Source organism: Lissotriton vulgaris, chromosome 9 (assembly GCF_964263255.1).
Source record: "Lissotriton vulgaris chromosome 9, aLisVul1.2, whole genome shotgun sequence".
Taxonomy (NCBI): domain Eukaryota; kingdom Metazoa; phylum Chordata; class Amphibia; order Caudata; family Salamandridae; genus Lissotriton; species Lissotriton vulgaris.
Window position 1 is genome coordinate 588,273,179 of NC_141697.1, and position 288,358 is coordinate 588,561,536.

Here is a 288,358-nt window from a genome sequence, read left to right on the forward strand (position 1 = left end):
AACAGAAGCATGCAAACGGATTAGCACTTTTTTCTCCGAAAAAATCAACAAAATTTATTCCACCTTCACCCCTTCCCGTCCCACCACCCCTCACGACAACCCTGATGTATGTCCACCTACATCCGACAACGACAACGATCATCTAGACATAAGCAACTCCCCACGTCTAACCAATTTCCAACCACTCTCCGAAGAAGAGGTGTTAACGATTCTCAGAGCATTAAAATCTGGCTCTCCTGCAGACCCCTGCCCGCACTTTGTGTTCTCTGAAATTGCACCGACTCTCTGCCCCTTCATAACCAAACTTTTCAACCAGTCCCTCGCCTCTGCGTCCTTTCCAGACTGCTGGAAACATGCATCCGTAACCCCCCTCCTGAAGAAAGCTGGTTCCGATATCCTCAACCCTGAGAACTATAGACCAATCTCACAGCTCCCCTACCTCTCCAAGGCACTGGAGAAAATGGTCAACCTACAACTGTCCAAATACCTGGAGGACAACTCGCTTCTGGACCCCACCCAAACCGGATTCAGATCCAACAACAGCACCGAGGCTACGCTGCTGGCAGTGTCGGACAGTATCAGATGCATCACTGACCAAGGGGGATCGGTGGCTCTGATACTGTTAGACCTGTCGGCAGCGTTCGACACAGTGTCGCACAAATGCCTATTAAACATCCTCCGGAGCAAAGGAATACAAGACACAGCGTTACAATGGATTGAATCCTTCTTGAGCAACCGCACCCAAGCAGTGCACATGGGCCAATTCCATTCAAAACCCCGTCCCATTGGCTGTGGAGTCCCACAAGGGGCCTCTCTAAGCCCCACTCTCTTTAATGTCTACGTTTCATCTCTGGCCGACATTGGAAGAAAGTGGGGCATCGGCATCTGTTCATATGCCGACGATACACAGCTGATGGTGACCATGGACGAAAGATCTGAAAGCCCAGAAACAACCAAAAACAAACTCCACAGCTGCCTCTCTGAAATGGCAGATTGGATGGGCAACCACTGCCTTAAGCTCAATGCAGGAAAATCCGAAATACTACTGTTCGGAGGAGCCAAACTATCGTGGAACGATACGTGGTGGCCACCGTCACTGGGAACAGCCCCCACCCCGAAACAATACGCCAGAAACCTTGGCGTTATGATGGATGACGCACTATCCATGAAGGATCATGTACGCATACTTTGGGGTAAAGGATTTGCAATCCTGAAACTCCTAGCCAAAATCTTCACTTGGATCCCACTTGACTGCCGACGTACGATTACCCAGGCCCTCCTAGTCAGCCGCCTGGATTACGGCAATGCCCCATTCGAAGGAATGAACGAGCACCTGTTCTCCCGCCTACAGGTCCTGCAAAACCAGGCAGCCAAACTGGTATGCAACAAAGGCAAACGAGATTCGGCATCAGCATGCCTAAAACAACTTCACTGGCTGCCAATGCGCCAGCGTGCCACATTTAAACTACTTTGTCACGCGCACAAAGCCCTTCACAAAACAGGCCCTACAATCCTGCAAGGGAAAATTGAGTTCTATATTCCAAACAGGAACTTAAGATCCAATAACTCAGCCCTAGCAAAACCCAAGCGCATCTACAAAACAAGGACAGGTGGACGAGCCTTTTCTCACCTGGCGGCCAAACGATGGAATGAACTACCTATGGATCTGAGACACACCGCAAACCTCCTCCAATTCCGGCAAAAACTCAAAACCCACCTTTTCCCCAAAAACTAACTCCCCCCCGCACTATCCCAGCAGTCCCCTTTTCTTTTTAGCGCCTTGATATCCCATGGGATGAATGTCGCACTCTATAAATACTAGAAATAAATAAATAAATAAATAAGTTGTCATCCATATGGAGATACATATTACTCACCAAACGTCGTTCAGTTCTTACCTTAATCTGTAAGGTAGAATTGCCTCACCCCACCTGGCAGTGGCTCAGGGGAAAATGAAGCACCGCTCTAGAAAACATGTAAAGCACATGTAAACATAGTGTGTACAACAAAATACATACACCTCTCTGCTATCAATGACCGGGAAGTAGCATATCTCGGATTGACAAATAATGCTGCCGTTCCTAGTGTAACGTGACCAGATCTAAAGGAAGAGGAAACTCCCTTTTGTCAAAAATGTCCTCTTCGAAAGCGAGCAAAACCAATAAGATCGCGCGCCCATGTACACCACGTGACTTGGCCACCAATGGGAGCGCGGTTGATAAACAGCCTCGATCCTGCCGTTCGGTACCTCCCCAGTCGGCTAGGACGCCGGCCACGGAGTACCGACGGACAGGTAAGACGAGTTGTTTCCTACCAAATTACTTGCTGCCTTGCTCCGTTTCGAAGAGGACAGTTTTGACAAAAGGGAGTTTCCTCTTCCTTTAGATCTGGTCACGTTACACTAGGAACGGCAGCATTATTTGTCAATCCGAGATATGCTACTTCCCGGTCATTGATAGCAGAGAGGTGTATGTATTTTGTTGTACACACTATGTTTACATGTGCTTTACATGTTTTCTAGAGCGGTGCTTCATTTTCCCCTGAGCCACTGCCAGGTGGGGTGAGGCAATTCTACCTTACAGATTAAGGTAAGAACTGAACGACGTTTGGTGAGTAATATGTATCTCCATATGGATGACAACTGACCCTCTAATAATAAGAGAGCATGTGTCAACATCATTTTTATGTGATTTTCATGTTGATACATAGATGATGGACTTACTTTGTAGTTCAAAGGGTGCAGATAGCCTTACCTGACACTCACTTCCTTTGTTTTTCCACAGTGGACAGCACTAACTGTAATGGCATTTAGATCATACAGGTCACTTCTTGCACTTGTTTCTCTTTTCCTTTTGTCACTTTATCACTTTATGATTTATTTCACTTTGTGCAGTAGCACTAGCCTCATATTTTTGGTCCTGATGAAAGCAAGGACGCAACAGTTCATGTTTGCTGAAACATGTCAACCTCACCTCAGACGGTCTACCTAACTTGACTGCCTAAGGTTATATATTTTTAATCTTGGTATTGAGAGCATACACAGAATAAAGGTTGTTCCGTGCTCTTTTGACCAATTTTAACACACTCTCTGGTTTCTTCTTTTTTTCACTCACAGTTATTTGCACTGCACACCCTAGTCCCATGCTTTCTCTCCACTCATTAATATCGAGTGGTAGACCACACTGTAATTGAAGACAACAAAGGGGACCTCCTTACCACCAGGTCATCCTTTGATTGTGACACTGATTTTCTCAGACGGGTGGTCCGGATAAAATCCCAAATGATGAAGGGCGGATCCGTATGGTGACTGATGGGTATTTTCCTCATCCCTTGAGAGCCTTTGTGTCGATCATTTTTGACCCCTGTGTGAATAAGGGACTGTGGTCAGTTAGGTGGCTATCCTACACCTTTGAACCCCTTTTTTTGATCTCAGACCCTCTGGTACCTTTCGTTGTTTTCAGTTTCATTGGGGATTGTACCCAGAGCCAGGTCTATAAATTTCCCCGAGGTCCTCTCTCACTGTAGTGTTTCTTGTTGTAGAATGGATTGTCCTCCTATCCAAACCAAAAGTAAAGTAGTATCTTATTCTTTCTTGGTGGTCATTCACCTTTTTATTGTTGGCAATTGTCAAAGCATAAACATTTAGAATACTTGAAAATACATTATGGACAATCCCAGAGGACTGCACTCAGTGCATAGAGCTATTGCTGACTAGAATGGGAGTCCAATGGAAATGTCAAATGTGCAATCTTAGTTAGCTACACAGACAGACTAATAAGAATAATCTAGTAATACTACACGGAGTCATAGTCGAGGCAGGATAAGAATTTAGATCCTGTCTACAAGAAGATCAAAGACGATTTAGAAAAAATCGAATGAGGAACGCTAGGAAAAAATAAGTACTCTATATTAAAATTAAAACTTACTGGGGCCAGCAAAGGAGTCCTCGCCTGCCCGGTCCTGGCCTGCATCGTCAACAGCACCCTCCTCCTCCTCCTGTGTCCTCCTCTTGCCCCTGGGGGAAGCTGATGTACAACATGAAAGAAAGAAAAACAGAAAACATGGATGATATTTGTCAACCAAATCAAACATTTCAAAAGAACTAACAAAATATTTTTGCGAAATAGCAAATAGACAACTACTCCACGGGATATATTATTGACCAATCTCATGTGGTCGACTACGTTATTACTTTAGTATTGCTTGATTTGCGGACCGTCGAATTGGAAATTACCTTATGTAACTCACTAAACAAAGTACTAAAAAGGTTTGCCTAGGATTGGCAGGCAGCAGTCCGCAGCACGCGAAGTGACAGCCAAAGTCCATCGTGATTGAAGATCAGCGACAACACTAAAGTTTCCTACTACATTAACCAGTCATTAAAATACTCAAACTATTAATCCACCACCACTATTTCTTCTTATCGCCATGTGTACAAAGGAAGGACTGGACTTGAGTCTGTAGGGGCTGATTTAGAAGCCCCTTGCGGCTCTTTTGCTCCATTGTTGCGTGACTTTTGTGACGCAGCGACAGCACAAAAGAGGCGCAATGGTGCGGCGTATATTAACAACGTGACGCATATGGGAGATGCATCACGTTGTAAAGCCCTGCGCCAATAGGGGGCGTTCCGGCGCAATGGAGGGCGTTCCTGCGCAGGAACGCATCCTAAAAGTGGCTGAGGGAAATCTACAAGATTTCAATCAGTCACTTTGAGGACAATGATGCGTGACTCAAACCCTGCGCCTGCTTGAAGCAGACGTACGGCTTGACGCAGCATTGGGGAGATAGGGCACCCCAGAGCATTGATGGAGCTGCACCATCGTTGCGACGCAACTCCAGCAATGCGCCGCCTTTACGGCACAGATGCGTAATGCTTTGGTGACGTTTTGGGCCCATGGTGCACCGCATTGTAAATACGGCGCACCATGGGTGATGGTGGCGTGACGCACAATTACTGGCGCATCCCTGCTACTTTGCAGGGATGCGCCGGTAATTAAAAATCTGAACCTTAGTGTGTAGCATTACGCAGTTCTTTAAACTACACTCATACATAATTTCACAGGCCAATGAAATGAACACAAAATCTAAAACAAATAAGCATAGTAGCAACACTACTGAGAAGAAGGAGAGCAGTGTACCTGAAATGCACAGAAGATTTTGAAATATAATTTACGTACAATGTAATGAGCAGCATTATTGCTCTTTGTAAAAAACAAAAATTTGCAATATAATAACACAGCAGGAGAAAACATAGTAGTAAAGAAATAGCTACTACTACTCACCAAGCCCGGGGATCTCAAGGCCAAGGAGGTCGAGCAGATCTCGCTCACGGGTCAGGACATCCGTCCAGCAGTGGGTGGCCTGGTTGTAGGTGCGCCAGACCCGAGAGTGGTGGTAAATGGCCTGGCACACTTTCTCCCACCGCTTCCGGCGCTCCCGGGCCCCGTACCCGGCACTGATCTTGCCGCCTCCCATGATGGTCCTGGGGAGGTGGCGCTGAACATAAAAAATGAGTTGGCCCACCTCCTCCGGGGTAAAGATCTCCCTGGGTACGACCTCCTCCCCCCTCAAACGCCCGCACGGGACACGGGGTGCGGGACCCTTCCCCTTCTCGGGATGCTTCCCGGCTCCCTTCACCATGGTCTGGGCGGAAAGGAATAACGAAAATAGAATAGGGAAGAGAAGAAAAGAAAAGAGTTTAAAAAAGTAGTTTAAAATTAACCAAAAGTAGCAGTAAACACAAAAATATAGGGCTAGAAAAATAGAGGGATAGATAATAAGTAAAATAGATCAAAAAAAACTTCAAACAAGCAAAGGATGGCAGAGATTGACAGAGGATACAAAGACCATGCCCAGAACCATAGCAATGAATGAGAAACAAGATGGCCGCGCCCGTTCACGACCGCGCGGGCAAGTTCGCGCGAGATTTTCCTTGCAAACACGCGCGAAACTGTACTGGCAAGCCGCAGACTTTGCGAGATTACACTTCGCGCCCGGAAATGGAAATACGTCAGGCAAACAAGATGGCCGCGCCCTTGAACGACCGCGAGGGTAACTTCGCGCCTTGCGCTACGAGCGGCTCGCAAAAACGCACAAAACCTTGCCAACTAACACGCCGCAAAAAAACAAATTGCATATTCGCACAAATTTGCGGCTTCCGAATCCGATCTTGCGCGTGTTCGCGCCCCGCGAATCCCGCGAAATTGCAGAAAAACGAGTTTTTCAAAACTGAAAGCACTTGGCAGGGGCAAGAGTTCAAACTCATCATTAGTAACAATTCCCTGTAGTGCTTCCTGACTGGGGCCCCTCCAGAATTCAGTTGCTAGTTGCAACAATTGTATGACCCTGCTCTGACCCTCACAGCAGGCTCATAGAATAGCTACCAGTAGGCCACAAAGGTCCTGGGAAAAAAAATGCACTGCAACAGAAAGCAAATTACAGATAAGGAAGCAGGTGCCAGACTGGAATTTTAAAACAGTGACACATTAATAAACTAACCCCAAATTAATTCATGTCAGTTGAAGCAGGGCTGGTGTGCTTGCTTTTCCCCCCCATAATCTACAGTGATGATGAACCAGAGGGTGGCATTGATGTAACAGAGGGTTGCAGTGGTGAAACAGAGGGTGCTGGGAACCTGTGATGATGAACCAGACGTAGAAACAACATAATCGCGACCGTTGCGTGCCGAAATGTAAGTTCGCAATTGCGAACTGGTACGAAACCCTCGCGAACTGGCAGAAATCCTTGCGAACACAAAAAAAAATCCGCAAATTCGCTAGAATTCGCGGATTTTGCGGATTGCGAGTTCGCAAATCCGCAAAGTTCGCGAACGCGAGATTCGCAAAATTCGCCCATACTTACTCCCAGTCATCGTACCCCATGCTGTGGATACCTTTTTGAATAACACCACGACGCAGCACCTCACCAGTGCACGTCTGACCTGTTATGAGTAAACTCTCTTTGCACCACATGTCATGATCAAAATATGTGCTACTCTGAACCCAGCCACGTTGCTTCCCCTCCCTTCTGAAAGTGAGGAAATTGACATATATGATTGCATCTTCCAGACGGAGGAAGAGACGAAAGGACAGGTAGACCTGACTGATGTTCCCTTATCTGACCCTCAAGGGGAACTATATGTCGATGGCTCTTGTTTTAAGTTACCAGATGGCACTACAACTGCTGCATATGTAATCAACACTCTACACGGTAGTTGAGACATCACAAGTTCCCTATCATTCGGCCCAAGCTGAAGAGCTTGTTGCCCTTATTCGAGCCTGTGAGTTGAGTGAGGGACTGGTTGTCAATATCTATACTGACAGTCAGTACGCCTTTGGAGTCGCCCATAATTTAGGGTGACTCTGGGCAGAGGGAGGGGTTCTCATTTCCCATGGGATGAAGATCCAGCATGGCCCCCTAATACATAGACTTTTGTCGGCTTTGACACTGCCCAAGAAATTAGCGATAGTAAAGTGCAGCACCCACAAGCAGGAGACGGCCTGAACGAAGATGAAAACGATGGGGAAGTACTTCCGAGGCATATGGAGTCTGGACTACCTGGAAGGTGCGGTCTTGAAGAAAAGAGCCAGGGAGCACACCCCACAACTGCGTAGCTGTGGCATCAGCAGGCCGTGAGAAACAGTATTGAAAGCTACACATAGATCCAACATGATCATGGTGGCAGTATGCCCTTATCCTGCCATGGATCTAAGAGATTATGAGGACAATAGCAGTGCCGACTCGGTGCTGTATTGAGCCTGGAAGCCAGATTGGGACTCATGAATCAGGTTGTTGGATCCTATAAAACGAGTCAGTTTCGCATTGATATATTTCTTGGCTATTTTGGTGAAAAAAGGAGTGAGATGGGTCTCAAGTTTTCCAGTAAGGCAGGGTTTAAAGAGGCTTTAACGGTGGCATGCTGCTAGCATTTGGGCATTGTGCCGGAAGTACAAGAGATGTTAAGAAGGTTGCTCGGTCCAGGCAGGAAGGATTCCTGGAGCTTATTTTGGAATCTTAGGGGGAGTATGGTCCTTTAACCCTGGTGACCAAAGTCTGCAATTCCTCCTGGAAGAGACAGACGAAGCTGGAAAATCCATCCACAGTTGTCTCCACTGTCATCAAGCCATGGTGTTGAGAGGGAGGGAACCCATAGCTATTGTGTCAGGACTATCATTTGACCGTGAACCAACATTTTTTCTTTTTGATTTTGATCACATGTTGCTGAGCATTAAGGGAATACTTCTTTTCTGGGTTGAGTTGTCTTTTTCTTTCTACTCCTTTTACTTACTCTGATCCAAATTTAGTTTCAGAATTGAGTCAGTGTCTAAAGGTTTGTTCTATGAAATTGTGTCTTTAAGTTTTGACCAGCAGTTCTCTTTGGGTTTTACATTCCCTTCGACTGCCTCTTGCTTCAGCGTCAATGGTGTTTTCAACTACGTCAGGTATGTGTTTGGCTCAGTACCACATGCAACACACTAAAACTGAATGTAGGCATTTTTCCATCTGCTCAGAGTCCTTTGTTGTCTTTTTCGTTATCTTTTCTTTCTAGAGTTTGACAAAGGTGTCTTCGACCTGTTCCCCTGTGCCGCTTCCATTTTGTCGAGTGACAGACCAAGAACCTTAAAGGAGCCCGTGTTTCGCCCTTATTTTAATACTTATAGGGGAGGTTTGGGAGGAAATCAACACAAGCCATACACCCTTCATGTGTAAGGTCCTTGGGTAAGCAAAGAACAACGTAAACAAAAAGATTCTATCAATGTGTAGTGGTTTAATTTTTATTTTATTTATATTTTTATGGGTGGTGACAATCTAGAAAATAGACTCTCTCTTTGGGTTGCAAAGATGAGAGCACAATGTGCTTTTTAAAATACCCCTCACACACTAAAAAAATCCAGTAGTGTCATGCTTCATCATTGGGGTCTTCCCGTCCCTCTACGGGGCGGGGCGTGCTACGACCTGACCGACTATGCGGGAGCACTAGTATGGTGACAGGACTATGTGACAGTGCAATGTGGGTGATGTCAGTGAAGTGTAGGGACCTAACGATGTGTGGGAATAAAAAAATTAAAAAAATTAAAAAAATTAAAAAAATTAAAAATCCTCTGGCTAGTAGAAAAAAACAATTTATTCACTTCCCTAGCTGGGGATGTTAAGAAGGGGGTTTTGAGGTGGAGCAATTCGCTACAACCTGGTCTACATGTTTCGTAGGCAGTCCCCTACTGCCTACTCATCAGGACCTTCTAGTGGTCCCTACTAAAACAAAGCTCAGTTACTAAGTGTAATAGGCCTGTCGTCCTAAAAACCAGCAGTAAAAATCCACTGTTGGTTTTAGCTTCTGGGCATGAGCTGGCCCTTAATGAAGCAAAAATGTCAAAAATGATGACCTGATAGTGGTCTTCCTGTGGCGCATGTGATATGCCCCATGAGCTGGCAATCGGTAGGTAATCACCGCGGCGCTATTGTCCGCATAATCTTAAGCCTTACTTCAGGTTGTAGCGAATTGCTCCACCTCAAAACCCCCTTCTTAACATCCCCAGCTAGGGAAGTGAATAAATTGTTTTTTTCTACTAGCCAGAGGATTTTTAATTTTTTTATTCCCACACATCGTTAGGTCCCTACACTTCACTGACATCACCCACATTGCACTGTCACATAGTCCTGTCACCATACTAGTGCTCCCGCGTAGTCGGTCAGGTCGTAGCACGCCCCGCCCCGTAGAGGGACGGGAAGACCCCAATGATGAAGCATGACACTACTGGATTTTTTTAGTGTGTGAGGGGTATTTTAAAAAGCACATTGTGCTCTCATCTTTGCAACCCAAAGAGAGAGTCTATTTTCTAGATTGTCACCACCCATAAAAATATAAATAAAATAAAAATTAAACCACTACACATTGATAGAATCTTTTTGTTTACGTATATCAGATTGGAGGGTGATTCTGTCAATACCTCTTCACTTCCTCTACTGTTAAGCAAAGAACAAACCTTAGATTTGTTCTTTTGACTGAGGTTATGGTGGCAGGTTGGGCAAAATGTAAGGGAGGTATTTTCCATGCCTAGGAGAAACTCCAAACCTCTGGGTCATTAACAAGCAAATTTAGCTTGCTAAAAGGCACCTCTCATTGACTATAGACAATGTGGAGGTGCCCATAGTCACTACGGGGCATAAATCTTACCCGGGACTAGGGGAAGGTGCTTGACCTGGAATAGCCTCGGAAACAAAATGGAGGGAAATCCCTGCTCACTGCTGCTGATCCTGCTGAAAACCGTGACAGGTCATGTCCTGCTCTGACCGTAATTCATTACACCATGGTTCTTAAGAAAGCATTGATGTATACAAAATTAAGTTTTTGGTTATTGTAAATAAGAAATGTTTCCAGACAATTGTTTGTAAATATAAGTCACTGCGGGTGTTCACAAACCATTCCTTCACCAAAAACCCCCCATTTAGCTGCACAATGCTCTGGTTCAAGGCACTGTTTCTATACCACCGATTAAAGTGCCCAATATCACGCGCTGGTTTATAAAATATACCTGTAACAATGAAACCTTAAAATATTGCACAACTACCCGTTCCGATATGGCGGCCAAATGAATCCATGAAGCCCGCTAGGACCTCGTCAGTCCCGTATCACGTGACCTAGAATCCCCACACACACGTGACCCATGATTGCCCCATAAGCAGTGACTCGCCTTCCAACACGGAAGCAATCCTGCTGATCACAACGCGCCATCGGCGCACGGACAGCTACTGGTACCTCTAGGTAAGCCTCCATTTGACTACCCTCTAGAAAGAAATAGTATACAGGTTGCGTATTTCACGCTAAGATCGACATTATTTCTTACCACAGCGGACCTTTAATTTTCTGGCCCTAACGAAGGCTACTAGCGCCTATTATCGAACCGCAGTAGGAACTGCCTCCACTGCAGCTAAGTATGCTTTCCCTTAACGCCCACGGTATTTGTAACTTAAAATTAAGTACAGACCAAATCTTGCCTCACTCCTGCCTTTTTCCGTCCCAGATTTAGATCGAAACTCCACAATTGAAAACGGAGATCAGATTTTACCGAATGGGGGCTTTAGATATTACCCACCATACAGAGGCTCAGGTGCCTCTTGTATATGCACTGAAATATAATTTATTTTAGTTGTAACTGAGAACTATTTATTTATGTCTACTTAACTTTCCAGACCTTCTTATAGAAGTAATTTCTGGGCAGAAAATCTTTCTAAAGCGCATAAACACTGGGACAATCATTACAAATCCCGAGGGACAAAATTCCAAGGTAAAAGTCCATTTGGAATAGCAACCTCTCTAATAGCCAACTTAAAAACACCCCCCTCACTATGGCTCTATTTTTGTCCTTACAGTCCGACCGGATTCGATACAATTTTGCGCCACAACCAGAACCTCATCCTTGTTGCATTAATTTGAAGTCCAGCTCAGAATTCAATTTCTAACATGGTAAATAAATAATTGAACCATATGCTAGTCCTTGTTGTAACTGAGAAATTAATAGTACAAGTAAAAACAAGGTTCTCTCATTTTCTGCTAACAGGATGTCGGGCTATTACCCTAACCAGTGAAGACATCCAACAGGATTAAAACCCCATCAACAGACATAAGTCTGGTACGTGTTATATACTGCTTATGCTAGACATCTCCCTGACCATGCCACACTCCCATCGTTATTTTTATAAATCACAACTCACTCGTGGCCATTTTTCCAACACGGCCATCACGCCACTACCCCGACCTCACCTCCTCCAAGAAGTATAGGTCACACCAAAAAAGGAAACACCTCGAGATACCACAAAACGGTCAATAAAAGGTTTTTCACATGAACTGCACGGAATGCACACGCATCCTTTGATGCACCCATCACTGCGATTCCGAATAACAGTAATTGGAGAGCTAAAACTGTACATGTCTTTTTAATCACTGACTATATGTCTGTTTTGTTTTTCCTTTTCATTTTTTCCTTAACAGGCGGTTTTATGTTAAAAGGTTGTATTCAGGCAAAAGTTTTGATTACGAAAGTCCTGAAGATGATCCCCCTTTAATTGAGCTTGGGATCGAAACGTCCGTCGACTGCTTTAAGAGTGTCCCATACTTAGAATTTATTGTATTAGTGTATGGGTGATTCACTCCAGGACACACTGTTCATTGGAATTTGTGTCAGTGGCCTGTTAGCTCACTTTGTTTGCCTGATATTGTTTGCACTCACTGTTCTTTTCACTTCCTTCTTCATGTATAGCACAGGACTGTGCCTTACAGTAACCTTCATGTCTTTGGTTACTTGTTTTATTCATGCATTGAGACAACCTATCACCTGAATAAACATTCCCTGCCCGGCTGGACAAGGGATTTTTTGTACTATATAGCAGCCTATTGTGGTCCATATACTATTTTTGCTAAATTCAATTTGTTTATGCTGGGGACCACTTGTTTTCCTCGAAATACTTGATACCCATGATCCCAGGCCATTTATTGGGTTCCCCTTGTTTTCCCTAAAAATACTTAAGCGCAATCGCAGGATTGTAGGGTTTTTCAAAAATGCCCATTCTCCATTTTTACGGGGGCGGCCACCCTAGTGCCACTATATCTTTACTATTTGTACTTTCCTTCCCTCAACTATACACTTCTCACTTCTAAAAAGTAATGTCAGCCCATGCTCCCCTATATACTGCTGAATATCTTAAACAATTATGTTCAGGTCCCTCTCTATTGTCTGACACACCTGATGTACCAACAGCTACTAGCTCCTCATTACCAGAACAACTTGAGAAGCTAAAGAAGAAACAAGTCAGATTACAACTTATGGTGTTGATGTTGACAGATTATCTAAAGGCTGATGTGATCCCAGTTGGACTACAAGTCCGTAATATTCCGGGTATTTTCACGGATAATCCTAAATATATCTCTAACTTCAGCTATATAGGTACCACATGCTCCAGACATTGGTTAGCACTTGGCGTTGATATAGCTAGTGAAACTCTGAAAGAATTGGAAATAGAAATCAATGACCTATTAAAACAAATCAGCGATTCAGACCCTACTGCAGAATGTAAAAAACTTTTGGATCAGGTTGATAAAACGGTAGCAGAATTTCATAGAATCGAACAAAACAAAAAATCCAATAAAATCAAAAAGGATATTAAGAACTACAACGTTGAAAACACCTACCCTTACCTCCAAAAAGATTTTTATACTAACAGGCCACAATTTAATCCCAACAGCAGACCCTGGGGCAGGTATAATAGACGCCAACACATAGTGGGCTTCTCAGACACTTCAGAAGAATCTTCTGACAATTCTGACCCCGGTGAAGGAGCAAGCAATCAAAGACGAGGAGGAGGGACCCAGTCCAATTTTTTAGGCAGGGGCCAACCAGGCACCCCCCAAAGAGGACGGGTAAAGAAACCACAACGATGGTTCAATGCGCCAGGGGAACGCAAGACCCGGAACAACATTTATCAGTGGTGATTCACCCTGACATAATAACACCCATGTTAAATCCCTCCCATGCCATCCATCTCCCCGATCCCTCTATCCCCTCCTCTACCACATCTTCTGAATTAATACCCATCTTTAATTTATCACAGCATTTATTGCAGGACTCTGAAATAGCTATTTTGAAAAAAGGCCTGTCATTTGTCCCAACTATTCGTCCAAATTTCATGGAGCTGCAAACAGAACTACTCAGATTCTTCAGAGTTATCCGTCTAAAAGCCTTCTTTCAACTCCATCCTTCCACCATTGACAATGCCAATACCCCATTTCGTCCAATCTCCACATTCCTTCCATCTGCTAGCATGGTGCCAACAGAGGTACGAACCTTTGAAAAATTAGTGCACAACGACATCAGCACCCTAGAAAAGAAAAAACTTTATGTGCCCTATAACATCTCGAGAGCTGAAAAAGACGCCATAAATTCCCTTAAAAATAATTCAGGATTAGTGCTAAAAAGTGCCGACAAAGGGGGAGGAATTGTCCTACAGGACATTGATTCCTACAAAACAGAAATCAAACGTCAATTGGGTAATACTGATCACTATCAAAGATTACCTGGCAACCCAACTAAGAACATCCAAGAGACAATACTAAAACTCACATCAGATGCAGTCTCAGAGGGCTTCCTTAGTAAAAAGGAACATTTATTCCTTAACGTCAAAAGTCCACGCCAACCAGTAATCTACACTCTACCAAAAGTGCATAAAAACATTGAAACCCCACCTGGCAGACCAATAGTCTCTGCATGCGGTTCTATTTTAGAGCCCTTGGGAGCATATGTAGATTTCTTTATTAAGGAATTTGTACCATCAACAACCTGCTACGTGAGAGATAGTATGGAAATGATCAATCTTGTGGAACACTTCCCGTTTGATCCATCAGTTCACACCCTTTGTACAATGGACGTGGAGTCGTTGTACACCAACATTCCCCAGACAGCGGCTCTCCTGGTCATTCAGCGGATTTTAGATTCACGACCACGTCCTCACAGGGTCCCCACCATTTTCATTCTACAGCTTCTGGAACTATGTCTCACAAAAAATTACTTCTTATTTGACAACACCTACTACCAGCAAATGAAGGGGACTTCCATGGGGGCTATTTTTGCCCCCAATTTGGCAATCCTGTTTATGGATGCCTTGGAAACCGGAGTCATCCTTGCAGAGAGTAATCCCTTCTACGAAGGCATTGTTCTATGGCGTCGCTATATCGATGACATTTTCCTTATTTGGAGTCTCGATATCCTGACACTGCAATCATTCAACCATTGGCTGAACAATAACTGTTCTGAGCTTAAATTCACTCTTGCCTATGACAAACACCAAATAGCATTTCTAGATCTAACTATTTATCATCAAGACAATGAACTTCTAACTTGCCTTTATAGGAAACCAACAGGACGCAACACCCTCCTTAGTTACGACAGCAATCACCCTAAAGCTTTGAAAGACTCTTTACCATATTCCCAATTCCTGAGAATCAGGAGGAATTGTTCAACTAAAGACGACTACTTTAGGGAAGCCGGTATCCTTACTAACAAACTACAAGCCCGAGGTTATCCAAGAAGACTAATCAAAACAGCCTCCAAAAGGGCCTGGTACTGCCCTCGAGATGCCTTGCTAACTCCTAAAATAAAAGAGAAAACTGAAAGAGTAGCTTGCGTAACTACCTTCTCTCCCATTTCCAATAAAATTAGGAAATCCATTCTTAAACATTGGCCTACACTAAACGCAGGCCCAATACACCTAGAGAGGCCTGTTTTTGCTTTTAAGAAAAGCAAAAACCTAAAAGACCATCTGGTGAGGGCTGCCCTCCCTTCCCATATGACTGCCACCACAATTGAATCAAACTGGGGCCTTCCACCCATTCTAGGGCACGTGAAGTGTGGATGTTGCACGGTTTGCGAGTTCACGATTGAATCAAGAAATTTCAGCCATAATGGTGTGACAGTACCACTGAAGAGCTTTACCAATTGCAATAGCCATAATGTCATCTATGCAATTTTATGCCCCTGCCCAAAAATATATGTTGGGCAGACTACCCAGAAGGCAAAGACTCGTATATGTCAGCATCAAAGCCGTATCAGGTGTGGCACACAGAACGCACCACTGGTGGATCACTTTTCTGAACAAGGACACTCCGCGGATGACATCAAATGGATAATCCTGAAGACAGTTAAACTTCCACCAAGAGGTGGCAACTTGGCCCAACTTCTCAATCGCGAAGAACTAAAGAGCATCATTCAGTTCGACACTATCCACACCGGACTAAATAGATATGAGGAATGGACTACCCTTCTATAGTCCTAAGGGGATACAAACATTGCACTGTCTTCCTTGCTCACTTCAAAGGACATATGAACTTGGACCAAAACATAAATGAAAACCGTGACAGTTCATGTCCTGCTCTGACCGTAATTCATTACACCATGGTTCTTAAGAAAGCATTGATGTATACAAAATTAAGTTTTTGGTTATTGTAAATAAGAAATGTTTCTGGACAATTGTTTGTAAATATAAGTCACTGCGGGTGTTCACAAACCATTCATTCACCAAAAACCCCCCATTTAGCTGCACAATGCTCTGGTTCAAGGCACTGTTTCTATACCACCGATTAAAGTGCCCAATATCACGCGCTGGTTTATAAAATATACCTGTAACAATGAAACCTTAAAATATTGCACAACTACCCGTTCCGATATGGCGGCCAAATGAATCCATGAAGCCCGCTAGGACCTCGTCAGTCCCGTATCACGTGACCTAGAATCCCCACACACACGTGACCCATGATTGCCCCATAAGCAGTGACTCGCCTTCCAACACGGAAGCAATCCTGCTGATCACAACGCGCCATCGGCGCACGGACAGCTACCGGTACCTCTAGGTAAGCCTCCATTTGACTACCCTCTAGAAAGAAATAGTATACAGGTTGCGTATTTCACGCTAAGATCGACATTATTTCTTACCACAGCAGACCTTTAATTTTCTGGCCCTAACGAAGGCTACCAGCGCCTATTATCGAACCGCAGTAGGAACTGCCTCCACTGCAGCTAAGTATGCTTTCCCTTAACGCCCATGGTATTTGTAACTTAAAATTAAGTACAGACCAAATCTTGCCTCACTCCCGCCTTTTTCCGTCCCAGATTTAGATCGAAACTCCACAATTGAAAACGGAGATCAGATTTTACCGAATGGGGGCTTTAGATATTACCCACCATACAGCAGTTCAGGTGCCTCTTGTATATGCACTGAAATGTAATTTATTTTAGTTGTAACTGAGAACTATTTATTTATGTCTACTTAACTTTCCAGACCTTCTTATAGAAGTAATTTCTGGGCAGAAAATCTTTCTAAAGCGCATAAACACTGGGACAATCATTACAAATCCAGAGGGACAAAATTCCAAGGTAAAAGTCCATTTGGAATAGCAACCTCGCTAATAGCCAACTTAAAAACACCCCCCTCACTATGGCTCTATTTTTGTCCTTACAGTCCGACCGGATTCGATAAAATTTTGCGCCACAACCAGAACCTCATCCTTGCTGCATTAATTTGAAGTCCAGCTCGGATTTCAATTTCTAACATGGTAAATAAATAATTGAACCATATGCTAGTCCTTGCTGTAACTGAGAAATTAATAGTACAAGTAAAAACAAGGTTCTCTCATTTTCTGCTAACAGGATGTCGGGCTATTACCCTAACCAGTGAAGACATCCAACAGGATTAAAACCCCATCAACAGACATAAGTCTGGTACGTGTTATATACTGCTTATGCTAGACATCTCCCTGACCATGCCACACTCCCATCGTTATTTTTATAAATCACAACTCACTCGTGGCCATTTTTCCAACACGGCCATCACGCCACTACCCCGACCTCACCTCCTCCAAGAAGTATAGGTCACACCAAAAAGGAAACACCTCGAGATACCACAAAACGGTAAATAAAAGGTTTTTCACATGAACTGCACGGAATGCACACGCATCCTTTGATGCACCCATCACTGCGATTCCGAATAACAGTAATTGGAGAGCTAAAACTGTACATGTCTTTTTAATCACTGACTATATGTCTGTTTTGTTTTTCCTTTTCATTTTTTCCTTAACAGGCGGTTTTATGTTAAAAGGTTCTATTCAGGCAAAAGTTTTGATTACGAAAGTCCTGAAGATGATCCCCCTTTAATTGAGCTTGGGATCGAAACGTCCGTCGACTGCTTTAAGAGTGTCCCATACTTCGAATTTATTGTATTAGTGTATGGGTGATTCACTCCAGGACACACTGTTCATTGGAATTTGTGTCAGTGGCCTGTTAGCTCACTTTGTTTGCCTGATATTGTTTGCACTCACTGTCCTTTTCACTTCCTTCTTCATGTATGGCACAGGACTGTGCCTTACAGTAACCTTCATTTCTTTGGTTACTTGTTTTATTCATGCATTGAGACAACCTATCACCTGAATAAACATTCCCTGCCCGGCTGGACAAGGGATTTTTTGTACTATATAGCAGCCCATTGTGGTCTATATACTATTTTTGCTAAATTCAATTTGTTTATGCTGGGGACCACTTGTTTTCCTCGAAACACTGCTGCTGACTCGGCACTGCCACCTCCAACCACGGCACCTGTTGTGAAGCGACCAAAGAGGGGTAAAAACTTGAAAACGTTGGTGAGTGGTTCAGGGAGGCCATTTTCTCAGCCTCCCATTATGCCCCACTTTAACTTGGAAGCACCTAAGAGTCATATGCGTAGGAACTGTGGGGGACACTTGAAGATTTATTCCTCCCCTCCAGGTTTTGGAGGTGAAGGGACACTGGGTACAAGGGTGGGGGAATCAGGGGGACATGGAATACAAATGTTTAAAAAGAGGCAGCAATTTAGTCCCTGTTTAAACTTCACTCATTTTTAGTGTATTAGAAATCATGGGGTCTGAAAAAAGAATTACGTTTTTAACGGGCTGCTGACCGTTTTCCCGAATCCAAGCTCGCAACGCCTGTTGCCCAGGCTGCTGCAGCTTCCATGCAACAGAGGATTCTTACCTGAGCTGTGTGCTGGACCCTAGTACTTCACAGGTCATTCAAAGGCCTTTTAAAAGTCGAGGAGGCCTTGTTTCTTTTTTAATTGCTTCTTGTGCCCCATGCAGTATGCACTCTCTTCAGCCCACTTGCAAGGTGATCAATTAATGAATTGGCAGGGGGGAGGGGACAGGTAAACTGGGATGAATAGCCCCATTAGCATATCTCTCCCCATTAACAAATACACTGCAGAAGTACCTTGTCACACTCTTAACTACTACAAAGGCGAGGTAATGCAAGTTTCCTATAAAACAGTTACATTGTATTATCATATTGGCATTTCAATAGTGCTTTCCTAACTCTCGTGAGTCACAAGGAACTGTAACTTTAATGTTTGACAGAATATAAATGTTAATGTCTTTTTTTTAATTTTCTTAGTGCCTTGAAACCATCCATAACATAGGAAATTATTTCAACACAATCTTTATTGAAAAACGTTATATTCTGTCATCAGGTTCCATAAGTGATTTATTTAATGGCCTAGCCCTTCATGTCCATCCGCTCTTATCATTCCAGTTAATGGTTGCGTTTAGCGAAGTGTATTATGGGTGCTGTAGGCACTGTTGCACTGTAAACTGCATGTCACATTTTTCTTCTACGGAAGCTGCTTAATGGGGGGTGATTGGGTGAATGCAAGGGCCTTTTAATCTGCGTGCAGCACAGAGTTTGTACCTCTGAAGATTGGTACTTATGATCTCATACCAAAATAGACCAAACACAGGCAACAAGGCACTCTTACAATTCCCTCCACACATTAGAATCAGTCGAGAGCAACCTATCTCTCACTCCTTTTCACCTCAAATTCATGCATAAGACCAGCAAAACAACATGGTAGGAACACAACTCTGATCACTACATACAGCACTGGCATTAAACCATTAATAATGAGGTGAAACATTTGCCCATAAAGTGTTACGATTTGTAAAAATGGCAATATAATAAATTAATACCATCACAGAAAGTGTCACATTATTCTTAACAATTTGCTTTTTACTGCTGCATAATTTAACACATGTTGTCACATGATTTGTCCCTCCCTGATCTGTGGGCAATCCATTGTTCTGAGAGTAAACTCGGTTGGTTAATATGGAGGTGGGAGAGTCAACAAATGAACAGGGGGATCCAAGTCGGAGCTGAGCCAAAGGTCTGGCATGGCTCTTAGAGTCCGTGCACAAGTTGAGCACTGAAAATGTTTGCCATGAAAATCATACACCAAACATCACTTAAAATATGATATTGTCTCTTCAAAATTCAAATAAGTGTATTTCTTTAACATGTTTTGATATTAATAAGTCACATTATAGCACTGCACTAAGAAGTATTTATTAAAAGTGATAGTTTTTAAACATGAACTTAGAACCATTTCTCTTCTGACAGTTGTCATGTGAATCCTTTATGCAGTATACACACAAATGAAACTATCCGAGAATGTATTTATGTTACTGAGTCCCTCTCAACATCCTTCAGTCCTACAACTACACCTGGAGACAGGGATGCACTTCTAATTTTATAATGGGCTAGTGTGAAAAGTACATGGAAGGGCTCATTCCCATGATCATCAGGAAGGAGGAGCAGATGGATGCAGGTTGCCCGTGAGGGAAGCACCCTGAGGCAAGTGTCAGTACAGGGGTTCTTGAGCCCTTCTTCCATGGGGCATGAAACACCCAATATTGGGGTATCTAGGAACCAATCTATATAGGAGGCAGACACAGGTCCCCCTACCAAGGAGACACTTTGGAATCTGAAATTGTCCTATTAGGAGCCGGTTTGTTCGTCCTGAAGAATGCTGCAGACTCTATTGAGCCACAAGGCAGAAACATGTCGTCAAGGGTAATCGTGGTGATGGGGTACTAGTTCCCCTTATCCACACATCTTGTTTTTTAATACCAAGTACTGTACCCATAAATGAATAGAGTTTGGGGCGCCACATTGGTTTTTAAAATACTTTTCAGACAGGCCCTTAAAAAAATTAGAAGTGCCTGCCCGTCTCCAGGTGTAGGCCCGCTCTCCACAAAACAAAGTTTTTGGGAGAGCGAAGGGATGTCCTATGATGATGCATGACACCTAGTTTTGTGTGAGGACAATCGGTCACATTTTTGTGTATGCCCAGCATACCTAATAAAGGATGTTGAGAGGGATACAGTAATGCAAATACACATAAATTCTCAGGTAGCTTAATTTGTGTATATACAGTAGGTTGGAGGCCAGCTCACCCTTGGGGCCCCATGGCCTCTAGTTTCCTACCCTGTGTGTGTGTGTTTTCATGAAATCCTTAAGGCAGCCCACATTCTTATAAATAGAGCAACATTATTGTCCATTAAATGAAACACAATAGGTTTTGTACAGCTGCTACTTTGAACTCATGTATTTGAAGGTGCTTTCACTTGCAATAGTGAAGAAAAAGGAAGATGGGTAAAATAAAATATTTGCTTAAGATCACAGAATTTGGTTATAGCGGGGGAGCCATGATTAATCCAGGATTTCTGGTTTCACTTTGTACAGATCAGTCATTAAATTGGTATTTGTCTCTCCTTTTTACCTCAAATGTTAATGCTTTGTATTTACCTTTTTGTGAATGAGGATAGAGTGAGGGTGGCAGGCAGAAACCACATTAAAGCTCGGCTTGTTATGGGCTCGAGGTGCCAGCGGGACCCCAATCTGAGCCAGGCCTAGGCTTCAGGCTCGAGCCTGCTTGAGCTTTCAGAGGCTAATCCTTCTCTAAGTTATTATGATTACTTCAGATAACTGTATGAATACCAGTTGGTACTAGTGACTTGTGTGTTTATAGACCCATTAAAAATGTAGTGCATACTGCACACATTATAAGATAGACTGCCAGAAAATGTGGACAAAGACTTTAGGGGAAATGGATTAACTAAATTCACTAGATTTGCGTCATAAAAAAGTGATGCAAACCTAGGAAAATGTGTTCTGCTGGAATTTACTTTCCAACACGCATCCTGACTTGCATTAGAGTGCGACCTAACATGACGTAAAGTAGAACTAAGTGCTACTTCTGCAAAGTGCTACTTTGCAGAAAGGGTATGTTCTAAGCATGGGCGGAAAATCCGTTCCGCTCGCGGATTTCGTGGATTTTCGGTAAATTCGCAATCCGCGAGATTCGCGAATTTCCCGCAAAATCCACGAACGGAAATCCGCGAACGGGGATTGGGTCAAAAGTTCAAGCTGACTTTTGTAACTCTTTTAGAATGGCGCCAGCAAGCTGCCAGAGCCATTCTAAAATAGTTACAAAAGTCAGCTTCAACTGGAAGCTCTAATAGATAAAGTAAAGCAGGTGCTGCACAAATTCAGTTACACAATCATTAATCACCCCCAAACTTGGGGTGATTGATGATTATGTAACTTAATTTGACCTTCAACTGGAGCACCTGCTTTACTTTATCTATTAGTGCTTCCTGTTGAAGCTATTTCTAGCTATTTTAGAATGGCGCTGGCAGCTTGCTGGCACCATTCTAAGTGGGGCAGAGGGCAGAATGGCACAAAAGTGGGACGGAGGGCAGAAGGGGACAAAAAATGAGTGGGGCAGAGGGCAGAAGGGCACAGAAACAAGTGGTACAGAGTGCAGATGGGCAATCAAAACAAAAGGGTGGCAGTGATTAAGCAGGCAAAAAAAAAACCCCGCGAAATTGCAAAGCGCCTCGCGAACACCCGCGAACACGCAAATCGCCTCGCGGACACCCGCGAACACGCAAAAAAAATCTGCAAATTCGAGCGAATTCACGAATTTTGCGGATTGCCAATTCGCGAATTGCCAATTCGCAAAATTCGCCCATGCTTAGTATGTTCAATGGGTTGTACATGGGCATTCCCATTAGAGGCGAACGAGCAAACAAATTAACAGGGAGAGCTGAGCCAGAGCAGAGCCAAGGGTCTAGCTCGCATCGTAGAACCTGTGCACAAGCAGAGCCCTGAAATACTTGCTATGTAATTCATATGACAAACATCACAGAAAATATAATGAAGCCTCTTCGAAATTCTAAAATGTGTATTTCTTTAAGATGTGGAAGCATTGACATTAACAGGGAGCATTATAGCTCTCCACAGTGAAATACTTGTTTAAAAGCGATAGTTTTCTACCAATGGTAGTCTGAACCCACATATTTGAATGTGCTTTTATTGACAATAATGAAGAAAAAAAAGAGTTTACCAATGGTAGTCTGAACTCACATATTTGAATGTGCTTTTATTGACAATAACGAAGAAAAAAAAGAGTTTACCAATGGTAGTCTGAACTCACATATTTGAATGTGCTTTTATTGACAATAATGAAGAAAATAAGAGTTTTGGTGAAATAAAATATTGTGTCTAAACTGCACAAGAAGGCCCATGCATGCTCTCTTGCCCCAGTGATGGAGACTTAAAATATTAAATTGAAAATCTCAGCCATGTATGGTGCTGAACTTTGGGGACATGCTAGGTCTGATGAACTCTGTAAGAAAGAAAACAGGCTTGTGAGGAGTGTCCTTAATCTTCCGCAGAGTGCCCCTCGTCTTCCCCAGCTCCTAGTCATGGGGTTTTACCCTATTAATCACGCTATCACGGCTAGAACCATCATGTATTGGCTTAGACTTTGGTCTACAGAGTAATTGGAATACCAAAGAACTTTGATCAGGGCACTTTTAAATTTCCCAGGGTATGAGAAAATCACTGGGCTTGTTTATATTAAGTCCATACTTTTCAAAATAGGTATCCCCTCTCTTTGGGATTCACTCGGCACAGCTAAGTCTGCTATCCGCTACTTGGTTAAAAATCGTTTAAAGGAGCATTTGTAGCTGAGGGAACTGAAAATGCCATAGCAGGGAGTGTGGCAGATTTGTTATTGGATATAAAGATTAAACCTGCTTATGAATTATTTTTCGACACTCTCCCTGACTTTATGCCCTTCGAACTCTATTAAAAAAGGAGGAACAGGATTATCAGGGGCAAGAAGTACTGTAGCTTGAAGTGTCCCTCCTGTAAACTTGTGGCAGAAACCCTCCATCACTTTTCTTTTTATTGCCCTTCATATGCCAAACCATGCAGGCAATGGCTAAAACCTTTGTGGAAACCTTTGGGCTTCTGGCAATAAGCACCTGTACTTCAGATCCTGCATTCCGATTCCAGGGAGTTGACTGTAGTTGCAGTGGCTACGTTTTTGCATGCTGCCTGGCTTTCCAATATCCGTGGGGCTCAGTAATAAAGTATTGATTCTTGTGTGTCTATTATCGGTGCATTTTTTAATTGTACTTTGGATCCAAGTTCTTATTCTTTTTTTTACTCATATTTAACCTGAATGCCATGCTGCTTGTATTCTACTTTTTATGTGCTAATGCACTCTTGTGGCATTGACACTTTGTATGCACTGTCTGGCATTTACTGTTTTTCACCTTACTAATATTTTATCCTACTTTTATCCTCAAACTTTGCATTTATTATAAATTGTGTTTCATGGATTCTGTGTATCCAAAATAAACTACTTTAATGATGATGAAATAAATATTTGCCTAATATCACAACATTCAAGCGGGGAAACTGCAATTTATTCAGGTTTTCTCCTTTCACTTTGTGCAAATCAGCCAATAAATGGGTATCAATTTGTCTTTTCTTAAGATTTGATTTTTTACCTCTTAGTGCATTTGTCTACAGCAAACTTAACCCAAAGGTATTGGAGCACATTACATGCGCACCAGTTACATTATACAAGATACGTGCATTGTTTACTGGCATGAGGAGTTACAGAGTCAGCAGCTCTGAATGTAAGGCCACATCCTGGGTAGAGGAGAGGGTGGCAGGCAGAAGCCAACACTCCGCTCATTGTGGGCTCAAGGTCTCAACAGAACCTCGAGCTGAGCCAGGGCCAGGCTTCAAGCCCGAGCCTGGCTCAAGCTTTCAGTGGCTCGTCCACTTCTAATTCCCATACAACCATCCATGGTTTTTGATGCAAAGTCTTATTTACTAAAAAGAAACAAGCATTTACAATGCAATGGTCTTAAAGGTAGAGCTATTGGCATTGCTCATGATTTTTTATTTTTTTATTTTTTTTAAATCATAAATAAATGGCATTGTCATTTACATTGCCAATAGCTTAATCGTTAAATAAATGGCATTGTCATTTACAATGCCAATAGCTTAATCGCTCGCAAATGCATGACCTATTGCATTTACACCCACACAGAGCCACACACACAGAGCCACCCACACAGTCACTCACATAGAGCTACCAACACATACAGAGCCACCTACACAGAGCCATCCTCACACAGACAGAGCCACCCACACATAGAGCCACCTACAAAAAAAGCTATCCACACAGAGCCACACACACACAGAGCTTCACACACACACACAGAGCCCCACACACACACAGAGCCACTCACACACACAGAGCCACTCACACACACAGCCACCCACACACACACAGAACCACCCCCACACACACACAGAGCCACCCACACACACACACACAGAGCCACCCACACACACACACAGAGCCACCCACCCACACACACACACACAGAGCCACCCACCCACACACACAGAGCCACCCACACATAGAGTCTCACCTATAACTGAGTCTGCTTCTTGGAAAGCGGGGAAGAGGCGACCCTTTGATACAGACTCCAGCAGTTGGTGTCCGTAAGGGGCAGATCCCACATTCCTCTCCATGCACTCACACTTCTAACTGCTCCTAAATGTCTGTGGAGGGCATGCCTGGTGGAGGGATGTAGAGGGAAAATGTTGCCTTCCTAGTGGCATTGGCCCCTTTCTGAAATGGATTCCTAGTGGTTCCCAGACACTTAGCAGCTGCTGACCTATTCACATGCCTACAGTCTGCAAATATGCGCTCCCTCCTTGCTGAGACAGAAACTGTAACATTTGGGGACAGACACTGTTGCTGAGGGACTGGTGCCAGCGTAGGGACAGGCAGACTCTTACTGGTGTAAGGACGGGCATGGTGTTGGGGCAGACCTCAGTGGTGAGGATGGGCACTGGTGGTGCGAGACATACACAAGTGTAGGTGGCGACGGATGTATGGGAGGGACATGTATGGGGAAAGACACTGGTATGAGGGACAGATACTTGGGGAGGGGTGGACACTGAGCGACAGACACTGGTGAAGTGGAACAGACACTGGCGACAGGAGCCAGACACAAATGTAGGTGGCGACGGATGAATGGGGAGGGACATGTATGGTGATAGTACTGGTATGAGGGACAGATACTGGTGTTAGGGCAGATATTGGGGGAGGGGTAGACACTAAGCAGCAGACACTGGTGAAGGGGAACAGACACAAACAGATACTTGTGTAGGAGACGACAGATGTACAGGGAGGGACATGTATGGGGATAGAGACTGGTATGAGGGAAAGATTACTGGTGTTAGGGCATATATTGGGGAGGGGTGGACACTAAGCGACAGACACTGGTGAAGGGGAACAGACACTGGTGAAGGGGAGCAGACACTGGTGAAGGGGAGCAGACACTGGTGAAGGGGAGCAGACACTGGTTAAATTGAGTAAAGGGAGCAGACAGTGGTGAAGGGGAGCAGACAGTGGTTAAAGGGAGTAAAGTGAGCAGACAGTGGTTAAAGGGGGTGAAGGGGAGCAGACAGTGGTTAAAGGGGGTGAAGGGGAGCAGACAGTGGTTAAAGGGAGTAGAGGGAGCAGACAGTGGTTAAAGGGGGTGAAGGGGAGCAGACAGTGGTTAAAGGGAGTAGAGGGAGCAGACAGTGGTTAAAGGGAGTAAAGGGAGCATACAGTGGTTAAAGGGAGTAGGGAGCAGACCGTGGTCAAAGGGAGCAGAGCGTGGTTAAAGGGAGTAAAGGGAGCAGACAGTGGTTAAAGGGAGCAGACAGTGGTTAAAGGGAGAAGACAGTGGTTAAAGGGAGAAGACAGTGGTTAAAAGGAGAAGACAGTGGTTAAAGGGAGCAGACAGTGGTGAAGGAGAGCAGACAGTGGTTAAAGGGAGTAAAGGGAGCAGACAGTGGTGAAGGGGAGCAGACAGTGGTTAAAGGGAGTAAAGGGAGCAGACAGTGGATAAAGGGGGTGAAGGGGAGCAGACAGTGGTTAAAGGGAGTAGAGGGAGCAGACAGTGGTTAAAGGGAGTAAAGGGAGCAGACAGTGGTTAAAGGGAGTAAAGGGAGCAGACAGTGGTTAAAGGGAGTAGGGAGCAGACAGTGGTTAAAGGGAGTAAAGGGAGCAGACAGTGGTTAAAGGGAGTAAAGGGGGCTGTGGCCATCAGGGGCGGTCCCAAAGGAGGGACAGTTTTCAGGCAGCCCCACCCCAACTTGTTCTGGTTCAGTTCCCTGAAGTCGGGCTGGGGTGAGGGTACAGCGATCTCTGTTTACATCTGTAACCCTCCCCCTTCCTACGGGCTGGCCCGGCCCTTTTGACAAGCATGACCAGAAAAAGAGGAAACCGTTGAAAAGAACAAGGTAACCACAAGGCACACACGGGGGAGCAAAAACAGGGCAAATGAGTGTGTGTGACAATATACTGATCGGCTCGAGCTTGCCCCCCCACCACGTCTTACAAACACACACACACCACAATGCCCCCTCATTCTCACAAACAAACTGACCACAATGCTCCCCCCTTCGCCTCAAGTCTCACAAACCTACAGACCACAGTGCTTCCCCCTCGCCTCAAGTCTCACAAACCTACAGACAATGCCCAGCCCAGTTTCAAACCTACAACCCAAAATGCTACTAATGAGGGGGGGGGGATAATACAGTATGTGCACTATTTGAGTCACAATTTACAACTTACAATTTTACCCCCTCGGAACATCACTAGTGTGGGGGTGATGATCACAGCACCCCTGGATTCACGTCGCACACCAGCACAGCTCCACATATTACCGTAGCATTGTGTGCTCTGAGTAAGAGACTGCACGCGCTCGGTAGCTCCAAAATGAATTATCTCAAGGCGCTACGAACTCGGAGGACTGGGCGCATTGGGGACATGGAGGGCGGGGACTGCGTGGTTTTATCCCTACGCACCTGCACAAAGAAGGCCCGTCGGGACTCAGTGACCAACTTTTCAACTTCCTTAAAGTCGGAGCGTGGTCCGGGAGTCGGGGTTCTGGTCAGACTTACCCGGTTGAGCCTGTCTCTCAAGTGGGCAGTAGCTGCCCATGTGCTGGAAATGAAAATTAGCTTTGTCAATTAATTAATTTAATCAAGGCTGTGACAAACATATGGGGTGGGGGGCATCATCTGCGGCAGCAGAATTGTTGAGGGAGCCGGGGCATACTGAACGCGGGCTACAATTGAATTGGGCATTATTAGCAGCCATTCACACAACAAGACTAAAAACACGAGCATAAGCAGCTTTTCTCATATGACTGCTTCACTAGCAAGCTTGCTCGTTTTATGGCCACATGACAATCAAATGAAAATAAGCGGCTGCTACGCCGACTCAACATGCATGAAATCAATATGCCATACAACAAATCAGATTCTTGGGTGGTGGGAACAACCGCGCCAACTAGAAGTTAAAACTATAGGAACGCAATCAGCATTGTTGGGAAGTCACCTGACGAGATGTGAAGAGAGACACGGATAAAGGAAGCAAGAACAGGAACACGAAGAAAAAAGGGAGAAGGTCAAATGAGGGAGAAAGAGGAAAAGCAAGAGAATGAGAGAAATGGAACAAGGCAGGGGGCAGAGATAGAGCGACGGGGAGTGAAAACAGAGAACAGTAGCGGCAGTGCTGGTCATAACGTCATCTCACCGAAGGCAGTGGGGATATGGCACAATCTTTGCATTCGTCCTGCAGCTCTCCTGAGGGTGGTGATAGCACAGACCGAGCCGCGGATGATGTAAGGCACGCTATCCTTTGCCCCCCACCGGGTTTGTTTGCATTTCTTTGAAGTCAACCGTGGTGATCAGTGCGTGTTACAAACCTGCAGTGACCCGATAATACGTATTCCGCAATCCTACTTTTCATTAATCCAGACATATAATGCAATAGAATCGTAATCCGATGTTGAAGCAGACCTGGCGGGTGTTTAAGTTGCGGTGAGTGGTGGCACGACCTGTCTCTGGCCCGCGGCTGCAGGCCTGGGCGGGGAGGGGGTTCGCGGCCTGCAGCTCCGGCGATCGCGCACTGGGGGGCAGCGGCCCAGGAGTGGTGAGACCCTCCCTACATACCGGTGGCTCTTGGTGCTGGCATGGGAGTGACGGTGCTGAATATCGCCTGAGTCACACCTGTGGGTGATTCATCGCAGCTGAGGCCCCCGCTGCATCTCTGCAACATGGCAGCCGCCACTGTATAGCGGCTGGTGCTGCCTGCTCTACTGCCGGGTTGTGAGCCTCGTCTGCCCACGGTGTCTACCGTGCGCTGGACCACTTCTACTGGGGCCCGGAGGCTGTCCGTGCCTACATCGGACACCTGGCATCAGCAGAGGGCTGAGGTGGAGACTCAGCAGCCCGTATTATCGGCGGGCTCCTGTGGCAGAGTGCGAAGATGTGCTGGCGTACTGAGACTGCCTGGAGGGGCTCCGTACAGCACCTACGTTAACTGCCCCCGAACAGAAGACACTGTGCTGCGACCGAGTTGCAGTGAGTGGCGGCACGACCTGTCTCTGGCCTGCGGCTGCAGGCCTGGGCGGGGCGGGGGTTCGCGGCCTGAAGCTCCGGCGATCGCTCGTTGGGGGCAGTGGTCCTGGAGTGGTGAGACCCTCCCTACATACCGGTGGCTCTTGGTGCAGGTGCTGGTGCTGCGCCCCACAATAGGGTGCTGAGACCTGCGTGCTTCATCTGGCCATTCGAGAAGTGGATTGCGAGGCCCGGAGTGCCTGCGCCATTTTCACTCACAGCGAGCACGTGTGGGGAGTAGCGAGTCGGAGAGCAGCCATTCTAGCCCCTTTCCTATCTAAGCCTGCGGCCCTGCATGGGATTCAAAACAATCAGGGGGAAGAAGGCAAAAGGACAGCGAGGAACGGCTCACCTTCACTGCGAAGGAAACAAAATGGCGGCCTCAAGCTTCCGAAATTTTTCGGATTGGGGGCGTGTTCGTTGTTCTCAGAATGGGCGTGGCCAAAAAGTGGAAAGAAGAACACCGAACACACCTCCAAATCCGAAAAGGACGGAGCCTATTCGGAGGGACAGCTCTCTCCTCCAATGGCTGGCCACCGTTTAGGAAGCCAGCCAATGGGAGAGAGGCTAAAAAAAGAGGCGGGACAAATAGTCCACACTAAGAAACATTAAGGGGGTTATTAGGATTGCGGATTTTCTGCATCCTCTGGTCCGGCGGAAGCCACCGCCGGCCCGGAGGATGCGGAAAATCCGCAACGGACCCACCAAAGACCCACCGCCACATTAGGATGGCTGGTGGGTCCTGGTTTCCGTCCGCAGCTTTTCCGCCGCGGCTGGCTTACAACCGCGGTGGAAAAGCTCTAATATGGTGACGGTGTCTGTCAGACACCGTCTGCCATATTAGGATGGCCTGTTTCAGATGCTTTTCCGCGGCGGGTTTTCCGCCGTGGAAAAGCATGTGTAACTTCACTGCGGGGGCCCGTTGCGGGCCCCCTAGTGGAAGGGGGGTGGGGGGTGCACATGGGGGGTACCTATGGTACCCCCCTGCATTTGTATGTGGAAAGCAGCAGGCACCGCGCGGTGCCTGCCTCTTTCTGCATACAAATGCAACACCTGCATTTTTAACATTGCAGCGGGTGCAGCTTGAAGCCGCACCTGCCGCAATGTTAAAAATAGAGGATGTGACCGCCAGGGTGGCGGTCACATCCTAATTGCACAGGAGGGAACTCCGCATGCCATGCGGAGGTTCCCTCCTGCTCTGGGGTGTCCGCAATCCTAATGAGGCCCTAAATCTCGGTACTTCCGGTTCTGCCTTCGGCAGACCGGATATTACCTCGACCTAAAAAAGGCAGCTAGGACGGTTTGCCAAAATCCGACACCTTCACTATTTTAGGTATTCTTTCTTTCTTCTCTCCTACCTTTGTTTGCGTGGCACATGAAGATGCAAGGTTCATGATTTTGTTCACATATTTTCTATTTACTTTCCAGAATGTAATTAACAATAAAGCCTAATTACAGACTGTGACGACGTGTCTTCCTTTCTTGCTATTTCACTTCAGAACTATGCGACTGTATACATTTATCGAAGCTTGCGGTTCTCAAACAACAGGCACTTTCATTAGGATCAATGAAAAGTCCCCAAGGCTTTCCTTGTCCCCTTAGAAATATAGTGTCTTCTACACTCCTCCTAAGAGTGATCCATACTAATATAATAAAGAGAGAGCCCAAACCTTTGAGGCGGGTAATCTCAGGAACCACAGCACCAATCACAACACTCAATACAGCGTTGGTAAGGGCAGTTGCAGCAGAAGGACATAGGCTATGCAGACGCCCACCATATACATTCAAAAGGTAAAAGAACCGTGCCAGCAAAGTAGTCCCTTGTGGCTGTGTCTGCGTTGTGCTGTGGGAGTGTGCTGGGGGCGTGTGGTACGTTCCACCCTTCATGCCATGTCTCATATTGTGTGCTAATCCCACCCTGCTCCCTTTAAATAGCCCTGCACCCCATAATCATAACCCACCCTTACTCCTTAAAATACCCCAACACCCTTAAACACTAACCCATCTTAACCCTATACATATACCCTGTACCCCAAAACCCAAACCTATCCCTAAACCCTAAAAATACCCCTGTACTTCAAAACCCAAACCTAGCCCTGAACCCTAAAAATACCACTGTACCCCAAAACCCAAACCTACCCCTGAACCCTAAAATACCCCAGTACCCCAAAACCCAAACCTAGCCCTGAACCCTTAAAATACCCCTGTACCCTCAAACCTAGCCCTGAACCCTAGAAATACCACTGTACCCCAAACCTACCCCTAAACCCTAAAATACCCCTGTACCCCAAAACCCAAACCTATCCCTGAACCCTAAAATACCCCTGTACCCAAAACCCAAACCTAGCCCTGAACCGTTAAAATACTCATGTACCCCAAAACCCAAACCTACTGCTGAACCCTAAAAATACCCCTGTACCCCAAAACCAAAACCTAGCCCTGAACCCTAAAAATAACCCTGGTCCCAAAACCCAAACCTACCCCATAACCCTTAAAATACCTCTGTACCCCAAAACCCAAACCTACTCCTGAACCCTAAAAATACCCCTCTACCCCAAAACACAAACATAGCCCTGAACCCTAAAAATACCCCTGTACCCCAAAACCCATACCTATCCCTAAACCCTAAAACTACCTCTGTACCCCATAACCCAAAACTATATCTGAACCCTTAAAATACCCAAACACCCCAAAACATATACCTCAGTACCCCAAAACATATACCCCTATAACCATACTTACCTTATCCAAACATTAAAAAAGAATGCTTTTACCATTCATGCATTTACAACGAATTTCGTTGTAAATGTATGCGTGGTACAAGCATATAAAATGTAATGCCATGCGTTATAATGGCATTGCAGAGTCATGGTACTTTCATAATGAAAGTATGCGGAGTGATGGTATGCAGAAAGAAAGTTGCGGAATAATGGTGTTTACCCTGCCCCGGTAAGTACATGGGTGGCACGGCGGCCCACATCTCCAGCAAGATACTCATATTTTTTCACCACCCATTTGAAAAATGCACAGGTCTCTCTCATTGATGGCCAGCACCAACAACACTTTTAGACACACCTCCAGCCACAAGTTCTAGAATTGCGAACTTTAGAGCTGGGGAGCTACGTTCGAGTCTCGGCATCAGCTCAACATCCTGTGATTCCAGGCAAATCACTTTGTCTCCCTGTGCCTTCCACAAATGAATGTGTTCTTCTATAATGTAAATTGTGCTCATGCCATGTTGTCGAGTTCGCGCTATATAATATTGCAAGGAAAAATAAAGTAGGGAAGCTCGAGTTCACACACTACTGAACGCGCACTCTTAAGTGCATCAGCAGTGCACTGTGAATCGGAACGTTTCACAGGGTTGTCACAGACAAGAAATGCTATCTAAACGAAATCCTACAAAACAATATACTACTGGCCGGCAGCAATTCATACCCGGAAAACGTCGGGACGGGCTGCTAGTATGGTATAAAGAACAAGGTGGCTGGACAGGAAAATTAACAAAACATATTCCAGCCACGTAGTCAATATGTACCACGTGACCACAGGGTTTGAATCCCAAAGCAAATTTATTTTCTTTTTGACTCAAGTTATCAAAGATTCAAAGGCACAAGCACAAACCAAAAACTGTTACGGCAGTGGATTCACGGTTACAATATCTACAAATATACAAGTTTACAAATGTACAATACTTACAACAATGAATCAAGCAAAACGAGTAAGCATGACACACCAAAACAATACAAAATTCAGTGATCAACATAAATTGAGATTATGTACAGTGCAAAAAATAGTGCATGAAGCAAATGTGCGACCAGTCCATAGGACTATGAAACCAAGGGACAGGCGGAGGAGATGGAATGAAGAGCCTGCCTGTCTGCCAAAGCCTGTGGTTAAATGTTTGTATCGGGTTGCACAACTAGGATCCAAAGTAATCAGTTGAATTCTATCCTAGGGGCACCCTTAGAGATTGCCACAGGGTGGAAGTGTCGACGCGTTTCGAACCAAGGTGTTACAGGTTCTCTTCAGGACAGGGACTGGGAACCGTAAGTCTGTAAAGATATACAGAGTGGGTGTCAAAATTGTCTATCATAGTACTGTAACAATTTACTCTGGCTCCGGGAAAGGGGAAAAGAAATAATTACCTGCACAAGGGCATAGGAATTGCCGTGGTGTCGGTCAACCTCAACAGACAGTAAATTCTGAAACAACATATATAAGAATGGGCTTAGCGCGGTGGCAAACCGGGAAAATCTGGGATAATCAGAGCGGTAGTGCGAGGCCATAGAAAATTGTGAATCATACCTGTACTTCACCCAGAGGTAAACTGGAGATGTAATGCCCGCCAAGCGGTGCACAATCAAGGTTGGGAACAGCTCACATATTGCAGCGCATGTGTTAAAAGCTGGGAGAGACCACAAAAGAAGAATTCCCAGAGTTAGCGAAACTTTAACAAGTGTGTGGGCCCACAAGTCACAACCACGGACCCGAGGGAGAGGAGTCCTACCTATTTCTATTTCTAGGTTTGGTGAAGCGCAGCAGCTACCCCAGCAATGGGGCGTCCCGGCGCTATGAGACAAGCACGCACCAGTAAGACAGAAAAGGAAGGGGGAGAGGGGGGAGGGGGGCCTAGAGAGCAGGGAAGAGGTAGGTCTTGATAGCTTTACGGAAGGCTGAGAGGCAATCTAAGGAACGAATGCTGAGGGGGAGATCGTTCCATAGTTTGGGACCAAGGACGCTAAAGGAGCGGCCTCCAGTTCGGCAAAGCCTAATCCTGGGGACGGTCAGAAGAAGTTGATTGGAAGAACGGAGTGCACGACCTGGGACATAAGGTCGGGCCAGATTCCGCAACATAGGGGGATTTCCTTGTTTAACGATCTTAAAGATCGTGGTAAGAGCCTTAAATTTGACTCGGTGTTCCACGGGCAGCCAGTGGAGCTTACGGATGGTAGCTCTGGCAGAGCATCTACGTGGTAGGCCAACCAACGTTCTGGCCGCCGCATTCTGGATACCTGGATCATGTTTTTGTTGTTGATTCTTGAGCGGTGTTGAATAATTCTCTGACGGACCTCCTGTGTGCAACTTGCTATACATCGGCAAAACCACACAGGAGGTCCGTCAGAGAATTATTCAACACCGCTCAAGAATCAACAACAAAAACATGACGGCCCCCCTGGTCTCTCATTTTTTACAACAAAAACACTCCAGTCACGATTTAAGATGGACGGTGCTAGCGGTCATCAAGGGTGGCAATGGTGACCCCGACGTCCGCCTGTCGCAAAAAGAGGCGTACCTCATATTGAAGTTTGATACATCCAACTCCGGCTTGAACGAAATGTCTGAAACTACCAGCCTATGAACTGATTTCGATCTTTCCGGCTGAGCTTGGCTGTGTTGCAACCCTGAACTGCCTTTCTTTATTTCACCAAATTTCAAATCGTTGTTTGTCTGCTCAACCTTTCTTTTCTGGCGCGTTGAGGCAACCGGGGATGGGATTATAGAGTCTTTGGGTACCAGATTTGTGAATATGTTTCATTGTAATGCCCAGGACTGATGTTGTTAATATGCCCTTCGAATGTCTGTTAGACGAACCACCTATGATAACAGTAATGTCTCTGTGTAGATCATGTAATCATGAATGAGACCGAAGATTTCCGGTTCTGTTTTACTGATGTCGAGCTGTTCCCAACACTGTCGTGTTAATCTCTATGTATTTTGCCACATGCCACATGCTTTCGAACTCTCACAACTATCTCCTCTTGTACCACTATGAGCCTGGTTATTCTAACTACATCTACCAGCATCCTCTAGGAGCCCTCCCCCAGACACACCCACTAGCCTCCTGACCCGGTGGTTTTTTAGTATCTCGATAGAGCGCCGCGCTTTACCGACAGACTGAACTGCTTTCCGAAACGATGGAGTGATTCATCTCACACGAGTAAGTGTCTCGCGCACACGGTGCGCGTGTTCCTGTGCCGCTAGCGTTCGGCAGTTAGCGCCCGAGTCCGTTATTAAATAAAGCATTCACTCTCTTTGCAACAGGTCCCAGTGAAATTAATAAATCGCCTGCCGGCTTGAATTTGGCTCTTTGATCAGGCTCCCTCAACCGTCTGTTGTGAATCCAGGTAGGACTCCTCTCCCTCGGGTCCGTGGTTGTGACTTGCGGGCCCGCACACTTGTTAAAGTTTCGCTAACTCTGGGAATTCTTCTGTTGTGGTCTCTCCTAGCTTTTAACACATGCGCTGCAATATGTGAGCTGTTCCCAACCTTGATTGTGCACCGCTTGGCGGGCATTACATCTCCAGTTTACCTCTGGGTGAAGTACAGGTATGATTCACAATTTTCTATGGCCTCGCACTACCGCTCTGATTATCCCAGATTTTCCCGGTTTGCCACCGCGCTAAGCCCATTCTTATATATGTTGTTTCAGAATTTACTGTCTGTTGAGATTGACCGACACCATGGCAATTCCTATGCCCTTGTGCAGGTAATTATTTCTTTTCCCCTTTCCCGGAGCCAGAGTAAATTGTTACAGTACTATGATAGACAATTTTGACACCCACTCTGTATATCTTTACAGACTCACGGTTCCCAGTCCCTGTCCTGAAGAGAACCTTTAACACCTTGGTTCGAAACGCGTCGACACTTCCACCCTGTGGCAATCTCTAAGGGTGCCCCTAGGATAGAATTCAACTGATTACTTTGGATCCTAGTTGTGCAACCCGATACAAACATTTAACCACAGGCTTTGGTAGACAGGCAGGCACTTCATTCCATCTCCTCCGCCTGTCCCTTGGTTTCATAGTCCTATGGACTGGTCGCACATTTGCTTCATGCACTATTTTTTGCACTGTACATAATCTCAATTTATGTTGATCACTGAATTTTGTATTGTTTTGGTGTGTCATGCTTACTCGTTTTGCTTGATTCATTGTTGTAAGTATTGTACATTTGTAAACTTGTATATTTGTAGATATTGTAACCGTGAATCCACTGCCGTAACAGTTTTTTGTTTGTGCTTGTGCCTTTGAATCTTTGATAACTTGAGTCAAAAAGAAAATAAATTTGCTTTGGGATTCAAACCCTGTGGTCACGTGGTACATATTGACTACGTGGCTGGAATATGTTTTGTTAATTTTCCTGTCCAGCCACCTTGTTCTGTTTTCCCTGTTGAGATCCGGGCTGGGCAGACGTAGGATCCAAAACCTTTACTGTTCCACAGTATGGTATAAAGACACTGGCTGACTGTCTTCGTCCTTTGTATGAATGGTTGGATTCAATTGAACACAAATTATTCCTTCTTGGCTCTGGACAGGGGGCAGGGCCACTGGTTTACGCAAATCTACTAACTCTGCTGTCATCCAAACCCCTGCGTCAATTTTACCCATGCCCATTGAGACTTTGGAACCCAGGCCCTGGTTTCTGACTTGGGTTCAGGGGACATGAAGCCATTAATGCCTGCTAAGGTTGATCCTGCCCTGAATATCGGGAGGCATATTGAATTTGAATTTGTACTTGTAAAGCGCAATGCTGCCCCAGCAACGGGGCTTCCTGGCACTGTACTCATACCGCTGTGGAACCCTTTCTGGCTTTTCCCTGCGAAATGTCAACTCCTGGGCACCCCCAAGGTGAAATCAGGCATCCCAGCGCTGTTGGGGCCGTTGTGGAGATTAAGCAAGCTATTGCCCAGAGTTGCAGAGTGGGACCCATGATTAGAATAGGCACTGAGGCGAGAATTATCAAGATTGAGCCCAAGACCCGCCGAGGCGGGAATTGAACCCTGGTCCCGGGCCAGACCTCTGCATCAGGGTCTGCCGCTCTAACCATTGAGCCACACTTCTCCACGAAGTGCCCAATGTCAGAGATTTTACTTAGGTGCCACAAGTTAATATGAGCAAATGTAGTAAAAGCAAAATCACCTATCTACCGCCAGAGGGATGTCCGTATGTGGCGATTTTGTCAAAGTTCCTAGACTAGATCAGCATGTAACAGAGTCCATCGGGCAGCTAATTAAGGCTATGCACTAGTTTCATTCGCATCTTTGGTGTAAGGGCAAGCTGTTTAACTGTATTCTATTTACCCAGAGAGTGGACTGGTTGGACCCCTTGGATAAGGAATTCTAAGAAAAATGCATCATTAACTTTAGAAATAACCTCATTGCAGGTGATCTCCTACAAGTCCGACCTGTGGGTCCAACTGGAGGCTTGGAGATCAAGGTTTTGCGGCTGGGATTTTTTAAAGAGATTATGGGTTGGATGTGTCAGAGTCACCTTGTCCCCCAGCCACTGCGCCTCCCCCTTATAGGTAGCTCTTTACCAGTTTCCATCGTTATTCTGCTCTGTTAAATCTACCAGATAACTATTGATGGCAGGGGGTTCGGATGCAAAGTAAGTCTTGTATGTTGGCTCAGCCCCATTATTTGATTTCCCCGCTTGGCGATGGCCGCCTTCTCATGTAATCTAACCATTGAGCTGGAATATTGCTGGCATCCATGCTACAATGGGGCTGGACAATTAATTGGATAGAATTTTAAAGTGTTATGACATTATCCTAAGGCAAGCCATCTGGGCAACTTCTGATGTTTGTTGTGAGGGTATTATTTTCCACCCTGTCCCCGCAACTCCTGCCACTGACGGTCGAACCACGGCAGGCCTTAGTGCTTGGTTCAGGAACAGTCTGGATCGCACCGTATCTCCTAACCCCCACAAGAGTTGACTAATTCACGCTTTTTATGTGAGCTCCAGTGTGGTTTTTACTGTAAATTTACGGGGTCGTAGCAGCAATAATCAAGTAGGAAAGGGGCATGTCCATGCCTGTCACATTATATGTGGATGACACCATTTTGCTGGCGAGGCCCTCAAATTTGCTTAAACTTTTGTTGGATGCCTTTGCCGATTTTAGACTTGAAACTAATTTGACCAAAATGTTTGCTAAAGTGTGCTGGCCTAGAAATATTAAGTCTCGCTGTCTGGCCATACAAGGTTAAGCCATTGCCAGAACACACGAGTTTCCCTATTTGGGTGTAACATTTGACTTCTCAGAGTTGTCCGACGAACTGTGTGACTGATCACTGACCTTTTCTCTTATTTCCTTATTGAGATTGTTTTCACCCTAGATGAGGTCGTTGTGGCTATCACCAATAGTCCTGCCAAAAAAGCGGTTGTGGCGGTTGGAATCCCTATGGATCTCTACATGGTCAGTATAGAATTCTGGGCACTGCTACTTGTTATCTATATAAAAGCTGCTTGTGAGTCTGATTTTGCTCGCTCTTGGCACGCTGCGATTATTGTACCCATATTTTAAAAAACGAAACCTTGCAAACCCCAGTTGCGGTCATCCGGTTTCCATCTTCAATTCTGCTGTGAAGATCATGGGCAGAATGATGCTTAATCGAATAACACCTGGATGCATATGAATCATGTTTTATCAAGAACGCATTATTGGTTCTGTGTTGGTCTAGGTACGATGGAACAATGTTTTAATTTGCAACTTTTGATCAGTAAGTATACTATTGCTAAGCATAGTTTCATCTTACTTGGCCTTCATGAATCTCTCATGTGCCTGTGGCAGTGTTGCGAGATCAAAGTTGAGGGACATTTTAGAATCGCCGGGGGATAATAAGGGCATTGTTAAATTTTTACGTGCACGTCATTACGATCTTGAAGCCTCATTCACATATAGCCCGAATGGTGAATGTGCTGAATCATTAAAGCTATCTCAGAGGATTTAGCAGGGTTGTCTGCTCAACCCTATGCGGTTTCTACTGTACATTAACAGGCAAAAAGCAGTATTAATCAAGCAGGAAAGGAAAATGCCCATGGTTAAGAACAAGGCTGTGCCTGCATTATTATGTGAGAACGAAGTCATTTTGCTGAGGACAACCTCAAACGGGCTTAAACTTTTGTTGAATGCCTTTGTCAATTATAATTTTGAAACTAATTTGACCAAAACCTAGGTTATGCCATGCAGGCCTAGAAATCTTAAGTCTCGCTTTCTGGGCATTCATTGTAAGCCTATTGCCAGAACCCATGATTTTCCCAATTTGGTTGTAACATTTCCCCTTCAGGGATGCTGGGCTCTGTATCTGACAAAGAGGATACAGAGGTTTTCAAATGCTGTCAGGTTCTTGTGTAATCTTGCACACTCTATTGGAAGGAGGCCTGTTAACCCACTTTTAGAAGTCTGCAAGAGAAAGTGCCCACCAGTCTTAACCTATGGCTCAGGTGTGTGGGCATACAAGAATGTGAAGGTTCTGCAGGCCGAGAAGAATAGGGTTTGCAGATGTATTCTAGGACTCCCAGGTAGCTGTTCGGCTTGTGCAATTCATGAGGAAAATATCCTCCCCTACCATGAAGGCTACATAAATCTAACTCCTTTGTTGTGTGTTCAATTTGCTGCAACCCGCAGGCCACTTTTAATAAGAAGGTCTCTAATGACAGCTTATACTCTGGCTGGAGGGAGGGGGGGTCTGATTCTATGGCTTCCTTACATCAAACTAACCAATAATATGGTGGGTAGGTCTTCAATCTTCTCCAATCCCAGGTCATTAAATTCTAAAGAGAAAGGGGGGTTGACAATAGATTTTATAACCCTGAAGAGGAAGGAAAGGGAAGTTAAATGGCATACATCTTAGGGAAAGCACAACTATGGGTGTGGAGCAATATTTGAGCATGGTGTTTAATACATGGGAACGGATCATACAGACCAGATTCAGGTTTGGGACTGTTATTATTAATTTTTCCCCTTGAGTCAGTTTGATCGATTAACCATTATGATATGTCCATGCAAGGAACACTCTGTGCAAAATGTATTGCTCTTTACTTTTTCTGCAAGTTTTACCGTGTATAAACGAAAAGATTTTTTATTCTGGTATTGAGGGCGATTGGTTTGGTAACATGTAAGCCTGACTTACTTTTTCTTAATTAATTTAATTTAAATTTAATTAATTTTAATTTAATTTAAAATATTTATAAAGCGCGACTGTCACCTGGCAGGTATCCTGGCGCTGGTAGCTACTCATGTGGTTTATAGACGGGGGCGGGCTGGGAATGGCCGTTTTTTTTATAGGGACAGGGGAAAGAGCCAAGTTTTGATACGTTTCCTGAATGGGAGGAGATGAGGGATATGGCGAATGTCGGCAGGCAGACTGTTCCATAGCTTGGCTGCAGCTACTCTGAACGATCTTCCTCCCATCCTGGCCTTCTTACATCTGGGCACTCTCGCGAGGCAAGCAGTTGTGGACCTAAGTGTTCTGGTGGGGGTATACCAGGAGAACAGACGTTGAAGAGGTCTGGGTCCTATTCCATGTAGTGCCTTGAAGACCAGGCAAAGGGCCTTGAAGGCAATACGTTGCCTCAAAGGCAGCCAATGCAGCTCGGCCAGTGCGGCAGTGGCCGAGGATCTCCTGGTCCATCCCAGAGCCAGTTTGGCTGCTGCCGACTGGACTCGTTGGAGTCTGTCCAGTAGTGTCGCCGGAGATTCAAGCAGCAGGGCGTTGCAGTAGTCAAGGCGACTAAGAATAGTACACCTGACTACTAGTGCTCTGGCGGAGGATGGAAGCAGAGGCAAGACTTTGCGCAGTGAGCGCATAAGGCCGGTGCAGGTTGCGACAGTTTTTGAGACCTGTGTTTCCATGCTCAATTGATGGTTGAGCATGACGCCCAGGTTGCGAACGGTGGTAACTGGTGGGGGGTTGTTGGAGTTCTCCGGGGGCCAGAACTCAGCGGGCAGAGGGCGGGGTATGCGACTCGCAGGGCAGTACATCACCTCGGTCTTCGAGGAGTTGAACTGAAGTGAGTTCCGGTGCAACCAGCATGCCGTGTCTCGTAGGCAGTCGTGGAAGGCTTGTAAGGAGATGGAGTCTTCGCCTTCCCACGAGAGAAGGAGCTGTGTGTCGTCCGCATAGTTTACTGTGGTCATGTTGTGTGACTTAATTAACGTGACCAGAGGTTTTAAGTAAAGGTTAAAAAGAATCGGACTGATAGAGGAACCCTGGGGGACACCGTGAGGGACCGGGGAGAAGACCGATTGGAAAGGGGGGAGGGAGACAGCTTGTTTTCTGTCGCTGAGGTAAGAGTGAAACCAGATCAGGGCATCAGCATTTTAGCTCTGCTTTAGTATGTCTGAGCGTCTGCCCCTTTGTAAAATCTGCCTTGTGCCACAGGAAAAAGCTTACGCTTTAGCTCTTTCGCTGTAATCATGAGTTTTATTTATCAATTAATGAAATATCGGAATAGCTTGTACAGTTGGACAGCTCTGTGTTTGAATGTGTACATAGATTTGTGTTTTTATGATGGTTTTTTAATGATCGAATAAAGCTTTCATAGCTCAATAACTATTCAGTTCTGAAGTTGTTTGTTGCAAGATGTACCTAGTGTCTTGATTATTGGTGCCCCAGTCCTCCGATGTCAAAATCTTGCCTCCAGTCTGAAGTCGTAAAGGAAGCCATTGAAGCACATCTTCTGCCGACAGTGGGAAACACCAATCAGGGGTGGTGACTGTGTCCGGATAATCAATCTATCAGGATTTATAAAGCACGGCTAATCACCCAATAGGGTATTCATGCGCCTGCAGGTTCCAGAGGCTTATTCGAACAGCCACATCTTGAGGGCTATTAACCTCATAGGAGCGTCGAACGTTCAGCGCTCAGTGCTGAACGTTCGAAGAACGAATGCTGGCCCGTCCGCCAACGGTCGTGCACAGCACTGGCAAGGTAGTGCTCGCGACGACCGTTGGCCGACTGCAGCACTTAAGGGGTTAAAAATTCTGTAAGGGAGGTGATAGTCCGGAGTTGCATGGGGGGCTGTTCCAGGTCCTGTTGTGATGTGGCAGAAGTGGTGTCCTCCTCTTCTGCTTCAGTAGATGCGGGAGTATGAGCAAGTGAAAGGGAGGCAGAGCGTAGTATTATTATCGATGGTTGGTGGCAGTTCAGTCGGTACTTTATGTAGGCAGGTCCTTGGTTGTGTAGAGTCTTGTGTGCGTAGGTCAGCAGCCTAAGATGGCATCTCTTCTGTATGGGGAGCCAGTGGAGTTGCCTAATGTGGGATGTGATGTGGATTCATTGGAGAAGGCCAAGGAGGAGTCTGGCAGCAGTGTTGTGTATGGTTTGAAGTCGCTGTAGGAGGTGTGTGGCGATTCCTGTGTAGAGTTGCCATAGTCCAGTCACCTGGTGGTGAGGGCCTGTGTAACGATGCGTCGCGTGAGTTGGAGTAGCCATTTGAAGATCTTGCATAGCATGCACAGAGATATGAAGCAGGCTGAGGAGTCGTCGTTCATCTGTGATTTCATTGTGCGCTTGTCGTCAAGGAGGATTCTGTAGTTTCTGGCGAGGTCAGAGGGACTGGTTCTGGGTCCTTGGAACGACTCCTGGTGGTCATCCGACCATGTGTTGCTGCTGTTGCTGATGCATTGCAAGTTTCAAGGGTGGCATCACAAGTTACCTCAAAACCAAAATTACTTTAAAGAAAAACAGTTTGTAAACTTCCAAGCCCAACACTAGATGTAAACCGTGTGCACATCACGTGAAGTACAGTACAGTAGCACATGATGCAAACTATGGTGTCTGCGAAAGTGTTAAGACATCAAAACTAACATTTCTAAAAGGAAGGGCTCACAAACGGCCTTTATAATGGTAAACTAATGGTGAAGCACAGAACAATAAAATAGGGATGCAGCAGTAGGTTGAAAATGTGCAGACGTCGTTTCCTTTTCTGTAGTAACTGTATATATATATATATATATATATATATATATATATATATATATATATATATATATATTTTCACAAACCGCCTCCAGGCGTTTCCCTGTAAACGGAGCTCATGACACTTCAGGGCGGCCTCATGAAAGGGCACAGGGTGGCCCCCTAACACCATCATGGCAAACAAACGAAGTGAGGCCCAATGCAGTGGTAACAGGCTTTATTTCCAAAGTGATGAATGCGCCTGCCTCAAAGAGTCCCTTAAAGTCAACGTTTCGGCGTCATGCCTTTTTCTCAGACTGGACTAGCAAGCGCCCAGGTGTGTGCGAGTTTCAATAAAAATGGTACATCACGTGACAGCAATCACAAACTACTGCTCCCAGTGTGCATTGTGCATGTAATGATAATGGCAAAGTTCCGTTTTTCAGCACAAGCACACAGTCATGGAATTTCATTTCAAGCAGTCAGGAGATGAAAAATTGCCGCTGCTCTGGTAAAGATGTAAGGGCTCTGGAAATGCCGTTTTCCAACTGTAAGATCAGGACGGGATGTGCTCCTGTCTGAATCCCTTCCACGCGCTGCAATTTGACCACAGTGGAAGTCCTTGTTAGGTGTGCAGACACGAGTGCGCCAGTCTCCTTATTAACATTTTCACAAACCGCCTCCAGGCGTTTCCCTGTAAACGGAGCTCATGGCACTTCAGGGCGGCCTCATGAAAGGGCACAGGGTGGCCCCCTAACACCATCATGGCAAACAAACGAAGTGAGGCCCAATGCAGTGGTAACAGGCTTTATTTCCAAAGTGATGAATTGATGAATGCGCCTGCCTCAAAGAGTCCCTTAAAGTCAACGTTTCGGCGTCATGCCTTTTTCTCAGACTGGACATGATGCAAACTATGGTGTCTGCGAAAGTGTTAAGACATCAAAACTAACATTTCTAAAAGGAAGGGCTCACAAACGGCCTTTATAATGGTAAACTAATGGTGAAGCACAGAACAATAAAATATATATATATATATATATATAAATATATATATATATATATATATATATATATATATATCTACACTTGATAAACGAACATTTTTTATTCGTCCAACTAAAGAAGCAAAACAGAAAGGCATGCGACCACAATAACATAAGCTCCTTAAGAACATTTTTTGATGAAAACTGTGTAGAGCAATAAAAAGATTTTACATTATTGTGAGACATAAGTGAGACAAAGCCTAAACTCTTAGGTTAATAAAACAGTTTATTTGCATTTTACAAAATCAATCTTACATTCCTTATCCATTTGCCAGTAAAGTGCTGATAGGTTTCGAAATCAAGACAAATTTATTAACAGAATCTAAGATGAGCATCAGAAGAATGGCAGCTGCAAATCCACCTACTGCAGTCCGGAAAGGGATAGTCTTTTTTATATTACAAGTATGATGAAAAGAGGCAATGTATGGATCTGTTGAGACACCGCAGATGAACGATTATTCTACAAATTCCAAAATCCTGTTAGTATTTTTTTTCCTGGTTTGGAAGTGCCAGCTAATTCCACCTTCCCATGTATAAGAAAAAGATGGGGCTAGGTTCTTTTGGACAAAAATAAAATTACAAAAATATAGGGGGTTCTATAGGGAGTTCTGGGGTGCACTAAAAACCAGACAACTTCCGTTTGCATGAAAATATGCAAAAATCTGAAGGAAGCACGGCACTGTCTCCACACGATCCATACATTGTACAGTGTTTTTAATAAATCAGTTCTCCAAGCGCACAGTAAGTCCTGACTAAAAGTGAAAATATTATTTTCAGAAATAGGCACTGACATACAAAGCTCAGTGAAATGACAAATTATTAATAAAAAAAATATATATATATATCAAGCCGGTGTGTGGACGGCGACTTTGCATATTATACTCTGAGTGACACCAGGAACATTTTGTGCAAGGCTTACAGTTATCTTCAATACATGTTGGCTCTTTCAAGTGTTTGAACCAAGTATCTTGGGCACAAAGGAACCCTTTTCATGTCTGTGACCGTGGACCACTTGCAGTACAGCTATTGTTTTATTGCCAAGCTTTGGAAGGACACTTATGTTGTTTATATACAAAACGCACAAATGATATATATGTATTTATATATATATTTATATACTTATGTACACGCACTAGAATTTTACTCTTTCTTTTTTGCTACTGTCAGCTCTACATTTGGAAGCTGGATGCCACCCTTTGTGCCACTGTCATTACTGGAAGATGAAGAAATTCGCGACTTCTTGGATGCCAGCGACACACCACTGCTCTCAATGTTCCCCATGTCCTCATCACTAAATGTCACTTCATAGGAACCCTTCGTTTTAGATCCCAAGCCACCGAAAGTGCCAAACTTTAGCTTTGAGTGCTTGCTTTTACCCTTCTCCCTTTCAATGGAGGCTGTGCCCCCTTTGGTTTCAACCATTCCACTTGGTGTAGTTGGCGGAGACAGATCTCGATCATCACTCAGCGAAGACGATCTGTGCCGGGGCTTCTTACTGCGGAACAGCGAAAAGTCAAATGTTGAAGACTTGGCTTTTGGGGATAACGCAGTGCCTTGTAAGTCTGCAGATATGTTGGTTTCTTCAAGACCACCCTCTGTGGAACCTCGACTTGCTTTGGAACTTTCTAATGCACCCTTTGAGCCAGATAAAGTTATAGAGGCCTCTGGAGGCTCCACACTAATGTCTCCTTTCCCCTTCTGCCTGGAAAAATTAAACTTAGGCATTTTCATTTTTGACTTTTTCAATTTAGTGTCCTGCTCTTCAAAGTCAGCTTCTACCTTGCCAGCTTGAATGCTAATGTCTGGTTTGGGGAAATTAACATCAACACCAACCTCTCTCCCACTTAATTCAGGCCCTGCAGATGTGAACTTGGGCACTTTTAACTTGGGAAATGTCACAGTGCCTGATGGACTTTCTAAATGTCCTTGTGGTACAGACACATGGCCCTGGGCTCCGGCATTTCGGCTTTTTAACTCACTTGTAACATTTGGTCCAAATATCTGGAAGCCCCCTGTAACCTTTGGTAGTTTAACATTAACATCTGATGACTGTGGAACCTGTGAGGCCTGATAATCCACACTAGGACCTTTAATGTTCATTTGTGAACCACTACTAATATTAATACCTGGACCTTCAATATCAAGCCCAGGAACTTTAACCCTCCCAGATAAATCTCCTTTGAGTGTTGGCTCTTTCAAAGTATGCCCTTTGGTGGATAAGCCAATAGATGACATCTCATTTTGAAGGCCCTGGGCATTATTAAGTCCCTCAATTTTTGTCCCAGGCAGGCCAAATCTTGGTAATTCACCTTCAGGCATTTTGAGCTTTCCTTTATCATTGCTCATCCTCAGACTTGGAAGACCCACTTCAACCTTTGATAGTTCATGGCAACTGTCAACACTGAAATCACCTTTTAATTTCGGTCCGCTGAGATTTATGTCTGGTGCCTCAACATTTGACTTGATATCAGGCACACCTATGCTACCTTGAATCTTGGGCCCAGAGATGTCAATATCGCCCTTTGGTAACACCACATGGAGGTCTGCATCTGTCCCCTGCACCTCTGGACCTGACAAACCAATTTTGGGCATTTTAAGGTTTCCTTCAAAACCTTTCAAAGTAGCATTATCAGAAGCATCTACAGCTAAAGTTGGTCTCTGAATAATACCCGACAGATTAAGGTCTCCCTTGATTTTGGGTCCTTTCAGGTTGAGGTCAGAGGCAGATAGCTGTTGCCCTGAGACTGCCATAGTTGGTGCATGTAATGTAGGTCCTTTAATGTTCAAATCAGAGGCTTCAACGTTTACATCTAGACCAGGAACTCCTGTCCCACCTCTAAACTTTGGACCAGACAAATCAATATCACCCTTGGGAAGTTTTACTTCAACACTGCCATCTACTTCCTTCAAGCCAGGTCCCGTAATGCCATGTTTGGGAATCTGAAACTTCCCTCCAAATCCTTTGACAGACACAGTAGGGGCATCAAGGACCACATGTGGACCTTTTAAATCTTTAGACACATCAAGATCGCCTTCGACAGTTAGTCCTTTAAGATTTAATTCAGACTCCGGCACTGATATTTTTGGATCAGACATGTTAACAGACGGCATCTCAATCTTAGGTCCAGAAAGCTTTAGATCAGGCCCCTTGATGTCTGGTGCATCCAGGCTGAAATTAACACTAGGTGCTTTTAAATCTGCTTCCATTTTGGAACCAGGCACATCCATACTGCCTTTGGGGCCAGACATGCTAAAAGTGGGCAGTTTGAACTTAGATTTTTTCAGTTTTATGTCCGGACCTTCCATACTCACATCAGGCAGACTCCCGCTGCCACTAGCAGACAAATCAATTCCTGGCGGCTTAATATCAGCTTTCTTATTTTGTGAAGAAATATCAAAATCAGGGGAGGTTATTTCTCCCTCAATCTTAGGACTTGATAGAGAACCTTCTGATTTAAATTTAGAAGACTTTATATCAAACTCAACATCTGGAAAATGCATCTTCCCAAACAAGGCTTTCTTTGTTTTTGGAGCTTTGACGGTAAGATCTCCTTTAAGTGAGGCTTCAGGTCCACTAATGTCTACATCTAAATCGGGGGACTTCAGGTGTACATCAGCATCAGTATCAGGGACACTAACATCAAAGCCACCTTTCTTGCCCTTTATTTTGGGGCCACTCATATGAAATTTGGGCATCTTAAATTTTCCTTTCTTTGCTTTCCCTCCTATGTTTACATCTGGACTCCCAACATTCACATCTCCTTCTAGGGCACTCACTTCAAACGAAGGGGAAACAATATCCGGTTGGGGAGCTTTCACTCCAAACCCAAACATTCCTTTCTTCGCTTTGGGAATTTTAACATTTCCTTCCAGACCTTCAAGGCCTATTTCTGGTGTATCCACATCTATCTTAAGACTTGGAGCATTCAAGTCCACCTTGGGAGTCGTTATTTTAGGGCTAGAAAAACCAATGTTTGGTTTCTTAAGATCTACATCAAGGCCTGTTGTGTCTAATTTCCCACCTTTGAGTTTTGCATCAGGTATATGAAGGTCCATATCTAATTTGGGACCTTTAAAATCTCCGCCTATTTTGCCAGACAGGTCAACGTCACCATGTGGAATGCCTGCACTTATGTCCATTTCAGGGCTTTTAAATTTTGGGAGCTTAAATTTTGTCATTTTTATTTGTCCTTCGGGGCCTTTAATGTCTACATCTGGTGTTTCAACATTAACATCTGGGAGTTTAACACTGGGACCCTCAATGTTTGGGCTTGAAATATCCATGCCACCCTTCCAAGAGGGACCTTTCATGTCAATGTCGGGCATGGAAACTGTAGGGAGCTTAACATCCATCGAAGGCATCCTAAACTTGGGAAGTTTCACTTTACCTTCTGGACTTTCTAGTTCTATGCCTGAAGCATCAACATCCAATTTTGAACCAATAATGTTAAGTTCACCTTTTGGTAATGTTGCATCAACAGCTGGACCTTTGAAATCACCTTCTAATTTGGGGACAGAAATGTCAACATCTCCTCCTTTCCAATTAGGTCCTTTTAAGTTCAGGTCAAAATCTGGCATGGAGACTTTAGAAGTATGCAGTGATGGCATTTTAAACTTTTGACCTTTCACCTTACCATCTGGACCTTCGATGTCCATATCTGGAGTACTGACATCAATCTTGGGGCCTTTGATATCACCCTTTGGCCCCGTCATATCACCTTTAAGCTTTGGCCCAGAAATATCTACATCCCCTTTCAATTTCGGGCTTTTCAGGTTTATGTCAATGCCCGGCATATGCATTGAGGGCATATTAAAATTGAGACCTTTCATCTTTCCTTCAGGGCATTCAAGATCTATGTCTGGGACGTTCATATCCACCTTTGTAGCAGAAATGTCAAGATCCCCTTTAGGAAGTTGTACATCAATGTCAGAACCTTCCAGTTTAGAATGAGAAATATCAAATTTGGGAATCCTAAATTTGGGAATTTTGAATTTAGCCTTTGCTTCTGACCCTTCAATGTCAATGTCTGGATGTTCTAGGTCAACTACTGGGCCCTTTATATCAAGTTCAGGACCCTTTAAATCCCCTTCCAATTTGGGACCAGAAATGTCTACATCTCCTCCTTTCCAATGAGGACCTTTCAGCTTCAGGTCAAAGTCAGGAACAGAAACTTTAGGCATTTGAATTGATGGCATCTTTAACTTTGGACCTTTCACTTTACCACCTAGTCCTTCTATGTCTATATCAGGTGCATTGAAGTCAATGTCTGGGCCCTGAATGTCAACATTTGGTCCCTTCAATTCACCTTCCAATTTAGGACTAGATATGTCTATGTCTCCTCCTTTCCAATTAGGGCCTTTCAAGTTGAGGTCAACATCTGGCACTGGTATTGAAGGCAGTTTAAACTTAGGACCTTTCACCTTTCCATCTGGACCTTCTATATCTATATCAGGGGCATGGAGCTCAAATTCAGGGCCCTTCATACCAACATGTGGCCCTTTCAAGTCACCTTCAAGCTTTGGCCCAGAAACATCTACATCCCCTTTATATTTAGAGCCTTTCAGTTTTATGTCAAAGTCAGGCGCAGAGATTTTAGGCACATGAATTGATGGCATCTTTAACTTCTGACCTTTCACTTTACCATCTGGTCCAGCTATATCAGGGACACTGATGTCAACATCTGGGCCCCTGAGGTCAACATTTAGTCCCTTCAAATCACCTTCCAGTTTGGGACCAGATATCTCTACATCCCCTCCTTTCCAGTTAGGGCCTTTCAAGTTCAGATCAAAATCAGGAACAGTGACTTTAGGCACATCCATTGATGGTAATTTACACTTGGGACCTTTCAACTTTCCTTCTGGGCCTTCTATCTTTATATCGGGAGCAGTGACATCAATTTTAGGGCCCTTGATATCAACTTTTGGGCCTTTCAAATCACCTTCAAGTTTTGGCCCAGAAATATCTGCATCACCCTTCCATTTTGGACCCTTAATATTTAAGTCAGTATCTGGCAGCGATACCTTCGGTAAATTAACAGTCATTGAGGGCAGTGTGAATTTGCCACCCTTCAAATTTCCATCAAGGCCTTCAACATCAATTTCTGGAGCTTCAATGTCTACCTTAGGACCAGTTAGATCAATATCCCCTTTAGGCAACTTCACCCCAAGCTCTGATTCTTCTGACTTAAGACCAGAAAATTTAAATTTAGGAAGGTTGAACTTGGGCATTTTTACTTTTCCTTTGGCTCCTGTACTATCCACATCTAGATCTGGTGTACCGACCTCTAATTCTGGACTTTTTATATGAGCTTTCATACCTTTAAGGTCCCCTTCTAATGTTGGACCCGATAAATCAGCACCCCCCTTTAGCTTTTGCCCCTTCAGATTTAGTTCCACATCTGGCATAGAAACTTTAGGTGATGAAATGTTTAAAGAAGGCATCTTGAATTTAGGGCTTTTTATTTTCCCTTCTGGTACCTCAATACCCACATCTGGTGCACTGAGATTGATTTTGGGGCCCGAAACGTCCATATCCATTTTGGGAGACTTGACATCGATGCTTGGTGTCTGGGCCTTAGAACCTGAAAAATTGAACTTGGGAAATCTAAATTTATGTTTTTTAGTCTTCACTTCTGGTACTTCTAGATCTACCTTTGGAACACCAATGTCCAATTCAGGTACCCTCACACCTCCTTCTACTTTAGCACCAGAAACATCTAGGTCGATGGAAGGGTCTGGCAGATCTGCACCACCTTTCCAGTTGGGGCCTTTTATATTCAAGTCCAAATCTGGCATAGACATTTTAGGTAGATTCATGGTAGGCATCCTGAACTTGGGATCTTTCACCTTGATATCAGGCCCTTCAATGTCTAAATTTGGAGCTTTGAGCGAAAGATCAGGTGCCTCAATATCAAAGTTAGGACCTTTTAGATCACCTTCAATTTTAGGCCCAGAAATATCAGCACCTTCCTTCCACTTGGGGCCTTTCATATGAAAGTCCATGTCCGGCATATGGACTTTGGGCATATGGATGGAGGGCATTGCAAACTTGCCACCTTTTACTTTTCCTTCTGGGCCTTCAATGTCTGTTTCTGGTGTATCAATGTCCATCTTTGGACCAGAAATGTCAATATCACTTTTTGGTAGGTTAACATCGATGTCAACTCCATCCCCTTTTGGACCTGACATGCCAAATTTGGGAAGGCCAAATTTAGGCATTTTGAATTTCCCCTTTGCCTCTGGAACCTCAATATCTATATTTGGGGAACCAACCTCAATTTCAGGCCCTTTGATGTTGACTGTAGGGAGGTCTACATCACCTTCTAGCTTTGGACCAGAGGCATCAGCACTGCCTTTCCATTTAGGGCCTTTAATGTTAAAATCAACATCAGGCATTGACATTTTGGGCTTTTGAAAATGCATGGAAGGCATCTTAAATTTGGAACCTTTCAATTTTCCTTCAGGACCCTCAATATCTACATCCGGAGCTTCAATATCAATTTCTGGACACTTGATGTCAACTTTAGGACCCTTCAGATCCCCTTCAATTGAAGGGCCTGAGAGATCTGCGCCTCCTTTCCAGTTAGGGCCTTTTATATTCAAGTCCAAATCTGGCATAGACACTTTAGGTAGATTCATGGTAGGCATCCTGAACTTGGGATCTTTCACCTTGATATCAGGCCCTTCAATGTCTAAATTTGGAGCTTTGAGCGAAAGATCAGGTGCCTCAATATCAAAGTTAGGACCTTTTAGATCACCTTCAATTTTAGGCCCAGAAATATCAGCACCTCCCTTCCACTTGGGGCCTTTCATATGAAAGTCCATGTCCGGCATATGGACTTTGGGCATATTTATGGAGGGCATTGTAAACTTGCCACCTTTTACTTTTCCTTCTGGGCCTTCAATGTCTATTTCTGGTGTGTCAATGTCTACCTTTGGACCAGAAATTTCAATATCACTTTTAGGGAGGTTAATATCAATTTCACCTCCATCTACCTTTGGACCGGAGATGCCAAATTTGGGAAAGCCAAATTTAGGCATTTTGAATTTTCCCTTTGCATCTGGAATCTCCATATCTATATTTGGTGAGCCAACCTCAATTTGAGGACCTTTGATATCAACTGTTGGAAGGTCTAGGTCCCCTTGTAACTTTGGACCAGAAGCATCAGCACTGCCTTTCCATTTAGGGCCTTTAACGTTGACATCAAAATCAGGCATTGACATTTTGGGCATGTTAAAATTCATGGATGGCATCTGAAATTTGGAACCTTTCAATTTTCCTTCAGGGCCCCCAATATCTACATCTGGTGCATCAACATCAATTTCTGGACCCTTGATGCCAAGTTTAGGACCTTTCAGATCCCCTTCAATTGAAGGGCCTGAGAGATCTGCGCCTCCTTTCCAGTTGGGACCTTTTATATTTAAGTCAAAATCAGGCATAGACACTTTAGGTAGATTCATATTAGGCATCCTGAACTTGGGATCTTTCACCTTTATATCAGGCCCTTCAATGTCTACATCTGGAGCTTTGAGAGAAAGATCAGGAGCCTCAATATCAATGTTAGCACCTTTTAGATCACCTTCAATTTTAGGCCCAGAAATATCAGCACCTCCCTTCCACTTGGGGCCTTTCATATGAAAGTCCATGTCCGGCATATGGACTTTGGGCATATGGATGGAGGGCATTGTAAACTTGCCACCTTTTACTTTTCCTTCTGGGCCTTCAATGTCTATTTCTGGTGTGTCAATGTCCATCTTTGGACCAGAAATGTCAATATCACTTTTTGGTAGGTTAACATCGATGTCAACTCCATCCCCTTTTGGACCTGACATGCCAAATTTGGGAAGGCCAAATTTAGGCATTTTGAATTTTCCCTTTGCCTCTGGAACCTCAATATCTATATTTGGGGAACCAACCTCAATTTCAGGCCCTTTGATGTTGACTGTAGGGAGGTCTACATCACCTTCTAGCTTTGGACCAGAGGCATCAGCACTGCCTTTCCATTTAGGGCCTTTAATGTTAAAATCAACATCAGGCATTGACATTTTGGGCTTTTGAAAATGCATGGAAGGCATCTTAAATTTGGAACCTTTCAATTTTCCTTCAGGACCCTCAATATCTACATCCGGAGCTTCAATATCAATTTCTGGACACTTGATGTCAACTTTAGGACCCTTCAGATCCCCTTCAATTGAAGGGCCTGAGAGATCTGCGCCTCCTTTCCAGTTAGGGCCTTTTATATTCAAGTCCAAATCTGGCATAGACACTTTAGGTAGATTCATGGTAGGCATCCTGAACTTGGGATCTTTCACCTTGATATCAGGCCCTTCAATGTCTAAATTTGGAGCTTTGAGCGAAAGATCAGGTGCCTCAATATCAAAGTTAGGACCTTTTAGATCACCTTCAATTTTAGGCCCAGAAATATCAGCACCTCCCTTCCACTTGGGGCCTTTCATATGAAAGTCCATGTCCGGCATATGGACTTTGGGCATATTTATGGAGGGCATTGTAAACTTGCCACCTTTTACTTTTCCTTCTGGGCCTTCAATGTCTATTTCTGGTGTGTCAATGTCTACCTTTGGACCAGAAATTTCAATATCACTTTTAGGGAGGTTAATATCAATTTCACCTCCATCTACCTTTGGACCGGAGATGCCAAATTTGGGAAAGCCAAATTTAGGCATTTTGAATTTTCCCTTTGCATCTGGAATCTCCATATCTATATTTGGTGAGCCAACCTCAATTTGAGGACCTTTGATATCAACTGTTGGAAGGTCTAGGTCCCCTTGTAACTTTGGACCAGAAGCATCAGCACTGCCTTTCCATTTAGGGCCTTTAACGTTGACATCAAAATCAGGCATTGACATTTTGGGCATGTTAAAATTCATGGATGGCATCTGAAATTTGGAACCTTTCAATTTTCCTTCAGGGCCCCCAATATCTACATCTGGTGCATCAACATCAATTTCTGGACCCTTGATGCCAAGTTTAGGACCTTTCAGATCCCCTTCAATTGAAGGGCCTGAGAGATCTGCGCCTCCTTTCCAGTTGGGACCTTTTATATTTAAGTCAAAATCAGGCATAGACACTTTAGGTAGATTCATATTAGGCATCCTGAACTTGGGATCTTTCACCTTTATATCAGGCCCTTCAATGTCTACATCTGGAGCTTTGAGAGAAAGATCAGGAGCCTCAATATCAATGTTAGCACCTTTTAGATCACCTTCAATTTTAGGCCCAGAAATATCAGCACCTCCCTTCCACTTGGGGCCTTTCATATGAAAGTCCATGTCCGGCATATGGACTTTGGGCATATGGATGGAGGGCATTGTAAACTTGCCACCTTTTACTTTTCCTTCTGGGCCTTCAATGTCTATTTCTGGTGTGTCAATGTCCAGCTTTGGACCTGAAATGTCAATATCACTTTTTGGTAGGTTAACATCGATGTCAACTCCATCCCCTTTTGGACCAGACATGCCAAATTTGGGAAGTCCAAATTTAGGCATTTTGAATTTTCCCTTTGCCTCTGGACCCTCTAGGTCTATGCTGGGTGATCCAACCTCAATTTCAGGACCTTTGATATCAACTGCAGGAAGGTCTACATCACCTTCTAAATTTGGGCCAGAATAATCAGCACTCCCTTTCCATTTTGGGCCTTTAATGTTAACATCAAAATCAGGCATTGACATTTTGGGCATGTGAACATTCATGGGTGGTATCTTAAATTTGGAACCTTTCAATTTTCCTTCAGGCCCTTCAATGTCTACATCTGGAGCTGTGAGAGAAAGATCAGGTGCCTCAATATCAAAGTTAGGACCTTTTAGATCACCTTCAATTTTAGGCCCAGAAATGTCAGCACCTCCCTTCCACTTGGGGCTTTTCATATGAAAGTCCATGTCAGGCATGTTAACTTTAGGCAAATGCACAGAGGGCATCTTAAACTTACTGCCTTTCACTTTTCCTTCTGCACCTTTGAGGTCTATTTGTGGTGTGTCAATGCCAATCTTTGGACCAGAAATGTCTATATCACTTTTGGGGAGGTTTGCATCAATTTCAAGTCCACTCACTTTTGGACTAGACATGCCAAATTTGGGAAAGCCAAATTTAGGCATTTTGAACTTCCCCTTCGTCTCTGGGACCTCTAGATCTATATTTGGGGAACCAACCTCAATTTCAGGACTTTTAATATCTATTGTAGGCATTTTTACATCACCTTCTACCTTTGGACTGGAGGCCTCAGCACTGCCTTTCCATTTAGGGCCTTTAATGTTAAAATCAACATCAGGCATTGACATTTTGGGCTTTTGAAAATGCATGGAAGGCATCTTAAATTTGGAACCTTTCAATTTTCCTTCAGGACCCTCAATATCTACATCCGGAGCTTCAATATCAATTTCTGGACACTTGATGTCAACTTTAGGACCCTTCAGATCCCCTTCAATTGAAGGGCCTGAGAGATCTGCGCCTCCTTTCCAGTTAGGGCCTTTTATATTCAAGTCCAAATCTGGCATAGACATTTTAGGTAGATTCATGGTAGGCATCCTGAACTTGGGATCTTTCACCTTGATATCAGGCCCTTCAATGTCTACATTTGGAGCTTTGAGCGAAAGATCAGGTGCCTCAATATCAAAGTTAGGACCTTTTAGATCACCTTCAATTTTAGGCCCAGAAATATCAGCACCTCCCTTCCACTTGGGGCCTTTCATATGAAAGTCCATGTCCGGCATATGGACTTTGGGCATATGGATGGAGGGCATTGCAAACTTGCCACCTTTTACTTTTCCTTCTGGGCCTTCAATGTCTATTTCTGTTGTATCAATGTCCATCTTTGGACCAGAAATGTCAATATCACTTTTTGGTAGGTTAATATCGATGTCAACTCCATCCCCTTTTGGACCGGACATGCCAAATTTGGGAAGGCCAAATTTAGGCATTTTGAATTTTCCCTTTGCCTCTGGAACCTCAATATCTATATTTGGGGAACCAACCTCAATTTCAGGCCCTTTGATGTTGACTGTAGGGAGGTCTACGTCACCTTCTAGCTTTGGACCAGAGGCATCAGCACTGCCTTTCCATTTAGGGCCTTTAATGTTAAAATCAACATCAGGCATTGACATTTTGGGCTTTTGAAAATGCATGGAAGGCATCTTAAATTTGGAACCTTTCAATTTTCCTTCAGGACCCTCAATATCTACATCCGGAGCTTCAATATCAATTTCTGGACACTTGATGTCAACTTTAGGACCCTTCAGATCCCCTTCAATTGAAGGGCCTGAGAGATCTGCGCCTCCTTTCCAGTTAGGGCCTTTTATATTCAAGTCCAAATCTGGCATAGACATTTTAGGTAGATTTATGGTAGGCATCCTGAACTTGGGATCTTTCACCTTGATATCAGGCCCTTCAATGTCTAAATTTGGAGCTTTGAGCGAAAGATCAGGTGCCTCAATATCAAAGTTAGGACCTTTTAGATCACCTTCAATTTTAGGCCCAGAAATATCAGCACCTCCCTTCCACTTGGGGCCTTTCATATGAAAGTCCATGTCCGGCATATGGACTTTGGGCATATGGATGGAGGGCATTGCAAACTTGCCACCTTTTACTTTTCCTTCTGGGCCTTCAATGTCTATTTCTGGTGTATCAATGTCCATCTTTGGACCCGAAATGTCAATATCATTTTTTGGTAGGTTAACATCGATGTCAACTCCATCCCCTTTTGGACCGGACATGCCAAATTTGGGTAGGCCAAATTTAGGCATTTTGAATTTTCCCTTTGCCTCTGGAACCTCAATATCTATATTTGGGGAACCAACCTCAATTTCAGGCCCTTTGATGTTGACTGAAGGGAGGTCTACATCACCTTCTAGCTTTGGACCAGAGGCATCAGCACTGCCTTTCCATTTAGGGCCTTTAATGTTAAAATCAACATCAGGCATTGACATTTTGGGCTTTTGAAAATGCATGGAAGGCATCTTAAATTTGGAACCTTTCAATTTTCCTTCAGGACCCTCAATATCTACATCCGGAGCTTCAATATCAATTTCTGGACACTTGATGTCAACTTTAGGACCCTTCAGATCCCCTTCAATTGAAGGGCCGGAGAGATCTGCGCCTCCTTTCCAGTTAGGGCCTTTTATATTCAAGTCCAAATCTGGCATAGACATTTTAGGTAGATTCATGGTAGGCATCCTGAACTTGGGATCTTTCACCTTGATATCAGGCCCTTCAATGTCTAAATTTGGAGCTTTGAGCGAAAGATCAGGTGCCTCAATATCAAAGTTAGGACCTTTTAGATCACCTTCAATTCTAGGCCCAGAAATATCAGCACCTCCCTTCCACTTGGGGCCTTTCATATGAAAGTCCATGTCCGGCATATGGACTTTGGGCATATGGATGGAGGGCATTGCAAACTTGCCACCTTTTACTTTTCCTTCTGGGCCTTCAATGTCTATTTCTGGTGTATCAATGTCCATCTTTGGACCAGAAATGTCAATATCACTTTTTGGTAGGTTAACATCGATGTCAACTCCATCCCCTTTTGGACCTGACATGCCAAATTTGGGAAGGCCAAATTTAGGCATTTTGAATTTTCCCTTTGCCTCTGGAACCTCAATATCTATATTTGGGGAACCAACCTCAATTTCAGGCCCTTTGATGTTGACTGTAGGGAGGTCTACATCACCTTCTAGCTTTGGACCAGAGGCATCAGCACTGCCTTTCCATTTAGGGCCTTTAATGTTAAAATCAACATCAGGCATTGACATTTTGGGCTTTTGAAAATGCATGGAAGGCATCTTAAATTTGGAACCTTTCAATTTTCCTTCAGGACCCTCAATATCTACATCCGGAGCTTCAATATCAATTTCTGGACACTTGATGTCAACTTTAGGACCCTTCAGATCCCCTTCAATTGAAGGGCCTGAGAGATCTGCGCCTCCTTTCCAGTTAGGGCTTTTTATATTCAAGTCCAAATCTGGCATAGACACTTTAGGTAGATTCATGGTAGGCATCCTGAACTTGGGATCTTTCACCTTGATATCAGGCCCTTCAATGTCTAAATTTGGAGCTTTGAGCGAAAGATCAGGTGCCTCAATATCAAAGTTAGGACCTTTTAGATCACCTTCAATTTTAGGCCCAGAAATATCAGCACCTCCCTTCCACTTGGGGCCTTTCATATGAAAGTCCATGTCTGGCATATGGACTTTGGGCATATGGATGGAGGGCATTGCAAACTTGCCACCTTTTACTTTTCCTTCTGGGCCTTCAATGTCTATTTCTGGTGTATCAATGTCCATCTTTGGACCAGAAATGTCAATATCATTTTTTGGTAGGTTAACATCGATGTCAACTCCATCCCCTTTTGGACCGGACATGCCAAATTTGGGAAGGCCAAATTTAGGCATTTTGAATTTTCCCTTTGCCTCCGGAACCTCAATATCTATATTTGGGGAACCAACCTCAATTTCAGGCCCTTTGATGTTGACTGAAGGGAGGTCTACATCACCTTCTAGCTTTGGACCAGAGGCATCAGCACTGCCTTTCCATTTAGGGCCTTTAATGTTAAAATCAACATCAGGCATTGACATTTTGGGCTTTTGAAAATGCATGGAAGGCATCTTAAATTTGGAACCTTTCAATTTTCCTTCAGGACCTTCAATATCTACATCCGGAGCTTCAATATCAATTTCTGGACACTTGATGTCAACTTTAGGACCCTTCAGATCCCCTTCAATTGAAGGGCCGGAGAGATCTGCGCCTCCTTTCCAGTTGGGACCTTTTATATTCAAGTCCAAATCTGACATAGACACTTTAGGTAGATTCATGTTAGGCATCCTGAACTTGGGATCTTTCACCTTGATATCAGGCCCTTCAATGTCTAAATTTGGAGCTTTGAGCGAAAGATCAGGTGCCTCAATATCAAAGTTAGGACCTTTTAGATCACCTTCAATTTTAGGCCCAGAAATATCAGCACCTCCCTTCCACTTGGGGCCTTTCATATGAAAGTCCATGTCCGGCATATGGACTTTGGGCATATGGATGGAGGGCATTGCAAACTTACCACCTTTTACTTTTCCTTCTGGACATTCAATGTCTATTTCTGGTGTGTCAATGTCCAGCTTTGGACCAGAAATGTCAATATCACTTTTTGGTAGGTTAACATTGATGTCAACTCCATCCCCTTTTGGACCGGACATGCCAAATTTGGGAAGACCAAATTTAGGCATTTTGAATTTTCCCTTCGCCTCTGGAACCTCTATGTCTATATTTGGGGGACCAACTTCAATATCAGGCCCTTTGATGTCGACTGTAGGGAGGTCTACGTCACCTTCTAGCTTTGGACCAGAGGCATCAGCACTGCCTTTCCATTTAGGGCCTTTAATGTTAAAATCAACATCAGGCATTGACATTTTGGGCTTCTGAAAATGCATGGAAGGCATCTTAAATTTGGAACCTTTCAATTTTCCTTCAGGACCCTCAATATCTACATCCGGAGCTTCAATATCAATTTCTGGACACTTGATGTCAACTTTAGGACCCTTCAGATCCCCTTCAATTGAAGGGCCTGAGAGATCTGCACCTCCTTTCCAGTTGGGGCCTTTTATATTCAAGTCCAAATCTGGCATAGACACTTTAGGTAGATTCATGTTAGGCATCCTGAACTTGGGATCTTTCACCTTGATATCAGGCCCTTCAATGTCTAAATTTGGAGCTTCGAGCGAAAGATCAGGTGCCTCAATATCAAAGTTAGGACCTTTTAGATCACCTTCAATTTTAGGCCCAGAAATATCGGCACCTCCCTTCCACTTGGGGCCTTTCATATGAAAGTCCATGTCCGGCATATGGACTTTGGGCATATGGATGGAGGGCATTGTAAACTTGCCACCTTTTACTTTTCCTTCTGGGCCTTCAATGTCTATTTCTGGTGTGTCAATGTCCATCTTTGGACCAGAAATGTCAATATCACTTTTTGGTAGGTTAACATCGATGTCAACTCCATCCCCTTTGGGACCTGACATGCCGAATTTGGGAAGGCCAAATTTAGGCATTTTGAATTTTCCTTTTGCCTCGGGAACCTCGATATCTATATTTGGCGAACCAACCTCAATTTCAGGCCCTTTGATGTCGACTGTAGGGAGGTCTACATCACCTTCTAGCTTTGGGCCAGAGGCATCAGCACTGCCTTTCCATTTAGGGCCTTTAATGTTAAAATCAACATCAGGCATTGACATTTTGGGCTTTTGAAAATGCATGGAAGGCATCTTAAATTTGGAACCTTTCAATTTTCCTTCAGGACCCTCAATACCTACATCCGGAGCTTCAATATCAATTTCTGGACACTTGATGTCAACTTTAGGACCTTTCAGATCCCCTTCAATTGAAGGGCCAGAGAGATCTGCGCCTCCTTTCCAGTTGGGGCCTTTTATATTCAAGTCCAAATCGGGCATAGACACTTTAGGTAGATTCATGTTAGGCATCCTGAACTTGGGATCTTTAACCTTGATATCAGGCCCTTCAATGTCTAAATTTGGAGCTTTGAGTGAAAGATCCGGCGCCTCAATATCGAAATTAGGACCTTTTAGATCACCTTCAATTTTAGGCCCAGAAATATCAGCACCTCCCTTCCACTTGGGGCCTTTCATATGAAAGTCCATGTCCGGCATATGGACTTTGGGCATATTTATGGAGGGCATTGCAAACTTGCCACCTTTTACTTTTCCTTCTGGGCCTGCAATGTCTATTTCTGGTGTGTCAATGTCCATCTTTGGACCAGAAATGTCAATATCACTTTTTGGTAGGTTAACATCAATGTCAACTCCCTCCCCTTTTGGACCGGACATGCCAAATTTGGGAAGGCCAAATTTAGGCATTTTGAATTTTCCTTTTGCCTCGGGAACCTCGATATCTATATTTGGCGAACCAACCTCAATTTCAGGCCCTTTGATGTCGACTGTAGGGAGGTCTACATCACCTTCTAACTTTGGGCCAGAGGCATCAGCACTGCCTTTCCATTTAGGGCCTTTAATGTTAAAATCAACATCAGGCATTGACATTTTGGGCTTTTGAAAATGCATGGAAGGCATCTTAAATTTGGAACCTTTCAATTTTCCTTCAGGACCCTCAATACCTACATCCGGAGCTTCAATATCAATTTCTGGACACTTGATGTCAACTTTAGGACCTTTCAGATCCCCTTCAATTGAAGGGCCAGAGAGATCTGCGCCTCCTTTCCAGTTGGGGCCTTTTATATTCAAGTCCAAATCGGGCATAGACACTTTAGGTAGATTCATGTTAGGCATCCTGAACTTGGGATCTTTAACCTTGATATCAGGCCCTTCAATGTCTATATTTGGAGCTTTGAGTGAAAGATCCGGCGCCTCAATATCGAAATTAGGACCTTTTAGATCACCTTCAATTTTAGGCCCAGAAATATCAGCACCTCCCTTCCACTTGGGGCCTTTCATATGAAAGTCCATGTCCGGCATATGGACTTTGGGCATATTTATGGAGGGCATTGCAAACTTGCCACCTTTTACTTTTCCTTCTGGGCCTGCAATGTCTATTTCTGGTGTGTCAATGTCCATCTTTGGACCAGAAATGTCAATATCACTTTTTGGTAGGTTAACATCAATGTCAACTCCCTCCCCTTTTGGACCGGACATGCCAAATTTGGGAAGGCCAAATTTAGGCATTTTGAATTTTCCTTTTGCCTCGGGAACCTCGATATCTATATTTGGCAAACCAACCTCAATTTCAGGCCCTTTGATGTCGACTGTAGGGAGGTCTACATCACCTTCTAGCTTTGGGCCAGAGGCATCAGCACTGCCTTTCCATTTAGGGCCTTTAATGTTAAAATCAACATCAGGCATTGACATTTTGGGCTTTTGAAAATGCATGGAAGGCATCTTAAATTTGGAACCTTTCAATTTTCCTTCAGGACCCTCAATACCTACATCCGGAGCTTCAATATCAATTTCTGGACACTTGATGTCAACTTTAGGACCTTTCAGATCCCCTTCAATTGAAGGGCCAGAGAGATCTGCGCCTCCTTTCCAGTTGGGGCCTTTTATATTCAAGTCCAAATCGGGCATAGACACTTTAGGTAGATTCATGTTAGGCATCCTGAACTTGGGATCTTTAACCTTGATATCAGGCCCTTCAATGTCTAAATTTGGAGCTTTGAGTGAAAGATCCGGCGCCTCAATATCGAAATTAGGACCTTTTAGATCACCTTCAATTTTAGGCCCAGAAATATCGGCACCCCCCTTCCACTTGGGGCCTTTCATATGAAAGTCCATGTCCGGCATATGGACTTTGGGCATTTGGATGGACGGCATTGTAAACTTGCCACCTTTTACTTTTCCTTCTGGGCCTTCAATGTCTATTTCTGGTGTGTCAATGTCCATCTTTGGACCAGAAATGTCAATATCACTTTTTGGTAGGTTAACATCGATGTCAACTCCATCCCCTTTTGGACCTGACATGCCGAATTTGGGAAGGCCAAATTTAGGCATTTTAAATTTTCCTTTTGCCTCGGGAACCTCGATATCTATATTTGGCGAACCAACCTCAATTTCAGGCCCTTTGATGTCGACTGTAGGGAGGTCTACATCACCTTCTAGCTTTGGGCCAGAGGCATCAGCACTGCCTTTCCATTTAGGGCCTTTAATGTTAAAATCAACATCAGGCATTGACATTTTGGGCTTTTGAAAATGCATGGAAGGCATCTTAAATTTGGAACCTTTCAATTTTCCTTCAGGACCCTCAATACCTACATCCGGAGCTTCAATATCAATTTCTGGACACTTGATGTCAACTTTAGGACCTTTCAGATCCCCTTCAATTGAAGGGCCAGAGAGATCTGCGCCTCCTTTCCAGTTGGGGCCTTTTATATTCAAGTCCAAATCGGGCATAGACACTTTAGGTAGATTCATGTTAGGCATCCTGAACTTGGGATCTTTAACCTTGATATCAGGCCCTTCAATGTCTAAATTTGGAGCTTTGAGTGAAAGATCCGGCGCCTCAATATCGAAATTAGGACCTTTTAGATCACCTTCAATTTTAGGCCCAGAAATATCAGCACCTCCCTTCCACTTGGGGCCTTTCATATGAAAGTCCATGTCCGGCATATGGACTTTGGGCATATTTATGGAGGGCATTGCAAACTTGCCACCTTTTACTTTTCCTTCTGGGCCTGCAATGTCTATTTCTGGTGTGTCAATGTCCATCTTTGGACCAGAAATGTCAATATCACTTTTTGGTAGGTTAACATCAATGTCAACTCCCTCCCCTTTTGGACCGGACATGCCAAATTTGGGAAGGCCAAATTTAGGCATTTTGAATTTTCCTTTTGCCTCGGGAACCTCGATATCTATATTTGGCGAACCAACCTCAATTTCAGGCCCTTTGATGTCGACTGTAGGGAGGTCTACATCACCTTCTAACTTTGGGCCAGAGGCATCAGCACTGCCTTTCCATTTAGGGCCTTTAATGTTAAAATCAACATCAGGCATTGACATTTTGGGCTTTTGAAAATGCATGGAAGGCATCTTAAATTTGGAACCTTTCAATTTTCCTTCAGAACCCTCAATACCTACATCCGGAGCTTCAATATCAATTTCTGGACACTTGATGTCAACTTTAGGACCTTTCAGATCCCCTTCAATTGAAGGGCCAGAGAGATCTGCGCCTCCTTTCCAGTTGGGGCCTTTTATATTCAAGTCCAAATCGGGCATAGACACTTTAGGTAGATTCATGTTAGGCATCCTGAACTTGGGATCTTTAACCTTGATATCAGGCCCTTCAATGTCTATATTTGGAGCTTTGAGTGAAAGATCCGGCGCCTCAATATCGAAATTAGGACCTTTTAGATCACCTTCAATTTTAGGCCCAGAAATATCAGCACCTCCCTTCCACTTGGGGCCTTTCATATGAAAGTCCATGTCCGGCATATGGACTTTGGGCATATTTATGGAGGGCATTGCAAACTTGCCACCTTTTACTTTTCCTTCTGGGCCTGCAATGTCTATTTCTGGTGTGTCAATGTCCATCTTTGGACCAGAAATGTCAATATCACTTTTTGGTAGGTTAACATCAATGTCAACTCCCTCCCCTTTTGGACCGGACATGCCAAATTTGGGAAGGCCAAATTTAGGCATTTTGAATTTTCCTTTTGCCTCGGGAACCTCGATATCTATATTTGGCAAACCAACCTCAATTTCAGGCCCTTTGATGTCGACTGTAGGGAGGTCTACATCACCTTCTAGCTTTGGGCCAGAGGCATCAGCACTGCCTTTCCATTTAGGGCCTTTAATGTTAAAATCAACATCAGGCATTGACATTTTGGGCTTTTGAAAATGCATGGAAGGCATCTTAAATTTGGAACCTTTCAATTTTCCTTCAGGACCCTCAATACCTACATCCGGAGCTTCAATATCAATTTCTGGACACTTGATGTCAACTTTAGGACCTTTCAGATCCCCTTCAATTGAAGGGCCAGAGAGATCTGCGCCTCCTTTCCAGTTGGGGCCTTTTATATTCAAGTCCAAATCGGGCATAGACACTTTAGGTAGATTCATGTTAGGCATCCTGAACTTGGGATCTTTAACCTTGATATCAGGCCCTTCAATGTCTAAATTTGGAGCTTTGAGTGAAAGATCCGGCGCCTCAATATCGAAATTAGGACCTTTTAGATCACCTTCAATTTTAGGCCCAGAAATATCGGCACCCCCCTTCCACTTGGGGCCTTTCATATGAAAGTCCATGTCCGGCATATGGACTTTGGGCATTTGGATGGACGGCATTGTAAACTTGCCACCTTTTACTTTTCCTTCTGGGCCTTCAATGTCTATTTCTGGTGTGTCAATGTCCATCTTTGGACCAGAAATGTCAATATCACTTTTTGGTAGGTTAACATCGATGTCAACTCCATCCCCTTTTGGACCTGACATGCCGAATTTGGGAAGGCCAAATTTAGGCATTTTGAATTTTCCTTTTGCCTCGGGAACCTCGATATCTATATTTGGCGAACCAACCTCAATTTCAGGCCCTTTGATGTCGACTGTAGGGAGGTCTACATCACCTTCTAGCTTTGGGCCAGAGGCATCAGCACTGCCTTTCCATTTAGGGCCTTTAATGTTAAAATCAACATCAGGCATTGACATTTTGGGCTTTTGAAAATGCATGGAAGGCATCTTAAATTTGGAACCTTTCAATTTTCCTTCAGGACCCTCAATACCTACATCCGGAGCTTCAATATCAATTTCTGGACACTTGATGTCAACTTTAGGACCTTTCAGATCCCCTTCAATTGAAGGGCAAGGGAGATCTGCGCCTCCTTTCCAGTTGGGGCCTTTTATATTCAAGTCCAAATCGGGCATAGACACTTTAGGTAGATTCATGTTAGGCATCCTAAACTTGGGATCTTTAACCTTGATATCAGGCCCTTCAATGTCTAAATTTGGAGCTTTGAGTGAAAGATCCGGCGCCTCAATATCGAAATTAGGACCTTTTAGATCACCTTCAATTTTAGGCCCAGAAATATCAGCACCTCCCTTCCACTTGGGGCCTTTCATATGAAAGTCCATGTCCGGCATATGGACTTTGGGCATATTTATGGAGGGCATTGCAAACTTGCCACCTTTTACTTTTCCTTCTGGGCCTGCAATGTCTATTTCTGGTGTGTCAATGTCCATCTTTGGACCAGAAATGTCAATATCACTTTTTGGTAGGTTAACATCAATGTCAACTCCCTCCCCTTTTGGACCGGACATGCCAAATTTGGGAAGGCCAAATTTAGGCATTTTGAATTTTCCCTTCGCCTCTGGTACCTCAATATCTATATTTGGGGAACCAACCTCAATTTCAGGCCCTTTGATGTCGACTTTAGGGAGTTCTACGTCACCTTCTAGCTTTGGACCAGAGGCATCAGCACTGCCTTTCCATTTAGGGCCTTTAATGTTAACATCAGGCATTGACATTTTGGGCTTTTGAAAATTCATGGAAGGCATCTTAAATTTGGAACCTTTCAATTTTCCTTCAGGACCCTCAATATCTACATCCGGGGCTTCAATATCAATATGGGGGCACTTGATGTCAACTTTAGCACCTTTCAGATCCCCTTCAATTGAAGGGCCTGAGAGATCTGCACCTCCTTTCCAATTGGGACCTTTTATATTTAAGTCAACATCGGGCATAGGCACTTTAGGTAGATGCGTGGAAGGCATTTTAAACTTGGGATCTTTCACCTTTATATCAGGCCCTTCAATGTCTAAATCTGGAGCTTTGAGCGAAAGATCAGGTGACTCAATATCAATGTTAGGACCTTTGAGACCGCCTTCAATTTTAGGACCAGAAATATCAGCACCTCCCTTCCACTTGGGGCCTTTCATATGAAAGTCCATGTCAGGCATGTTGACTTTGGGCATAGTCATGGAGGGCATTTTAAACTTGCCACCTTTTACTTTTCCTTCTGGGCCTTCAATGTCTATTTCTGGTGTGTCAATGTCCATTTTTGGACCAGAAATGCTAATATCACTTTTTGGTAGGTTAACATCGATGTCAACTCCATCCCCTTTTGTACCGGACATTCCAAATTTAGGAAGTCCAAATTTAGGCATTTTGAACTTTCCCTTCGCCTCTGGAACCTCTATATCTATATTTGGGGGACCAACCTCAATTTCAGGCCCTTTGATGTCGACTGTAGGGAGGTCTACGTCACCTTCTAGCTTTGGACCAGAGACATCAGCACTGCCTTTCCATTTTGGGCCTTTAATGTTAAAATCAACATCAGGCATTGACATTTTGGGCTTTTGAAAATTCATGGAAGGCATCTTAAATTTGGAACCTTTCAATTTTCCTTCAGGACCCTCAATATCTACATCCGGAGCTTCAATATCAATTTCTGGACACTTGATGTCAACTTTAGGACCTTTCAGATTCCCTTCAATTGAAGGGCCTGAGAGATCTGCGCCTCCTTTCCAGTTGGGACCTTTTATATTCAAGTCCAAATCTGGCATAGTCACTTTAGGTAGATTCATGGAAGGCATGCTGAACTTGGGATCTTTAACCTTGATATCAGGCCCTTCAATGTCTAAATTTGGAGCTTTGAGCGAAAGATCAGGCGCCTCAATATCGATGTTAGGACCTTTTAGATCACCTTCAATTTTAGGCCCAGAAATATCAGCACCTCCCTTCCACTTGGGGCCTTTCATATGAAAGTCCATGTCCGGCATATGGACTTTGGGCATATTTATGGAGGGCATTGCAAACTTGCCACCTTTTACTTTTCGTTCTGGACCTTCAATGTCTATTTCTGGTGTGTCAATGTCCAGCTTTGGACCTGAAATGTCAATATCACTTTTTGGTAGGTTGACATTGATGTCAACTCCATCTCCTTTTGGACCGGACATGCCAAATTTGGGAAGTCCAAATTTAGGCATTTTGAATTTTCCCTTCGACTCTGAAACCTCTATATCTATATTTGGGGGACCAACCTCAATTTCAGGCCCTTTGATGTCGACTGTAGGGAGGTCTACGTCACCTTCTAGCTTTGGACCAGAGGCATCAGCACTGCCTTTCCATTTAGGGCCTTTAATGTTAAAATCAACATCCGGCATTGACATTTTGGGCTTTTGAAAATTCATGGAAGGCATCTTAAATTTGGAACCTTTCAATTTTCCTTCAGGACCCTCAATGTCTACATCCGGAGCTTCAATATCAATTTGGGGGCACTTGATGTCAACTTTAGCACCTTTCAGATCCCCTTCAATTGAAGGGCCTGAGAGATCTGCACCTCCTTTCCAATTGGGACCTTTTATATTTAAGTCAACATCGGGCATAGACACTTTAGGTAGATGCGTGGAAGGCATTTTAAACTTGGGATCTTTCACCTTTATATCAGGCACTTCGATGTCTAAATCTGGAGCTTTGAGCTTTGACTCAATATCAATGTTAGGACCTTTGAGACCGCCTTCAATTTTAGGACCAGAAATATCAGCACCTCCCTTCCACTTGGGGCCTTTCATATGAAAGTCCATGTCAGGCATGTTGACTTTGGGCATAGGCATGGAGGGCATTTTAAACTTGCCACCTTTTACTTTTCCTTCTGGGCATTCAATGTCTGTTTCTGGTGTGTTAATGTCCATCTTTAGACCAGAAATGTCAATATCACTTTTTGGTAGGTTAACATCAAGATCAACTCCATCCACCTTAGGACTGGAGATGCCAAATTTGGGATAGCCAAATTTAGGAATTTTGAATTTTCCTTTTGCCTCTTGAACCTCTATGTCTATGTTTGGTGAACCAACATCAATTCCAGCACCTTTGATATCAACTGTAGGAATATCTACATCACCTTTTAACTTTGGAACAGCAGTTGCTATAAATTTCGGACCTTTAATGTTTAAATCAACAGTAGGCATTGACAGCCTAGGCTCAATGTCAACTTTAGGACCTCTCAGATCCCCTTCAATTGAAGGGCCTGACAGATTAGCACCACCTTTCCAGTTGGGGTCTTTCATGTTTAAGTCCAAGTTAGGCATAGACACTTTAGGTAGATGCATGGAAGACATCTTAAAGTTGGGATCTTTCACCTTCATGTCAGGAGCCTCAATGTCTAAATCTGGAGCTTTGAGAGAAAAATCAGGAGCCTTGATATCAATGTTAGGACATATCAAGTCACCTTCAAGTTTAGGCCCAGGTACCTCAACACCTCCCTTCCACTTGGGCCCTTTCATTTCTAAGTCTATGTCTGGGATGGAAGCTTTTGGCAAATGCATGGATGGCATGATAAACTTGGCTCCTTTCATTTTTCCTTCTGGGCCTTCAAGATCTATTTTTTGAGCATTGGTTTCTATTTTTGGACCAGAAACTTCAATGTCAATTTTGGGGATGGTCACATCAGTTTCTGGTGCCACTATCTTTTGGCCAGACACGCCAAATTTGGGAATGCCAAGTTTGGGAATTTTGAATTTTGCTTTTTCCTCTTGCACCTCTGTATGTATATTGGGTGCACAAACTTCAATTGCCGGCCCTTTAATATTAACTTTGGGGGCTTTAAGATCACCATCGACTATAGTACCTGAAAGATCTGCATCGCCCTTCAAAGTGGGGCCTTTAAGATTAAGATCTACATCAGACATAGAGATTTTAGGTAAATCAACATTCACGGATGTGACATTAAATCTGGGATCTTTTAGGTTTACTTCAGGTCCATGGATAGCAAGACTGGGAGCTTGAAGATCAAGCTCAGGAGCCTCAACATCTGTCTTTGGACCTTTCAGGTTGCCTTTTAATTTCGAGCCAGATATTTCTGTTGTATATTTTCCTTTTCCTTTGGGGAGCTCTATTTTTACTTCTGGGGCTTCAAGGTTTATTTCTGGGCCTTTAAGGCCAACCTTTTGACCCTTAAAATTACCTTCAAATTTTGGACCAGATATATCTGCAGCACCCTTCCATTCAGCACTTTTCAGCTGTAAGTCTGCATCAGGAGACACCTTGGGAAGTTTCATTGGTGGAGTCTGGAATTTGGGCTCTTTTATGTTTATTGTAGGACCCTGGATATCAAGATTCGGAGTCTGAATATCAATCTTAGGGGGATTCATATCCACCTTTGGACCTTTGAAATCACCTTCTGTGTTACTGCCAATTAAACCCACTCCTCCCTTTAGGACTGAGCCTTTCACATTCATATCTGTGTCTGGCACTGACACCCTAGGCACATTAACTGAGATCACTGCTTGTTTTGCTTTACCTTCAGTGCAAATGTCTGGTGCCTCGATTCCTATCTTGGGAACAGAAAGGTCTGCTTGTAAATTCTGCCCTTCACCTTGCAAACTTGAGAAACCAAATTTTGGCATCTTAAATGTGGGCATGATTATTGTTCCTTTGGAAGGGTCATTATTAACATTTGGAGAACTGAAGTCAACACCCGGAACCTGAATATCTATCTGATTCGTGCTAACGCCAGCTAATTTTATTCCAGAACGGTCGACTGTTGGGGGCTTGATATTCACCTGTACATTTGGTGAAGAAACAGTCTCTTTTTGTGGCAGATTAACAACCGGAACTTCCACTTTAGGTTCGGAGAAGCCAAATTTTGGCACCTTCAATGTGGGCACTTTGAATGTTCTTTCCTCTCCTCTCATGTCGCCATTCAGTCCTGGAGCACTTATGTCACCACCCATGCGAGGACCTTGTAAATCCATTGTAGAAGTCTCAATGCCAGAGTTTCCTTGTGCCATTGAGAGTTTGGCAACAGGGAGTCCAAGGTCAACAGTAGCCCCTGGAGTCTTAGGTCCATGTCTTTCCATTGTATGAGTTGCAACTTTCGGAACCTTGACATCAACTTGTGAGGTTGAAATGACAACCCCAGAGTCAGGTCCAGCACCCTCGAGAAGAGGCCTTGAAATGCTGACAGGGGGAGTCTGCATGCCAACATTTTGAGTCATTGCAACCCCAGGGCCATGTATCTGTGTACCAGAAGTACCAAACTTTGAAAACTTGCTTATACCAACAACATTGAAATTTCCTGTGCCAATTTGGGCTCCTGTGCCCCCAGCAACAGTTGAGCTTTGGAATTTTGTACCTGAAATATTCATTCCAGGTACCTCGATTTGAACAGACTTGGCCTTTGCTTGGGTTTCATCAATACTCGGTAAGTGGATTTCTGTTGTCCTCACCCCTGGGGGCGAGATATCCATCTGTATGTTTTTACTGTCTCTCACAAGTCTGGAAGATGTGGTTGTGTGGCTGTGAAACCCCGAAACGGTCACATCTGGCTTCCCCACTTGCCAGTCTTTTTCTGTCGCGCCAGAATCAACAATCCTATGAGTGAACTCTGTCGGACCTGAGACAGTGATGCCTCCATGTGCAGTTTGCATGCCTGCACTGCCGTCTTTTATCTGCAAGCTTTTCCCGGACATGTTAGCTGTTCGGATCACAGTTTTCCCCGTCGGTGTCTCAAATTCCATTCTGGACCGTTCTGTAAATTCTTGCCTTGGAATCTTTATCTTGAACTCAGGACTGTCGCTGTCAATGTTGCTAGCTCCTTCTGACCCCATAACATCCACAGTATAAGCTGTTACTTTCCTTGTGACTGTTATGGTGCGACTTTGAGTTTCCGTCTCCGTTTGTTCCATTTCTGCTAAATCTTCAGATTTGAGTCGCGGCTTAATTTTCTTTGTGTAAATTCTTTTGTAGTCTTCATCATCGCCACTCTAGAAACAAGAAGGGATACATTTTAGGAAAAAATGAATTAGAACCCTCGCTTCTGCCACTCAATGCGGTAGGATCACAGGTGCATTTTCAGTATTTACTCACACAAACTGATAGATTGAAACTGATCAGCATGTGGCAGCCAGCAGGGCCACAGTCTGAGCGCTCAACCTTTTATTAATGTTGGTGCTCGGCTGCCCTACAGTCATGCGCATTCTACTTGAGACCTTCCACCTCAGCCACAGTGTATGGTTAGAACACTCCCTTTACTGTTCAGCCTGCCACAAGATTGTTATCAAGCTCACTTAGTAGGTTGCTCTTGTGCCCCTCTTGTCACCTATGCAAAATGAAAAGATGGTGGACCGAATGCTGAACAAATCAAACATTCACCCTCAGTCACAGATCTGGGTTAAATCCATCTGGCTGATGAGTGGCGTTACCTGGAAACCGGTACCAGCATGCTAGTTTGTGGTTCAGAGAGAACCTGGCTTGCCAGTTTGGAATGAACTGTTGCCATAGGGATCAGGGTCAAGACTGGTTTGCATATGGCTGGGTCTAAAATGTGGTGGCGTGATGAGCAAAAGAATGATAGATTTAACCCAGATATCTTTACTTGGGGAGAATGTTTGATTTGTTTCGCATTCTGTCCAGCATTTGCGTCTCTTTTGACTCTTGCAACCTAAGCTCCTATTACCAATCTCTAACTTTTGGTTCCGTTCTCTCCATTTCCCCCCATTGAGTTCTCTGATCTTTTCATCACCTGTAATCAGTATTTGGTGCATGGCCAATGTTAATCCGGCATGGATCTCAGCGACCATCTGCAACATGTCTTAAAACATTTAAGCGGTGTTGCCTGGTACATGTTATAATGTAAATGTTGTAATGTAGTTTGCTTCACGCTTATAAATGGGCAGCAGATTGTCCAGCAATGAAAGTAGGGAAAATGCTACTTACCAGTATGCATCTGTTCTTGGCATGTAGGGCTGCAGAGCCACACACTAGTGCATAGATCGCCATCTGGTGGTGGGCCCGGATGATTACACTTTGTTGTTGTCTTGGAAGAGTCTTTGTTTGGTAGATGACTCCTCCTGTAGAGCGAAGTGCGCATGGGCATCAACTCTATTTTCAGATTGTTTTTCGCCATTGGGGAAATGATGGAGTTGTATGAGAACAGAAAAATATGTCCATGTCTAGTGTATCTAATTAAGATATTACTGAAACCGATATAGGTAGCCGGGGAGGCGGGTAGGCGTGTGTGGCTCTGCAGCCCTACATGCCAAGAACAGGTGCATACTGGTAAGTAGCATTTTCCGTTCGAGGCATATGGGCTGCAGACCACACACTAGTGCATTGATTGCAGAGCAGTTCTCTCGCTTAGCGGCGACCACCAGTATCTGTTGCAGTAGTTTGAAATAATGTCTTGAGTACAGCCTGGCCCACAATAGCTTGTTGTTTTGCTTGCACATCTACACAGTAGTGTTTTGTAAATGTGTGCGGTGTAGACCATGTAGCTGCTTTGCAGATATCATCTAAGGGAATATTTCCTAGAAATGCCATATATGCCCCTAATTTACGGGTGGAATGAGCCCTAGGGGGAATGGATAGAATGTGTTTTGCTTTTTGGTAACAAATTTGAATGCATTTAACAATCCACCTTGCAATCCCAGCTTTTGAAATGGGATTACCTTTATGTGGAGGAGAAAAGGACACTCACAATTGTTTTGTTTTACGCAATGGTTTTGTCCTATCAATATAGGTGCAAGCCTTTCTTTGACGCAGGTAACTGGAATCACGATCGTAGACGATACCGATGGTATGATGTAGGACTGGAAGTCGAAAGGAGATCGGTAATGGGACCGAACGATAAACACATCCGAGCCGGATGGCAGAAGAAAATAATCTGAAGATGGAGTTGATGCCCATGCGCACTACGCTCTACAGGAGAGAGAGAGAGAGAGATACAGAAAATGTTTTCTGGATAATAAAGGAGTCAAAATAAAGAAGAATATTTCTGCACATACATGTTGCTGTGCTGGAAAAGGACAGAGATTTTAGAAAGGACAAGAATATTAAGTAATTTTTTGTAGCTCTGCTCAGTTCACATTAAATGACACAGCCCTAAAGTGCCCTGAAACCACAGAAAAGTGAAGGTAAACACTAACCAAATAGCACGAAAATAAGAAAAGAACTAGCCTTACAGTGTGTTAAGCAGGACTGCTACAGAAAGAGCATGTGCCGCTCTGCCTTAAAGGTGCTGCCCCCAGGACATTATAAAGCAATTCGGGCATTTCCATTTAAAGCAGTGGTGGCAGCCGAGAGAACCCGAAAATGTGCCATACATTAAATGCTACTTCTGGGCACAGAGGGCTGAAGACCCAACACTTAAATTGTGCCAGTGTTTTCCAGTGCTCAACACCAGCACTTCTAGTCAGCACTGGCTCTAGTGGCAGTCCACCACATTGTGGCACTGTCTTTTAAATTTGGAGATGAGCTCAACACCGGTGTTTATTAAGCCAATATACAATGAAAATAAATAATACCATCCTCTCATGCCAGTATTATAGCTTTGTTTGGCCGGCAATAGACTGAATTGTCACACTTTTTGGAGTGCGATGGCTAGGTGTTATTTTAGTACTGCCATTGGCAGCGCTAGCAAGGCATGGGTGGTGCATGCTGCAGTGGCCTTCCGAGAAGGGCCCTGGCACTTCATATTTTTACAAATTAAGCACTGTGAAGACCTGACCATTAGCCTTCACCTTACCACTAAACAATAAATGCTTGGCAGAGCTACTCAATCATTCTTTTGGACAGTCAGGATTTTAAATGGGCCGGGTCCCTTCGGGTCTCAGACTCGTTAGTAATTAAAAATATACATTGAAATGGACACCTATCGGGACAAAGGATCACAGAAGGAAAATGCTGCTTACCCAGTGTGCATCTGTTCTTGGCATATAGAGCTGTAAAATCATATGCTTTAGCATAGATCGCCATCTGGTGTTGGGTCCGGATGTTTGCACTTCGTTTTTGTTCAAAGAAAAATTGTAGTTAGGCGGTAGGTGACTCCTCCTTTCGGTGATAGCGTGCATGGGCATCGACTCCATTCTTAGATTGTTTTGCCGTAAAGGGTGATGATGGAGTTAGTAAAGTAATAAAGGGAGATGTCCATGTAAATTGTATCTGAGTAACCTATTACTGCATCTGGAAAAGGTACCCGGGGAGGCGGGTGGGTGTTTGACTCTACAGCTCTATATGCCAAGAAAAGATGCCTACTGAGTAAGTAGCATTTTCCGTAAGTGCATATGAGCTGTAGATCATATGCTTTAGCATACACTACAGAGCCGTTATTTCTGAAGCAGTGGCTAACCTGTAGCTGTTGCAGTGTTTTGAAAATCGGGTTTGTAAAACTGCCTGGCCCATACTAGCTTGTTTTGCCAGCACATCCACACAATAATGTTTTGTGAATGTGTGTGGTGTAGACCATGTTGCAACTTAGCAAATGTCATCTATGGGTATGTTTCCTAAGAATGCCATAAAAGCCCCTAGTTTGCGTGTAGAGTGCGCTCTAGGGGGAATTGTTAATGTGCGTTTAGCTTTGAGGTAGCATATTTGAATGCACTTAACTATCCACCTTACACTGCCTGATTTTGATATTGGATTGCCTTTACGTGGTAGAGCAAAAGCTACAAAGAGTGGTTTGGTTTTCCTAAAAGGTTTTGTTCTTTCTATATAGTATAGTAATGCTCTCTTAACATCTAATGTGTGAAGGGAACATTCTGCCACTGAATCTGGCTGAGGGAAGAACACATACAAAGAAACAAGGGAACCTTACTCCCTGAGGAGCCAGTGTGAGTACTTTATATAAGAAACAGTGGTTCCGGTGGTGCAATAAATGTACGGTCATAAATTAGTACAAAACATAATAACAATTACAATTTGAGGGATTTGAGAGGGATGCAGGAGGGAAAAGCAAGGCTCATAACACCACATTTTTATATCATCATTGGCTTTGTATTATTTCAAAAAGAGATAAATCAAATGTATACATTGTACACACAGTGTTTGTGAAAAGTGCAAAGTGTCCCAAGTGTATAGGGAGAACCACTGAGGCAGTTGAGTGACACCAAGTGAATTATATACAAGGTTTCTGCAGGGGGTATATTACAAGAAAAACGAAAAAACGACCATGAAAGCAATAATTATAAACAAAAATGTTACAATGACTATCTTCAATCATAGACACTGTTTATATGGTTCATTTCCATAGGGCGTCGACGGCGTTTCGACCCGGAAGTGGATGATGGGTCTCGTCAGGACCAGGGGGATGTGGGACATCTGGGTGAAGCGAGCTCAATTGCTAGGTGGTGAGTGCCAACCATGCGTGAAATTAAGGGTAAAATACTTACAGTGAACCCAGCCGGGTGCACTGTGGTTAGTATTATCACGATTGAATGCAGTCTGCCCCGCTCGTTGGTCAGGTGCAGTGACTGTGCCCACACGGGGCTGAAGTATGTAGGAGCGAAACAGGCCGCTGATGATGTTCGGGCTCGAACAGTTGGATTCAGACAGACTGTCAGAAGCGATCGCGCTCCAATCCCCAGGCATTTTCCTAGTTCACTATAAACTATCCGCCAAGAATACGCATCATCAGCTGCCTGGTTCGCTCCTACATACTTCAGCCCCTTGTGGGCACAGTCTCTGTACCTGACCAACGAGCGGGGCAGACTGCATTCAATCATTATAATACGAACCACAGTGTTCACTGTAAGTTTTTTACCCTTAATTTCACGCATGGTGGCACTCACCACCTAGCAATTGAGCTCGCTTCACCCAGATGTCCCACATCCCCCTGGTCCTGACGAGACCCGCCATCCACTTCCGGGTCGAAACGCCGTCGACGCCCTATGGAAATGAACCATATAAACAGTGTCTATAATTGAAGATAGTCATTGTAACATTTTTGTTTATAATTATTGCTTTCATTTCGTTTTTTCCTTTTTCTTGTAATATACCCCCTGCAGAAACCTTGTATATAATTCACTTGTTGTCACTCAACTGCCTCCTTGGTTCTCACTATACACTTGGGACACTTTGCACTTTTCACAAACACTACGTGTACAATGTATACATTTGATTTATATCTTTTTGAAATAATACAAAGCCAATGATGATATAAGAATGTGGTGTTATGAGCCTTGCTTTTCCCTCCTGCATCCCTCTAAAATCCCTCAAATTGTCATTGTTATTATGTGTTGTACTAATTTATGACCGTACATTCATTACACCACTGGAACCACTGTTTCTTCTATAAAATGAGGGAAGAACACAGGCAGCTCAACAGATTAGTTGATATGAAAGGCAGAGATGACTTTAGGTAAGAATTTGGGGTTAGTTCTAAGAACCTCTTTGCTTTGATGTGTTTGCCAAAATTGTTCCTCTATGGTTAGTGACTGAAGCTCACTGACTATTCTTAGAGAAATGATGGCTATAAGGAAGGCTACTTTCTAGGTGATAAATTTTATTTGACATTTGTACAATGGCTCAAATGGTGGACCCATGATTCTTGTAAGGGCTATGTTGAGATTCCAGACTGGAGAAGGTGGAAGTCTGGGAGTAATGAGTCTTTTAAGTTCTTCCATAAAAACTTTAAAAGTGGGCACTCTAAAAAAAGACAAGTGCTGCCTATTTTTCAGCTATGCAGCTATTGCAGCGAGATGCAAGCGTATGGATGTGTACACTAAATTAGAACGTTGTAGGTGCGATATATGCCAAATTATTTCTAGTGTTGAAGCATCTAGTGAATCGATCTGATTGTTGTTACAATAAATGACAAACCTCTTCCACTTTGCTGCGTAGCATGCTCTTGTGGTAGGGCTTCTAGCCTCTTTGATAACATTCATACGGTCTGGCAGAAGATTAAGGTAGCCATACTCTAGGATTTCAGGTACCAAATGGCAAGGTTGAGCTGATTGGACCAAGATGTCTTATCTCTCCATAGTTCTGAGTAAGAAAGTTGGGGGAGAGGTGTGTTTGGTGGGGATCTTCTAGCTCCAACACAATTGTGAAGCAGGGTTGTTGGGCCCATGTGGGAGCAACTAGGATAAGCGTCAGGGAGTGCTGTTTGAGTTTCCGAACCATTAATGGAATGAGTGGGAGAGGTGGAAAAGTGTAAGCAAATATCCCGGACCAATTCATCCATAGTGGATTGCCTTTGGACAATGGGTGTGGATGCCTGGACGCGAAATCTGGGCATTTTGCATTTAGGTGGGTGGCGAACAGATCTATCTCTGGGAAGCCCCACATTTGGAAGAATGGGAGGAGAACAGGTGGGTGAAATTCTCATTTGTTTATCTGTCGTTGACGACTGAGCAGATCTGCAACTTGGTTGTCTACTCCTGGAGGATGTCATGCTAGGAGATATATTTTTTGAGGTATGACCCATCTTCATATGATCTGTGCTAGCTGTGAGAGCTGGAGAGAGTGTGTCCCCCCTTGCTTTTGTATGTAGTACATCGCTGTCATGTTGACTGTGTGAACCAAGACAGCTTTGCCCACTAGATGAAGTTGAAAAGCTTTCAATACTAGAAAAATTGCTAGCAGTTTGAGATGGTTTATGTGGAGTTGTTTTTGTTGCAGAGTTCACATGCCCTGAATGGTATGTTTTCCCAGATGTGCTCCCCAACCAGTGAGGGATGCGTCTACTGTTAGTACTACCTGTGGAACGGGATCGAGAAATGGCCGCCCCTTGGAAAGGTTTTGTATGTTCCACCACTGCAGAGAGCAATGAGTACAACCATCTATCAACACCAGATCTGATAACTGACCTTGAGCCTGGTTCCCCTGATGCGCTAAGCATTCCTGTAGGGAACACATTTGAAGTATTGCATAAGGAACGATTAAAATGCAAGAAGCCATCATTCCGATCAATTGCATGAACACTCGGGCTAGAGATGAGTGTTGAGGCTGAAACTGTGATATTAGAGCTTGCATGTTGCGAATCCTGACTGGGTTGGGGTACGCTAGGGCTTTGCGAGTGTCTTTTGTGGCTCCTAGATAAATTTGTGTGTTGGATGGTTGGAGGTGAGACTTGGTGAGGTTTACAGTGAACCCAAGCTGTGAAGCAGTTGAACTTTCCTTTAAATGTGATGTAGGCAGCTTTGTTGTGATCTGGCTTTTATCAGCCAGTTGTCTAGGTAAGGGAAGACATGAACGTGATGTCTTCTTAAGATGAGCTGAGACTACTGCCAGGCACTTGGTGAAAACTCTGGGTGCTGTAGTTACTCCGAATGGGAGAACTTTGAACTGGTAATGTTGTCCATCCACCACAAACCTGAGATATTTTCTGTGAGCAGGGTGAATGTGAATATGGAAACAGGCATCCTTTAAGTCTAGAGTGGATAGAAAGTTGCCTTGCTGAAGTAGTGGGAGCACCTGCTCGAGTGTGACCATGTGGAAGTGGTCCAACTGTATGTACAGATTCAGGTATTTGAGGTATAGTATAGGCCGTAGAGAGACCTTTTGGGAATTAAGAAAAACTGGGAGTATACCCTCTTGCTTTAAGAGGGTGAGATTGTATGTGCTCTTGGAAGAATATTTAGGGGAGTGCTTGTAAGCTCCAGGAAGTAACCATTTTGGATAATTTGTAGCACCCACTTGTCTGAGGTGAATTCCAGACAGGTAGGAATTGGGAGAGACGTCCCCCGACAGGAGTGGAATGATCAGGGGGTAGCAGAGGGAAGTCACTGTTTGTTTGCGGAGAAGTGCGTGTGGAATTACATCTACCTCTTCACCTACCGTTGTTTCCTCTAAAACCTCCTCTAGAATAACCTCTGGACGAGGGGGATTGGTTGTTGCCCTTGTAAGAGGAGGAAGCATTCTCAGTAGACCCAGTTTTTGAGCCACCCCTGTAGGATGAGCGGTGAAAATAACATCTACTGGTAGGTAACTGTAAAACCCCCATGGACTTTGAGACTTCAGTGTCTTTTTTTATCTTTTCCAGCAAGGTATCAACAGCTGGGCCGAAAAGATGCTCTTTGTCAAAGGGTTGGTTAAGCATGGATTTTTGCACCTCTGGCTTAACAACATCGCTGCTGTGCATTTTCCCCTCCTGTGCTGATTTATGTTGAACTCCATTGTTCATGACGAGCTCAGCTCATCATCAGCACAGCTCCAATGTGCCTCAAGACGAGCTGAGCTCGTCATGAGCATGGAAGGGGTTAAATCCAGAGATTCTGAGCCAAGCGTGTCTGCGTAATAGTGTACTGGTGTTAACTGCATGAGATGCTGTGTCTGCTGCGTCTAGTGCACATTTAATGGAGGTGTTGGTAATGAGTTTACCTTCCTGAATAAGGTCATTAGCCTTAGATTTATATTGGTCAGTCACGTGTTGCATGAGTTTTTCTAGCTCATTGTAATGAGCCCCGCCATAAAGAGCTAGCAGTGCTTGGGTGAAGGCAATGCGCTAGTTGTTTGCTGCCTGTGAAGCTACTCTTTTGCCTGAGGCATCAATAAGCTTTGACTCCTTGTCAGAAGGAGAGGCCTCACCTGTGGCTTGCAAGAGAGTCTAAGGGCAGCTGACCTTTAATATAAATAGGATCGGTATTGAATTGAATTGAATTGAAAGGAGATTTATAATGCGCAAAAACAATAACCCGCAGGTATCAAGGCGCCTAGCAAAAAGATCAGAGAGTGATCCGGAAAAAGCATGAAACCCTACACATATGCTTGCTGAAAGAGATGGGTTTTTAAAGCAGTGCTGAAGTTCTGTAAGGACGGGAGAGATCTCAGATCCAAAGGAAGTTCATTCCACCACTTAGGAGCAAGAGTGGAGAAGGCTCTGCCACCCCATTTGGCTCTTCGTACACGGGGGGCTGCCAGACGCAGTTTCCCAGAGGAACGCAGGTTCCTTCGGGGGACATAGAGGGAGATGATGGATCCTATTCCAGTGTTGCTCTTTTTGGCAATGGCTATGTAGGTCATACATAGAACTTTAAACCGGATACGGTGTTCTACCGGCAACCAGTGCAGCGTTTTCCTGGCTGCAGTGGCTGAGGAGCGTCTGGGAATATCCAGGACAAATCTAGCTATGGCGTTTTGGACTACCTGTAAGCGCTGCAGCTGTCCTTTGTTAAGTCCAGCATACAGCGCATTACAGTAGTCCAGGCGCGAGCCGATGAGAGCAACGGCTATTTGTTTTCTTGCCTGGAAGGAGAGATATTTCCTGATCCTACGTAGGGTGTGAATCAGGCCCCAACAGGTGGAAACAGTTCTGCTCACCTGGATCGGTAGGAGCTGATTTGTATTTTTTATTCTTGCCCTTACAGGCAGGCCCGGACTGGCCGTTGCGGGCACCGGGCAATCCCCCGATGCGCCACAAGGGTGGGGGCCGGTTTTGGGCCCCTGGGGGCCGTTTTTGTTACAGGGCCGTTTTTGCAGCCTTGCTGCAAAAACGTCCCTGTAACAAAATCGTCCAAAAACCGGCCCTGGCAAAGAGCGCGGTTTCACCCCCACCCCCCTGGGGGTTTGGGTGGGCGGCCGAGCACTTTGCCAGGGCCGGTTTTGGTACCCAGTCCGGCCCTGCTTACAGGATCCTTAAAGACCTTGTCTGTGTGTTTTAACCTGCCTTTCAGCATTGGCAAGATATGAGAAGTTCTTTGTGAGGAAGAAAGTGTCTCAAAGAGGAAATCCTCTTCTAAAGGCTCTTTATGAAGTTCTACCCCATGATAAAAGGAGCTCGAGATAGCCAATGTTGTCATCAGGTGGGGAAGGTCTGGAGGGATACAAATCAGGGTCATTATCTGTATGGTAATCTTCCCAAGCGTCAGTGTGCCGATTCTCATCCCCATCCCCTTCATCCTGTGGGTCAGGTGTATTAGGCCTTGTTGGTGTATTTAAGGGAGTAATAATCAAGTTAGGATTAGGAGCAGGAGAAGGATGTGGAATATAAGGAGGATGGGTTAGTGCCCACATTCTTCTTCTTAAGATGGATATGATAGTCCTCTGGAAAGTCAGCTTTCTGTTTTTTTGGAATGGTTGCCTGAATAGGTCCTGTTTTAGTGTTTATAACCAGCTTTTTCTGTTTTGGGTCGAAAGTTGGCTCATTAGATGGAGTCTCTTTAGGGAGAGTGTCTTTCTCTTTCCGTGGAGATTTTGGCACTGAAGGTTTCATCTGAGCCTTTGGGTGTCTATGGTTTTGGCTCTGAGTGTTTGAGCTTGGAGGGTTTCAGCTCCGAGTCTTTGTCCTTGGAAAGTTTTGGCTAAGATTCGTTGGACTGGAGGGTTTCGGCTCAATGCCTTTCGCCATCAAAGGTGGAATCTTCGGTCCCAAAGGAATGACTGATAGATGCTTGGTCTTATGTTTTGTTGTCGAAGGTGTTGGTTTGGTATCAGAGCGGGCTGGCTCGAGACAGAGCCAGTAGGCTTCTCTTTTTGGTTCGGAGCCGGGCCAGAGGGCGGGGCATCGGAAACGCTTTGTTTGTGCAGACCTGAACCCGAGGGTGAAGGAGGGACTGGAGCATGTGTCTTATGTGAAATGGGCACAGGGGGTTTACTCACAGTATGCTGACTTGCAAGTGATATCTTCCTCTTCTTTCAAGTCAGAGTCGGCCTCAGACACAGAGATCTGCTCTTCTTCTCTGGCTCTTGTTCTGGATGTTAGATACCGGAATCTTCTCCGAAGATGCCCGGAATTGAGTCGCTCTGATGCTGCATTTCGTGGCGCCGAGCCAGACGATCACAAAGTATCTTTTTCATTCTGAATGATCGACTCGTGTCACAGTCCTTCTCATCGTGTTCCAGGGACAAGCAGAGCTTGCAAATTTCGTGCAAGTCGGTGGGTGGAAATTTCCCATGACACCAGGGACACACCTTGAATGGAGTCCGTTCCATCGACTGCTAGAGCGGTCGGCAGGGGTAGGCCCAACGGCCAGCCTCCGGTATTCTGATGGAAAGTTTTTCAAAGTGAAACAAAGAGCGTCGAATGAGAAAACGTGATCGATAACAATAGCGTCAAGGGTAGTGGATTGCACTTAGAAGGGGTCAGAAAATGGTACCGAACCGGAGTGCAGCAATACGCATCTGAAACCCGTGATGGAAAAAACAATCTATGCATGGAGTCGATGCCCATGCGCACTATCAATGATAGGAGGAGTCACCTACCTCGTGACTACAAGACTTCTTCGAACAAAAACAAAGTGCAAACATCCGGACCCAACACCATATGGCGATCTATGCTAAAGCATGTGATCTACCGCTCATATGCCTTGAACATATAGTTTGTGGTTCTGCCACTACCTTAACTATGCAGGCCAAGACCCTTTAGAGACACCTCAAACTTTTTGCACCCAACATGAAGGCCTGCAGCCAGTAACAAAGGACATCATTTAGGGGGGGGGGTCGCAGCTGCCTGGCTTGCCCCTTGCTACCCCAGGCACTGGTTTTGCGACCCATGGCCTCAAAGGTGGCAAAATCAGTGCCTGGTACACAGGGGCAGCTTTTCCTAATAAACGTTGATTGGATATCCACTTGGCTGGTTTTCTGTCATTTTTTTTATTATAAAAAAAATGATTAATATTATTCATTATTAGTGTAATAAACAATGGAGTACATTCGCTGGAATATGACCCTATTGGGAAGCTAGCGTTAGCAAAAAATGCTATTAAATACATGTGGCATGCATGCTTGTGGGTGAGAGTATGTTTGTGTGTGCAAGAGTATGTGAATATGTTAGTATGTGTAAGCATGTGCCTGTGAGTCAAAATAAAGGTCAAATGGTGTGCAATGTCACTTCTGCTACCCCAGGCATTTTGTGAATTGCCGTCCATGGTAGTCACATCCATAGAAGTCACTCACATTCAAATTTGAAAAGCTACCTAGAATTCAAACAACACTGCTCACACAGAACAGTGTTGGCATCTGTGCTTACCAATCCTCGTGGGGTGGGAGCCAAAGTACAGACAGGAATATTTTGCTAGGACATTACAAATATGAGGCAGGTTTCAAACACACATACTGCATAGCGCAGCATGAACCTGGGATTAGCTACCAATGCCAATAAATGTCTTGTGAACATTGCCGTCCATCCTCCCTCTGCAACGGTTTTCATTTCTCTAAATGGGCAACAGAGAAAAAAGTAGCACCCATTTCGGGGTATTTTAAAGTCTGACTGCATGATAGACGTAGATGGCAGGAAACCCGAAGGCATCTAAGGCCTGATATAAAGCTTGTCACCAGTGGCGTAGGTATGAATAGTGCAGCAGGTGCAGTGACACAGGGGGAGGTTTGCCACCTGACCAGTTTCCCACCTGCACCACCAGTATTTTGGTGTCCCACCGGTACAAAAATAAGCAAAATCACCTAAAGCCGGTATTTTTAGCCTTTATCTGTACATACAGCAAATATACATAGTAGGCACTTTTAAACGTGTTTCTAGCGCTGTGTTTATGAGCCATGACTAATAACTAAAGTAAACAAAGACAGAACAGTCATGTTAAAAATGAATACATATGGTTTAGTTTTTATTCTTCTTTAATATCACGTCCAGGCCTTTGCAGACTCTTAAAAGAACAATAATGGACTAGGGGCTAGATGTAGGAAATTGTAAATTACCGATTCGAAAATACCGAATTTTACTGAGTAGGTGTTTTCGAATCGGTATTTACAATGTTGATAAAAAAAAAAAATCGGTAAAAATTACCGAATCGTTAGGATTCGGTAATTACCGAATCGGTATTTACCGATTCGGTAATTGCCATTCATTCCTATGGGCCTGGAGGCCCATAGGAATGAATGTCAATTACCGATTCGGTAAAATAGGGAAAGAGTCAAGGGTGGCAGGGTGTCACTTTGACACCTGTTGCACCCCTGATTGGTGCTGGTGTGCACATGTGGCATACATACATGCCCTAAGGTCATGTGTGTCTGCCACATGGTACTGGTGTAAATGCACACATTTGCTTTTACAGAGGTATTCCTTATTTACCACCAACTAATAGTTGGTGGTAAATAACGAATCCTTAAGGCACAGAAGCACTCTTCAGAGTGCTTCCTACATGTCAGTCGGTAAATACCGAATCGGTAAATACTGATTCGGTATTTACCGAATCGGTAAATGTGCCACCTACATAGGAAAAGCCTATTACCGGTCGGTAACGGCTGATTTCGGCCGTTACAGACCGGTAATAGCCTTCCTATATCTGGCCCTAGATTTTTCTCTTGGAAAGGAGGCAACCCTACACAGTAGTGCGGAGTCTTCCGGGCCCGGTGCCCTGTGAAAGTATGCCACCAACTAACCTGGGAAAGGGCGGGGTAATTGGTGGTGGATGGGATTTTAACTAACTGAATCAAGGCCTGTGACGTTCTTGCTAGGCCACTTCTTGTGGCGTTAGTGGTAAGAGACAGTGCTCACAGCATTAAAACTTTTTACCATAAATTAGAAGAAAGGACGGCTGTCTCGGGGCAAGCCCTGCGCTTTCTTCAAAACAAAAAGCCACAGTGGCATAACGAAACTTGAGGGGGCCTCCCTGCAAAGGACATAGAGCACCCCTCCCCCAACGCTCCAGACGCAGCCATGATCTCTCACATCATGGGCCCTCCGCCCCTGCACAATTCTGAAGGGAGCCCCTTGAAGCTCGGAGACCCCCCCACCACCACAGGGCTTCATGTTACGCTACTGAAAACGCATGTATCCAGGGTCTTAGGTGTGCGACTCACCAGCACAACGTCAGGGCTCTTCAGGTTGAACGCCTCTGGAGACCAAGTCATTCCAGGAAGAGGGGATCGGTCCCCCTTTCTCTGTAGTTTCAGGCCCACGGTGTGGTGACCCATACTCGCTAGCAGATGCTTAACCTCGTCCGATGACATCTGATCAAAGTAAACAGTGGCACCCACAATCTGATCACCTGCAAAAAATAGGTTCATGAGCTGAGTGCAGAGGATAAACAAAACAAGAGACACGGTAGAGTGTCCTAGCACACATGCAAGGTAACTAGGGCATCACTTCCAAGCACATTCCGGGGAGGAGCAGAAACCACTAATAAACATGGGAAGACATGGAAAGATGGCAAATCAAAGCAAGCACTGGGGGAGAACAGCAGCATCCTAGCGGCCCCACTTTGTCACCATGAGGGTCTGGAGTTAAGGCATGGTCTGATAGTAGGCTCCCGGCCAGCTCTCACAGCCTGGGACCGAGTGCTTTAGTAGTGTCTCGGATCATGTCCCCAGAGTGAAGTTACAGTATGATATTGTTAAAGTGTGGGATCAGTTTCCTGGAGTGATGTTGCAGTCTGAGGTAAGAATCCTCAAGTGATGTCACCAACTGATGTTAGGTTGCAGGATTGGTGTGCCAATTTGGCACAATGTCCAGCCATGGGCAATGGGCACAAGAATAGCCCTGGGGCACCCCTCTATGATAAAGTTGATAGCACTGTACATTTTGAATCCTACTCGTTGCAGCTATGTGTCCCACGTGTATTGGTGAGAGCTTCTACAGCAGGGGTCTCCAAACCGGTCCTGGAGGGCCGGATCCATGCCAGATTTTTTAAATAACTACATGTATCTCAATGGGGATATCCAAAAAAGCTGGCATGGACCGGTTTGGAGACCCCTGTTCTACAGGCAGTAGCTCAGGGCAGACCTTATTGGTGTCATGCTTCATCATCGGGTTTCATCCTGGTCCTAATAAACCAGAATTGGCTCCACCATTTTATAGATGTGCACAGAGGCACAAAGTGGGAGACATTTGTATGGCATAAAATGTGGACAATATACATAAGCGATCGTAGAACATACACACACACACAAACACACACACACGCTACTCACCTTCTTTGACCACCCCGGTGTGACCTGCAGGAGAGTCCTCTACCAGCTGCTTGACAAAGACACCTTCTTCATTCTCTTCTAGGGTGATGCCCATGGAGCCGCTGCCCTGCCAGTTGGGCAGCAAGATCTCCCGCGTCTCTTCTTCGTCTTTCTCCATCTAAAGATCGACAAAGTCAGTCAACATGGGAGAACTACTATATGAAAAGCAGTAATGTGAATACAAAAACACCACTGCAGAGTGCTCTGGGAGAGAACATTTTGACTGGACGCTGCAGAGCTCTCAGCTGCCTTGTGGCTAGGTTTGTGTCATACAAAAGTCACATATTTGCAATCATTCACAATGCTAGGTTTAATTTGGAAAACGACAATATATAGTAAAGAACACTGACCCACTCGGGAAAATTCATAAAAGTCGATAAAACAAATATAAAAGCTATGTGGGAATTTCAATAAGAAGACTGAGCTGCACATTCCAATACAGGTTTAGACCTTAGAAAAGGAAACGCAAGGAGAGGTGACAGATCATTTGAAATAGATTTGGTGATTTCCTGATGCAGGAAAAATTAGCAAATGGTAATATCCATTCTTAGTGCCATACTACAGCAAAGAGACTTGCACCTTAGCTGAGGGCTGAACACAGTCCAAGGTTTCCTGTACCACAGAGGAAAGGTGCGGAAAACTAGTCAACTGCTATGAAAGGATTGCTTACATGTAAGAGGTGTTTTGCAGCTTGAAGACTTTCGGGATTCAAATGATGTGCACTATTCGGCCATTCAGTACTTGGGACCAGAATGGTCTTCATTTTTTTGTCTTTCGCCCCATTTCTTTTTTTTTTAAGTGGGGATTGTCAATATATACTCTCACAAAAAAGCATCCTGTACGCCTTTGCTCATACAAGAGCATGGAGTGTTCAGCATGCTTCAGAAGTCCCTCACATGTCACCCCCAAGGGGTGCCCCTCACACACCCTATTGGTGTCATGCTTCATCATTGGGTCTCATCCTGGTCCCTATAAACCAGGAAGGGCGCGACCATATTACAAGTAGCACTTTTGATATTTTCACTGACGGGTATAATTGTAGTGAGATCAAAATACCTAGAAGGTACCCACGTTTCCATTTAATGTTGGGTCCCTCTGGTATGGTTAACCCGTTAACCGCGGCGGTAATTCCGCCGCGGTGCGGGCGTTTCCGTGCGCAGGTGGGGCCGCGTTGGCCATTGGCCGACGGCAGCACTGGGGAGGTAGTGCTGCCGTCGGCCAATGGCCGACGGCAGCAAGGAAAGGGTTAAAAACTAGGCGATATGGGTGTCTATAGAGGATATAATGTCCTCACACACGGATTTGCATCAACATGTTTCAGCCCAGTTTTAGTGGCCACTAGGGCTCCGGGACTTTTGCGAGGACTTAATTGTTAGTACTCCTCAGTCCGTACTTGTCTGTGTCTAGTTCCCTACGTCCTGCAAACCAGGTTTTTTTTTTAAAGCACGACTAAACGGGTCATGCATAAACAGTAAAAATGCAGGCACACTTGCCCGTCACTGGAGCATGTATTGATGCCTGCCATACAGAAAGAAATGAGAACATACATACACACATTAATGATGTAAGGGTAGGACATTCAACGCAGAGCATAAAACACAAGCGTCTGATATTTTTGCAACACAAAAAGGACTAACAAAACAACACATTGAGCACGGCCATGTACACAGAAGCACATGCGGTGGCAAGCATCGCTGCTAGGGACACCTCGCTTTACCAAATCAAGGGCCATTGTGAAATATTGCCAACTGTAACCACATACTCATGCCAAACCACATATGTGTACATACCCCAGGGAGTTTTCAGGGTTACCACATTTCACAAGGACAGGCTAGAGGGCACATCCCTGTAGTCACATTCTGTGGTAAAGATCAGTCAAAATTGTAATATTCCCACTGAATATCGTTCTGCTCCCCTCTTAGCACTCCGGCGTACAGGGGCTGCGATTTCACCTATTCCCGCCTTTCGTGATATGGCATGGAACTGCCATTGAATTTGAATTTAATTTGAATTTAAAACATTTGTAAAGCGCAGCGTTCACCCTACGGTTTCTTGGCGCTATAGAGATAGGTCCAGCAACTCAGGGCAGTGGAAGCCTGACGCAGAGAAAGCAGGGACAAGTTACAAGGAAAAGGCCTGTTTAAACAAAAAAGTTTTTAGATCTTTACGGAAGGAGGAATAGTGTGTAGCAAATCGTAGGTGGTCGGGGAGGGAGTTCCAAAAGGTAGGAGCCAAAGTTGAAAAGTTGGCTCCTCCCCACTTTTTACGTTTGAAACGTGGGATTTGCAGGAGGGATTTAGAAGAAGAACGAAGCTCTCTGACAGGAACATATTCGTTAATCAGAGAGGAAATGAAGGCGGGGCAGTACCCTGGCGAGCCTGAAAAACCATACAGCCGGTTTTAAAAAGGGAGCGTTCCTTGATAGGAAGCCAATGAAGCTCCTTAAGGAGGGGTGTTGAGTGATGAAAACGTGGGAGACCATACACCAAACGAGCCGCTTGGTTCTGAACCCTCTGGAGCTTCCGCAGGCTGTATGCTGGGTTGCCGTTGTACAGGGCATTGGCATAATCCAGCCGCGAAATCACCAGCGCGGACATGATCAGTTTAAGTGCCTGGGGGGGAAAAAAAACGGGAAACAGTGCGAATGGTTCGGAGAGTGAGGAAACAGGAAGAAACAACAGAACTCATTTGTGAGTGTAAAGTGAGTTGGTTGTTCATTTTGACGCCCAGGGTTTTAACTGTGGAGGAAGGAGTGTGGGAAGGACCAAGAGAAGAGGGCCAGAAGACAGAGTTCCAGGGACTGGAAGAACCACCTGTGAGAACCAACTCGGTTTTGTCCGGGTTCAGCTTGAGATGGTTGTGGTTCATCCAGTCCCTGATGAAAATCATAGTAGACTGGAACTTTGAGACAGAGAGGGGAGAGGAAGAGAGGTTAAAGATGAGCTGGAGGTCATCCGCATAATTATATACGGTGACCTCCAGCTGCTGAAGTGCAAAGATTAGAGGAAAGATGTAAAGATTGAACAGTAAGGGAGAAAGAGAGGAACCCTGGGGAACACCGCAGGTGACTTGGAGTGGAGTAGTCGTGAAATCCCCCAGCCGGACCGCCTGGGTGCGGTCCCTCAGGAAGGAGGATAGCCAGACCAGGGCTGAGCCCTCAATTCCCGCCGCCTTGACACGTGAAAGCAAGATGTGACATGGCGCTCAAGCACCTCCAAGAATACTTCCTCAGTGAGGGGGGGAATTGAGGTAAGATGGCACTGAACAGTGGGGGGGGGGGAGGATCAACAAAATTAGAAGAGGGGGGGTGTTAGCCTTGATGGTTACAATCTTGTCCAGAAAGTAAGAGTTTAATTGGTCACACAAGGGCTGGGTTGGGGGGATTTGGGGTGAGGCTCTATCAGAATAGGCTAGGTCATTGACTATACCAAAAATCTCCCTAGATTTGTTTTCTGCTGTCAGAATTTTTGTGGAGAAATAGATGGTTTTGGCAGCTAGAATGGCTTTTTTATACTCAGTTAATAGAGATGAGTAATGAATTTTTAATAAGGGGCAGTAATTTCTTCTCCACTGCCTCTCAGCTTGCCGTACGGTCAGTTTTTGTTCCTTTAGGTCGTCATTGAACCACCTGTTGGAGTCCTTGGGTCGTCGAGTAGAAATACGACGTAATGGAGCAACCGAGTCGCAACCTCCAGCCAGCCAGGTATTGATAGTGATGGCTTGTGAATTGGATGATAGACCAGTGAGGGTCGGAGAGGAGTTCTGAAGCAGGGAGGTCAGGGAAGGAAGATCAACTCGATTCCAATTCCGCGCCCAGGTGTTTTTGGCATGCGGGACCTTAGAAACAGAGTTGAGAAGGATGGAAAAAGAGATAAGGGCATGGTCAGACCAGGGACAGGGAGATACAGACACCGGGGAAACAGAAAGGTTGAGGGACCAAACCTGGTCGAGTATATGACCATGAGAATGTGTGGGGACGGATATGTGAGAGACAAAGTTCAGGGAAAGGAGAGATTCAGTGAATTGTTTAGATGAGGTGCACTCTAAAGGGTCCGAGGGCCAGTAATTAAAATCGCCTAGCACCAAGACAGAGGCATAGTTGACCGCCAGGGTGGCCAATAGGTCTTGAAATGCTGGCAAGAACAAAAACGAAGGCTGGGGTGGACGATACATCAAAGGGCACGTAATAGGAGGGGAAAAGGAAAGAGAACGAACTACAAGGAATTCAGTTGGGGGAATGGGGGGGAGGGAAGAAGTTGAAAATTATATTCGGACCGAGCAATTAAAGCCACACCACCACCTATCCTACCCGCTGGGCGGTCGGCGCGTAGAGCAACGTAGGAAGGGGGGAAAGCAGCCAAAAGTGCGGGTAGGGAAGAATCACAAAACCAGGTTTCGGTCAGGAGCAGTAAGTCGGGCTTCTCGGAATCAAGCAGGACAAACAGCTCATGGTGGTGTTTGACCGCTGACCTGGTGTTGAGCAAAAGGATCGATAATAAAGGAGTGGGAGGAGGGGAGTCAGGCAAAGGAGAGGACAGCGGCGACAATGCCGGCAGGGAGGCCGATGTTGGCAGAGATGGAGGGGCGAGCCCTAGTAAGGCAATGTGGCTACGGACTGACTCTGAAAGCGGCCAGTGGCCCTGGAGAGTAGTGAGCTCCTCAGCAGAATACGATGTCAGTTTGGCATGGAGACGTGCCCCTAGCCCCGTCCGGCCGCGGACGGGCGCAGACGGGCTTGCCTTAGGCGCGCCCGCTGCGCACGTCCGCTGCGCGTTCTGAAGTTGCACATTGAAGTAGGAATCCGTAGGGGCGGGAGGGGGCGTGGCCTACAAGTGGGCGTGGCCAGCGGCCTGTGCGAACGGCGATGGGAGCCGATAGAAGGGGGGTCGCGTGAAAGCGCTAGCTCCGCTGCACGGCGCCCTAAAGTGCAATGTACAGGAATTAAAAAGTAAATTTACAACACAAGTTTAAAATCACAAGCTGCTTCTCCCGGCTTTCCGCCTCAGGAGATGTGAACCAAAAAAAAAAAGCTAAAAAAATTTAGAGCTCTTCCTTCCATGTGCGTCATCACCCATGCTTCAAAACCCAAAACCATTGGTACGGTAGCTTTACCCTGTGCATTATAGCGCACAGATGTGTATTGTTAGTACTGTTTAGCCTTTCAAGTAATTTCTTTTTCAGCCTTCTGGGCTGATTTGAACATATGTGGAGGCTGTCCCTCTAGAGTTCCTTGCCTTGATATGGGGGGGGGGGGGGGGTGGATGTCCCACCAGTTATCATTTATTCTCTTTGCCAACGTGTATTATTAGCATCCTGTCAACAGTGGAAGAATATGCCTCCTTATCCCGCAGTTTTTTTGTCCGCAGGGAATCACAACGCGGTCGTTACAATGACCGCGTTGTGATTCCGCATACCATTACCCTGCAAGTCGTAACAACGACTTGCGGAGGGGGGGCGCTGGATGCTGGAAAAGTATAATTTACTATTCCAACTCCAGTCTGTGCGGACAGTAGGGAAGGTGTTGGATTTTAAATCCAACACCTTTCCCCCCCCTCCGCATGTCGTTGTTCCGACTTGCAGAGTAACGGTATGCGGAATCACAACGCGGTTGTTGTAACGACCGCGTTTGGATTCCCTGCGGACAAAAAGTTTCGTTATAAACGTTGTTTAGTACAGTGGAAGCATCACACAATTAGGATTATGTCAGTGGTAGAGGTATCAGGGAGGTAACGTAAATACAGAGATTCCTATGCGCTGCGCACTATTTGCTGTTTATAGCGAACCCCTCAATATAGGTACCACATGTTAGTATTTCTATTAGTTGATTTGTAGGTCTAATTATATCCAGTGACTGGTGAGAGCAAGGATGATTTTGTTGTATTGCGTGTCTATGACAGGTTAGTGGAGTGGCATCATCTTCCTGAATTCAGCATGATCCACGGGATTTCGTCTTTTAGGCCAATTTTATCCGTTTTTAATTTATAGTGCCATCTCTGCTCGTGTAGATTCGTGGGGCTATTGTTACTGTTATGAGTTTCTCTACTGTACTTTTTAAGTCATTTTCAGTATGGCCACCTAGATGTGATCTCACTTTTGTTGTCACCCTTTTGCATCTAAAGGCGCTTTGATGCTCAGTAATTCTTAGTCCTGCTTTCCTGGTTGTCATTCCCACATATTTTTTGTTTATATGGACATGTTATCAGATAAATCATGTTTGTAGAGTTGCAATTAGTGGGGCTCCCCTGTTCCCAAGGATATCTCAGTCCTAAGTCAATAGTTTTTGTGTGTGATGCAAGAGAGCCAACTGAGCATTAGCCACATGGAAAATGTCCCCTCACTTGAGGTAGGCGCCACTGTGTGTTCTGATTCTATTTTTTTTAAGGGGTCTCGTGTGGATTAGTCTGTACCAAAGGCTGGTGTTTCTCTTGAACGAGAAGAGTGTTTTTTTTAGGCAGTTACTTTTCAGTATGCACCAATTCCTATTTATCATTTTCTGGACCTCATCGGACATGCCCGCGTATGTAGTAACACAGATAAGGGGCTGTGGTTCGCTTTTCTTATTACATGCTTAGAGATTTTCCCTATGGCTGAATATAGCTTCCTTTTCTGATTTTTCTATTATGGAATGTGGGTAACCTGTGTGTCTGTCAACTTATTGCTTAACAGCTTGACCTTGGTTCTATAATCGGTAAGGTGGAAACAGGTGGGTCTAATTCGTAAGAATTGACCTACAAATAAATTTTCTCTAAGGCCACAAGGGAAGGCACTTTTGAAGTGCAATGTCTTGTCATTATGCCACTCCTTTAATGACGTCTGACATGCACCCCAGAAGCCCCACATCTTGACACCCTCAGATTCTTGAAAACATCATTCATGCCTTCCTTCATGTTATGTTCCCCTCTCTCTTCTGTTGTAAATCCGGCACGCATTTTCTGGCAGAGGTGGAAGGGTCGCATGCGAACCCAAAAAGCCTTCAAGCTAAGTAACCACTTCGTTTTGCAGCATGAATCTTTCTGGATTCTCATGCCGTGCATAGATTGTATAGCAGTAATTTCGTACCTGTGGGATGTTGTGTGGGGAAATAATTTTTATTTGGTAACAGGTGTTTAGGTACTTCCTGTCCCACCTGAGCTTCTTTGTGAGCTTGGAATGTCCACACAGTAGTGTTTGGGGAAGGTACGTACAGAAGACTATGATGTTGCACTGCAGAGGTCACGGATCGAGGCATCTGCTATGAAGGCAAGTGTTGCTTTCTTTAACCCCTTGGCTGCAGCGGTAATTCAGCCGCAACGCTAGGGGGTGGGAGGGGGGGGGAAGCGTGGCGCTCCCATGCTCGTGATAGAACCGCTCCGTCACAAGCCTCAGGTGTGCTGTGCTTGTGATGGAACGGTTCCGTCACGGCCCCGCCCGCTCAATAGAATGCGCAGCGCAGGCTGCGAGTGCTTGGAGTTTGTTCACCCTGCATATGAACGTGAAGGGTACTCCAAAGCCGTCTACAAAATGGGGAATTGCAGCCCTGCATTGTGCATGGGTTCAAAAGGTGGTTTCATGGCTTGTGTTAACGCCAGGTTTAAATTCCACATAGGTGTGGCAGCGGCTCTGGGCAGTGCCAGTCTTTTTGTTTTTTTTAGGAACCTTTCAACATCTTGTTTTTCGAATAAACTTCTTCCTATTACCCCTCTTGTGTACGCGACAATGGCTGCCGGGTGTACCTTTAGTGAGGTGTATGCAAACCCCATATCCAGTAGACATGATAAGTATGTTAGAACCATGACATCCTCCATCTAGGTCCTGAGAGTTATTTCCTTGGAGCACCACCATCTGAATCTAGTCCTCTTTGCGGAATAGTATTCTCTCAATGTTTGTCAGCTCACTTCTTTTAAAACTTACAAATTCCATGAAGAAATAATGGAAATATCAACTCTAGGTCTTCAGGAGCCATGCTGCTAAGCTGAATGTTTTTGGTTCTTGGTGAAACATCTGACCCTTCTGGCTGGTAAATAGGTCTGGTTGTGTTGGGAGGACATTGCCCTAAACTAGCCTCACTAGGTCAGTGAACCAGGTCTGTCTGGCCCACTGGGGTGCGAGGAGGATAATCTTCATGGTTGTTTGTTTGTATTTCTCCATCATTAGGGACACAGAGGAACTGAGCATTCTATCAATAGGGCATTCACCAGTGACTGGTGGTTTGGGTATCTGAATGCAAAGCTTTAGCAATTTTCACTTTCTGATTTAGCTCCTGTCATGTGGGGCGTTCTTTTGTCTGCCTCTGAGTTATGTATCCCTAGTAGGTGGACTGCTATTATAGTTATGCATCTGTGTATGGCCCATGCCCATGTCCTGTGCTAGTTTGGTTAGCACGTGAGAGCTTGTCACCACTGGGTTTGTTTTTTTGTGCCAACATGGTGGTAGTGTTGTCCATCTGAATCAGAGGCCAGGAAACCTTCTTGAGTTCCAGCACATTTGTGTATGTCACAGCCTTATGTGGGCTCCAAAGGACCCTGACATTCAAGATCCCCATGTGCGCTCCCCACCCAGTGTGGGAAGCTTCTGTTGTTATGGTGACTGGGGAGGTGGTTATTTGAAAGGCCTGTCTACAGACCTGTTCCCTGAGTTCTACCATTGCATCTCCTTGTGTGACAACCACTACTAGATCCTCCCAGCTCTGCCTCCCAACTCTGCCTCGTTTGGGCCAATGTCTCTGTAACCACTATGTAGTGGTTTCATGTGGAGCCTGGTATGTGATATGAGTGGTATGCATGATACCATCCACATCAGCTTCATCACAGTCCTCCCTGTCAGATGTACTTTTCTGGTAAAGGCAAACTTGCTCTGTCAATGACCTGATTTTCCTCTCAACAAGGAACGCTTTATCTTCCTTGGAATTTAGCCTTACCCTGAGGTATGACTTCTCCCTTTCCAATTAAGGGCATGATTTCTCCCTGTTGACGGAGATCCCCGTGTTGTTTACAGTTGTCATTAATATCTCTATACAGTCCTGGCATTGCTTGAGCAGCTTTTCCTTTACCAGCCAACCTTCTGGGGATAAACAGAAGTACCTTTCCTCCTCAGATGCCCTACTACAGCATCTAGGCATTTTGTGAAAACCCTTAGGGCTGATTTTATCCCACATTAGTAATATACCTTGTCCAGGAAGAATCTCAGAAATCTTTTGAGTCTGTTATTCATTGGTATGTGGAGGTATGTGTCCTTGAAATCTATTGTAGCCATATAATCCTTTTCTCGTAGAGGTGGGATGACCTCCCGCAGCATTGTCATTTTAAACTTTTGCGTTTTGATGAACTGGTTGAGGGCGTTTGTCCAAAATGTGTCCAAGAATTGTTATCAGCTTTGGGACCACAAACCTGAGTGAGTAGACGTCTTGTCCTTTCTCTCTTTCAGGGACTATTTATAATGCTTTTTCCTGCCCCAGGTCTCCCACTTCCTGTCTGAGATGTATTTGATCTGCTTTGCTGTGTGCTCGTGGCTTTGGCCGGATGTTGGGCAGTGGTTTCAGTAGTTCCATGCAGTATCCATGCTGGACAGTGTTAAGTATTCATTTGTTGGCTGTCTGAATGCTTACCTCCCTTGGTCCAATACACTTGGGCGCATAGTTTCTCCTCTGAGAGGGCAGAAGTGTTTCCAGAAGAAAGCAGGATTCTGTATGTTCCTCTTTTGAGTATGTTGTCATTGGTTTCTGCAGCCCTTCTACAACTGCATGGTAAACAGCCATGTCGTGTGCAGTGAGGGTCTCAAGAGGTATGTGTCAGTTCCCTCCTCTGGAGAATCAGCATAAAAGTCCTGCTAACCTTTGGAAATTCCATATTAATAGGCTCCTGCTTCAAAAATTCCCCATGCTCAAAAGATCTCCTCTTCACGTTCGTCTGTTGGTTTTGGCATTGTTGGCAATTCCAGTTCTTCCATCTCGAACTCTGCTGGTGTTTCCTTCAACGTTTGGACCAAATCCTGTATTCCTTCATGGAGTCGTCAAAATCTTTTTCCCCCTTCTGATCAAACCCACCATCTCTTCCTCAAGAGTTCTTTTTAGGTCGAGCCTAGCGCAGCATGCATTCACTGCTCTAGGAGATGACCTTTTGGAATTGGTCTGCACTTTTCAAACACTCGTGCTTTTGGTGTCATCCACCTTGCGGGAGAGTGCAGCTGTGCGCAGGGCCATCTGTTTCTTATTAGCGTGGCCGTGCTCGCTTGTTTAAATTTGCTTGTCTCGCAGTCATTTTCACTTTCTTGCCTGTTTCCTAGTTTCTCTCTCCACTCCTTTTCTCTCACTCCGGCAGTGCTCTGTTTCATGTTCTTCCTTCTCTTCCCTTTCTCGGGTACTACTTCCCTTCACTCCTCTCTGTCCATTTTTCGATTGGTCTTTCTTTTCGCTCTACTGTCTCTTAAGCTGCCCCCTATCAAGTATTAGATAGCGCTGGTTGTGTAATATTAGATAGTACCCCACATACATTTCTGTAAGCCAAACTGACCAGTTCTAGACACCGCACACAATGTCCGTTTGTGGTAAACATCTTTCAAACTTTTTTGTCTATACCAAATACCACGTTTGGAATGGACATTCCTTTAAAAGGCATCATTGTGCTTGTGTTTAGCCTTCTGAAGATCAGACCATGTGCGACTGGAATCTGGCTGCTTCTTCCAGCGCCTCAAAAGGGTGGGGGGTGCTCCCTGAACAGCAAACTGTAAGAGTGTGCATTTCCAAACCTAATGTTAGTGCAATATTGAATAACTGATGTCTGCTTGTGTGCTGCATGCACAGCCCTAATAAGCCCCTCGGCACAGCTACAAATGAGAGAGGCTGAGACGGACACCCAGGCCGTGCAGGCCGGACATTCAGCGAGCAGTCTGCACCGGAGGGCCAGGGAGGGGGCAGGGCCCGCCGTGATTGAATCTGTGCACTGGAAAAACTTTGATGCAATATCTCGTGTGTGTCCCCGCCTCCCCAACCAGATTCCTGGCAGCAAAGTGACCCTCATGTATCCAACCTGACCCCCTCGACCAGGTGTGGAGTGGGGGCGGGGTCTGCGAGGAGTGGACTAGCCGCTCCTATCTCATGTGACATCTTAAGACCTGTGCGCGTGCTTATGGTCCAGAAGTTTCAGCTAGCCCTCCACCTCCATCCCCCACCCATCTCGCCATTGTCCATGTTGCATTGACCCACCTCCCTCCCACTATCCATGTTTCCTATCCTCCACCTTCTCTTCATGTTCCCTTCCCCCTCCTTCCCACCCTCTATGAAGCCTTTCCCCCACCATCCACCCTCTCTCCCACTCTCCCTGTTGCCTTTCCCCCACCCTGCCTCCTGCCCTACGTGTTGCATTTCCCCTCCCTCCTCCTCTCCATGTTACCTTCCACCCCACCCTCCCTACAGTAGTCTGTGTTGTCTTGCCCCTAACCTTCTCCCCGATGTCTGTGTTGCCTTGCTCCACCCTCTTTCCAGTTGTGCATGTTGCCTAGCCCCCACCATCCCTCCTTCCGTTGTTTGTTGTGCCTTGCCCCCACCCTTCCTCTTGTTGACCATGTTGTCTTGCTAGTTTCCTCCCGCCAGAGTTGTTTTGCTCCCACCCTCCTTCCTGTTGTCTGTATTGACTTGCTCCCAATAGCCCTCCCTCCTTCTGCTTTCTATGTTGCCCCCTCACCAGTCTGTCCTCTCTCCACAGCTGTGTTCCCCCCACCCTCCCTCCTGCAGTCAATTTGGTCTTCCCCACCTCCTCTAAACTTGTCCAAATTGCCTTGCCCCCGCCCCTTTCCAGTTGTCCATGTTGCCTTTCCCCTACCCTGCTTCCATTTGTGCATGTGGCCTTGCTGCCACCCTCCCTCCTTCCGTTGTTCGTGGTGCCTTGCTCCCACCCTCCTCCTTTTTGTCCATGTTGACTTGCTAGATCATTCCCACCCTCCGTCCGTGTTGTCTTGCGCTCACCCGTTGTCTGTGTTGTCTTGTTCCACCCTGCCTCCTATTGTCCATATTGGATTACTCACGCTAGCCCTCCCTCCTTCTGATATTTATGATGCCCCCTGCCGTAAAAAAACAAGCATTGCCATAGCCAATAGGTCTTGCCTTTGGACCTTATAAGTGTTTAGCCATGCAACAGTAGATGTTGTTGCACCAAGGATATTGTTCTGCATACCTAAATACTCAAGGTCAAAAGCGAGACCTATTGGCTATGCCAATGCTTGTGTTATTTTTTAAGTTGAGCGCCTTCTGTTTGACATCGACTGTCAAAGTTTTTCATTTTGGTGCTGAAGGTTATGCGGTATTCCTTCTCCCACTTATGCTCAGATCACCCATTAGGGTTGAGCCGGCTCAGAGGATTTGCCGCCTGTGGTATCCCTGGATTTGGATCGTGGGGGTGTGTGGCCTAGTGCTCGTTCTCCACCACCTTGGGTTTTACAGTTAGTGTGGTTTTGTGGTGCTCTGATTCCAAGGCTCTCCGATTCTCCCCTGGTTGCCTCTGGGATCTGACGTTATGTTTGCAGACTTCAGCATCTGTCAACATTGATTTTTTGATGACCCCTCCCTTTCGGCACCATAATCTTCCCTCTGCACCATTTTGATAGCCTCTCTTGACTCATCATCACGGTGTGTCTCTATCTCCTTCCTTGGGGTGTTTCTGCACCTGCTCCATGGCATAGTGCCCACCTTAATTTTTCTCTAAAATTTAGTGTTTTTGGCTGCATTCTGCTCTGACAGTGCAGCGTTCCATCTAGTGATCCTTCAGTGGGAATAGCATAAATGGACAACAATAACGCCATTTACGGAATAAACAAAGGACTAAAAAACAGACATATTTCAAAGCCCAATCATTAGATCGCGGAATAATGTACAGCACGTACATCCATATAGACTGCAACTTCAAAACAATGGATCATAGGGCACTCCAACAGTTTGGGCCTCCTAATCCATGTCACTTCGTAATGCAGCAGTGGGCTGGACTTGCTGATTTGTAAGGCCTTCACTAAGAGTAGAGATCAATGAAGATAATCCAGGCACTATTAAAGCAGGGAGCTGGGCACGCCGATCTATGGAAGGGGGGTGAGCTTGACAGAATGATTCGTAGGGTCTTGTGTTCTATATGAAAATTAGGCACAATGAGCCATGTTCCTGTAGCACAACAAGGGCTGGACACCATGAGCCATAAAATTCTTTGAGCAGTGGTTTGGACAAGACTTTTTTAATTCCATGTATCATCGACCTGATTTGCGATTCTCAAATAGCGATTTTTAAGAAATCGCTATTTGAGAATCCCAAATAGGTATGTATGTACAAAATCGCACTTTTTTGCGATTTCTTAAATTCCTTAATTGCGATTCGCAAATTGCGAATCGCAATTAAGGAATACTTTCCCATTCATTACCATGGGCCAGGAGGCCCATAGGAATGAATGGGAAGGTATTCTCAATTTGCGATTCGCAATTTGAGAATCGCAAATTGAGAATAATTTCAAGGGTGCAGGGGTGTCCAAAGGACACCCTGTTGCACCCCTGAAATATGCATGGGTGCACCTGTGGCACACATACATGCCCTAAGGGCATGTATGTGGGTCACATGGCAATTTGAAAAATGCAAAAATGTGCATTTTTCAAAGAAATCGCAAATTACCACCAACCGGAAGTTGGTGGTAATTTGCGATTCCTTAAGGCAAAATTGCACTTTTTTGTGCTTTTTAGATTGCATTTAAGGAATCGCAAAATTTGCGATTCCTTAAATGCAATCGCAACATAAAGAATCGCAAATTTTGCGATTCCTTATTGTGCATGCAGATGTGTGATACATACCATTTACCGAAAATGAGTTCGCAAACGCTGAAATTCTGCGAATTTCGGCATTTGCGAATGCATTTGGGCTTGATACATATGGCCCAGAGTGTCTCTGAGTCCCTGAGTCCTAGGATGCCTGCCACAACATATTATTCATGTTCTTGCCAGCCAATCATGATCCACCCAAACACTTTGAATGGGCTGATAAAATTATATCTGGACACCAACGGTTCAGATATCTCTAACCGTTAACCACTGTTAACCCCTTCATGCCCACGCTGAGCACATTTTTAAATGCTAATTTCTCAAAAACGACTAAACATTTTTACACCAAATAACAAAACGCACGCTTTCAGAGTAAAGTTCTTACTTTTTTTGCCAAATTTGGTGTAATTCCATCCAGACATTTTTACTTTATCGAAGAGCAAACTGTCCAATGGTAATTACCACTTTTGGAACCACCTTTTTCCTTGCCCCGCTTGACGTATCGATACAAACCTTTGCATGGAAAGTCCAATATGGATTATTTTTTTTTTCATTTTTGCAGATTTGTCAAAGGGCTTCCAAGTTATTTAAAAAAAATTCCTTTTCTATAGAATCTCTGACCTAACTATAACTACACATTGGTGTTGGCCAATGTTTGATGGACAGAAACAGAAAATGCTTGGAGTTTTCAGTGTTCATGGAAGGTTAGTGTATATAAGTAGCAAGAGGTTTTTAGGGTTCAGGAATGGGTAGTGTATATGGGCAGTGGGGAGGTTTAGGGTTCAGGCTGGGTACTAAGGAGGTTACGTCCTTAGAAATAGGTGGTGAATATGGGTAATAAGTATTTTATGGTTCAGCTATGGGTAGTATATTGGGGTACAGAGTTTTTTTTGTGTTCCGGGATGGGTAGCGTCCAGGGGTAAGGAGTTTTTAGGGTTCAGAAATGGGTGGTGTCTTGGGCTTATAAGATTTTAGACTTAAGGGGTGGGTAGTAAATATGGTTAGTAAGGGAACTAGAATGCATTGGTATTTTAAAATGAATATAAATAAATGAGGAACATTTCATTATTAAAAATATTCATAATTTAACTTTCATTTTTTTAATTAAATCTAATAAAGGTAGCCTAAATGATTATATCAGGGGTCTTCAATCTGTGGGGCGCGACCCCCTGGGGGGTCGTGGAGTCCTGGGAAGGGTGTCACAGATTGTCAGTTTGCCTTAGATGGCGTCGGGCTGATTGAGGGTGCTCACGGCGGAGGCCTAATTCACACTGAGGGGTGAAAAACAACAACGTCTCTTTAACAAGTAAAAGGTCTTTTAAAGACCTGTGAAGTACTGGTGTGCGGCTTTGTGTGTGTCCCTGAAGGTGTTTAAGCCCGGCTCACATACACAAGGAGGGGAAGGGATGGGGGGCAGGAGAGGGTGGCTGGGGGAGGAGGCTGTAGCCCTTTGAGTTCAATGGACGTTGCGCGCCTGGAGCTGTGGGTCCTGCCAGTAAAGCACAAACCCTCATACCTGGCGCCTGTGCAGGAGAAATGTGCCTGAGAGTCTGTTCTTCAGGTGAGATGTTGTTACAGCCTGTCCGCCCCCTGCAGGGAGGCACAGAGATGCCCTCCCATGAGAGAGGAAGAAGACACAGAGATACTGCCCCCCCCCCCCTTTGCTCCCCCCCATGGGAGAGGCACAGAAAAGGTAGGTGGATGAATGGATGAAAGGGTGGATGGATGAAGGATGGATGTACGGATGGATAAAAGGTTGCACGGATCATGATGGATGGATGTGTGAAAAGGTGGGTGGATGAATGATGAGTGGATGTATGGATGGATGAAAGGGTGGATGGATGGATGGAAGGATGAAACGGTAGATGGGTGAAGGATGGATGTATAGATGAATAAAAGGTTGCATGGGTGAATGGATAGATGAAAGGGTGGATGGGTGAAGGATGAATGTATGGATGTAAGGATGAAAGGGTGGATGGATGAAGAATGGATGGATGGATATGAAAAAAGGTGGGTGGATGAATGATGAGTGGATGTATGGATGGATGAAAGGGTGGATGGATGGATGGAAGGATGAAACGGTAGATGGGTGAAGGATGGATGTATAGATGAATAAAAGGTTGCATGGATGAATGATGGATGGATGTGTGAAAAGGTGGGTGGGTGAAGGATTGATAGAAGGGTGGATGGGTAAACGATGGATGTAGGGCTGAAAGGGTGGATGGATGAATGATGGATGTATGGATGGAAGGATGAAAGGGTGGATGGATGGATGGATGGATGGATGGATGGATGGATGGATGGATGGATGGAAGGATGGAAGGGTGGATGGATGGATGGATGTGTGAAAGTGTGGGTGGATGAATGATGGATGGATGTGATGAGGTCTAACAGGCACATTCATGGTTGTCGATAGTTGTTGATGATGAGGAGTACCAGTATCAAGAAACTTTTGTTGGAAGGGGGTCCTTAAGCCTAAAAAGGTTTTACAAGGGGGTCTCGGCAACAAAATGTTTGAAGACCTCTGGATTATATCGATATAGATATCTAAGTATGTGTGTGCAATTGTTACATACACACACACACTAAATAATATGTATGAACTATATAAAACAGGTTAGAAATAATGCTTACATGCAAAGGAAAGAACTGCAGATGCAAAGGTACTTCCAATGTAATGACGTGACATACATGCACTCCAGACATAAAAAACGCATCATAGTTACTTCATATGTACATGACTGCAAAGTAATAGCTGAAGTTTGGTTGTTCAAACTAGTCTGACAGTAATCCTTATACGTCATCTACACTGGACCAGTGTTGGACTGGTAAGTAAGGGACTTGGGCAATGGGATGGTGTCTGAGTTACAGCTGTGGGCCGCTTTTCTGGGCAGCATGGAGAACAATTTGGTATGTGTCTGTGCTGATCAGATGCCTCCAGCAGCCTAGTGGGGGCCTGCGTGGCCTTACTGGAAACCGATGGGTCTTCATTTCCTCCCTTTTACCAGCAGGCAGAGGAGTCATTCTCAGTCTCTCTGAGGCTGGACCGTTAATGTATGCTGCAGATTGAGCAGGGGGAGGGGGCCTGAGCAGAAGTGCCCTCACTGATATTCAGGTGTGGTTCACCAGTGTGAACTAATCCGTGTACAAAGAGTCCTGGCGGTATTTACATTTTTTTTTCATCTCAGTGCAGTTAAGAAACATTCCTTTTTTAGACAACCCTCTCCCTCCTTTTTAGGTTTCGCTGGGGGGCGGAGCCGTTAGGCTCCTCCTCCAGAGAAATCTATTGAGTACAGTAAGCACTCTGGAACACGCCCCCCCGTCCCATTGGCTAGCTCCATAAATGGAGCCTAGCCATTGGACGAGGGGCCTGTCCATCAATGCCGGACCAGACACGGGGGCGTTCCCGAGATTCTTTGGCTTTTGCCGACGTCACGCGACGCCGGGAACGCCCCCGAATCCATCGACACGTGTTTGGTGCAGACTGAAGGTTTGTGAGCCTTCCCCGAGCAGAGCGCACTAAAATAACCTGTGTGCAGCTTCACCACCGCAACCCGGGATCAGTAAACCCCCGACGAAGGGCCCCGTACCTTGCCGGTACCAACGCGACCGAAAACGAGCCCGCTGCTCTCCGATTGGACGGGAGAGCCGAGCCCCCTCACCAAACGCCGCGACGGGATTGGCCCGTGCGGCGCAGCGTCACCACTGTTGCCGTGTGGTGATTGGATTCCGGGGTTTGCAGTAATTTGGTACCCCCGAGTGCTTCGTTGCACTTTATTCTTAATTGACGGGTGCCACCCCGATTATGGCGCCCTTTGCGAGTGCCCACCTCGCTTCACTGTTTACTTTTGGTCTCGAGGGTGTCCACCCCTCTTAAATGCCCGAGAATCACCGCCGCGGCCCGAGCGCCGCAAAACAGGAAGCCAGGCACTACGGTGCCTGACGCGGGGCGGGACTTCCGCATTTGGAGGGAAGTCCCACCTGCCGCCGCGCACCGATTGGCTGCTCGCTGCCGCCGGGAAAAAGAAACAAACAGCGCGAGCCATTGACGGCCCGGTCCCGAGATGGGGGACCGGGGGAACAGGTAGCGGGCCGGGAGCATTGCGAAGGCGGGGCTCTCATGTGCTGAGAGAGCCCCGCAAAGCGCTACCGCCACACAGGAGAAAGGACCGGAGTCCCCCACGAACCGCCCGGTAAGTGAAGGAGGGCTGGTGGGGGCTCCGTGACTGTGCAAGGCAGTGGCGTCACTAGGGGGGTGCGGGGGGTGCGGACCGCACTGGGTGACACCATCCCAAAGGGGTGACACCATCAGTGCGCTTTAAAAAGTGTGTTGCAGCTGGCGGCACACATCGGTTCTTGCACGGGCTGCTCCTGTAGGCTTGGGAGTCCTCCTAGCAACTCAGGCTCATCCTCCGAGAGTGGCAGGTAGTGCTGCTACACTGTATCTTTTTTTTATTCCTGCGGGGCGCGCAGCGGGGCTCTGAGTCACTAGATAGCCTGAGAGGCGCCATAGCCCGGCCCACCGTTCAGTGTAGCGTCGCATAAGGACGTCACGTCCTGCTTCCAAAAAGTGCAGAAGGGAGGTATTACATGTTGTGAGAACTCCCTCTGCTGCGGACTGGCCCATCTCTCGAGTGTTACTCACTTGTTTGTGGGCGACGGGGGGAATCATGGTGTTGCTCGGCCCCACAGCACCCTGCTGTTCGCACCAGACTGACCTGCCCTGCTGGGCCGCCCGCGATGTAGGGGAGGCAGGCTCAGGAGCTAAATGATCACTCAGACCGCCGGCAGCTCGGGCCAGCCAACACGAGGCAACATGATGCTGGCCTGGTGTGATCGCAGGTAAGGGCTCAGCTCATTAACATTGAAATCAATTCAGGTTAGTTAAAAAGTTGAAACGAAAGCTTACACTAGGCTAGTGGTTTTGAAAATATACTGGCAGGCCTGGCTGTGAATTAATGTGTGCCTCAGTCTCCTGAGGAGTGCCCTGAAAATAAATGCCCGGTCCTGTAGTCGACTGCGGCGGCGGGTCGAGTCAGCTGAGTCATACTCATGTTTTTGTTAACTTTATTAATTTGATCAATTGCATTGCGGTTGAGAAAGGATCCATGTTTGGGGCCTATTACATTCTGGTTTGGGAGGCTCGAGTCCGCCGGTCTTGGGCCCCACATGGGACAGAGAGCGGACTGGAGTCGAAACTAATGCTCCGCATAATGCTAATTGATTGCCAGAACCAAGGGGCATGGGGGTGGGGTGGTGGGGGGGAGTCGGTGTAAGCTGGCAGAGGCACGATGAGTTGTTAATTGTTTTTCTTTCGGCCGCCTGGCAAAACAGGTGTTTTTCCTGCCTCAGCTTGTGCCCCAGCCCTGGCCTCCGGAATTGTTACTTTTTCCTGGCAACACTGGTACGAAGTTTTCACCACACAAGCATAATTTCTCTTTCACCACCCAGGAACATGGTTTGAATTATATTCTGCATCTATATATTGTTAAAGGAATCAAAGTAGCAGCTAGTCCATTTACAGTGACAGATTTACATATCCGATCTTAAAAAGATCTTTATTTTCAAAAAAAGGAATTGTTTTCTCTTTTGAAAGGGACCAGTACTTAGGTGACCACAATGTGTCATAAATCTAAACATTGTTTATTTGTGCAAAACCAGTATAATATAATGTCCAACTTTTTTTAGGTCTTCGTTTTACACCTTTGTGAATGTGCAATTTGTATTTTCTCATTTATTTGCACTGTTGCATGTTAAGAGGAAAACACCTCCGGGTTTTGCGCTGGCACTTCCCAGCATTCTTTTTTTTACCCTATTGCCCTAGCAACCAATAATGCCTGAGACTGAGTGATGGTGTAACCAACCTAGTTGCACTTGCTATGCTATTATTTTGTGTTTTTTTTAGGCTAGCGCAGGTCATGAATGAGCAGATCAATTATATCATCTTCTTAACAACTGCTGTGCCTGACTGCTCTCTGATAATGAGAACTATAGTCACACAGTCTGTGTCTTGTTAGTGCCCTTTCATTGCTGGTGTTTTACAGAAGTTTTAAGATGATCTTAGAGTTTATCGTTGTTCAAATGGGGATAATTTCTGATATTTATATGTTTTCCTTGTCTTCATTGTTAGATTTTGCTCGCAAGAAAATGTCACTCATAGTCCTCGTAATGTCACTCACTCTGAAATTATGATAATGTCACACATAGCTATCTGAAACCTTGGCAGCTATGACCATGGTCCGTGCCAACAATAATCTTGGCCGGCGGCCGGGTAAGGTTTGACAGACAGTAATATTATTTTGCATTTTGGTTTCACGGAGTCTGTGACACCAAAATGCAAAATAATATTTCTGTCTGTTGAACCTTACCCGGCCGCCGGACAAAATTATTGTCCTAATTAGCATCCGGGCGTCAATGACGTTCGAAACGTCACTCACGTCGTGACGTGGACCCGGACCTGACGTTTTAAAAATCCAAATGCTACAAGTAACAGCGCGGGCTGCTAATGCTCTCCAGAAGCCCGGCCTCCTTGCTCATCGTGCCAGGCAACGAGGGCTCCTGTTTCCTGTCCTTGGCAGTCGGAGCACAGAGCAGCATATTAAGCTGGGAGGCGGAATGCTGAAGCAGAGGCAGCGCTGCCCATGCCTGTCTGCAGTGACGGATGGCTTTCTCCGAGTCCTGCCTGCCTCTCTTAACGCTCCAGGGTGAGACATTCAGAGGGCCCCTCTCCCAACCCTTCCTCCAGTAGCGATCCTCGAGCCCCAAAAAGTTTATTTATTATTTTTTGTATAGCGCGGACTTTACCCGAAGGCGTCAGAGCGCTTCACAATAGGAACTCTGTACCATGATGATTAGAAAATAACAAGTGAACAAATTACAAAAGCAAACGTTAAGTTGCAAAAGTGACAATTGTGAGCAAACAAAATACATGAGGTTGGTAGCAAACGGTGCAATACAGGAGGAAAAAGTGACATGTGTACAGGTTACAAGAGAAAACAGTACAATTAGAGGTATAATACTGCATAATCTGGCAGACACTAAAGCACAAGAACAAACGTTACGTAGGCAATGGTGGCACTTGTGCAATTATCTTTTGCAAACAAAATGTGAGAGGTAGCAAACAGTGTGCTACAAGAGAAAAGTGGCGTGCTAAACACTCCAAGGCCTCAAAAATCTTACCCGACCCAACACCAAGAAAGGGGAGGATGGATTCCGCCCCTGAGATTCTTGCGATGCGGGCAAGAGGAATCATTTCAGGAAAACCAAAGGAAAAAGAAGTCCCTGCAGGCTGAACTCTAGCTAACCGACCCAGGGAAGTGAACCAGGGTTTTGCAGCGCCAGGTGCACGCTTGTCTTCCTCTGCAGCTGGTAAGTGGCACCCCCATTCTTCCCTTCGCTGTGTTTGAAAGTATGCCCTTTGAGGATTACAACCTGTGCGCCTTGTGTCTGAGCGTGCAATATACCCAGTAAACTGCTTTGGTCTGTAGTTGCGCTATTGTGTGCAAGTGTAACGTACTGCCCACTGGCTATGAGTTGCACATGGGTGTCATGTTTCCATAAGTTACTGTGCGCATCTTTCTGAGTCTGTGCAGATGTAACATGCTATGCCCGGAAACAGTGTGGCCCTGAACGGGCATGTAGGGTTCTTGTGCTGCCAGTAAACCTGTGTCTAACTGGGCATGGGTAGACTGGTGCCATGCGTAGTGTGTGTGTCCTGTACTGTCCAGGACATGTGTGTAGCTGCACATGACACGCGGGTGCCATGTGCATTTTAGTCCCTTTGTAAAGCTGTGTAAGGGTATCTGGGGGGCATCATGGATTCATGATGTAAGTCATGAGGGGGTGACACCATGAGTTACCCGCACTGGGTGACACCAACCCTAGTGACGCCACTGGTGCAAGGCTCTGGGGGCAGTTCCTATTTGTTCGCCGAGCGGCCCCAGTTGGCAGAGGGCCGCTCCAACGCGTCGGGTGGCATCTTCTTTTCGAGCCAGGAGGCTCAAGGGGCATTGGCGGCATCTCGAGTCCCCCGAGAGGGACTCCAGTGAAAGGGGGCATTTCTGTGCATTTCGAGTCCCCAGGAGGGGGACTCCAACCCGAGCCAGAGAGGCTCTTCCTGCCATTGGTCTTCCTGAGTCCCCAGGAGGGGGGACTCCACCGTGCCCACATTTGTTTATTGAGTCCTGAGAGGCTCACAGTATGACATCACTATCCCACGGGTAGAAGATAGCTAGTGGCCTGTCCAACGCGACCGAAAACTAGCCCAGTTTTATGTCTTTAGTAACAGAGAATGATCTTTATTTTGTATGTGCAGTAGCTGAGTGGTGTGCAGTTGAACAGCTGTTTAAAATCTCATGCCTACACTTCAGTTCAGTGGGGAGTGAATGATGTCACCTAAGATGGGAGAACGCGGCGGCTTGTGATCGTGGCTATCACTCCGTCATGTGATGGATCATTGGGTAGATATTAGGTACGCGTGAGAAGGAAAATAACATTGCAAAGTGTTGAAACACACGTTAGTCACGTGACTAGAGAAAGAAGAGCATCCCGGGCCCACTGGTGTTTGGGAGCCGTTCCCTCCACGCGGCTTCTTGAGCTCTCTCTTCTCCCCATCAGGCATCAATTATAGAGGTGGTCCCTCTCTCCCAGGGTTTGGTGTGGAGACAACTGGTAACCTAGTTCTTCATTGTTATGCGACTTTCAGGGTCTGGCTGACGAGCAGCGTTTCACTGTTGAATGGCTTCTCTCAGTTGGCCAGTGCGCTGGTCAGGGTAGATCACTGCAGCTCAGCCAAGTAGATATAACTCCGAGGGCAGATAGATTCTAAGTTAACCAGACAAAACTACCTTTTATATGCCAAATTTAAGTAATGTCATAAAAATGTAAAAATCGTGAACATACCTATGGCTAGAAACCAGATAATTGCTATGCAAAATACCTTAGCTGTGCAAACAGTACATGTGCATATTGTTTTAATCGCAAGCATAGGTAATGTAAGTAATATATAGCAGTTTTGGACAGATTTTTTAAATCAATGTCATGAGAATTTGGGAATCATGAATAATACCTGTGGCTTAATATCAGCTAATTACTGTGCAAATTAATTTACGTGTGCACAACAGTGCATACGGACTGGGAATTATATAGCAGATAGTTCTCAAATCATGGGCTCAGAGAGCGGCTAATGAAAACATTTTAAAGATCTATCCAAGTGGATTAAACCTGCCATATAAAACGTTAAAATTCACTGTTTTGGTGATTTTAATTGGAGCAGTGATCAGTATTATTAATGTCCTTAAATTATACTTGTAGCAGGCTTAAGTATTTGCCAAATTTCACCAAGTCACACGGCTCCACTGTGTTAAAAACCAGGATTGTTGCCTCTTTGCAGGTTCATATTCCCTGTTGGAGTGGCTAGGGAGTGCAGAGTGACTAGGGAGTGCAGAGTGACTAGGGAGTGCTAGGGAGTGCAGAGTGACTAGGGAGTGCTAGGGAGTGTAGAGTGCTAGGGAGTGTAGAGTGCTAGGGAGTGCAGAGTGCTAGGGAGTGCAGAGTGCTAGGGAGTGCAGAGTGCTAGGGAGTGCAGAGTGCTAGGGAGTGTAGAGTGACTAGGGAGGGCTAGGGAGTGCAGAGTGACTAGGGAGTGCGAGGGAGTGCGAGGGACTGCAGAGTGACTGCAGAGATTAAGCTAATGGCAATGTAAATGACAATGCCATTTATTTATCTGTTTTCAAAACCAACACATAAATACAAATTTTGTCATTTACAATGCCAATAGCTCTAACTTTTCCAAAGGCGAAACCATTGCATTGTAAATGCTTGTTCATAATACGAAAAGGCACAATCCGCAAATGTGGAGCACTTTTTTTATGGTACCCGGTCTGGCGTGCAACGCCCATTGGGCTGAAAGGGTTTCAGCCCCCTCCTGTCATGTGGGTCACCCGGACTGAGACAGCTTCCCGGGCACACACACAGCTGCACCTGAGTAATTCACAGGTCTTCAAAAGACCATTTGCTTGCTATTGAGCCTTTGATGTTTTGTCACCTCTCTTAGAGCCCCTGCATCGCCACTCTATCACTGGAAGAATTAAACCCCCCCCCCACCCAAATTTTTAGTAGCCCCACCCCGAAATGTGGCTCTAGTTGCGCCTCTGCGCCCGGGCCCGTTTTGCACTCCAATACCACCTTGCACTGCACGTGACTGGCTTGTGAGCTGTCACATATTTTTGTATAATTTCCCATTTTGAGTAGATGTACACGCAGTGAGACGGCGTGGCCGCCAGATGGAGGTATCGTCCTACAGCACGCGCTTCTCGCACTTGTTTTCCGTCTAGCAGTGAACGGGCCCATCCCTTCTTTTGTGCCAGATTCCAGGCCACTCCCTTGAGCCTGGGAGCCAGGGATGAAAGGGGCCCGTGAAGGAGGGAGGGAGGGGTTGTGAAACACTCACCGTGAGGAGGCTGGTTCTGGATCGAGTCCCTTCCAGAAGGCTTTCTTTTCACTCGCTCCTTTCAAGTAATGCTTGCATCAGGCTTCCAGTCTGAAGAATAAAGGAAACAATTTAAGGTTATTAATGTATTCTAGATTACTTCAAAGCGCTAAATATACCGTGAATGCTATAAGACCACGGTCCTTTTATACCCCTAGGTCAGGTTAGAACAACCCAGAAGACAGTCCCCACAGGCTGACGAAGAAACACACAAAACAAAAATAAGAACCCCTGCTGAGTAGAAACAACTTATTCACTGTTGACTACCATGCGTGCCGGTTTCAAACACATAGAGGAACTCTGAAATTCATTTCTGTACTTTAGTTTTGTGATTTTATGTTGTGCAGACATGATCCGGAGGCATCAGGGCGCTTTACAAGAAACGTGATCAAGCAGTCGCAGCAGGAGTACGCAAGAGTACAACCTAGGAAGCGCTAGAAGCAGGCAATCGAGAGTAAGCGAGAGATAAACTGTGTACGAGTATAATTTCCAGACAATCGACACAGGAATATATTTGAGGTACAATATCGGAAAAATAAAAACAGCCATTCGAGGATGAATGGGAAAAACGGAAATTAACCCATGTGACGTTCAAAGAGAAGGGTTTTGAGATCTTTTTGCAAGCTGTCTTGGCATGTGGTCATATGAAGAGTCGCAGGTCCATATTCTTGTGGCATTTTCAAAGAGACTGGTTCACTATTCGCGCTCGGGTGAAGGTGGGGGGCTGCAGGAAAAAAAGAATTGAGCGCTTCTTAAACCCAGTTTTGCGCCTGAAATTTTCACATTTTCAGTTCGGTATGCAGCCGAAGAGGTGGGCTGTGTTTTTGTGTGTGGTGCAGGCAGTTTTAAATTGGTCTCTCGCCTCTACAGGCAACCATTGGAGGGATAGCAGGATGGGATAATGGTGGTAAAGTATCTCGTGGTAAGAGACAAAGCAGGCCGCGGCACGTATAACGGCTCTGCGCAGAACTGGGTGAACTCTGAGGATGCCTGAAGGAGTGAGATACAGTAATCAAGTCTGGGAAGTGCCACACCTGCACGACTGATTTTAGGCTCTGTTCCAGGATGAGCTGCCCGATCACCCCATAGAAGCTTTAGTTGGAAGCAAGCGCTCTTGGTTATAGCTGGTATATTTCTCTGGAGTTTTTTTAATTTATTTTTTTTGCAGTCTTTTTACATAGGGTGAACTCGACCCGAAGGTATTGGAGCACTTTGCATGCGCACCAGTTACATTACACAAGGACTGATTCATTTTTGGTAGGCATGGGGACATAAGGTGATTTGCCCAGGTTGAGCTGACAGAGACTCAACCCTGGTTCCCCAGCTCCGAGAGCGGAAGCGCTGGCCGTTAAGCCACATCCTCTCGACTCAAGGGTGAAACCAAGTAAATTGGCATTCTGACCAATGATGGGGAGTCACTCAAAGTCGGAGAGGAATCCCATCCCATCTTGTTCAGATGTATTGGCTTTCTTGGGAGAAGTCAGAAGGAATTTTGTATTATCAGGGTTTAGTTTGAGGTGGTGATTCGACATCCATGATTGAATTCTTATCTAGGTGTTGATGGGAGGGTGATGTCATCCAGGGAAGCAACCTTCAGGTAGATTTTGGTATTGTTGGCGTTCAGGTGAAAGAGGATCCCACAGTTCCTAATGGTCAAACAGAGGTGCTCAAGATGTACATTGAATATGTGGGGGAGAGAATTGAGTCTTGGGGGAATCCTCGTTCCAAGCTAAAGGGCATGGATACAGAACTTCCAATTTTCTTTAAATGGAGCGGTTCGTCAGATAGGATGTTAATCCGTTATGCACTACACCTTTAATTCCCATTCGATTCTTCGGGGTGTTTATCAGCGCACAGTGGATTCCTGTGTCAAATGCTGTAGAGAGAATGAGGCGGCATGAATTTCCAGTATCTTGGATGCTGGGAGCATTGTCTGCAATATTGAGAGTTGCCGTCTCTGTGCTGTAGCTCTTGCTGTAGCCAGATTAGAGACTGTTCAAGGAAGTTGGTTGTGTGGATGTGAAATGACTGTTGGGAGACTACGCAGTTTTCAATCACCGCACGCAAGAGCCGAAGGACGATGACTGGACAGGCGTCATTGGAGCCCAATGATTGTTTTTAGAAGAGTAGAGGTTTGCTCAACTTTTAGACAATCTGAGAGCTTAGCCTGTTTGAGGGAGGAGTTGACAAGGGTGATCCAAAAAAGGGGGTAGCTGTTTTTGCGGGGTCTTTAATGATGGGGCCAGGAATGGTATCACTAAGATGGTCTGAGGGCTTCGCCTTCGATATAGGTACCAGTAGTTCGGTCGATGAAACTGGCTAGGAAGAGGACCAGAGCCATTGTGCTTTGCAAGATAAAAAATGTCCTTGCTTTATTGCGATAAGATAAAATCTTCCCTGCTTTATTTAGAAAGGTCTCGGGAAAAACAAGGGAACCCTACTCACATAGGAACCAGGGCAGAGGTTTATCAGGAAAACAAAGGTTCCAGTGGTTAACCACTTCGATGCTGATGACGAGCTCAGCTCGTCATCAGGCTTACCTGCCGTGTGCTGATGACGAGCTGAGCTCGTCATGTAACGCGGTAATTTTAAAAATGCCGCACACAGCGGGAAAAGCCGCCGCAGCGATGCGGTTAATACTCCTAGGATACTGTGTCAATATGTAGCTTAATAGCAATAATAGATTTAGAAAGGTGACTGAGTAGGGAGGCGTTTGACTTTTTTGTTGAAAAGCTCCACAAAGACATTGCATAAGGCCTCGGAGGTCTTTGATGAGCACTGGAATAACGGTTGTTGGTCTGTTTGATTACTTTAAATAGGAGTTTAGGTCTGTTCTTAGCAGTGTCATGGAAGAATCTGATATGTGATGACTTGGCTCTTAAGATGTGGTCTGTGTAGTTGCTTTTTGCAGGGTGTGAATTCTTCTATCAAGGATTCCATGCAGCTGTTAACATTTTCTGTGGCCTCGTTGATGTCAAGTTGGGGAACTACAAGACTCTATTTGGGGGAGCCAGGTTAGCAATGGCTTTGATGTCAATGTTTCTTGTGTCCCTAAACCAGATTGTCTCCTTTGGTTGACTGGAGGTTGTAGTGTAGGGAAAGGACAACGTTCTGGGGATTAGAAGGTGGTCAGACTAGTCTACCGGAATGTGATCAATGCTTGTTCGGAGGGGGCGCCATGGATATGATCCCATCCAGAGTAGAGACCTTGCAATGTTTGAGTTTCTGGCAGTGTTGTCGGGAGTCACTGTGCTGGGAAAGAAGTCAAAAGCGTCCATTTGTTGGCTGCCCTCGGTTCCCCAGTGAAGTTTGAAGTCACTAAGGAAGATGATGATGTCCTAGATAATAAGTGGGATGTGAAGAACTCCATGCAGTATTCCAACAAAAGTAGTGTCACTTTCGCCTGCGGCTTTCGAGGTGGTGTGGGGGAGCAGTAGGAGTAATAAATACGTTCACTCTGACATTGGGAGCAGTGCCCAAGAAGATTTCCAGAGAAATGCACCAGAAGCATTGAAAGCAGTTTAGGGAAAGGATCCTGCAGCTTAGCGAGTTTCGGGGAATCGCAGCTAGACCCCACCTTATCGGACTTCTTAGTCGCAGCGTAGAATGGAGTACAGCGAGGTGGTAGAAGGGGCAGAACATTGAGCTATCATGGAGCCATGTTTCAGTGAGAAACATGTCAAGGCTGAAGTCCTTGCTCGTTTCTAAGATCTCATGGCAATAGTATTGGAGTGCTGAGCTGCAGTTATGGAGCACAGAATGAAGGAAGGTGTGCTGAAGGTGTTCAGGGAGGGTGCAGTCAGTAGCGGCTGCTCAGAATTCGAAGTGGTGAGTCAGCGAGGGGGATACAAAAAAAAACCCAGACTTTTTTTTAAAGTATAAAAATTGCTTCACTGGCGCCCTACCTTGGCTCCTCTTACTATCCTCGACTCTGGCTGGTGTACACTCAAAAATGCCAATCCAGACACTGCTGTCATGCTGGGAACACCATTAACCAGCATGAGGGGCGCGGTGGGATTGGTCTGAGCAGCCTGGTATGGCGCTCAGACAGGGCCTGGGAACCTGTGCCTTTTCTCCACCCGGCTGTGCAAAACAGCTCAGGTTGGAGAAATGCTAAGTGCGCATGTCGGTTTGGCTGCTCTAAGACAGCCGTCCAAACCAACATGGGCACTTAGCAGTGCCCATCTCTCCTTCTCCCTACTGTGATCATCAGATTGCGTTGCCCCGCCCTCTGACTCTGCTCACCGGCAGCCTACAGGTCAGATTAAAAGAAAATGATGAAATTGCTTTATCATTTGTTTAAATTTGCTGCCATTCAACAGAGGGGCGACGTTCCTCCACCATAACAGAGGAGCCGCCCCTGGGTGCAGGAGGGACCTGGATAAAGTTTGAGTGATTTTGAGTGGATGAGTTTGTGCAGTGGTATGACGTAGGTCAGGGCGACAGGCATTCATGATGATGGTAGTAATGGGTAGGTAGTTTTGCGTTTGGTTAGGTGGCTGATTGTCAGGGGGTTTGGTGTTTTCATAGATCTACGCAGGATTCTGTAGAGCTTTTCTCATGGAGGGGAGAATATGTTCATTTCGATCTAGGGGAGGGGTTATCCCTGGGGATACCAATTGGCTGTGATTTATTATTCTGAGAAGGATGCTCTAGATAACAATTATAAATTGTAAGCAAGTGGCTAAATATAGAATGCTTGTGTAAGAAAGAAGATTTTCTTGGTGAGATGTGATAAAGAAGACAGGAGTGCCATAGAAGGAGGGGGGGTCATTGAGGCTCAGGTAGGGGACTAGTGCTGTGCTTCTGAAACAGATCTCAAGTGAGGGCTGTGGTTCAGATGTGCCAGTGGAAGGGAAACTAATGGGGGGAGATGAGCAGTGCCCAGAATGGTAGAGGAAGCCGGGAGGGGGACATTTGATGGGGATGGTGGAAGCTGAAAAGTGTAGGGTGGCTAACGTGGAAAGAGAGTTTGGGAAGTGGTGCCGGTTATTAAGTACCAGGCAGCTGAGGGAGAGGTGTTTGGGTATTCGCGAGGAAGGCTTGGGGGCGCGAAGCTGGATGATTCTGGGTCGATGAGGGAGAGGCGGTGGAGTGAGGGGATGGGAGAAGGGCAAGGGGGCATGGACTGTGAGATGGGAGATTTATAGCCAATTAGAGAGAAGAGGCCCGGGGATGTGAGGGGATAGTTGTTTAGGTGGGATTAGGAGAAAGGGGAAGATGGATGGGGGAGTGCAGGTGAGGGAGTTAGTGGGCTTCAGAGCGAGGGGCGTGGTGGTAGGATGGCTAGGTGGACGAGGAGTGTGGAGTTGGAATATTTGGTTGCTGGATTGCCTGGAGGAGGAGAATATGTTGATTAGGAAAGATGCCCCAAAGGTCAATGGTTTAGACGTACCGGTATTGTTATATGTGGACCATGCCATGTTACTGTCAAGGACCCCAATTGGGCTTCAACGCCTGATGGACAGGTTCTCTACTTTTATTAAGGATAGGAAATTACTTATAAACAAAAGTAAAACTTATATTAAGACCTGTGGGGTTGGTCGCAGGAGACCCCATACGTATTTTATTGATGGGCACAAGGTTCACCAAGTCGATAAATTCTGCTACTTGGGAATCACTTTTGCAAAGGACTGTACATGGGCACATGAAATCACCAATGTGCGGGCAAAGATGGCAAAAAGTGCCCATGGGGTATTCAGATTTACGACCAAAATAGGGGATAGACGCATTAGGGACATGCTACAGATTTATCAATCGCGATGCATGTCCATCGCCCTTTATGGGGCTGAGGCGTGGGGACACGTCACCAACTATAGCCTGCAAGTTGAGAAAAATCTTTTTCTTAAAAAACTCTTGTGTCTACCCAACTCTGCCCCAAATGATTTAACCCACAGAGAGCTAGGGATCAACTATCTGTCAGACTTGATATCTTTAAGGCTGTTAATGTTATGGCGTTCGATCTGGCAGAAGGATGAGACAGCCTTGAATAGAGCTGTTACCAATGACTGTCTCTCTGTTGATAACCACCTTAAGATCCCTTGGTTAAAATATATTATATGTAGTTTCCAGGAAATCTTTGGGATAAATGCTGTAGCTGATTGCTATGCTGCTACAGCATTGTCAAAACAGGAAATGAAGAGTACTTTCTTGAACTATAGGGCAGAGAGGCGGAAGAGTAGCACTGGCAAATTATCCACCTGTATATTCTATAATAAATTCGGGGGAACCGAAGGCTTTCAAGTTTATCTAAGCCAAGTGACCAGAGCCTCCCATCGATTTACTTTAACCAGGTTGAGGCTTGGGATCGTACATCAGTTGCATCTCCTAAAAAACATCCAGTTGGCCCTTGCCCGTGTGATGGCAAATCAGTACAATGCACATTGCACTTTCTTTTGGTATGCAATTTGTACAGAAATTTACGCATAGCCTTTTTAAAACCAATTCTTGTAAAATATGGAGTTCGCACTGTGAATGATTCTATGAAACTGCTTTTTAATATGCATCACCCGAAGTTTGCTTTTTTACTGATACCTATCTATACAAATCAATTCATGCTAGGAAAAGTATGATGTTATAACTTCTTTTAATATATGTCTAACTGAAATAACCACCCCTGTATCTATGCTATTTGTAAATATTTGTATGTTATTGTCATGTGCTTTTATGGTCATTGTTCGATATGCACCGAATAAAGCTTTTTTAAATTAAATGAATGAGTAGGAAAGACACTGTTGGCCATGGCCAAGATCCGGCCATTAGTTTGGAACATAATTTTCTCAGTTATTAAAAATGAGGTTTGAAAGCTTAACTGACGAGGTGAGAGAAGATTAAAGTTTGCGACAAAAGAGGATGACTGTCAGTGAGGAACGTGCAGATTATTCTGTAAGGAGCAGACCCACCTGTGGGTGTGGTGGGTGAAGGGGAGCAGGTCAGTTTTGAGGGTTCCTTTCCGAATGCTGTGGTTTTAGTCTGTGAAATCTCTCAACGTCTTCTGTTTCAAGTGTTTTTTATCAAGTATTTAAAGAGAATTGCTGGAAATGTGATTTTGAAAGCATTGATGTCGGATTTGGAGAAGCATGTAATGGAAAATGTGGGATTGGATTGCATCATCACTATGGTTGGGTGGGACTTGGATCAGACGAATTACGACAAATAATGCGCATTGGTTTGCAGAAAGAAAATGGCTGTCTTTAATGCCACAGGTTCAGTTGGCACAATTACCTTTAATACTTGAATTTCACCAAACACCTTACATTATCTTTCCATGCATAAGGCACGGGTGCCGGTACCCATTCCGGCATCTGCACAGCTCCCTGTTGCGCCTTCCCTCCTGTGTCACTTACTCAAGCAGCCCCCTGGTTGAGCCTCCACGTAATTCTGGGCCTTTATGCGACGGGCCCCATGGGCACCAAGGAGCTGCCACTGCCACCCGCTGGTCCGGCCAGCTCTGCTGGCCCACGGGTCTAGGGAGCTGCTGTGGTCTCTGGTCGGCTTCCTGCCTCAAGGACACAAGATCGATAGGGCATTCCATCTCCCCAGAGCCTTTTACATGAGGTCATCAGAACCAGTGGCAGATGCACAAAGGGCTCTTGCTTTAGAGTCGACTCATCTGTCTGGCAATAAGTACCCAGGGGGCATAAGTACTTCTACCAGCCTGGATCCACAGGACATCAAAGGGCTGGGGCCGGACACTTACGCCAGCCTGGGTGCCTAGGGCACTCTACGCTACAGTTTGGGCCAGGTTCCTGGGTGTCCGTAGAACTCTACACCAAACTAGTGTGTAGATGTACAGGGCACTGGCCTATGCCACTTTGGCCGATTATCTCAGTCCTTTGGTACCATGGCTGATTCCTCTGCCAGCCTGCCTGCTTAAGCACAGGGCTTATATCCGCTGGATAGTTTTGACAGGCCAACTTAGCATAATGACCTTTACGGCCAGGCCCAGGTAACTCTTCCCCCAAGACTATACAAGCAGCTGTACCATAGGGGCATTTCAGCTCTACCTAGGGTGACCAGGAGACACGGATGTGCTGGGACAGCCCCAGGTTTGTTGATCACCTGTCCTGGCAGATTTTACTAAATTCAGCACCTGTCCCAGCACTTTAAAGAGGGTTGACTGATCACTTAGGGAGGCAAGTTGTTATGAGTTCAAGTGCAAGATTAGTTACCTGCCTATTCAGAAATCTATTTCATTAACACTTATGATACACCATGTAAACGTTGTATTTAATGTATCTCTCTTGATGCCTCCGTGTCTGTGTTTTCTATATTGGGGAGTGCTGTCTTTTAAGTCATGGTATGCCCCTTAGTCATTGTCAAATTACTTCTATTTTTGCTAAATGCCCATGTTTTTGATTTCCAGAACCTAGCCACTCTACCTGTCTGTGCAGATATATACTCCTTCACTTTTAACAATGGGTGTGATGCAGGATATTCGTGTGGGTGAGAAGTGACCCCCAGCTACCAGAACTGCTGTCGAAGAGGCACCCAGTCCACGCATGTCCCCCCCTGGACCCTTCGATTCATCACCAAAGTTGCAGGGGCAGTGACATAAGCAGGAACGAAGGAGATCGCGAAGTAGACCATCACCTCTCCAAAATTTGACGCGTATTTTTGCACACAGCAACGTATGCACTACACATACTGGTTGTTGGCACAACGGCTGCTTTAAGGAAGCTGGATTGCATGAGGGTCTCTTCATGTTCAGAGCACCAATATCGTCCCTTGTGGCAAGGACCTACGACTGAACCACAGTATCGCCACAACACTCTCCGCCAACCCTTATTCACAGCTGCATGTTACTGGGCCATCTCCTGCCGTGCGGAGGACTTCATAGCTGTAGAGTACCTCCACAATGCAATGCCCGTGACACAGCCTTCTTTGTAGCTGCAAGGTACAGCTGTTCTGCTACCACTTGCTAAATAAAGACTCTTCTTTGTAGCCGCTGGCTGCTATGCCACCCCCTGCACATGGATGCCCTTCTTTGTAGGTGCATGGTGCAGCTGCAGTGCCACAGCTCGCTAAAGAACCTTCTTTCTAGATGCATGGTGAAGCTGCAGGGTTGCCACTTGCTAAAGAACCTTCTCTCTAGGCGCATGGTGCAGCTGCAGTGGCACGGCTCGCTAAAGTACATTCTCTCTAGATGCATGGTTCAGCTGCGGGGCTGCCACTTGCTAACGAACCTTCTCTAGATGCGTGGTGAAGCTGCAGTGTCAACACTCTCTAAAGAACCTGCGCTCTAGATGCATGGTGCATTTGCAGTGCCACCGCTCGCCAAGGAACCTGCACTCTAGATACATGGTGCAGCTGCAGTGCCACCGCTCTCTAAAGAACCTGCCCTTTAGGTGCATGGTTCAGCCGCAGTGCCGCCACTTGCTAACGAACCTTCTCTCTAGTTGAGTGCTGCAGCTGCAGGGCCGCCACTCACTAAAGAACCTGCACTCTAGATGCGTGGTGCAGCTGCAGTGTCACCACTCACTAAAGAACTTGCTCTCCAGATAAATAGTGCAGCTGCAGTGCCGCCACTTGCTAACGAACCTTCTCTCTAGTTGAGTGCTGCAGCTGCAGGGCCGCCACTCGCTAAAGAACCTGCACTCTAGATGTGTGGTGCAGCTGCAGTGTCACCACTCACTAAAGAACTTGCTCTCCAGATAAATAGTGCAGCTGCAGTGCCGCCACTTGCTAACAAACCTTCTCTCTAGTTGAGTGCTGCAGCTGCAGGGCCGCCACTCGCTAAAGAACCTGCTCTCTAGATGCATGGTGCAGCTGCAGTGCCACCGCTCTCTAAAGAACCTGCACTCTAGATGCGTGGTGCAGCTGCAGGGCTGACACTTGCTAAAGAACCTTCTCTCTAGTTGAGTGCTGCAGCTGCAGGGCCGCCACTCGCTGAAGAACCTGCACTCTAGATGTGTGGTGCAGCTGCAGTGCCACCGCTCTCTAAAGAACCTGCCCTTTAGATGCATGGTTCAGCCGCAGTGCCGCCACTTGCTAACGAACCTTCTCTCTAGTTGAGTGCTGCAGCTGCAGGGCCACCACTCGCTAAAGAACCTGCACTCTAGATGTGTGGTGCAGCTGCAGTGTCACCACTCACTAAAGAACTTGCTCTCCAGATAAATAGTGCAGCTGCAGTGCCGCCACTTGCTAACGAAGCTTCTCTCTAGTTGAGTGCTGCAGCTGCAGGGCCGCCACTCGCTAAAGAACCTGCACTCTAGATGTGTGGTGCAGCTGCAGTGTCACCACTCACTAAAGAACTTGCTCTCCAGATAAATAGTGCAGCTGCAGTGCCGCCACTTGCTAACGAACCTTCTCTCTAGTTGAGTGCTGCAGCTGCAGGGCCGCCACTCGCTAAAGAACCTGCACTCTAGATGTGTGGTGCAGCTGCAGTGTCACCACTCACTAAAGAACTTGCTCTCCAGATAAATAGTGCAGCTGCAGTGCCGCCACTTGCTAACAAACCTTCTCTCTAGTTGAGTGCTGCAGCTGCAGGGCCGCCACTCGCTAAAGAACCTGCTCTCTAGATGCATGGTGCAGCTGCAGTGCCACCGCTCTCTAAAGAACCTGCACTCTAGATGCGTGGTGCAGCTGCAGGGCTGACACTTGCTAAAGAACCTTCTCTCTAGTTGAGTGCTGCAGCTGCAGGGCCGCCACTCGCTGAAGAACCTGCACTCTAGATGTGTGGTGCAGCTGCAGTGCCACCGCTCTCTAAAGAACCTGCCCTTTAGATGCATGGTTCAGCCGCAGTGCCGCCACTTGCTAACGAACCTTCTCTCTAGTTGAGTGCTGCAGCTGCAGGGCCACCACTCGCTAAAGAACCTGCACTCTAGATGTGTGGTGCAGCTGCAGTGTCACCACTCACTAAAGAACTTGCTCTCCAGATAAATAGTGCAGCTGCAGTGCTGCCACTTGCTAACGAACCTTCTCTCTAGTTGAGTGCTGCAGCTGCAGGGCCGCCACTCGCTAAAGAACCTGCACTCTAGATGTGTGGTGCAGCTGCAGTGTCACCACTCACTAAAGAACTTGCTCTCCAGATAAATAGTGCAGCTGCAGTGCCGCCACTTGCTAACGAACCTTCTCTCTAGTTGAGTGCTGCAGCTGCAGGGCCGCCACTCGCTAAAGAACCTGCTCTCTAGATGCATGGTGCAGCTGCAGTGCCACCGCTCTCTAAAGAACCTGCACTCTAGATGCGTGGTGCAGCTGCAGTGTCACCACTCACTAAAGAACTTGCTCTCCAGATAAATAGTGCAGCTGCAGGGCCGCCACTCGCTAAAGAACCTGCTCTCTAGATGCGTGGTGCAGCTGCAGTGGTGGTGCAGCTGCAGTGCCACCACTCGCTGAAGAAAATTCTCATTAGATGCGTGCTGCAGCTGCAGGGCCGCCACTCGCTAAAGAACCTGCATTCTAGATGCGTGGTGCAGCTGCAGTGTCACCACTCACTAAAGAACTTGCTCTCCAGATACATGGTCAGCTGCAGGGCTGCCACTTGCTAAAGACCCTTCTCTCTAGACCCATGGTACAGCTGCAGGGGTGCCACTTGCTAAAGAACCGTCTCTCTAGATGAATGGTGCAGCTGCCGTGCCACCACTCTCTAATGAACATGTGCACTAGATGCATGGTGCAGCTCCAGTGCTGCTACTTGCTAAAGAACCTTCTCTCTAGGCGCATGGTGCAGCTGCAGTGCCGCCACTCACTAAAGAACCTTCTCTTTAGATGCGTGGTGCAGATGCAGGCCTGACACTTGCTAAAGAACCTTCTCTCTAGATGCGTGGTGCAGCTCCAGTGTCACCACTCACGAAAGAACCAGCTCTCTAGATACATGGTGCAGCTGCAGGGCCCCCACTCGCTAAAGAACCTGCTCTCTAGATGCGTGCTGCAGCTGCAGGGCCCCCACTCGCTAAAGAACCTGCTCTCTAGATGCCTGGTGCAGCTGCAGTGCCACGGCTCGCTAACGAACCTGCTCTCTAGATGCCTGGTGCAGCTGCAGGGTCCCCACTCGCTGAAGAACCTTCTCTCTAGATGCGTGGTGCAGCTGCAGCTGCAGGGCTGCCACTTGCTAAAGAACCTTCTCTCTAGATGCGTGGTGCAGCTCCAGTGTCACCACTCACTAAAGAACCAGCTCTCTAGATACATGGTGCAGCTGCAGGGCCCTCACTCGCTGAAGAACCTTCTCTCTAGATGCGTGGTGCAGATGCAGGGCTGACACTTGCTAAAGAACCTTCTCTCTAGATGCGTGGTGCAGCTGCAGTGCCACGGCTCGCTAACGAACCTGCTCTCTAGATGCCTGGTGCAGCTCCAGTGTCACCACTCACTAAAGAACCAGCTCTCTAGATACATGGTGCAGCTGCAGGGTCCCCACTCGCTGAAGAACCTTCTCTCTAGATGCGTGGTGCAGCTGCAGGGCCGCCACTCGCTAACAAACCTTCTTTCTAGTTGAGTGCTGCAGCTGCAGGGCCACCAGTCGCTAAAGAACCTGCACTCTAGATGTGTGGTGCAGCTGCAGTGTCACCACTCACTAAAGAACTTGCTCTCCAGATAAATAGTGCAGCTGCAGTGCCGCCACTTGCTAACAAACCTTCTCTCTAGTTGAGTGCTGCAGCTGCAGGGCCGCCACTCGCTAAAGAACCTGCTCTCTAGATGCATGGTGCAGCTGCAGTGCCACCGCTCTCTAAAGAACCTGCACTCTAGATGCGTGGTGCAGCTGCAGGGCTGACACTTGCTAAAGAACCTTCTCTCTAGTTGAGTGCTGCAGCTGCAGGGCCGCCACTCGCTGAAGAACCTGCACTCTAGATGTGTGGTGCAGCTGCAGTGCCACCGCTCTCTAAAGAACCTGCCCTTTAGATGCATGGTTCAGCCGCAGTGCCGCCACTTGCTAACGAACCTTCTCTCTAGTTGAGTGCTGCAGCTGCAGGGCCACCACTCGCTAAAGAACCTGCACTCTAGATGTGTGGTGCAGCTGCAGTGTCACCACTCACTAAAGAACTTGCTCTCCAGATAAATAGTGCAGCTGCAGTGCCGCCACTTGCTAACGAAGCTTCTCTCTAGTTGAGTGCTGCAGCTGCAGGGCCGCCACTCGCTAAAGAACCTGCACTCTAGATGTGTGGTGCAGCTGCAGTGTCACCACTCACTAAAGAACTTGCTCTCCAGATAAATAGTGCAGCTGCAGTGCCGCCACTTGCTAACGAACCTTCTCTCTAGTTGAGTGCTGCAGCTGCAGGGCCGCCACTCGCTAAAGAACCTGCACTCTAGATGTGTGGTGCAGCTGCAGTGTCACCACTCACTAAAGAACTTGCTCTCCAGATAAATAGTGCAGCTGCAGTGCCGCCACTTGCTAACAAACCTTCTCTCTAGTTGAGTGCTGCAGCTGCAGGGCCGCCACTCGCTAAAGAACCTGCTCTCTAGATGCATGGTGCAGCTGCAGTGCCACCGCTCTCTAAAGAACCTGCACTCTAGATGCGTGGTGCAGCTGCAGGGCTGACACTTGCTAAAGAACCTTCTCTCTAGTTGAGTGCTGCAGCTGCAGGGCCGCCACTCGCTGAAGAACCTGCACTCTAGATGTGTGGTGCAGCTGCAGTGCCACCGCTCTCTAAAGAACCTGCCCTTTAGATGCATGGTTCAGCCGCAGTGCCGCCACTTGCTAACGAACCTTCTCTCTAGTTGAGTGCTGCAGCTGCAGGGCCACCACTCGCTAAAGAACCTGCACTCTAGATGTGTGGTGCAGCTGCAGTGTCACCACTCACTAAAGAACTTGCTCTCCAGATAAATAGTGCAGCTGCAGTGCTGCCACTTGCTAACGAACCTTCTCTCTAGTTGAGTGCTGCAGCTGCAGGGCCGCCACTCGCTAAAGAACCTGCACTCTAGATGTGTGGTGCAGCTGCAGTGTCACCACTCACTAAAGAACTTGCTCTCCAGATAAATAGTGCAGCTGCAGGGCCGCCACTCGCTAAAGAACCTGCTCTCTAGATGCGTGGTGCAGCTGCAGTGGTGGTGCAGCTGCAGTGCCACCACTCGCTGAAGAAAATTCTCATTAGATGCGTGCTGCAGCTGCAGGGCCGCCACTCGCTAAAGAACCTGCATTCTAGATGCGTGGTGCAGCTGCAGTGTCACCACTCACTAAAGAACTTGCTCTCCAGATACATGGTCAGCTGCAGGGCTGCCACTTGCTAAAGACCCTTCTCTCTAGACCCATGGTACAGCTGCAGGGGTGCCACTTGCTAAAGAACCGTCTCTCTAGATGAATGGTGCAGCTGCCGTGCCACCACTCTCTAATGAACATGTGCACTAGATGCATGGTGCAGCTCCAGTGCTGCTACTTGCTAAAGAACCTTCTCTCTAGGCGCATGGTGCAGCTGCAGTGCCGCCACTCACTAAAGAACCTTCTCTTTAGATGCGTGGTGCAGATGCAGGCCTGACACTTGCTAAAGAACCTTCTCTCTAGATGCGTGGTGCAGCTCCAGTGTCACCACTCACGAAAGAACCAGCTCTCTAGATACATGGTGCAGCTGCAGGGCCCCCACTCGCTAAAGAACCTGCTCTCTAGATGCGTGCTGCAGCTGCAGGGCCCCCACTCGCTAAAGAACCTGCTCTCTAGATGCCTGGTGCAGCTGCAGTGCCACGGCTCGCTAACGAACCTGCTCTCTAGATGCCTGGTGCAGCTGCAGGGTCCCCACTCGCTGAAGAACCTTCTCTCTAGATGCGTGGTGCAGCTGCAGCTGCAGGGCTGCCACTTGCTAAAGAACCTTCTCTCTAGATGCGTGGTGCAGCTCCAGTGTCACCACTCACTAAAGAACCAGCTCTCTAGATACATGGTGCAGCTGCAGGGCCCTCACTCGCTGAAGAACCTTCTCTCTAGATGCGTGGTGCAGATGCAGGGCTGACACTTGCTAAAGAACCTTCTCTCTAGATGCGTGGTGCAGCTGCAGTGCCACGGCTCGCTAACGAACCTGCTCTCTAGATGCCTGGTGCAGCTCCAGTGTCACCACTCACTAAAGAACCAGCTCTCTAGATACATGGTGCAGCTGCAGGGTCCCCACTCGCTGAAGAACCTTCTCTCTAGATGCGTGGTGCAGCTGCAGGGCCGCCACTCGCTAACAAACCTTCTTTCTAGTTGAGTGCTGCAGCTGCAGGGCCACCAGTCGCTAACGAACCAGCTCTCTAGATACATGGTGCAGCTGCAGGGCCACCAGTCGCTAACGAACCAGCTCTCTAGATACATGGTGCAGCTGCAGGGCCACCAGTCGCTAACGAACCTTCTCTTTAGACGCATGGTGCAGCTCCAGTCGCTAGTGAACCTTCTCTCTAGATGCGTGGTGCAGCTGCAGGGCCGCCACTCGCTAACGAACCTTCTCTCTAGATGCGTGGTGCAGCTGCCGTGCCCCCACTCGCTGAAGAACCTTTTCTGTAGCTGCCTACTCCAGTGCCATCCCCACCTTGCATGGTGCAGCCAGAATGCCATATCTTGCCTAAGAACTTTCTCAGTAGTTGTGTGCTGCAGTCACATTGCCATCCGTCACACAACCTTTTTTTAGCGTTTGTAGCTGCGTGGTACATCCACGGTGTCACATAACTTGCCAAAAACCTTATTTGTAAAGGCATGTGCGCTCAGAGTGCCCTCCCTGCCAGACAGCCTTCCCTGCAGCTTCAAGAGACACCTACAGTGCAGCTCGAGTCGCCGAAAAAGACTTTATTTGAAAAAATATTTTTATTTTTCAGTTTGCTGCGCCTGTCGCACTGGCTTTCTGTGAGCCTCCTTTAAAGTTTGTGTGTGTGTGCCTTACAGTCACATTTAATCGTTACTGGCTTAACTTCATGAGAGACAAGAAATCTTCAAGAGAATCTTTAGCTCCGCGAGGCACTTATAATGTGGGTGATGTGCTTTGGACCTGATCATAAACAAAAACAGATGGGTGACTAAGATGTGCTGTCAGGCAGTGGCGGCTCCTGCGCTATGGCGCAGGAGCGTTGCCTCACTGCTTTTGAGCAGTGTAAAGGAAAGGAAATATTAAATGATAACTTTGAGTTATTAACATTTTATGTTTCTTTTGTGGGCGGGCGGGGCTGCTCTGCTCATGGAGCAGGCCTGGAGAGGAGTGGTTTGCCCACTCCTAAGTGTGCAATGAATGTTTGGTCAGCCCTCACTGGAAACCCAAACCAGTCATGCGCACTTTTCCCCTTCTCCATGCAGGCTGCATCACAGCCTGCATGGAGAACCCGCCCAGGCCCCCGTTCCCAGGTTGAGCGTTGAACCAGGATGCACAAAACCAATCACAACGCTGTAATGCAGCGTTGTGATTGGTCTGGGTAGCATGGCTGTTCTTTCTGGCTTCCTGCTTCACGAGGAGAGCAGGAGCAAAGAACAGACATACGAGACCCAGTACCAAAGTGTGTAATGATTTTTTTAAATGTGTTTTACATTGTTCAACCTCATGCCTGCCCTCACACCCCTCACCCCCGTCCCGCCACCTGTGAGTCATGCCGGCTGCCACTCTCTGTGCTGATGCACAGTGAATCAGGACACTAGGACCCCTGAAGGCCCTCACACGGCTGTGTAATGTTTCCAGGCCAGTGTGGGCCCTTGCACAAGAAAACAGAAGTGTTAAGTGACTCACTTCTCCAAGAACTATCTGTGGCCTATACAAAACTGTACATAACTAGGGCAATGGCTGCAGAACGCACATTTACTTCTGTAAACGGAGGGTATGGCCATAAGGGGCCGTGCCCAAGGTGTGGTGGACCTGTTCTCCATTTTAAGGCAATCATTAGCAAAGCCTATAGGTTTTTGCTTGCATATGGGGAGGACTATTCTTTTAAAGCATGCTGCTGTGAAATGCAAAAGAATATTATTGCTTTCTATAGACAGTGCAGCTATGAAACCAAGATTGTAATATAGGATGAATCAGTCACTTTTGAGATGTAAAATAGTCCCCCATATGGGAGGTGGAATGATACACCAAACAATCAGTATTTTGAGATGAGAAAAAAAAACAGTCCGATGGGTGGAGCCAGGGGCCCCTCTAAGAATATTTTAAAGTAGTAGAAACAATAGGGGTCTGTATATATTTTCAAGAAGTAGTAACACTAGGTAAACAGCTCAGCTGTCAAGCCAGGCTTACTTTTTTTTTTTTTTTTAAAAGACCCGTATTTATTTTTTAGATCATCATATTGACCCAGAGCAAGAGAAAGGCAACAGATGAGAAAGCGGAAGAGAATGAAACAAACAAAAAAAGACAACAAAAACACAAAAAGTGAGAACGCAAGGATCATGCAAGAGCCAGAGAAAGTAATAAGAAGTGCGAGGTGGTTGAAAATAGAGGCATGCCATGCGCTCGCGCTTGGGAGCCTCGGTATTTGGCAGCAGTCGACATTCCCTTAAGAAGCCCTTCGAGTCCCAGTAGGTATTTATTACAAATGAAGCACCGCGTGGTAGCTCCCCCGAAGCTGTACGTTTGACAACCCCCCCTCTGACATTTCAAGTGGACCCTGCCGGCTGCCAGTGAGATGGGTGCCGTCGAACGCGGGACCTACCTTCAGAGGGGGGCTTCGGTGAGCCCCTCGCGGACAGTTCGCAGGGAGTACACGGGGGGCCAGGGGGGGGGGGGGGGGGTTTACAGTACAGTCTGCGTCTGGGTCCTTGTTCCTGCTAAGGCCACACCGGCTGCCTCAACACGTCACTGGGAAAACTACACAGGATTTCAGACTTTGACCCTCTGTCCTACCTACCGAAGGGGCCTATGGCCTGATGTAATGCGTGCCAACCCCACCCTCCTCAGCAGCATACAGCAGACCCACGTGTCGAGTTTTTTTTGGACATTTGCCGGTCTGTAGTGTAGCACAGGCGCTCGTGCAAAACCAGTTCATTTGCACAGAGCCAAACTCGCACAAAGGGTGCTGAAATACCACGAATTATAACAATAAAATGAAAAAAGAACAACTGATGGACAGAATGTGCAACAGTGTCAAACATTCACCCCAGTACAGAGATCTGGGGCTAAATCCATCGTTTTTTTGCTCACCATGCCATTCCTGTTTAAACACAGCCATATGCAAATCAGTCTTGACCCTGCACCCAATGGTGACCGTCCAGCCCGAACTGCCAGGCCAGGTCCTCCCTGGACTGGAAACAAGCATCCTAGGACCGGTTTAGGGCTTTCAGCCCTCATCAGCCAAGTAGCTTGACTCCAGTGGCATGGAGAGCACGGGACCCATGTCTGGGTATTTCCGTCCAACTGGGGTAACAAATGCAAAAAGAACAATTGATATACAGAATGCAGAACACTGTCATACATTCACCCCAGTACAGAGATCTGGGCCTAAATCCATTTATTTTTTGCTCACCATGCCATTCCAGTTTGGACCCAGCCATATGCAAATCAGTCTTGACCCTGTGCCCAATGGGAACAGTCCAGACAGAGCAGCAAGGCCATGTCCTCCCTGAACTGGAAACAAGCATCCTGGGATGGTGGGACCCCAAACCCCGTTACCCTGAAACTGATCCTAGGATGCTTGTTTCCGGACCTAGGCAGTTCGGGCTGGACTGTTCCCATGAGGAACAGGGTCAAGACTGATTTGCCTATAGCTGGGTCAAAACTGGGGTGGCATGGTGAGCAAAAGACCGATGGAGTTAACCCATATCTGTGAGGGGGCGGGGGTGTTTGATTCATTCGGCATTCCGTCCATCGTTTGTTGCCGCAATACCACAAATCGTATCCACCCAGGTGTGTAACGCCAAACTGCCAAGGGGTGCCCTGCACGCACCCTCCCACACGCGCACTTTGGCAAACAGTGTGATCGGAAGGGACAGTGCCTGCCTTGCAAGCACCTACAGGTGTGAGAATTCCCAAAACGTGGCGCACAGGTTCGCGCCAGCCACCTGCGTGCCAGGACATCGGGTCCCGCAGAAGCAAGCGAGTTCCTTGAACTGATGGCTGGACAAAAGCCTGGGCTGCCCGACCCCGCACCAAGCAGAGAACACACGGCACAGCCTTGAGAAGAATGCTTCCCTTCCCTGGGCCACACCCTGAAATGTGAAAAATGCGCTCCCGAAACACCAGAGCGTCTTATTAGGGAAAAACCAACACATCATTTGTCCTGCTGAGGCTGAGGAATGAAAAAAAACAAGATGAGAAAGGAACAGCAACAAAAAAAAAAAAAAAAGGAAATTGGCAGTGAATCGCTGAGCATGGGGTCTGTTAAGTTGAGCAAGCCAAAGGCCGTCCTTTGAACACGCAGGAGGGCAGGGCATTACTTCTTCAGGGGAGCGCCCTCCTGTGGCAGAGCAAACACACTTCTCCTTCGGGCACACGTTTTGTAGGCGCGCAGGGCTTTGCAGGGGGGCATGGCGGCTGCAGAAGGGCGCAAAGGTGGTGGTGAATGGAATGGGGTCAAAGGGCCATGGTGTCAGAGAGGGAACTGTATGCTCGGGAAGTATGAGGTATGCGCTACTCCTACACAGCAGGGGGGGGGGGTAGGCACAAGATGGAGGGAGCAAGGGAGGGGCTCCTTTCGGGGGCTGGGGCCACACCAGTCTAGGCTCCCCACCCCAAAAAAATAAAACAGCCCTGCACACGCACACAGGCAGATAAGGAAAGGAGGGATACTACACAGAGCTTTGATGGATGGAGAGGAGTTACCTTAGTAATAATTCAGAGGGCATCTGACGACGGAATGTACTACCAACAGTAACCCCCCCCCCCCCCCCCCCCCAGTGAGACAAGGAGTTCTCCACGCAGCACCAGCACGTGGCCCCAAAGTAGGCCTGGGACAAAAAATAGGACTGAGCATCAAAATAAAAGTGGGCCACATTAGTGAAGCATTTAGTTAAAAAAAAAGTGGCACCATCAGGAAGATGAGAAAAAACAACCCAACTGGACATAAAACTGTCCCAAAACGGCAAAATAAAACTGTCCCAGACACTGATCTGTCCGGCCAGCCTACCGAGCTCGCCTGCTGATGAGCCCTTATCTAGGGCACAACTGGTCCTGGCAGTTCAGGCTGGACTATTCCCACTGGAGCAGGGTCAAGGCTGGGTCCAAACTGAGGTGGCATGGTGGGCAAAATAAGACTGGATTGGGATGCAGCCTGAGCGATTCCTTCTGGGTCAGACTAATACAGGAATTCCATCCATCACCGTTTTATATACTGATTGCGATATAGGCCAGTACGATACTGTATGGCCCGATCGGTGACCACGCATCCACTGAAAGTATCGGGCACTGGCCACGGCTTGGTGTTCCCACTACACTGATCAGTGAGGATTGCAAGATACAGGGTTGGATTAGGATCAGAAATAGGCCCGGGCACCCTAAAGAAAAAGTGACCCACATTTACGGATTGTGCCTTTTCGCAAAACACTGCTTCAGTGTTCAGTGTTCCAAGTAGTATATAAAAAAAATTTTTTAAAAGAGGGTGAGGGTTCCCCAAAAGAGGCATGCTTTCTTAACTTCACGGAGATAAAAACACGCAAATGCTGCCAGGACTCCTTGTGCACGGATTATTTCACAACGGTGAACCACACCTGAATACAAGTGAGGCCACTTCCGCTCAGGTTCCCTGCTCTATCTGCACACGTTGAAGGGCCGGCCCAGGGAGAGACTGGGAATGACACCTCTGCCCCGCTGATGAAAGGGAGAGGTAATAGAGGCCCATCTGCCTCCAGAGAGGTCGCTCATGCCCCCTCTGGGCCGCTGGTGGCATCTCAACTGCACAGATACAGCCCAAATCGGCCACTAGGCAGCTCAAAAAAGACACCAGCCCATTGTAAGTCTTAGCGATCCGACCCTGAGATAGAAGGGTGGTCCTGGCTACGCTTTGGCTTCACCCTGGAAAGCAGGCCTCACGGCCACTTAGGCTGGTTATGAGGGATAGCGGTCAGCTTCCAGTCTCTCCTTACAACACCCTTGGACAGCAGTGCTATCCCTCAAGTTGCTCTAGCTTTGGCCCCAGACACAGCCACCAGTTCCCACTGACATTGTACAGCAGACTCAGGGCCGGCTCTTGGGCAGTGCGACCGGTGCCACCGCACCGGGTGCCGACTTCAGTGGGCGCAGAGTTTGCAAGTGTATTTTAGTATTAAAAGCACCTGCTGCCACCCTCCTTGCCTCCAGCAATTTCCAGACAACAATACAAATGTCAAGATAACTATGGTGACTAAGGTTCTTCCTTGAGAGAGATGGAGTTTTGTCTAGTTGAGGCTTGGACTGATAATAAAATAACACAGAGGGTTAATGTGCCTGCTGCAATCAACGTGTACCATGCAGATCACAAAATGCATATAATATAAATAGGTCAGTGCATTACTACTTTCTAAGAGACATCCTTTTGTAACTTGCAGTGTAGAAGTTAAAATCCAAATATAGAATAGTGAATTATCAACTGTTATCAAAGAACTGAATGCACACTACAAAGTATAGATTAGAGCATAGATTAATGTTGCAAAAAGGGCTCATTTGGATAGAAATTGATTCTTATTAAGGAGAACCCCCAACGATGGGGTTCATTTTTCATTCTGAGTTTGTGCTTCTGCAGACCAAACACTAACTATACTGCCTACCAGTATGGATGATGTCACTCCTACACCTTGTAGTTTTCTGGCTTATGTAACATTTCCTATACACTGAATTACACACACGATTGATTGTCTCTGTGTAATGTGTTTGTGATAAAAATTGCCTAGACACCTTACACTGGTAAGCGTGACGCTATATAACTAATTAAACGCTTGAGAGAGAGAGTGGTTTTGGAGACTTGGGGGCACTGTTAAAAGGGGGTGTTGAGGGAAGCCTCCACCGAGGATTGGGGGGGGGGGGGCGCCAACACTGTCGCACCGGGCACCACCAGTGCTAAAGCCGGCCCCGAGCAGCCCTATCACAGGCTGGCACTATCCCCTCTCGTGGTCGGCGCCACTCTCGATTCGGTCGGCTCCCGCCCTCCTGCACCCAGCAGGTGTGGGCGTGGCCGCTTTCACAGGAGATAACATCCCCCACCAGCAGAGAGGCTGGGCTGGGCACAGCCTTGGGCAGGTCTGCGTGTTTACTCACAAAGCCAGGCAGGAAGGGAGCTTCCGTGGGGCTAGACGAGAACAAAGCCACAGCAGGTCTGTGGCCCAGAGACAATATTGACAAGGCGCCTTTCCCACTCTTAGCAACACACACACAGGCCCTCCTGGCGACAAGGACGCATGCGGCTGTACCGGGCGGAGGAGGGCGTCCACTCCTCACAGGGGGGCTGCGTACTCCCCCGCCCCGGACAGGGTAAATATGAAAGAACCGTAATGCACCCCTCTATACAACCAAGGCCACCCTCCGGGGCTCTGTCACTGGCCACTACCCTGCGCGCGGCGTTTCAGATCGAATCTGCAACCACTTGTCCCTGTCACAGAGGTTTATGGTTCAGGCTGGGCTTCTCGGCGCGACAGAGACTCGTTAAACTGTTTACAAACTGAGCTTTTCTCGTTCAGCGAAAATATATATTTTTTACGGTTCAGAGAAAGTGGAGTCCGGCAGCAAGAAATGGTTACAAGATATTACCATACTGAAATGAACCGAAACCAACTAGCATTAGGGAAGACGGTTGGCAGGTCTAAAAATAAATAAGGAAAACTGTTGTAAGGCCTCCATTTTTGGTTAAATAAATAATCTTAAATCGTCGAGTTACAATCACAACCTCAAACATTTCTCCTTCAAAATGCACGCCTATCCAGTGCAAGGTAACAGCAAGGCCGCTACAGGTCTGTGGCCACCATATGATGCACCTGGAGATGTTCTTAGATGTAGTCGCAGCGACGCTTGAGGTAAAATCGGTCAGTGAATTTGGAGGTGACTTGTGAGGATATACTTATGCACCCTGGAAAGCAGAGTGATATACAGTAATATAGAAAGTCCACAACATTTCCCAAAAGTCGCCACAGTTTATAAATCGGCTGTTTGTTTTGACGCCATCATAAGCGGAGTTTGCCTTGTGAGAGATTATCTGGGCTGCCTCGTGTCAATTAACTGGTGCTGTGAGGCCAACGGGGTGGTCAACCATAACTCAAAAGACTTGGCTGGGTGACTTAATATCTAGGGTATGTAAATCATAATAATTGTTTATCCAGTTCTGTTTTATTACGTGTAAAAACAATTATAAACTACAAAGAGTTCTGTCGGGTGGCATAATTCGTGACCAAGAATTGCGAAAAATGGTTGATCATTCAACATTGACAGAAAGGGTCCAGAAATGATCCCCTCCAGAAAGAACATGGACTTCTTTTTGAGAGAGAAATATTCAAAAACAGGGTAAAGCCACAAACACACGGCACAAAAAACAGCAGTTTTCTAATTCGATGTATTCATGGTCATATATCCCCCAAAAAATCACTTTTTTGATTTTGGTAAATGATCAGCTGCCCATAACACAAAGAACACATATAATGAATCACACAAACATATACATGGTGAAAATTCTTGGTCAAGAATTGTGTCACCTGACAGAACTCTTGGTAGATTTTAATTGTGCACCCAGGTTCTAAGGGACGCACAGCAACCTCATTATAATTAATGGTGTACCTAATTACATCCGGAGAACTCTTTATTCTCTAATGCAATACCCAGTCTCTGTCTATTATAATTATAGTGGTCGGCTACAGTGTGATGACGGCAAATATAGCTACTCACGGGCCTTCTTCGCCCCAAGGGTGGAGGGGGTCCCCACCGGCTACTCAAACACATTGCCCAGCTTCATCATCGCACAGTCTTCCTGTGGAAGGCCCAACAAACCTGAACATTGTCTGTAGCCGGTGCCATAAGGTGAACACTGGAGACAAACCATACCCTCCTCTGATTAGGTAATAAACTACAGGCTAACAAACACCATATGGGTTGTTTAGGTCTTAAAAACTGCTAGATGGGTTGATAGTCCATAATACATTTATGATCTGCTGTGTATTTTTTAAATAACAGGTTTATTTTGGTCCTCTTTGCTTGACAAATATACTTTTCGCCCCAAACAGCTGAATCTTTATTGACAAGATTAGGTTAAAGTGCCAAGTCTTAAAGGTATGTAGTAAAAAGAGAAAAATGTTAATTTATGTTACTCGGCGGTCCTTTTGTCTGATAAGCCATTTGTTGCGGAAGACGCGCATGCGTAGAAGCAAAGAGGTTGGCAGCTGCCCTATGGAATGCTGAGCTAACAATGGGGTAGTGATTGCAATGGAATGTCAGGTTATGTTTACTTTTATGGGAAGAATGCGGATCCCAGTCCTGGATGCACCTGAGCTTTCCAGGTTTTCTTTATTCAGAGGTACTGTCATAATTACAGATTAATTAACTGGTAGCAAGAAAAACAAACTAAGAAACTAATGTTCCAGGCTGCCTTTTGGCTACAATGCATGATTCGTGGGTGTGACGCGACTTCCATTAATTGTGGAAAATAACTGACACCATACACAAGTGAAACCATTTTTTAAATTCACCACTTTAATGTATATCATTAGAGAAAGATAACAACTAACCAGAGCATAAAGGAATATACGGTCACGGAGGAATAACAGATATTGTAGATTTTCTGAAGGCAGTCTACTCAAACATAGGACTTTTCCCCTTCATGTTCAGGGATCCTGGACTGAGCCCTGCAGATAAATGTTCCTGCCCTACGCTAATGTACTGGACTTGCACATTCTCGCTACTGAGCTCTCAAATACCAGGCCCATGTCGATTGGGAGTGGCAGAAACAGAACAAATTATAGAAATCCATGAATTAAAATACATATTGGGGTCAAATGTACCATATCGGACAAGGGTGGGATGAAAATGGGGGTATTCCCATAAAATGAACCCATGCCAGGGGCTGACAATCCGGCTTCAACCGAGATGCTGGGATGCGAGGGCCTCGAGGTGGGGACAATATGGGGTATGACTATTAAAGATTCATGGAGGGGTGGTGGGGTAAAACAAACCTAACTGTAAATGTATGCCGTCCATAATATACTACCATTGCAAATTGCAAGGGAACTTGTTCCACAGTCCCCTCTCTGCCTGTCAAAAAAATTAGGAGGCAGGCAGAATATTTTGTGTGAAGCGGATCTACCACTGCTCGGAGTGCGAACAGACCAAGAGATCAGTCTCGGTCAAGAAGCTGGCCTGCTGGAATGGATCTCACTCTTGCAGCAGTCATGCTTGCCTGCAGCAGGGCTGCTGCAGGCTCTCATTCTTCCAGTCCGCCTGATTCAAAATATCCTTCTCACTGCTGATGGCTCTCAGCTCCTCCTTTCCCAGAATGCACTTCAAGTCTGGCTTGATAGTGCAGCTGTCTGACTAACCTATTGTCAGGGCCACTGGAATTATGCGGCGGGGAGGGTCAAATTATCCAACAGGTTGAGTAAATTATGCAGCAAGAAAAGTCACATTATGCAGCACTATGTGGCCCATTTTGTGATAGTACTTAATTATTTTGTCGTTTTAAAAAATTGTTAACACTGTCTGGGTATAGGTTGCACCTCAGTGTAACACAAATATAACAATAAGCAACAAAATGGTGACCAGTCAAACTTTCCAAAGGACCTTCCACTGCGCTGCAACACGCGTCACTGCATTTTTACTTATATTTGAACCATTTGAGCTAGAAACAATTTTTTTTGTTAAAATCTGCAGGTTATGCGGCAGATGATGAATGAGAAATACTGCAGATCTATTATGCGAAAATAGCAGAGGCCACACAATCACATAATTCCAGTGGACCTGCTTATTGTTACATTAAAAAAATATGTGAAGTAGGCTCTTTGCCTCCAGACAGAGAACTTTCCCTCTCACCCAATTCTATTGGATTTTGGGTATATCACAGTGGCGGCTCCTCCGTAATGGCGAGGGGGTGTCACCTCACTTATTGCATAAGAAAAATAAAACAATAATAAAAGAATGTTATTATCGTTTTATTTTTCTCCAACAGCAAATGCGGCAGAGTCAAGTGAGGGGCGGGCCGGGCATCCTGAGTGACAGCCAGCAGGCAGAGTAGGAGTTGTGGGGCACTGGAAGTGTGCATGATGGTTTGGCCTGCCGTCTTAGGCCGGCCAAACAGTCATGCGCATTTTGATTGCTCCAACCCAGCTGTATTGTACAGTCAGGAGGAGAAATGGTAAAGGCCACCAGTCACTTAATGAGCGCCAAACCAGGCTGCTCGGACCAATCCTGGCGCTGCTCTCTAGCTGAGAGCAGCATCTGGATTGGATGGGAGTAGTCCATGGACTTTCTTATACTTCTTCACCAAGGCAGGGGAGCGGTAGCATGAGTTTTTTTTATTATTTGCCTTGCGCTGCCCTACCAGTTTATTTTAGCAGCAGCCGCCCCTGTATCATCCCACTCCTATGGACTACTTGTATTGCGATGCAAGATGGAATACTTTATATCCGACAAGCGGTGCTTTAAACTGACCGATGCCGAGTAACTGCGTTTGTTTACTTTGCCAGCACTCAACAGTAATCTTATCTCTTGGATATGGAGTATCTCCGCATATGTATTTTATTTCTATTTTCAATTCCCGCTCAAAAGTACACAGGATCATCACGCAGCAAATTCTTTATCTCACAGATGTGTTTTTAAAAAATATATATTTTTTGTTTCAATTTATTCTGCGCACCAGGCGTTTAAAAAAATAATTTTCCAGCCAGGATTCAAAGTGCGATGCCAGACATGTTGGCGTTGCTAATGCTTTTTATACATCAGAAGCTTTGCTAACTCAAAAATAAAAATACACACTTCGGATACCCTCGCCGCTGCCCAGGGTTCCAGTGAAACCCACCATCGTCTCAGTGGGCCAGACAGAGCAGCCGCCCTGGCACTGGGCACCATCGTGCCCGGGTCCAGCGAGAGCAGCCTGCGGCGCTCAGGTTTCCAGAGCAGCTGACTGCAGAGGTCAGGGACGGCGTCCTCCTGAACCCGGGCTCAGTTTACCGACGGCAGCACATTGCATCACTACCAAGTGCTGAAGGGGGGCTTGATACCTGCATTCAGTCCCCGCGGCCCTGTCGACGATTGCGCACTACTTATTCGCACACTTCCTGCATCCCAGAATTCCTCTCATTGGCAAGGGACTTCCGGCGAGGCTGCTGTGGACACCCGAGGCGACCGGCGGGCTAAAGTTTCGAAATCTTTATGGTATTTAGAAAACACTCATAGATTGAAAATAGGTCCAGGCGAAATTTCGTATACGCTATTTAATCTTATACATTCCAACATATTATGTTTCTTGTATTTTTGAGCTATGCGAAATATCGGTGATTATTCCAGGTTGCAAACAGGTTTACAACCAGTTCGTGTAAAAAATTCTATTACGGGAGTAGTGGGACAACCAGAACGTTAGCAACTGGGCCTTTTTGTTAGTGTGAAACGTGTCCTGGCAAAATGCCAGACCGTAATTTAATCTATTTTTGGGGACAATTTCCATATTTTCCACTATGGAAATGAAGCTTATTTCAACCTGGTCTAAACACAAACGTGGCAGTGACGCACATACCTACAGCACTGCAAAACTTAAAGATAACGAGTATTGTATGTGTACATTCGACCTAACGGCTAGGGCGGTCGACCTCGAATCTGGGAAACTGGGTTTGAGTCTCGGCAATGACACTGAACATAATTCTGGGCAAATCACCTAATCTCCCTGTGCCTAACAAAAATGAATGTTGCCACATAGAATGCAACTGGTGCTATGTAAAGCGCTCTGATACCCTTTTTGGGTCAAGTTTGCGCTATTTAAAACTCTGTAAAAAAAAAATAACATTTCTTTTTTACCTCCCGGATTTGGACTTAGTATAAGGGAGAGTACTGGCTCCTCAGGAGCAGGGACAGCAAGTTCCAAGTAAGGGTGGGTGGAATTCTGCGTTGTAACCAAAAAATGCAGCGAGATTCTGTGGAGTTCTGTGAGCAGCAGAATTCCGGTTCGTCACAATGATTTTTAGCAACAAGAGCTTGTCCCGCACTGTAAGATCAGCATGAACAGCACCACATGGCGTGCCAGAGGGCGCTGCTTATCTCTGCCACTCAAGTAGATTCTCTACCTGAGCAGTAGGTTTCGCAACGCGCGTGACAAGTTTTTCAACGCAAGCGTTAGCGACCTGCCACAACGCCTGTGTTGAGAAATCTCAGTTGGAGGCAGTCTAGCGCTCTTTTTTTTCCTTGTTCTCACTTGCTAACTTATTGTTCGTGGGCTACATGCAGGAAAAATTCTGCCACACGGCGGCTGACAGAGTTTTTGCTGAACTCCTTGCTGCAATACTCCGCAAACTCTGTCGGAGGAGCGTAGTTTACCGCCCACCCATAGTCCCAAGCTGACTGCGGATGCATGTTCAGCAGAGGAAACAATCACTTAAAAGCAGACTTCTGAGGAAGGACATGTATACTTCGTTTATATGAAACACTTTGTTTTCTGACAGCAACCTTTCTCGCACCATGTTTGAAGCACACTTTTGAACTTTGCAGACCTCACTCAACGTCTACCCTATACGTCAAACTACATCAGGCCAAATGAACCATGCACTACAAAAGGGGTCCAGAGAACTCAATGCAAATTCTCTGAGGAACTTAGAAATCAAAAGTTGGGATGTAAAAAACTGGAAAGGGTGTGGCGCAAGGACTACATGGAAAGTGACAAAAAGTTACTCAAACAAAGCCTCCTATTGTACAAAAAAATGGTGGGGATGGCAAAGCAAGATTATTACATTAATCGCATAAACCTCGCCAAGAACTCAGCGAAGGAATTGTTTATAACGGTTTCCGCTTTGGCGGCCCTATACCTGCGGTTACACCCGCTAGCCCTGAATTATGTGAGGAACTAGCCAAATTCTTTTTAGGGAAAGTAGAGAATTTTTAAAGCTTTTTCCGGCCTAGATATGCCGAACTGTCTGGCGAACACACCAGAAAACACAACTGAGCTTACCGCAGGCCAAAACTGGAGTGTTTTTCCCCGGTAAATGGCGAAGAAATTATGTGTTTGCTTCAAGAGACAAGATCAGGCTCTCCTTCTGATCCATGCCCAGTTGCTGTGATTAAACTGGCCCCAGGTCCGATAGTTACATCATTGGTAACAGTCTTTAATAATATGTTCATGACAGGAGACTTTCCATCCTGCTGGAAACATGCCTCAATTTTGCCCCTATTAAAAAAAAACAAATTTGGATATTAGGGATCCAAACAACTATCGCCCCATAGCGAGGCTCCCTCTACCAGCCAAACTAATAGAAAAGGTGATAAATATCCAACTGAGCTCCTTCCTCATGGCCACTCAAGCACTTGATCCCTCCCAACATGGTTTCAGAGCCAATCATAGTACGGAATCTGCCCTAATTAAAACAACGGAGGAGATCAGAGCGGTGACCGATGCAGGAGGCAGGGCTGCGCTGGTGTTCTTGGACCTCTCTGCGGCCTTCGACACGGTCCACCATGTGATCTTGCTTGACCGCTTGAAGGCATGCGGAGTACAAGGAAATGCGCTTAACATACTCAAAGCATTCCTTTCCAGCAGAGTTCAGAGTGTGGCTCTAGGTGAATTTGAATCAAAACCTTTCGTCTTTCCCTGTGGGGTTCCTCAGGGTTCGTCCTTGAGCCCCACGTTATTTAATATATATGTCAGCTCACTGGCCCCAGTAATTCGGGCTTTTGGCTTTGATCTTACCTTGTACGCTGACGACACCCAGATCGTGGTGTCCTTGTTACCAGGGAAGGAAGAAGGAGTAGCCAGGAAATTTCAGGACTGCATGTTGGCGGTCGGAAACTGGATGGCGGTAAACTGCCTTAAATTGAATTCAGCCAAAACTGAAGTCATAGTGTTTGGCTCAAATATCAACTTCTGGTGCCCAAACTGCTGGCCGGAGAGGTTGGGTAATGCTCCCACCCAGTGTCCAAAGTCAAAAACTTGGAGGTGCTGATCGACGATCAACTTACTTTTCGATCTCAAGACAACGCGTTGTCCTCCTCCATTGCCTTTCTGCTTAAATCCATTCGTAAGATTCTGCCATTTATCCCAGGTAGTGGCAGAAAAACAGTGATTACCACTCTGGTTTTGGCACGGCTGGATTATTGTGACAGTCTGTTTCTTAGCGCCCAACAGGGCATACTAAACAAATCGCAGGTTCTGCAGAATGATGCAGCCCGGCTTATTCTGGGCATCCCAAAATACGCCCCCATGTCCCAGGAGCTTGCCAAACTTCATTGGCTTCCGGTGCGAAAGCAGATCTTGTTCGAAGCACTGTGCCTGGTATTTAAGGCCTTACGAGGCCTAGGGCCATCATTTCTCCGGCAGTACTTCTATTGGTATCGCCCAACCAGGCACCTTAGATCAGCTGATGCAGGGTTGATTGCAGTGCCTCGCATTAGGAGAGCCCGCTGGGGAGGCAGAAGCTTTGTGCTGAGCGCAACCAAGGCCTGGAATGTCCTGCTCCTTGCTCTTAGAAAGATGACTGATCTTATGGCCTTTAGAAGGGCGTTGAAGACCTGGCTGTTCACCAATTAATTTCTGACCCGACTTTCCCTAGGGAGTGATACTTAGCACCAGGAAACCCAAGGGTAACAGAGCGCTGTACAAATGTCAAAAATAAATACATAAATAAAAGGCACTGCCAGGGGTATAAAGTGCCATACTGGTTCTACAATGCAATACAACATACTATGGTTATTGGAGTACATGCTCTACCATAGAACACTACTTATTCTTCTTGTGTCCAACAAAACAAGCCATGTGAATATGAAATTTCACAGTGTTCGTGAGAGGTACAGCATTATCAAAAATGATTGTGAAAGAGAGGCAGCATAAAAGATCAGCAAATGTACACCACCGTACATTCCTGCTGAAAGTGGACATGGCCTCATCACGTGTCACGTGACCTGGTTTTTGTAAGAGATCACAAAATGTGTAAATTGTCTTAAACCACAATTAACTAGCATAGACAATCAACCTCAGAAATGAGTCCATAGCCTTAGGGATAAGAAAACAAATATGTAAACCAACTAAAGTGAAATATAGCCAAATATGTAACCATAAATACCATAGGTACCATAAATAGCTTTCAGTATAAAAGTAACCACCAGCCTGACTCACACCTGCCAACTAATAACTTCTAGTAGTTTAAGTATCTGTTTGCTTCTATACAACTAGAGTACAGTAAGGGGCTGATTAGGATGTCGGTTGGAAAGCAAAAGCGGCCTCCTGTTGGGGGCCACATATGGTGTCCCTTTTCAATCACTGCATTACATGGCAGGCACTGTGTGGTGCAAACACATGGAGATGATGGACGGAGCACTGAAACTTCGAATACTCACCCCCAGACACAGATCTGGATTGAATCCATCTTCATTCTTTAGCTCACTTTGCCACCCCTGTTCAGACACAGCTATATGCAAATCAGTCTTGACGCTGTGCCTCATGGGAACAGTCCAGCCCAAACTGCTAAACCATGTCTTCCATGGACCGGAAACAAGCATACCGGGACCAGTTTCGGGCTAACAGCCCTCCTCAGCCAGGCTAGCTTGAATCCAGTGGCAAAGTGAGCAAGGGACCCATGTCTGGGTATACCCTGCCAAATGTGGTGTCTGACACGCAGTGCAGGGAGTAACAAAAACTCCAATCTCTCTATGGGACCAAGCAACCGCACCTTGTGTGGACGCATTGTAATAACGGTGTTGGGACTGCCAAACAGAGACTGCAACGGTGTCCGACACCGTAGTAAGGCCCCAAGAGTTTTATTACTTGTTAGTTCTCCCAGAATCAAGACTAACACATGGATCTGAGAATTCCGGGAACAAATCCGCACGTTTCCCCTTTCGAGGGGAAATAACGAGCTAAAATCCACAACCACGTACACCAGCTTGGAGGAGGTAGTAAACAGGTGCAGGCTTGTTTGGAGGAGCATGGTGGCACAGGGTTCGATTGAGGCAAGGGTCCTCTGGGTTGGGAGAACAGCCACACTGTCTCAAAAGGCACTATCCCAATTCCTCAAGCCTGAGGTAGTCCTAATTCAGTAGCCTGGTTCTTCAATCATGCCACAGGCCGAGTAGTTTCATAGCAGGCACTGTGATCTGAGCTGCCTCTAGGAACTTGAAGGAAGTTAGGGTGTCGAGTTGGGTCAATAGTGCTGGATGGAGACGTCTGGTCACCAGCTAGCTCAGCAAGCGCATGGGGAAGGGGGGGGGGTCTTAGTTTACACACATTTAATATCAAAATTACACACATTTAATATCAAATTTCTACAGAGGATCCTGGAAGAAATTCCAATTTTGTTCCAGTCAAGATGGCGGCAATTAGTAAAATGAGCTTAAGAGAGGGTGCAAAGAGGAGTCAGAGGGGTGGGTGTGCCACCACAGCCCCTTTACAGGGCACAGCACACGTAGCAGCCATGCATTTACAACATCTGTGCACGAAAATGCTAAAAATGCAAAAATAACTCCGCATGCTAGGGGGAGGAGCGTGACCGGCCCCTGCAGCACTTAGAGGAGGCCACTGGACACAGCATGGGAAGAATTCCTGCCACGCTGGCTCAGAAATGTTTAGATGCTATTTTAGAATAAGCCACATGCCTCTTTCAACATGTTCAGACATTCCTCGGCTGCTTCCCATGGCTCAGCCAGCTTCACTCTAGCAGAGGGCCAGGGCTGAGGGGAATCCCTCGTCTCTCGGGCTGGGGCCCTTTGGAGATGGTGAGGTGAAAGTGTGGCCCTTGTGCCTCAGCCTGTTATGAAAGAGCCATATGTGTGCACTGGGGCCGCTTGTATTTCACGGGGTGGCATAGACTTCTTTGTGCTGGGATGGAAATTGGGTTTTGTGCAGATACACCTGACTAAAATGAGCCTGTAACTTTCTTCTGTGCATCTGGGAGGGGGTTTCCAAATTCGCCTTGTAGGCATGAAACAGTTTCAACTTGCTCAGACTGGATTTAATATAGATGATACTGACCATGCAGTGGGTTTTGGAATACGCTTGGACATCTTTAGATTGGCTGAAAGGAAGGTTCGGTTTCACATGGGGAGAGATTTTGTATTTCATGTAAATACTGAAAAATAATTTGGATAGCTCCAAGCTGAGCTGGAAGCAGTCAGTCTGATCAACTCTACGATGCTTAGAGCAGTAGCACCAAGACACTCCTTGGAACATCTGTGGGCTTCGCAAATACTGGTTCATCATCAGCTGGGCTCAACAGGGGACCGAGTTTCTTTTGGCTCAGAAGACAGAGGTCTGAACTACCTCAAGCAACACTGGGCTCTTTATTGTAGGCTGGAGAAGGGATCAACAATTGCTTTCCTTTGTTAGCAGTCCAACTGGGGACCTACTATGGTGCTTCTTCAGTGCAAGCTTTGGCACGAGCTAAAAAGGTACCCAATGCCCAGCTTGGTGTCAATCAACGCCAACTCCAGAAGCCCCCTCGTCTTGGCTTGCACCGACTTGAGGTGTCAGTAGACATCCTGGATATGAGTCAGGATGGCTGAAGGCTATGGATACACTCATGCAGAAGGTGGTGATGTCATTGGGTATTGAAAAGACTAAGGATCACTGGTTGCCATTCTCTCACTTACATCTGGCTGTACTTCAGTGTCATTTTCAGGCCAAGGATCATTACAAGAACTCGCATGGATCCCCCACTACATGACGAACGCAGGCCTTTGCAGCAAAGTTCATGAAAGGGCCACTTTCTGGTGCTCATAGGCTCCAAAGGTAAACACTTCTCGCTCTTCAACGATAGCTGCGCGTTCCATTACAGGCTTGTTCCTGAATATTTTCTCAACACTTCAGAGCCAACCATTACCTTGAGGAAGTCGTCACATTTCTGAACTAGTGCAAACTGTCCCTGGGCCTCTAGTACTGCCTAAAGAATACAGGGCCAAAATCTCCGTCTTCATAATGCAGCGTATCTACCCCTCGATAAATATCCAAGTAAAGTGGGTAGTCTACACTTGGTGGCCCGTCTCCTGGCATTCTTAACTTGCTGAATAGAATGGTAAGGGCTATTCCTGTATTCATTGCATTTACCCGTTCATGCAAATAAATTTAACTATTTAAAAAAAAAAAATTACATTATGAATTCTTTCATTTCAAATTTTAGTAGCAATACTTTGTAACCTGTTTAAACCTATTTAAGGAAATCCGCGGATAAAGACTCACTGCAGTACAATGATCTTCACAAATGTACTTATGTGCTCACCAATAAACAGTTTGAATCTCAATTACCAACAATTGATACAAATCTCTGAATGAATGAATGAATGAATGAAGCGGTTTTTGTAGTGCGCACACTTAGCCCAATGGGCGTCAAGGCGCCTAAGTCAAATGCAGAAGCTAGCACCCTCCTAAGTACTATTCTATCATAAGTAGGCCCTCTTGAAGAAGTAGGTTTTGAGAGCTTTTTTAAACGATTCGATGGAAGAGAGAGTTTTTATTTCAAGGGGGAGGGAGTTCCAGAGCTGAGGAGCCACCACGGAGAAAGCTCTGGCTCCCCATCTAGCAAGTCTAACACGGGGAACAACCAGTTGACAAAGTTCCGCAGAGCGAAGGCTTCTTGTGGGGACGTAGCGCAGTAAAAGAGAACCAATGGCACTGGAGGAGCCATCCTTCAGTGCTCGGTAAGTCAAACAAAGGGTTTTGAAGGCGATTCTGTGCTGCACCGGAAGCCAATGGAGCTCCTTCCTGGCTAAGGTAGCAGAGGAGGCTTTCGGAAGATCTAAGACAAAGCGTGCTGCAGCATTCTGCAAAATCTGCAAACGATGTATCAGGCTTTTATTGACTTCCATGTACAGGGAGTTGCAGTAGTCTAACCTCGAGCCTACCAGGGCGACTGCAACCTGTTTACGCGCCTGGGAGGAGAGGTATCCACGGATTTTATTGAGTGTCCTGATCACACCCGAAAAGGTGGCCACGGTCCTGTTGACTTGCAGGGACATAGAGAGCGAGGTGTCAAATAGTACACCAAGATTTCTGGCAGATTGGGAGGGAGTGGGGCAGATGCCAAGGGAAGAGGGCCACCACTCATTAGACCATAGATCTTGGTCCTTCCCAAAGATCAGCACCTCCGTTTTTTCGCCGTTCAGTTTGAGGGAATTTATAGTCATCCAGTCTGCCACATACTGCATGCAGACCCTGAAACTGGCGGCAGATGTACTAACAGAGGTGTGAGCTAGTGATACCATGATCTGGGTATCATCTGCGTAGGATACCACCTCCATCCCCTGAGATTTAACTAGTCTTGCCAGGGGGGCCACATAGATGTTAAACAGGGTCGGGCTTAAGGCCGACCCTTGTGGCACCCCACACTGCAATGACTTAGCAGGGGAGAGGTGGTTCCCAAGCATCACTCTCTGCTCCCTTTCAGTAAGAAAGGAATTAAGGAGGCTCAGAGCCGGTCCCATCACTCCAGCTTCCCTCAGCCGAGATGTAAGAATGGCGGGGGACAGGGTGTCGAACGCGGCCGTGAGGTCTAACAATACCAGAACCGTGGTTTGGCCAGAGTCCACTTTGCGTCTCTAAAATCTTGAAGTGTTATATGATGCAGGGCCAACATTATTGATAAAACCGTTGCTCTTCAGGGTATGTTACAATCCTTTTTGTGGGCAATGAATACATTTCCTACAAATCTTCGACACCTCAATGGGCCATCAGAAGCAATTTTCTCCCAAAAATTGTGTACAATAAAATCTGAAGAAAATCAAATCTTCGACAACAAAAACAGGATCTAGCATTTAAATGTTTATGGATCTTCATCATCAGATTTGTTTTATTTAATTGGGGCAGAAATCAAATAGTCTCTTCTAGCAAAAATAAGGCGATAACGATACAAGTTTTAAATTCGCTTAAGTGATATATATATCTTAAATTGAGAAACAGGCCGATTTATTTACAAAGCCTAAGACCAGGAGTAACCTTCTCCATTAGAGTAGTTTTCACAACACCTCTTTGAAACGATACCAACTATTTTCTTAACTTTTGAGAATTAAGAAAATAATATCAAATCAAGAGGTCTGCAAACAAGAAAAGAAAATGGCCAAAATTGTAGAAATTTGGGAAGGAAGGCGAACCAAGAACGGCTACTGCAATAACCCCAGAGATTCAACGGAAGAATATTTTACAGAGTAAATAAAAAGGTACAACTGTAGAGTTAACCTATATAACAATATTCAGTCAATAAATTTGAGTAATTGGACCAATCATCTTAAAATGTTTGGAAATCTTTTAATTGAAAGATGGTTTACATGCCTTATTGTAAGACAAACCAATCTTTGTTTTTCAATGGATCGAAGATATGGAGGATTGTAATAATAATAATATAAAAGTTATGCAAACAAAACAAATGATTTTTAACAACAATCAAAAGCACTAATTTGTTTGTCTATAGTTTTCGAATTACAACATTGTAAAACGTGAACTAGCTCATCACCCAGAGTACAGGGACAAAACAACATGCCTACTGTGATATGGGGAATTGGCTTTATCAAATCAAATACAAAGCAATATCACAACGGACAACACAAATTATGAATCATTTAAATCAGAGACATTTTTTCCAACTATCGCATCAGATTTTTCTTACAAAAATACCTTTATTGGATTCAGAATCTTAAAACAGTGTATCCTTTAGGCTTAAATGAAGAACTGATTTTGGATGGGTTATATGATTGAAGAGAATCACAATCGAAAAACTACAATAAATAGCACGAAAATATGCGAGGGCACATGAACATAAACTAAATCCAGTCTCCCCAAATACAGAAAAGGGACTAACAGCAAAGTGGTGCCGGGAACACACAGCAAGAGGGGCTCCATGCTATAGATGTATATGGGTTTTATTTCTATTTCTCTTAAAGTTCATGCAAGAAGATAATTATCTGATTAACTGGATTTTGCCAGAAATGTAAGAAGTATTCCTTCACAGATGGTCTTAGACAAATTGCAAATGTATTACATTACACAATATCGCAACAAATATCTGCACGGAAGGAATTCAGAATTAAAGTTATAACAAATTTGCATTTTTTGGAGATGGAACAGTGCATGTAGCAAGCATGGAATGATTTTATACTATTTTCCTCCGTTTATTCACTGCAGACCGGGGAGATGGTCATGAAACACCTAAGGAGAACAAGACTGAAGGAAACACCAAAACAAAACCTGTATATGCAAATCCTAGGACATTTGTAGGTGCCTATTCTTAGTTTGTAGGTGATCAAGGTATAGAGAACTTGGAGCTACCACCAGAGCTCTACTTTGAAGTCTATGAGCCACGTTGAGAGCTCTTTCGCATCCTACTGTGTCTGGGTCGCCTTCTGGCAAAAACCCACATTGGGTGACAATGGAGTCCCAGCAGGGTTCCGCTCCACGTGTAGTGGGGTGATGTACCAGGCGAGGGCCTGCCCAACATCCCTAAATAATTTGTAAACAAGTACTGATCGTGATGTGGGGCATCATGAACAGTTCTTGTCCTGCTTTCGGAGATACTACAGGTCTTTAGCCGCCAAAGGTCACACCACTGTATGATATTGCATATGGCCAACGTATGCACTGTTGTAATTTTGTAGAAACTTCAATAAAAAGTACTTATCTCAATATGCTTTTTTTAATATGAGCTACATGGGTTCCAAGAGATCAATATCTCAGGGGTAACCAGCAATTGAACCCTCCCACCTCTGCTACTTTATGTTGTCCACAGCCAGCACAAGTAAAACATATCATGTACCTCTTTTCCTCTTGAGGTTTCAGAAAATAGCAAATTGCAGGAAGGCGGCTGGTGAGCGTTCAGGTGTTATAAAATGTGAAAAGAAAATGGCTGGATAATTCTGAGATTTTGATTATCCCAAAACTTGTGCTTTAAAAACTCGCCAATTGGATGACGGGAACTCGTGGAGGCTCGATGGCTTTGCCTTAATGTTAAGATGGCCCGTTTAACCTTGCTATTGCCTTTTACTTGCCCAGACTTAAATGTGCACCCCCCCCCCCCGCCCCCATCACCAGCATACTACAGAGGGGATGGGCTAACATCCCACAAATATTCAACCGGGGAATGCTGCTCAAAGCTGACCTTCTCTTTACACAGTAAGTCCCATAAGTCAACAGTCACCAAGATTGTGTTCCATCACCCATGACAACTCAGTGGATTTTTGCCTCTGCTGCACCTTCCTTACAAAACGGTCATTGTTTCTGCAGAGGTCACTTTCGGGCTGGACTGCCGCAACACTAGCAAGAAAGGGCTCATTAAAGGAGGATATTTTCAAACTACAAAAGGACCTAAAACGGGACAGCCTGGTTTATAGTAGGCCTGAGGCACGGAGATCATATCACCTTCACCCTCAAAACACTACATTGTCTCCCCGTCACAGAAACATCATGGATTGGAGCATGTCCGTAGTCCCACCCTGTAGGCTTCTTGCCGTTCAGCCTTACAGATACGTATGAGCCAGGGATATATCAGTCCAAATAAAGCCAACTTCTCTATGGAAAATCTAGCCTTTCAACATTTTGAGAATGGGTTTCTGAAGTTTCGGAAAGGGCGCCAATAGCCCACTTCTTTTGTTCATTCTGTTCACCTTTTATTAAGATTATACATTAGCCCGAGACTCTTCAAACTGTCCTACACCCAGCGCTGCCTCGACTGGTTCATGACCAATTTCATCCTAACAATGGTTTTTCCATCACATCCACTTAGTTCGCTTGGAAAATCGCAATCAACCTTGAGCAGCAAATTCCCAATTCCTTCACAAGAACCACTACATCTAAAATAACCTCTCAGCATCCAAACTTTAAGGTTTCTTACAACACTTTCTAAATGCAATGAACAAAAACAAAAGGAAAGAAATATAGTTTTAGATCAAAAGCCATTCACAACAGTACCTCCTCCCTTATCCTATACAATTAACCTTCAACTCACACCATCTCTTACCCAACTCAGCCATTTGAGTAATATTCTTTGGTCAACAGTTTTAAATCCTGCCTAGACCTAGCAGTAAAACAATGGAGTCACTTCTGACTGGTTACTGCAGAACGTCAGCCCTAAACCAGAACGCCAGCCCTAAGCCATAACTTTTTCAAGGATAGGTGTGCAAATGCTACAACAGGCAACAAATGCGCTGAAGCTTCCATGCTGTGATATGGAGCGCTTTACTAAACTTAAGGAATTGATTCTGGTCAAGCTACATCTTCAGATGTGCTATAGCTGATGTGGGTTTATTTGTAGTCTATTGTTATACCGAAGGGTCTCCTTCGGAAATAAATCCACGAGGACACTATCAGTGGCTTAATTGTGTTAGGAATAAGCGGGGGACACCTTGAGGGTCCCCCGCTAATTCAAAGCCCATGTGGCAGGATTGAAGGGCCAGAAGGTCCCCCTTTTATGCAAACTCCAGATGGGCAGGTACTTCCCACAGATGACCATCTCCACCCTTGCCAAACATGCAGGTTTGGATCCAGCTCAGAGGCTATTGGTCTCTTAATGGCAATAATTTAAGAGGAGCAAAACACGGCACAAACAGTCCATATAGTTTTTATTTGTAACCCCTATGGAGTCAAAAATATAATCAGATGAAACTATACAAAACAGGGCTTATGCCAGGCTGGTTACTGGAGAATACTGCAAACCACTGCTTTTGCGTACCCACAACATATTCCACCAGACTAAGAATGAAATGCTTCCCATTCGAACTGAAGACATGCTGTAAACTCGCAGCGTCAACCCCAACGAGTAGAAAGAGGTGCCCACCACTGGAAGCAGACCTCGAGAAGCGTAAGTCTAATACCCCGCTCATACTTCTGCAAGGAAGCAGTTCTGTTCCAGTTTACCCTTTTTGCACTTATGGCTTCGCATTAAATCTTAGGTAAACTCCATTAGCTCCTGTCTCTCCTCAGGAAAAAAACCACCAAATTTTACTGGGCTTCTGCAAGTGTTGTTAAGCCTCTCTATTCGTTGAGGGGATTATGTTTTTGCAACTTACTTTATACTCTTCGCTAGCAGGGAGACCTTCAGATAGACAGCGAACCTGCAAATCCCACTAGCGCTTCTGCCCACGATGGAGAAACCAGTGCTAAGAACATGGTTTACGAAAGAATGAAAGATCAAGGGGCTAGGCAGTTTCCAAATTCAAGGAAACTTTGGCCTTGGGTGCAGATCCCCAAAGTTTTGAACCTCATTTTAAAAGCTCTGGTTTAGGGGTTATTTGGGCCAATTTATAACCCAGCATTCGAGGTGCAAGCATTCTCCTGTACACTTCATGTGCTTTTCTCCCTTCTTGGCTCCACCAAGCGGCTCTTAAACTCCAGCACGGGCGGAGGATGAGCCAGTTCTCTCTAAACCATGATCCAGCTTCCTGGAAGAGCTTTTACTTACTGAAACAATGTGCCTTGCACTGAGGTCTTACTACCCAGTGTCCTCTCATTGACAGTTCAGCACTCCACCGGATGAACGTGAACTTCAGTAGTTCCAGAATTGCTTAAATGTCCTACCCCACACAAGGGCCTGTCCAAGATCCTCTTGGTTTGTTCTCTGAAGGACAGTCTCTGGTAAAATGAGAACAAGTATGCGCTCAGAAACACTGAGATATGAGAAAGATGTGGGCCAAAAGCAAAGTGATAAACGGTTGCTGCCTTGTAGTGGGAGTTGGAAGGAGTGAATTCAGAACTCAAAAAAAACCTGGGATTAGCACTGTATAAAAATAAAGACTAAAAAATGTCTACAGGCGTCATGGTAATGGGCTTACGGTGATCCTTGAAGTAATATCTAGTACAAATCGAAGTACGAGAAGAGCTGCGGTCACCAAGCATCAATAAGACATTTAGAGTTACCTGGGGTCTTGCCAGGTGCTCTTTTCACTGCTGTTTTCTTCCTGCGTAGTGTGAAACAGCGGATCGTACACCGCCCAGCCCCTGGGACTCCGCAGTACCGGCGGTACACTAGGACTTCACGTGGAGTCAAGACTAGGCATGACTTCCGCTCTCTTGTCATTAAAAGCACTGGTTCAGCACTATGGGCAGGGCATGTACTGGTTCCGTACTGCGGGCAGGGCATGTACTGGTTCCGTACTGCGGGCAGGGCATGTACTGGTTCCGCACTATGGGCAGGGCACGTACTGGTTCCGTACTGCGGGCAGGGCATGTACTGGTTCCGCACTATGGGCAGGGCACGTACTGGTTCCGTACTGCGGGCAGGGCATGTACTGGTTCCGCACTATGGGCAGGGCACGTACTGGTTCCGTACTGCGGGCAGGGCATGTACTGGTTCCGCACTATGGGCAGGGCACGTACTGGTTCCGTACTGCGGGCAGGGCATGTACTGGTTCCGCACTATGGGCAGGGCATGTACTGGTTCCGTACTGCGGGCAGGGCATGTACTGGTTCCGCACTATGGGCAGGGCACGTACTGGTTCCGTACTGCGGGCAGGGCATGTACTGGTTCCGCACTATGGGCAGGGCACGTACTGGTTCCGTACTGCGGGCAGGGCATGTACTGGTTCCGCACTATGGGCAGGGCACGTACTGGTTCCTCACTATGGGCAGTAGCGGCATGGGCGCAGCACCACGGCCAGTAATGCATGGGTCCTCCAGTGTGTTCAATAAAGGCACTGACTCCCCACTTTGCTGTGTAAGGTTGGGGCTCTTCGAACAGGCATGTCTGCCTCACCTCTGCGCTACTACTGAATTGATAAGTTATGCTTCCTTACTACACCTTTACCCTAGCTATCAGCAGTGAGGTGTGAGCGTTTACGCACACTGGTGCATGATTTAAGAGGTGTGTAATCGCTTTTCGACACCCACACCTTTTATAAACAACTCTGTACAGTAGATATGAGTTCTCCGCGAGTCTTGAAAGGCCTCTGTCGCAGTTTCTGCTGGGAGTGATTGAATGCATTCCACAACCACAAAGCCAGTCATCGGTAAGAGCAAAGTCCTCTGCAGCTGGCTCCCCTGTGTGCACTTAATATGGACACATTGGGAGAAGGCTGTGCCCAGACTGAAGGCGCAGACCTTTCCTGGGCCTGAGACTCCCAGGAGCCCTGAGGCCGAGACTCCCAGGAGCCCTGAGGCCGAGACACTCAGGAGCCCTGTGGCCGAGGCTCTCGCTGTTGCTCCACTAGAAACCCTCAGTCACCACAAAGTGAGACACTTACTAACCCCGGAGCTTAGAGTGGCTGGCTCTGGAGCCAGTGCACTTAGGAAACCGAGAGTCAAGTCTTATACTGTCCTGGGAGCCAAGACCCATATCCAGGGCCACTGGAATTATACGATCTTGCAGCGTCTTTCACATAATTATAGATTTGCCGAATAATCCTTCATAATCTACGGATTATAGCAAGAAAACTTATTTCTAGCTCAAACAGATCAACAGTTACCAAATGTGGCGACACACGTCCCTGCAAATGTTGACTGGTCATCTTTCAATTGCTCATTGCTGCATTTGTGTGTTAAATTGGTAATAACAGGTTGAAATGTTTGCACAGGCAGTGTTACCATGTGTACAAATGACATAATACTAAATCCGCTGCATTATGCCGCATAAAGTGCATTTTCTTGACGCATAATTTAGTCAACCCTTTTGGCATAATTTGGGCCTCTCCCCGCCCTACCGCATAATTCCAGTAGCCTTGCTCCTGGCACCCAAGACTCTTACCGTCCCGGGAGACTACTCTCGTCGTCTCTGGAGACCAGACTAGCCGCCTACTTGTAAATAATGCAGAGCCAGCAGGACAGATCCCTTCTGACCTTGTTTACTTCCATCTAAAGAGGGCCGGCGAGCACGGGGCCTGCGGTGAAGGACAGCAGCAGCAGGCACACAAGGCCGCGCCCTCGAGGTGAAGGCTCCAGCAGGTTTAGATAGAGGCCCAGAGAAACAAAATTGGCAATAGCACCTGGCTGGCGCGGAGCTGGATCCTATCCGGGCCTGAGTAGAGGGCTTCCAGCCCAACCCTGAACCACACCTGTTCCCTGAGAAAAAGCACACAGGGCGAGCTGTGAAAACAAGGGAGGGCCCAAGATTAACACACAGCCTTCCCGAAGGCTGGGCATCTCCCAGGGAGCGCTTGCATCTCTCCTGGGCTCTCCGGGGAGAAACAAAGGAGGGCGAGCTAGTGGACGAACCGGTTTCACCGAGAGCGGAATGGCGGCCTGCCAAGGCCGAGCGCATCCATCTTAAGAGGCAGAGGCGAAGGCAGGCACGCGCTGAGCAGGGATGCACTCCCTCCCGTAGCCATTCCAACACCCCCTTCGAATACGGATGCGGTGCACAGAAGCTACCCATGGTCCAACGCGCGGAGGTCACGACCCTTCTTTGGGCGGTGGAGATCTAGGCTTCATTCTACAGGCCCCTGCCGGATTGCACGTGCGAACGTAAGGGTTCTCTTGCTTCTCGGCGCTATACAGCTCGTCGCCAAGGTGCACACTCCACCAGAAGCCTTCTCGCCTGATGCCTAGTTAAATTATTCAGCCTCAAGTCAGAACAGCGTCCAGTGGTACAAAAGCGGGAATTAGCTCTATCACAATATACGATAAATCCAAACTCGCCGTAGGACAGGCATTTTAAATGTTGAGCACATTGTAGCAAGATAACCAAGTCATCAAATATAAAAGTACATTGTTGCAGAGCGATTTGCATTCAAAGCTGATTCCTTCCTACAGAACAGTAGCGAGAGCTAGATACTCTGTTTAAGGCGAACTGGGTTGCAAAGGTATTTTTTTTAATACAACTCACGTTGACAGAAAGCCAGGTGCCTGTGACATCTGGCAAGAATTTCAAGAGAACTTTAATTATCTTTCCGTCCATTAACATGTGCGTCTCCGGACTTTGCTGAACTTGTACAGCCCCTAATTGGCGCATGTTTGTGGGTGGTGGGCACTAGCACTCATTTTTAGGGTTGGAGACTTTTTTCCATTATCAGACTTGGCCTCGTGTGTAAAAGAGGAGGCAGCAAAGAGTTAGAGAAAGAGACATACTGGTAGGTAGGTATGAAAAACAACCTGTAAGCGAGATCTAGAGACAGAGAATTGTGAGGTGGTGGAATCAAGTCTAGACAGCCTGGTTATTCAGTAGCCCCTGCATTCTGCACTGCCGGCGACAGGCTCCTGAATTTTGGCCGCTGCACCTGTACGCATCAAGCACCAGCCTTATGATGTAGATGTTCTGAGGTGAGGTGAAGTGAGCGCTTCCAGCGAACCATTCATGCCGCACGGACTACCTATTTCGCCTTATGCAGAGTCTGAGAACAAAGGTTCAAAAACTCCAATTACAAGGCCTGCAGACCGTACACAAAACCTTTCTTCTGCACAGTAGGGTTGGGCATGCATTCATGGTTGCATAAATGCTGTAATGTTGTCAATCAGCCAAGGTTTTATAAAAAGCTGTCTTTTTGCGCCTTAATCCATGTCCCCGTACTGTCCGTGCACCTCATCTTTTGTCCAGAGGTGGGAATAACCCCATATGAACATAGGATGCAGAAAGGAATACACCCCTGTGAGGGGCCAACGAAGGGCCTCAGCACTAAGCCTATGAAACTCCAACTTGGCCACACCTCCTCGTCTGCCCGCTACATAGGATCTTTTGAAATCATCTTTTACCATGCAGGCTTAAATCTTATGGCCTTTTCACAATTCCTCGTTTTTAGAAATCTCTCCGTGGTGGTCCGGCTTTCTTCTTTCTAATGAATCAGACTTGGAATAATCTTACAATGGCTCGGAGATGCAGAGAAAGTCTACTTTCGGGGTGGGTGGGCCTCAGAACTTTTCAATTCTCATGTCATGGGCCTGATCAGCCTTTGAATTTTTACTTTTGGAATGCACCCATTTCTCACTGTATTAAAACCTTTTACCTAGTGCTGCCATTTTTCACGAGAAAATACTGGCACTGTATGCGTGTTTTCGTCTCCGAGCCATGAGCAGATACAGGACTAATAGTGCTAAAATCCTCTGTGTTGTTTTAAAGCAATTCTGCGACTAGTTGCTTTCAAAATCATTAAGGAATTGCCTACACATTAAAAAGGTTTTGGTTTCTTTGCCTCTGGCATTTATTTTAAAGCAAGTTTAGGTTTAAAAAGAAGAAATGCTAGACTTAAATGATTTTCTGGAGTTTTTTTATTTTGTCACTCTTTTAGTAGTACAAACATAGCGACCAGTCCAGCAAAATACTGATCAGGTGGCAATCCTACTTGTCCCTGGGCAAGAGCTGTGCTTTATGAGTCAACTAAATGAACCAGTCCCTGCAGATAGCCAGATAGCTTGGAAAACAAGTCACCCTCTAACTCTCTCCAGGTGGCACAGCTTGGCACCATTTCATAGTTGCCCTCTGCACCAACCTCTCTTCAGAACACGGAGCAAGAAATTGAGAGGGGTAGTTCGAATCAGTTAACCGGGGTTGGTTCAGCAAGCCCCTCCCCCTCCCCCTCTCAATAACAGGAAAGAAGCTACGGCCCCAGCCAACAAACTTGTAAAAAAACACATTTTCAGACAGATGTTAGCGCCAGTCTCGCAACACGTCTGGGTGGAGCTCAGCTCCACAGGTGAAACGTCTCTCCGCAAAATCGGGTACACGCGGATTGGACCAGACGGTATTATTTATTTATATTTCAACTTTCCATTGAAACGCCTCCCTGGGCGCTGCAGGGCTCAGCAGATGCGCCGGAGAAAGGCAGCCGCGGCGTTGGGGCTGCAGAGGCACCGGCGGTGCACAAAGCAGGCGAGCACAGGCAGGTCGGCAGGCCTGCACAGACCTCCTTCCCAGCCCCGTCATCGGAGCGGTGCCGAGGATTGCACAGAGGCAGCGGCGCGAGGCGACGCCCACGCTCGGCCGCGCGCGATGCCACCTCACACTGCACCCAGAGGCCTTTGCGTGAGGGACAGGAAACCGGTCCAAGGTTCCGGCACGCGCGAAGCGGGGCTCTCGCGCGTAGAGGTGGGCGAGCAACAAATGAACAAGAAGAGCCGAGGCAAGGCTCTGGCTTGGCTCCAAGAGCCCGTGTTCCAGCCGAGCCTTCAAACATTTCGGCCTGTAAATAAAGCATGTCAAAATATGATAAAACCTAAAAAAAGCTTCTCACTTTACTACCTGAGTGCATAAATGCACTGAGTTAATTATTAAAAGTGGTAGTGTTTAAACATGAACTTAGCAACATTGATAAGCTCACTCCCCGTGATGGAAATGCCACTAGGGAACCAAAAGAAAGTCCGTTGTCGCGTGTACCTTAAGTGTGGTCTAAATTCTCATAATGTATGAAGCAACATAGTTTGATCCGAACTGAAGAAGTGTTTATACAGGGCACGCCCCGAATTCACGTATTTGAAGTAGGTCTGGATGAAAAATTCTGCTCCGCTCGCGGAATTTGTGTTATTTCGCATTCCGTGGAGATCGCGAAATTGCCCAAAATTCTGCGTTCCACGGCGTCGCAGAATTTTTTGCCAGTTTGCGTTCTCAAAATGCGTGTTCTCAAGATGTTTCTCCTAGAGCACGCAAATAGCGATCGCTAACAGGAAAATAGCATCGCGAACAAGCAATTCCACATGTTTGCAGAATTTCTGCGTTATCGCAGATATTTTTTACCGTTTCGCGGAACATTGCGTAGGCCCACTAGGTGCTCTCCTACATGAGAATGAAAAAAAGGAGGAACGGTGAAATGAAATATTAGTCTAGGATCCCCCAAGTTGGTTAATCAGTGTAGCTGGGGCCGAACCAAGGTTTTCTGATTTCATATTGTGCAATTCAGCTACTAAAGGATGATCTATTTTTCTCCCCAGATTATTTAAATTCATGTTACCCCTCTCGTAGAAGCTGTGGTTTGAACCGTTTCATATATGAAAACTAGCTTCTGAAGTTAAATGTCAACAACTTTCTAAAAGGCCCACATTATCTGGAAATGCATGCCTAACTTTAGCTACTGCAGTTAATAACTGACCACACTACACATCAGTGATGTATTTACGTGTTAGGACATGTCTTAGCGAGGTTAAGGGCGCCCAAAGTGCTCAAAAGTAGCTCTTGTATGACGTCATTTAAGCCTCATGTTGTCAGCTGGGTCTCAAAACACCCTGTCATTTCACCGGATCTGGGTCTCGTGTCAAGGCGAAACTAACTCCTGTGAAAAGCCCAACGTCTTGTGATAGGCTTTCCTGTGATGCTTTCATTATGCCAATTGGCGGTTTTTAAACCAGAAAAATCCTTTATTTTTTTAATTATAGAATGGTTAAATATGTGACAGATCTCTAGTCATTTTTTTGGTAAAGCACACTTTCAATGTATAAGTGGTCTCATGCTGCTACGCTTTTAGTCAGGTGAGTTTGATGAGAGCCATGTTGCAAATAGATGGGTGTGACTTGTTGCAGAATTTCATATGATTTGTATCCAAGAACAAAATGGAGCGTCATTTGTCAGCAAGCCTCTCTATGACTTCTATACACTGCAGAACCCCAGAAGAGTAACATTTCCATAATATGCACAGACACCGGGCAGAAAACCCCACCAGAACTGAACGTTTCTACACTATACACTGGCACTGCTCTAGCTCAGAATAGAAAAAGCTTGTCTCTCTCTACATAACAAACAGAACACATGCCACAAGTAAAATGTGTAAATAACGTGACCATTAAAGAAGCGAAAAACTTACTTTTTAACAAACTACACAAACGTTGGAGACTACAGTTCAGTAGTTTGGCATTTGTAATAACTGTACACATAGGTGCTGTACAGACAAAATCCAGAGCTGTGACATTTCTAGACACTGCACAGAACACATGATGCCCCTGTTACGGCTACTTCTGGTGAGCAAAGGCACTACGGTGAGCACAGCCCTTTTATTACACAAAGACCGAGTATAAAACAATGCAGTGACATTACTACACACCGTACAGATCCACCGCACAGGACAATGCCCATGACTATCATTTCTATACAGCAGGGCACTGAACTAATGATTTATAGTGAAATTTCAACTCTGAACAGACACAGTACACATCACAAGGAATAGCAGCAACCCTGCAGAAAGACATCTACACGCTCTCCTCAAAGCCCCAAGACAGGATAGACCCAACACCAACTCATGACAAAGTGGGCGAGATTTATGGCCTCTTTTAGCGTTTGGAGGGGGATGTACCATGTTACAACGCATACCATTACAACTACCTACTATTACAACGCAACCATTACAACGCATACCATTACAACGCATAGCGCTTTGAGGTGCTGGATAGTGGTAAGTATAATTTACTATTCTAACTCCAGTCCCCGTGGACACTAGGGAAGGTGTTGGATAGTAAATTATACTTATTCCCTATCCTAGAGCGCCCCCCAGCGCAATGCGTTGTAATGGTATGCGTTGTAAAAGTTGCGTTGTAATAGTAGGTAGTTGTAAAAGTTGCGTTGTAACAGGTGTATACCTTTGGGGGGACCTGTAAATGCTCCATTTACTAGAAGGAAATGCAAATACAGAGTAAAATCGACTTGCTGAATTTTTGAATAATAATACAATAATATTCTCATAGCAGAGGGAATCCAGCCAATAGATTATACACGTAGTATTGTAAATATCCGGCAAAACACAACCAATCACCCCTTCTTACACAGTCAAAGGTGGAAATGGCAACCATTTTGGTCAGACACGAGTAAAGTTCACCTCAAAGAAACTTTGCAAAGGCAGAATTAAATGATTGTACGATTTTCAGTCCTCACACAAACAGAATAATACAGGGATATGCTCAATTGCTTCAGGTGCAAAGTTTGTTGAAAAGTGGGGGACACACTCTAATGAGCACAACTGGCAAAAACCTAATAGCCAATGACCCAAACAATAAACATGATCTGCTCTCATTAATTTTTGTTTCACTCCTTCTCTCGCACAAACAAATTTGGCCGTCCGGATCTCAACCAAACAATTTTTTCGAGCTTCTGTAAAAAAAAAACTAAACATTTTTTTTTGGGGGGGGGGACAGAAAAACCCCAAGATATGTGTAAACAGCGTTTAAATCATATATATTTCAATCCACTATGCCCGCTGCCTATTTTGTTTCATGCTGCTGAATTTTCCTTGGCTATTCGGAGGCCACCCCACACACCCTCTACCTTTCTCCATCCTCTCTTCCTCGGGTACCTGGATTTCAGTAGCCCACACAAATTTCAAGCATTCTTGAAGACTGAAGTTAGCACTCGTCTCCGCCCTCTCAAGTACATTTCTTCTCAACACTCCCTTTTGCTTGCTCATACCAGAGTTTCCATCCCTCACAGATGCACTTATCCAGCCTCCTTTGCTGTGTTTAGGAGCTTCAGAGTTGACAAGCCAACTGAAAAATTCTCTCAAACAAGGCACATGCACTACAAGGCCTTCTCCTGCTTGAAGGAATAGACGTTTAGAAGCTCCCTTTGTTTTGATATTTCCAGCCTCTCAACGAAGCCCCTGGCCAGAACTGTGAAACCCTGCAATCGGAGAGAAATCCGCAAAGGCGCATAAGAAAATAAAATAGTGCCACAAATTTGAACTGGATCACTTCTTGAAAGGATAAATCATAGGAAAAAAAGGGACAGCCGATTGGCTCTTTTCTCCTGTCATTTGTGTAGGTTTCTCAACAATTTCTTCCATCAATCCTTTGTGAATATCAGACTGTGGGCGGGCTGTCTCAGAAAGAGATTGATCCTGAGTGCCAGCTCTAGAAATGTCCATTAAATTGGAGCCAGCTGAAAAGTTCTCCTTTGGTTCAGACACCGCACACTACAGCAGGAGTGATGAAAAGGAGCTGGAGGGAAAACTAGCCGATCCCATGCATTGTGACACTTAGAAACGCAGGACTGGAGGAGAAGGTGGCTGGTGATTGGCTGCCAGGCATTAAAGCACAGATCAGGATTCTTACCCGAAGCCCTGACTAATACATTTATCACAAGGAAATGAAAAAACACTGAAAATTTGCTGGACATTTCGCTTTATTACTATTAACAATCTGCAAACACTCACAGGAAGTGCTGCGAGTACAGCATGGGTAGGAGGCCCTTCTAACTGACTGTAGAAGCCGACGTTGCGGAAGGATGCGAAATTCCTTCGCTCTCGACTCTCCGCTGACTGACTTGTCTATTATGACATGATAGGCTGAGGTTGCTACGCAAGATTCTTCCCCTCCTCCCTTTTCATTCAAGACGGATCATGGTACAAGGGCTCATCTTATCCCGCCTGGACTGCGGTAATGCCCTATACCTTGGGGCTCCGCAGTCCACACTAAACAAACTACAAATTATCCAAAACTGTGCCGCCAGGACCCTTCTTGAGATTCCCCGACGAGTCTCGGTCAAAACCTGATTAAAGGACCTCCACTGGCTCCCGGTAAAATCCAGGATTGAATTCAAGGCCATGTGCATTGCCCACCGGTCCTATTGGGGAACAGGCCCCTCCATTAACCGTCCCCTTGTGAATGCCTACCACCCCAATAGACACCTTAGATCCGGGGCTTCCTTCCTCATCACAGTGCCTCGAATCAGGAAAGCTAGGTGTGGAGTCCGTTCACTTTCCTACAACCTGGCCAAGATCTGGAACACGCTCCCCCTCACAATCAGATCAGAGTCAAAAATGCTGACATTCCGAAAGCTTCTTAAAACCTGGCTTTTTAATAAATCGGTATAAACTCTAGCAGCTCTGCCTTAGCCCACACCTCCGCAGCGCTGGGACGCCTCAGGGTAGCCATCACGCTATATAAATTATCTTTTCATTTCATTTCATTCATTTCATTTCTTTGCTTCATAGCAAACTCTCCTTCAGATGCAGAACGGGTGCTGAACGAAAGCAACTTGCACCCTGAGAGCAGTGTACCTGCACCCCCTTCATAAGTGCGCTTTATCAGTCTTTTGGAAAAAAAATGGCCATTTACAAACTGCTATTTAGGTACATGTTCCTAAAATGTTGATATAGCTTGAAATGGCGGTTATAGCACTTTATCATTTTTCTGCCTTTTGAGGGGCGCTAGTGTGGGCCGGGCTATGTGCAACCTACAATAGAAGGCTTCAAAAGGTCCTCCTTGCGGATGTGATTTTCAATGATGTTTGCTATGAAGCTGTGGATTTTCTGTTCTTGGGCACGACGGGTGTAGGTCTTTAGACTCTCCAACCATGTTAGAGTTTGAACCTCTATACCCTCTACATTCTCCAACCTTTGCTAGAGTTTGATCTTATGCCCTTTCAACTCTCTAACCTTGGAGTTTGATTCTCTATATCCTTGTGACTCTAGGTGAGCGACAAAAAACCCTGGATGACAGCAACTCAACCACAAACAATATAGCAGGTCCACTCCAACACACCCACTAGGAGCTTAACTGAGAACAATATTCACAATCTTTACTGGAGGTCCCCTGAAGACCCAAAAAACGACGGCTGCCTCCACAGCACAGGCAGGTTAAAACAGTGGAGGGCCACAGGATCTAAAGCCCCAATGTGACGCATCTTAAAGACACACCCACAATTTAGATCATGTCCTCGTAGGTTTAACAGAAGGTTGCCAAGAGCATCCCTGTCAACTTTAGAGCCAACCCCTGCCACCAAGTCACACCAACTGTGTTCACTTGGGTCACGGCTGGTTGTCAGATGCCCCTACATAGGGCTGTTGTTGGTCATATACATAACTGCAGAAACGACTTCTGCAACCAAAGGCACTAATAGGTAATTGGTAAGGATGTGCTATATATTTACTCATGACATAAGCGGAGAAGTGGTGGTGACTCCATCTCCTTTCATGTTCCCACTGGTCTTCTTGGATCTTCCATTGTTTACAGATTGCAACACAATTATTGAGCTTACACTGGCCACCCCAACATTTCTAATCATACAAGTAGAGGCAAATAAGTGAAAGGGGACAGCATGAATTCAAGCTCAACACAAGCAGAGGTTTTGCTTCCATCAGTTTAGTAAATCAATGGCCCAGTGAACCAGAGAAAAACAACAGTGTGTGCAGACCAACCCTGGTCAGCGCTTGAACCACAGAAAACCGGAAGAGCTTTGTGTGTCAATTCCGGAGTAAATCGATGTGTCACCATTCAATGAGCTACAGAAATCAGTAGTGTAAAATCAACCTCTGGTTTAACCCATGAGCTCCACAAAAGCCGAAAGCCCTTCATGACAATTCTTGCCAGTAACAATCAAAGCACAATAGACCCATACCTCTTTTAAACCATACATGCCAGTCAATGAACAATAGAAAACCACACCAGTCCTGTGCAGACCATGTCAAGTCTGTGATTAAAAGTAAATACAAGTACGCATACTGCTCCCTCTCATAGAAAATGAGAAAAGAATCAGTTATGTAGACTAGCTCTCAACCAACCAAACATGCAAAACCAACACAATAGTGTATATCAGTCAACAAACCACAGAAAATCAAAAGCTTTGTATACGAACAAATGTCATCCAAGGAACTACAGAAACTGGCAAAGCTTTGCATACCACCCATGCCCAGCGCCAGTGAACCACAGATCTGCACAGCTGTGCACCAAAACTCCCAGCTCTGGAAAGCGATCAGAGCTTTACATACAGACCTCTGCCAGCTAATGCTCTAAAGAGACCAAGAGATTTCCGTACCAACATCAGTGCATAGCATCCTTTGGTTAACCAATGAACCACCAAAGATAGTACTTGGTGTATACCAAGCCCAGCTTATCCACCAATGGAAAACGTAGATATGTACACTAAGAACTTCCAGCGAAATGAACTTCTGACCCCAACAGCGCAATGCAGAACAGCACAGACCCACCTACGTAACCTATAGGGAAGCAACAGAGCTGTGTTCACGAATAACTGCAAGCTGAAACCCTACTGGGAACTAACACAATTGAAAATCTAGCATTAATTGCAAGCCACTGAACCACGAAACACAAGAGCTATGTAGAATACCAACCACAGCCCTGCCACTAAACCAAAAATATCCAACACTGTCTTGTACACCGACCCCTTTCCTGTGAACTATTGGTTGGTTTTATCATTCCAACCAGAGACACACAGGAAACCAACGAGCTGTGCAAATAAACCATAAACCGAAAGCAAAAAAAGTTGTGTAGCAACATCTGCCAGGAGTGCTTGGTTGATTGGTTACAACCAATGACCCAGAGTAAGACAGAGTTGTAGGTTACAAACCAAAAGATGAGTCAGAAAATAATATCTGAATGTATATCAATCACGTCCCAGTAAACGAGTCAAAGAAATATAACAGAGTTGTCACTGACGATTAGAGTCCCTGTGGTCAGTGCTATGCAAATGTTATTAGCTAGTTGCTTACGATGAGCTATACCTCCACATGTGCAAAAACAACAAGTGATGGACCGAATGTGGATCAATGTCACACATTCCCCCAGTCAAAAGATCTGGGCCCAAATCCATCGTTTTTTTGCACTCCACACCACCCTGGGTTAGACAATGGCGATATGCAAATCAGCTCTGACCCTGTTGCCCCATGGGAACAGTCCAGTCCGAACTACAAAAGCCATGTCCTTCCCAGAACGGAATCAAGCATCCGAGGACCGGACCGGTTTCGAGGTAACACCTCTCATCAGCCCGGCTAGCTTGACTCCAAGTGGTGTGGAGTGCCTGGGACCCACGTCTGGGCATCCCCAGCGCACTTAGGGCGGCAATTGCAAAAACAACAAGTGATGGACCGAATGTGGATCAATGTCACACATTCCCCCAGTCAAAAGATCTGGGCCCAAATCCATCGTTTTTTTGCACTCCACACCACCCTGGGTTAGACAATGGCGATATGCAAATCAGCTCTGACCCTGTTGCCCCATGGGAACAGTCCAGTCCGAACTACAAAAGCCATGTCCTTCCCAGAACTGAATCAAGCATCAAGAAACAAGTGATGGACTGAATGCTTGATTCCGTTCTGGGAACGACATGGCTTTTGTAGTTCGGACTGGACTGTTCCCATGGGGCAACAGGGTCAGAGCTGATTTGCATATCGCCATTGTCTAACCCAGGGTGGTGTGGAGTGCAAAAAAACGATGGATTTGGGCCCAGATCTTTTGACTGGGGGAGTGTGTGACATTGATCCACATTCAGTCCATCACTTGTTGTTTTTGCAATTGCCGCCCTAAGTGCGCTGGGTATGCCCAGACGTGGGTCCCAGGCACTCCACACCACTTGGAGTCAAGCTAGCCGGGCTGATGAGAGGTGTTACCTCGAAACCGGTCCGGTCCTCGGATGCTTGATTCCGTTCTGGGAACGACATGGCTTTTGTTGTTCGGACTGGACTGTTCCCATGGGGCAACAGGGTCAGAGCTGATTTGCATATCGCCATTGTCTAACCCAGGGTGGTGTGGAGTGCAAAAAAATCGATGGATTTGGGCCCAGATCTTTTGACTGGGGGAGTGTGTGACATTGATCCACATTCAGTCCATCACTTGTTGTTTTTGCAATTGCCGCCCTAAGTGCGCTGGGTATGCCCAGACGTGGGTCCCAGGCACTCCACACCACTTGGAGTCAAGCTAGCCGGGCTGATGAGAGGTGTTACCTCGAAACCGGTCCGGTCCTCGGATGCTTGATTCCGTTCTGGGAACGACATGGCTTTTGTAGTTCGGACTGGACTGTTCCCATGGGGCAACAGGGTCAGAGCTGATTTGCATATCGCCATTGTCTAACCCAGGGTGGTGTGGAGTGCAAAAAAACGATGGATTTGGGCCCAGATCTTTTCACTGGGGGAGTGTGTGACATTGATCCACATTCAGTCCATCACTTGTTGTTTTTGCAATTGCCGCCCTAAGTGCGCTGGGTATGCCCAGACGTGGGTCCCAGGCACTCCACACCACTTGGAGTCAAGCTAGCCGGGCTGATGAGAGGTGTTACCTCGAAACCGGTCCGGTCCTCGGATGCTTGATTCCGTTCTGGGAACGACATGGCTTTTGTAGTTCGGACTGGACTGTTCCCATGGGGCAACAGGGTCAGAGCTGATTTGCATATCGCCATTGTCTAACCCAGGGTGGTGTGGAGTGCAAAAAAACGATGGATTTGGGCCCAGATCTTCTGACTGGGGGAGTGTGTGACATTGATCCACATTCAGTCCATCACTTGTTGTTTTTGCAAATACCTCCACATGTGGCATAGACTGTGGTCCGGATTACAGTATCCTGTAAATTGAGGAGGTAAGTGCATATAGGAAAGTATAAATTTACTATTCTGAACTCCACGTCTACATACATTGAAGATATACATGTTGTCAAGATACATATGTGTGCAGTTAAGGATGGCAATTCTATACTTGCTACTCGATAAATTTGGTCCCGATATTCAGCACATGATATTCTGTACCTGCACATGTGGCATACACGTACTTCACAAAACAATACAACATTGCAGCGGTGACCTTGCCTATGGGCTGCACATAACTAAGCTACATACACCAACCCCAGCCCAGTATTGCACCAAAGCAAGTTACCAAGGGAAGCTCATGAAAGCAGTACAACCACCTTCTGAGCCTGCTTAAAATCACTACTTGAAAACAAGCATTTGCAATGCAATAGATCTCGTAATTTATGCGAGTTTAAGCTATTGGCATTGTAAATGACAATGCCTCTTATTTATGTTTTAATAACAAAAACAAAAGGCATTGTCATTTACAAGGCCAATAGCCCAAACTAAAAAAAGAAGTAGAACCTCCAGAACCCTCTATATGACTGAAGGAATATACTGCAAGGAAAGTAAGATTCAGTCGCCTCAAGTAATACTTGTTCTACCTCTGTTAAGTTGGTGTGGCATCCCACCGTTGGGCATGTAGAGCTCTAGTAAAGCATTTCAAGAACTGTGCCACCCTCAGGAGGCAGACAATGCATGAATCATGCACCCTAGGGATGCCTCGTGGCAGGCTTTCAAGGTGTAATCCCTTTCTATGCGGCGAGCTCTTCAGTGCTATTGGGTGTTACATTATCCACTCCTCGTAGCCTAACTCTCTTCGAGGCTTCAAGATACCTTCCCCTCCTGGGGAAGTGACTAACCGGGAAGGCACTGCTTGCATCACCCCTCCTGGGGATCCATCTCTAGACATGCTTTCCAGCTATCCTTCCCTCCAATCACTCTCACGCTCTCCAGTCTTTTCAGGATTCATCTTCTCCTCGGGAGGTGGCACCATAGGTGGGATTTTCAGGTATCAGCCCCTTCTGGGAAGCAGGCTGTCTGTTTGGGCACTTAAATAAAAGAATCTCTCTCCTGAGAGGCCATAGCTGCATCGTGCCGGTAGGGAGAGGTTTGGCAGGGTAGGCTTTTCAGGTACCATCCCCTCCTCTCAGGTGGCCCTCAGAGAAGGCCTCTGCAGTACCAGCACCTGCTGCTGATCTGGCTCAGCCATTTCAGCACCATGCCCTGCCGGGGAGAAGGCTCTTCCCGAAGGCATCCATCATCTCTACCTGGGGTGCTTATTGAGGAAGGCCTATCAGGGATCACTTCTTGGGGTGCTTCCTGTCCAAACCAGTCCTTTAGGCGTCACTCCTTCCAGCGGAACAATCCTCTCTTGCAAGCCATTCATGTATAATTGCAGCTCCCTTCACCCTGGACTTCTTGATCTCCATGTACATGCTTAAGCCATCATGCTCCATGGTTAACACGCCTCTGCAGAATGTACTGATGCATGCAAAAAGCAGCAGATTAAAGGGCCTGGGCAGGTTCGTGGACAAGCTCAAGGTGAATGCACAATGCTTTGCTCCAGTTAGAAACAGTGAGTAATAGGTCCAGTAATAAAGGTAGCACACAATTGTGCCTAGCATAGTCATTTCACCAGCATACATGGTCCTACATATGAAAAATGATATTGAGGAACTTGTAAGAGTACCCTGCCAAGCCACTCGGATAGAAGCCGGGGCAATTCGAGACATGAGGAAACTCAACCATTTGGATGCTTTTGTGAATGCACTCTGCACAGCCCTCTAGAGAAGGCCGCCAAAATGGAACCCAAGGGCCCTATGTAGTAGCAGGCCATACCCCAGTAAGCAAACAACCAATTCATCCACAGACAAATTCTATATGGAAAGAAGACTCAACTCTCATCATAGGGAATGATCGACTGCAGTCGACACACAATGTTATGGAACAGGCTCCCTTCAGAGATACTCCCAGACGGATGAGTTGTAAGACAGACGGCATTCCAAGAAATATTAAGAGCGGATATTGGGGGTGTTCCGATTTGGCTATTTGCCACTCAAGGTAATGCAAACTTCCTTCTTCTGAACGAACACGGCAACTACCTCCCTCTATTTCCGTTTTACCACCAATCCATAGTCCGGATTCGGAAAGCTAGAGGCAAAGGAACATTGGTTGTTTTTTAACTCTAATAGGACAACTTCAAAAGCTAAGGTAAATAAATTAGCAAGAGAAAGAGTAAGCTGCGGACCAATCAGGTTGTGCAGTGTCGGTATAAGTAGTGATGCCGAATGCGGAGTCAGTGTCATTGGTGGGTCAGGCGTGGTGTGCCGTGTTGTAGTAAGTAGACCCAGGTAGACTGCTGCATCCTGTGGCATGTTGTCCTGTAGACCAGTCGATCACCGGTCAAGGTAAACACAGAACGGCAAGCTTCCCTGGGACAAACTCCAAGTCAGTTATGTGGCTTCCAAATAAGGAATGGTTCAAGGCCCCGCTGACCAGCAGACAGGCATTTCCCTGCTCCAACCATCCAACAGAGTTAGCCACCTCACTGCAATTCAATGGGTAACCTGCACAACAAAAGCATATTTTTAGTTAACCGGACCCTCGTTACAACTCTTAACGAGGCGAGGCTACTCGCAGTTGAGCCTTATTTTTATTTACCCGGGTTTCGGAAGGAGATTCGGGTTGTTTTCTCACACTTTCTACCCGGATCTTCAAAGCTGACCTCAGATCTCTTCTCTTCCAAAGACACTTTCAGAACTAATACTTTTTATTCTCAGGCCCCTCTAGGAAGTTCGCTGATCATTGTAAATTTGTATTTTTCTTGTATGTTCCTCAACCTTGCGTGCTGTGTTGGATTTTGTAATGTTTGTAATGTTCTATTGTGTAACAATTTTTTTCCCTTGTAACGTAACTGGTTCTATTGTACAGCGCTCGGTCACCTTCTGGTAATGTCTGCGCTTTATAAAAATGCACTAAATAAATAAAATGAATAAATAAAACTGGGGGGGGGGGCACGAGGAGCGGAGTTCATGACATCTGCCCACCCTGAGTTTTTCAGACAGTTAGTGCATTCCAAGGACGGAATGCGCCGGGATTGGGTGCTTTGCTGGGGGGGAGGGGGGGGGGGGGGGGGGTGTTACAAGTGACAGTCTGGCAGAGGGGTCATTCATAGGTTGGCCTTCCCCCTTGGTGCTGAGGTCAGTTTTCCCGCCTGCGGGACCAAGCTTTAAACCCACCACGTACCATGGAGCCGCTCTCAACCCTACATCCTCGACGGAGAAGGCCTGCTTACCCGCGGCCTCCACCGCCAGCCGAGTCCGACCCACCGCGTGTCAGGGCCGGCAGACCGGCCCGGCAGCCTCCGCGCTCTGCTAAAACCATGAACCATGACTGGGAACGAGAACACCTGAACAAGGGCGCGGAGAGAAGGGCACTCCCTCCCTTTTCAACACCGACTACTACCTCAAATACCTGACAGCTCACTAGTGTCACTTACCATTACCTCACTATGATGGTCTGCATTTGTACTCTGGGTATAGCACTACTGTGCACTCACTAGTGGCACTTTAGGCCCACGCAACTGTTTAGGACAGTGCACCCTTCCCTCCTACACCCTCCCTCCTAAAACCTACCTAGACTGTCCTATGCAACGACTACTACCTCAAATACCTGGCAGCTCACTAGTAGCACTTACCATTAGCTCACTATGACTGTCTGCATTGGTACTCTGCGTATAGCATTACTGTGCACTCACTAGTGCTCTCACTAGTGTCACCTTAGGCCCACGCAGCTGTTTTAGAACAGTGCACCCTTCCCTCCTACACCCTTCCCTCCTGCACCCTTCCCTCCTAAAACCTATCTAGACTGCCCTCCCATCATGGAACCCGTCGGCAAACACACATATAGAATCAACTACCCACCCTCACTTACTAAAAAAGCCGCTAAACGTTTTAAACACAACTTCCTGAGGTCCCACCCTGAAACTCCTTGTGCAGACACCTACTTCTCACCAGTCAATGGTTCACTGAACATTGATATTATCTTCCACACCACACGCAGAGCCCAATGGAGAAACATGTTCCGCACCTTACTCACCGTCTCCACCTCCAGGAATTTCGCGCATGGCCTAAAACTCACCATCACTCCATCCCAACTCTTCCCGGGCAGAACAACCATCACTATATACAATAACGGGATCATCCTAATGCAATCCACTGACAAGAACCTGGAACTACTAGACAACATGTTCCCCAAGTTCAAACAACACCTCGCCAGTCATCGGACCCCCACCCATAGCACCCGCAGGCCTATCACCCCTGAAGTCACCCCCAATCAACCCCAAAACGACACGCACCTTCCCCCCACCCCCGGCACCTCAGACACTCACCCACCTAATGTAGCTACCTTGCACTCCACAGCGACAGACATAGATCCTTCAGCCGCACATTCCAGCGGCACCCCCTTCCCCCCCTACAACCTCACCTTGTCATCCTCTCATACCACTCCCATCCCTGACACCACAGCCTCAAGCCACATTCATTCTAACCTACCCCAGCCTCGAAACGCCATGCACCTCTCCTTTACTCCCGACACCCTAGTCACTCACCCACTTACCGTATCTACCTCACTCCCGTCGAGCACAGACATAGATCACTCCCCCGCCTACACCAACCACCTCACCCCTTCCCATCACACACCAGCCCTCACCCACTTTCCCACCCCTAATACCACAGCTCCCACCCAAAACGACATGCACCACCCCCTTACTCCCGGCATCTTAGTCACTCACCCACCTACCGTAGTTACCCCTCATCCCTCAAACACAGACCTAGACCTCTCTCCCGCTTACAACAACCACCCCACCCCTTCCCCCTACTCAACAGCCCTCATCCACGTCCCTCTCATCCCCGTTCCTCTCACCCCTGATACCACAACTCACACCCACAACCCGCCTAACATAGATCAACATCAGACCGTCACACACAAAGGCAAACCCCACTATTTATCCCCCCCCATTCTCAGCCCCCACTTCCTCCCATTAACTAAGCACACAGAACACACCACCTCCATCAACTCAACTCCACCCTCTCAAAAAAGAACCATCTACAATCCCGCTACCCTCCCCAGTCTCACCCCCCACTACCCAACCTCCACCACTAATAAATGCCCATCCTCCACCTTGCACTCTACGCCTACCACCAATACTCTCATCCACGCCACCAACCTCTCCCCTATGTCATCCACGCCCGACCCTCCCATCCCCACCTCCAACACATTTCCCACAATAGACCACATTACGGCCTCCCTCCTCCAACTCAAAGAAGACATGTACATCATCAAACAACTACTCTGTCTATCACACTCCAATCACCCCTCATCCAACACCCTCCACCAGATCAAACAAGACATTCACAGCATCAAACAAATACTCAGCACACACCCCAGACACCACTCACGCGCCTCCACCTTCACCTCCCCTCCCAAATGGTCCTCCAACCGGGCGGCGAACTCTCGCACTCGACTCCCACCGCATTGGACCTCAATCCCTGTTCACAATCGCGAAAATCGCCCCCACCGCTCCTGCAACCCTCTCTCAGACCTAGACACAACCACACTCCTCCGCTCCTATGACTCAGGTCCCCATAGCATCACACCCGACACTCTCACTGCCATTCCCACGATTCACTCCAATCCCCTTAGACCCCCCACACTGAACAACAGAATCGCTATCCATAGTAACCTGAGTAATGTCCCCCTCGCTCTAGAACACCCTTCTGCCATCGACACACCCCGTCTCAAATGCACTCTGCTCAACTGCAGATCAGCCGCTAGACACTCCGCCGCCATTGCCGATCTCATCCTAAAATTGGATCTTGACTTAATCATCATTACTGAAACATGGCTAACAGAAGCTTCTACACCTATAATGGACATTCTGGTTCCCCCCAACTACCACATCACTAGACTTGATAGGTCTGGCAATAAAAAAGGTGGCGGAATCGCATGTATATACAGGAGCAACCTCTCTGTCTTGAAAGTAACTTCCCCTTCCATACCCTCCCCTACGTCTTGTGAATACATCTGCCTCGATATTGTCAGTGAGGGCAAACAGATCTGCACTCTGCACGGCGTTTACCACCCACCCGGTGACAACCTTACCTTCTCCCAACAAATCATGGACATGATCTCAACCAACTCCGGGCGACAACTCACACAAATATACCTTGGTGACTTCAACCTCCGCTGGAACGATCACAATGATGCGGTGGTAAAAAGTCTGAAGAATTTCCTTAACGCCCTTGACCTCACCCAAATTTGCAACAGTCCAACACACGATAAAGGCTCTATCCTTGACCTTATCATCTCCAAAGAGGGCTCTATCCAACTCGAATCTATCCAACCCTGTGACTGGTCAGATCATCATATTGTCACATTCTTCATCAATGAAAAAGTTAAACTTAACCCTGCTCAATCCGCCAGGCCCAAAGTCTGGAAAAGAGACATGAAAAAGCTAAACTCAAACTCGCTGCCCCCCAACAGCTGCAACTCACTGCTTCCTCCTGCTGGCGTTAAGGACGTCCAATCCTTGACTGATCACTATCTTAACACTATGACCTCAATAATTAACGAAGTCGCACCCTTGCAGCTAAAAAAAGCCACCGCAAAAATCTCCAACCCCTGGTACAACGGGAGTCTCAATGACGATAGACGCGCAATGCGAATGGCAGAGCGCACCTGGAGATCAGCTCCCTCTGCACTGAACCTAAAAAACCTGAAGAAAAAGAGAAATGCCTACTTCAGGAAAATAAAACGATCAAAATCAGACTTCTTCAAGCGTCAGCTCGACCAAGCCAAAAATCGTCCGAGAAAGCTGTTTGAGCTTATCCGAACACAATCCAAAGAACAACCCCAACCTCTCAACACCATGCGCGAAGCTCCCTCCTGCGAAGACTTCGCCTCTTTCTTTAACCAAAAAACTGACAACATAAAGAATGATCTCCTCATGGACGCAAGCCTCTTCCCCAAACCCCACCGCATAGCACCCACCAAACCAAAAAACAATGCCTCCTGGTCAACCTTTGTCACCTACACAGAAGAAGAAATTGGCAAACTGCTCAGCACTCTGAAACCATCCAATCACCTCACGGACCCCCTTCCTGCTAACGCTGTCAAAGTTCTTACCCCGTCGCTCCTTCCACTCTGGACCAAAATCATTAACAGCTCACTTCAACAAGGGATCATTCCCGACTCCCTCAAAGTCGGACAAGTCACACCTTTGCTAAAGAAACCTACAGCCGACCCCTCTGACCTAAACAACTACCGTCCCATTACCAACATTCCGACTCTTGCCAAACTGCTGGAAAAATGCGCACAAATACAATTGACTAAACACATTACTCAGTTTGATCTCCTCAACTCTCATCAATCAGGCTTCCGAGCAAATCACAGTACTGAAACTGCTATGACTCACATAATCGACGACGCCCTCCAAATCCTAGATCATAACGACACCTGCCTCCTCATCCTCCTTGATCTCTCCTCCGCATTTGACACCGTCAAACATGAGAGCTTACTCGAACTATTAAACACAAGAATGGGCCTATCTGGAACTGTGCTCAAATGGTTTACGTCCTTTCTGCATAACAGGTCGCAGAAATTCAAGAGCAACAACTTGATGTCCGCGCCAAGACCTGTATCGCTAGGCGTACCACAAGGATCCTCCCTATCCCCAACTTTGTTCAACTTAGTTATGGAACCTCTAACCACTTTGCTGCAAGAATCCAATGTACACTTCCACATGTATGCTGATGACACCCAACTTTATCTCAAACTACAATCACCCAAAGACATCACGCTCTTGAACTCAACGATCAGAAGCACTCAATCTTGGCTGGCCGCTAATCATCTCAAACTCAATGCCCTTAAAACAGAGTTCCTTCTGATCTCACCACCCGCGAAGATCACTACCGCACAAATGTGGCTTAAAGACCTCACAGCACTTAATGTTCAACCCACCATTGTGGACTCAGCAAAATCTTTGGGCATAACACTTGACACCAATCTCAGCATGCAGGATCACATCAACAAAGCAACTAAGGGAGCGAACTACCAAATCAACACCCTTAGGAAACTTAAACCTTTCCTTCCAGCCAAAGACTTCCAAACTGCGGTACATTCACTAGTCATACCTCGAATAGAATACGGCAGCACCGCACTCTGTGGTCTCCCCCGAGCTACTACGGCACCCTTAAGAGCCTCTTTAAACGCCGCAGCGAGACTTATCACTGGATCAAAAAAACACTCACACATTTCCCCTGACTTCAAATCCCTGAACTGGCTGCCGTTTGAAGCCAGAATACACCTGAAAATCGCTTGTTTGACACACAAGGCTATCCACCTGAGCTCACCTAGATACCTCGCACAGAAGCTGACGATTTCTGGAGGCACCAGAAACACTAGAGGTACAAACAATCTTTTGCTAAAGCCTAAAAGATTCCGCAAGGAAAAAACCTATAAACGCTCCTTCTCGGGAATGGCTCCCAGGATTTGGAATTCGCTTCCCCCTGAAACCAGGCTGATCACATCCTTCATACTTTTCAAGAAAGAAGTAAAAGCGATCCTCATGGCTAAATACACTTGAACCACTACTGGAGATAAAACTACAAAGACTCGTTACTCATCTGTACTATTTGTTCGAACCCTTTGTATTTTTATTTTGACTCTGAATTTGATTTACTTCACTGTTTTATGATATAACTTCAATGTACTTCTAACATGATTGTTGTATCTGCGTATACATGCTCCCCTTCTCTGTAAAGCGCTCTGATATCTGCGAAGATCTTGTTCGCGCTATATAAAACTTTCAAAATAAATAAATAAATAAGACAAGCCGAGAGCAAGGCACGGAGGGAAGCACAGGGAGGCAGCAGCTTCCTGCCTGAAGCCATCCACCGAGGGCACCAGCAGCGGCCTCCGCAGGGCTACACCCCCCTCAGTGCTACACCCTCCTCAGCGCTACAACCCCCTCAGCGCTACACACCCCCCTCAGCGCTACACACCCCCCTCAGCGCTACACCCCCTCAGCGCTACACAACCCCCTCAGCGCTACGCACAGTTCAGCGCGGCGTGGGCGGGCTGGAGACGGCACAGAGTGAGATGCGTTTCAAAGCCCTCAACTCGCTCTCACTGCAAGCCTGCTGAGCCGTCAGTCAAAGTAAGAATGACAGCTGTCACACCCACTGAGAAGAGCTAAAAAACATAATCCAGCAACTCGGCCTTTTCTTCAACCATGCCTTGCTCCCATCCACACGAGGTCCTTGTTTTGATGGGAAACGGCTCCAGTCCTTTATTTAACATCGCGTGTTTATTGCTGCGTCATCCATTAAGCAATCGGCCTCATAAATCAGCAGATGGACACATGACATGCATGATCAGACGGTATCTTGTGGGGGAGGCCTCCCTGTGGGCTGGAGGCTTAATCCGGCCACTAATCATCAGCACCAGGCTGTGTAGGCCTTCGGCTGGACTGCAGGTGCTGTGCCTAAGACCCTGTTACTTCCCCCCCCCCCCTCCACTGTACACCAGGCACCCCTTCCTACCCCTCCTTGGGGTGTTTTGTTCTTGCTCGTGAGGTTATACCAACATGGAACACACAAAAGGTGATGGAGGCGTGCCTTCAGTTTGTCTAAAGACTGCCAATCGCTCAGAATAACATCCCAACCCATCCTTCTTTTGCTTACCAGGCCACCTCAGTTTGCAACCCAGGTCTGGTTTCGGCCTAGTGAAAGAGCCCTTACCAAACCGGTCCTAGGTTGCTTGTAGGGGTCACCTGACCTGGCAGTTCAGACTGGACTGATCCCATGAGGAGCAGCGTCAATGCTGATTTGCAAATGGCAGAGTCCAAACTGAGGTGGCACAGTGTGCGAAAAGCAATGGACTGGGGCGCGGCCCGAGCAACTGCCAGTGGAGATTCATTCAAGCATTTCATCCATCACTCTGCTGTTAATGAGGTTATTCCATCCCCACTAGGTGACTGCGACTTCATCTTTGCTTCCGGTGCAGGCGGGTGGGTCTCGATTCTGCTGACGTGATGGATTGTGCTTTTGGGGGTCACTTACTGTCCTTTATGCCACGATCTCCATGACCTTACTGGTCACTTTTACAGCTGGTCTGCCGATCCGGAGATGTACCTTTCACGCCATTCCACCCCCCCCCCCCCCCCCCCCCATGTTGGTTGGGGCATTGGTGCCAGACATCAACTTGGCCTCTTTGTGGCGGTCTTTGGGCCTCGAGCCTGCTCAAGGCTCCTTCCCGTCCATGTCCTTCTGCTTCTTGGCTGGGACTGGGCCTTTGCACAAAGCCTGCCACTCCGCTCTTTCTCCAACGTCTCATGTGACCTTCCTTGGACCCCCATCAACCACACGCAGTTGCGTTGATGGAAAAAAGCCACAGTCCTTTATTAAACATCACATGGCTGCATCATCTGATAAGCAATCAACATCCTAAATCAACAGCTTTGCATATGATATGCATTATCAGACTGTAAAATGTGGGGGGGGGGGGCCTCCTTGTGGGCTCAAGGCCTAATGCTGACATTTATCCGCTCCGAGCCATGTAGGTCCTCGGCTGATCGGCAGGTGCCATGCCAAAGTCCCCGTCCCCCACTTAGTCGCCAGGGGCCCCCTGACTTTTGCATTCCAAGGCCCGCTGGGGCAGCAGGTACCCCTTTCTACTCCTGTCAGGGGGTCCTTATCCCTGCTCTTGATGTTACTCCGACCCCACCACGCTGCTGGAGGGTTACCGCCCTCGGGCAGCGCCCCCCTTTTGCGCTCTACATAGCCCATCCTATAAACATCCCATCAGTTCTAATGCCCCCAACATGTTCAACAAGAACATGTTAAGCCCATCATCCGATAGATCATGGGTACACACAATCACAAGGGCCACAAAGTCTGGTCTGTGATGTGAGCGAGGGCAACATCGATGCTAGCAGGGTGGGGACGAGAGGAGGGGGGGGGCCCTTTTGGTGAAGATGGCTTTGAAAATGAAGGTGTTTCTAAAGTTAAGTGGTGCAGGACAACCGAGTTAGTTCCTTTCATTAACTCCAATTAAACTTTAAATAAAGGCTTGCCTGTAATCTAACATCTTTAATGATAGTGCGGAGTCAATTGAACAGCAGCCCAGCGCTGCTGTTGACCAAGGGGCTGCATGTAAGGAGGTCAGGAGGGCCGCATGCGGCCCCCGGGCAATACTAATGAGTATCACTGCAATAGATGGACCCCGTCCTCATGTCTATAGGTCACTGCATGGTTTTTATATAATTTAATTGATTAGATGCTCATGGGTCACTGTTTTATTTATCACAATATGTAAATATCATAACTGTTTTATCAATGAGTGCTTCACTTTGAAACATTGAGGACAAGATTAAATAAAAAGAACGGAGTTATAAAAAAATACACAAGCTTCCAGTACAGTCTGAGTTTATACAACTTAATCTCAATATATTATCTTCCTTATACATGTATACCCGGTCTATGTAGGCATGTATCTATATTTATTACTGTACTCCTATTGTTGAAGAAATAGACAAAAAAACATATTTCACTCTCCAAAGCACTACTCAGTCTCACCCTATACCGCTCTGAATATATCCTCTACCTCCACTCTCCGACTCATCCAAAACCTCATTCTTACTACTATGACATCTACAATAACTAGTTCTAGACTTTCCCCTCCTTTATCTCTCCTGGTTCAGCCCAAGACTCATTTTACTACTATGATCTCCCAAACAACCCTTTCTAAATTTCGACCTCATATTTCCCTCCTTTGACTCATCCCAAACCTCATTTTACTACTATGATCTCCCAAATCCCTTTCTAGAAGCTCTTCACTCCTCAATCTCTCCTTTAACTCATCCCAAACCTCATCTTCTTACTATGATCCGTCAAATAACACGTTCTAGACTCTTCCCTCTTCTATCCCTCCCTTATCCTATTCAATCCAACTAACACACTTCCATGTCCATGTCCACCGCTCAGATGAACTCATATTTCCCTATACTAATCTACCACTAATTGTTTTGGATTCCGGAGTAGCATGCTACTTGCTGAAAAACGCTTTAACGCCTCGCCAGGGGTAGTAAGCGCTATATAAATACAATTGCAATGTAGGAACCGGTGACCCACAGGTTGATCAACCCATGTCTGACACGCTCCCAGCCCATGCTCTTGAAGAACTTGGACACTGTTATATTGAGTTACCTATGGGACCCTTCCACTGCGCCCTGATCACGGGGGTCTCGACCAATCAGTAGACGTTCCTGGTGCACCACTCCTGTCCTGTCTTAGTTGGGGGCATTAGTGCCAAACGCCATCTTGCCCTCCCTTTGGTACTCACTGGGCCGGATCAAGTCTCTGGCCCTTCAAGGACCATCCGTTTCCCTGGGACTGGGCCTTTGCACGAACCTTAAATGCGACTGAGTGCAGAGCGGTGGGGGATTCATGAAACTATTCCACGGGCGGGAGAGACCTCCTGCAGCCCGCTTCAGAGAACAGGAGCATTGGAGTTGATCCTCCACCACATCTGTAACCCATGAATTATTTAGTGAGGTTTGGCTAATTACTGCTCACGCCTGACAATTTCCAAACCATGAGTGCACAGACATAAAGAGATGACCTCAGTAGCCATCATAACATCATGTATGTTACTGGTGGTGTTTGGGGAAGAGAGCAGGTAGATATGCAGAGTAGCTAGCGAATGTCCACCTTGGACAGCAAGAGTGGGCTGGGTGAGACGGGGGCACAAACAACCATTGAACAGCGTATGCTCAAAGGTGTGACGTGATCCCTGCAGGCCTTCAAAAACCTACAGTAAATAAGCCAGGGGTGGAAAGCGCTACATATCTCTGGTAAGGAGAGCAGGGGACCCAAGGGTTACGGGCAAGAGGGTTCCTGCTAGTATATGGTGTGCCCTCTCTGGTGCAGGGCTGTATGCCAGCCGTGCATCCAAAACCTTTAAACACATATGGGTGTTTGCTCGAGGGCGAATAGCAATCCATCTGGTGAGGGTACAGCATGTCGTTTCGAAGATAACGGGTGTGTCCATCTCAGGTGTGACGTCAGCAGGCACACCTGTGCATCCATCTTCCTGGGGTGTGCGTGTCACAGAGTTCCTAGACAGGTGCCAGATCTCTTACAAGCGCTAGAAATACTTGAAAAGTTCTATACATCTCCTGTTCAAGTCCATCTGCCTGTAATGATAGTAGGTCGGTGTTTATGTGGTTGGGTGACACCATCAGACCAGATATCATGCATCAAAAGTTGGCAGGTGCCAATCAGGGACAGTTGAAACGCCCTGCAGCAGGCTTGGAAGTACCCCTGATCACGCGGAAGGCCACTGTGCCACCACTGAAATGGGCCTCAAGAGAACATTAGTCAGGAGAACAGAGCCCCCTGCAGTAGAATGGGGAGGGAACATGCTCTGAACCCCCAGAAGGAAACAGACAGCAAGCTGCTCCTAATCGCCTCTGCGGGCTTCGGTGCGGGCATCCTTCTCAGAGATATGAGTCAACACACCATGGCACATGACGAAGAAACCAGCCACAGCACAGGAACAGGCCATGACACGTGACAGATAACAGAGCCCCGGGCCTATGGACATGCCCCAGCACTGGTCAATAAACACACCCTCTGCACATCCCCAGAAAGTGCTGCTTGTAGAAGTCCATGACACTGGCGAATAACACATTCCGGGCTGTTCCAATGAGGAGCGGGGTCGAGACTGATTTGCATATGGCTAGGTCCAAACTAGGTTGGAGCGGTGAGCAAAAAAACGATGGATTTAGGCCCAGGTCTCTGTACCGGGGTGAGTGTTTGACATTGTTCAGAATTCCGTTTCAGCAATTGTTCTTTTTCCATCACTGGTAAAAGGCACACATCAAATAAACACGCCGTGTGCACATCACCAAAACGTAACACTTGAGACAGTCCATGGCACTTGCAAATAATCATATTCCAGGATACGGGCTACACACTGACACAGTGTATTGCAATTGTATTTATATAGTTAGTCAGTCAAAAGGCTTTATATAGTGCTTACTACCCCCGAGGAGGCGTTGAAGCTCTTGTTCGGAGAGTTGCCCACAGGAGCGGCCAGTGCAGGTGAGAGCAGTAGGGTTGAGGTTGGGGGGGGAGGATTCTTCAGACCACTACAAGGGAAAATTAAATAAACAATTCGCTTTCCGTTGCAGTCGTCTGTCGAAATAACACCGTCCACCACTCTTACCTGCACCGGCCGCTGCTAGTGGTGAATTAGTGTAGGGAAATATGAAATTAATTTGAGTGGTGTGATACTGTGCGGGCACTACGTAGAAAAATCATGGGCACAGACTGAAATTCAGCAACGTCCCTTTAAGCATGTGGCTCGCACAGTTGCAGTTAGCTGTAAGAGATAAGGCACCCAAATAGCTAGAGAAATACAGCTCAGGTCATGAAAATGAATAAACAAACCCTGAACAACAGCAAGGCATAGTGCATGAACTCATCAAAGGCACAAAAGGGTGCCAAAGAACATGGGGAATAAAGACACCCTGGGATCCGAAACACACCTTAACATTTGAGGAACAAACACTCCCTGGGCACGACGGCACCATGCCACATGAATAAGCTATGGTAAAAGAAAACCACATCCCAGGCACCAAGAGGTGCTACAGGACTTGCACGCCAGGGGTCATGATGAGCAAAACCACAGCGGCATCTGCAAATCACATGCTTGCTTGACACAAAATACAGTTTGGTGATTTCTTCTAGTGTGGCACCAGTCGTTACCATGACAAAAAACAAGTGGCGGATTTGCTTAGCACATCATAGAATAGAATATCTCCCTTGTTATGGATTTATACAATGTCAGTTATATCACTCTGTTGGAGTGCAGGCCTGATGTAGGGCTGATCCACCTTTTAGCACCAATCCACGATCCCCTACCCACTCAAGGTGAGGCAGAGTTTCATATACAATTTACAAACAACCACCAGTGCACATCCTTTTTAGTCACTATTATCCAATGGGCATCCGGCGACGTCAATCCAATATCTCAAGTGTTCGTTTCATCCACAATATAAATGCACAATGTTCATTGATATTCAATGTTCTTTTATTAATTCTTTTCTTGTCACAGCCGACGCGCGTTTCGCCCTCCGCGGGCCTTTTCAAGGCAAGTACATTTTAGGTGAGCAGCATGTATTCTAAGAATCGATAATTAATAAAAAACCTTTGGGCATTGTTCCTCCAAGCCTTTCACTTTCACACGTCAAGGTGCTGTAAGTGTAGTTCCTTAATCTAGGATCCATCCACATGTTATGTTTCAGAGTTTAGATGCGCTACTTGGAGCCTTGATAAGTTCCATCGCCATTGCGCGTCTGTTGGCGTCGGAAAAGGTAGCCTCCGTCCGCGGAGGACGAAACGCGCGTCGGCTGTGACAAGAAAAGAATTAATAAAAGAACATTGAATATCAATGAACATTGTGCATTTATATTGTGGATGAAAAGAACACTTGAGATATTGGATTGACGTCGCCGGATGCCCATTGGATAATAGTGACTAAAAAGGATGTGCACTGGTGGGTGTTTGTAAACCTGTCGTTACCATGCTTACTACTGGGCGCCATCTACCCTCGCAAGGCCATTTAGAGTTACCACCTTGTGTCAGGGAGTCGTGTCTGCAATCATATGGCTTTGCGTTACATATCACTGTTCAAGTGTTTCATGCCAATTGACTTAACGGAAGCAAACCAAGCCTACAAATCCCAGAATGCATTATTTGGCGAGATGAAAGGTTAGTTCTGGCAACATTCAGCCTCATTCAGAGTGCCTCACAACTGAAATGAAGTCCTGGGTTTCAATCAAACTGTGCCAAATCCTGGGTATTTACTGGCTCAATTTCCTCCAGATAAGTTTGTTCAGCCAAAGCAATGCAACCAGGCAGCAGCCCCCACCTGCAAAGGCTGTCCCCGCCATAGCATTCATCATGTGTTAGCACGGTTTGCCCTGCGCCATTTAACGCTCCAGACTGGGCCCTCGTGAGCGAGTCGGTATTCCTGTTCTTGCCCATAACAAGATTACAATTAGGTGAGAAGTCGGTATTCCTGTTCTTGCCCATAAGAAGATTACAATTAGGTGAGAAACAGACGTTGCATCCCATGATTTGCAGCAGGTCTGACTTGCAGGACAAATGTGTACATTTCTCGCTGTTTGCATACACTGTACAAGAGCATACACTACTGATGCATTTATTTCCACTCTATATCGAATATGTAACGCAAATTACGAGGAGAACATTTTGAGGGGCCCCTTGGGACAGGGAACACCCCTAAGGAGGTAGAGGATTTGTAATCCTCTTCCTGTGACTTTTTACCCCCCCCCCCCCCTCCCCTTCAGCTCCACACCCCCCGCCTGCGCCCACTTCTCTCTGCACATGACTTCCCTGCAGTTGCTCTCTCCCAAACTTCGAGCCCCGCCCCTCGCGGCTGAATCCTGCAGAGTTTCTGCAGTTTGCCTAAAGTCTGGTTTCAATTAGTCACTGTTTCCAACCAGCGCATTCCTCAGGGCTCCGGGCGGAGGTCGGGGCCCCACCCAGCCAGGGAGCGAAATCTGCAAGATATTAAACTGATAGAGGAAGGGAGCGGCCGCGGAACAGACCCCGAGACCAGAGCCAGGGAGCGCAGGAGACCGACCACCCGCCCAAAACAAAGCCTCGGGGAGGAGGCGCACACCTTAAAACCGGGTGGGCGGGGAAGAACTGAAAAATAATAGAAAGAACCTCCAAGTGGAAACAGATAGGATGCTCTAAAGACCCTGGGGCAGATTTACAAGCCCCTTGCGCCACTTTTGCGTCACTTTTCCGATGTAAAAATGACGCAAAAGTGGCGCAAGGGGCTTGTAAATCTGAAGCAAAACGGATCGGTCCCTGAGTAATTTCTAATCCACCCGAAAATGTAACTAAACGCAGACCCACAATAATAGAGAGAGGTCTTACAATGTGCACCCTCTCCGCCTAACTCATCCAGCGATTGCAAAACAACATTATTCCTCGTTTCACGAGGACGAGCGGCTAAACCCACGACTGCAGCACGTTCACCCGCCGAGCTATCCCCGCAGTCTCGCTGCACCCCCATCCAAAGCCAGGCGCAGCACCCGGACTGCAGCCCCGCCCGCCCCCACCCCAGGAATGCTGGCCGGGCCCCTCCCGGAGCGGGAACCAGCGCTCAGCCTGCAGCCAAGAGCCGAAGTTTGTTGTGAAAGAGAAGAGTGTTCTCGTCAAAGCTCAAGAACCAAGGAGGAGGGGAGAAAAGGGGGTGGGTGTCCGGCTACAAATACCACCGAACCCTCCCCAAACAGAGCCGACCAGGCTGACCTGTGCAGAAAGAGATCTTACACCAAAAAAACGACCTCCACAGCGCCCCTGTATCTCTGCCCACAATATGGGCTGCGGAACGGCCCCCTCACTTAAACAATTAGGGGCTTATTTACAAGGCCCTAGCGCCACTTTTGCGTCGTTTTTAACATGGGAAAAGTGACGCAAAAGTGGCGCTGGGGACTTGTAAATCTGCCCCTTCATACATAAGAAATCAGATCACTAAAACGACCACACAATAAAAAAAATACACACACACCACAACACTCCCACTCACCTGAGACCCATTCCTCAAAATAGAGCACCCACCAGAACCACACAGCGCGGATCCCCTACAAAACGACAAAGTTAAATTGCCTCTGTCCCATTGGCATATCTAGAGAACGAAACCTGCCCGAAAATATGAAAAAAAGAAACACATTACGGTTCTGAACGAGTCTTCTCTGGGGTGGGGTGCATATGGAGTCGGTGTACCAGCTCTATATGTCCGGACCCCCTTGTTGTGCCCCACCACCACAGCTGCAGAATATACCAGGAGTTGAGACAGCACTGAACCTCACCACGCACATTCATTTGTCCAACTACCTTGCCAAGTAGCGATATTTGCTTAAAATGTTTAAAGTGACTTTGTATTTCAGAGTATATTGCTCAATATCTAAATATAAAAATACAGGATGTAAGCACATAGATACACACACCTTTGTAGGTGGTCCCACCTGTTTATTGTGTACACTCTAAAATGTACTTCCAGACACGCCACTAACACCAAATCACACGGCGCAATAAAACACGCCCTCCAAGACGCACGCCTCGACCCTGCGCTGCGCATGTCTCCAGACCACTCACGCCGCTTCACTCCTCTCCCGCAGCACACCTCACGGGCGTGGTCGGAGGGCTGCGCAGCACTCCTGCGTACACACGGTAGCTATCGCTGAACGCCCAAAATGTCTTCACCAACTTACTGGCTGGGTTCGACGCCACAGTAAGAGTCCGTACACCGAGGGCTATAGCGCTAGATTAATCTTCTCACTAGCCCGCACTACAAAGCGCTACAATCCTCATACTCCTGTGTATTACCGAGGCGTGGCTGTGCGTTAGGGGCACCAGAAGGGGTCCTTTACGGAGTAGACGCAAATCTGCGTCAAAAGAGCTAACACACACCCCTCGCTCCCAGTCACCGCAATTTGGACCGATTAATGTGCAGAAGCGCTTCAAAGTTGCCCTAAAACTGTTTTGAAGCGAGGAGAAGTCTGTCCGGAGCCCCCAAACGGAGGAGTGCGGGGCAAGAAAATCGTCCGAGCCCAGAAAAGTTTTGCAATCCAGGGACACTGGGGTGGTCCGAACACGGGGAGGGCTCGCGGACCAAGCTTCGAACGCAGGAAAAGTTTCCGAACTTTGGTTCCGGTGCAAAGGTCCAGTTGGGTCCATAGCAAGTGGTCGCAGGTGAGCTCCTTACCTGTCCTTCTGGGGGTCGGGCTTCTAGGCGGCCATCCCGGGGGGCTCCCTGGTCCGGTCCGCTCCTGCTCTCGGTCTTTGCAAACGCAAAGCTGAATGCCCAGCTCGACTCCCGGGGCTGGGCTCTTGTAACATGGGCTGGGAACAGCCAGGAGCGCCTGGGTGTGTCTGCTCCAGCCCCGGCTGCCTGCTCCCTCCTCCCCCTCGCGCACACACCGTCCCTCCCTCCCTCCGCACTCTGACTGCTCACCAGCCCTGCCTTGCCCGTCTCTCTCTTCACCAACGACGGCGCTCCCTTCAAGAAGTCAGCTCCCCAACAACTAGCCCCATCGTAAACCCTACAGCCCTATTCTCTGATCAACACTACTTTTAATGCAGATGTGGGGTACAGTTGTGAAGACCCTCTCACTCTGTGGGTGCACTAAAGCCGCACGTGGACACACGAACAGCATGGTTTTCGTCTTACTGCTGGACACAGGACTCGTTCCTACTGCCGGGACGCACCAAGCAATGGTGCAGCAGGTGTAGTGGCACCGGGCCATGGACAGCGAGGGGCTATATAGATCTCAAGTAAAGTTTTTTTGTACCCGCCGTGTGGCCCATTTCCGTGCTTGCATTGGGGCCCATGGCATTCCTCTCTAAGAGAGGGGGGGAGGGGGGGGGTCCGCCTCAGGTGACATGGCCGACAAGTACTGAGAGTACTCGAGTGTATAGAGGGGGCCGAAGCCGCCTCAGGCCTTTGCTACCGTCAGGAAATGCCACCCAATTCTTCACAAGAGCCACAGTACACACCTGGTGACGTGTCCCAAGGCAAGTAAGGAAAATGGGACCCCCCCCCCCCAGTTTTTGGAAGTAAAAAATAGCTATGAGGGGGGGGGGGGCAGTGGGCCCCTCAGTGACCTGGTGCCACTGCCCCTGCTGCACTATTGACGGCTAAGCCCCGAGTACAGGTTCACGAGCGTTGGCCACGGGAAGGAATTCGGTGGCACCTGCCACGGTTAAGAAGCAACGGAGGGAGCAGGCATTTCTTGAACGCCCCCTCCCCCCGGACTCCAGGCGGCTGCTCGTAGCGCTGCCACACCCACCGCTCGGGACTCTCCGCGAACCTTGAAGATTCCCAGAAGGTGATGTCATGTGTTGTGAGGGAGCAGCTCCCAGGGCCAACAACATCCGCCATTGTTCGAGTGTAACGCGAGAACGCGCGACACGGCTGCACTCTGGAGACCCCGCCAAACTTCTCACTCCTGTTAGTTCTGTCCTTCTTTTTCCGCCGCCGCCCTTCTGTCTTGAATCGGTTTGGGCAAGTGAGAGTTAAATAAAGCATGCGTAATTTAATTCCTCGATGGAGTTTCTTCCACCAGGTAAATTCTCGTGAAGAAGAAAAGTGCGAGACTGGCACTGGAGGGAATCTGGTACAAATCAGTTTCAATTCGGACATGATCTATTACAAGGCCCCTGTGGGACGAAACAGCCTTGAGGTCAACTAAACATTGTACTTACAGAATCCTGGTGCCCACCAACTCCAAGAATGTGCAAGATCTCTGAGGAAGAGCATGAGCATCTCCAGATATCTGAAAGAACATGTCAGTACAACTGGGTTAACGCTTTGGTCTCCGGTACCTTCATTTTGTTGACATTTGAATGAGGAAGCAAAAGACACACAGAAGATGGACGGAATGCAGAGCAAATCAAACATTCACCCCCCAGTCAAGAGATAGGGTTAAATCCATTGTCAATTTGCTCACCATGCCATCTGTTCCTCATGGGAACCATCCAACCCCAACTGCCAAGCCAGGTCCTCCCTGGGTCGAAAACAGGCATCCCGGGACCCATTTGGGGTATCACCCCTCATCAGCCAGGCTAGCTTTAATCCAGTGGCACAGTGAGCCTGGGACCCACGCCTGGGCATACCCGGGCATACACACTTAGGACGGTAGAGCAAAAGACACACAAATGATGGATGGAATGCAGAGCAAATTAAACATTCACCCCAGTCAAGAGATCTGGGTTTAATCCATTGTTCTTTTGCTCACCATGCCACCCCAGTTTAGACCCAGCCATATGCAAATCAGTCTTGACCCTGTTCCTCATGGGAACAGTCCAGCCCGAACTGCCAAGCCATATTCTCCCTGCACTGGAAACAAGCATCCTGGTACCTGTATCACCCCTCATCAGTCAGGCTAGCTTAAATCCAGTTACACTGTGAGCCCAAGATGAGGAAGCAGCACAAAAAGTACAATCATCCAATGAGCTGCTGGAATTCCAGGCAGCTGTACCAAGGCAGTTATACCAATCCCAGCCTCTTTAGCACCTCCATAGAGAAGGTCCGCTCCTGGACTCACTGGCTCACACAGTTATTATGATATGGAAAAGAAAAAAACACATGCTGACCCAAAAGGCTTATCCAGGCAGAATTTGATTTTCCACTTACCTTTCTCAAGCAAGACATAACTACTTCAGACCACAAAAACCTACAGAATCCTCCATGACAGGCATTTAGCCATCCCACCAGTTTCCCTTCAACTTTAAGGCGTACTTTCAGTCACACTTCGAAATGACTTTCCTCAGATTGTCTTATTTTGGTGATCTAAGACAAGTTGATTGAAATGGACATGTCTCACAATGACTGTAGGAGTGACCATATTTTGCCTTTACTGTTTTTGTTGGATATAGAACTCTGCACTTTACCCTTGCTAACCAGAGGTGAAGTGCCCTTGCTCCTCTTTTCAACATGGTCAAATTGGTATACTTCTAATTGGCATATTTAACTTACATATGTCTCTAGTATATGATATCAAGTGTACACAGGGCTTGTACCTTAAATGTCTCTAGTGGACTGCAGTATTGTGCCAACCTCTACAGTGACAGTGTAAAACATGGATTTAGGCCTATCATTGTAGCCGGACTGTGGCAGTGCAATAAAGTGCAATTCAACCTGTCAAAATAAACTCCTTTGAGAGGTCAAAACCTCCAGTTTAAATATTAATAAGTAACCCCTTTATATAGGCCTTATGGTTGACACACAGAATGCATGGAATTTAAAAGTAAAACATGCAGAAATGTAATGCTAATTTGTTCTTACAAGATTAGCACCCAAAAACTATTTTCACTGTCAAGCTTACGTAGAAACCAGAGTATAAATTAAAGTCCTAATATTGTATCTCAGGAATAGGACCAGCTAGAAAAAAATTAAGCAACTATTTTTAATAATTATTAAAAATTCTAATTCAATGGTGGTCAGACTTTTAATAAATACTAAGGAAAAGTAACTTTAAGAAAATTGCATTTTCCCTGCCTGAAGTTCCTGAAGGCTAGTTTCCATTGGCTTTCAAAATTCTCCCAGCCAGGGATTAGTATTTGACTAGGCAAGAAGAAATTGTAAAATACTTCCTAGGAGCAAGAAATTTGCTGACCTGGATGGAGAGATAGGTCTTCTCTGAGCCTCACTGAATATGCAGGATGGGGACTGTGAGAATCTTTTTTACATTAGTGTCAAGTCCTGCTTGAGTGTCATCCCACTTGACTAGTTTGCTTGCTTTACATATAAAACTTTGGGGTACACTTAAAAAACAGAGCACAGGATGGCAAGACAATTTTTGTGTATTTTAATGTCTGATTGCTGGTGAACCCTGCTTTGCTGTACCAGACTTCGGTCTCTGGGTTTCACATATAAAACAGGGGGTGCACTAGGATGGGAAACAGGATGACAGAACAATTCTTGTGTACTCACTGCCTGGTTGCTAGAAACCCTACTATTGTTCTACCAGACTTCTGTCTCTAGGTTTATTGTGGGTACAGTGGCTACCTCAAACTGGATTTTAGTGTTATATGTGGGAGGCCACTAATATTACCATAGTACACTCCCTCACACACCCTCGGCACCCAAGTTTAGTGTGACCAAAGGCTTTTTGCCTTCTTGAAAATGACCAAAGTGGGTAGGCTTGGCTCCAGGAACTTTAACCCTATTTGCTAGGGCGTGCCCGGGAGTCATTCCCACCCACAAGCATGAATATAGCGCCTCTGGGCACCCACTTCAGAACGCTTCTGGACCAGAAGGAAGAACTGGAGGGGACTGTACCTGACACTACCCCTGAAGGACTGGGCCTGCTTCCTCTTGTATCCAGGACAAAAAATGGTACTCCAAGGGTCCAAAGGCTTACCTCCTGTTCAAGCTACAGGGATACAACACGCTTCAAGAGGATTTCCTGCACCAGCCCAGATGATTAGCGGTAACTGGATCTGGACTGGACCCTCCTATTTGTCTCTGCCTGCTTTCCTATGAGTCTAAAAGGGCCTGCCCTGAAATCCCGGGGGCTTTAGAAGTACACCCCTGAGGTGGATTGGGACTTAACACCTTCGCAGCGTCGAACGTTCAGCGCCCAGTGCTGACCGTTCGGAGAACGAATGCTGGCCCGTCGGCCAACGGTCATGCGCAGCACTGGCAAGGTAGTGCTTGCGACGACCGTTGGCCGACGGCAGCACTTAAAGGGTTAAAGGACTAAAGTTAGAAGGTTACATCTTTGACCAGGGTGAACCTGGTTGGTGTATCTGACCCACCCTCCACCGTGATCAGCTTCAAATTTTGACCATTGAGTATCATTGGCACTGTGTGCTTCTAAGTGCTCTTGTCACTTAACATTTGACAAATTGCTACCCTTTGGTTCCATTTTGTTAACCAAATTTTACTCAATTTTTCTAATCTTGTTTGTATTTTGATTTTATTATTGTTTTGCTACTGCATGAATACTATACGTATTTCCCTAAATTAAGTCTGGCTGTTCTGTGCCATAGCTACTGGGGTTGAGCTCAGCTGAATTTAGGGACTTTAAGGGTTCACCCTGACAAGGGTTGTGATTATTCCTTGAGGTGGGTAGTCTCCAACGCTGAATAATCCAATTTCTTACATCGACTCGTAAGTAAAATAATAACTCCGTTGTAATTTTACAGTCCTGTGCATGATAGCTTAGCAGAACAGGATCCTGCCTCATGAGACTGACCCCTTCGAATATAGCATCTTGATAGAGCGGGATCTTGTACCTGCATGGACATAGATAGGGGTGAGCCTGGAGGGTGGGAGGGAAGGGTTGGTTTAGTGGGGTCTGTTATGTTTGAATATGCATGAATATGTCATATTGCATCAAGTATGTACTAGTTTTTGCAATTACACATTTGCTCATGGACTTTACTCCTCTTGTAAACATATCCACGGAGACACACAGATGTGTTTTACCCCAAGGGGTTAAACTGTATGCCTTAAGCAACAGAGGATACAAGAAGTACTATACATCAATAAAACCAATAAAGTTTGTTTCTAAAAAAAAAAATGATCGGACTGACCACGAACACACCCAAGGGAAAATTCATCTATTATATTGGCCATCTCTGGTAAGTTTGGTCACCACTAAATCAGATTGATTGTTTGACTGGTGATGACATGACTAGATCACTGTTGTACTAAAAAACAAAACGGATGTGTGGAGGGTCAAGGGGAATATTTTAAGACCTGTCTGCTCACTCCCCTACATCAAGTTACTATACACACAAAAGAGCAGACCAGGTCAGAGGGGGTGTGTGCAAGCAGCAGTGACCGTGTAGCACTGTAATGAATGCGTGAAAAATTGTTTGCTAAAGGCAAAGACCTTATGTGACAGAAAGCGAAGACAATTCCCATCAGACCACCCATGTGGTGGAGTTCGCGTCATGTGGGAGTTGCTAGTTTTCACTTCCCAAATCCGACCATATAGTGCCGGTGCGGGAATGAATATCAAAAGTATATTCATGATGTGCATCCTCAAGTGGTGTGGATGAAAAAAGTGCAGTGCTCAAATGATAAAAGTGGATAAAATGAACTACCCAGACTTCGGAAGGACATTTTTAATAGAAGTCTGGGTGTCAGGTTAAAAACACGCCCAGTAGTGTGACTACCCTATGGCGCTGTGCAGTATGGTCTGTAATGTGGTCGACATGTTTCAGCCTTGTGGGCATTTTACCCGGCTTTCTTCAGGACCTATTGATGAGAGTTAACTACTGCAACTTACTACAGAGTGTTTGTGTAAATAGCGATCAACATAATGTGCTACAAAAGCTACAATAATGCCAGGAACTGTTATACTTAAGTGTCCACTGGAGGTAGAAGGACATATCTTCTTCCCAGCTTTGTGTGGGTGACGACCTCACCTCACCCGGCAACCGCTCGGGAGTATGAGGCCCCGCTCTGTCCGTCGGTGCCACGAGAATGAAGCGAGCGGAAGTGGAGGCGGAGGCCTCCACTTCCGCTCGCTTCATTCTCGTGGCACCGACGGACAGAGCGGGGCCTCATACTCCCGAGCGGTTGCCGGGTGAGGTGAGGTCGTCACCCACACAAAGCTGGGAAGAAGATATGTCCTTCTACCTCCAGTGGACACTTAAGTATAACAGTTCCTGGCATTATTGTAGCTTTTGTAGCACATTATGTTGATCGCTATTTACACAAACACTCTGTAGTAAGTTGCAGTAGTTAACTCTCATCAATAGGTCCTGAAGAAAGCCGGGTAAAATGCCCACAAGGCTGAAACATGTCGACCACATTACAGACCATACTGCACAGCGCCATAGGGTAGTCACACTACTGGGCGTGTTTTTAACCTGACACCCAGACTTCTATTAAAAATGTCCTTCCGAAGTCTGGGTAGTTCATTTTATCCACTTTTATCATTTGAGCACTGCACTTTTTTCATCCACACCACTTGAGGATGCACATCATGAATATACTTTTGATATTCATTCCCGCACCGGCACTATATGGTCGGATTTGGGAAGTGAAAACTAGCAACTCCCACATGACGCGAACTCCACCACATGGGTGGTCTGATGGGAATTGTCTTCGCTTTCTGTCACATAAGGTCTTTGCCTTTAGCAAACAATTTTTCACGCATTCATTACAGTGCTACACGGTCACTGCTGCTTGCACACACCCCCTCTGACCTGGTCTGCTCTTTTGTGTGTATAGATCACTGTTGTTTCTTCTGCACAGAGCTCTACAAACTCCAGAGGGTTCAAAGCCATACAGCCTGAGAGAGGTTCAGCCTTTGCAAGTCCACTCACGCGCGGCCTAATAAAGCCCAATGCTGGCTGCTGATCACTGTTTAGGAACCTCTGCACAGTCCACGAGTCCCCTCCTGAGGAATTCCAAGATCTTCCTCTTGGCCACTGTCTTGTCCCTTACAGTCTGCCCACTCAACCTCTTTTCCACATTTTCTTGTCTTGTGGATCAGAACTTTGATAAGTGAGTACCAATAGTTGTAATAGTTTATGTATTAATTGGGTATCTACATATGAATATTAAGATACCGTGGGCTCTCTTGTGCGTTTCAGGTTCTTGGAATTCGATAAATACACACACTTATTAATAATTTGAATTTTGCGGTTACCTTGAACAATTTCAAATATTAGGTGAGTTACTAGTATTAACACTACTTTTTATAAATGGTTTGCCTTTTATTGGTTTATTAGCATATGTGGGTGTTTCTGACTCTGTGTCTGCGAGAGGTGTAACAAGTGTAATATACACTCATTGGTACTGTAGCTATTCTATCTTTTTTCCGGTCACATTTTCCTTTTCCCTTTTCGTTTTCTCCTTTGTTGTTTGTTCACTGGCTTCACACTATTTCTATTACCAATCAAGCCCTAGGGCTTGAAAGGTCTATCATGACTGCACTTTGGAGTAACCTATTGTCACTATGGCGTTACACATTTTGGAATTTTGGTTGGTATATGACATATACTACCAATGGAATACCTGCAACACTCACGTTCTGGTGATCAAAACCACAGCCTCTTCCTTCACCTTTAGGTTAAGGACTTTATGTCTATGTGTTGTGCGTGTTGTATAACATTACAAGGGAAAGACCAAAGAATTGTAATACAGGCCTCTTATGTGTTATAAATTCTAGCCCTGAGGAAGTCTGTGGCTTACACCACAAAAAGACGAAACACGTGTTGGCGGCTAGGACTGTTCTTGGAGAAGGTTTAAAGAAATAAAAGAAGACTGAGAAGACTATAGGTGTTGATTGATTAAGAACTTTAAATGTTGACTGTGGAACATGCTCAGGATATATCCTCCCTCTTCTGTCTTAATGGTGTAGAATTTTGTCTATACCTTTTGGTATATGGTGGATGGCTGTTACCAAATCATTGGTGCAACTGGATTGTTTTGAACTTTGACTAAGTCACAACTCTGCGCTATTGGCACCCAGCCATCCGTTCTTCTTAGTATTGTCTCTTTTCGATGCGCACTACTAGTTACCGACAGTTTGCAGAAAGGTTACTATATGCCCAAGGCTCACGCTCTGCCGCCCATCAACAGCTGGAAATTGAGGAAGACCTCCTGGGTCTCCACAGAAGGGTATTTGCCTCTTCTGCACCCCCTTGTGATATTAACCTCTCCATCCTGTTTCATGGGTTTCCCAAAGTGGCTCCCCTCAAAAGACCTGTGAAAAGCTTCCCGCCTACAGACTAACCAGGCACACGCTTTTTCGTTTCTTCGCCTAGGCTTTACAAAACGAAATCCAGTGGTGTTAAAATAACGAGGACACCGTGTGGATTGCCTAGAAATTGGACAATTAGCCAATTGTGGCGGACCCTCCTAATTTTAAATTCTCATTCGTCAGACTACCTGTCCTTATTGTCTTTTATCCTCTGTTTTCACTAAAGCACATTGAAACACCCACAAAGCTGCTTAAAACTAAATAAACAGCGTGTTCTGGACCGGTAATTTGCCTAAACTCGGAAACTAACCCTGCCCCTAAGCTCTTTAAGACTCCGAATGACCTACGAGTGTAAAGGTGAGACCCCTGCTGCTCGTTTCCAGCCGCATACCAAGCATTCCACGGGTCACAATGCACGCACTCAAAATGGACGCCTTTGGCCCACAGTTGGGTAAATGCAGCCATAATGGTTCCGCGTCGTTGTACCCCTCGCGCCAGTGAGGCCGCGTGGCACTGCACGGCTGGTATTAATGATAGCTACAGCCGGCGAGTTTACGCCTCCCAGATAGGTGTAATACGCACACCGAAGCAAGTTGGAGGATGTGTGGCAGGCTTTAGAAAACTTCTAACTAAATACATAAATTAAGTTCCCTTCATTGATCCGGTTTTACCTCTTGAAGGCCGGTCAGACTTTATTACTTGCCGTAGTGTTGGGGGGGGGGGGGGGGGGGGGGGGGGGGAAAGATGTATGGGTGGGCTTTCTTCTGATCGTTTGTTGTACGGACCGCTCTTTACTCTTGAAAAAGAAGGCTGCATTTTGCACTCTAGACCAGACTGGGGGTAAGCACGAAGACGCTGCTGTGGAATCGAGATATTTTGTCGAGTTTGGGCTCCAAAGCAAGGTCTTTCATACACTACCTTCCCCGTGAACTCAGCAGCCTGTCGGTGCTTAATTTGTAAAGGAAATAAGTGCCAAGCCTCTCGCCAGGAGGCCACTGCAGCTGTCACCACACACTACCCCTGCTATGATACTAATGAAAGTAACAACACAACTACTAATCATCACACTCCTGCAAGTGTGACGTCGGTCTATTTCAGGCCCCAAAGCTATGAGAATGTTTTGGGTGGCAGGTAATAGTCATTTTTAATGTGTAGTGAGTTAATAATTAACTGTTGTTGTGGTCATCTCTAAATTAGCCAGACAGCCCCACCTTGTGGCAGACTCTCACAGGCACTGGTGCTGACAATTAAGTGCTGGTGCGAACACCGAAAACCACAGGCTCAAATTAAGCACTACCCTGGCCAAGTCCAAGTACTGGGTACACAGACCCACCCCCTGACTTCTTGGAATCAGGGGCAAGAGCACCTACATGAATAATGTTCTTTTTGAAAGTGGGTAACATTTTTGTCTGTAGGACTCAGAAATGGTGCTCCCGAGTGTTTATTGAATCATCGTTGCCTTATATTCCCTGTCTGCCAGAATCAGGCATTCAGTGCTGTCCCATGATAGTACATGTGCCAACTGGTGCATCCTACAGAAAAAAACCTTCCAAATGAATTTTCATCATGTTACTTGTTAATGTTTTGCGAGATCCGATTAACATTCTTAAGCAGACTTTTTGCATATGGCCATGTCTGAACTGGGGTGGCTGAGTGAGCTAAAGAATGGTGATGGATTAAACCCAGATCAGTTGACTGGGGGTGAGTGTTTGATTTGCTCAAACGCTCCGTCCATCATCCCTTTTTGTATTGCTTTGTTCGCCCTAAATTGGCAGGGTATGCTCAGACGCGAGTCCCTTGCTCACTTTGCCACTGGATTAAAGATAGCCTGGCTGATGAGGATTATGAATCCGAAACCGGTCCCAGTTGCTTGTTTCCGGTCCAGGGAAGACATGGCTTGGCAGTTCGGGCTGGACTGTTCCCAAGAGGCACAGGGTCAGACTGATTTGCATATGGCCATGTCTGAACTGGGGTGTCAGAGTGAGCTAAAGAATGGTGATGGATTAAACCCAGATCAGTTGACTGGGGGTGAGTGTTTGATTTGCTCAAACGCTCCGTCCATCATCCCCTTTTGTATCGCTTTGATAGGAGCCCAAGCACAAGGTGAAATTAATTTATTGGAAATTAGTCTTTACCATAGCTGTAATAATGACCTGAAGGGTTAGTCAAATTTCATCTGTCTTTATTGAGAAGACTTCTATGGTTTCCGCGAGGATATCGTAGCCTTGCACCCCTATCCATAATTCCTTTTAAAATTAAGCCTGATGTTTAAGTTGTCCAGACAACTCATTTGCCGGCATTTTTTTTTTAACCAAGCTAGTATTCTTTTATACACTAGATGCCAAAGGACCTTTAAGGCACCACACAGGAAACATCTGAAGAAATAAGTTCCTTCAGATAGCTTGTTGTTTGAGGGGCAGCAACAAATGTGTGGGCTCTTGTGTTTGAGTAGCTCATAGCTAGATGAGTTATATGATTATTAATACACATTAAAATAAGACTCTTCCTTGTAAGCTGGTCTATGCAAAAGAAACAATGTTGTGACTGCACTTTTTCTTGGAAGTGCAGAAATATGCTATACTGCCGCACAGAATGAGTTTGTAGTATCTGCAAATATGTACTGCTCTGTCCACTACCAGCCTTATGATTAGTTGGAGACCCTGTTCACTGTTCCATAATAACTTTCACAAATGATGAGAAATGCACATTGACTAAGAGAAACTTGTTTAGCTATATTAGTACTATATTAGTTCTCCATTTTGGGAATCTCAAATATATTGCTAACTCCTTACCTCGCCAAAGTTAGGAAAACGGCTTGTATGTTTTCACAAAGCCTCAAGCAGGGCTGAGGTTCTGGGCTGCGTTCTTGCAGGCATTGTGGCCGCTTGCTGGCTTGCAACTTTAAAGCAGCAGAGTCCAGATTCTCCTTGCTACCTGTATAATTAAATAATAAAAAATGGTGGATTTCCGGCTTTTCTTTTTCAATTCTTGACTGGGCGGTGAACTCCACTTGCAAATGTTTTCGCACTCCACGGAGCTCGCGGGGTTCCGAAAAACTCTGCTTCGCTATGCACTTCCCAGGAAGATTTCTCAGGGCGGGCGGTCGCGGATGGTCACTACCGCTCTCTCTGAGAAACCTTCCGTTCATGTTGGGGAGGCTGCAGCTCGAGTAGAACTTCTACTCGAGCGGCAGAAAGAAGCAGCGCCCCCTTGCACTGTACGAGATGCTGATATTACAAGACAAACACCTGGCACTAAAAATCAGTGCGAACGGCGCGAGGTAACCCACTTTGCTGCTTGCGGAACTCCGAATAGCTTGGCAGAGTTTTTTTGTCCCTTCGCGGAGTAATTGATAGAACTTTGTCCAGGCTTAGTGATGCCGCTTGAACCACGGAAATAATCTAAAAGTTTTTTATAGGAGGAAGACGCTCACGAGGAAGGGCTATATTTATTTTAAGTACCCAGAGTTTTAGAAATCCTATTTGAGATGGTGGGACAAAGTAAAAAAATATATATATATTTTGACACCTGTGTATTAAGGGACTGGCTACAGAAATCTTTAGCTGGCTGGCAACACCCTGACATCACCACTACACACTAAACACTATACAACTCAGAGTGCAGAAAGGGGCTTGGGGCGCTCATCTTTAGTTTTTGGCTGGTAGAAGGCATCTTGTGGATGGTTATATTTTGCAGCTGTTGGAGCTTGAAGCACTAAAGGGGCAATGTAGTTGGAGGAATATGCTGCAATAGATCTATTATCCTACTAGGGAGTGATGTCACTATTACGGGGGGGGGGGGGGCTTGGACCACTACCACGAGGCACGTGGGTTTCTCATGACACCCGTGGGCTATGTTATTTGTTGCTTAGCGAACCTACTTTGTACACCTCAGGCAGACTGTGAACCAAGATGTATACGACTTTCATATAGATATGTGTCACTCCTACTATAGCTGTTTATTGCCGTGTGTGAGGGGGAAGGGACGGTTAGTTTTGTTGGACTGATGTAGATGTAACGGGTATTGATAGAGCTACTTGATCGTGATAGGTTATACTGGACTTCTAGTGCAGCCAACAATAATGAGAATTACCTGTACTAGCTTGCTGTTTATGATTCATATAACGATTTTAGACTTCTGCGCATAGTTATGCAGGAACTCTCATAGATCTTCGGCGAAATAGATGTGTATTTTTCTAATCTGACTGCAACCATGTATAGCTAAGTTATGTACCAAAGTGATTGCGCTGTACTATACAATGTGTAGAGGATTATTGTGTAAAATCTATAAAAACAAATATAAGAAAAAAGGGCAATGTCAATTCAATTCAATAAAGCTTTATTCGATTTTTTCAGAGAAAATCATAAAAGCACATATGATACAGCATAAAAATGAATATGAGCTACAATCAAAAAGACATATTACTTGTTAAAAACATGTTAAAAGGAGTTAGGTTTGTGCAAAATTGTGCAAAGTTTAGCTGATGGGGGGCGAAGACAGTTAGTTCATGGATGCTCTACACCTTACTGCATATTTCAAAAAGCTACTAGCTGCATTGATTGTGAGTTCATCTTCGAGCATATATAGCTTAAGTAAGGCTGGTCGACACTGTCTTAGGCCCCAGTGTTTGAAGAGCGGAGAAAGATATTTCCGTCTACCATAGTCGTAAAATTTGCAAAATAGGATAACGTGAATGTTGGACTGCTTGGAAACATTGTCACAAGGACAGACCACCGGGGTAGGTGACCAGTCGTTTACAGTGGGAAAGGTTAGTAGGCGGAAGAAACAATCCGTCCTCATCCTTGTCAACAACATTCTTGTGTAGGAAGTGGTGAGCGGGGAAAGGTAAGATGGGATGCCGTCATCGTACAATAGGAGGTTGTGATTGGCAATCGATGCTTTGTTGCCTTCGAGATAAGAACGCCTATCTGAAAGCAAGCCTATGCAGCGAGCCTTGAGGTCCTTTTTTGAAATCTTTTGACACGTTGTGGGGTTAGTATACATATCAGCTAAATCCAGGGAGGTTAAGAATTTCTGTACATAGACGAGCCAAGGTATCTTTCTTGTGTTGGTTAAGGCCATACAGTCCTTGATTATGTCCTGGTTTAACACCGTTTTTTCCGAGCACCAGATTTTGTGCCATAGCAGGATAGGCGCAGTTTTAATTATGTCTGAAATATATACTCGTGCTAACTCGTTATGGCAGACTGTAGTTGAGATTGATCGAGGGACAGTCAGCAAAAATCTTAGAAACGAGTTCTCACTGGTTTGGATCTCACCGCAATCCGCCAGGCCCCAGATACCTGCTCCATATGTTGCGGTTGAGATACATTTGGCAGCGAATATATCCAACAGAATTTTAACTGGTTTCCCTCCTAGTTTGGCCGCAAATTTCTTTAAGGCTCCAATTTGTCTAATAAAAGCCAAGTTTCGGGTGTGTACAGCATTCTTCCAGGTGCCAGTGCTGCTAAAAAGTATACCTAGATAGGTGAAAGTTTTTGTGAGACAGATCTTATTTACATCAATGTACGTATTGCAAGAAATGTTCTTTTTGGTACTGCAACACATTGTAAAGGTTTTACTTACATTGATCTTAAGACCTCTCATATCCATAAAAGTAGAAAAAGCGGTCAGCGCTTTTTGAAGGCCTAGTTGGGTCCTGGACATAATCACGGCGTCGTCCGCGTATAAAAGAATGGGAACTGCATGGCCTTTTATTTTAGGATAATCCACATCTAATTTGGCCAGGCAGTCGGCGACGCTGTTGATGTACAGATTAAAAAGAAAGGGGGCAAGGATACAGCCCTGCCTGACCCCCTTTCTGATAGGGAACTTTTTTGTACAAGCTCCATCCTTCCCGTAACGGACCTTGGCCCCGGCTCCTCGATAGAGTTCTTTGATGAAAGATAAAATGTTAGGGTCAACGCCCATGTTAGTGAGGGTAGACCAAAGTAGGCTATGATTAAGACAGTCAAAAGCAGAGCTTAAGTCCACAAAGGTCATATAAATGTTGCCTCTTTTTGCCAGCACATGTTTGTCAATGATCAGGGCTAGATTTAAACATTGTTCCACTGTCCCGAGACCAGAAACGAACCCATATTGAAATTTAGATAAAATGTTATTCTCCTGTGCCCATGTCTGTAGTTGATTCAAAAGGACTCTCCCGGCCACCTTCATCATGGAGTCCAGTAATGAAATGGGTCTATAACATTTTGGGTCCGTTCTTTCGCCTTTTTTGAAAATGGGTATTATGATCGGATCTTGCCATGTTGTGGGGAATCCTTTCTGGGCATACGAATTAAGAACGTTGGTAAGAATGGGTGCCCATAATTGGATGTTATCTTTGAATAGATCTATAGGGATTCCATCTGGGCCGGGCGCTTTGGCATTTGAGCTTTCAACGATGGCCATTTCCACTTCCAGGTGATTGAAGTAGATGGAGAGTGGAAACGACTCTAGGTTGTTGGTTAGCGATTCATTGTTCTCCATTGGTTCAATTCGGTCATCTAGTTTGTACAGTTCTGTAAAATGGTTTGTCCAGACATCTTCAGAGATAGCGATTTCTATACAGTCAGTAGTCCTATCATTAAAAAAGGGGGCATTCACCTCCCTCCAGAATGCCGTATTGTCTCTTAAAGTACTGGCTTTCAGCAGGGCTTCCCAGGCCGCATTTTTTAGAACCTTTTTCCTGTTCTTAATTGCCCGTTTGTATGCGGCACGGGCGGATCTGATTTCCATCTGGTTTTTTGGAGTTTTGTGAAGGCTGGCCTTCAGGATGTCGCGAGTGTTTGAGCACTCATGATCAAACCAACCTTGATTCTTGACAGCATTGTTTTTGTTGTTATTATTACGGGTCAGATTTTTTCTAATTAATGACGCGATTTGGTCGAAGGCAGAAATAATTTCTGATGGATTAGGTGGAAGTTCCAAACAGGTCAGAAAGAGGTCAGGACCCGATTTGATCAAGTTTTCAGCAAACTTCGAGGTGTCGATTTTAGCCCATTTTATGGTGTATCCATTTCTAGATGAAAGTGAAATGGTATGTGAATGAAGATTTTCCAGGTTGCTCCTGGGCTTAGTACCACAGGAGGGGAGTATATTTTAATACTGATGGGGTAGTGATCACTCAGAACCAGCTCCTCTCTGTTGAATTCTAAGGCGTCTCCATGGTGACTGTGAGACAGGAGGAAAAAGTCTATTATCGTGAGCGAGCCCCTTCCATGGAATGTGGGTAGGAAGTCAGTTGGAGGAGAAGTTAAATCATTAAAGAAACCCAGGTCCCACTCATGTAGTAAGTTGTTCAAATGGGTTCCCGTGGTTGAATGTTCGAAGTGGGTAGTGTGTTCTCCATTTGGGGCTCTTTGGTCACAGACTCTGGTTCCACTATATGGGCATATATGACAATTGAAGTCACCTAAAATAATCAAGCGCCTGTCTGAAGAAGACCCTCCCATGCCCTTCTTTATTAATTTAGAGAGAAACTCCATAAATTTTATTTGGTCGTCCCTCTGAGCACCATTGTATAAATTAATGATGAGAGAGTTGACGATCTCTTTCCCGGACATTATAAAGGCCTGAAGTAGGCGACCAAAGGACTTTGAGCTATGATCAATTTGCGGGAGGACAACACGTTCTAGTGATACATTTAATCTGTTCGAGACATATAGACAAAGGCCTCCGGAGGGTCTGCCTCTATGGGATTGGGTGGAAGGAGTGAAATGTGTACTGTAGCCATCCAAATTTACGGGTGTCAAATCCCAACATTCCTGAAACGCTAAGATGTCGAAAGTATGTATGTAGTTCAGGAAGGTGGGGTCGCCTAATTTATTTGAGAGCCCGGCTATATTCCAGGATAAGATGGAGAGGTAATTATCCTCAATGGAATGCTGTGAGGAACAGTGTAAAGGATTTCGTGCGGGTGTTAAGGGTAAAAGAGAAATCTGTGAATCATCAGTTTGTGGTCTTTCCAACCCAGAAGGGCCATACGGTGAAGCCGGGTTTGGAGGGACCAAGGGGGGTTGGGAAGGGATAAGGAGCCCATATTTACTTGACGACAGCCCTGGGCTAACAGGAGACCAGGGTGTCATAAAATTAATGTTTGCCGATAAATGGTTGTTTAGTGGTCAATCAACCATTTCGAGGGTAGAAAAATAGTTACTAGTTGGAGCCCCTCTCCACCCCTCTGCATAAGGTTGATCTCTACTAGAGTTCCAGGGCTGGTAGTCCCAGTCCCTCCTCCTATTACGCCTTTCTACTTGAGACCAGCTCCAGCCTGGTGATTGGTCCCAGTTTTGGGGGAAATCCTGTTCACGTGGAAACCTCGGGGGGTAAAAGAAGGACAGACGGTTAGTGTCTATGCTTCCCCTTCTCTCCAGGGTTGACCAGGAACATATGTAACTCACTGTCTCAGGGTTGTCAAAGTTAATGATGATGCAGTCCCCTTTTATTCTTTTCCTTGTATCCCCTATCCAGGGGACTCTTCGTACCATGGACAGTCTACTTTTGCAGTATGAAGGAAGGGGTCTATTGATCTGAAGCCACTGCATAACTTTATTTTTCAATGACCAGGTGGGTTCACTCATGTGTTCCTCCAGTTCTGGTACCCCTGTAAGGATCACAGTGTAGGGGCTTGCTTCTGGGGGAAGATGGATTGATCTCTTTGGTCCGACTGGGTTGCTGGGTGCATCGGCATCCTGTTGGGCAACCGGGGGTTTAGGGGATGGGGGCTTAGGGTTCTTTCTGGTGGGGTCAGCACTTGTTGATGGTTTTCCCTGTGCTTGTTTAGTGGGACCCTTAGCGACTGTAGGGGTTGCTAGGTTAATATTCGGGGTTTTGGGTTTTTTTCCAATAGGTTGGGGAACTGTATGCGTTGTCGGTTGGGGCACTGCTTTTTGTACGGGGACAGCCTTAACGTGTTTAGTGGTCGTAACGACCGGTGGTTCTAGGGTGATAGCGGGAGGCTTGGGATGACTAATAGGGTTGGTTAGTCTAGCGAGCTGCTTCTCAATGTTATTTAGCGTTCGCTCGATAGGAAGTAATTGTGATTTTATGAAGTCCTTAATTGAGTCGAACACTTGTGCGTTGAGCTCTAAGTAGTTGTTATTAACAATGTCGTGACTCCTATGGGACTCCTCCACTGAGGCAGCCAGGAGAGAGGAGTCATCCAAGTTGTCTGATAGTGGCTGTCTTGTGTTCTTTGGAGGGTTGAAACGTAGGGGTTTTTTAGACCTAGTTCGCTTCGGTGGACAGTGTTGCTTGGTCTTAGATGTTACCCCTGCCCTGGCTTGTTTGGGGATAGCACCCTCCTTGGACACCTTTTCGGGTTTTGGGGGTGAAGTTACGGCTGCGGGTGGGGACAAGGGTTGGGACTCTGTCAAAGTAAGCGGCACAGTTTGAGTGGGGCTAATCACCAGGGTAGGTGTTTTCTCCAAGTCATTCATCGAGACTTCACCTAATGAGAGGTGTGTGACTGATAAGTCGACGCTCATTGGGATGGTATGAAGTTCTGCACGAATTTCTTGTAGTAATGGAGCGTTAATTTCCTGGTGAATCGGTGTTTTAGCTAAAGCCAAGAGGCCCATAGAGGACCTTCGTGCTGCAGCGAGGTCCTGGGAAACACGTCTTTCAAGCAGGACAATTCCCTGGTTGATGGCATCATTGGCTTTGGTAATGAATTGATCAATTGGACCAATTACCTCACCAGCACCATGAGCCGTCTTGTTCCTCATAGCCCTGGTGGTCATATTTGAAGATAGGCACCCGTAGATTGAAGAAATGGAGCAGTAATGGTGATGAACTCCCAGAGTAGATGGTATTGTACAGGGCGGGGATGGGAATTAAAAGGGATTGGCCCAGACCAGACTTAACCAGGCTTGAACGGGCTTAAACGGGCCCGCCCTTGGCCCGGGCTTCGCCCCGGGCTGCGTCCCGCGATGCACGTTGTAGCCCTTGCTTTTGAGTCTATGAGGAGAGGGCGGGGCACTGGGAGGGGGCGCGGCACCCTCGGGAAGAGGAGACAGCTGGTGTCAATAACGCTGTCCCTCGCAGTCCCGGGGCCGCGCCTCTCACCTCCTCTGCGGCCTCGCTGTTCTTCTCTCCTTCCTCTGTGGCAGTGGACTTTGGCAAAGAGTTCAGCTACTCCAGTAGCGAGTGTCAAGCAGGAAAATGCTGGGAACACCTCTGTGTACGAGCGGGGGCCGCGAGAGGTTATGAACGCCTGGGGGCGGGGCACTCGGAGGGGGCGCGGCACCCTCGGGAAGAGGAGACAGCTGGTGTCAATAACGCTGTCCCTCGCAGTCCCGGGGCCGCGCCTCTCACCTCCTCTGCGGCCTCGCTGTTCTTCTCTCCTTCCTCTGTGGCAGTGGACTTTGGCAAAGAGTTCAGCTACTCCAGTAGCGAGTGTCAAGCAGGAAAATGCTGGGAACACCTCTGTGTACGAGCGGCAATGTAATTCTTTTATAGTATGATGCATTTAAGCTTTTTTATTCTTTGTGCCTATGATGTTTCCAGAAGCATGATTTTTTTGAGGCAGTAGTATTTTTTATCATACTTTGAAGTGCAGCTTTCAAGTTCTTCCAAATCAAGACATGGAGAAAAACAAGCATTTGCAATGCTAGTAGGCTGCCTGAGTTTAAAGTGCTATAAAGATAAAACAATATCCCAAAAGGTATAAATGTAAAGACACTTTATATTGTATGCACCAGGCATTACATGGATCAGAAAAAGGAGACACTTATTCAAATGATTTTGAATTTTTTTTTTTGTAGTTTTGATATTCAAGCAAAGAAGGCAAATTTCAAGTAGACATAGTTATGTACAGCACACAATCAGGTCATTGAGGTGACAACCGGAAAAAACTTGGTGCACAGTATGTACAAGTGAGGTGTGGCAACTCAAGTGAAAGAGTGAACAGCGGCGGACGGCGCAAGGTGAGCAAAGTGAAATATTTACAGTGAATAGCTCAAAAAGTGACATAAAATCAGTGACTTTCTATAGTACAATTCATAATTTCAAATGGAGTCACAACAGAGTGCGCCTGTAATTTGCGCTGTGAGGTCGACGACGTTTCGGTCCTTAGCCAATGCGGACCATCTTCAGGACGGGGTTGTCTCGTTACAGGTGCTGAAAGTGGAAGGGTCTCGGCCTAGATCGGAAGGATCCGGCGAGGTTCGTGTAACTGCCTCAGGGAGCCTTCTGTTAACGCTAACAGAAGGCTCCTTGACCCTTGGCTGGTACGCCCGATTGCATTTACTGCGCCCTTGAACCGTGTAACAATTCAGGTCCCTGGCTGCCAAAAGACTTAATCCACGCGATCGTCCCGCGACGCTTTCCGTGACTCTGCATACCATTCAGGTCCCTGGCTGCCGAAATACGAAAATACCCTGATTGCTCTATGACGCCCATTATTACTAGACAAAAGATTCAGTCCCTGGGCAAAAAAGTTATGCGCGCAGCGGCCCGAGAAGTGGGCACTGTGGTGAATGACTAGCACGAAATAAAACAAAGGAACACATAACCACCTACAGCATAAGTTAGTTGTAGTTGACTGGTGCTCCTCTGCATAAAACGGAAATTATGTATCTGGAGCACCAACCAATAAGGACCTAGGAAAAAAGAGCAGGAGTGAACCAATGGCAAGCAGCAGGCGGGATTACACTCTGTACAGTGATTACAGCAGGACTTCCAGACAGCGAGCTAAAAAATAGAATCCAAAAGGTTGCTATAAAGGTAAAGTAACAGCATTTGTGCCCTAGTTAAAGGAGAAAGGCACACAAGGTAGGCGTTGCCCCTGCTGTGCATCCAAGGTTCCAAAGGCAACAGGTAAAGAGAACACCCCAGATGGATAATTAGACATGTTTCCAGTGATATTGGGTGCAAGGCTTTTACTTGGGGGCCAGTGACAGTTTGTTTTCACTGGGCTACTACTGTGTCCCAAATTGGACACCAGTGGCCAGATATTGGGTCACCAGGGCATCCCCACTTTAGGAGCACCAACAGCTTTTTATGGGTGGGGATCCTGCTATTTGGGTTTCAGGTTTTTGGGAATAATTGTTTTTATAGGGCATTGCCTTTTACTGGATATTTACCTCTTTCTACTTCTATTACAATATTTTTTTAGAGGGCTGCAGCATCAAAGTAAAGTTTGAATCAGAGATCTATAACTTTTACACGTCCTGTCATCGCTTAAAAAAAAAAAACAGACCTAATGCTCTCAACTTTCTGTGAGTGGACCCAAAAGATAACTTTGGCCCTAGAACCTAGGTTAAATAAAGTTAGTGCCTAGTGCAAAGGACTTGAACAAATATTTGCCATCATATCTTACCCTTATATTATGCTGTAACCCTCTGGTCTGGTTTTCTTGTTTATATTAGTTCCTAACTACTCTGTTTATTTACCAGCGGATTGATGTTCTTTTCTATTCCCAAAGAAAGGTATTGGCTGCACATTGATGTTGACTTCCAGTGAATGGGTCACTTTGAATCCAACTTTGAAACTCTCTCCATCTCCCTGAGTACACATTGACAATGTGACTTCACTCCCTTGTGCGAGTCAAGGGACTAACGGCTGTAACCTGGTTTTTCAATTGGAGTGCAGCATTATTTTGGTCATAGGCCACCAGAGGAAAACAACAGTAACCATAGAGCATCCTGCCCAGTGGCCACTGACTGCCCAAGAAAAGGCCTCACATTTGTGGCCATGCAGTGAGTGAATGACTTATATTATTCATAGAGCACACAGCTACTCTTGGGAGTGCCCCGTAGCTGGGGATAACGGGATGCGGAGACCACAATGTTTACTCTTAAATAAAAAGCTAGGTTTATATAGCTTACAAAATTGTAATTCATGTCTGGTGTTTCGAAGAATAAACAGAAGCTGATTCCATGCTTGAGCAGACAGGAAAGAAAAGGATGAGCTGCCGCCCCCCTTTTTGCAAGAGATTTTTGGGATCAATATACTCCAGAGCTTGGGAGACACCCACTACCACTCAATAAAGCTCAGCAGTTAACAGCCTGGTAATATTAACATTCATACAAGGCGTTGGAGAAATATGAACTAAGAGGCTGGAAAGGAGCAGAGCTAAAGAGCATTTGTAGGACAGAGGGAATCCAACTCTGTAACAAAATGCAAGGATCAGTGGCTGTGTGCCATTTTGACCTCACAACTCAGTGGGGGTGCACTCTCTGAGTCAGGGACTAGTGTGAGTTAATGCTCCTAGAGGTCAGTGTTAGTAGTACAGCCTCTTTACTTATGTTCCCCTGGAAACGTTTCCCATTTGAATTTGCCCCCACTCATGAAGGCTTACACTCACTGCACCCCCCTTCTCTACCCTTAGTTGATCAGAACACCTAGATGGAATGGAAGTAAAAAGAACATGGAACCAGCCCTTGAAGCAAAGGCCAGAAAGGGTGCAAAGGACAGGGATATTTAGATACAGGGCCCACCTAGAGGGCAAAAGAAATGCCCAGAGAGGGAATGGGACTGGACTCAGAAAGAAATGGAAGAAACAGAACGAAAGAGGAAGAGGTCTGAGAAGGATGAGTGCGGATGGCGATTAGAGAATCAGTGGACCAAAGATATCAGCTGGAGGTAACAGCAACTAATGTGATACAATGTCCCCTCTTCAACTTACCGTGCAGTAGGTAGTCAGATCCCACTTTTCAGTGTTCCGAATGAGAGTGTACTCTCCTCTGTTCACTGAACAACTTGCATAAACGTGTTTGCCAGAACTCAGGCAGTATTTGGTTTACCTGAATATGACAGATGGCAAACAGCTGGCAATATCTTCTGACAAATAGTCTGCTAACCGCAATAGTAAAAAACAAACTGCTCTGGGCCCAATAGCAGTGGCAGCTCCTCCGCTATGGTGGAGGAGCATCGCCCCACTGCTTTGCGCAGTGTAAAGGAAAGGAAATAGAAAATGATAATAACTTTTAGTCATCATTTTATGTGTCGTTCCTTTGTGGGTGGGCGGGGCTGCTCTGCTCACGGAGCAGGGCAGGAGAGGAGTGGTTTGCCCACTCCTAAGTGCCCAATGACTGTTTTGTCGGCACTCTCGGGTCGCCCAAACCAGTCATGCGCACTTTCCCCATTCTCCATGCAGGCTGCATTACAGCCTGCATGGAGAACCAGCCCAGGCCCCCGTTCCCTGGTTGAGTGTCGAACCAGGATGCTCAAAACCAATCACAACACTGTAGTGTAGCGTTGTGATTGGTATGGGGAGCCTGGGTGCTTACCAATTACAACACTGCATTGCAACGTTGTGATAAGTCAGGGAAGCCTGGCTTCGTGTCCCACAAGGTAGAGCAGGACCCGAGAAGCGGTGGCGGGACCGGCGGCAAGGTAAGTGTGTCACTTCTAAATCATAATGTTTTTTATTGCTCTAACTCGTGCTTACGACCCCCCTCGTTCACCCGCCCCTGCCCCGCACCAGCGAGTCATGCCGGTCACCACTGCCCAATAAGACATAGGTTGCAGCAGCAAGGTCAGAAGTCTTAAGGAAATGATGAAGTCCAACTAAGGGCCCCAACAGGCAGATGTATACATTGGGTCCTGTGGGCATGGTCCAAGGAAATGGGAGTAAGGGCACTTCCCCCTACTTCAAGAACCATGGTTGCCACATGTATCATATACCAGGCCACATCAAACAGGACAAAAGATGCAGAAGTAATTCCACTGATTACTAATCTCTTTTCCAGCACTGAGGACTTTTTCAGTGGCCCAGTAGAAATAGCTCTGGTAACCATGAATGTTGGTGAGACTGCGCAATTAATGCCAAAATCCAGGGGTCTCTCTAAATTGCTCATATAGATGAACAAAAGGTCCCTTTTCTGCTGGACAATGCATCCAACAGGACCCTGGTAGACGTCTCTCTCATAGATCCCACAGCAAATACTGCCCTGGCAAGAAATGGATGGGTAATTCAGGCAGTGGCCATATCCTTTCCTTTGCCCGGGCAGAACTGACACATCAGCTGAAGGATACAATAAAGCCAGTGAAAGTAGGGATCACAGATAACATAGGGATTAATTACCTGTTGGTCAATTAACTGATATCTCTACAGATAGAAGAGGCAGTCCTAACCCATTCTCAGGAAGCACACCTACCCTCACCAAGGAGGTACCTACAGAACAGGAGATACCCCAAAAAGAGAGGACAAGACAACAGACCCAGGAAACCTTCAGGGGTGCACTGGTTCAGAATCCAGCACCTCCTCCTCCAGAAGGAGATGGTGAGCACCCTGAAGCAGATTGAGTGTTAGAATGTGGGACCATATAGAGATATCAGAAGCACTGGCTCTGAAAGAGTTTCGCCCAGCTTAGAGTGTCCCACTGTGGTCTGCCGGAGGAAGCAGACTGAAGCTCAGCTCGTTCCTCAATGCTTCAAAGTGACCTGGGAACATGGAATCCTTAATAGTAAACCCAATGGCCTTAGCCAGGAGCTACCAGGATGTCAGGAAGTTTCCAGGTGCACTGAAATTACATGATGCAACTGACCCTAGAAGTATCCTCAGGTGGGCAGTGGGCATCAAGAAGACAATGGAGAAATGTATGCCTGTCTACTACTGGCCCATTAATGGAGAGAATAAAAAAAGATTTTGCAGGACTTACGAGCTGAGTGGTAAGTCGGAGGATCAGGCCAAGGGACCCATGGTGTAATTACCAGTGGTGAGTGTCTCTTTGAAAGGGCGATGATTAGCATTTGTGGTCCTCTAACCCCAGGCAACAAGTATATTCTTGCTGAAATGGATCCATGTACCTGGTACCCCGCGGCTGTGCCCCTGAAGCTCCAACCCATTGACAGCTAGGCCACTCCTTGACTTCACCTCTCATGATGGTTTTGCTAGGACTGTGATTTACAACCCAAGTAGCAAAGCTTTTGTATTCTTACATGAAGGTTTTTGGGATTCACATGGTGTTAATTAGCACTTCTAAACATCCTACCACCCACAGACAACTGGATTAGTGGAGAAGTTTAATAAAACCTTTAATTTATTTTTATTTATTTATTTATAAAATTTCTAGAGCGCACAAATACCTTCCGGTGTCTCGGCGCTAGAGTTCATTAAGATTGCAGAGGGTTCCTACAAGGCTTACTGGTTGAAGAGCCACGTTTTAAGGTGTTTCCGAAATATAAGTAAGGAGGAGCTTAATTTAATATGAGGGGGGAGCTTGTTCCACAATTTGGAGGCAGCAACTGTGAAGCGTTTGTCGCCCCATGTTGCTTTCTTAGTGCGTGGGATGTTAAGTAGCTGAGATGCCGCAGAGCGTAAGGATCGAGTGGGTTTGTAGACACTAATGGATTTTCTTAAGAAGTCCGGTCCAGTATTGTTCAATGTTTTGTAAATAATGCACAAAGCCTTGAACTTTGTGCGGCATCTGATCGGCAACCAGTGTAGTTGGCGAATGATGGGAGATATGGGTGAGAATTTGGGTGTGCCGGTTAGAATTCTTGCAGCAGCGTTTTGCACCAGCTGTAGTTTGTTCAGGACTTGCTCCTGTGCATTCAATAATAGGCCGTTGCAATAGTCAACCTTTGACAGGACTAGCGTGGACATTAAGGTTTTACCTGCGTTTGGGGGTAGGAAAGGAAGTAGTTTCTTTACAATTCTCAAGGTGTAAAAGGACGCTGAAACCACTGCGTTAGCATGGCTGAGAAAGGTTAGCCTATTGTCAAATAGGATTTCAAGATTCCTGACTTTTGACACCGGTTGGGGCGGATCTCCCAGCTTTGATGGCCACCAGACGGGTGACCAAGACGTATGGAGAACAAGCCCAGGCCCCCGTTCCCTGGTTGAGTGTTGAACCAGGATGCTCAAAACCAATCACAACACTGTAGTGTAGCGTTGTGATTGGTATGGGGAGCCTGGGTGCTTACCAATTACAACACTGCATTGCAACGTTGTGATAAGTCAGGGAAGCCTGGCTTCGTGTCCCACAAGGTAGAGCAGGACCCGAGAAGCGGTGGCGGGACCGGCGGCAAGGTAAGTGTGTCACTTCTAAAACATAAAGTTTTTTATTGCTCTAACTCGTGCTTACGACCCCCCTCGTTCACCCACCCCTGCCCGGCACCAGCGAGTCATGCCGGTCACCACTCCCCAATAAGACATAGGTTGCAGCAGCAAGGTCAGAAGGCTTAAGGAAATGATGAAGTCCGACTAAGGGCCCCAACAGGCAGATGTATACATTGGGTCCTGTGGGCATGGTCCAAGGAAATGGGAGTAAGGGCACTTCCCCCTACTTCAAGAACCATGGTTGCCACAGGTATCAGATACCAGGCCACATCAAACAGGACAAAAGATGCAGAAGTAATTCCACTGATTACCAATCTATTTTCCAGCACTGAGGACTTTTTCAGTGGCCCAGTAGAAATAGCTCTGGTAACCATGAATGTTGGTGAGACTGCGCAATTAATGCCAAAATCCAGGGGTCTCTCTAAATTGCTCATATAGATGAACAAAAGGTCACTTTTCTGCTGGACAATGCATCCAACAGGACCCTGGTAGACGTCTCTATCATAGATCCCACAGCAAATACTGCCCTGGCAAGAAATGGATGGGTAATTCAGGCAGTGGCCATATCCTTTCCTTTGCCCGGGCAGAACTGACACATCAGCTGAAGGATACAATAAAGCCAGTGAAAGTAGGGATCACAGATAACATAGGGATTAATTACCTGTTGGTCAATTAACTGATATCTCTACAGATAGAAGAGGCAGTCCTAACCCATTCTCAGGAAGCACACCTACCCTCACCAAGGAGGTACCTACAGAACAGGAGATACCCCAAAAAGAGAGGACAAGACAACAGACCCAGGAAACCTTCAGGGGTGCACTGGTTCAGAATCCAGCACCTCCTCCTCCAGAAGGAGGGGATGGTGAGCACCCTGAAGCAGATTGAGTGTTAGAATGTGGGACCATATAGAGATATCAGAAGCACTGGCTCTGAAAGAGTTTCGCCCAGCTTAGAGTGTCCCACTGTGGTCTGCCGGAGGAAGCAGACTGAAGCTCAGCTCGTTCCTCAATGCTTCAAAGTGACCTGGGAACATGGGATCCTTAATAGTAAACCCAATGGCCTTAGCCAGGAGCTACCAGGATGCCAGGAAGTTTCCAGGTGCACTGAAATTACATGATGCAACTGACCCTAGAAGTATCCTCAGGTGGGCAGTGGGCATCAAGAAGACAATGGAGAAATGTATGCCTGTCTACTACTGGCCCATTAATGGAGAGAATAAAAAAAGATTTTGCAGGACTTACGAGCTGAGTGGTAAGTCGGAGGATCAGGCCAAGGGACCCATGGTGTAATTACCAGTGGTGAGTGTCTCTTTGAAAGGGCGATGATTAGCATTTGTGGTCCTCTAACCCCAGGCAACAAGTATATTCTTGCTGAAATGGATCCATGTACCTGGTACCCCGCGGCTGTGCCCCTGAAGCTCCAACCCATTGACAGCTAGGCCACTCCTTGACTTCATCTCTCATGATGGTTTTGCTAGGACTGTGATTTACAACCCAAGAAGCAAAGCTTTTGTATTCTTACATGAAGGTTTTTGGGATTCACATGGTGTTAATTAGCACTTCTAAACATCCTACCTCCCACAGACAACTGGATTAGTGGAGAAGTTTAATAAAACCTTTAATTTATTTTTATTTATTTATTTATAAAATTTCTAGAGCGCCCAAATACCTTCCGGTGTCTCGGCGCTAGAGTTCATTAAGATTGCAGAGGGTTCCTACAAGGCTTACTGGTTGAAGAGCCACGTTTTAAGGTGTTTCCGAAATATAAGTAAGGAGGAGCTTAATTTAATATGAGGGGGGAGCTTGTTCCCCAATTTGGAGGCAGCAACTATGAAGCGTTTGTCGCCCCATGTTGCTTTCTTAGTGCGTGGGAAGTTAAGTAGCTGAGATGCCGCAGAGCGTAAGGATCGAGTGGGTTTGTAGACACTAATGGATTTTTTTAAGAAGTCCGGTCCAGTATTGTTCAATGTTTTGTAAATAATGCACAAAGCCTTGAACTTTGTGCGGCATCTGATCGGCAACCAGTGTAGTTGGCGAATGATGGGAGATATGGGTGAGAATTTGGGTGTGCCGGTTAGAATTCTTGCAGCAGCGTTTTGCACCAGCTGTAGTTTGTTCAGGACTTGCTCCTGTGCATTCAATAATAGGCCGTTGCAATAGTCAACCTTTGACAGGACTAGCGTGGACATTAAGGTTTTACCTGCGTTTGGGGGTAGGAAAGGAAGTAGTTTCTTTACCATTCTCAAGGTGTAAAAGGACGCTGAAACCACTGCGTTATCATGGCTGAGAAAGGTTAGCCTATTGTCAAATAGGATTTCAAGATTCCTGACTTTTGACACCGGTAGGGGCGGATCCCCCAGGTCTGATGGCCACCAGACTGGTGACCAAGACGTATGGAGAACCAGCCCAGGCCCCCGTTCCCTGGTTGAGTGTCGAACCAGGATGCGCAAAACCAATCACAACACTGTAGTGTAGCGTTGTGATTGGTATGGGGAGCCTGGGTGCTTACCAATTACAACACTGGATTGCAACGTTGTGATAAGTCAGGGAAGCCTGGCTTCGTGTCCCACAAGGTAGAGCAGGACCCGAGAAGCGGTGGCGGGACCGGCGGCAAGGTAAGTGTGTCACTTCTAAAACATAAAGTTTTTTATTGCTCTAACTCGTGCTTACGACCCCCCTCGTTCACCCACCCCTGCCCGGCACCAGCGAGTCATGCCGGTCACCACTCCCCAATAAGACATAGGTTGCAGCAGCAAGGTCAGAAGGCTTAAGGAAATGATGAAGTCCGACTAAGGGCCCCAACAGGCAGATGTATACATTGGGTCCTGTGGGCATGGTCCAAGGAAATGGGAGTAAGGGCACTTCCCCCTACTTCAAGAACCATGGTTGCCACAGGTATCAGATACCAGGCCACATCAAACAGGACAAAAGATGCAGAAGTAATTCCACTGATTACCAATCTATTTTCCAGCACTGAGGACTTTTTCAGTGGCCCAGTAGAAATAGCTCTGGTAACCATGAATGTTGGTGAGACTGCGCAATTAATGCCAAAATCCAGGGGTCTCTCTAAATTGCTCATATAGATGAACAAAAGGTCACTTTTCTGCTGGACAATGCATCCAACAGGACCCTGGTAGACGTCTCTCTCATAGATCCCACAGCAAATACTGCCCTGGCAAGAAATGGATGGGTAATTCAGGCAGTGGCCATATCCTTTCCTTTGCCCGGGCAGAACTGACACATCAGCTGAAGGATACAATAAAGCCAGTGAAAGTAGGGATCACAGATAACATAGGGATTAATTACCTGTTGGTCAATTAACTGATATCTCTACAGATAGAAGAGGCAGTCCTAACCCATTCTCAGGAAGCACACCTACCCTCACCAAGGAGGTACCTACAGAACAGGAGATACCCCAAAAAGAGAGGACAAGACAACAGACCCAGGAAACCTTCAGGGGTGCACTGGTTCAGAATCCAGCACCTCCTCCTCCAGAAGGAGGAGATGGTGAGCACCCTGAAGCAGATTGAGTGTTAGAATGTGGGACCATATAGAGATATCAGAAGCACTGGCCCTGAAAGAGTTTCGCCCAGCTTAGAGTGTCCCACTGTGGTCTGCCGGAGGAAGCAGACTGAAGCTCAGCTCGTTCCTCAATGCTTCACAGTGACCTGGGAACATGGAATCCTTAATAGTAAACCCAATGGCCTTAGCCAGGAGCTACCAGGATGCCAGGAAGTTTCCAGGTGCACTGAAATTACATGATGCAACTGACCCTAGAAGTATCCTCAGGTGGGCAGTGGGCATCAAGAAGACAATGGAGAAATGTATGCCTTTCTACTACTGGCCCATTAATGGAGAGAATAAAAAAAGATTTTGCAGGACTTACGAGCTGAGTGGTAAGTCGGAGGATCAGGCCAAGGGACCCATGGTGTAATTACCAGTGGTGAGTGTCTCTTTGAAAGGGCGATGATTAGCATGTGTGGTCCTCTAACCCCAGGCAACAAGTATATTCTTGCTGAAATGGATCCATGTACCTGGTACCCCGCGGCTGTGCCCCGTGATGCTCCAACCCATTGACAGCTAGGCCACTCCTTGACTTCATCTCTCATGGTGGTTTTGCTAGGACTGTGATTTACAACCCAAGAAGCAAAGCTTTTGTATTCTTACATGAAGGTTTTGGGGATTCACATGGTGTTAATTAGCACTTCTAAACATCCTACCACCCACAGACAACTGGATTAGTGGAGAAGTTTAATAAAACCTTTAATTTATTTTTATTTATTTATTTATAAAATTTCTAGAGCGCACAAATACCTTCCGGTGTCTCGGCGCTAGAGTTCATTAAGATTGCAGAGGGTTCCTACAAGGCTTACTGGTTGAAGAGCCACGTTTTAAGGTGTTTCCAAAATATAAGTAAGGAGGAGCTTAATTTAATATGAGGGGGGAGCTTGTTCCACAATTTGGAGGCAGCAACTATGAAGCGTTTGTCGCCCCATGTTGCTTTCTTAGTGCGTGGGATGTTAAGTAGCTGAGATGCCGCAGAGCGTAAGGATCGAGTGGGTTTGTAGACACTAATGGATTTTTTTAAGAAGTCCGGTCCAGTATTGTTCAATGTTTTGTAAATAATGCAAAAAGCCTTGAACTTTGTGCGGCATCTGATCGGCAACCAGTGTAGTTGGCGAATGATGGGAGATATGGGTGAGAATTTGGGTGTGCCGGTTAGAATTCTTGCAGCAGTGTTTTGCACCAGCTGTAGTTTGTTCAGGACTTGCTCCTGTGCATTCAATAATAGGCCGTTGCAATAGTCAACCTTTGACAGGACTAGCGTGGACATTAAGGTTTTACCTGCGTTTGGGGGTAGGAAAGGAAGTAGTTTCTTTACCATTCTCAAGGTGTAAAAGGACGCTGAAACCACTGTGTTAGCATGGCTGAGAAAGGTTAGCCTATTGTCAAATAGGATTTCAAGATTCCTGACTTTTGACACCGGTAGGGGCGGATCTCCCAGCTCTGATGGCCACCAGACTGGTGACCAAGACGGGGTCAGTTCACCAAATAGCATGACCTCCGTCTTGTCGGAGTTTAGTTTTAAGCAATTCTGGTCCATCCAGGTGCTGATCGCTCTCATTCCTTCCTGGAAGTTAGCGGCCACTGCGGCTCCGTTTTTATGAATAGCCAGGACTAATTGAGTGTCATCGGCGTATGATGTTAATCCAATGCCAAATGACTTAATCACCCTCGCTAAGTCCGACACATAGATGTTAAAAAGCGTCGGACTTAGCGAAGAGCCCTGAGGAACTCCACGAGGCAAAGTGAAATCAGGCGAGTAATAACTTCCCATTTTCACAGACTGTTCTCTGTCTGATAAAAAGGATGCTAGAAGAGTCTTAGCTTTGCCTTGGATGCCCATGGCATCGACACGGTCGATCAAGATGTTGTGATCGACCGTGTCGAAAGCTGATGGTGGCTTGGAAGAATTCCTGAGGAAGAATTGGTTCAGTCGCTTAGACTAATCAATAAACAACCCATCCTTGATGTGATAGACTGTGTGTTAGCAACAATGGCCAATGAATGCACAAGCAAAGGATAACCTTCATGCCAGTCAAGAGCTGATGAAAGAATGATTTGTCTGTTTTCCAAGAGGAACAAGTGGTCCTTATCTCAAAGCCTATTTGTCCTCGGGTACGAGAGGACAAGTGATGTACCCATACCCAGTAAGGTACAGCGATACCCACTGGGCACTCCATGTCAGATGCCTTCAACCTTACCTCTGGGGGCGGAGTTAGCCGTACTGCTTGTGGCCGGTGGCTAAGCTGAAGAAAATGAGAGCACTTCTCTGACATGCTGAAAGCAGAGAAAAATGATGCTCCCTAAAGGGAGAGAACCTCTTCTTCCAGCTAACACCAGGCCAATAGGCAGAATGTAAGGAGGTGGGTTAGGCTGCTTTCACAACTGCTTTCCCTGTCCCCTGACTTAGTATCAGTTTGTGTCCACATCCTAAGCACAAAGTACAGCATATAAAGAGCAAGACTTGGAGGACCAGGTCGAGGATTCCATCAAGTCGGAAGTAGCTAAGATGATAGACATGGGAAACATTGAGCAGTCCCATAGTTTATTGACTGTGCCGGTGCCCAAACATAGGACAAGGGGCCTGCCCTTCTGCTTGGACAATTGAGGTTCCATTCGTTGAGCTGACAATCTAATGGTTAAGTTTGGTGCAGCAACAAAATATATCACTACATTTAACTTTACCTTTGGCTACTATCAAATCTCTGTACCGCATCCAACCAAGGAGAAAACAAGCACTGGCGTTGCCAATAGGTCTCGCAGTAGGAAAGTTGGAGCTATTGGTTTTGTAAATGACAAAGCCCTTTATGTATTTAAAATGATAACCAAAGTGAAAGGCATTGTTATTTGCAATTGTAATGGCTCCAACTGTCGTACTGCGAGACCTATTGGCAACGTGAGTGGTTTTTCGTGTGTGAGTGGCGTTGTGTGTGTGAGTGGCGTTGCGTGTGTGAGTGGCGTTGCGTGTGTGAGTGGCGTTGCGTGTGTGAGTGGCGTTGCGTGTGTGAGTGGCGTTGCGTGTGTGAGTGGCGTTGCGTGTGTGAGTGGCGTTGCGTGTGTGAGTGGCGTTGCATGTGTGAGTGGCGTTGCATGTGTGAGTGGCGTTGCATAGTTTAGTGGCGTTGCGTAGTTTAGTGGCGTTGCGTAGTTGAGTGGCGTTGCGTAGTTGAGTGGCGTTGCGTAGTTGAGTGGCGTTGCGTAGTTGAGTGGCGTTGCGTAGTTGAGTGGCGTTGCATGTGTGAGTGGCGTTGCATGTGTGAGTGGCGTTGCGTAGTTTAGTGGCGTTGCGTAGTTTAGTGGCGTTGCATGTGTGAGTGGCGTTGCATGTGTGAGTGGCGTTGCGTAGTTTAGTGGCGTTGCGTAGTTTAGTGGCGTTGCGTAGTTGAGTGGCGTTGCGTAGTTGAGTGGCGTTGCGTAGTTGAGTGGCGTTGCGTAGTTTAGTGGCGTTGCGTAGTTTAGTGGCGTTGCGTAGTTTAGTGGCGTTGCGTAGTTGAGTGGCGTTGCATGTGTGAGTGGCGTTGCGTAGTTGAGTGGCGTTGCATGTGTGAGTGGCGTTGCATGTGTGAGTGGCGTTGCGTAGTTTAGTGGCGTTGCGTAGTTGAGTGGCGTTGCGTAGTTGAGTGGCGTTGCGTAGTTGAGTGGCGTTGCGTAGTTGAGTGGCGTTGCATGTGTGAGTGGCGTTGCGTAGTTGAGTGGCGTTGCATGTGTGAGTGGCGTTGCGTAGTTGAGTGGCGTTGCGTAGTTGAGTGGCGTTGCGTAGTTGAGTGGCGTTGCGTAGTTGAGTGGCGTTGCGTAGTTGAGTGGCGTTGCGTAGTTGAGTGGCGTTGCGTAGTTGAGTGGCGTTGCGTAGTTGAGTGGCGTTGCGTAGTTTAGTGGCGTTGCGTAGTTTAGTGGCGTTGCGTAGTTTAGTGGCGTTGCGTAGTTTAGTGGTGTTGCGTAGTTTAGTGGCGTTGCGTAGTTGAGTGGCGTTGCATGTGTGAGTGGCGTTGCGTAGTTGAGTGGCGTTGCATGTGTAAGTGGCGTTGCATGTGTGAGTGGCGTTGCGTAGTTTAGTGGCGTTGCGTAGTTTAGTGGCGTTGCGTAGTTGAGTGGCGTTGCGTAGTTGAGTGGCGTTGCGTAGTTGAGTGGCGTTGCGTAGTTGAGTGGCGTTGCGTAGTTGAGTGGCGTTGCATGTGTGAGTGGCGTTGCGTAGTTGAGTGGCGTTGCATGTGTGAGTGGCGTTGCATGTGTGAGTGGCGTTGCGTAGTTTAGTGGCGTTGCGTAGTTGAGTGGCGTTGCGTAGTTGAGTGGCGTTGCGTAGTTGAGTGGCGTTGCGTAGTTGAGTGGCGTTGCGTAGTTGAGTGGCGTTGCGTAGTTGAGTGGCGTTGCGTAGTTTAGTGGCGTTGCGTAGTTTAGTGGCGTTGCGTAGTTTAGTGGCGTTGCGTAGTTTAGTGGCGTTGCGTAGTTTAGTGGCGTTGCGTAGTTTAGTGGCGTTGAGTAGTTTAGTGGCGTTGAGTAGTTGAGTGGCGTTGCGTAGTTGAGTGGCGTTGCGTAGTTGAGTGGCATTGCATGTGTGAGTGGCGTTGCATGTGTGAGTGGCGTTGGGTAGTTTAGTGGCGTTGCGTAGTTTAGTGGCGTTGCGTAGTTTAGTGGCGTTGCGTAGTTGAGTGGCGTTGCGTAGTCGAGTGGCGTTGCGTAGTTGAGTGGCGTTGCGTAGTTGAGTGGCGTTGCGTAGTTGAGTGGCGTTGCGTAGTTGAGTGGCGTTGCGTAGTTTAGTGGCGTTGCGTAGTTTAGTGGCGTTGCGTAGTTTAGTGGCGTTGAGTAGTTGAGTGGCGTTGCGTAGTTGAGTGGCATTGCATGTGTGAGTGGCGTTGCATGTGTGAGTGGCGTTGGGTAGTTTAGTGGCGTTGCGTAGTTTAGTGGCGTTGCGTAGTTTAGTGGCGTTGCGTAGTTGAGTGGCGTTGCGTAGTCGAGTGGCGTTGCGTAGTTGAGTGGCGTTGCGTAGTTGAGTGGCGTTGCGTAGTTGAGTGGCGTTGCGTAGTTGAGTGGCGTTGCGTAGTTTAGTGGCGTTGCGTAGTTTAGTGGCGTTGCGTAGTTTAGTGGCGTTGCGTAGTTTAGTGGCGTTGAGTAGTTGAGTGGCGTTGCGTAGTTGAGTGGCGTTGCGTAGTCGAGTGGCGTTGCGTAGTTGAGTGGCGTTGCGTAGTTGAGTGGCGTTGCGTAGTTGAGTGGCATTGCATGTGTGAGTGGCGTTGCATGTGTGAGTGGCGTTGCGTAGTTGAGTGGCGTTGCGTAGTTGAGTGGCATTGCATGTGTGAGTGGCGTTGCATGTGTGAGTGGCGTTGGGTAGTTTAGTGGCGTTGCGTAGTTTAGTGGCGTTGCGTAGTTTAGTGGCGTTGCGTAGTTTAGTGGCGTTGCGTAGTTGAGTGGCGTTGCGTAGTTGCGTGGCGTTGCGTAGTTGCGTGGCGTTGCGTAGTTGCGTGGCGTTGCATGTGTCAGTGGCGTTGCGTAGTTGCGTGGCGTTGCGTAGTTGCGTGGCGTTGCGTAGTTGCGTGGCGTTGCGGCGTTGCGTAGTTGCGCAGCGTTGCGTAGTTGAGTGGCGTTGCGTAGTTGAGTGGCGTTGCGTAGTTGCGTGGCGTTGCGTAGTTGCGTGGCGTTGCGTAGTTGCGTGGTGTTGCGTGGCGTTGCGTGGTTGAGTGGCGTTGCGTGGTTGAGTGGCGTTGCGTGGTTGAGTGGTGTTGCGTGGTTGAGTGGCGTTGCGTGGTTGAGTGGCGTTGCATGTGTCAGAGGCTAAATGTAGCACAGGGAGACCTCCAGTGGTAAGACAATCAAAAACAACTTAGAAAACATTTGACAGTATGAAGAGATCAAACTCATGAACAAGCGTGATACACCTCAGCTAAAAATCATGATAAATAACAACACACATTAGAAGTGAAACTGCAAGTACAGAAGGACCAGCTTTGCTTGTTTAAAACTCCCACTTCAGGCAGATGAGTGTAATGTGTAAAGCGTCTTGTGCACATGAGCAGATCGGAGTCTGGAAGCAAATACAAAGAAGAGGAATGACTGAGGCGCATTGGTGTGAAGCACATCAAAGGGCTTCTCCTCCCCTAATTAGCCGTTCTGGGGAAACTGAAAGTACGGCCGGCCTGCGGCCGGCCATGAATAATTAGGGGAGGAGAAGCCCTTTGATGTGCTGGGCTGGCTGGCCCTGAATGCGCGTGCATGTTATCACGTGGTTCACGGGCACTGCAAGAAAACCGCGGCTGAAAGCCCTTTGGTTTGACGAGAAAATAGCCGACTTGAATTCTCCCCATTTCCCATTCCTGCGGAATGGTAAAGGCTCGACCTAAAAAACACTCTATATACCTGAGGGCCTGTATTATTTTGAGGCAATGGCCTGTGGATTAAATAATGCCCCACCCACAGTGTGTCATCTCTGAATAAGGGTCTATAGAAAAGGCAGGTGAGGAAGGGTCAGGGGATGTGTTTGGGGTGGATTTTGTTTCTGTGTGGAAAATGTATATCCCTCACTAAGAGGAGAAAGGGAAAGCCCAGCTGAGTGAAGCTCGGCATAGAAGACATCGCAAGGTCAGACCACCTTGTCCAAAATCACTTGAAGAGCACCTTGCCTGCTAGAAGGTGAGAACATGCAGAAATATATTCCAGCACTGCAGTTGGTGATGAACTTTCACTGTTGTCAACCTCTCAACATTTACACCATCAATGATAATCCATATCTGTTTGTATCCAGGCCACACAGGATGTAAACACCTAGAAAGGTATCGTAGTTGGGCCACATTGGCTGCAGCCAGTCATCCTGACTCCAAAGCGGCTGGAATGGTTCCTAGTTCTAGCCATTGCAGAGAAGGGTAGCTTTAAAAGCTGCAGCTCTCTAGTGACCCTGAATGCCAATTTGAGGCCCTGTTTCTTGTGCGTATGGGTTGAGTTGGTGGCTCAACACCATTAGTGCCCTCTTTAACCAATAATAGGGAACACAACTAGCTTGTTCAGCGATACAGGCCTCTGACATTTGTTACCCCAGGAGACATTGTTGTGTATGCTCTTTTCGTCTGGGACCCTGAGACCAGTTGAGCTCATATATGTTTTCTCCTCCCCACTGGCTCTATTTATGAAACATCAAGAATTTGTGAGCATTGTCATTTGCAGCACAAAGCAACTGCTTATAGCTGGCGGTAACTCTCTTACAGTCGAGATTTAGAGTTTTAGGGGTCTCTGGTTTATGGACTGTTTTTTTAAGGTGACCCAGCCACACGCCACGGACAGGGCTGGATTGGGAACTGAGGCACCCCTAGCAAAAACTGTCTACGTCAGCCCAGTCTCGCCACCCTTTTGCTTCCCTTCCTTCCTGTACTTCCTCCATTCCTCCTTAGTTTCTTCTTTTTCTTTTCCTCCATCCCTGTTGGGCCGGCTGCAACAAATCCAGGGAAGCGGGAGAGCGCGTATGAACTGAAGTTCCAGCAGCACCTCGAGACCTCTAACGCTAAATGCTTTAAAATGCCCAGTCTTACTCTGCCCTGTAACTCAACCCTGCCAAGTTTTGGGACCTTCTGTCCATGACTGCCAAGAAACTGTGGCAGTTATATTGTATTAGACATGAGACATTGTTGCATTCTACCTGGCACCTTCGCTTTATTTACTGGCTAGGGAACACAAACTCATTTCTCAAGGCTGCAAGAGCAGAGATCCCCTCCACCCCCACTCCTTCAATAAGATAAAGTTGGTCATAGGGTCTTATGTGATGCATAAAGCACTTTGCTTAACACATTTGGGGTTGTATCTTAACCCTAAAAGATGCTCGCACTTTCTTTTGTGTGTGCATCTTAATTTAACCTTTATTATACAACTTAAGTGTAGATATCTATTTCTTTTACAAGTGATACCACAGGCAACGCATTTGGGGGGGCCATTTAGGCCCACTAGCTGGTCTGCCAGTCAGCCATATTTAGAGATTCCTGCCTGCCTCACAGGGCTTCCTTTTCAGCAATTAACTTTGCCACGTGGGCACCATGATTAAAGCACTCGTTCTGAAAACCTTTTTGTTTACGGAAAGCAAACTCACAAAGTGGGAATTTGTTTTCTCTTAACCAAAAAAATGGCCTCGTCGTCCAGGAAGTCTCCCTGCGCATGTGGGGCCATTGTGCCCTTTCCCTGCTCCTGTCCAGCATGCATCGCACACACCCCTCATGTCTTCCTGTGCTTGCCTCTTACAGCCTTCCTCTTAGTCTGTTTTTGCCTGCCTCTGCCCATAGCCCTTTCTCTCTGCCTGAACCCCTCCAAGTATCTCTCTCGAGGGCTCCCCTGTGCCTTCTGTGTGCTGGCGCCCTATACCCATCTGCTGAAGCAGGGTCCCTGCAGACAGAAAACGGCTATTGTCGGGTGGAAAGATGTTTCCCTGTGATGTTGAGTCATATTTTGACTCTGATCATGCCATGCGGCAAGTTCCTCTTTCAGACTATAATTACAATCAGAAGAAGGACTCCATAGTCACAACACACACAGGGAGATTGCAGCGTGCAGCTGGCTTCAAGTATGGTGTGGCCCATCCTGCTGCGAAGTGTTTGCCACCTGACTGGTATTTTACAGGCCTGGCCAGTATTTTTAAGTCCAGGACAGTGAAAAATTGGAAAACCATTCAAATCAGGTATGTTTTTTCCCCATTTGAAGTGTGCACTTAAAAGAGCAAACACCAAGACACTACTTAAAACGCATTTAAGAGTTGTCTAGATTGCTTCTAAGTCATTACTAAAGCAGACAATTGGGAAACAGCCACGTCAGAAAGCATTCTGACAATTTGGACACAAATTCGCATCTAGCTACAAGCTCTTGACCTTCAAGAACAGCAAAATGTAAAATAACACCCAGTATTAAAAGTAGCCATCGAGCAGGTGCAGAGGTGGTCATTGCTGTAAACCTGGGCAGAGAGAACTCGAATAGTAGGCCTTGTTATCTTATGTTAATGGATATTTGATATAGCGCAACGACTCACCCCTGGAGGGGCATCTTGGCGCTTCGGCAGCAGATAGGTAAGGAAACAGCCATTAGAACAGCCAGGTTTAAAGATGTTTTTTTAAAACCTGAGAACTCAGTGCATGCCCTGATGAAGAGGGGAAGCTTGTTCCATTGGTCCGGAGCAAGGTACGAGAAGGCCCGTCCGCCATACTTAGAAGTGCGAATACGCCGGGGAAGGAGAAGAAGTTGACTACTTGATCTGAGGTTTCTTCCAGGGAGATAGGGAACAAGTTTGTTCTGCAGATATTTGAATTCTGTATCTGACAGAGCTTTATACGTCTGGCAGGAATGTTTAAACATTGCTCTTTTCCTTATGGGGAGCCAATGAAGGGCTTTGAGCAGAGGGGCTGAAGATGTGCCCCATGGCTGTTTGTTAACCAGTCGAGCTGCAGTATTTTGTCCCATGTGGATTTTAGAATGAAGGGATTTTGATGCTACAACAAGCGCATTTCCATTGTCCAGGTGGCTGGTTATCAGGGCCTGGACGAGGGTCTTCCAAGAGGACAGCTGGAAGATCCTCCTAAGAAGGCGCATTGTCCCGAAGCGCATGCCACAGGTAGATGTCACCTGGTCTTTCATAGACAACTTGTTATCTTGCAGTATGCCCAAGTTTCTCACCGTGCTTCTGGGAAAGGGAGCCCTGACCAAGTTTGACGGGCAACCAATCCACTGTCCAGTGGAGTTGTGCTTTGCCAAACAGTAGAATCTCTTTTGTCCTGATTTAATTGAAGACAATTGTGGGACATCCACGTGGCAATTTTTCTCATACAGGCGATAAAGCGATGTTTAACATCCTCAATATCTTACCCAAAGGAGATGACCAATAGGGTATTGTCTGCATAAGAGAGTATTTTACAGGACTGACTAGCTGAGCGAGGGGAGCGCTATAAATCTTTAAAAGTGTAGGGCTCAGAGCGGAGCCCTGCGCCTTCAATTGCATGGCCTAGGAGAAGCAAAAAAACATTTCTAAACGTGTTCTTTTAGGCTGAGGGCTGGCCTGGCCAACGTCATTGTGTCTCGAAGGGTCCTTTTATGGTGGTTGGGAGAGTCTTTTGAGCCCAGAAGCATTGGTTCATGATTGGGGTGGAAGTAAGCCCTTCAACATTTGAAGACTCCCTCATTGTTAAGACTATGGTGAATAAATAAATGTGGTGGAGTCTATTTGAAATGATGACTGCGGAATACATTCAGTCCAGAGCGGGAAGGGGTAATTTTGCAATGATACAGCAGGTGAGGCAAGATGACCATCCTATAGATAGCGGAGCACCCAAGAATAGACAGTGGCAGCATCATCCAAAAACCCAGATCCCGCGTCACCCATTCAAGATGTGGCTGAATATTACGTTCCCAGGCCAGAGTGAGTCACTGGTCACATACATGGCCAGATTTGGGAAGCCCTTCCAGAGGACCCGTATATCGACAGCCCATCCAAGCACTGACTCAGGACATGCCAGAGGGTACACCGACAATTTAGATTTATTAATGAGCCCAGAAAAAGCCCTGAAGCCTCTGAGGATCTGTAGGACTCGAGCCCCGAATTAGGGGGTTGTTTCAAGATAATCGGGACATCTTCTGCGTAAAGCATGATCCTGTTGGAAATCCAGAGCCCACTCCAGCCCCCTCACCAGGGGGTCCAACCCCAGTCACCCTGTCAGGTGCTCAATTACGATGGCCACCAGCAGGGAGACACATGGCAACCCTACCTTATGCCCCTGTACAGCAGGAATGGACCAGCCAATGCACCACTCGCTCTTACTCTTGCCTGAAGTTCAGCGTATAGCAATTGTATCTAGAAAATCAATTTGGTCCCGAAGTTAAGTTCCTGCAAAAAGCAAAACAAGTAATCCCATCTCACAGAATCAAAAGTTTTATGGAAATCCATTAGCAGGATGCTAATCAATTTGCTGATGCCAGTGCACTATGTATCCACTGGATGTTGTGACATGTGGCTCTCTTAGGTTCCCGGAGCTGGAAACCATGGTGGAGGAATACGTGCGAGGATGCATGTCCTGCCAACTGACAAGCGACCCAGACAGACCCCAACCCATCATCACCGAAGAGGCCTGCACATCACCATGGACCAAGGTGAGCGTGGACTTTGGAAGTTTCCCTGGAAAAGGACACACCCTGGTATTTATTGATGCATATTCCAAATACCCAGTGGTAGACAAAATAGCATCCACCGCCTTCAGCCACGTCGGACCAGCGTTAGAAAAGACATTTGCGATGTTTGGGTACCCGCAGAAAATACGTAGTGGTAACGGACCTCCGTTCCAAGGGGCTGAGTTTGCCACATTCCTCCAGCAACGCGGAATTTGTCACTGTCACATCACACCCCATTGGCCCCAGGCCAACGGGGATTTGAAAAGGTTTATGCGTACGCTAAACAAAACTTTTCGCATAGCACTGGTGGAGCAAGCTGACCTAGAGCAGAGACTGCATGAATTCTTACGGGAGTATCGAAGCACCCCCCACTACACGACTCAGATGAGCCCCTGGTCCCTCATGTTTCAAGGACCCCGAAGAGATCTCCTCCCCAATAGCCCTGGATGGACACCAGCCCTAGTCAATGAAGAAGAATCCCAGGAGAGGAGGAGGCAAGGTAATCAGCGAGCCAGCTGTCGCCGGAGGGCGACCCCAAAGAGGATGACACCAGGCACACCGGTCATCCTAAGGAACAGACGCCCAGGGGGAAAGTTTCAAACCAGGTTCGAACCAGGTACCTGGACAATTACATCAACCAATGGCACCATGGTAATGGCAAGGAAAGGAGAGGAAGAAGTGTCACGAAACACCTCCTGGTTCAAAGAAGTCCCGTCCGTCAATGACAGAAGAGACACCCGGATGAACCGAATCCTGACAGGTGTGCGACAGCACAGAACTAAGATGAAACACCGAGGAGTGAACATCTGTGGGAAGACGAAGGAGCACCGACTCCTCTGACACCTGAAGCTACTGCCAGCAGCCCCTGTCAAGATGCCAGAAGAGCGGATGCCCACTCGCAGCGGTACGGGTTGAGACCCATCCCGCGACCAAGCCAGAGACTGAGAGACTCTGCCTGTTTGCTGAGACCCTGATCTCCTCACCAAGGAACACGCAAGTACTGCGCATGTTTTTGTACCTCGTTAATGCAATGTGTATGGACTTGTGAAACGCTTAAGAACAAAAAGGTTATAGTTGGATAGGGATGTAATAGTTTGCATTCTAGTTGTTTGCACGCCACGCATCCACACATCCGCAGGCCAGGCATGGCCTGCAGGGATGAATAAAAGGAAGGCGGCCGCTCGAGGACGTCACCTCTGACTCAGAGCACATCTGAGAGTCAGTCATTCACTGTTGCTGCGCGTGCCTGCCCACGCGCGCAGATAGACTCCTAGAGCAGGCCGCTACCGCTACAGCGGTACACAACACGGTGGGGGGCCGGTTTTGGTACAGGGGGCAGGTTTTGCAGCAGGGCTGCAATATTGTTCCCTGTGCCAAAAGCAGTAGAAGTGTTTCCCACCAGCACCACTGTGGCCGGTCCGATGTAATTTCCAGGGCTGGTTTGAGTTCCTAGTCCAGCCCTGCTCACCAGTGGGAGGCGCCTTCCTGCTGATACGCCCGCAGGGATCCCTGACTCCACATCCCAGCCAGGCTTCAAACTCAGGTCCCCACCAAAGCCTATACCAGGCCTCCTCCAAGTCGCCTTCTCAAAGTGAAGGCCTTCGGAGCCACGCAGCCACAGTAGAAGGACCTGACTCAATCCCCCGGCTCGGCCCTCCGCACACTGGGGCAGGCCATGCAGAGTCTCCCCAGCAGCAGCGCCCCCGGCATTGCATTCAAGGAGACGCCAGGCTCCCCCAACCCCATCTACCCTGCAGCCTTGGGGCTACAGACATCCTGGGGGTCCCTTGAAATTATTGGATGGATGTGGGGGTGGCGGCGGAGTTCAGGATAGAGCGGCCGTCATGCTAGGTGTCCTGACCACGCCCCCAGATAACACAATCTTGATCTTGTTTATCTCATGGATATTGTAATGTCTCAGTCCAGATTTCCAGAGAAGCCATGCTAAAACATTGTTACATAAGGCATTTCGAGGTTCTCATCAAGAGGGTTTATGAACATAAGTGCATACCGTGGTCTGTTTGTATTGGGGCAGCTGATCGAGAATGGAATATCGTATCATGGGCCTTTGAGATCTGAGATTTGGTCAATAGAGTTTTTTTCGTTCAAGTTTGTTGGAACATGGTTCCAGCACTGATGGCCTTCAAGCCTGCATTTACTCAGACAGATATTCTCATTTTACTCTGTTTGACTGGATTTGGTGGCTAGGATAGCTAAGATGAACATACTTCAATGGCTTCCGCTAGCTACTTGTAAACCTTAGAGTCTCCTTTGTCCTAATCATTTATTTTTTGTGACAATTAGCTTCACTGGACTGAGTTCCCTCCCACAATTTTGATTCCTGTATCAAGGCAGAAAAGTCTTCACATTTCCCATAGCCCAGTAGTGCAGCCAAAATATTCTCTTTGATGTCTGCTCAGTTAGCCTTGCTGTTGAGCATGCTGTGTTTGCGTGTATATTTGTCACCATCTAATACTTGCTATGGAGGGTGCATGTGAATCTGCAGCACTACACGCTGCGAATGGATACTTACAGGGTAAGTAACATACTCCATCCGTGGCGTGTGTTGGCTGCAGATACACATGCTATGCATAGTGTGTAAAGCAGTACCCCTGTCGCGATGGCTTTAGGTATGAAATGGTGCATTTGTTTGAAATAATGTTTGAAGGACTGTTTGTCTAACTTAAGACTGTTTGGCTTGTATATCCATACAATAGTGTTTTCTAAAAGTGTGTGGATTTATCCATGTTGCTGCTTTGCAAATGTCAATGAGCGGGATATTTCCTAGAAAAGCCATTGTTGCTCCTGTTTTTAGGTCTTGCCTAGCGATGCAGCGCAAAGCACTGCTCGCTATCGGCGAGCCCTATTGTGGCCGACTTGAAGTCGGAAGCGGGACAGAACCTGTTCACGCGCGTACCACAAGACATGAGCTGTGCACGGTATGGCTCCAGCATGATTACAACTCCCGCTGTCACCATACGTGTGCACATCTCTTGTCTGTGCATGCCGCACTTTCGTGAACACGTGTGAGCAGCGTGTAATTAAACGCATATGACGCGTTACATTAACTTGCAGTAGGAAAAAAAAACAGCCTTGCGTTTGTTTTTTAAAAGAAAGCTTTCATTAATGTCAAGCAAACCTACCCTACCCTGCACGTTCTAGTTCGCTAGAAGCATTCTGTATAGCCGCTTTTAAAAACCCTGTCCTTACGCTCCTGGTTGGGCTCTTACCTCAGTTGTTGCTCTGTTGGCAGCCGGCAGCTCCACAATCTCCACAGCCCACTCACAGTATAGCTTTTTGGCATGGTGGTGTAGCAGTCATCCCTTGCCAAGTCCCAGTTCGTGGCTAGGCTTCTCAATTGCGTCACATCACCATTACCCAGCAAACACGGACAGCCAATGTGCACGCTCACGGCGTGTCTTCTCTGGCCATCTCAGTGCGCCCAGACAGCCGATGTGCACTCTCACAACGTGTCTTTTAGCTTGGGCCCAAACAGCCGATGTGCACGCTCACGGCGTGCCTACAACGCGTGCATGGCGCGCTTTCACTTTACCTTATCATTCCAGCCACTGTAAAACAATGTGAGCATTATAGCAAAGTCTGGAGGCTGCAAATAGAGATGGCTGATCTGCACCGGGTGCCCTTCGTCAGTCTTCCTGCCACTCAGGTGGTTATTGTGGACGATGAGGTGAAGGGACAGGTGGGACAAGTGCTAGAAAATCAGCATCAGCTCTTCATGACGTGTGCTGTGCCCTCGCTGGGACACAAGGTGGATTAAAGACGTCAGGGTCCGCTGCAGCAGCTCGAGACACCCCAGCGCCAGCTCCCCATAGGCTTGTTTGAGTCTGGCTTAGAGAGGTAAATGTGCTATGTAAGCAAATGGTCTGGTTTGTGTGATTTGTAAGGGCAGGCTACTTCCAGTACAAATATAATAAGAGCATTCTCTTCAATAGGGGTAGAAACGTTCTACACAATTGCATAAAAATGTACTGTAAACACGCGCTGCGCTAATGGAGAGGGGGTGGCTCTAACCGAGAGGGACGAGACGGCGCTAATCGTGGGGACGGGGGGGGACGGACAGCGCTAATCTGGTCGGACGGGACAATGACATTCAGGTGAACATACACTTTAACGGACTCCAAAGGCTGATAGGATACAGAAAAGGCTGATAGAATACAGGGAAGGCAGGCACGTCCTCGGGTACCTGGGGTCATAATTGTTGACAACCAGAAAACGAGCCAGCTGGATTACGTAGTAAAGTGCACACTTAATACCAAGGGCACACTGTCAAGTCGTAAACGTTACTTTACCAATTACTGCATTCTGATGGTTTACAGTAATTGGTACCATTAACGAGCATCACCTCTTGACAGGGCGTGTAATCATGGCAGACACTGTAGTTGGGGCTCTTCGACTTCAATTACTGAGTGTCCTCAAATTAGAACTTGTAACAATTAGCTGAGGCGCCTCGGGTGCTACCACACCAGCTGAGCAACTCTCCACTTTCAACCAAAAAAAGCAAAACAAAGCTAATAAAAACGAGGCTGCAGAACAGATGTTTGTCATTAAAGTAAAAAGGGAAGAACTCCTTTGAACTTTCCGGAAAAAACAAACTAAGACGCTCCTTGTACCTGCAAATGTTGTGTTCCTTCCCTGCCATGGTCTGCTCTCGAACAGCTTTCACTGGCCAGCGCTGCAATCACAGTCTGACAGATTACATGCTGCAGGCCTTTGCACGTTTCCAACCATTGGTTTCAATTTCTATTACAAACTATGGTCAGTCTGAAGTTTTAACTACGACTCCAACAATGCATCTCCGTTGCGAACGAATAGCACCCAATTTAATATACGAGTCACGTGGTACTCGGTGTTCGGAAGGCCTGTTGGTGCAGGGTCACTTCAATGTACCATTGTGCTAGTTTTGGGACAAGTGCAAGTCCTCCGCGCTGCCTTCGAACCCTGGCTGCACGAGACAAGCCTCTTTGGGTGGGGCGGATCACGGTGATCCTCAAGGTGGGGGTGAATTGAAAACAATGATAGGAGAATGAAGGGAATTGAAAGCAGTGACAGGAGGGCGGAGAAGAATTTAAATCAGCTACAAAAGTATGAAAGCAGCATAATTGAAAGCAGCAACAGGAGGGTAGGGGGGATTGAAAACAACGATATAAAAGTGGGAAGGTTTCAAGGCAACAACACAAAAAAAGAAAAAATCTACTCTTCTGTAACGTAATACAATGATCATGTAAAGTGTTCCAACGACCTTAGCAGAATTTGCACTACATAAAAACAGAAATACTAACTGAATCCCAGTGTGAGCAGCAGATGGCCAGTGGAGGGACACTTATCAGACCTGATGAATGTGCACTTGGTCCGTGTGCCGCAGAAACAAGCATTTGCAATGCAATACGTCTCGCATTGCGAGAGTTTGAGCGGTTGGCATTGTAAATGACAATGCCTTTTAGTTATGTTTTAAAAACCAACACGTAGGTAGGGGGCATTGCCATTTACAATGCCAGTGGCATGGACTCTAACAACTGAGAGGCCTGTTGCATTGCAAATGCTTGTTATTGTTGAATGCACCTTTAGCATGGTTGTTAATGTTCCTTTAGATTTAGCATAACAAATTTGTATACATTTAACGATCAATCTTGCTATTCCTGATTTTGAGATAGCATTACTTTTGCGTGGATTTGAGGCAGATGCAAACAGTTGTGTTTTTCTGAATGTTTTGGTGTGTTCCAAATAGTGCAGAAGTGCACCTTTAACATCAAGTGTATGTACTGCACATTCTGCTACGGTTGCTGGTTTTGGGAAGAAGAATAGCAACTCCAACGATTGATTTGAGTGAAAAGGTGATATAACTTCTGGTAAGAACTTTGAGTTTGTACGTAAATGCACTTTATCTGGGAACACTCGAAAATATGGTTCTTCAATTGTGTGCGCATGTATTTCGCTCACCCTTTGTAAGGAGGTTCTTGCTACCAGGAAAGCCACTTCCATGTTAAAATTGCATTTGACAGTTATGTAGTGGTTCAAAAGGTAGTCCCATGAGTCATATTAACACAGTGTTTAAGTTCGATGTTGGTACAGGTGGTGTATGAGGTGAAATGATTCTTTTTAATCCTTACATGCAGGTTTTGATGACAGGAATGTGAAAAAGGGATAGATGTTTCCTGTTTTAGATGTGCTGCAATGGCTGCTAAATGTAGCCATATGGAGGTGTATGCTAACTTCTCTGTTTGCAAATATGATAAACTAGTTGTTCTGTTGGAGAGGATGGATTCATGTTTTGTGATGCACAATAGTGAACCAAATGTTTCCATTTAGCAGTATAGCATGCTCTTGTGGTTTGTCTTCTGGCCTCTTTTAAAATCGACCCGCATCTGGTGTTAGATATAAGTAACCAAACTCTAAATCCAGGAGCCAGATTGAGCTGGTAAGTGTTTGGATGTTTCACCGTTCGATGTTTCACCGTTCCCCCCCCCATGAGTGGGGAAGTTTGGATAATGGGGTAACTTCTCGTGAGGTACTAGAGATATGTCTAGTAGTGTTGTGTACCATGGTTGTCGAGTCCATGTGGGAGCTATGAGTTATAAGGTTAATGAAGTCTGTCTGAGTTTCCTGAATATATATGGAATGAGTGGGCGAGGCGGAAAAACATAAGCAAATGTCCCTGAGCTGTTCATCCATAGTGCATTCCCCTTGGATTGATGGTGTGGGTGCTTGGATGTGAAGGTTTGGAATTTTGAGTTTTCGACGGGGGCGAAGAGATCCATTGTTGGGGTACCCCACTGTTAGAAGTACTGTTGCAGTAACTGAGCATGTATTTCCCACTCACCGACTTGTTGCTGTGTCCTGCTTAGCAGGTCCGCAATGGAGCTGTCCTGTCTTGGTATGTGTTGCGCTAGGAGGTGGACTTTTTGAGGGAAACATCCTTGACAACGCGGTCAGTACACCGCAATGCTGTAACATCGCGGTCTTTACAACGACCGCATGTAACAACGCTATGCCATTACAACGCAAGTCTTTACATCGACTTGCACTAGATGGCGTGCTAACTTTAAAAATGGTGTAGTTTACTTTCCCAACACCTTCCCTACTGATAAGTGGACTGGAGTTGGAATAGTAAATTACACTTTTTTAATGTTAGCACGCCACCTAGCGCAAGCCGATGTAAAGACTTGCGTTGTAAAGGCATAGCGTTGTAACGACTGCGATGTAACAGCACGCGTTGTAATAACACGCGTTGTTACATCATACATCCCTTTGTGACTGTGCACATTTCCATATTGTTTGTGCTAGGTGTGACAGTTGAATGAATGGGTCCCTCTTTGTTTCTGAATGTAATACATTCCTGTCATATTGTCTGTTCATAGAAGGATATTTTTCCCCAGTATGTTTGGCAGGAATGCTTTAAGAGCCATGTAAATGGCTAACAGTTCCAGAATGTTGTTGTGTGGTCCAGTGTCCCTGAACCACAATATCCTTCATATGAGCACCCCAACCCATAAGTGATGCATTGGTTGTGATTGTCACTTTCCGGATTGGGTCCTTGAATTGATAGTGGCGTCCACTTACCACAAACTGTAGATTCCTGAGATGTGCTAGGTGGAGTGAGATGTGGAAGTATGCATCTTTCAGATTAAACACAGTCATTAAATTGCCCTTGTGTAGTAGTGGTATTAAGTCTTGCAGTGTCACCATATGGAGGTGTTCCGATAGTTTGTATTGATTGAGGGGGACGTAGGTCTAGGATTGATCGTAGTGAGCCATCCTTTTTTGGTATGGGGAATAAAGGGCGTGGACTCCCTTTTTGCACTTTGTCCTTCGGACAAGCTCTATGGCCCTTTTTAGTAATAATACCCTTACTACTTTAAGCAGATGTAGATGCTGTGGATTTAGTATATGTCTTTTTTGGTAAGATATTTGGTGACTGTTGAGTTATTTCTAGGCAATATCCGTGCCTGATTATCTATAGTTCCATTTTATTACCTGTTTTGTGTTTTAAACTTGTGGTTTTCCCTGCCCATGATTGCTTTAATTTAACGTGTTGAATTGTGGGATTTGCAGTCGAAACTCTGTAGTTTATCCCTCTCATTCCTGGTGCCAATCCAGTTTCCCCTCCAAATTTCTCCTTTGCTCTGTGCTAAGACCTGTATGTTAAAACAGTGCACCCCAGCAACCATTTTGTGTTCACAAGACAGTGAAACCAGCCCCCTGCACCCCCCCCCCCAGCAACAGGGATATTCTACATCAGAGGGTGCTTCTGTGAACTCTTTAAACTGTGTTTACTAGGGACTGTACACTTTTTGGCCAGGAGAGGGAGGAAAGTTTTATTCAAACAGTATTGTTAGATTTCAAGTTAGTGAGGCCTTTACCTGCAGAAGCCCAAAGTGTGGATTGAGCCTGTCTGTCTCCTAGGAGATTCAGAACAGGAAAAGCAACGTATAACTCCCTGTCCAGCAAACTTTGTCTGCAGTCGCTAGGATCGTATATGGTCTGCTAGTGGTTGGTACATGTGTACACTGATTGGTGGTTGTATCTGGTGTTTCTATTAGATTAGGGTTAGTGTCCTCATTGGTAGGGTATTTGAGGGTTCTGATTGTTTTCTGAGTCTGTGATTCAATCAATGTAGGGTTGGGACTAGGGCTAGGGTTCAGGATTTCTATTGGAAGTAGAGCCTAGGGCTTCTGGTGTGATTGGTTGCTGGACTAGTTGTGGGACTAAGAGTAGGGTTAGTCTTTCTATTGGAAGTAGGGACTAGGGCTTCCTGTGCCATTGGTTGCTTGGACTTGGGTTGGGACTACTGGTAGGGATAGGGCCTCTATTGGAAGTAGAGGTTTTTAACTGATTGGGTGCTTGGACTAGGGCTAAGATTGGCTGTAATGACTTGGTCTCCTATTGGTTCTAGATTTTAGGGCTAGTGTTGTGATTGGATAGTGATAGGGATAGGGTTTCCATAGGCTGAAGGGGTCACCTGATTACTAGGGCTATAAAAGGCCAGGGTTAGGGCATCTCAGCCCGGGCGTCGAGGCTAAGGGCGTAGAGGACAAGGGCATTTGCCTGTTTGAGCCTGTTAAGGGCAGAGAGGACAAGGGTAGTTGCCTGTTTGAGCCTGTTCAAGACTGACCAGGACCAGGTCCAGAAATGCTGCCTAATATACTTACCTCCTTTATGTATCTATATACTTTCAATGTACTTATGGATCTATATATTTATCACTTTCTTCTAATTTAGTATTTCCAATGCACTACCCTATTCCTTAGCCTATACTTCGCTCAATATATCTTCTAGCCCAACCTCCTGACATCTCAAACATCTTTCTACTACTCTTTCCAATTCACTACCCTATATCTCATCCTATACATGTATCAATATATCCTCTACATCCACTCTCATTTATCCCAAACCCCATATCATTACTATGATCCCAAAATAACCCTTTCTAGACTCTCTCCTACTCTACCCCTCCTTGCATCATCTGACACCTCTTTTTACTACACCGATCCCCTAAAGCAAACCTTTCTAAACTCTTCCCTCTGACTCTTCCCCTCCAAAACTCCCTTTTACTCTTCCAAAGCCTCCTCCTAATGCAAAAAAACAAAAAAAAACATCTTTCACTCTTTTATCCCTCCATTATCCTTTTCAATCAAAATTAACAGACTAACATGTTCACTTCTCAAATTACATATTCAACTATACTAATTCACCACTAAACCTTTATGGGTTCCGGAGTGGCGTGCTACTCGCCAGTAAAGTGCTTCAACACCCATCAGGGGTAACAAGTGCTATATGAATGCAAACCTTTCTTCCCCTTTTATCCCTCCACTATCCTTCTCACTCTAAATAACTGACTAATATCCACCACTGAAATTACTTAATATTTCACCATATTAATTCACCACTAATACTTTATGGGCTTCCTGATTAGCGTGCGTCAACACCCCATCAGGGGTAGCCAGCGCTATATAAATACAAACCTTTTTTCCTCTTCTATCCTTCTGCTATCATTCCAAATCCAAATAACTGACTAACCTATCCACCACTTAAAATGTACTTGCATGTTTCACTATACTAATTCAACACTAATCCTCTATGGGTCCCGGAGTAGCGTGCTACTCACCGAAAAAGCGCTTCGACGCCTCATCAGGGGTAGTAAGCACTATGTAAATGCAATTACAATACAATACAATAATGGCCAAATAATGGGTTCCTGGCCCTTTCTGCACAACCTTTGTCTAAGATGTATTTCTTATTATCTGGATGGAGCTTCTTCCTCAAGCCCCTAGTATGGCTTTTATGGAGCTTGTCCAATTTGCATTGTCTAGAGGTGGGGTGCCATGCTCAATATATATATCCTTTGTTGATTCAGATGCCCCATTTCCTGCCAGTTTGGAAAGGGCTGGCATTACAGTCATTGTTTTCACTCTGTCTGTTGGCGTTTTTCTTTCAGAATGTCGCACCCTATCTCAGATGGTGAAGGTCCCACCTGATGGACAAGGATTTCCACAGCTCGTAGTGCGGCGAGGCTTGGACGGCTTTCAGAGCATCCACAGGATTGTTTATGTCTAGAATTACTGGACATATGAATATAGCATCCGGCTTTGCAGCCCTGTCTTGCAGCTGGCTCACTTCAGATTTAGACATCACGAACTTCAAATGCTTGAAATGCTGATGGACGTTACAACAGCTCTCGATGGCCTGCAGTAAGTTGCCGTCACACTGATTCACCCCGATCTAAAAGTCGCAAACTGCAGCAACATAAAGAAATGAAGGCAATAGTTTGGCAGCCTAATGCAAGTATAAACATAATATCTGTATCAAAACAGGAATGTTGGTCATCGACTGGTAGATCGTGACCAAGAGACTCTGACGTGAGAGAAATGAGCAGTGCTTGGGATCTCCATTATAAATAAAGTAGGTCTCCTACTACCACTAATACCTTACTTCTTGCACTGTATCAACATCTCTGTTACTCTCCTTTGTCGTCTTTAGTCTCTTTAACCAGCCTCTGCATGTTCCCAGCTGAAGACCACCATGCAATAACCTCACCAAACCTGTAGCAAAAAACTCTGCTCAATAGTAATTCTCTCTCGCTGAGCTCTCTACTACCCAGAGGTTCCTTTTAATTGACTGAGTGGCTGCATCTTGACTGGCTGCATGACTTCTAGGTTAGATGGGCACTGCCCCTCCTACCCTCAGACTGTCCTTTTGTCTGTCCCCAGTTAGTTCTTCAGGAAGATTGGTGACAGCCAGGTGCAGAAAACTCTGACCTCGTACTTCAGTTATGGATGCTCCAGGTTGGAGACAACCAGGGCAGGACTGGATGTAGCGGGCACCGGGCGTTTTCCCCGTGGGCCGGAAGGATGGGGACCGGGTTCGGACCAGTGGGGGCTGTTTTTTGGTATAGAGGGACGGTTTTGCAGCAATGCTGCAATATCGGCCCCCTGCATGAAAAGCAGAAGCAGTGCTTCCCACCAGCAACCCCCCCCCCCCCCCGGTACCCCTCTTGTGGTTGATTTGACTCAATTGCCAGAGCTGGTTGGTGTTCCCAGTCCAGATCTGGAGAAAGCCCCATTGTTATCTGCTGAGAGAAGCCTCACTTTACATAAAGCATGTGCTGGAGAGTGCCGGAGGACACTTGAAAGAGAACCTCCCCAAACCAGTTCTGAAGTTTGAGATAATGGATCCACATCCCCTGTCTAAAAAATGTGTAAAAAAGTGAGATTCAAAACACCTCACTTTGTTGCAGTTCCAATTTCTTCTTGACTTAGAAAGGGAGTGCGCCACAGAGTACTTGAACACCTGCTGTGTAACCAAGACCGGTATCTCCCTAACAACCTGTGTCTTAAAGATGAGGGGGTGTCACCTGGAGCCTGCAGTTTCTGTTGGAGGAGCTGAGGCTCTGCCCAGTGCCTAGAACCCTGCCTGCCTGCCATCCTGCCTGCCTATTTAAAAATGAAAGGAGGATGCCTGGTCCTGCAGACGAAGAAATTGTGGAGGAAAAGGTCATTTGTGGATATGGTTTTTGGAGCAGCCGGAGTTGTGAACAGAGAGCGAAGCCAGGAGCGACCCGTATTGTGAGAGGGCCCTCTGGTCTCTGTGTGTGGTTCTTACATGAGAACTGCCCCAAAGACTATGTCCTGCCAGGCAGGGCTGTATCCACCGTCGGGTGTAGCTGTGAACTGTGTCTAAACTGCACTTGGATGATGTAAGCCTAATTGACATGGGAGGTCGCAACTGCCCCTCGCTGCTGTACTTGACTGTGATAATCTGCACCTGTGCCTGATTTATGCCTCTGTCGCCAGTTCTGGGGACTGTAGTGCCTAGAACCACCTGGATATTAGACATTGGGGGATATTAGAGCGAGAGGGTCTCACAGTATCTGAAGAATGTAGCCAGGGATTCAACTCTGTACGGATGACAGGATTGTGTAGTATTTAGTTCTGTTTTGTATGTAGTTTCTTGCTTAGATAAAAATACACTCACTAGGTTAAGTTATTGGGGCATATTACCAACAACTAGCGATAATTATCGCTATGTTGGCTTAGCGGCAATATTTTTATCGCCAAGCTGCGGCGATTTTTATCGCTTAGGAACCTTGCTATTATCAAGGTTTATCTCCTAAGCGATAAAAATCGGCCGAAATGCATGAATATCGCTGAAAAGTCAGCGATATTCATGCATTATCGTGCTAATGCTCTTAGCCATGTTATCCACCTACCATTGGATAACATGGCTAAGAACTGCTCAGGGGCAGGTGTTAGCTTTTGAAGATATTCGCGCTTAGCGCGAATATCTCCAAAAGTTGGTAATAGGAGATAGCGATGTTAGCGACTGTTTCCAGTCGCTAACATCTTGGCACGCCCACTTTGCATGTCATTAGTGATAAATTTCACTGACATGCAAAGCAGGGCCCAAGATGGTCGCTATCTCCTACTAGCTGTCGCTAACTGGTGTTAGCGACAGCTAGGTAATAGGGAGATAATTTTATCTCCGCTTTCTTGGCTTTTAAAGCCAAAAAAGCGGAGATAAACACCCTTGATAATATGTGTTTGTTTGTTGACTGTAGATCTCTGATCTCTTGTAGCACACACTACTTTCCTTTAGAAGTCTTGGACTGCTCGCTCATGCTACCCTCAGAGTCCAGTGCGGAAAAACTTATACTTGGTCCAGTCTGTAGTCTCATAGTAGGATGGGCCCATAATATCACTGGTAAATGACCTTAACCCCCACATTTGAGGTTCAGTAACCCCATTCTCTCATTTGACACCCCCAAATGGGGTCTGACAGTAGCCAAGGAGGACTCATACGTATTGTATCTCAGACAGGAAGGAACAGGCTTCGCCTGGGCCCGGTCTGGAGTGACTGATGGTGTGCTCCTACAGTGGAGTGATTGTTGGATGAGAAGGATGCTCCTAAAAGTTTCAAGAGGGAGAAGTTAGAGAGAAGGAGACAGAATGAAGAGCCTGCAGGCATAATGCTAATGAGGCAGTTGTTTGGGGTCATTGGCTTGCTGCTCCAATGCAGGAGAGCAAAAGATGGTCTTTTGTGAGAGAACCATATGTCAAAGAGGGAAACAGGGACAAGGGGTGTGTTACCTCAGTCCCCACTTTATAAGTCTAAGAATCAGAAGAGAGGAAACCCTACATGTTCTACTTTTCTGAAAAAACCCCAAACATTGTCAAAGCTTGTCCAAGAAGAACCCCTGGAATCCAAGAGCTCGAAGAGCTCGATGGTCTTCCAATAGGCCAGGTCCACGTTACGGGCAGGAATACGCCCCAAAACGAATCTGGCCCCAGGGTGCCATCAATGCCAGGTGCAAGGACCTGAATGCATCTGATTAGACTGTGAGAGGGTGACACACTGCAGGTTACCACTGAAAGGGCTACCAACTCCAATGGGTGGGATGCGGCACTCGGTGGGACCTCGCTTCATTGTTGCAGGGAGGTACCGGACCTTGACTTGACACTTGGTCTAGTCTGAAAGCTGCATTTTCCACAGCCCGGCTCCCTAACCGTAGATGGACCACAAAGGGAGAGGGGGTGCTCAGAACAGCTCACATGGTCCAGGCTGCTCTGCTTTTATTTATTTATTTATAACATTTTGTATAGCGCAAATTACGAACATGACCCTAGTGGGTATCAGAGTGCTTTACTTTTGATTGCATACTTCACCAGAGCAGATAAAGGACACTTCTGGGTTTCCCTTTGGGGGTGGTGCTGCCCCTCCTCTTCATCAGAGGTTACCTCACATGAGAGAGTCTGATTTTGTGTGTTCCCAATATTAGCAAATGACCTGTTAATCTATCTCTCCCAGTCAGCTGTTTTTTTAAATATATTTCTTTAATATTTTCGGCTGTATCAGTATGTGTAACTGATCTTTAAAGTACGGTACCCAACCTGCAGAGGGGGAGTTGGTATTTTACCTGTGAGTGTAGCATGCCTATAGAGTTCTTGGAACCCATGGCCCTGTGAAGGCACTAAGTAAATATATCTGATGTTTGAGAATGATTCTTGTCCCTGCACGCAAGTTAGCACACCGGACCAAGATGTGAACTGTGCAGTTTACCACCAACTTAGACACGCTGCTCGTGGTAGTGTGGGTCACACATGTGGGAAACCAGGGCTCTGATAATGAAAGGGAATCCATGCAGCCTGAAGTAATCCACTTCTAATAAGGAGAGACAAGTGGAGAGAAGTACCTGGAATTTTTCATCTTTGTTTTCTGTTTTCGGTGTTTTTTTTGTGTGTATGCTGGTTGTATGTTTCTGTATTTTAGAATCTTTTGAAAATCAGTGTTTATTTTGGTTTGTACAACTGTCTCCCCAAAATTAACACCGTTTTTCCACTGTTTGTAAAACTAGTTGGTTTCATTCCAGAGAATATTAACAGGCATATTTTACTCAGAACAGGAATACTGCAGGATATGTAGAGCCTTCTCGGTAAGTTCAACTATATCACGTTCTCGCACACACACTCTTTCTCTCTCTCAAGCTCACTGCCTGTGGGAACTTTTTCAGCAGTCCCATGGCAACCACAAGTTACTCAAGTGGAATTGAGTCAACCCGAGCTGTTTACCACTAGTGTCCTGGGTCTTAAATCTACTATTCGACGTAAAACTGAACACCAAGTACACCCCTTTTGCACTTGACCCACAGGTTCAGAAAGTTTAACAGTCCAAGACTTTCTCAGGGAGTGATGTGAGTTTAGAGATTCCACACACAGTGTACATCAGGAAGCAGTTAATTAAACAATATTTGTTCACCAGTTTAATTTGGCAATAGAAGAGTACTTGATGCTAACACACAATGCAATTATGTAGACAGTTATCAGAGTCATTCAAATTGGATATGCACCTGGTAATGTAGTACCCGGGTAACCTCGGGAGTGCTATAAACTACTCCCCTTGGGACAAGTCTTAATGGTTATTGCTTATTTGCCCATAGCCCTCGCCTGTGTTGCAGGGAAATTTCTCCTACCGTGTTTGGGGTCAAAATGACACAGTAGCTTTTGTCCTTTTGTGTTTGTGCATGAATGTCAGAACTGCGAGGCACTTTCTGTGGCATGTACCAGTTACGGGCCACTGTGGGGGGCTTGCTGGTCTCTTCCTTGGCCATCACAAGGAGATGATGGATGGAGCGCTGAAACTTTTCAGACACTCACCCCCAGTCACAGATCTGGGTTGAATCCATCCTCGTTCTTTAGCTCACTTCGCCACCCCAGAGCTGGCCTAAGCCTGTGATGTATTGCACCAGGTCTAAAGCCATATCCTAGGTCACAGGACTTGTATGGAGAGACAAACTGAGCCATGGTAGGTAAAGATATAAACATTTCCAGGCAACAGCAGGAAACCAAGACACTTCTGTTCTGGTGCTACATGGGTAGCTTCAGGTTGTGGGAAGGATTGAGTGTCTCATTTTGGTGCAGGTGTTGGTACAATAGACACCTACCAATGGTGAAAAAAAAGATTTTATTTGCTTTGTTTGTGGCGGGGTGGCAAATAAACTTTCCTTGTTTCCAGGAGGATGCCTTCTGGTATGTCGGCTTAGCATGGCTTGCAGACAGTTATGTTCGATTCCTCCTACAAATTTCCAGTCTAGTCCTCTTAAGACTTCACTGTTGAAAAATTCTTACCTAGTTCTTGAGTTGTATTTTTCTCCATCCTTAATGAACTCTTCTATGACTGACTCTCAAGTTGCAATGGGAATTCTGTGCTGGGCTGTCGAAAGATGTGTCACCCTACCTGACCTGTCACATCTTTTTAATTCAGTCAACTCGACAATCTGAGAATCGATTAGAGTTGCTCCACTTCATAACTTTATTGTTCTATAGTGCTGAGCTCTCTTGACTGGGGACACATGGAGTGTCCTCCCTAAATCCCTAAAATGAGTGATTCTTCCTATGGCTTCTCATCCAAGGCGGTGGTGAGCCTAGCATTGAATGTGGATCGGAGCTTCGGGACATTTTACATGCCTCTTTGTGGGGTAGACTACCTACCAACTCCCCTGCAAAGGTCTATTGAGTCTCCCATAATGAGGGGACCTATTTTACCTAGCCTCGTGTCTGGGACAGGCAAGGGTAGCATGCACATATGTTATATAGTGTGTTTATAAGTATTTCTGTGTATCCGATTGTAGCACTGTGTTCATTGCGGAACAAAATGGTAACTCTCTGAAGGCTGTCATTTGTATATAATGGGCACGACAGAATGCCCAACACCCTCTCCCATTAACCATTCTTACCTGATGAGCAAGGGCGTCTGACCCATCCTTTACATTTAGAATAGGTCTTCCCTGCTATTGTGAATCCCCACCTTTAGTAGCTGCCATTCCCTATCAACAGTGACCTTCAGTTGGGCTCTTTCCAAGGCCTATACTGTGGATTAGTATGATGATGCCTTTAGTTGTTTAAATCTAAGTTGTGAGCGTTCTAGTCTAAAAAGAACAGCCGCCTATGGTCTCCAATTCAAAGGGTAGAGGGACTAGGAAGCATTTGTTATAATGAAATTAAACTTCTGTAGTAATTACATACACATTTTAAGGTAAACCCGCCCTCCTCTTTGGGCCTTTAAAATTCACATCCAGAATCAAATTACTACATTGTTCGACGCTGCCACTCTCGACACTCCATACGATTCAAAAATAGCATCTATTTATCCACTGGTGGAAAAGCAACTTCAAAATTATGTGGCATCGCATGAGCACCCACACAAACTTTAGTAAATGCAGGCTCTGGTTTCAATCACTTGATCTTGTTTCCTAAGGCCCATGACAAGATGAACACCTATGTTTGGGGACCCTAAAGTGTTTCCATCAGCTGTTTCATAGGTGAGGAGGGAGTGAGAGTAGTCTAGCCCTGTGCGGACACATCCACCCACAACGATGGTCCCTAAGTTGGCCTGTCTCATTTGTCGCATCTTCTCACAGTGGAACATTTGATAAAATCTATTTCTTGAAACTATATCCACTTGATGTTTCACTTAATGTTTGAAAGTGAAAGAATGTTCCATGGTCCTCCCGTAATTCCTTTTGAGCATTGATTTCCTTCTGGAAATTACAGACATGGACACTCACACACTGGGCCGGACTGGCCGTAGCGGGCACCGGGCGTTTCCCCGGTGGGCCGCCAGGGTGGGGGGGCCTGTTTTGGGCCCCCGGGGGGCTGTTTTTGTTACAGGGGACGGCAATATCAACCTCCTGTAACAAAATCGGCCAAAACCGGCCTTTGCAAACAGCTCGGCCGCAGCCCCCCTGACCCCCAGGGGGGCCGGCCGAGCAGTTTGCCAAGGCCGATTTCGGTTCCCAGTCTGGCCCTGCTCACACACCTTTTCACATTTAATTGCTAGAAATTGAGATAGAGTTCATACTTCTAATTAAATTGGCTAGTAAATGGGGTTTAATGCAGGTACATGCACTATCAAGTAAATGGAGCTGTATGGACACGCGCACTCTTAAGGCTAAACTTTGATTATTTGGGAAACACATAGCTAATAATAGAAGTTTGTGATCTGGTGTCTATTACGTGATTTGTACCAAAAGTGTCTCTTGAAAACATTGCAAACGTCTGTGTCAGCACCCTCGAAGCCACTGCCTAGGAAGATCATGTCTTACCTTCTTCAGAGCCCTCTCTGGAAAAGGTCTCAAATCCTTATTCCCCATCATCAATGTCTCCATCACTGAAGGCATCTTCATTGAATGTATCAAGGCAGCCCAGATCCTTCCATTCCTTAACCCCTTCCATGCTGATGACGGCCCCCAGCCGTCATGCACTACGGTGCTCGTGTGCTGATGACGGCTGGGGGCCGTCATAAACCCGCCCACTCGCGATTCTGCCGCACAGGGGCAGAATCGAGGCAGCATGTAAGGGGTTAAGGAACCCACATTAGTCCCTGATGGCATTGTCAACTTTCATCCCATCACTCACTTTCCTTTTATTGGTGAGAACATTGAAAAGCAGTCTATGCACACCTTCAAGATCCCATCACGGCCAACTATCTCCTGAACAACTATCAGTCCATATGGAGATCACACTGCAGCATTGAGACAGCTCTCCCTCACAAATTATAGATGACACCCCTGAACAAAAATAACGATGTTCCTTACCTCCTGATATCACTGGACCTCTAAACTGCCTTCACCACATCACCACCAAAAGCAAGCTTGACCTGGTATCAGCCGTCTCTCCTTAAGAATGTGAAACTATTGCCCCCAGAAAGCGACTTCAGAAATGCTGGTCAAGCCCTCATACATTTGCACCTGGATGGTGGCAATACTACGCTCTCCTTGCCTCCCATACTTCAACCTGGCCCGAATATGAAACTAACTTCTGGTTTTCAGCATGTATCATCATTGGAACTGTTTTTGTCTGCTATGTTTTGCACCCATTGATGAGTTAAGAGCAGACAGGGTGCAACCTCATTATCCAACTTGAGCACATTAGAATCCGTAACCCAGGGACACCAGTGGTAAATGGCAGCGCCCAGGCAGCATATTTCCTAATAGCCACAGCCTGCCCACAACTCCAAGAAAAGCCACCCTTCTACTGGCTTAAATATCTTCCCACTCCTTTCCCAGTTTAATTATTTTTTGTGTGCATATTTTGTTAGTGATGTGGTGTTTTTATTTGCTGCACCAAATATACAAATCCATACCTTAAAAGGGGCCAAATTCAAATTGAATACGTGTGCCAAGTCTCTTGGCAAGCCATGGGGACAGTTTCCTCCAATTTCCCTTACCATTTATCCTTTGCCATCTACCATCCTCTTCCCCCTTGTATCCCACTCCGGTTTCTTCATCTGCAGTTTAATCTCATATCTCTGGAGAACCCTTCGTAAACTGTTCCACGGTTCCTCCCCAAATGACTTCACACAAATATTCTCCTTCCACCCACAAATATTTAAGTAAAAACTATTTTCCTGCTGAAACAGATCCTATTTTTGGCAAAGGGTGGGAGTTCGTTGTTATTCACGTCTGAAGTAAAATCATATCATCCTAACAGTTTGCAATTCAGAGTACTACAGTAATCCAAAATATTCATTCTAGAACAGCAGTAGCTTCTTTTTTTTTCTCCATCGCCCCCTTGTACTTTGGTAAAAAGGACGATGGGCCAGGCAATGAGTGGGAGAACCTGCCTACAGGTATTGAGAATAGTCAAAAATATAATTCTGTGGGGATGGATGGGTGAGCGAATGATCAAGACTGTGTTTTTCGAGTTTGCACTTCTGTCATTGTGGAGGTGAATTACAGCTGTTCGTTGGCTCCTGTGATTCAAAAAGATGTACCTGTTGGTCTCAGGGGTTGCTTCTCGTTGGAGCGGAGGAGCGTTGCCACACTTAAATTACCCCCAGAGATGAAGAATAAAATGCTAATTCATTGCCATTTAATTTTTCATTCCCCATCCCGAGCAGAGCATCGGGACTGGGCGGGGCCTGTTGAGTGACATCGGCATGGAGGGCTGTGAATGCACTGTTTAATGTGTGTATGTCTTTCTGGCTCGCCGTTGGACACATGTACATTTTTAACAGTTCTTACCCAGCTGTCTTGAGACAGCTGGCTTAGAGCAAGTGCAGGTCTCCAGAGCACTGTGGAGCGCCAAGTGAGGCTGACCCCTCCAATCAGGGCACTGCTCTCATGCTGCATGAGGGCAGCACCAGGATTGGTCAGGTGAGTTTCCTGCTAGCTGGGCTGCAATTGGGGAAAGAAGACGTCTGGCACAGAGGGCATCGTGTTCGTCTTCAGGTTTTGTGTGCACATTCCCCGTAGATACCAGCTGCCACTGGTTGGTCTGCACCTCAACACTTTACATTTGGCATCAAGCAGATGCTGCAATAGCCCACAAATGTATAACTGCATTTACTGCCGCAGCACTGCTGCTGTTTCGCTGGACCTCAGGCTGCACTGTCTCCGAGCGACATCTCAGTACCGGGAGACTTGTGGTCATACTTAAGCGTGAACCTATGTTCCCTTTAGGGTGCACGCCTGTGCGGCCGCGCAGCTCCACTTTCGCTCCGCGCACTTCAATATCAGGAGAGCGCTCACTCCTAAAAGACTATCAGGCCTGCCTAAAAAGGCAAATGAAACACATGCACTGTTTGCTTTCCATCTTAACCATGGCACTGCCTGAAAGGCGGCTCTTTTGCTCCCTTCACCACTGCCACATCTAACTTGTGAAGGATGGGAGGGATCAGCAGGCGAGGCTTCAACAATGGTGTTGAATGGAGGGACTAAATAGGGCTAATTGAGCTGCCTGACGGGATTCCCTTTCTTCACCTTTCACAGTGTGAAGATGATCTGTGCCGAAAGGCCTCAGAGCAAGCCCATTGTTTACAAGGTGTATTATGAGAAGGTGTTAGAGCCCAGAAGGTGTCTTGCTCAATGGCAGCTTTTGAAACTAGTTTTCAGCTTTCAGGGGCTAAAAAGAGGAATTTCAACACTTTTAGGACAGATACCCTGAACCACAAGCATCCCAAAGCATGCAGTGGGCCATCATTGCTCCTTTCAGAAATGGTTATATTTGTTGCCAGGTGCTCTCAGTGTTTAGGAAGAACAGAGATAATGACAAACTAAAGCATTTAGTCAACCTTTTCTTTCCAAGATCATACAATATGTCCTTTAAGTAAGAACATAAGGGGGTCTATTTACTAAGATTTAACTCTGTGTTTGCTTCACAAATGTGATGCAAACCAATGCTAAATCTTTTTCCCCTATTTACTTTTCAGCCTAAAACCTGTTTTGTGCGGGAAAATAACTTGAAAGTAACGCAAAGTATTGCATAGCAATTCTTTGCACTGCTTTGCACCAAGGGAGCATACCATGCGTGGTGCATGAGCATTCCCATGCAACCACCCAAAGTTTCTGACGCTAAGCCCTAGTTGCTTTAAAAAAGTAGACAAGCTTTAGCACCATAAAATAGCACCCATTTCAAGTAGGCGGTATGAAGGAGAAATGCTTTTATTTCTCTTTTGTTTTTTGACTTTGCATGTGTGCTGCACTGTACAACACACATACAATGTGTGAAAAGGTTTAAAGTTTGTCTAAGCATAGTATTTTGTACTTGAAGGGAATCCTTCCAGTACAAAACTTATGCTAATGCACTTGCATGGCCACACGTTCTGCGCCGGCATTAGGGAGAGAGGGGGAGAGTGCCATATTTCTGTAAATATGGCTCTTCTTCTTCCACAGTGCAGTATTTGCAGCTGCTGCACTGCGATGCGTGAGAAAGTGGTAAATCTGGCCCGAGGGTCCATAGTTCAGTCCTGTTTCTATGTAGCACCCAAATGCTGTGCTAACATTTATTGCAGTTTGAGATAAGCACAGGAGCCTCACAAATCCACTGATCGTCCCTTTCATCACTTCTGGTGCATGGAGCATGTTCTTTCCGGAATGCTATTGCACATTTGGGAGTTTACAGTATTCTTGAATCTAGTAGCCAGAATGACGGCTCAGTGAGCTAAACAATTGTTACAGATATATGCAATTTTCTGGAGATCATGAGTTTCAGTCCAGCATGGCACACTCAGCATTTCATCCTTCTGAGTTCAATATAATGATAACTATAACTTAGTTAATAGTAATACCCACATTTACAGTGCTTAGAAATGGCAGAAGTAGTGGTATGAAATGCTATGTAAAAACACATTAATAGTGTACCATTAGTGAACCGGCCTTTTTCAGTCAACTTGGCATATGTGGGGAAATGTGCTTCCTTGTGCCACAGTAGCATCACAGAGAAATGTGATAGTCTGCAATATGTCTTGCAACACATTTCTTAGAGCTGCATGAATTCAGATTGAATGCAGTGGTATAACAATGGTGCATTGACAAAGTTGTGTGCACATGGACTGGCAACTCTGTGAAAACAGTGCACTGTCAAAGCTGTTTTGTGTAGCAGTGAAACATAAAATGCTGTTTAATTGTAAAGAAAGACAGCCCGCTGACAATGATGCATCAGTGGAGCTATGTGAGTGCAAACTGAAGTCAGCCCTGTGACTGAGATGCATGTCAGAGGTGTGAGAATGCAGTTTGAAGCCAGCAATGAGACTGTGTGAATGCTGCCTGAATTGAGCATTATGACTGAGGTACATTGTCAAAGGTATCAAAGCTGTGTAAACTCAAACAGATGGAAGTCCTAGGACTGAGGTTGACGACAGAACTGTGTGAGTATAGGCTGATGGCAACTTTGCACTGATAATTCATCATAATTTACCTAACTCATAATCTAAATGTTGCTGTGCCTTTGGTAACAAATGGAAAATGAATGTAAGATTTACATTTCCCAACCGTGAATCATTTGCTGTCTAATGTAATCCAGATTCCTGGCCCTCACGATAGGTAGGAAAGTTTCCCAGATTTGTGAGAAAACAGGAATTAGTGCCCAAATCGGTGAAGAAATTCTGAGCTTTTCCCTCTCAAATTTTCCTGGGTTAAATGTGACATCATTTGTGCAGGGAAAATGCAGCACATTCCTAGTTTTGTAGCTCATAAATGGAGAAACATGGAATATTATATCAGTAGCTCCAGTTCTGCAGTACGGAACTCAGTAATAGAGAGGTAAAACTGCGCCTAGTAAATCCTGCAGCTGGTGGTATCTGTATTTACCATCTAAAGTATTGCTTCATAAAATAGCAGGCAACTTGTAATGAAACTCTGTCAGGTGTGTGGCATCGTTCATGTAAAACAAATCATCTATTTTTATGGGGCTGTGGTGCGACCAGGTTCTGCGAGCAATGTCACATGTCACAAGGGGTTTCCCTGCAAACTCTTGAGCTATCTCTTCATGTCCCTATTCATTTGCTAGATGTGTTGTAGTGGGTTAGTACTTACAGACCAACAAATTGCAAGATAACTCAGGCAGATAAGAGTTTAAAGATTCTTTACAATTTATTTATCATGAGTATATTCTTTCACCCATTTTAAGTGGTAATACAATTAATTTTAAGGATCCCACAAATGATGGCCCTTTCTGACAGACTGATGGTAATGTTTAAATGTTTATGGTATTTAATTTTCAGTTATTGAAAGGAGATTAGGAACAAAAAGGCCTATAAGGATGGCGGACGGACCTGCGTCCGTCCGCCACCCCCGAGGTGGAGGGACTGTCCGCAGGGGCAGCAGCGTTCCCTCCCTCGGAATTAGGATGTGACCGCCACCCTGGCGGTCACATCCCGTATAGTTAACATTGCGGCGGGTGCTGCTTGAAGCAACACCCTCCGCAATGTTAAATATGCATGTTTTCCCTTTGCATGCACAAAGCGGCAGCCACTGCGCGGTGCATGCCGCATTGTGCATGCAAAGGCAGGGGGGTACCTGGTACCCCCCATGTGCACCCCCCCAATACCCCTGGGGGCCCGCAACAGGCCCCCAAACACAAAAGACCACATGCTTTTCCACAGCGGAAAAGCAGCCGCGGAAAAGCATGTTTTCGGCCCCATCCTATTATGGCTGGCGGTGTCTGATAGACACCGCCACCATATTAGAGATTTTCCGCCACGGTCGGCAGGCGATCGTGGCGGAAAAGTGGTGGAAGGTCTTCCCGTCCGCCGAAGACCCCCCAGTCATCCTAATCTGGCGGGGGTCTTCGAAGGCACCGCAGCGGTGAGTCTGCATCCTTCGGGCCGGCGGTGGCTTCCGCCGGCACGGAAGATGCGGATTCACCGCAATCCTAATCGGCCCCAAAGTGTTCTTCTGCAAGGAGATGAAATGTTTTTATCAAGATAAACTGTTGTAGTTAGAGAGATTTGGGATTTAAGCGCCCATTTGCCAGTTTATTAAACTTCCCCCAATCCCTCTTCCACAAGGCAATCCTTCTTTCTGTTATGTCATGTTATTGTAAAAGAGATATGCCTAGAACTGCATTGCCAACTGGATGTCCTTAGATTGCTGTGTCAAACATTGACCTTAATGTAAAGTGGTCCACAACCTCCTTATTGGCTGAGTTAATCTCTAGCCACTTCACGATGGCATGATGCTCAAACCCCTTTAATCCATCACCATTATGAGCCCCAGAGCAAAGCAGCATATAATTTGGTTCACTGTGTGGGCTATATAAAATAAAATATGCTTTGTTATTTTTGCTGTGTTTGTTTTTATTTTCGGCATTTATTGTATTTCTGTAACTCTGAGCAAGCCATATTTGGAATTTGATCTTTTAGGTAAGAGAGCTATGTGGATATGTGTTTATTTGGTAGGAAGCTGAAAAACAGTTTGCCATTTTGAAGGAAGATTGCTTCTTTTATGATATGTCATATTATTTTTGTAAAATAAAATCTGTTTTGGCAAACATTTTGCTAAAAGTACTTTATAATGGTACTGTTTTGCATGAATAATGAAAATGAACCACTCCTAGTTTTTTCTCAACCCTACAGCTAGCCTACCCAGGAGGTTTTTGCGGAGGGCCATTGGAAGTGTGCACATAGAGGGTTTCTTACTGCACATGGAGAAATTAAATTAGAGTGTAAATTGGTGTGTACTACGTTTGTGGCACATTTCCAGGCAAGTTTTCAACCTAGTGAATTTCCTCGTCACATGCACACAGCTGTGTACTGATCTGGTGTCTTCCTTTCCCCTTTGGTGATATCACTGTATGGGGTACTTTTCGACTATTTGGGCTGTGCCCTTGCTACTGTTGGATTATCTATATGTCACTTTACTATCTGCCATCTTGGATTGGACTAAGTTCCATTTGGTAAATTACCTTCACACTATTTCGCTGTCAGCCATCTTGGATTATGTTACGGTTCATTACACAGAATATCCTCACTCTGGTTCCTTGTCAGCCATTTTGGATTGGGCTGTATTGTTTACATTAAATATAATTGCATTGGATTTCTACAAGCACTTGTGTATCTTGACAGCTTTTGATCTGCCTGCATTTTCAGCTGCTTCATCATTTGCTTCTGCTTCTTATGCTTCAAGATGGCTTCCACTCATCACTTAGTTCAAATCTCTTCATTTGCACAGCATCCTAGTAAACCACCTATGGAGTGGAACGCATGGATATGTAGCTGTTAAAATTTTTCTGGTTGCCAAAGATGGTGAAGATTTTGAAACCAAACGCAAGGCAGCATTAATTTTCAGCCACTTCGTTCAAGAAAGGCAACACATCTTTGACAATCTTCCCATTGTGAATGCTCCATGTGGATTATCCGGTGATTGGGACAAGTATGCAAAAAGCATTGGTAGACTTGAAAGGAAATTTTCTGAAGAACCTTAAACTTTTCAACTTCTTCAAGAGGAGGTAAAGCCCAGAGGAATCTGTAGAAGAGCACACTGAGGCATTTTGCTTCTACAAGCAATCTTGGAGTTTCTTCTGATGTGTACTTTAGAGACCAATTTGTCTATAGTTGTTTCTCAAAATATTCTAGAGAGCCTTTTATTTTGTAGAGATCACAGCCATGTAGAAAGCATCAACATTGCAAAGGGTATTGAACACTCCATTATCTCCCGCATGTTCATCATTCTAGAACACAATGCAATGTCTTCTGCACCTGTTGTTAATGCTGTTGATACCAATGGGAGGGAGAAGGGGGACAAGTCAGACTGACAACCTTGTTGTGTGTGTAAAAGGCCGCATTGTTGAAACAGGTGCACATCACATTTTTATTAACTGGCTCACCGCCTTACAAAACTAAAACCTCTCTAAACATCGAGTTGCCTGACCCCTTGCTTTTCCTCCACCCGCCCCTACGATCCCCACATGATAAAACACCCCCCACCCTGCAAAACACAATACATAAAATGCAAATACATTACATAAATCCCCCATAATACACAATCTTTCCCCGTAACCTTTGACCTTCTTACCCCCAAAAACGTAACCTCCTATCCGTCTTCCTGCAACTGTAACTAATGAGCACCAATATAAAACCTCCAACCTGTTTAACCTTTCCCCGTTCCTGAACACCAACTCCCCAACTTAACGCTAACTACCAAAACTCCAGCCAAACTTGTCCAAATTCCAAAACAAACACCGGCAGCACCTGTTCCAAGCGACAACATACAATTCAGAAACCCCTGCGCACCTGTTCCAACACGGGCCCTGTCAAAACCTAACAAAAATTCTTTTTAAAAACCTCCCCAAAACCTTAAAACCCAGGGAGGGTGGGCGGGGACAAAAACCTATGCTGCAGCGCTCCCAGCCACCTGGTTACCAAACCTAAAATGGTGGCTGGGCAGGTGCTGAGATCCCCTATAATCCCTTTGGGCTTTCTTTACATAGTTGGGCTGCTTTTGGGCTATCCCAAAGCATCCCAAAGCAGCACAACATGGCTGCCGCCATCTCAACTCCCTCCCCCTCCCAATCTGCCTGGGGGGCAGACCTCAAGGCTCGGCTGCCCCCCTAAACGCCCTTGATGCCATTTCTGTGACAAAGAGCTGGTAAAAATGCTTTAGGCAAATCTAATACTATATGTTTTAGATGTAGTTATAAGAATCACAGTGGTAAAAATCCTAATAGCCCAGCTCAGGGCAAACGCTATATTAAATGCAACAAACTTGCCTTTTTTTCACAGCGTCTGCAGGCTTTCCAAAACATCTTTGAAGGTCAGTAATTTGGATGCTGCTTTGAAGGATTGCTCTGTCGATACTCACCATAGATGTTCCTTCTGATCTCAGCGAAGTTAAAAACCCTTTAGGTGAGGTCATCAGGGTAACACAACTTGAGCGGGCCCCCTATAAACTACATGGAGGGGCCCCCCTCCGGACTCAGTCAAGAGCTGTCACTCCAGGGTACTGTGCTGAGGGCCCCCCCCCCTAGAGCTCAGGGCCTGTCCTGCACCACGGGGGCCTTTGTTACACCACTGAGTGAGGTCACACTTGGTTCTTCTCTAACTTTAAGCATGCTAGCTGTTTCTGGTGCTCCAATTACCATCATTTCTGATATTTGTTTCTTTTAACAGTGGGGAGCAGCAAATCAACATGTTTGGTTATTTTATTGAGAGCCTGATCCGTCTTGGTTGCATTACCACCACCAAAATATATGTAGCCAGAGAGGGAAGACTCATAGTTGGCTGACCAGATCTAGCATGGTTGGGTCTCATGCTTGTACCTAACACTGATACACCAGTCAGGGCTACGTTACGGATGCTTCTATGTTACTTGGCAATCACAACACTTATGATTTTGTTTCACATATACCTGACAAATTTGCAGAAATTTTTAATGAGAAAATTGGTGTTGTATGCACAAAATGAGATTAAAGAAAAACAGCATTCTGCTGTTACATAAGGTGAGACCAGTTCCATTAAGTGTCAGTGAAGAACACAAGCAATTGCTTGATCACAAGGTTGCTGATGGTGTCAACTAACCTACCAGCACCATCGGAATGGGTGAGCCCAATTGTTATTGCACGCAAGAAACCAGGTGAGATTCACCTCTGTGCAGATGGTCGTACACCCAAACAAAAATATTCTCATTGACTGTCACCCATTACCCAAAATATATGAGGTCCTAGCCAACATAGGACAAGCCAAGTTCTTCACCGTATTCACCTTTAGGTCTGCATACCACCAAATTCCTTTGACACTGGAGTCTCAGGAGCTAACCACATTCATCATAAAATTCGGTGCCTACATGTACTGTAGATTACTTTTTGGCTTAGCATCAGCCGCCAACGTTTTTCAGAAACTAGTGGACGTTATTAATGGACATAACATGAGCACAACCATTTAAGGACGATGTCCCGATACACAAGCACAATGCACCCTCAAAAATTGCTTGCTGTTTTCAAACTATATGGTACCACTTTACACCGTGGCAAATGCCAATTTTTGACACATGAAATTGACTACCTAGGCCACACCGTTGGTGCCATGAGTATAAGTCCTACATTTTCTTTAAAGCCGTTCAGGATGCAGATGCATGCAGGGACAAGTGCACTCTTCACTCTATTTGGATCTCAGTAATATTATTTGCACTTTGTGCAAGGCTACACTTTTATACTACAGCCTCTTCGCAACCTACTCAAAAAGGTGGAAAAGTATGTCGGCTTTTAAGAAAAATAAGCAACTAATTATTTCTGCTCCTGCCTTAAAACCTTTCACGGCTGCTTGTAATTGTTTTTTGACTGTTGATGCTAGTCAAGTAAGGCTAGGAGTGGTTCTGTCTCAATTTGTAGATAACAAAGACTGCACCATCACTTTTGCTTCGCGTTCTCTCAAACAACCCAAATCTACTTACAGCACCATTCAGCACCAAGCACTTGTATGCTGCTGGGCTGTACAGAAATGTAAAACTTTCCTGTGAGGTTCACACTTTGATCTCTACACTGATCACAAACCACTGTTACATCTACTTAATGGCATTGGGGCTGGTAAAGCTTCTGCCGGCTGTGATGTTTGGGTATCACCACTAGTTAATAACGCTCCTATTGCAACAGGTTCATGCCTTGCTAGAAGTTCACATAATGGGCCCTAGTACGATGTTGGTGGAGTTTCCTCTGCCTGACATTGTCTCGGTCATGGGACCAACCGACACCCGGTCGGTGGTCCAATCCGACTAATTAGGATCCGCCTAAACACTGTTCAGTCACATTCCTATATTTTACAATGGTAGCGTGTATTCTGGCAAATGCATGCTCCCATTGTAAAATAGGATGTTCAGTTCATCCTTGCACCACGTGGCAGACAGCTCAAGGTGCCTGCCACAAGGTGCAGGGATCAACAAGGGCGCACCATAGGTGTCCCCTAGTGCCCCCTCAGCCTCCAACCAGAGGCCGTGCAACCAAGGGGCCCCTGCTGGGCCCCCCAAAGTCGAGTTCGAACAGCCTTTCTGTGTCAGAAAGGCTGGCACGGAAAAGCTGCCAAAACCCGACATCGTAATGCATAGGGCGGAAAGAGCTGCCCTAAGGATTACTGGCCGCACTCTGACTAGCGGATGGGCACTCCAAGCCCGTCGGAAGCCAGTCGGAATGACCATTTGGATTCCTTTCTGACCGCCTCCATCGTAATGAGGCAGTCGGAAAGGAATCCGACTAACATATTATTATGCAGTCGGAAAAGGCTTTAGGGACCGCATCGTAATCGGCCCCTATGTGTCTATGGCAACACGCATTAACGATTTCCATGAAAGTTGATTTATTGTATTGTTCTAATTTCTGCTTGCTTTTATTTATGTAGTTATAGTGGACAGGTGATTTACCAGTACATTGATCATACTTTGTATGCTCCGCAATTGCTTTAATTGTTTATTGCATTCTTGCCCGAGACTCTCTTGTCATGTCAGTGTTTTGTTCTGACTCACATTTCACACTCCAGCAGAGTTCTCTTCATCATTCCTCTTCAACTGTTATGGCAGTTGACTCTGGCCATTCATGAAGTAGAACTGCAGCTGGTCGTGGGCTCCCATGCTCAAGAATAAGTCTTCAAAAAGACCTACCTTTTGGTCTGCGCTTCTTCACTTTCCAAAGTAATATAATCCAAGCAAAAAGATAAAATATAGCTCTCCTAACGGGGAGGATGGGAATCCCTCCTTGTGTCCCAAAATCTAACCTTTAGTTTATCATACACTCTGCTTTTATTTCTCCTGAACACACAAAAAGTCCCCAACCACCTTTGCTGTAGTATCACCCAAGTATTTTTCCATTTATCCCTCTAAATTCTCCTGGCTTTTTGATTTTAGCAGCAGTTTATTGAGGCCCTGATCCCTAGGGATCCCTTAGGCCACAAAGTTGATGATCTGAAATGTTACCCTTAAATATATGCTGAGATGGGGGACTCTCCATTGGTTCCCCCCACCTTGAAGTCTCGAGGGAATATTCCCCTAAACACCATCTGTACAAGCTGTGGACGGAAACATCAGATTTAGGTTCTGGGGTACAGTAGCTGCAAACAGGTGTGGTAACTATTACTCTTCCCTTGTGATTTAAGTCACATGGCTTGATGCAAGTTGGGGCCCTTTGTGTTTGAAATGTTTGCAAATATTATAAGCATACGTTTTTCAGTAATGATTGTGATTGTGAATGTCAGAATGTGCGTGCATCAGAAGACCTGTCATTAGGGTTACCCTCAGCTTAATGTTTGCACTTCTGTGAATGTCTATTTCAAAATGGAGGATGAATGCCTCCCACAGAAGAGACCAGGCCAGGCACACCCGCATCCCACGCTTCGTGTTCCCCTCCTGTTGCTTTGCTTCTAGGATATGTCAGAGTGGGATCCACAAAGATTCTTGCAAGAGCAGGTCCCTGAAATTCATACCTGGTCCGCTCCACCTACACAGTGACCCCCACAATGTGTTCTGGGAAGAGGACACAGGTTGTCCTTTCTATAAATCCTTTTAAGGGTGAAAACTCTACTCTAACCTGGTTTATTGAATTGTTGAATTTGTCAACTTATAAGGATCTGCAGGTTCCCATCGGCTGCGTGCTGCTCTGAAGCTGATAGGACTAGGAACCATATAATTAGTGGATCCCCTTCGGCTTTTAGTGACCCTGCTGTTGGTGCTTCTAGAGTGTGGAACTAAGTGCTCCCTGCTATCCCTTAATAGAAACACTTGTTGTCCCCACAAGGAACTGATTACAGTGTCTATTTGGAAGACTATTATAGGTAGCTGGCAAGTGCTATAAGTTAATGAAGATAGGACCAATACTCCCAAGTTATACTGTTTTCATTCAATGTTATTATGTCATATTTCTGCGCTAACTGTGTGACATAAAATCTAAAATGCGATGTCATTGCTAATGGAGTAACAGAGTGAGCATATGTGAAATTCACCAATACGATTTAAAGTAATCGCTGCCCAATCTGTGCTTTTGTTGTCATTTCAACCCTGTCAGATAGTGAGGTCTTCTTTGGGACAACTATGCATGTCTGCTAAACATCCATAGAACGAATCTTTAAAAGGGAACTAAAATTAAACAACAATTGTGCAAGAGCTTGCAAGGATTTTCACGATTCATGCCCTTATATAGGTACAATTCACGTTGCCCTTATATAGGCATAGGAATCAAGCTCTTTTTTAGACATAGCCCAGGCAACCCAAATACAGGCATGGCTACTTCCATCCGTTCACCAAACGTCACAACGGTTTCTTGGAAAACCAGCTAAAGCCGTTAGGGACTTTCCCTTGCTTGAATATTGATTTCTCCAAGAACTCACTTAGTTTTAGAATGAACATCTATTCCTTAGGGGTTCATTCATGACGTTCATATGCCCGACTTTACGTCAAACATGGCATTCCTAAACACCTTCAAGGTATAAATATATCTTCACTTGCTATGGTAAAGCACAAGAACCAGGGCCAATCTCCTCTATAGCTGTCTGCCAGCTATAGAGGAGCTACTTCAGTTAAACACTAGGATTTCTTCAATGTATGTCTCAGACCAGTGGATCACAGAGCATTCCTATCATAACAGTGTCAGCACTGTATGGCAAAGAGAGCGAGCAGAGAAACCCATTAGAAATGCTATCAATTGGCTTAAAGGTTGAATAACTCCATGACTGAATCACCAGTAGTTGACATTAGCAGAACTCATGCCTATAGCTAACATCATCAGAGTCTCATTGCAACTGTCTCTAATGCTGTGCTGTAGCCTTCCAGGAAAATTAAGAGGCAAATCATAATGTCTGTCGAAAACGTAAATAGCGAAATTCTCAGTGGTCCTACTGCCACAGAAAAAATGTGGTGCACTATAAACATCAAATAAAATAACTGTGCATGCATTGGATGGCACATAAGAGCCACCGTCAACATATCTCTTAAGGTGGGCTGCATTGTGTTGGTGTGCAGGCTAGAAAGCACAATTTTGTATGTTTTTCCTTGACTGTTTTCAAGTATTAAGTTCTCGCTTGTACTTGGTGACCTGCCTGCTGCTGGCCCTTGCTTCAGGAAACTAAAGTCAGCCGAAACGTTACAGAGATGTGGACACAGTGACTATAAGCACCCTCTAAATCGCCAGATATCCGAAGAGGGTTACCTTGGAAACGATTGCTGCAATGCAAGTGAACCGAGCCTGCCCGGCACCACCTTCTATGTTCATTGTTTGACCCAGCTTTGGTGCAGAAGAGCCAGTGTCTGCTTGGATTGTATACTAGCCTGCTCAAGAACAGCCTGCCTGGTCCAGTGTGAGCCCTCTTTGCTTTGCCTGTGGTCTGCCCACTTCTTCTCAACATTGGTACGCCCTGAGCAAGGAGCTGCAGGTCAAGACCCTTAGGTCTTCTGGATAGTAAAATCCCAACCCCCGAAGGGATCAACACCCTAAACAAGCAAACAGGTTATTCTTGCTTTAAACTCCAGTACAGTTCACAGACAGGTCACTGATGCACTGTATTTCGATTGGAAATGTATTTCTCGTTGTTTCCGTTCATTTTAGGATTTTCAGGATCTGTAGGATCAAACACTGTGAAGGTCTGCAGATCGAATACAAAGTAACTCACCTTCGACGGGCAGGGCAGGGTGCGGTCGTGCACACTACAGTATTTCGTTTTGAAAGAGCAATGCTCGTGAACATTCCTTAAAGCATTCCATCCTTCTGGAAACAGCATTGGTGATGTGTTGTCCACTTGTCTCCATTGTTCACAAGTGCTTGGGTATTTGTGATCGTAATGATCATTTCTTTGGCGCGGTCGAGGTTTTCACTGTATTTGGTTTGGAATCATGTTATATTGCGTATTGCGTTCTCTCTATTCAGAGTGATCTGCATTTACTACTATATTTAATTATTAGTGCTAAATATACACACACATAAATATATATACTTTAACAAATATAAAAAACAGTATTCAAACAATTTTGAAAATAAATGACATAAAATAAACAATAACTTACAATTAAAATTAAAAGTAACAAACATATATATGAAAAAATCATCTCTCAAATCTAATAAAAAATGTACCAATATATAAAATACATTTCAATAAAAAGAAAAATATATAAATAATTTAACCATTAGACAAAAAGCTAAAAATACAAATAAAAAAATAAAGGAATCCAAAATAAACGACACTAGCAAAAGTGGTGGACTTTAAAGTAGTCAGATTTACTATTATGGGCCAGATGTAGGAGCCCAAATACCGGTCGGTAACGGCCAAATTCGGCCGTTACCGACCGGTATTTGGTGATTGGGATGCAGGGGCATCATTTTACAGATTCGGTAAATTTCCCGAATCTGTAAATTTACTGATTCTGTAAAATACCGAATCAGTAATTTTACCGATTCGGTAAAACCCAGATGTAGGTGGGACTCTTCTGAGTCCCAAAGGCCTTTCAGATTCGGTATTTTACCACCCAATCCAATTGGGTGGTAAAATACCGAATCCTGGTGTGCATGAACATGTGTGCATGCACTCATGTGCAATGTGACAAGGGCATGTCTGTGTGCCACTTGGCACACAAGTCCGGAATTGGGGTGCTAGAGGGTGTCAAAGTGACACCCCTTGCACCCTTGCAGGATTCGGTATTTACCGATTCGGTAAATACCGAATCGGTATTGCCCATTGATTCCTATGGGCTTCATGGCCCATAGGAATCAATGGGCAATACCGATTCGGTATTTACAGAATCGGTAAATACCGAATCCTACCGATTCGGTAATTCTCAATTTGGAATCACCTACATCTCCCCCCTTCATATTTACCGACTCTTAAATACCGAATTGGTAAAATTCGGTATTTACGAGTCGGTAAATATGAATTACCTACATCTTGCCCTATATCTCTGATTATCTGTATTGTTTGTCGTGTGCAGTCCCCAAAGCAAAGCTCATTGTCTCTTGACCCCCCCCCCCCCCCCCCCCGCCCCCAAAAAAACTTACTGGACATTATTCACATTTCTTACAGTCATCCTCTCAGCGTCTTTGAACTTTTATCAGTATGGCTGCTTTTCTGTTTAAGAATTTGAGTGGCTGCTAATGTTGGCACCCTCGGCTTGTCTTGATCCTAGGGTTCCTGTTTTTGTCTTGTTCAGCTGTCTTTTTTCTTTCAGCATAGCTAATCCAGCTAATTCTTTTTAGAGTATACTTCTTACATAACCTGAAAAAATATTTAGAATGTATACCTGCTTAATGAGGGCAGATATTGCCTTTCTCAGATCACAACATTTCAAACTGCGACATTTACTGTAAACCTTTGTCCAATAAAAAGACTTGGCTCAGAGATCCAAAACATGATAAATCTAATGTCTAAAACATAACTCATAAAAAGTGGGAAGCCCGGGCGTACCCTGCTGACCAGACTTCCCCAATGAGTAGCTCGTGAGCTGCTGGTAACTTTCCAGCTAGCTTGAAAGTAGCTGTCCTTTGTGCAGTCCACTCTATTAAATTAGAAGCTGTTGCTTGGTTTGATTATTATATGTATGCCAAAATTGAAAAGCATGTGTTTAAGATTAAAATCAGTCTATTTCCAGATTTTATTTTAGAAAATTATGTTTGGAGAAAAACGATCAAAACAGATTTAAAGCTGATATATGAGCGATGAAGTTATGCATTCAAAATTGAAAAGGCCTTTTTAGGTCCAGCCTAGACAGTGCATGCACTGTCTCTTGAAATGCTGTATTCAGTCAGGGAGCTTACAGCCCGTCTCCAGCTTCTGATTGGCTTTTGTCAGTGTCAGTGTCCTATAAAAAACATGTTACTTCTAATTAGGATAACAGTTCCTGCTTGTCGCAACTTTGTTCTCAATTGTTGACTTCATGGATCCCCCAGGACTTGTCCTCTTCCACTTGTGCTATTGTATGTCCTGTCTTTTAAACTTTTTAAAAACATTATCTTTAAGTATGGCAGTCACACCTTTCTTTTGTTCAGCAGGGCGTGGGTCACCCACCTCTAATTTTATCAATTTTAAAGAGACTTTAACACAAAATCTTCAATTATCAAAATATGCTTGAAAAATAGTTCCTTGATGTCAATAGCTCCGTCCGGGGCTATCACGGCGTCGTAAGCAAACAAATCCAAACAGTTCTGTCTGACCGCGGCGTCGCGGGCCACCTACTGTGTCGGGAATACCCGCAAACAGTACCTTTTAGAAATGTAGGGCGTCGGCAACATCTCGTTGAGCTACCGAAAGCACAGTGTCCGCAGGCGTCGGTTCCGGAGGTCAGTGCAGGAGTCGTCAGGGCCCTCGAAGTCACACAAGTTACAGGTCGAACTCCCCTCTGTTGAAGTCAGGAGCACTGGCGTCAGTAGGCGTCGGGTGCTGCTGTGCGAAGTTCAACGGTGTGACGTGCGGTGCCCTCAGGTCGCAGTGCGAGCAGCGGCTCGGTGGCAGCTTCAGATGGCGTCGTCGGTGAGATAATGGTCGCGGTGCGAGGGAAGGCGGTGCTCATCGCGGTGCAGGCAGGTCACGGTGCAAACAGTGGCGTCGTCATGGCTGAAGCACTGTCGTCGACTGACGAACTGGAGTGGATGGTGCCGGCGTCAATAGGCCAAGGCTGCGGTGCGGGATGAGGGTGGTGCGTCATGTAACTTTATGAGCGGTGCCCTCGGACAACGGTGTAAGCAGCTGCGTAGATTTCGGCATGGAGAGGAGTCTTTGGGGATACCAAGGCGTTGTCTTGAAGCAAGGCAGTGTGGAGTGCAGTGCCCACAGGTCACATTGCGAGCAGCAGCTCGGTGGTGGCGTCAGCAGGCATCGTCGGCGAGACCAGGGTCGCGGTGCGCATTGCAGCCGTGCCCACTGCAGTGCCTTCAGGACACGGCATCATAAGCGGCATCATAGATGGCGTCAGGTTGCTTTTTCCTCTGCTGCAGCACAAAACACACAGCCCATAGTGCTGAGGGCAGAAGAGCTTGAAGTCTTTGCTGTTCCCGAGACTTTTAGAACAGGGGGCAAACTCTACCTTAAGACCTTGGTGAAACTCACAAAAGTAGATTGCAGAAAGTTCAGTCCAGTCCTTTCACTGCCTAAGACAGAAGCAGCCACTGCAGACCAACACAGCAAAGCACACAGCAAAGTGATAGTCCCTCCTCACAGCTTCTCCTGTTCTTCTTCTTGGCAGCCTTCTTGATCCAAAAGAGTTATAAAAGTCAGGGGTCTGGGCCCTAATATTTATATCCCAAAATCATTTGATCTCTTAGGCAGATATTGTCTGTGCCTGGCCAGACCAGTTCTGCCTTCTCTGGTGTGACCTCCTGGCAGGAGGTGGAGACGGCATGGTAAATGGCAGACCAGGCCCTTTGAGGTGGAAGGAAATTTCCTCCCCTTCCCCAATTACAGCCCAGGCCTATTCAGCCCTTTCCTGACCCACCTAGACTATCTGGAGTCACTCCTGCTCACCAGCCTTCTGTCATCCAAAACCCAGATAGGCAATCCACATTCCAGCAGAGGCACACAGGATGACTGAGCAAGGAAAGACCTACTTTCTAAAAGTGGTATTTTCAAAACCAGAATGTAAAAATCACCTTCACTAAAGATGCATATTTAGATTCTGAGTTCAGGCATACTAAACTTTATTTTCCTTCCTAATTCCCAGGCCAGTTACGTTTATAAGATGTTATAAACAGACTCCCCATTCTGTCCTATGGAGAACAGGTAGCCTTGCAATAGCAAAGAACTAAATTGGCCGTAGTTCACTACCAGGAAATGCCACACACACCAGGGCATGTCTTACCTTTCACATACACTGCACCCGGCCCACAGGGGTACCTTGGGCCTACCTTATGGGTGGCTGACATGTAAGAAAAGGGAAGATGAGGGACTGGCAAGTGTGTGCACTGGTCAAGTTGACACAGCAGTTGCAAACTGCATGCAGACTCCGCAATGGCAGGTCTGAGTGACCTTTTACGGGCTATTCGTGTGGGTGGCACAATCCCCTGCTACAGCCTACCAACAGCATTTGATTCACAGGCCAATCATGGAACCACCAATCCATAACACATTTTACCACAGGAGCACTTGCACTTTACCACTGATTAGCAGTGAGAAAAGTGCGCAGAAACACTAAGCCAGCACAAACAGAGTCAGAACCGGGAGGTCAGAAAGCAAAAAACTCAGGCGAAACACGCCAAAAGATGCCAAGTCTAACAAAGGACTACTCCCAGAATTTGACACTATTAGTCATGGTGCATTTTAAGGTTTATTTTGCGTCAATACGTTATGCACTGAAGTGCAGACCACGGTTATTTTGGACAAATGGATGGAGGCTATTTGGTTCTAGGAGGACACCCAGAGCGGGTGGTCACCAGGGACGGCATGCTTGCCAACCTACTCTATCTACAGTTCATTTACCACTTCACACACAAACTACCGATCCCTCTCAATCTCACTTTCTATTTAATACAGCTCTTATCCCTATCTATTCACCATACCACATAATTCCACTACACACCACAAAATTCCACCCCACACAATTCCACAACTAGCAATTCCAATTCAAAACACATAATTCCACTTACAAACAGCGTACATCCACACCACTACAAACAAAAACATATACAAAACCAGTAGCTCCAACTTTCACAAATGCGAGACCGATTGCATTGCAATTGCTTGTTTACGTTACTGCTGGCAACCCTGCCTGATGCACTGAGGTTATCACAACTAGTAACCTTGCGTGTGGTGGTTTCTAATGTAATCTTGTGTCATATGGTCACTATTACAATACTAATAATTTTAGTGGCTCAGTATGATTTTCATTGAACATAAGTTGTATGTGATGTGAGTAGTTTTTCCGGCCCACCATCTAGGCTACGGACTACAGCGCCAAGATGCTCCTTGGAGCGATAGAATGCGCTTTACAAAAGCTGTTTTACATTTACATTTACATAAGTAGCCCATAGTACAAAAAAGGTTGGAGACCCCTTCTGTAAACAGACAACCACTGTAAATAATGTGGAAAACAGGTCCATAAATGCTCCAAAGTGTCCACCCAGAAGTAACAAGCAGCAGCCATCTTTGTCATTAGGATATGTCACCTTCGTAGAGATCTAGAATCAGAGTAAAGGTGATGAGAAGTGAGGTAGTCTTCTAGCTTTTTTCTTTTGGAGACGAGCTTGCTAGCGATGATGTCGCTATGGTGTAGTTGAGGCTTGTGGGCGTGTTATTGTAATGGCAGGCATTCAAGTTTATTGAATATAGAGCGGCTCAATTGATTTTTTAATTTATTGAACATTTTCTTCTTCTAAAAATCAGGCAAAATACGGTCATTGGTAAGCAGCAAGTACATGCGAGATATTTTTAGGTAACAAACAAAGGCATAGAGAGTTATACATGACTGTCTAATAAAAAGCTAAGGGAACATGATAGTAGCTTTTTCCCTACCTGACAGAACCATTCTATGCCTACTGTGAACATAACATGCTATGACAGCAGTCACCTTAACTGCTACCCTTAACAATAGAGAACAAACTTTGGCACTGTATAGGCAGAAAGGCCATAATTGCAGAGGCAACTGTATAAGGCACAAGCTTGCTGACAGGCGCCATTTAGTTCTTTTGGTGGCTATTCTGTGTTAGAGAGTTGTATGGTTTAATGGTGTCTTTTGTAAACCTGATCCATGATATAAATGTCTGACTGTGACAGTGGAAATTAGATTTGTTATGCTGTATTTCGTATTCCTTTATATTTTTTTTAAAAAGTAGCAGTGTAGTTTACCTCACCTTTTCGGATCAAAACCAGATCAGTATAAAAATAGTACAAACTCTCATGATAATTTAGGATGCATGAACAGCTATTGTCTAATCAAGAATTCCAATTTTTTGATTCATTGTTAGTGGCATGTTGTCACACGTTGCCAGAGCAGAGAGTCTCTGTTATTGGGGGATATCAAAAGGAAAGCTAAAGAGAACCGATTTTATGTCTCAGCACTCTTTTCTTAAAGACACAAGTCTTCATATGTATAGTCTTTCTTCTATGGGAGTGGAATGGTTAAGATTTAACATACAGCTGTTAATGTCACTTCTGAGAGGCTGTGGAAAAATAAGATCCATGTCTACACCCACTGAAGAAAGCCACAACCTTATTGTCCATGAACATTTGTCCATCATATTTTATAATGATAATTGTCTATCAGGCTTCTCTGAATGCTTTGTTAACGTCACCATCCTATTGACCCCTATTGGGAACGTTGGCATTATTGTAAACAAGGTCATTTTTGTGAGTCGGACCAGTGCTATTAAGGAGTCTGTTGATGAGAGGATCTGAGTCTAAAGATCTGCTTTAGGAAAATAACGTTTTTCCAGCATTGGACTTTTTTTTTATAGATTCTCATGCTCAAACTAACCCTATAATTGAGCTGGGAGTCCAAGGGTAACTTATACATAAGCAGAAAAGTTAAATCTCCATAGAAACATTTACTTTACTATCCCATTCATCTAATTAGTAAAAACCCAAAGTCTAACCAAAGAGGGGAAAGCAGACTGAGCTCCACCCTACGCCCTCCACAAATCTATCATACCTCAGATTTTCTAATGCTCGTCGTGCAGGAGTCCTCCTCAGAGCTAAGCTCAGATGCTTATTTTTCTCATAATTATTCGGATTTTCTGTGTTTCAGTGCATTTCCTGAGGAAGTCACTTCAGCAATATTCTTGTTTTGGCCAAAAGCTCAGTGAATAGCTACAATTTATTTTCCAGGTGTTGTCAGCTAAACAAATATTTATTCAGACTTTGTGCTTCCTGTGGTAGAAGAGAATGTATATAGAAAATCTGCATTCTGATTGATCATAAATATTGTCTTTATTCAACAGATAAAACCAAAGATTTTAAAATCTGCAGGATATTTTTGACTGAGATCACCAGGGACTAAGAAGGTTGCCTGATAAGGTGGCTCCTGAAGAAAAAGTCATCAGAATGCCCATCTTAAGGGGAGGAGTTGTGAGTTGTCCTTTGAACCAAATAAAGCCCCACAAACAAGGGGTCAGATTTACAAAAGTAAAGTAAAATTAGGAATCCTAATTTTATTACTACTAAATACCTTTTGTGAATACCGAAAGTAGTAAAGTTAGGATTTTGTCTCAGGTTACTTTGGTGAATTGGGCCCAAGATGTTGAGGCAGGCCATCTAAAAGGGCAAAGTCTAGCAAGCAGTTACTTGCCACATCAGGAGAACTGCCCAAAAAGGCTGCATAAAAAAGGGTGACATGACTCCTCCCAACAAGTCAAGCAAAGTGTCTTCTGAGGTACTTCTTGCACAAAAGAAAACACTGAAATCTTCTTTTGCGATATTGCCAGCAACTGGCCCATCGATGATGGATTTGTCTACTTCTAGCAGTGCTTCACCATCGGTGAAAAAGATTGTAGCCACTGCTTCTCTATCCACCAGGAAGCCATTGTCGATCACCAGCCTGGCAATATCTTTTGTTATCGCTACACTGTTAACTTCAGCTTTGTTGATGGCACCCTTGTCGGTGACCCCTCTGTCGATGAGGGCTAGATGACAGCCACATAGAAAACAACAACTGCGTTGCTGAGTATGAGACTCTGGATGAATCTCCTGTTGATTACCCTATTTGATCAATACATAAAACCAGTAAGAGAAAGCAGTTGCTGGAGGAGCTCAAAACTCAACATGCCAATCCCAGCATGGTTTCACAATATCTTCCAAATAAATTGTTTGACACGGAGGGGAAAATCTCAAGACAAGAGTCCCTTTAGTATCGCTACCAGACCAACCCAGTTTCATGTTAAATATAAAGATGAACAACAACAATATTAGGATCAAGAAGACCACAAGAGGATCGGCCTCACAGATATTATGACGGAGATAGAGAAGATGCTTATTGGGGGTTCGATCATCCCCATTGCAAATGATCTTATAATGAATTCCAAGAAGAACCGCAATATAGGGATCACCCCAAAATAATAGTCACTGTAAACCTAATGAACTATATTTATTATATGATGTCTGATTGTCTGATTAGATTTCCACCTTTTTCATATGTTGTAAGACATCGTTCTTCTCCACCACAGGTATCTGCAGAACTCCATACAATGGCTTCCACTTCCACACTTAGGACTCCTGTCCAGGAGCCACAACCTCTGAGATAACCTAACAGATGGGTGGCTAGGATCACTGACACAATATCAACCGAAAAAATATCGACCTACAAAAAAATCGACTTGGGAATATCGTAGACAAGAATATCGACAGCATATCTACAACATGGTAAGTACAAAAATATCGAAACTAAAAGATAAATCTTTTAATAACTTATAAATTATTAAAAAGTATTATAAATTACAAATACATCTACACACATAAAACAATAACATCAATAAAAAGTAAATAATAATATTTAATAAATTAAAAAAATTAAATGTACTTCCAATATTTTTAAAATTAATAATATACTACATTATCAAAAATAATAATAAAAATATTAAATAGCTAAATAAATAAAACTACTATTCAAAGTCCAAAAAAACTACAGAAACGATAACATTGGATAGTGTAACAATTAAAATTACTATTCCATCTTCAGAAAATGCAACAGTAGGAAAAACGTTGGATAGCGTAGGGGTAAAAATTACTATTCCAACTCCAGAGGGGGCAACAGTAGGGAAAGCATTGGATAACGTAGGGGTTAAAATTACTATTCCAACTCCAGAGGGTGCAACAGTAGGGAAAACGTTGGATAGTGTAGGGGTACAAATAAATATTCCAACTCCAGAGGGTGCTACAGTAGGGAAAGCGTTGGATAGTGTAGGGGTAAAAATTAATATTCCAACTCCAGAGAGGGCAACAGTAGGGAAAGCGTTGGATAGCGTAGGGGTAAAAAATACTATTCCAACTCCAGAGGGTGCAACAGTAGAGAAAATGTTGGATAGCATGGGGATAAAAATTACTATTCCAGCTCCAAAAGGTGCTACAGTAGGGAAAGCGTTGGATAGCGTAGGGGTTAAAATAATTATTCCAACTCCAGAGAGGGCAACAGTAGGGAAAGCGTTGGATAGCATAGGGGTAAAAATTACTATTCCAACTCCAGAGGGTGCTACAGTAGGGAAAGCCTTGGATAGCGTAGGGGTAAAAATGACTATTCCAACTCCAGAGGGTGCAACAGTAGGGAAAGCATTGGATAGCGTAAGGGTAAAAATTACTATTCCAACTCCAGAGGGTGCAACAGTATGGAAAGCGTTGGATAGCGTAGGGGTAAAAATTACTATTCCAACTCCAGAGGGTGCTACAGTAGGGAAAGCGTTGGATAGCGCAGGGGTAAAAATTAATATTCCAACTCCAGAGAGGGCAACAGTAGGGAAAACATTGGATAGCGTAGGGGTAAAAATTACAAGTCCAGCTCCAGAGGGTGCAACAGTAGGGAAAATGTTGGATAGGGTGGGGGTAAAAATTACTATTCCGGCTCCAGAGGGTGCTACAGTAGGGAAAACATTGGATAGCGCAGAATTTAAATATAACATAAATAATTTTTGTATTTAAAAAAATTAATAATTTTATTTTTTAATAACTCTACATCATTTACAAATACCCATGAATAATTATTAAAAACATAATTAAAATTGAATAAATAATTAACAATAAAATATCAATAAATTAACAATAAATATCAATAAATATTAATTATTAATTAGTAGTCACCAAATAATAAATATTGATCAATAAAATAGTTTTCATTACTAAAAAATATTAAATATTTAAAATGAATTCACAATTAAAAAATATTAAACAATAACATTATTTTTCATACCAAATGATACTTTTTATGAAACATTGATTACCAATTAGTTAAAAATATTTTCCAATTAATACAAATTAATTACCAATTAAGAATAGTAATTGCCAATTAACAAAATTAATTACCAATTTAAAAATTGTTTGGCAATTAAAAGCATTAATTACCAATTAGAAAAAGTAATTGGCAATTAAAAAATTATTTATCAATTAAAATAATTAATTGCCAATTAATAATTAATTAAAAAGAAAGTAATTACCCATACCAATAAATACAAATATTGCATTAATTAATTACAATTAAATTACTTCCCACTCAATTCCCCTATACACCCACAACCCACTACAGAAATAAAAACAAAAATTAATTAAAAGTAATATATAATTCCTGAAACTTAATAATTAATTTAGTATATTTAAATTACTTCCCACACTATTCCCCTATAAACGCACAACTCGCTCCGGTACTAAAACATAAGATTTACTTAAAAATAACATTATTAATATATAAAAATAATACACATATAATTTAAAACGAGTAAAATACTTAACAAAAAAAATGCACATACATAATAAAATACATAACAATAATACAAATATCGATATTAGTAACTTCGATATTAATTACATAGATATAAAAAAAATCGATATTACTTACCTTAGGGTCAATATTCTGTCCAACGATATTCTTGACCTCGATATTCTGTACCTTAGATGTTTCCAACTCGATATTTTTGTAGTTCGATAATTCCAACTCGATATTTAGACTGTGCACCGGGTGGCTAGAGTTATGTCAACACTCTTTTAATCACAAAACTTCAAAAGTTTATTTAGGGTACGCCAACAAGAAAAGTGACACACTGCACCAGTGCTCTCCAAACTCAGGACAATTCCCAATCGTAGAAGAAAGTTCTTGAAAGCACATCACACCCCAAAGTACATCAGTAAGGCCTCCATGTAATTGAACAATATGGTCTTCTTTATTTCATTCTTATAATCAGAGGTGATCTAGTCATCTTTGCCAACAAGTATCGCCTTTACTTCCTCGGGTCCAATGTATCTGTCAAACAGGGAGTCCTAGTTGTCTTCTGTAGGTCATCTTCTCAAAGTTAGTTTATTAAAGGACTGGTATATTTTCAAGGGGTGTATGCGTCGTTGATTCCTGTATTCGAATGATCCCTTGTGTATGGGCTTCAGCATAGTACGTGTTCAGGCCAGTGCACTGTAGTATAAACCGAAACAGGTACAGACATTGTATATTAAACCTTTAAAATTGAGTACATTTTGATTTGTTCTCAGTTAGCAGCATAGAACACCATGCAATTCTAAAGTTGCTTTGCAGGAATAAGAAGTGTCATGCTGTAGCATTTCCCTTCTAGGAGCTGGCACCCCAACGACCCTGTCATCCTTGCAGGAACCACCCAGTCAGTGGAAGCTCCTTCTATCTTAACCCCTTCGCCGAGGGGCTAATTCCCCCGCGGCGTGAGGGAAGGGGGCCGCCCACGGCGCCTCGGTACTCATGACGAGCTCAGCTCGTCATGAGGCACAGTGGAGCTCCTGTGGGACGCCCGCACAGGAGGGGAATTAGCCCCACGTGAGCGTTCCGCTGCAGTACAGCTCCACTATGCCTCATGACGAGCTGGACTTGTCATAAGCGCCGAAGGAGTTAAGCACCATCACTCAGGAATTCTCTCCCAGCAAATGTGAGAAACAAACAAGATCACCTGTAACACAGCTTTTTATTTCCCTTTTCATGAAGCTCCCCCTCCTTTCCTTGTCATTTGCTAAGCCTTTACTGGATTTCTTGCTCACTCTCTTGCGAGCCTGAATATGTTCTTCATAGAGCTGTACTTAGGACACTGATTGCAGACAGTAGTCATGCTTTCTGTTGATCCCTCACTGCAGACTTACAATGTGACCTTTACAGGAAAACTTAGATGCCAAGTAGATTCAGGTGTTCCGTATTATTCAGATATAGAATCCACATTACTCTGAGAACAAGAACCCCACTGGAATGGTGGAAAATATCATCAAAAATTATGAAACCTTTTTTTGATAGCTTTGCAGCCAGAACCAGCCCATTTCATAATGATGATGAATGCTTTCTTAGATGGCTGCTCCCCTGCAGGACCTGGACAATGGAGGCAGGAGGACACTTCACTTTTACATCCCTGAGCTAAGAACTGTCCAGGGAGGTCTGCTATCTTTCTTACCAAGTTAAGCAATTATTCAGTGCTCGTGAAGAACACTTGTCAGGAATGGACAATACTTCTGCGGGTGCACCATTCAGGGCGACAGATGTCAGCCAGTAGGAGTGGAATCAACAGCTAGTAGAGAAGGACTTTTGTCACTGGAGCACTGGGTTTGTTCACCACACCCCAGAACAAGGAATGCTAATTCTAATCAAGCAGGTGGTTGCATCCTAAACCGAGGGAAGAGACTCCTTCAGTGTTATGATTGAAGGTCTTTTCGTACGCCTTTTCACCACTTCCATTCATTGCACGTGTAATTGGAAGATCAAATGAGAACCACACAAGCTGATTCCTAGGATTCTGGCATGGTGTCGCCATTATTGAGCGGCAGATCTTCTCCAAGGCTGGACTAGGAACCCAAAGCAGCCCTGGCAATTTTGTCCGAAGAGCTCCTGGGAGTTGGGGGGCAAGGGGGACATGCATGTGTGAAGCACTGCTGCTTTTATTACTGGGGGCTGAGATTGCAGCACTGCTGCAAAACCAGCCCCTAGTACCAAAACTGGCTACCGCTGCGGCGCTGCTACAAAACCGTTCCCACCCTTCAGGCCTGCCAGGGAAATGACTGATACCTGCTGCAGCCACCCTGATCTTCTCCATGTTTTGGAAGCCATAGGCATTCATCTAGGCAGCCGACAAATTAGGACATCTTCAGTGATCAAAAGGTGCTAAGCTAAATGGAAGCAATTATGTATATGGTGCCATTCTAAAGGATTGCATCCTGTAACATCAGAACCACATCCTGTGTTTCTATACTTTTGGGAGTTAGCCAAGCCTGGCCTCAAGTTTGCCTCTCTCAAAGTTCATTTGGCTGCAATATCAAGTTTCCGTTATCTGCCTCCATCATGGGACATTTATGCAGCATCTGGCCAATTATTGAAGCCACTCTTTGAAACAATAGACAAGTCAGATTCGAATATTTTCATGGAAAATAGCACTATTTCCCTAATGCCAGCAAGGGGAGTTAGTGAGATCCTGTCTTTTACTATTAAAGAATTGTATGTACACTCTCAAAAAGACAAAACTGTACTATGAACTAACCCAAAGTTCATTCCAAAGGTTCTAAACTAATTTAATTTAAACAGTCCTGTGATTTTTAAATCTTATTTTCAAAATCCTTCTACGGTGGCTGTAAGAACTTGTCACTTAGTGAATATTCAACAATATATAAAATTCTGTCTAGATTGCACAAAGACATTTAAATAATTAGATGACTAATTTGTCGTTTTCAGTCCCTTAAAGGATGTCCAAACAGGATAACTCGATGAATATATATTGCTATAATTTACTGCCATTCTAAAGCTGGTTGTGTCTTGAAAAGCTGTGTTGTTTGTGTTGTGCTGGTTCATTCCACAAGCATTGCTTCAGAAACAGCGGTCCTGTATGCATCTCACTAGTTGAAAACTGCAATATGGAACAGCTGTTTTGCCTTTGTGTATTATTTTGCTAAGGCAAGCTTCATGCTACTTCTTTGTTATATTCTACTAAATTAATGTGCAATCAGATATTGTTGCCTAATGTCTATATATGATATAATATATTATTATCTTCATAATGCTACTTTCTTTAATTCAGGCATGTGAATCTATCAGAGATCCAATTCGGAGATTAAAATATTTACTTACCTGTAACTATAGTTCTCTAGTATTGGTATTTGTCATAGATTCAGATAGGACCCTACCTTCTCCCCAGTGACAGGCTAAGTTTCTCTATACCTTTTTTCACACTTCTGTTAGCAGAAAATCTAAAGTATGGTACCTTCTGGTGTAGTGGAGTTCAGTCTGTCTTCCCCTATTAGTATCACTGTTATATTATGTGAATTTGTAGAGCGGGGCTAATCACTCATGAGGGTATTCAGGTGCTGAGTAGAGCAGCACCATCCTCACAAGGAGTAACGCCCGATGATGAAGCATGACACTCACAAGAGTGTGTGAGGGCACTATTTTCTATAGGAGAAATTCCCCACCTTCAACAGATTAATAACACACAGAGACCATCTATTTACATTTGTTTCATGTAACCAACTAGGTTACAGTTCTCTCTAACAGGAACAGTTACCAACTAGTGAGTACAGCTGATTAGAGCAGACCTGAGGGGGAGGAGCAGATCATGCCTGTATAGTCTAGAAGAGGCTTCTCTTGAGGTTGCTTCGTAAGTCTGTGAGGTAGGGGAAGGTTCTGAGGTCTTTCCGGAGGTCATTTCAGGTCTTGGCTGCGAGGTATGAGAAGAAGCATCCTCCGCTTCTGGTCTTCTTGAGGTGAGGCAGGTGTGCTCTTGCCTGGGACGCAGAGAGAAGCTGTCTGGTGGGTTGGTAGAATTTGAGGCCGTGGTTGAGTTAATATAAACTATCTGTAGGCGTCGGTGAGTAGCATTAACTTACATCTTTCCTGGGCTGTTAGCCAGTGGAGATTGTTGAGGTGTGGAGAGATATGGTTATTTCACAGAATGTTCAGGATGAGTCTGGGGGTGGTGTTCTGGGTGGTTTAGAGTCAGCATTGAACATGGGCTGGGGGTTCCGATGTAGAGGGTGTTTCCGTAATCAAGTCTACTTGTGATAAGAGCCTGGCTGACCGTTCATCTGGTGTTCAGGGGCATCTACTTGAAAATCTTACATAGCATTCGCAGAATGTGAAAGCATGACGAGGAGACAGAATTGATCTAGCTGCTCATGGAGAGGTTGGTGTCCAGGAAGATCCTAAGGTTCTTGCAGCAGGGGTGAGTGGGGGGCGCCAAGCTCGGAGGGCCACCAGCAGGCATCTCACGGGGAGTGGTTGTTTCAGAAGATTACGACTTTGGTTTTGTCTGTGTTGAGCTGCAAGCAGTTGTTTTTCATCCAAGTAGCGACTTTGCTTATGCAGTTGGCGAAGTTTGCTTTGGTGGTGCTAGTTGAGTAGGAAAGGGAGAGGATGAGCTGTGCGTTGCTGGCGTAGGATACTATGTTGCTACTGTGGGCTCTGACGATATCCACGAGGGGTGTTATGTAGATGTTGAAGAGTGCTTCTATGTAGGTCTGACTTTACTGTATATGTATAAGTTATCCTAGTACTCCCAACTCGACTATATAAAGTGATTCAGGCAAGTGAATCTATGAAAGGGACCAACACTCGAGAACTGTACTTACAAATCTTTAACTTTTTTCTTCGGTTCTAAGAGTATCTTCATGAGCCAACAACTTGTCAATAAGACTTTTTCCGCTGGAACTTAGGCAACTGTCTTTTCAGAGACACCTATCAACAGAAAATATTCTGCATGAAGAAAGTATTTTTCCAGTTATAAGAGACTCCATTGGAGCAATTGTGGATTACCATATCAATAAGGAGCTGCTTCCACAGATATTCAAGTTGAGGATGATCATGGTGTCTAAGCAGTACTGTGGGAGGAGAAGAAGAAACATTATTTGACAACCAACCTTAAGATGAAGATATTGTAGAGAATCGGATGCCCCTGAGAAGTTTCCAAGAGCTTTCCTCAGCTGCTTTGACACTGGACGATCATATTTCTAGATTTAAAGCAAAGCATTGTTCTATAATATGGCAAGTCTCTCTATTTCTCTTTTAATCTCCTTCAGATGAATACCTGCTTTCAAAATGCCTTTTATGTTGGAAACCGCAATAAGTTACTTAGAGCGATCATCAAAAATTGATGATCACTTCATGTCATCTAACAAGGAAAGTTTCTGTCACAAAAACTTTTTGACATCAAATTTCTTCATCTGAAATACATTTATTTCACCCCTGTCAATGATGGGCCAGGAAACAGGTAGGTCTAAAAGACTCAGCTTTGCATCGTCTCAGCAGGCGGTTGAAGGCAGAATAAATGGTGAAAACAATAGGAAACAAGGCCAACCAATCCCACAGCAGCATTTTGTCACCTAACAAGCATCACAGAACGTGGGAAGCAAAAGACAGGTACTGTTGCCTCCCCTGCCATTAGAGGAGTAGATTCTATGGAAAAACATGGAATGAGATGAAAAGCAACTAACAATGAGCCATTTCCCTTCGATCCTTACTGGATGTGGCATACACAGACTTCAGGAAAATGGTATTCTAAATAAAGATTCTGCATTTGCAACTTACACTAGAAGGATCCTGGACATATTTTTCAGTGGTAATGAAAGCACACAAACGGAGCACCAGATTCTATACAGGAAGTTGCACACATTGCATGGCCATGGGTAGCCCTTTTGGCAAGCAACTGTTTTCAGACTACAGGATTTCCAAAGCAAGCTTCTCGGCCAGCCACCATAGAACTATTGAGTCATCCAAGAAAGCCCTAATTTGGATCATGACTGTAATCAAGATGGCTAGAGTGTGTTCTTGCGGTTGCATGAAGGGGGTGGGTCTTGAAGAACCACACAGAGATAAAGAGATACCATCATGTCTGTCATGCCACCAGTGACAAACCTACACATACTGCATCTAATCCACAATGGCGGTTCCAGAAAAAAAGGACTAAGAAAGAAGGAACAGAATCCAAGATGGATGATTGGTTGGAAAAGTTGTCTGAGAGTAATGTCGATTCAGAAAAGGGGGTGGTGATGAACAGAGTGTCTGAATTAAACAGACCACTCTTACCCAGTCCAAAGATCAGGGCTTGATCCATCACCGTTATTTATCTCACTGCCCCATCCCAGCTCAGAACCTGGCTATATGCAAATCAGTCTGTCCCTGGCCCAGTGCATCATGGGAACAGGGCAGACTAAACTACCAAGCCAATTCTTCACCAGAAAGGAGACAAGCTACCGGGGACCGGTTTCTGGCATTTCAGCCGTCTTCGGCCCGGCTTGCTTGAATCCTGATGGAGCAGTGAGAAAGGGACTCATGTCTGAGTATACCCTGCCACACCTATAGTGGCCAAAAACGATTCAGAAAAGGGGGTGGTGATGAACAGAGTGTCTGAATTAAACCGACCACTCTTACCCAGTCCAAAGATCAGGGCTTGATCCATCACCGTTATTTATCTCACTGCCCCATCCCAGCTCAGAACCTGGCTATATGCAAATCAGTCTGTCCCTGGCCCAGTGCATCATGGGAACAGGGCAGACTAAACTACCAAGCCAATTCTTCACCAGAAAGGAGACAAGCTACCGGGGACCGGTTTCTGGCATTTCAGCCGTCTTCGGCCCGGCTTGCTTGAATCCTGATGGAGCAGTGAGAAAGGGACTCATGTCTGAGTATACCCTGCCACACCTATAGTGGCCAAAAACGATTCAGAAAAGGGGGTGGTGATGAACAGAGTGTCTGAATTAAACAGACCACTCTTACCCAGTCCAAAGATCAGGGCTTGATCCATCACCGTTATTTATCTCACTGCCCCATCCCAGCTCAGAACCTGGCTATATGCAAATCAGTCTGTCCCTGGCCCAGTGCATCATGGGAACAGGGCAGACTAAACTACCAAGCCAATTCTTCACCAGAAAGGAGACAAGCTACCGGGGACCGGTTTCTGGCATTTCAGCCGTCTTCGGCCCGGCTTGCTTGAATCCTGATGGAGCAGTGAGAAAGGGACTCATGTCTGAGTATACCCTGCCACACCTATAGTGGCCAAAAACGATTCAGAAAAGGGGGTGGTGATGAACAGAGTGTCTGAATTAAACAGACCACTCTTACCCAGTCCAAAGATCAGGGCTTGATCCATCACCATCAGATGTGAGACCCTTGCTCATTGCACCATCAGGATTCAAGCAAACCGGGCCGAAGACGGCTGTAATGCCAGAAACCGGTCCCCGGGAGCTTGTTTCCTTCCCAGTGTAAGAATTGGCTTTTGTAGTTTGGTTTGCCCTGTTCCCATCATGCACTGGGACAGGAACAGACTAATTTGCATACAGCCAGGTTCTGAAACTGGGATGGTGCAGTGAGCTAAAAAACGGTGTTGGATCTAGCCCTGATCTCTTGACTGGGTGAGAGCTTTCTGCTTAATTCAGAGACTCTGTCCCTCACCACCCCTTGTTGTAAATATTTTTGTCCACCCTAAGCGTGGAAGGGTATTCTCAGATGTGAGACCCTTGCTCATTGCACCATAGGATTCAAGCAAACCGGGCCGAAGACGGCTGTAATGCCAGAAACCGGTCCCCGGGAGCTTGTTTCCTTCCCAGTGTAAGAATTGGCTTTTGTAGTTTGGTTTGCCCTGTTCCCATCATGCACTGGGACAGGAACAGACTAATTTGCATACAGCCAGGTTCTGAAACTGGGATGGTGCAGTGAGCTAAAAAACGGTGTTGGATCTAGCCCTGATCTCTTGACTGGGTGAGAGCTTTCTGCTTAATTCAGAGACTCTGTCCCTCACCACCCCTTGTTGTAAATATTTTTGTCCACCCTAAGCGTGGAAGGGTATTCTCAGATGTGAGACCCTTGCTCATTGCACCATCAGGATTCAAGCAAACCGGGCCGAAGACGGCTGTAATGCCAGAAACCGGTCCCCGGGAGCTTGTTTCCTTCCCAGTGTAAGAATTGGCTTTTGTAGTTTGGTTTGCCCTGTTCCCATCATGCACTGGGACAGGAACAGACTAATTTGCATACAGCCAGGTTCTGAAACTGGGATGGTGCAGTGAGCTAAAAAACGGTGTTGGATCTAGCCCTGATCTCTTGACTGGGTGAGAGCTTTCTGCTTAATTCAGAGACTCTGTCCCTCACCACCCCTTGTTGAGAGTAATGTCAACCCTACTAGAGTATAAAACAGAGAAGGGCTCCATTTGTTTGCATTTTCTTTGGAGGTGAGTTTAGCTAGTCTTCAGCAACCTATTGCCTACTGTCTGCCTCAGGCTAGTTTGAGATCTTTATTTTTTGCAACGGTGATTCATTGCTATAGGTTCTAATGCGGTCTTGCTGCATGCGCCAGTGATTTCCAGGCTCAGTCAAGTGTGGGTGCAAGATTCATGGTAAATTTAACAATGAAATTTGCTTATTGTGTTTCATTTTCTCCTTAATGGTCATTCCTTGGTTCCCTCTTTAAATGCACCATAAGAGCCTGCAGACCCCCTTTTGTATGATGTATATATACTTCCATAGGGCAGTGAAGGGAAAAATGCCATCTTCAGGAGTCTGACCAATCCAAGATCAACAGTTTTTGAAGTCTCATGTTTTACACAGTGTAACATCATTTTCACCTTGCAGGAAACTGGTTTATACAGAAAATGTCAAGCGGGAACAGTAAAACAATGGTGTTAGGCTCTTTCTGTTTGAACTGGCCTCGCGCCAGTATCTCACGTGATGTTTTGTAAGCAAGGTATGCCCTCGTGTGCAGTTTTCACTCAAGATAATAGCAAACCATATTTTGATCAATTTCTTGAAATTGTAACAAAAATTCACAAAAAGCCCTGTAGATTGAGGCTTTTCTACCAATATTTTGACACTTTTTGGAGGAGTACCTAACACAGAGACAAATGTGAATAGTGTTGTAGGAGAAGAGGAGCAGTTAGCCACCCCAACATTATTTACATGTTTTGCAGAATTTCAAAAATAGCATTTCCAATTTACTACCTAATGGAGGTTACATGTTAATTACTTCCACATGTATCAATGAGATTCATCGAAGTTGGCATTTATCCATATGAATTTAGGGGGATACTGCCTCGCCTAAATATGTTATATTGTTACAAGTGAAAAAACTTTAAAACGTTGTTGCTCCAAACTACAAAATCTGATACTAAGACGTATTTATGAATAATGTTATTTAAAGGAATCAGTAAATCAAGAGTTCATAGGGATACAACAAATGTCTAAAGATTCAGTGATTTAAGTGGCCAGTTCTAATTTATTTGGAATTGACTTGTCACAACGGAGAGGGAAAGTTCATGCAACTATTGTTTATAGATGAGAGATGCAATTAAAGATGCAGCATTGTAGGTGAGCCATCCTCTGGGTGACCTTGAAGCACTGATTCTGTTGACTTTGCAAACTCAACAGTGCTAAGGTGAGAGGAGAAGCAAAAAGGGCATTTGGGATTATTGTGTACCTCCTTCCCTACTCCAGCTGAACCTATGCAGTTGGCAGCACCTCTGTCTAAGACAGAAAGAAAAAGGAATTGAGATTTAGGGGCTTAGTTACAAGCCCTGATCATGGACGGGGTTTCACTTTTTTTGATGTCGGCCGGCGCAGAATGCAGAGCTATATCTACGCATGGCTTTTCATGGCCTCATATATATGGTGTAAGGCAATGCAGCAACTCACACTGCATTGAGGAGAGTACCAAGGGTGTGACAGTTTGTGTACCCACTCAACGCCCACGGCATTTTAGACATTCCCAGATTAACAACACAGCACAAATCTGAGAATGTATCAAAACCGTGCGCTTCCCCAGGTAAGGTGTAACAATTGTTTTTTTTTTCCAAAGTGGTGCCCCTTCTTTTTTTTTTTATTCTTTTTTTTTTAAATATATTTTTATTGCAGGAATCAGTAAATCGTTACAATATCGACCAGCATTGTATCATAAGCAATATCAACACGGTAAAACCCTCTGACCCCCCCCCGTAAGTTTCGTACACAGCCATCCGGCCCACAACCCTGGGGTCGGGCGGCGAAATGCAATGGGGGCTCAGCAGGATGCTTGAGCTCGTCCGGATGATCCACTGTCCGTCATCTGCTTTTCCAAACAAGGCTATAAACCCAAAAGAAACCCCCCACCCTCAAAATACTACTTCTTAACCAAAAGAAAACCCACCCAACCCCGCCACCAGCGCCAGGGAGCTACCGCTACAGGATCTGCCATGGGACCCCTGGGGAAAGCAATGGGACTAACAGTGCAATCGTTTACCGGGACTCGGGGCGAGTCGCTTCTTCACCTTCAGAGTCGCTGGGGGCACAATAATCCCTGAGGGCCTGCACCAGCATTTCCCACTCCAACGCGGCCTCCTGCGCCTTTTCATTACGCTGCCTCCAAGCTAGTTGATACCTCAGCGCGCTCTCCCCCGCCGTCCATTTCAAAAGCTCACTGTGCCATCTGCTGCCTGTCGGACCAACTCGTGCCTTCCAGTTCCTGGTCACCTCTCGTTTAGCAAGGAGGAGCCCTAGGTCGATAAATTTACTAGAAATGTTATTCCTGGGGGTATGGGGGAACCAATGTAAGAGCCCTACCGCCGCATCAAATGATAAGGACCTCCCCGTCACCTCCTCCAGGGTCTTCTCTACTTCCTGCCAATAAGATGACAATCCCGGACAGGCCCACAACATATGAAGGAGGTCCGCCTCCTGAGCTGGACACCTAGGGCATTCCGCCGAATTCGTGGCAAAATATCGCCTAATTTTCACTGGGGTCAGGTACGCTCTGTGGAGCACGTAATAGTGGACCAGCTGGAAACGGGCGTTGCGTGTGCCCTTCCAGGCTCGTCTCACCAATTGGTCCCAGGTCGTCTCCGGGATCTCCTTACCAATGTCCTCCTCCCAGCGGATTCTCAGAGTGGCAAGAGGAGCCAACCCTTCTTTAATCAACCTGCCGTAAAGGCAAGTGACCGCCTTCACCGTGCCCGCAGACATCATCACATACTGGCACACTTGAGATAAGGGGGGCTCCTCCTGCCCGCTCTTCCAGTGTGCCTGGATTGCTCGGACAATGGCCGAGTGCAGCAGAAAATCACCCCTGGGGATCTCGAAGCGGTCAATAAGATCCTGGAAGGACAAGAGCGCTCCATCCTCGTACAGATCTCCAACCAGCTGTAAGCCGGCATCCTCCCAGGCCGCCAACCGTGACCAATCCCCACCGTGGGGGAGGGCCGTCAGCATCCCCAACGGTATTTCAGGCGCATACGGTGTTCTCAGTTGGCCTCGGGCGTGGGCCCGATTCCAACACAGGCGGACAGTCCGCTCCTCCATCGACAAATCCCGCAGGGCCAAACGTTGTCGCAGCGCTATAAAGGAGAGAACATGCCTGGCCATGCCCGTCCCCCTCCTGTCCTCCGGGCCCCGGAATTCCCTGGCGATCTCCTGAGTGAAGGTCTGGAGTTGCGCCGCCAGATAATACTTTTCAAAGTCCGGCACCGCGAGCCCCCCCTCGTCTTTTGGCCTCATCAGGGTTTTGAGGGCTACCCGCCGGCGGCCCGACCCCCAGAGGAATCCGACCACCATAGAGCGTAACAGTCGAAACGTGGCCGGTGGGACCCAGATCGGAAGGGTCCGAAAGTAGTATAAGAGCCGGGGAAGCGCCACCATTTTAAGCAGGGCGACCCGCCCCGCCACCGAGAGCGGCAGCGTGGCCCAAAAGTCCATGCAGCCTCGAAGTGCTCGAATGCTGCGGGCAATATTCCCATCCAGGAGGTCGGGTTGGTCGTGGTAGACGAACACCCCAAGATACTTAAAGCAGTCGGGTTCCCATCTAATCTCCCTATCTAGGGTAGGGGCGGGAGCACCTTTGCGCACCGGAAAGAGACAGGTCTTGGACCAATTCACTCGGAGGCCCGAAACCTCCCCAAACTCTGTGAGCGCCACCGCCGCTCCACGTAAAGCGTTGAGCGGGTCCTCTAGGAAGAGCAACAGGTCGTCCGCATACAGCGAAACATAATGCTGGCCCGCAGGCGTCCACAAGCCCGTATAGTGGGCACCCGATCGAAGGTGCAGCGCGAGTGGCTCCACTGCTAGCGCAAAAAGAAGTGGGGATAATGAACACCCTTGCCGCGTGCCCCGTTCTACTGGATACTGTGAGGAAATCAGTGGACCCGCCCGGACCCTGGCTGATGCAGAGGCATAAAGAACCGCGGTCCATCTAACAAAGCCGTCCCCGAGGCCGAATCGCCGCAGCACCGTGCAGAGGTAGTCCCATTCCAGGCTATCAAAAGCCTTCTCTAGGTCCACCGACAAGACGACCGGGGACGGAGCATCCACAAAAGGTTCCCCTAGCAAACGGAACAACCTGCGAATATTCATAGTCGTGTTTCGCCGTGGGATGAAACCAGCTTGGTCCTCATGCACTAGGGAACTCATGTGTCCCAGCAGCCTCGAGGCCAAGACGCTACTCAGTATTTTATAGTCCACCGTCAACATCGATAGGGGACGGTAAGACCCTGGGTCGGACGAGTCTCGACCCGGTTTGAGGAGAGGAACCACCAACGCCTCACACATCGAGCTCGGGAGTCGCCCCAGCCTCTTCGCCTCCCTGTAGACCACCAACAATCTAGGGGCTAGGAGGTCAGCGTAAGCTGCATAAAACTCCACGGGCAGGCCATCCAGGCCCGGGGTCTTGTTTCTCGCCATCCGTTTAATGGCCCCGCGGATCTCCCCCAGTTCAATGTCGGACCCCAGGGCCTTCGCCACTTCTTGCTCCACTGTGCGGAGCTCCAGCGGACGTAGATAATCATCGAGCCGGGCAGGGTCTCGTGCGGAGCGACTGCGGTATAAGCGTTCATAATAATGCCAGAAGCAGCTAAGAATCTCCGGTTGGGTGTGCACCTCGGTGTCGTCCGCCTCACGCATACTCGTCGTCAATTGGGATTGGCGCGTAGGGTTGGCCAACCACGCCAGCAACGCGCTCGATCTGTCTCCCTCTGCGATGGATCGGACCATATAGGCTTTATAATCAAAACAGCGAAGCCGTTCGACCTCTGCCGCTACCTTTTCCCTCGCCTCTGCCGTTCGCACCTGCAATTCCGGATGCCCAGGGCGGCGGATTTCAAGCTCGCGGAGTTGCTGGTCCGCTGCATCTAAGTCAGCCAGGATAACGCGCCTCATACCCACTTTCTTAGAAATACAGTAACCCCTCACCACTACCTTAAAAGCGTCCCATTCTAACGCTCGTGTACTCGCGGTGCCACCGTTGGACGCAAAATATTCCACTACCTTGTCCCCCAGGTCTGCCCTGAAAACACTGTCCTCAAGAATCTCGGGTCGCAGCTTCCAGGTGGGCACCGCCGGCGCCCCGGGGAACCAGCGAAGGTCCAGCAAGAGTGGGTTATGGTCTGAAATGGTTCTGGACAAGTACTCAGATCGAACCGCTGCCGAAACCAGTTCGGGCGATCCAAGAAAGCCATCCAAGCGGACATGCAACTCATGAAGGCTCGAGAAGTATGAGTAATCCCTAGACGCGGGGTGGTGCGCCCTCCAGATGTCCGTTAAACCCCATCGGGTTTGCCAATCCTGACGCCCCTTAGCCGTGCGACGGACCGGAGAATCGGGAAGTGGTGGATGGGAGCGGTCAATATCCACGTCCACCACGGAGTTGAAGTCTCCCCCAAGCAGAAGGGGTCCGGAGAAGAAGTGGGCCAACGAGCCCGATAACCTGGAAAGGAAGGCAATTTGGTCCACATTAGGAGCGTACACACAGCAAACGTTCAGGTCCCTCCCTCCCAGGGTGCCCGAGATGGCCACGTAGCGCCCCTCCGGATCTATTACAGTTCTCGTGACTTGGAAGGGGACCCCAGCTCTGATCCATATTAGCGCCCCTCTGGCATACGCGGAGTACGGCGTGGAAAAGACCTGCCCCCGCCATCTACGCTGTAGCGCCGCCCCTTCCGCCTTGGTCAGATGAGTTTCCTGCAGCAGCGCCATTTGCACTCCCCTACGCACTAAATAAGCGTGGACCTTGTGGCGCCTGGACATACTGTGAAGCCCCCTTACGTTCCAAGTAACACATTTCAAGTTAGCAACATCAGCCATTGTCCCATATTGTTCTCGCCCAGTTTCCCCGACCGGGCTCCCACAAAGAAAAGACATCATACGTCCCAGTACTGATGGCGGCCATTTTCCCCAACCAAAACCACACAACCCAAGAACAAACCGAACTCCCACCCACCCACCCCAGAACAGGACCCAAACTACACCATCCAGATCCCATCCAAACCTCGCCCTCCATCAACCCAATACCCCCTACTAATCCTACGGTCGCCACCGTAGGAAGGCCTTAAGGGCCAGGTGCGGGCCGGGCGGAGGCAGTGGGCCCTCGACGCTCGAGCCACCAGGACTAAAACAAGCCCTAAACAGCAGCAAAACCCCCTCGAAGCAGAAACAGGGGCACCCCACCCCTCCCTCCCTCCTAGTCAGCATCAGTGGACGGCAACCGCCTCCCCCCTGCCGGGCCCCCACCCAAAATAAGGCAGTACACCCCGTTACCCCTGACCATCCAAAAGGTCCTCCACCGATTTCGGTGTGATCACCGGTGTATGGGCACTATCAGTCACTGAGTCCTTCGATTCCGATGGTGCCTCCTCGTCACCCGGGTTGTCTTCCTCCACAATGGCTTCGTCCCGTGCACCAGACAACTCCGACAATACTTCCAGCACTCCCCTCCGCTCCGATGATGTCTCTGCAGTTGAGGGCCCTCCTGTACGGCCGCGGCGATTCCTGATCCTCCTGGATCGCCGTCTCTGTTCCGGCTCATCTGCCTGTTGGGACGAGGAGCCAAAGCCATCTTTCCCTGCCCTGTAAAGCTCTAGCCAGGCACAGACATCCTCCGGGGTGTCGAAGAACTGAGTTTTGTCATCGACAATGATGCGGAGCCTCGCAGGATAGAGGAGCGAGTACTGGATGCCCTCGCTCCTGAGCTCGCGCTTGACCGCCAGAAAGGAGAACCGCTTGCGTTGAGTCTCATAGGTGTAATCCGGGAAGATGTTCACCTGACTGTTCGCCACTTTGAATGGACCATTGTGTCTGGCGACATTAAGGATTAAATCCCTGTCCCGAAAGTGCAATAACCGTGCCACCACCGGTCTCGGGGCGCGTCCCTGTTGCGGTGGCCGCGCCGGGACTCGGTGGGCACGCTCCAGAGTGTAGAAGGAGGATAGCCCCTCTGGGGCCACCGTGTCACGGAGCCAGGTCTCCAAGTATGTCACCATGTCGCCCTCCTCGATCTTTTCCGGGAGGCCCACTACACGGATGTTGTTCCTTCTGTTGCGGCCTTCCGCATCCTCCGCCCTCTGCTCCAGGGACGCAATTCGGGATGAGGCATCTTTCATCGTTGCAGCCAAGGTCCGCTGCGCCGGCTCCAAGGTTTTCACCGAGCTCTCCACTTCCTTGACCCGGTCCGAAAATTTGCCATGGTCCGCTCTGAGGAGGCCTAGGCTCGTCGCCACCTGGGCAATGTCCTGTTGGAGGGCCGATCTCGTGGTCGCTATCGCCTCCAGGATGCGGTCGAACTGTTGTTGCATCGGTGCGCCATCAGAACTTTTCGGGTCCCCACGTTCCTCTTTGTCCTGGGCTTCCGAGTCTGAGGCAGTCGGGGTAGTCCCCTTGGCTCCTCTAGGTTTCCCCATGTCACCGGGGGCACTCCGTGAAGGTCCCGGAGTAGGCGTCTCCGAGCGCAGATGTCGACCACGACCTTCCCGGTTACTGGTCTTCAAATCGTGTATGGGAGACCTCCTTCTCCAGGGCCTGTGGAGACTTCTCGGCTTCGCCTCACGCCACCGCCACGGCGTCCGAGGGCACCGATGAGGGGGCGGAGATAATCGCCGCCTAGTCGGGCAGGCCCGCTCAGCCGCTAGAGACCCGTGGTGAGGGTCACCAACTCCACCGGACGATTTGTGGCGCCAAAGTGTCGTGCCTCCCATGGAAATGGACTGGTCAGGAGAACGTAGCTAGGTGCGGTGTCGAGAGTTGGGCCACCGTCTGGATCACAGGGCGTCCGCTCCCGGGGTCCCCTATAACGTGGGCAGCCGCCCAGTCACTCAACCGAGCGCAGGCTCGTTGGAAAAAGTCCGATCCAATTGATATCATGTACACCGAGCCGCCGGGGATGGCAAAGCCGGGCGCAGGTCGCTGCTCGCGCCGCTCCTCCGAGTCAGTGGGTCCGACCAGGGGGACAAAGAAGTCCGGGCGCCATGTTGGGTCGCACTCCGCAACTCCGCAAACTTCGGTGTTACTCCGGATCAACCCTCGTCCAAGCCCCACCAGAGGCCCCGGCAGGTCTCCATCGGTCCGCTCAGCGGAATGCGGGGACTGGGGTGCCCCGCAGCCTCCGATTTACAGGATAATTCCGGGCTCAGTCCCGGAGCCGAGCTCTCAGGCGACCATCGCCATCGGCGCCCAAGCCACGCCCCCTGGTGCCCCTTCTTGCATGAAAAAAAGCATGCCAACAACGCAGACACCCTTTCACCACAGTGCAAGGGTACTTGAATTAGCCCTAGGCAGCCATTTGTGCTCCAGCGCAATGGAAGAAGACAGGCATGCACCATAGACAGAGACCCAAGAGTGAAGTTGGGTAACTTTCTGTCCCCCTCTCAGTCTGTGCAATGTTGGGTTCCACAGGGCTCTGCCCTGAGCCCGCTCTTATTTAACATCTACGTAACCCCACTTGCCAAAGTAGTACATTCTTTTGTTTACCAGGTATTGTCATATGCCGACGATACCCAGATTATTGTCTCCATTACTCAGTCTTTAAAAGATTCTGCCCAAAAATTTCGAGCATGTATGGCGGCAGTCTCGCAATGGATGGTACGAAACTATCTAAAACTAAATGGGGAAAAGACTGAGGTCCTGAGTTTTGGAGGAAGCCAAGACATTTGGTCTGGAGATTGGTGGCCTCCCTCCCTGGGGGAATGTCCCCACCCGACCCACTCGGCCAGGAATTTGGGCGTACTTATAGATCCGGCCCTCTCCTTTGACCTCCAGGTCAACAGAACAGTGTCCACCTGCTGTGCCATCATCCGGACACTGAAAAAGATCGCTCCGTATCTGTCGCCTGATGCCCTCAAGCAGTCAACAGTTGCCCTGGTCTCTTCCAGCCTCGACTATTGTAATGCGCTCTATGGCAGCATTAACAAGAAGTCTCTCCATCGCCTCCAGATGGTCCAAAATGCCACAGCCAGGATGGTCTTGAACCTCCCCAGGCTTGCATCTGCAACCCAGGCCAGGAAAGAGCTCCATTGGCTACCAATACAAGCCAGGATCTCTTTCAAGCTGATCTGTATGGCCCATAGAGCAGTTTTTGGATCAGGTTCTAAAGGTTTTAGATCCCTTGTCAGCCCCTACACCCCTAGCAGAACCCTTCGCTCGGCCTCTAGAAATCTGCTCTCTGTTCCCAGATTTAAAAGGGCGAAGTGGGGAAGAAGAGCCTTTTCCACCATGGCCCCGAAACTATGGAATTCTCTCCCCCCTGAACTCTCCAGTCAACCCTCAATGGGGATTTTTCGCAAACTTTTAAAGACCTGGCTCTTTTCTCTGGCTTATTAATTCGTGGTTTCTGCCTTTCTGACACTTTATGTCTGTTTCTTTCCTGTGCCTTGATGCCCTCTGGGCTAAGTCTGCGCATTATTAGACTCCCATTCATTCATCTCAGAGATACGGTGCATTCCTACCCTTTCCTTTTGACGCAGGGCATTACAGCAATGTGTTGTGCAACGCTGGCCTGCGTTAAATTGTTGTAAATGAAGCCCTTAATTTATAATTATGATATAAGGTAGTGTCCAAGGCATAGAAACCTTAAGGCTAGCCAAAGACAGGCGAGGAAACAGAACTGCTACTGGAAAGGGCCCACTCAGATCTGTAGCTACTCGTTGTTTACATGTATTCCCCGTTGCTAGGTAACAAATGGTTTTAGTTTCAGAATGTAGTTATGTGAATGATGAAGAAATGTTCAAAATAATGTTAATATTTATCGCTTGCCAATCCCCAGGAAGATGAGTTAGCCTTCTGGATATAACTTGCCCCTTGTGCCACCATGGTATTTCAGAAACGCTTAATATGCTTAGACATTATGCTGCCCACCTTTCTATTCTGTTGCACCATTCACAGTGTTGTCTAACACCACCCCACTCATCCAGCCTGTTCAATGCATCCTGGACAGCACCCTTCGTATTTGCTCTCTGTGCCACAGTACCTCTTTTTAGGTCAAGCCTAGGCTCATACATCCACTCCACACCATAACCTTCCACATCAAGCCACAAAATTCAACAGCACACCACATAATTAAACTCTACTACATACCACTCCACAACACAAAATACCATTCCACACAATTACACTCCATAACACACAATCCCACTCCACATAATTCCAGTACACTCAATACCACATAATTGCTATCCACATATTTCCACTGCACACTATGCCACATAATTCCTCTACACTAATCCACTCCATGCCACACAATTACACACCACACAATTCCATAACTAACAATTCCAACCCAACCCACATATTTCCACTCCGTTCCACATAGACACATCCATAACACATGGGTAAAAGAGACTGTCATTCACAACACCAAAAGCTCTAACTCAAGCAAATGCGGGACCTATTCCATTTCCAATGCTTGTTGTTCCCTTGGGTTCACATTGATGACCACTTGTAGCAGCATATTGCAATTGCAGCAAAATGATGGGAGGCTGAATATGACAGACCCATGCACATCATAACCACAGGAGTCGTAGATTGTACCAAATGTTAAAATGACGGAACCAACTCTTTAAGGCTCCAGCAGGATTTTAAAACAAAGAGCTGGTCTTGTGCATCGAGATTGCACTCAAAAGGAAAACCAGACAGAGCTGGCCTTCATTTATTGTCATTTTTCCTATCCACAAACCTCTCTATGGAACCGAGGCATTCGTGGTTTTTCTTGGGTTAGAAAACAGGGGGTGTGTAGAGACTCCGCTTAGCTACCTTTTTAATAGCCCAGGAAGATATGGCCAAGGACTTGGGGGAATAAAGGCTTTAGTAAAACTAGTGTAGCCTGTGCCTCAGCTTTTGTAGATATGAGAACAGAGAACAGCCCCTCTCCTGAACGACTGCATACCTAACCTCAAATCAAAATTGTCTTGGCCACACCAATCAGAGAACACTGCCGTTTAACAAACTTTCTCACCACTTCGTGCCCATTTCGTGGACTAGCACTGCAATGACCGCAAGGGGACATGTACTACTCTACAAAACACCAAAATAATGTGTTGACACATTTTGGTATATGCTCGGGGAAACCAAGGTGTCAACTTTTGAAGAGCCCTCCAAGATACTATCATTCATTGCCAGGCCGTTGTTTCTGTCTACGAGCCTCTTCTGTCTCAGAGCATACAACACAAAGGAAAGGATTAACTGTTTAATGGTTAGACTCATTTCTCTCCCTCCACAGTGGACGTCCTTCAACAAAACAATACTGGCGTGGCCAACAATGCAATTCTTTAAAACGCCCACTTTACTCTTTGAATGTGATACCTCCTCGCCTCTTGTTTTTAGAGGACCATTCCACTTTTTTCCATCACCCATGCCCCATGGTTGAGGAATAGTAAGGAGAATGGTAGTTCCCTCGTCATGCCATCAATTCTTCTGACTTCACAGCCCTGATTTCAGAAGGATACCCTGATCTGCACAAGAAAGTGCAGAAACTACTTATTGTATATAACATTCAAGCTGAATACACCAGGTTTTCTAGTCTCAAATTGTTATAGTGGAGAATAGATGGGATGACAAAGAGACATTTTTTATTTGAGTAGTCTCATCAGTGGCCCGTTGTGGAATACTTTCATCTAATAGACTGTATCTTAAACCCTATCTACGTTACAAACACCCTTTTTATTTATTTTATATTCTTGTAGAGCGCCTGATTCGACCCCCGAAGGGGTATCTCCGTGCTTTTGCCTGTAGGAGGAGTACAGATTGTGCTAGTCCATGGTTGGAACGTGGCTGAGATGAATTAAATAGGAGGTTTTTAAATGTTTATGAAAAGATGAGTTTTAAGGGATTTTTGGAAGATTAGGTGGTTGGTAATTTGTTTCATTGTCTGGGGCAATGAGTTCCAGAGGACAGGCCCAGTGTGAGCGAGGGCACAACCTCCTTGCCTAGACTTTTTTATTCTGGGTACCTGTAGTAGCTGGAGGTTACTGGAGCGTAGGGAACGCCCAGTAACATAAGGTGAGAAGGCTT

General features: G+C 46.0%; 1 protein-coding gene across 5 annotated transcripts; it reads right to left on the reverse strand.

Annotated features, from left to right (window-relative positions):
* Positions 1-44,118: 44,118 nt before the first annotated feature.
* On the reverse strand, positions 44,119-184,381 carry AHNAK (AHNAK nucleoprotein). Of its 5 annotated transcripts, none has more exons than XM_086938166.1 (8): positions 184,140-184,381; positions 110,189-110,278; positions 85,939-86,095; positions 84,829-85,016; positions 65,930-71,123; positions 64,119-65,113; positions 60,482-63,296; positions 44,119-59,659 (listed from the first exon to the last, which is right to left on the reverse strand). In XM_086938166.1, the coding sequence occupies exons 3-8, from the start codon at positions 86,093-86,095 to the stop codon at positions 45,051-45,053; spliced, it is 23,958 nt and encodes a 7,985-aa protein (XP_086794292.1). In that variant the 5' UTR covers positions 110,189-110,278; positions 184,140-184,381; the 3' UTR covers positions 44,119-45,050. The 5 variants fall into 5 exon arrangements, with proteins under 5 accessions (XP_086794292.1, XP_086794291.1, XP_086794293.1 ...); XM_086938165.1 differs by having other exon boundaries at positions 60,482-62,383; positions 63,206-65,113; XM_086938167.1 differs by having other exon boundaries at positions 44,119-58,537; positions 59,360-59,659; positions 60,482-65,113.
* Positions 184,382-288,358: the final 103,977 nt, after the last annotated feature.

Bases quoted from the DNA above. Each gene is read 5' to 3' on its own strand.
- AHNAK (XM_086938168.1), bottom strand. From the start codon at position 86,095: ATGGAGAAAGACGAAGAAGAGACGCGGGAGATCTTGCTGCCCAACTGG. The intron at 71,124-84,828 runs GTGAGTCGCACA...TCTTGTTTCTAG, and splicing joins AGAGCCCTGACGTTGTGCTG to AGTGGCGATGATGAAGACTA. The intron at 65,817-65,870 runs GTTAACATTAAA...TCTGGTCCAAAG, and splicing joins CCAAAATGTCAATGCCTGAT to CTAGAAGGTGACGTAGAACT.